Source organism: Mustela erminea, chromosome 11, assembly GCF_009829155.1.
Source record: "Mustela erminea isolate mMusErm1 chromosome 11, mMusErm1.Pri, whole genome shotgun sequence".
Lineage (NCBI taxonomy): Eukaryota > Metazoa > Chordata > Mammalia > Carnivora > Mustelidae > Mustela > Mustela erminea.
In genome coordinates, this window is record NC_045624.1 from 52,094,222 (window position 1) to 52,382,579 (window position 288,358).

At 38.9% G+C, this 288,358-nt stretch overlaps 3 protein-coding genes, 2 long non-coding RNA genes and 1 other non-coding gene across 12 annotated transcripts; 4 read left to right on the plus strand and 2 right to left on the minus strand.

Annotated features, from left to right (window-relative positions):
- Positions 1-3,363: 3,363 nt before the first annotated feature.
- On the plus strand, positions 3,364-134,894 carry FAM126A (family with sequence similarity 126 member A). 7 transcript variants are annotated; one of them, XR_004276721.1, is made up of 13 exons: positions 3,366-3,587; positions 51,595-51,673; positions 59,358-59,459; positions 68,147-68,326; positions 69,143-69,223; positions 69,821-69,936; positions 70,310-70,405; positions 79,608-79,724; positions 82,915-83,002; positions 83,696-83,855; positions 100,252-101,770; positions 105,061-105,143; positions 134,626-134,660. XR_004276721.1 is itself a non-coding variant. In XM_032304235.1 (12 exons), exons 2-11 carry the CDS (start codon positions 51,623-51,625, stop codon positions 99,446-99,448), a joined length of 1,260 nt encoding a protein of 419 aa, XP_032160126.1. In that variant the 5' UTR covers positions 3,364-3,587; positions 51,595-51,622; the 3' UTR covers positions 99,449-99,475; positions 100,252-100,363. The 7 variants fall into 7 exon arrangements, 6 of the variants coding, with proteins under 6 accessions (XP_032160126.1, XP_032160128.1, XP_032160129.1 ...); XM_032304235.1 differs by lacking the exons at positions 105,061-105,143; positions 134,626-134,660 and adding an exon at positions 99,180-99,475 and having other exon boundaries at positions 3,364-3,587; positions 100,252-100,363; XM_032304237.1 differs by lacking the exons at positions 100,252-101,770; positions 105,061-105,143 and having other exon boundaries at positions 3,364-3,587; positions 134,626-134,894.
- A 5,223-nt stretch (positions 134,895-140,117) lies between these two features.
- Positions 140,118-144,248, plus strand: LOC116569132. Its single transcript, XR_004276863.1, has 3 exons — positions 140,118-140,319; positions 142,094-142,151; positions 143,988-144,248. It is a non-coding gene; the product is annotated as an uncharacterized LOC116569132 (long non-coding RNA).
- A 32,746-nt stretch (positions 144,249-176,994) lies between these two features.
- Positions 176,995-177,065, minus strand: LOC116569770. Its single transcript, XR_004277193.1, has one exon. It is a non-coding gene; the product is annotated as a small nucleolar RNA SNORD93 (small nucleolar RNA).
- A 25,095-nt stretch (positions 177,066-202,160) lies between these two features.
- On the plus strand, positions 202,161-211,496 carry TOMM7 (translocase of outer mitochondrial membrane 7). The gene is made up of 3 exons (XM_032305398.1): positions 202,161-202,358; positions 205,606-205,654; positions 211,277-211,496. The coding sequence occupies exons 1-3, from the start codon at positions 202,256-202,258 to the stop codon at positions 211,290-211,292; spliced, it is 168 nt and encodes a 55-aa protein (XP_032161289.1). The 5' UTR covers positions 202,161-202,255; the 3' UTR covers positions 211,293-211,496.
- An 18,447-nt stretch (positions 211,497-229,943) lies between these two features.
- Positions 229,944-270,331, plus strand: LOC116569350. The gene is made up of 3 exons (XR_004276990.1): positions 229,944-230,109; positions 247,313-247,407; positions 270,228-270,331. It is a non-coding gene; the product is annotated as an uncharacterized LOC116569350 (long non-coding RNA).
- Positions 254,462-258,760, minus strand: IL6 (interleukin 6). Its single transcript, XM_032305543.1, has 5 exons — positions 258,677-258,760; positions 258,321-258,511; positions 257,042-257,155; positions 256,214-256,360; positions 254,462-254,986 (listed from the first exon to the last, which is right to left on the minus strand). The coding sequence occupies exons 1-5, from the start codon at positions 258,693-258,695 to the stop codon at positions 254,825-254,827; spliced, it is 633 nt and encodes a 210-aa protein (XP_032161434.1). The 5' UTR covers positions 258,696-258,760; the 3' UTR covers positions 254,462-254,824.
- Positions 270,332-288,358: the final 18,027 nt, after the last annotated feature.

A 288,358-nucleotide genomic window follows, 5' to 3' on the forward strand; every position in this document is an offset into this window, starting at 1 on the left:
GTTAACTGCAGACTGTTATTGTTGGAAATTACTTTTATATGCACAAATTGTGGTGGAAAGGAGAGTGGATTGCAAACATAAATTTGTGTTTTAATTTTATTCTGACTTAGAAGGCAGACTTAACTTAAATTGTCTTCTATATCATCTCACCACAGTAAAACAGGAAGTGAAGTCAGGGGAAAAACTGCTTCCTGTCTTGCAGAAAGGAAACAAATATGTAAATATACGTAGGCAGTTTTCAGTCTCTGTGTCTCTATTCAGCCGAGCCTATGCGCAGTCCTGATTTAGCATGAGTAAAATATGATGTCATTCCCCTATTCTCAACTCTGGCGGTATGTTAGAATTACTTGGAAAGCTTTTAAAATAATCCCTATTTCCATGCCCCACCTTCCAGTTTTCTGATTTATTTGGTGTGGATGTGGTTTGGGCATTGATATTTTTGAAAGGCATCCTAAGCAATTCTAAGGAGCAGATCAGAAGCCACTAGGCAAGAAAAAAGGACTGAACATTTGCATTTGCCTTCAAGGTCAATTTCCTATTATCATCTCCCCTCACCTCCCCAGCTTGCTGAGTGCGAGGCAGCTCATCTAGCTTCCCATGCTCTATGTACATTTCTTGTGCTTTGCTTCTTCTATTCCTTTTTTCAGGCATTCCAAGTGTCTCCTCCTCACACATTTTTTTTCTGATTCAAATTCCTGCCCATTTTTCAAAATAAGCTCAATTTTTGCCTCCTCCATGAAGCCTTTTCTGACTGCTTTTGACTAGAGGTCTTGCTCCCTCTTCCGAACTCACAAAGCAGTTATTTCCTAGAAAATAATCTAAATAATGCATCAGTCGTGTTCTGCTTTGTGTCTTCTCTTCTACTGTGTTAAATAGATTATTCTCACTTTTTTATGTTTGTTATCCAGCTACTTACACTGTAAGCTTCTAGCATTACTTTGTATCTTTGACGAGCTGAAGGTTTTGCACAGTGTAGGAAGTCAATTGATACTTTTCCCTTCCTTCCATTCTCACTTCCACCAGTGTGGTTCAGGCCTTTGTTTCTCCTGGAGTCTTGCTCTGGTCCTACTGTGCTTTTCTAATGTCAGACTCTTTGGCTCCTTAAATCAAGCCAATGCACCAGTCACATGGCCAGTGGCCAGTAAAACTAATTGTATACTTGTACCCTGCTCATTCTTGCTCTCTTCCTATTTTTTATTCTACATGACCCTTTGGCTTCCTTTCCCCCTTTGTCTCCTAACTCTTCTACTCCCTATTCTACCAGGACTTAGCAAAATTCAGTTTCTCAGGTTTTGACCCATTGTGTTCTCTAAGATGTTAGAGTATAATGTACTTTCTGAATCTTCCTGTCCCTATTCCTTTGGGCCAACACTTCCCCTGGCCAGGCTCTGGCCCAGGTGACCTAAATTATTCTGCCAGCAGCCTACGTTTGATTTGTCAAGATTCCCTTCAAAGAGAATAGACACTCTATACATTGTCTTTAGGATTCTCACTCTTTAGAAGAAAGCTGATTGAATTGTCTGCATCATTAAAAGCTTCTGTTTGTCCCTTATTGCCTACAGAATGAGGTCTAAACCTGAGATGTCCAATATGGGAGTGATTCACACCCAGATAAGAAAAAGTGAGTTCCTAATGTCAGAACAATCTGGCTATGACATCTGTCATCTCATTGATTGCTAGGGTTAATTTGGCTGATCTGTCTTCCTGGGTGGGTGTCCTCTTCCCCTCTCAAAGCCGAATGTAGGTCAAAGAGGACAACTTGCACTGAGAGAGGAAGATCATTCTTTCAGTAGCTGTGCTCCCCTGTTAGAACCTACAAACAAGCTCTCAAGGTCCATTTATAGGAGAAGGGAAGGTAGTCAAACTTCTAAGACTCCAGACACATCCAAATGAGGTGTGGCAGGTGGCAGTCTGTCTTTCTTTAAAAAAAAAAAAAAGTTCCTCCTAACTGTGCCATAGGTAAGTGGCTAGTGGCTGTCATATTAGACAAAACAAATACAAATCATTTCCATCACTACAGAAAGCTCTGTTGAATGGTGCTCTTCTAAAAACCTTAGTATATAACTACACTTAGAAGTGTAGTTCATGAGGCCTTTTAAAAACTCATCTCAACTTTTTGCTTTTACCTTTTTGGCTGCTACTTACCTTTAGTCCTACCTACTTTCTCAGTGTTCCCCAACACCTAAGTGCCCTTTTACAATTTGATGCCTTTGAACTTGCTGTTCCTTTTTACTAAAATGCCCTTTGAGTTTCTTTTCTGGCAAACTCCTATTTACCTTTTAAGATCCAACTCAAACATTACCTTCCTTGTGAAATTCTTTGACCTTCCCAAACATAATAATTTCTTCCTTTGTGTTTCCGTTGCTCATTAAACCTAGTTTTATTGCCCCATCACTATATTTTGTTATTTGCTTATAAATTTGGCTATGCTCTTGGAAAGGAGATGCTGACTGCCCTAATGGTTACCTGAAATTGTTTGCTTGATGCCTGTTTGATATCAAGTATTTTCTTATTTATGTGCTTGTTATTCGTGTATTTGGCATGCTTAAAAAGATCATTTGGTGCTTGCTTTAAAGTCCTTCCTCTCTGTGGTATAAACCCAGAATGACTTCCTGTCTTCCAGGTTGAAGTCCATTTCTCTTCTAATTAATTCTGACTGCACTTGAGAGGGATGTGATAGGAGGAGTTGACAAGGTCAAAAAGAGGATCCATATATGTAGGAGCTGGTTCACATGTGCTCGGGTTCTGGTAGCCTCGCAAAATATTTAGTACGTGTTTGGAATAAGGGTGGGGAGGGAATATGGAGAAAAATAGCTCTTGGAGAGAAAGTTGGGGAATTGTGCTTGACTTTTTTGAGGTCAAGGCCAAAAGCAATGTGTAATAAGGTGGGAAGAATTTTAAAGACCATTTTGCAAAAGCATACATTTTTTTCCCTCTTGGTATTTGATAAGATTTTAATAAATTCTTGTGACTCGATTTAATGGGAAGTAAATCCTCCCGACCAAGAAATTAAAATGTGTTAGTTTATCTTCCGTGATTAGGGTTAACATCACTCCGAAAGGCTTATTTTCTTCTGAGAGGGCTATAAATCCGATTGGCTCTGGGTGTGAGAGACCCGAGTTGATCACTCTCACTAGCCTTGCAACAAATCCTACCGTCAATCATTTTCCCTTTGGCACCCCGACCACGCCCAGTGCTCAGAACACGCCCATCTAAGTCGCCCTCCCTCCCACCTCATGGCTCCGCCCCAGGCCTAGCAGAGGAAGATTCTCATTGGTAAAGAAGTTGTCCTGGTCCCGCCTCAGGACACGGCGATAGGCCGAACCGGAGTGGGGCGGTGGTGGTTGGCTGCCTGGAGACGGGTCTCTCGCCGTGCCTATCAGAGTGGCTGGCGGCAGTGGCGGCTCCCGGGGCTGGCTTGTCAGTCAGTGAGCTGAGGGGGAAGATGGCTCGCTGGGACCCGTTGTGTTAGGAAGAAGGGGGGCAGGTGGTGCTGCTACTCAGGAGAAAGCGGAGCAGCCGCTGTCGCTGTCGCTGCGAGCCAGACAAGTCGAGATTCTGGAGGTGGAGCTCGGGGAGCCGTTCTGGTGAGTTCGACCGAGCGACCCACGCCGGGCCCCCAGGGCGGCCGGCAACGGATAACTTTTTTGTCAGGGAGGAGCCGGGGCGAGGCGGCGGCGGGGAGGGGACCGGGACTTTGTCCCCGGGGCGGCGCCTTCGTTGGGGGTAACGGCTCCCTCGCGAGGCGCCGCGAGTGGGCGCGAGAAGGCACTGGGCGCTAGAGACGTCGGAGGAGCCGGAGCAGCGGGGTCGGGTGAGTGGGCTGCGGCCGGCGGCTGCTTGCCCCGAAGTTGGGCTCAGCCCGTTTGCTGACTGGGCGGCGGCAGCTTTGTAAGCGTGGACTCGGGTCTTTCTCTTTCCCGGCAAGAAGCAGTCCAGACTCGGGGCGTGCCCAGGGTGCAGCCGCCTGGGCCGGACCCGCTGCCCCTCAGCCGGGGGGTGGGGCACCCCCATCCCGTCGCGGCTGATGCTCCGGCCTGGCCTCTCCCAGTTCAGGGAGGTTACCGCTATCCGTGTGTCTAGTCTAGTGACCAAAATGGTCACCGTCGACCCCCCCCCCCGCCCCATCTTTAAAAGCAGCGATCGCCTGGGTCCTTGGTGTGTCTCCCGGGGCGGTGAGATTCAGAAAGCAGCTACGATTCCTTCCTTGGTCATTACACTGGAGATCCCCTCTTCAGCACTTGCTCCCGTCTAGGAGTTATTCCTCTCCCGAGGTTGATTTTTTTAACGTGCTCGGGAATCGTCGGGGGTTTGTCTGAAAATGGTTGCTTTAAAAGACCCCAAGTTTGCAGGCTTCAGCAAAACTGCGTATCCGCCCTTCAACGTGCACAACTATGCTCTGTACCCCTAAGTTCAGGCGTTCCTGAAAGATTTGAATTTTGCCCTAGTGGTTTCATACTGCACAGGATCGAGTCTCTGGTAAAAACGCTACCACGCGCCCGGCAGCGTCTCCGCTCTTCAGGTAGGGGGAGTTTGTTCCAACAGGCAGCTACTAATTTCAGACACCTTACGAGAGGCAGTAGGACCAAGCTGTCCTTTTACAAATTATTTGTCCTTTGGGTCACACAGTAATTTTGGGAGCTGATATGCCACATCTCTGGTTCGTGTAACACTTGACAGTTTGAGGTTTTCAGCTTTTAAAATCTTATCTGCATAGAGTCATAGGATCGGTGTAACCTTGAGTCAATGTGATAGACCCAGGAGGGTTGTTTTCCGTAAGAACATTCTCCTAACACCCACGGACTGGCTGGCCCTCCCTCCAGTTTCTAAGCATCTTTTCTTTGGGTTAATACATTTTAAGGTTTACAAGATGAATATTGGTCCCAAACACCATTTTTTTTTTTTTTTGAAGCGCAGGGAAACGCAAGAAAAAAAATTTTAAGATCTGCTTGGCCAATAGTAGCTTTAAAGTCATTTATTCAAAAAATAAATAAAGTGGCTAAGGGGAAAACCATCACATATTTAGATTAAAAAATTCTGGATTTGGCTTAGGCTTATTTTATTCTCTTTTTGATTTACTATAATTTCTATTGTAGAGGGACTATAAAACCTCTTAATTATCAACATTAACAGTACTTGGATATAGATACCCGGATAAGGTGTTGGTTAGGTCAGTATGTTATTCTTGCTATACTTTCTTTGTTGTGTTTCTATTTTATGAAATCTAATCTTGGTTGCATTTCTTAGAGTGGTGTTGTTTTGACGGAGTTTAAACATATCTTTTAGTCAACTGTCTTGTTCAGGATCCTGTTGCATGATATTTATTTTATAATGAATATTTAAAATCTTTGAAAAATGTTAGTTTCAGTACCATTTTGGGGGTATCAAGTTTATGTTTTATAAAGAATTGAAATTATGTCAAACATATATTTATTTTACACTGCCCCAGGCTGAATATGTTCTAGGGCAGAAATGGATGTCATAATGCTTGTCATCAAGAAATTTACTCTCTGATATACAAGACAGATCAAGTAACAGTTATAATACCATGGGATAAATGTGAATTGAGATATGCCTAGTGTAGTAAGGGAGCAGAGTAGGAGATAGCTAAATCAATTTGGATGTAGGGGGAGTCAGGAGCACACAGTGCAGTTTTGAAATATAATTTAGCCAAGTGTAGGAGGTCAGTAACTTTCCAAGAGGAGAATAAGTGAGAAGGCAAAAAGGCATGAGAAACTATGGCAGTTTGGAGAAGTCATTGTCAATGACATTGACATTAACATGACCTGAATGCAGGGGTTAGATAAGGAAACAGTGGAAGATGAGAATAGTGAGGATGGTAGACCAGGGCATGGTTTCCTTGGCTATAGGGATTGGATTGAAGGCAATGAGTAAGAAGCCATTTAATGAATTTTTGTTTGAAACTCTTACCCTGACACAGTGAGGAAGAATCTGATAGGTTTTGTCACCTTTGGAAAGAAAGGAGAAGTCAGGACTCTGAGGATTTTACTTGGTTCTAGTAACTGGAAGTGAGGGAAGATGGTTTAAGTTCTATTTGTGGTTTTTTTTTGAATTTGAGGAAGCTGTGGAGCATTCAGGTCAAGATGTCAATTGGCAGTTGGATCCATGGGCGTGGAATTTACAAAGGAAATCAGGATTACAGGGCAGATTGGGGGTTGGATTGAAGCTGTATTGATTTGGTTATATTGAAATGATTCAGAGAAAGCTTTTCGTATGATCAAAGCAGCAGCTGGAGTACAGACTGATAAAAAGCAGAAATGGGTAGAGGAATAGTGTGAAAGAGAAGAGTAGTAGTTAGAAAGGTAGGGGGAACATCAAAAAAGGTGCTAAGGAAGGAGAGAATTTCAAATAGAGGGGGAATGGGTCAACAATTTTGAATGCTGTAAAGAGGTGTCAAGTAAGGAGAGGACTCCAGGGACCAGGGAATTGGTCAGGATTCCATAGGTGACTTTAACAAGTACAGTTTTTGACTGAGTCGTGGTTCAGAAAGCAGTCTTGGGAAGATTGAGAAGGAATGGGTGATGATAAAATAGACATACTTGAGTGAAGTATTTCAAGAAAGCTGAAGAAGGAAGAGAATGATTGCTATAGAGCAGTGGTTCTCATTCATAGCTGCACATTTACAATTATCTGGGGAGCTTTTAAAAATCTTCATTTCGGGCGCCTGGGTGGCTCAGTGGGTTAAGCTGCTGCCTTCGGCTCAGGTCATGATCTCAGGGTCCTGGGATCGAGGCCCGCATCGGGCTCTCTGCTCAGCAGGGAGCCTGCTTCCCTCTCTCCCTCTCTCTGCCTGCCTATCTGTCTACTTGTGATCTCTCTGTCAAATAAATAAATAAAATCTTAAAAAAAAAAATCTTCATTTCCAGGGGAAAGCCCATCCCAATTTAGGGTTGAGGTGGAACCCAAGCGTTATATTTATTTCAACAGCTTTGTTGTAATATAATTGGCATGTAATAAACTACACATATTTAAAGTGTGCAGTTTAATGTTTGACATAGGTATTCATTTCTAAAACTATCACCACAATCAAAATAATGAACATATCTATCACCTCCAAAAGCTTCCTTGTGTCCATTTGTAATTTCTCCCTCTCATTCTCAGGAAACCACTGCTCTACTTTTTGTTACTATAGACTAGTTGCACAGGTATATTAAAGTTCCCTGGGTAATTGCAACGTGCAGGCAAGGTTGAAAACCACTGAAGAGGGATAAAAGTTGAAGGAGTGTTACGTTTGTTTCTTTACATGCATAAAGAAAGTGAGAAGTAAGAGATTTAGGGAAGATGAGATATTTACAGGAACTGAATCCTTGAGGAGATGGAAATGGATGACACTCAGAGCTTTGGTAAATAACAAAGGAAGACAATTTGGAAGCAATTAGAATATGATGTTAAAGATAGCACATTTCTTTGATATCAGCATCTACATCGTCATCATGTAGTATCAAGACTGATTTTTTGAGTACTCAAAAAAACTAGAGAGCATCTTAATATTGTGGAAATGGATGCTGCTCTGGAAAACTCCTTAAATGGAGCTTGGGACCCCTGGCACCACCATGTAAGGCTTTGTCATTTTTTTGGAGGGGAGCAGATGGAATTAACAGTTTGACTATTGCTTATTATGGTGAGCCAAGTACTGCCAGAGTGTTTTTGGTCCTGTTGGAGTTAGGCTGCATATCTGCACTGAGGAAAGAGAATATTTAACATTTAAAAATCATCTTTATCCTCAGAAGAAATCCTGTATGTTTGCCCTTTGGATATATGCTTTAAATACATTGGAGGGTAAAATCATTGCTCTGTCTCCCAAATGAGACTATGAAGGGTTGTGATTAGAAGTTGTCAAAGGCCCATACTTTCTATCCTGAGAAAGGTAATATTTATATTTCCCCTCCCCTCCCCCCACTCCCTTCCTTCCCCTTCCTCCCTCCCTCCCTCTCTCCCTTCTCTTTTCTCTCTCTCTCTCTCTCTTTATTATTTCTGGCTCAGTATTTGGATATATTTAAAAGTTGAACTCTACCAGTTCTGATGTCTAGGGCTCATTCCTCCCTTTTGATTTTTACCTCTGGCAGGGGGCTGAAAGCAGAATGGTTAATTCTAAATATTGTACATTGTACTTGATCATAAATAAAATGGAGCAAAAACTTTTGTCTGATTTTTAAAGTTCTGAAAATTTCTTTCACTATGATTAGAGTATCAAAGTATGATCTGACCTAGACATCCCTAATTTTTGTGCAGCCTAAAAGAGCGGGGGTATCAATGTTAGCATGATTTTAGATACAATTGTTACTATAGTGATAGCAGTTTTGTAAACATTCTTTGTTTTCATAATTACTAATGTAAGATATAATAACTGTAGGAAATTTGGAAAACTTAGGGATGCATACATGATAATAACATTTATAATGCCTCTACCCAGAGATAATATTAACATATTAGTGAATATCTTTATAAGTTCTTTTTAATGGGTATTTACATTTTTGTGTTAAAAAAAAAGAAACCATAGTGAAAATACTATGTTTTTGCTTTTTTTTTTGTACATGCTGTTTTGTTACTAGCTTTTTTCCACTTAATTGAATGAATGCTTATCTGAGTCAATAAAATATTCTTTTATGGAAAAGCATCATTTTAAATCTATGGTTAATATTCCAGAATATGGATTTACTGTCATTTACTTCAAGTGTTGAAAATTTAAGCTCTTTCCAATAATTTTGAATGAATAGTGTAGCAGTTAGCTTGATAGATTAATCATTGTCTGTATCTTTATTTCCTTAGGATAAATTCTGAGATCAAAAGGTATGCATATTTTAATTATTTTTAATAAATAGTAATAGATTGCTTTCCAGAAAGGGTTAATATCCATTTCCAACCTTTTCCAGAAAGGGTTAATATCCATTTTTTTGGTTATGCATGAGAATACTGACAATTCTCCATTTTCAGCACTATGAATTAAAAAAGTTTTTGATGTTTTTGACATGAAAAACTGTATTTTCTATATTTTTAAATCTCATTAATTATTAGTGGCATATATATATATATATATATATATATATATTTTTTTTTTTTTTTTTTTTTTTTTTTTTTCCTCTAGGCTTTCTATTCTACTTCTTGGGGCTGTTTATTTTTTGTTCCAGTAATTTCAAACAGTCTTACTTTATCGTAACTTTTTAATGTACCTTACTGTATGGTTGTGGGAATTCCTATTATCTTTCTCAAAACATTTTTAGCATTTCTCATATATTTCTTTTTTCAAATTGCCTTTAATTCAATTTATTAAGATCTCAAAAAACCCCAGTGGGATTTCAAATTAACTTTTTTGAGGTAGATGTGATATCTTTACAATATTTTCATCATTTCTTCAAGTCATTTAAAAAAATTATTTTCTTGTTTTTTTATTAACTAAACTCTACCCCCAATGTGGGGCTTGAACTTACGATTCTGAGACCAAAATTCACATGCTCTACTGACTAAGCCAGCCAGATGCTCCCAGTCATTTTTAAAAGACTCTGTGTTTTATAGTTTTCTTCATGTGGTTCTGCCTCTTTTTAAAGTAATTTTTTTATTTTTTAAAACTTGCTTTTGCCAGTGGAATCCTTTTTCATTGTATTTTAAAGAAGATTGCATCTTTCCAATGCAAGATAGAAAAGTTGGTGATTTATGTATATTATTTCCTAACTAGTCATTTTATGAAATTATTAACTCTTACAGTTTTTTAAAAAGATTTAAATTTATTTATTTGAGAGAGAGAGAGAGCTAACACCAGTATGGGGATGAGGAGCAGAGGGAGAGGGAGCAAATCTGAGGCAGACTCCCTGCTGAGTTAATCCCAGGACCCTGAGATCATGACCTGAGTTGAAGTCAAGAGTTGGATGCTCAACTGACTGAGTCACCCAGGTGCCCCTTAATTCTTAGGTTTCTATTGGATTTTGTAATACAGCAGTTACAGCATTTGTAAATGATGATAATTTTATCTTGCCAATATTTAATCCTTATTTCTTGCTTTACATTAAATGTCTAGAGTAGGGTGCCTAGGTGGCTCAGTGGGTTAAAGCCTCTGCTTTCAGCTCAGGTCATGATCCCAGGGTCCTGGGATGGAGCCCCACATTGGTCTCTCTGCTCAGCAGGGAGCCTGCTTCTCCCTCTCTCTCTGACTGTTTCTCTGCCTACTTGTGATCTCTGTCTGTCAAATAAGTAAATAAAATCTTTGAAAAAAATGAAAAAAATGTCTAGAGTAATGTTAAATTTTATTAGTGACTAGTGAGCATCTTTGGCTTATTTCTCCTTTGAGTGAGAATGCCTTCAGTGTCTCACAGTTGTGTATTCTTTCTGAAAACTTTTTCTTCTTTTTTTTTTTTTTTAGCATGTTAAGAAATTAGTCTTCCTTAACTCCTGTTCGGAATTGAGATTTAACTGGAAAAAGATACTAAATAATCACATACCTTCATTGATATACATTGAGATGATCATATAGTTTTTCTTCTTTTACCTATTGGTTGATGAATTATGTTGGAGGACTTCCTAATAGATTTCACCAAACATTTGCTGTCTTTGTAAAGACAGTTGTCTTTGTAAAAACAACTTGATAATAGCGTACTTCTTTAGAGTAGTGCTAGATTTGATTGCTTTGTGAGGTTATCTTTAATATTCCTCTTACATTACCTTTTTCAGGTTTCGGTTTCTGAATGTACTAGCTTTGCAAAATAATAAGAGGGAGGGGCACCTGAGTGGCTCAGTCAGTTTAGCTTCTGAATCTCTTTTTTTTTTTTTTTAAAGATTTTATTTATTTATTTGACAGACAGAGATGACACAATGACACATAGGCATAGAGGCAGGCAGAGAGAGGGGGAAGCAAGCTCCCCGCCAAGCAGAGAGCCCAGTGTGGGGCTCCATCCCAGGACTCTGAGACCATGACCTGAACCGAAGGCAGAGGCTTTAACCCACTGAGCCACCCAGGTGCCCTGAGCTTCTGACCCTTGATTTCAGCTTAGGTCATGATCTCAGGGTGATGAGATTGAGCTCCAAATATGGCTTCCCACTATGCAGGAAGTCTACTGGAGATTCTCTCCCTCACCCTCTATCCCTTCCCTCCATGCATTCTCTCTCTCTCAAATAAATAATAAATCTTTAAAAGAGAGAGAGAACTGTATGGTGACTAACATAATGTAATAAAGTTATAGAAAAATAAAAGAGAGAGAGTGTCTTTCCATCTTTTGTATGCTCTGGCAATTAATCTCTTCCTTAAGGTCTGAAATAATTTAGCTGTAAAAATGACTAGGCATTTTGGGTTGAATACAATTTTTGAGACTTTCATATGTGCTACTTTCTAAGTACTTTGTATAATTAATTTCATTTAATCTTTGCACAGGTTTGTGAGATATATTATTATCCTTAGTCTATAGATAAAGAAACTGAGAAAGAAACTGAGACTCGCAGTGGTGAAAATACTTGTTCAGCAACTAGATAGGGGTAGAGAGTTTAAGCTAAAGTCCTGTCTGATGCTCATGTTTTTAGTACCCTAATTTTTTCCTCATCATATTCTTTCCTTATTCTCAGTTACTGAGAATAAGGAATTTAATTAATTTTTTTATTAATTTAATTTAATTTAATTATTATTTAATTATTTTGAGTGTCTTACTGTTTTCCTTTTTGCCTAATTAATTTCAGTTTTTGGTAAACTTGTCATAATTTTTACTAGTCTGTTTTTTGTGATATCATATCTTTTGCTGTTTTCTAACAAATACATCCAAGTATGGTTATGGTAGGAAGTTCCAGAATGGGAATAGGATGATAATTGTATAATGTACTTTATATAATTTACATTTTAATTTATTGCGGATTCAAGATCAATTTGCATTCCTGAATCTAGTTTGTACCTTGTAAAGAATGTTAAGTGCAACACAGATAAAATTTCCAGAAATTGTGGAAATAGTACTTCTCCATTTTAGTTTAAATATTTGTCATTATTGAGGCTTGCATCAGGATAGACTTTTAGTAGTAAATGTTAAGTGGTATTTGTTTGGTGTTTGTTTTTCTGAACAAAGAGTCTTTTGATGAACTGTTGAACATTAGTTGCTTTCTCATACAAATGCATAAGGATTCATTCAGTTATTTGTACTTGACTTAATGAAAACATTGTATATAAGTTCTTAAACTGTACTATGAAGATTATTTGAGGCTTCATCTATTGGAAGATTTATGTTTACTCTTTTATAGAATGATGTTTAGGCTTGGAAATTTGAGAGAATAATGTAAGCCCTAAAGGTGCTTAAATTGGGCTAGCAGTTATAAACTCTATTTAAAAAAAAATGATTTTTAAAAATTTATTTGAGAGAGAGAGAGAGAAAGAGTGGGAACCATGGGGAAGGGCAGAGGGAGGGGGATAAGCAGACTCCCTGCTGAGAAGGAACATGGGGCTTGATCCCAGGACCTTGGGGTCATGACCTGAGCCAAAGGCAGATGCTTAACTGAGCCACCCAAGTGCTCCTTATAAACTCTATTTGAATCTTTTTGAGCTTGCCTGGGTTTTCTTTCCCTTTCAAACGTAAAGGATTCATTTAGTTTAGGATATTGGTTGTGATCATGTACACATCACACTGTCCATGGGGCTATGAGATGTTGCCAGTCTGACCTCTTTAAACGTGCCAGGTTTATATATTCCCTTTTGAACTAAAATTTCAATGTTCTTGCTGATTTGTTAATCCATAGATATTACTGTGGTGGATGGAGTAGCAACATAGCCCACCAAGCAGTGTATACTTTAGTAGTGTAGAAGAGGGAGAGACTATTTTGGGAAATTATGAACCTTCAAGTGGGTCCTGATAAGGGAATGGAAGGGAAAGTGGAAATATCCTAGAAATGAGTTGGAGAGAGAAGTGTCTAAGTAGGGGAGATAGAAATGTGCATATCAAATGGACTGTTCAAGAAGTAGAGAAACTCAGAATGGTTATGTGGGTGATAGAACCAGAATATTGAGGACAGTGAAGTCTTCTTAGAGTTTTGGAAAGGAAGATGCTTGTGGCAAGGTTAAAGAGAAAGAATATTGAGGGAAAAAAAAAAAAACCAATAGATTTGTCATTTATTATTTTTTTTAAAGATTTTATTTATTTATTTGACAGACAGAGATCACAAGTAGGCAGAGAGGCAGGCAGAGAGAGAGGGGCCCTGCTGAGCAGAGAGTCCATAGTGGGGCTTAATCTCAGGACTCTGAGATCATGACCTGAGCTGAAGGCAGAGGCTTTAACCCACTGAGCCACCCAGGTGCCCCAGATTTGTCATTTCTAAGTGATGGAAAGTATGGATGAGAACCAAATACACACTGTAAAGGGGATAAGGAATAAATTGATGGTGAAATAATTGGAGGCAGTGGCAAGAGATTAGGCTACTAAATCAAAAGTTAATCAGTGAAGAATAAATAAAGATGAAAGTAACTGGAGAGCATTAGAATATAATGAAGGCTTCCTCCTATCCACAGCCCTGCAATCTCCCCTCTTAGGAACTGTAAGCTTCTGAAATGCATTCTCAGTTGTCCAATTGATAAATCCTTTGTTAGTAATAATTAGAGCTATGATTATTGAGCCTCTATGGTGTGCTTTATTTGTATTATTTTTAATCCCTAAAACATTCCTGTGATGCAGACATTATCACTACTTTTCACAGTGGAGAGATTGAGATTGGAAAGTTTAAGTAATTTGCTGAAAATGAGCACAAGTGTTTTGGACTGTTTGTTGTGCCATGTTGCTTTTTTTGTTTGTTGAGGTGTGTTAAAAGCACTAGAGGGGAAGTTGTGCAAAAGGACTGTAAGGTATGATTACTCTCCAAGTAGAAAGAAGTGGAAGAGAAATTTTAACTATGTTGCTATAATTTGTGTTAACTGCATTTTGTATTTAAAATGTTTTATAAAAGGATTCCCTTTTTTATTTTTTATTTTTATTTTTATTTATTTATTTTTTTTAAGATTTTATTTATTTATTTGACAGAGAGAAATCACAAGTAGTCGGAGAGGCAGGCAGAGAGAGAGAGAGGGAAGCAGGCTCCCTGCTGAGCAGAGAGCCCGATGTGGGACTCGATCCCAGGACCCTGAGCCGAAGGGAGCGGCTTAACCCACTGAGCCACCCAGGCACCCCAGATTCCCTTTTCTAAAAAAAGATTTCATATATTTATTTGACAGAGAGAAAGAGTGAGAGAGAGAGAGAGAGCACACAAGCAGTGGGAGCACCAGGTAGAGGCAGAAGCAGAGGGAGTGGGAGGAGCAGACTTCTTGCCAAGCAAGGACCCTCACGCAGAGCTAGATCCCAGAACCCCAAGATCATGACCTGAGCTGAAGGCAGACATTTTACCAGCTGAGCCACCCAGACGCCACTCCTTTTTTTTTTTTTTTTTTTAAGATTTTATTTATCTGTTTCAGAGAGAGAGATTGTGAGAGAAGAAGTAGGGAAGAGGGGCAAAGGCAAAGGGAGAAGCAGGCTCCCTGTTGACCAGGGAGCAGATACGAGGCTCTAACCAAGGACCCTGGAATTGTGATCTGAGCCAAAAGCAGATGCTTAACCAACGGAGTCACTCAGGCACCCCAAAAGAATTCCTTTCAATAAGCTTCTCTACCATATGTGTAACATTTAATTTTTAACAAGTCCCTTTCTTTGGGAAGATAAAGTGCTTTTTTTATCCATAATATGATAGGTTGAGAGGAAAGGAAGAACTGGCCAAGAAAGGTGACATCAGGAAAAGTAAGGCTAAAACTTGTTCTTTTCACTATGAGAAATATGCTACACAGGTGTATGTTTTAGGTTGCACCTCAGGAAGGCCAGCCTCTTCATGGAAATGGTGTTGAGCTGGTCACTGATGTAATCAGGGTAGATACTTTCCATGTCAACAGATTGTAAAGCTCCAGAGTTCATAGTTATATAATGTGATTTATGGCACTTAGATTCCATCGGTCAGGAATTGGTTATTGGTGAAAGGGTCCAAACAGATGTTTAATTTTCTGTTATAAATCCTTTCTTCAGAAATAATGCATAATTGAAAAGAAATGCTTGAACTACTTTAGGGATTCTAAACATTCTTACAGTACTTTGAAGTACTTGGGGAGGAACCAAGATAGAAATTTTTGTTGTACTACTTTTAGTTTCATAATCAGTTGCAAAGCAACATCTAAGTTACATTTTGTTAAACTCATATAAAACTTAATATTATTGAAAACTTAAAAATGTATAATTCAACCTCTGCTGAAACAAATTCACTGCTACCCCAGTTAGTATGAATCAGCATGATCATACTGAACTATTTATTGCAGATTTGCATCCTATAATTTTTAAATCAAGGTAAACAACTATCTTAATAAGATCCACTAGGTTTCTGACTGAGACTAATTAAGCAGAATTTTATAGTACTGTCAAGATCTGTTGCTTTTATTATTATGGCTCGACTACTACACATTACCTTCATTGTGTTTACTTGTATTTTTTCATTGCACGCTCCCTTTGCCCCCATCATTTTCGAATTGAACTTCTGAGCCTCTATTGGCAGACTTTATTAATGGTTGAGAGTTTCATTCCAGTTTACAAAAGGGCAGTGACTCACTCTAAGACATCAACTCAACCCACAAGTCAACTGGAATTTGGTTCTCTTAACATTTCTCTTTTCCTTTTGTTCCCAACATTAGAACAGGGAAAACTGCCACTTAGAATGGAAAAAGCTTTAAAGAAATTAAAGTAGAGCTGTGCTTTGGAAAGTGTATTTCTGTATGCTATAATTTTGGGGAAAGAGAGAAGAAAAAGTGGCAAATGATAGCAAAAGTTTGCAAGGTAAAGTTTACATTGGGCTTTCTTTTGCATTCCTCCCCATTTCCTCATAACATTTGTTTTTATTTTGTGTGCTTATACCCTGATTTGCCTTGCTTTATTTAATAAGGGATTAAAGGACACTTAATCTTGCTATGTTTTAGATTTAACTTGTCTCCCCTAGTGGACTATGAATCCTTCAAGCCAGGGACTATGTCATATTCAGCTTTGTAAACCTAGCATCTATGACATAGTACACATTCAATCTATTCAGTTTATGAATAAATGGATAATATTTAGACACCTCTAGAACAAGAAAAGAGAGTGAGATTACTTGCTACAACCCCAATTTATTCCAGCTGAATAAACTGCATCATGGGCTGAATCATGTTTCCTGACCTCCTTTTTATATGTTGAAGCCCTAATGCCCAGGACCTCAAAATGTAACTGTAATTGGAGATGGGGCCTTTATGGAGGTGATTAAGCTAAAATGAGGTAATCAGGATGGTCCCCAGTCCAATTACTGGTGTCGTTATAAGAGGAAATTGGGACAGGACTTGGACAGACTGAAGATGATGTGAAAACACGGGGAGAAGATGGCTACAAGCCAAGGAGGGAGGGCTGGAGCAGAGCCTTTCCTTATGACTCTCAGTAGGAACCAACCCTGCTGACACCTTGAGCTTGGACTTCTAGCCTCCAGAAATGTGAGAAAATAAATTTCTGTTGTTTAGGCCACAATCTGGTACTCTGTTACAGTAACCCTAGCAAACCAATATGGGTGACTTGTCTGCTTGGATGTAGCAAAATTCCAAATACACTTAATTTACCTATCCCCAAGGAACAGTTTGCAGTGCTCAATGCCAAAACCTTAAAACTAATTGGGATGGTTCAATGGAGAAAGTAATAATTATTCGTCTCTTTTTCATCTCCCCCCAACAGTACAGGCAATGGCAAGCAGCTGGCTGATTATTTAGTTCAACTGAATTTGTTTGGTTTGGCAAGGAGAAAGTGTTTATGGAGTATTTGCGTTCTTAAGTGTTCAAGAGCCTCTGCCAGTAGACTTGGTTGCTTTTTCAAAGTAGAAACTGGAAGAAGACTGAATAAAATGCTTTTTAATACAATGTTAATTTGAACTAATTGCTTGTTGCATAATCTTAGCAACATTACTTTGCCTGTGTTGTAATCAACAGGGGCAGAGCAGTGTATCTTTTGGCTGGTGCCTATTGCTTTAATAGTTGCCATATCCTCTGATCATCAACCAATCCTGCTGAGTTGCCTTAGTTATTTTCAACATTTTTTGCCATTTTTAGCCATAATATAGATAACATGCATTTTTTTTTGCCATTTCTTTCTTTTTTTTAATTGAACAAATATTAAATAGTTCTGTGTTTAGTCAACTCCTTTATACTGTTTTGAGATATTTTGCTGAAAGAGAAAAATTTTGAACATATACACAAGTAGAACACTTACTCTTTCATCATTTAGAAGCAGTTATCAGAGTTTTGAGAATAGGATTAACTAAATTAACTAGTGAACTGTGTGTCACTCTGCTAAAGATGATTTTGCTTAGCATTCTATAATACTGTGTGTGTCCATCAATACTAAATTCTGGCCAACAAGCTATATGTGTATATGTGCTGCCGAAGTGAGCACTACTGTGTATGTAAGTTAAAAGGGACTCAGGAGAGGAGGACTCCTTAAAAGAAAGAAGGAGAACATCCTCTTTCCTCCTTAACTATTTCCTGGAATGTAAGCAGGATAGCTATGGTAGCCATCTTGAAATGTGAAGTAGGCTTGAGGATGGAAGGATTTTTCTAGGATAGTAGAACAAAACAGACAGCTGCTACCATACCAGCCCTGGATTGCCAGCCTCTTCCTATTAATTTTTAATGAGAAGGAAATAAACTTTTTGTTTAAGTCATTGTTATTTGGATTTTACTATACTATGCACTTAATTTCTAGTCAATAGAATCACTTAAATTATACTAATTAAAAGTGTGGTAGAGATCAGGAATAATAAAAAAGATATTGAAATAAAGAGTCCAGAAACAGACCCAAGTATATGACAATTTAATGTATATTAAATGTATTAATTCTTACCTCTGGGAAATGGTTGAATAAATGGTGTTGACATTACTGGTTATTCATTTGGGGAGAATAGGTTAGATTCACACTATGTGTGTGTGTGTATGTGTGTGTGTGTGTATTTAAAAAATCCAGAAGAATTAATGATTTACCACATAAAAAATAAAACAGCAATAACTCTAGAGGAAGACATTGGAAAAGATTTTTATGAAGCAAAATTCAGTATTAATAAAGGAAATAATTATCAGACTTGATTATGTAAAAATATATAACTCTATACAATGAAAATACCAAAAACAAAGGTAAAAGAGAAATGGCAAAACTGGGAAAGTATTTGTAGCATTTAAAAAAGATAGTCTGTGATAAGCTCTATATTTAATTTATACATTTATTTTTTATTTGTTTAAAATCAATTTAATTAACACAGAGTATATTATTAGTTTCAGAGGTAGAGTTTAGTGATTTATCAGTTGCATATAACATCCAGTGTTCATTACATCAAGTGCCCTTCTAAATGACCATCACCTAGTTATCCAGTCCCCTATCCCAACTCCCTTCCACCAACCCTCAGTTTGTTTCCCATACTTAAGAGTCTCTTATGGTTTGTCTCCCTCTCCAATTTCATCTTATTTTACTTTATTTTTCCTTCTCTTCCTCTATGTTCATCTGCTGAACAGGGAGCTCAATGTGGACTCAATCCTGGACTCGAGGATCATGACTTGAGCCAAAGGCAGTTGCTTAACCAACTGAGCCACCCAAGTACCCTCTGTTTTGTTTCCATAATTCCACATAAAATCATATGATAATCATATGATGAGTAAAATCATATGATAATTGTCTTTCTCTGACTTTAGTCTCTAGTCTTTCTCTGACTTTAGTCTCTAGGTCCATCCACATCATTGCAAATGACAAGATTTCATTCTTTTTGATGGCAAAGTAAAATTCCATCATCTATATATACCACATCTTCTTTATCCATTCATGTGTTTATAGACATCTGGGCTCTTTCCATAGTTTGGCTTGTGGACATTGGTGCTATAGACATTGGGGTACGAGTGTCTCTTCAAATTACCATGTTTGTATCCTTTGGAAAAATACCTAGTAGTGCAATTGCTTGGTTATAGGATTGTTCTATTTTTAACTTTTGAGGCACCTCCATACTGTTTTCCAGAGTGGCTGCACCAGCTTGTTCCCAACAGTATAAGAGAGTTCTCCTTTCTCCACAGCCTCACCAACATCTGTTGTTTCCTGAGTTGTTAATTTTAGCCATTCTGATGGGTGTGAGGTGATATCTCATTGTGGTTTTGATTTGCATTTCTCTGATGCCAAGAGATGTGAAACACTTTTTCACGTGTCTGTTGGCCATTTTTATGTCTTCTTTGGAGAAATGTCTATTCATGTCTTTTGCCCATTTCTTGATTGGGTTATTTGTCCTTTGGGTGTTGAGTTTGATAAGTTCTTTATAGATTCTGCATACTAGCCCTTTATCTGCTAGGACATTTGCAAATATCTTCTCCCACTCTGTCAGTTGTCTTTTGGTTTTGTTAACTGTTTCCTTTGTTGGGCAAAAGCTTTTTATCGATGAAGTTCCAATAGTTTATTTTTGCTTTTGTTTCCTTTGCCTTGAAGACATGACTAGCAAGAAGTTGCTGTGGCTGAGGTCACAGAATTTTCTGCTGCCTGCGTTCTCTAGGATTTTGATGGATTCCTCCTCACATTTAAAGTGTTTCATTCATTTTGAGTTTATTTTTGTGTATGGTATAAGAAAATGGTCCAGTTTTATTCTTCTGCTTATGGGTTTCCAATTTTCCCAACACCATTTGTTATAGGGACTTTTTTCCATTGGGTATTCTTTCCCGCTTTGTTGAAGATTAGTTAACCATAGAACTGATGGTCCATTTCTGACTTTTCAATTCTGTTCTATTGGTCTATGTGTCTGGTTTTGTTTGTTTGTTTGTTTTTTGTTCCAGTACCGTACTGTCTTGATGATTATAACTCTGTAATAGAGCTTGAAGTCTGGAATTGTGATGCCACCAGCTTTGATTTTCTTTTTCAACATTTCTCTGGCCATGCTGGGTCTTTTCTGTGACCCAGCATAGCCAGATTTTAAGATTTAAGATTTTCTAGCTCTGTGAAAATGTTGATGATATTTTGGTAGGGATTGCATTGAATTTGTAGATTCAATGGTGGGGGGTGGTGGAGAGAAAAGGAAAAGGGGTCTTACCAGGCTCCTGTGTTTTGCTGGGGCCCTGCTCCGATGATAGTCACCCTACCGTGCCAGGGTTTGTGGTTTACGGCAACACAGAGCATAAAGCTTGTGCCTAGACTTGCAGTTTTCAGTCAACTTTCCCGCTCTGATGCTTGGAAACTCTGCCTCAGTCAGGCACCTCCATTCTTTTTGTCACCCAGGGGATACTGAGACCAAACTGTCCTACCTGGGATTTTGCCCTGCTTAGCCACCTGAGCACCTTTAGGCCAGGGGTGTCCACAAATGTAGCAGACTTCTAACAGTTCTGATTTTACACACCGCTCCTTATCATACTTTCTAGTAGCCTCCTTATGCAAGCTCCCTACCCCCAAGGTTTATCTTCTACTATATTGCCCCGGATTCATGTCTCTGCACCTCCTACCTTGCAAAAAGTGGTTGCTTTTTTATTTGCAGAATTGCAGTGATTCTTTTCTCAGATCTCCAATTGATTTCACAGGTGTTTAGAATGGTTTGATAATTAGCTGAATTCCTGGGACCAGAAGAAATGAGGGTCCCCTACTCCTCCACCATTTTAACTCTTCATGTACATATAAATTTAAAAGAAAACATAAGCAAAGTATGAGTAGGAAATTCACAGAAGAGGAAATAGAAATAATAAACATTTGAGAAGATTTTCGAAGAAATGCAAGTAGAAGTCTGCACTGTGGCTTTTTTGGCCCCAAAATTGGCAATAATTAAGAATATTAATAATGTCTACAATTGTTTAGGTTGTAGGGAAATGAGCACTCTCATCTATTCTTAGGATATGTAACATGATATAACCCTTTTGGAGGGGAATTAAGTATTTATTTATTTATTTGACAGAGAGAGATCACAAGTAGGCAGAGAGGCAGGCAGAGAGAGAAAGAGAGAGAGAGAAAGGAGGAAGCAGGCTCCCTGCCAATCAGAGAGCGCGATGTGGGACTCGATCCCAGGACCCTGAGATCATGACCCAAGCTGAAGGCAGAGGCCCAACACACTGAGCCACCCAGGTGCCCTTGGAGGGCAATTAAATTTTAATCACAAGTAACCTTTGATCCAGCATCCTTAGTCTATCCTATAGAAGTAGTTGCAGAGATATGAGAAAGTTTATCACAACATTGTTTGTATAGCAAAAATTGGAATCAGTCATTTTAAAGGACTGGAAAAAAAATTTGAAGATGGGTAATAACCCCTAACTTATTAGATTTAACTTAAGTGTTAATATTCAGACTTTTTTTTTTCCAAAAGAGACCAATTTCTCTATGTATGTTCTATTAGTTATCTGTTGCTGTGTGACAAATTACCCCCAAACTTTGTAACTTAAAAATGACACAGATTTATAATTCTTGCAATTTTATGGGTTGACTGGGTTCAGTGGGGGCAGTTCTGCCTCTGTATAGCTGAAATCAGTCTAGCTGAAATCACTTGTGTAGCTGCATTTATCTGGGAGCTTACATGAGGCTAAAATCCCCAAGATGGCCTTTCATCTTCCAAGATCTTTCTCCATGTGGTTTCTTAGCCTCATGTCTATCCCTGAGCTTTTATAGCATGGTGGCTACCTTCAAAGAGGAAGTATTTCTAGAGAACATACCTCTGCTGGCTTATGCTTGTTAAAGTCCTTTGGCCAAAACAGATCACATTGCCAAGCCCAGTATCAATGTGGGAGAGAACTGCATGAAAGTGTAGATAGTAGAAGGGTATGTTTGTTGAAAGCCATAAATACAGTGGTGATAGGCTGCCACACATAGAAAAAATAAAGGTAAAAAGATAAATTCTTGGTGGAGAGTGATTCCTTTTTTTGGGGACGGGGTGAAAAAAATCAAAACACAAATTGACTATCCTATTATATACCACTCTTCTCAATAACTTTGTAGGAAAATTATTATATTTATATATTTATGATTTTTTTTTTAGTATAGTTGACACACAATGTAACATTAGTTTCAGGTGTAGAACTTAGTGATTTGACAAATTTATTCACTATGCTATGTTCACTGCAAGTGTAGTTACCATCTGTCCCTTACATTGCTATTACAATATCACTAACTGTATTCCTTATACTATGCTTTTTATGCCCATTATTTATTCATGGAAGATTTTTTAAAAAAGATTTATTTATTTATTTGACAGAGAGAGAGAGAAATCACGAGTAGGCAGAGAGGCAGGCAAAGAGGGAGAAGCATGCTCCCTGCCGAGTAGAGAGCCTGATGTGGGGCTTGATCCCAGGACCCTGAGATCATGACCTGAGCCAGAGGCAGAAGCTTAACCCACTGAGCAACCCAGGTGCCCCTGGTAAAAATGTATTATTATGTAGACATGACTGGGTTTATAGTAACAAGTGTTTAAAATTTTGTCATTAAAAATTTAAAATATAATAGGTATCAGTAAATATAACCACCATAGTCAAAAGCTGTTTGGAATTCTCAGTAATTTTTAAGAGTAAAGAATTTTCATAACTGTCGCCTACATAGTATATGCATGGAAAACGGTTTGAAATAACTCTATAGTCTGACAGTGCTTTCTTATGAAGAATGGGATAGCAGCATTGAGAAGGATGACATTTCTTTTAATTATGTGGAAAAGATGCGTTTAGCAATTTAAAAAATCTCCAGTATACAAAAATATTAGTGGAGATGAGAGATTAATAGTCCACCAAAGTGTTTATAGTTTTTTATTGTTTTCTTTTTTTAATAGAAATTCTGAAGTTTTTTTCCCCTAGTTGCATAATAAGCAGAACCCTTGTTTTAGCCTCTGCATTGCTGATTTTGTATATTTCTGGTGATTTTATCATGATTCTAGCACTTGTAATTATTCCCCTGGAAAAAATAAGGTGCTACCTTGGTTCAATTTCCCCCTCATCTATCTTCCTCACATCCTTTGTCATCTGGATTATAGGCTTCTATAGACACAGACCATATCTTACTGTTCTTTGCTATTATGACAAAGTAATGGACATGGTTTGCATTCTACTCAGTAGGCACTCGTGGCTTATTGAATTATTAATGTTGCAATATGAATATATAGGAATATTAACTTTTTGCATAAATAAAAACATTGAGTGATTTATCCACATTACCTCCCATCCTAAGTCTGTTTTTGCCTAGTTTTGTTCTCTTTCTTTGTTCCCTCTCTGGCACTGACTGGCCTGTAGTCCGGATAAATTGTATGTATGAGCTAGACTATAAACAGGGCTTGAATATTAAATTTGCCAACTTGAGGTCCTAATTTACTAACTATGTAAAAAACATTATCTAGCACCATACTAACTGCTTATACAGTATCTTGAATATTGATATTGAATGTTCAATGAATTGTACTGAGGTAAGTTTTATAATTTGAAATGTTTATACTTACCTCTTAAAATCTGTCAACACAAATTTTGTAATTTGTATCTTAGTTATTAGAGTTTCATGGACTTTGATTTACTGAGGTAATACTTGAATCATTTAGTATATATTTTGTTAAAGATGTTACAAACATTTGGAAAAATCTTATTTCAGCCAATAATTGCGCTTATAGATTTCTATCCAATATTATATGTAAAATCATTCAATTTGTGATACTTTTATTCTTTTTTTTAAGATTTTATTTATTTATTTGACAGAGAGAGATCACAAGTAGGCAGAGAGGCTGGTAGAGGGAGAGGGGGAAACAGGCTCCCTGCCGAGCAGAGAGCCTGATGCAGGGCTCCATCCCAGGACCCTGAGATCATGACCAGAGCCGAAGGCAGAGGCTTTAACCAACTGAGCCACCCAGGCACCCGTCTGATACTTTTATTCTTAATGAAATGCATACTTGGTATTAATGGGTGCTTCAGAATTCTTATAAAAATCTAGTAAAAGATTTTCTAAGCCAAGATCAATCAGTTAATCATTCTTTGAAACAATCAATCATATTTTGCTGTTGTGACTTACACTACAGTGCCATAGTTCTCTCCTGACAATCTGCTTTCCCAACCCATATACTTCATCAACACGAGTCCCGAGTTTTTCCTGGGTAGGTTTTAAAAAGCAGAGAAGTAAAAGGAAAATATGATAGAGGGGAAAAGAATAGGCAAAGACATGAAGGTTGGAAAGGCATGATGTATTTTGAAGAATAGCAATAAGTAAAATTTAGATAGGTAAATTATAGCCATATTGTAAGAGGAACTTAAGGTGGAAGATCTGATAGAAATGATGTGGAAAATTTTCTAGTATGTTTCTGGAGAAAAACAGTGTTTTAGGAAGATTAGTCTGGCAGTAATTGTGTATTGTACACTGGAGAAGACACAGGATCAGGAACACTGTGTGAACTGAGTATACTGAGGCAGTACAGCCTCTGACTGAGGATGTTGCTATAGAGATGAAGAGCAGATGTTAAATTTGACAGGCATTATGAAGGATGAAATGGATTCCTTTATTCAATAAATATTTATTAAATACTTATTGTATATATATTTATGCTTCTGATATCTGGGTTGAACTTTGCTGATAATCACACCGATTTATTTATTTATTTATTTGAGAGAGCATGAGAGAAAGAGAGAGTTCACGAAGGGAGAGGGAGAAGCGGACTTCCTGCTGAGTGGAGAGCCTGTTGCAGGGCTTGATCCCAGGACCCCAGGATCATGACCTGAGCCAAAGACAGACCCTTAACTGACTGAACCACCCAGTTGCCCCATCATCCACATTTTAGATTTTAAAATTATGAATATTGATGGTGAAGTTCTTAACATTCTCTTTTCTGATGATTTGTAATTTAAAACCTTTTTTTTTTTTTTTTTTTTTTTAAATTTTAAGTGGGTTCCATAGCATGGAGCCCAGTGCAGGGCTTGAACTCATGACCCTGAGATTGAGACCTGAGCTGACATCAAGAGTTGAATGTTTAACTGACCGAGGCATCCAGGTGCCTCTAGTGATTTGTAATTTTAAAAATAATTTTACAGACATTTTAAAAATCAATGGCAAATATTTTTTTCCTAATCTTCCAAAAGAATTTGTACTTTGTTTGATTAAATACATTGGCCAAATGTGGAGAAAGCCAAGTTGCCCTTCAATAGATGAATGGATAAAGAAGATGTGGTCCATATACCCAATGGAATATTACTCAGCCATCAGAAAGGGTGAATACCCAACTTTTGCATTAACACGGATGGGACTGGAGGAGATTATGCTAAGTGGAATAAGAAAGTCAGTTATCATATAGTTTCACTTATTTGTAGAACATAAGGAATAGCATGGAGGACATTGGGAGAAGGAAAGGAAAAATGAAGGGAGAGAAATCAGAGTGGAAGATGAACCATGAGAGACTATGGACTCTGGGAAACAAACTGAGGATTTTAGAGGGGTTGGGTATTAAGGAGGGCCAGATTGCATGGAGCACTGGGTATTAAATGCAAATAGTGAATCATGGAACATTACATCAAAAACTAATGATGTATTGTATGGTGACTAACATAACACAATAAAAAAAAAGGGAATTAAAAAAAAATAAACACATCACCACTTCCTCATATCAGGGAGATCATTGGAAGGCAGCTACTTAATATGAGAAATCCCCTGGCAAGGAAATGGGTCTTTCTTAATGAGAGTGATTTATTTTTAAAAAATTATTAAAGAGATTTTTTATTTACTTATTTGAGGGATAGAGAGAGAGAGTAAGAACGAGCAGGGGAATGACAGAGGGAGAGAGAGAAGAGAAGCAGACTCCTGGCTGAACCAGAGCCTGATATAGGGCTTGATCCCAGGACCCCAAGATAATGACCTGGGCCAAGGTTAGTCACTTAACTAACTGAACCACCCAGGCACCCTGAAGAGTGCTTCAATTTTTGAAATATCTTACATTTATATTTGTACATAATTAAGAATGTTCTAGTACCTACGAAAGTCCTTTCTTTATAGTCTTGTAATGCCAACATCACTTTGTGCCATACTTTTAGCATCTTGTGGATCTGATTGCCACATCAAGTAATACTTAAAATAGGTTGTTAGTTTAAAAGAAACTGAAAAGTTCTTTAAGTTCAAGGCCATTTTCTCTGGTAATGCCAAGAGACATGAAGTATAGATGCATTCACTCAAAGAGCCACATTAATTATCCTTATAATATAAAAGAACATTTTCTTTAAGTAATGTAGCTAATACATAATAGTTTGCATGCTGGAATATAAATATAAGGGCATTGTGAGGCATTGGAGATAAATCATCGTGTTATAAATAATTTGCATCTTAGTTTGCTGATGCGGAAGTCAGTGAAAATTTAAACTTAAGGTATTGTCTCCATTTTCAAGATGTAAAAATACTTTTGTCGAATTACCTTTGTAACTTTAAGTATACTGCCTATATCATTGCTTTTATTTTTCTCTCCATTAGATATCATTGAAAGTCTGGGCTTTCAGTGGTTCATTCCATTGGAATTAAATTGTTTTGGTTTCATCTTCCTGAACCTTCATCAGATTCTTTGTTGTAATTCTTATACATTTTTATTGCTTTCCTCTTTGATATTTCTCCTGGTTTTTGTTTTAGAGATTTCTGTTTCGTTGGCCCATTTGGAACCTTTCTCAGCCTAGACCCCTATTTCTTCTCTACACTAAAAATGGCTTCCACCATGAATATTGACTTAGTTTGGGGCCTCCTATACTTAGCCTATGTCCACTTTGGGAAAAGTCATTTATTGTTATTTCACTCATAATTACTTGACACATGGACAGCTTTACAACAGGTCTCTAGCTCTGATTCCTTACTTTTTCTTTAGTACAAAATTCCTTCCATTCAGAATGACTTACTGCATACTGCATACCATGTCAACTACCATCAAGGTAGAATTCAGGGCCCAAACGAGTAGAGAGTCACAGGTTTGTTCTCTTATTCATTTAATGGGCAAATGTTTATGAACCTGTTACGTGTGAGCCAGCTTAAAAAGGCCAAATATGACTTAGGTTTTTAAGAATTGGTTGGGTCAGTTTGAAAAAGGTCTTGGGGTTTGGCTGACTAAGCCTAAAATGAGCTCTTTCTGTTAGACTTGATTGCTAAGGAAAGTTAAAAATATTGAGGTTTTCCTGATTAAAATGTTGTGCCTTATATTCAGTTTGTTAGATTTCTCCTGGGATATTATAGTTATGGTAGATACTAGATATGTTTACTATTTCTGCCCATGCACAGCCTCTTCTAAGTAAACCTGTATCTACTTGAGTCTCTATCATTGATCTCAATCCTCTGGACCTAGGGGAGGTATCTGTTCCATGGATGGTCAGTCTCTGGGCTGGCTAGTGAGTTGTAGTCAGGATCAAAGTCAGGATCTGGTACAATCAAAGGTTTATTTAAAGAATTTAGATTTTGGAAATTGAGAAATACAGGTTTGGGTGCAAAGGAAAGTGTACACCTGGAACAGAAAGATCATGATAGTTGGGACTAGAATAGCCAAAATGGACTGTAGTATGGGTAAGTTAGGAAGCCATTCAACAAATAAAGAATGGCACTGAGAAAATCAGAGAAATGAAAATAGACTGACAGCCTTTAAAGATAAGGATTTAAGTTAATAGTTTCTAGTTTTTAGATTCAATTTCCTTAAGGCCCTTTTGTGCTACAGTTCTTTCCCTTGGATTTCTTCAGGATTTTCTTTTTTTAAGCTAGCATGCAAATAGCCTTGACTAAAGTAACGTATAATTTATTGACAATTTGGATTTCTTTTAGGTAAGAACAGACAAGATGGTAAGATCTTTGAGAACCCCATCACTGAGATGAACCTTTTGACAATAACGTAACACATGCCTCAGTGGTGCAAGATTATTTTTAAGCGTTCTGTTTTATACTGTGGTTTGTGATGGTTTTTATGACCTGTTGGCTTCCTGACAGAGTGAAAATATGTTTCTTGGTGGTTTTATTTTATAGTTACCATTTCTGTAGTCTTTATCTTTCTGCCCACCTTTTGTAGAATGGTAGAGTTTGTAAAACTTCAGTATTCAGGATTATTCAGTTTAAAGGCATTTTACATAGAATTATGCTCTGCATTTTGCCATCCAATTAATGAAAATCATACCTTTGGAAAATAGCAACATTATATTACTTTTATGCTTTGAGATATGGGTATTGGACATAGGGGTTCTGTGGTCTTCTACATATATCCCTATCTAACATTAAAATAGCACATTATCTGAAAATGTCTAACAATGTAACAACATTTTACTAAACTTCCTTTTGAATAATTTATTTTTATATATGAATGTGAGATGAGCAGGGACTTAAGAATCTTTTAGATTATTCCCTAATTTTCTTTTTAAGATATTTTATTTATCAATTTGAGAGAGTGTAAGATTGAGACCATGAGCAGGGGGGTGGGTCAGATGGAGAGGGTGAGGCAGACCCCCCGCTGAATGGGTCGATCCCAGGACCCCAAGATCATGACCTGAGCTGAAGGCACCAGTGAGGCGACTAAGCCACGCAGGTACCCCAGCCCTAATTTTCATCATAAGAGTTTTACTTAAAATTTCTAAAATTTCTAGACATAGGAAAGATCTATCACTGTCTTAAAGAATTTTGGAAATTTTGTTTTCTCTTCAGGAGGCTTTTATATTGAAGTTACCAGTAATAGAATTATTAATTATTCTGCCAACCTGAATACCTTAGTGTATTATTTGGCTTAAAAAATTTGTATTATATTAATTGTCTCAAAATTTGCAAATATCTTACACTATAAAGCAGAAAATCAAATGAAACCTCATTTTTCTTAACTGAAAGTTTCAATGGAATCATTGACATCTCAGGAAAATTTTGGGGTGCTGGCATCAGAATGTTTGCAAAATAAGATTGTTTATACCTAATGGATAAGAGGAACTTATTAATAGAGTGGCAGCTCTGATGGTTACTATGATATATTGATTTCATTGATTCAGCATAGCATTTATGATAGGGTCAATACTAGTCAGTGAATTTTATTTCTCCACACTTAAAATTCTAGCCAACCAGTGCACCATATCTGCTGTTCTTAACAATAGGATCAGGCAAAAAGGTATATATACACAGAATATAATCACATTTGTTGAACATTCATAGGTTATGTTCTATTTACGATAGATTTTACTAATTTCAGAAAAAATCTAATTCCTTGATGGCAGGGACCATGTTCTGATCAAGCTAATATTCTCTGATAGGTGTTATCACAGTGCCTTTCACTAAAAAGTATACCCTAAATGTTTGATTAAGACAGTGTTTTGGTTATCCATTGCTGCCTAACAAACCATCCCCAAACTTAGTGCTTTCAAACAGCAAATATTTTTTATGTCTCACAAATCTGAGATTGACTTAATTTAGCTTGGCAGGTCTTCTGCCCTATGTTGTCAGCTGAAGCTGCAGTCATCTGGAGACTTGACTTGGCTGGAATGTCCAAAATGGCTCAGTCACATGACTATTACTTAGTGCAAACTCTCAGCTAGTGGCTCTATTCTTTTCCATGTAGATGTTCATGGTAGTTTGGGCTTCTTATGTTATGGTAGCCAGATTCCAAATGCATGAAAGTAGAAATGACATTTTTCTTAAGGCCTACCCTCAAAGTTTTACAGTATTTTGTTTATTTTATTCTTTTGGTCACAGCAACTTATAGGGCCAGTTAAGATATCAAAATGGTTGTTGACAAATAGTTTTTTTCTAACTTCTATTTTAGTTCAAATCAAATATTCCTTCCCTAGATAAAATATTCTCCTGAAGTCCAGGAGGATTTGAGAAGAATAATAAGATAGAAATATGAAATGGGGAGAGGGATTGCTATATTTCTTCTAATTGTCCTAGCTTTTCCAACAGAAACACGCAGGCCTGCTTGTCATAGCACATTGGTATCCCAGTACGATTTTATTTGTTCTTGGAGTAAAGATGCTTTAGTCAAAAACATTTCCCATAGGAAAAATCTCTGCTCTGTTTTTGATAACCAGACATTTGTTTTGTGATTTATGGGGAAAATAGGCCTAAATTATAGGTCTTCGGAATGATGTCCCGCATCTGGTCCCATAAATCATATTTCTTTCTCCCGTGCCTTGAGAGGAAGCTTTATTCACTTGAGGTAGTGAGGCAATGGACAACACTTCTTTTTAAGCAACAGCATAGATACCCTATTCTTTCATAGGATATTCTAGTTGACTGGTCAGTTTCTAAGCAGTAAAATCCCTAAGATTAAATTAATTTTATTCTGTAACATAATATAAGCATTTCCTTCTGCTCTGTTTTCCTGAAATTCAGCTAACTATATATTTTAAAGATTTTTACTTATTTATTTGACAGAGATCACAAGTAGGCAGAGAGGCAGACAGGCAGAGAGAGAGAGAAGGGGAAGCAGGCTTCCTACTGAGCAGAGAGCCCGATGCAGGGCTTGATCCCAGGACCCTGAGATCATGACCTGAGCCGAAGGCAGAGGCTTTAACTCACTGAGCCACCCAGGTGCCCCATCACCTAACAATCTTGATAATCTGGTGGTGCTTAATTTACTGCTATGACTCCATTTCCTAAGACAAATGTTTACAATTTCATGATGTGTTTTATAGAAACACATTTATAGAAACTTGATTTATTGATTTATAGAAATATTTGTAGAAACTTGATTTTCATATGATATAAAAAAGAAATGGTTATAAATGATTTGGTAGTAATTTACAGTTAATACTTCGTGATGAAGGGGATGATATAAAATAATAGTAAGGAAATTAGAGTTTTACAGTGAACATTGTAAATACATTTTTTCTTTTTCTTTTTTAATTAAAGTATAGTTAACATATAATAATATATTAGTTTTAGTTATACAACGTAGTGATATAACAGTTATATACATTACAAAATGCTCGCCATGATAAGATAATTATCCTTTGTCATCCTAAAGAGTTGTTACAATATTATTGACTGTATTCCTTATGCTATACTTTTCATCCCCATGACTTATTTATTTAGTAACTGGCAGTTTATATCTCTTAATCCCCTTCATCTATTTCACCTATCCCCTCTACCTGCTCTCCCCTGGCAACCACTAATTTGTTCTCTTATTTAACTGTTTGTTTCTTTTTAAAGTTTGTTTTGTTTTGTTTTTTAAATTCCATATATAAATGAAATCATATCATATTTGTCTTTCTTTGTCTTTCACTTAGCATAATACCCTTTAGAGCCATCTGTGTTGTCACAAATGGCAAGATTTCATTCTTTTTATGCCTGAGTTATATTCCACTGTACATATGTATGCCACATCTTTATCCATTCATCTATTAATGGATGCTTGGGTTGCTTCCATATTTTGGCTATTGTAAATAATGCTGTAGTAAACATAGTGGTGCATATATCTCTTCAAGTTAGTGTTTTAATTTTCTTTGGATAAATGCCCAGAAGTAGAATTATTGGGTTGTTTCATATTTCTATTTTTAGTTTTTTGAAGAATTTCCATACTGTTTTCCATAGTGGCTGCCCCAGTTTATAATCCTACTAACAGTGCACAGGGGTTCCCTTTTCTCCACCTTCTGCCAACATTCATTATTTGTTGTCTTTTTCCATATTTTTTTCTTTTTATGTTCTTCCGTAAGTGGATTATAAGAAATTATAATAAGTTATATGTCTGTGATGATAGCAGTTTTGTGTATGCTTTCTGGAAAGCTTCTTGGGGAATCTGGGAATTGTTTGTTAGAGTTAAAATAAGAATATAACATGGGGACTAAAGAATAACGCACTAGATTTAGAAAGGTCTTAGTAGATCTTAAAAATATATTTAAAAATTCACAAACTGTCTGCTTGTGAAATAGAATCCTAGCAAGCTTTCTAATATAATTTTAAGTATTCTAATCCAAGATATATTTGATAACGATAGGAAGTTAGTTACATAGCAGAGAAATCTATGATGTTTTATTTATTTAAAAAAATTTTTTAAGGGTTTTATTTATTTATTTGACAGAGTCAGAGACATTGAGAGAGAGGGAATACAGCAGTGGGAGTGGAAGCAATTATGGAAAGAAGGGAGGGAGAAGGGAGAAGGCTTCCCGCTAAGCAGGGAGCCCGATGCAGGGCTCCATCCCACAACCATGGGATCATGACCTGAGCCAAAGGCAGATGCTTAACGGCAGAGCCACCCAGGCACCCTTGTGATGTTTTAAATATGAGAGTGTATTTTGAATATTACTTGAGACATCTAATTAGATTTATAAAGCTGCAAAGTTACATAATCAAGACTATCATAAATGTTAATAGGTTACATATTAGATATGAAATGTGGGGTGGGTTAGCAACTATAGAGAGCCTCTTGCTGAGTGTTGGTAGAGAGAAACAGTTTTTTAAATCATAGTTTCTATTTTGTGGTCACTTTGCTTCTCGCCCTACCTAGTCTTTAATGGTACCTTTAGTCATAATTGTTATTCATCTTGGAGACCAGGGCTAATGGAGAGAACATTTTTAAAAATAACATTACGAAGTTGTAAGGACAAAGAAAAGCTTTATCAACTGGGAAACAGTTTTTTACCTATCTTTTTAAATTCTTATCCTATACTTAATAAAATTCCATTGTTCTGTTTCCCATATAATGCATTGATATTTCCAGTCACATTAAAAAAGTTTTTTTAATTTAAAATTTTTTCTTCCAAGATTTTATTTCAATTCAAGTTAGTTAACATATAGTGTAGTACTGGTTTTAGGAACAGAATTTATTCATCACTTATATGTAACATCCAGTGCTCATCACAAGTGCCCTCTTTAATGCCCGTCATCCATTTAGCCCATCCCCCCACCCTAACTCCCTTCCAGCAACCTCAGTTTGTTATATCTCTGTCTTTTAAAAGACTTTTTATTTCTTTGAGAGAGGGGGAGAGAGAGCATGCACGAGTGGGAGGGGCAGAAGGAGAGAGAGAGAAAATCTCAAGCAGACTCTGTGCTGAGTATGGAGCCTGATGTGGGGCTTAATCTTATGACCCTGAGATCAGGGGCTGAGCCAAAACCAAGAGTCAGATGCTTAACTCACTGTGCCACCCAGGTTCCCCCTTCAGTTTGTTCGCTATAGTTGAGTCTCTTATGGTTTGCCTCCCTCTCTGTTTTTATCTTACTTTATTTTTTCTTCCTTTCCCCTATGTTCATCTGTTTTTAAAATTCCACATATGAATGAAATCTTGCAGTATTTGTCTTTCCCTGACTGACTTCACTTAGCATAATGTACTCTAGTTCCATCCATGTTGTTCCAAAAGGCAAGATTTCATTCTTTTTTTATGGTTAAGTAATGTTCCATTTTTTTTTTGGTGTGTGTGTGTGTGTGTGTGTGTGTGTGTGAGTGAGTGTACCGCATTTTCTTTATCCTTTCATCAGCGGATGGAGATTTGGGCTCTTTCCATAATTGGGCTGATTGAGGTACATCTGCCCCTTCAAATCAGTATTTTTGTATCCTTTGAATAAATACCTGATAGTTCAATTGCTGGGTTGTAGGGTAGTTTTATTTTTAATTTTTTGAGGAACCTCCATACTTTTTTCTAGTGTGGCTGCACGAGTTTGCGTTCCCACCAATAGTGTAAGAGGGTTCCCCTTTCTCTGTATCCTCACTAACATCTGTTGTTTCCTGAGTTGTAAATTTCAGCCATTCTGGTGAGGTGTGAGGTAGTATCTCATTGTGGCTTTGATTTGTATTTCCCTGATTATGAGTGACATTGAACATTTCATGTTGTCTGTTACCCATTTGTATGTCTCCTTTGGAGAAACATCTTTTGCCCATTTCTTAATTGGATTATTTATTTATGTATTCCAAGTCACATATTTAGTAATTATTCATTTTATATTTTTCTTAAGATACTTTTCCTTTTATCAAATTTTAAAAACGTCATTTGAAAGGATTTTTGGTAAGTTTTATCATATTTAGATTTGCTTTGAACTACCTTGACTTGGTTATCTAAAATTATATATCTAAAATTGACTTATAATCAAAAATTATACTAAAATTATATTATAAATATAATATAAATTATATTATTTCACTTATTAACATTTTATAGCATAGCTTAATATTTCTATGAAATTGTTAATTTAATTAAAATATTTCAATATTGTACTGAAGATTTTTGACTCACCATAAAGACAACTAAAATGCTTAAGTATGTTGCTGTCCTTAAAAAGCCAACTAGTGACAAGTCAGCATGATTTGACTTCTCATTCACATTTGTAGATCAGTACTATAATGATTTTCCTTTTTTAAATTACAGCAACAACTGGAAAGGAACTAGTGTGTCTCTTTCATAAACTTGTTTGTCACCTTAGTTTAGTGCAGAGAGTAAGGTAGAGTGGAAAGTAATGTGCTCCTTTGGCAATAATGTGCCCTTTTGGCAACAATGTACCTCTCTGAGAAGCCCTTGTGTCATCAAATATCATGGAAGTATTGAAATTGAAGCTTTATGTGTTCTTACATATATTTTAAAATAAGAATGATATAGAATGTTAGCAGGGGACATGAATATCTTTGAAGTGATCTTAATCCCATTTTTGGAAGGTGCTTTCAAATTACATTTGTGGCAGATAATAGGCTACATTAGTCTATATTTGCTACAATAAATTTACCTTTAAAAATTAGAAATGTCTATACTAATTTTCATATCAGATCTGCCCTGTACAGTGGCTAATATCTTTCTACAGATTTGGAAATGAAGGTCTTGAGTATGATCTTGCAGTTAAAACATTATGCAGACAGTGAGCATCAAATCAGCTAGTCATTAGAGAAGTGCATATTAGGACTGCAGTGAGATACAACCACATGCCCATTAGAACAGGTAAAATGAAAATTAGTGGCTACCACATGCTGGCAAAGATATGGAGAAACTGAATAATTTGTACATCATTGGTGAGAATGTAAAATGCTATAGTCTGGAAGAGTGTATATCTGGAAAATAGTTTGGCAGTATCTCCAAAAACTAAATTTGCAATTATCATATGAACCAACAATCACACTTCTGGACATTTATGTTATAGAAATGAAAACTTTTATTTGCACAAAAACCTGTATAAGAATATTCATGGCAGCAGTAATCATAAAAAATGAAACAACCCATATTTCCTTTAGTAGGCCAATGGATAAATAAAATGGTATGTTCATAATATAGAATACTAGTTTGCAATAAAAAGGAACAAAGTATTGATACATCTAAGAACTTGGATGGATCTTGAGGATACTATGCTGAGTGAAAAAAGACCATCTCAAGAAGTCATATAATATGTGATTGTATTTATATGTCAGTCTCAGAAAGACAAAATTGTAGAGATGGAGAACAGATTAGGGCTTTCGAGGAATTAGGGTTGATGGAGATGAAGAAAGTAGGTGTGACTCTAAGGGGGATAGCACAAGGTAGATCTTTGTGATGATGGAGTAGTTGTGTGTCTTGATTGTGCTGGAGGTTACAACAATCTACACATGATACATGATAATATGGCATAGAAGAAAACACTCTCTTTGTAACAGTGTCCATTTCCTAGTTTTGGTATTGTATTATACTTACCTAAAATGTAACCATTGAGGGAAACTGAAAAAAGAGCACAAGGGCCTAACTGTACTATTTTGTTAATGAAGTAAAATTTCACTTAAAATTAACCATTTCATATTGTACAATTCAGAGACATTTAGTATATTTACAGTCTTGTGCAACCATTAGCTCTATCTAATATAAAAACATTTTTATCCTCCCAAATGGAAACCCATACCCATTAAGACTCTCTGCACCCACATCCCCTTTGTCATAGGCTCTGACAACCACTAATCTGCTTTCTGTCTTTATGGATTTATCTATTCTGAATTTTTCATATGAATGGAATCATATAATATGTGATTTTGGGTTTGAATTCTACTATTTAGTATATTTTTTGAGGTATAATCATGTTGCTCATGTGTCAATCTTTCATTTCTTTTTATGACTGAATAATATCCCATTGTACAGATATTCCACATTTTGTTTATCAATTTATCAGTTGATGGATATGTGGGTTAACACCTTTTGTTTATTGTGAATGGTGCTGCTGTGAACATTCGTGTGCAAGTTTTTGTTTGAACACTTTTCTTTTTCTTTCTTTCTTTCTTTCTTTCTTTCTTTCTTTCTTTATCTCTCTCTCTTTCTTTCTTTCTTTCTTTCTTTCTTTCTTTCTTTCTTTCTTTCTTTCTTTCTTTCTTTCTTTCTTTTTCTTTTTAGGATTTATTTATCCAGGGGCATCTGAGTGACTCAGTGGTTAAGTGTTTGACTTTGGCTCAGGTCATGATTCCAGGGTCCAGGAATGGAGCCCCTCACTGGGCTCCCTGCTTGGTGGGAAGCCTGCTTCACCCTCTCTCTCTGTCCCCCGGCTCTCTCTCTTTCACACTCTCTATCTCAAATAAGTAAATACAATCTTCAAAAAAAAAAAAAAAGATTTATTTATCCATTTAGAGACAGCAAGGTGGGGAGAGGGACAGAGGAAGAGGGAGAGAAATCCCCAAGCAGATTCCCTGCTCATTGTTCAGTCTGACAGCTTGGTCCCAGGACCCAAAGATCATGAGCTGAAACCAAGAGTTGGCCACTCAACTGACTGAACCGCCAGGCACTCCTGAACATCTACTTTCTGTTCTTTGGGATATATTCCTGGGATTGGAATTGCTAGGTCATATGGTAATTCTATGTTTAAATTTTTCAGAATTGCTAAACTGTTTTCCATAGTGGCTAAATCTTTTTGCTTTCCCTCTGACAGTGTACAAGGGTTATAATTTCTCTACATGCTTGCCAACCCTTGTTATTTTACTTTTTGAAAGAAAACTTGTTACTGCATATTTGAAAGTTGCTAAGAGAGTAGATCTTAAAAGTTCTCATGATAAAAACAATTTTTTTTGTAACTACTAATGGTGATGGATTTTTTTTTTAAAAGATTTTATTTATTTATTTGACAGAGAGAGATCACAAGTAGATGGAGAGGCAGGCAGAGAGAGAGATAGAGGGAAGCAGGCTCCCTGCTGAGCAGAGAGCCCGATGCGGGACTCAATCCCAGGACCCTGAGATCATGACCTGAGCCAAAGGCAGCGGCTTAACCCACTGAGCCACCCAGGCGCCCAGTCCTTTTAAGTTTCTTACAGTAATGTTTTATAGTTTTCAGTGTACAAGTCTTGAGTTTCTTTTGTTAAATTAATCCCTGTTTCTTTTGTTAAAAATTTTTTTTAAAGATTTTATTTATTTATTAGACAGAGAGAGCACAAGCAGGGGGAGCAGCAGGCAGAGGGAGAGGGAGAGGGAGAAGCTGACTTCTCACTGAGCGGGGAGTCTGATGCAGGGCTCAAATCCTAGGACCCTGGGATCATGACCTAAGCTGAAGGCAGACGCTAAACCTACTGAACCACTCAGGTGCCCCTCTTTTGTTAAATTAATCCCAAATTATTCTTTTTGATGGTATTGAAAATGGAATTCTTTTAATTTCATTTTCAGATTTATTGTTATAGTGTAGAAATAGAATTGATTTTTTTTTTAGTCTTGATCTTTTATTCTGAAGCCTTGCTGAATGCATGTATTAGCTCTAATATTAGCTTTTTTGTGTGGATTCTGTAGTGGATTTCCCTATATAGGATCATATCATCAATGAATAGAAATAATTTTACTTCTTCTTTTCTAATTTGGATGCCTTTAACTTCTTTTTCTTGACTTGATGTTCTGGGAGTAGTGAATGTAAATGACATTTTTGTCTTGTTCCTCCTGATCTTAGTGGAGGATTTTTTAGCCTTTCACCATTGAGTATGCTAGTTGAGGTTTTTTTTTTGTAGATACCCTTACCAGGTTGAGGAAATTCTCTTCCATTCCTACTTTGTCAAATACTCTTTTCTTCATGAAAGGGTGTTGGATTTTGTCAAAAAAAATTTTTTTTTTTGCACTAGCCGAGGTGACCTTGTGTTTTCTTTTCTTCATTATATTAATGTAATGTATTATATTGCTTGATTTTTGTAATGTTGAACCTCTCTTGCATTCCTGTAATAAATCATACTTGGTTATGATGTATCATCTTAAAATGCTGCTGGATTTGGTTTGTTAATATTTTCTTGAAGAATTTTGCATCTATATTCAAAAATGATATTGGTCTAGAGTTTTCTTAGATGTCTTTGTCTGGCTTTGGTATCAAGGTAATGCTGGCTAGGAAGTATTTCTTAGGAAGTATTTCTTCTATTTTTGGAAGAGCTTGAGATGGATTGGTGTTAATACTTTAAATGTTTGGTAGAATTTACCAGTGAAGAAGGAGCATTTAAAAGCCCTATCCAGGGGGCACTTGGGTGGCTCAGTGGGTTAAGCCTCTGCCTTCGGCTCAGGTCATGATCCCAGGGTCCTGGGATCGACCCCACATTGGGCTCTCTGAGAGGCAGGGAGCCTGCTTCCCTTCCTCTCTCTCTACCTCTCTCTCTGCCTACTTGTGATCTCTCTCTCTCTTTCAAATAAATAAATAAAATCTTAAAAATAAAATAAAATAAAATAAAAGCCCCTATCCACCCACAAATCTCCTTTCTCAACAGCTTTCTTCCCAGTCTTTTTTTTTTTTTTTTTTTTTTTAGGTTTTATTTATTTATTTGAGAGAGAGCAAGAGAAAGGGAGAGAGCATGTACTATCGGGTGCTCCTCCTTCCCAGGCTTTTTAGCCTGGCTGTTGCTTTTCCTGACCATTATGCCTAGTTCCAGGCTGCTCTGGTCCAATGCTTTTGCCTTTAAATGCTTCCAGCATATGCCACTTAGGAAGCTTCCTAGCCCAGGGCATATCACTATATATTGGGCAAAACAAAAGGCAACCCTTTGTACCAGTCTTTTAAGGAGCCACCAGACAGAATGAAGCAGTTACAGTTCTTTGAGAATAAGGTCCCTATTGCTTTCTGTGTCACTAGCAAACTGCACCAAGAATTCAGGCTTCTCTGTCTTCATGGCCACTGCTGGTCGGAGAAGTTTGGGGTTGAAGATGAGTGATTTAAAATGTCCCAGTGCTTGCTTACCACAATGCAGAAGCTTCTTTCTTCACCAAACTTAAGAGAATTTACAACAGTTTATTTGCAGTTTTTGGCAGCTTATTAGTTTTTGTGGAGAGATAGAGCTCTGAAATTCTCCACTCCTCCATTTTTGGTGATATTATTTCTGTACTATAGTTTGCAACTTCCTATAAATCTATGGGTGTTTCGAAATAAGAAGTTTAAAAAATTATCCTAATTCTCAGACCTTCAAAGGGAACAAGCTATGATAAATTCAAAGAAAAATAGTCTTTGTGATTGTGTGCAGATATTAGCTATAGAAAGTACTTTATTTTCTTCTGAATAATTTGGTTTAGAATATGACAGCAACAGAGGAATTGATAGAAGGAGGTAGAGATTATTGGGACTATTGGGTGCTCAGTCAGTTAAGTGTCTGCCTTCAGCTTTGGTCATGATCCCAAGGTCCTGGATCTAGTCCCATATCAGGATCTAATCTGCTTACTCAGCAGGGCCACTCCTCCCTCTGCCTGCTGCTTCTCCTGCTTGTGCTCCCTCTCTCTCAGATAAATAAATAGAAATAAAATTTTTTTTTTTAAAAAAAGAGCTAGAGATTATTACCCTAATTTGAAGATCTCTAAATTTTAGTGTGTCCTTTCTTGTGTTCCTAGTTGCTATCGTATTCACATCTCATTTTGATGAGATGAATGTCAGTTTTCTTTGCTTTAGTTTCGGCATCACCTGGATATACCCTTTTGTGGATCTTGAAGAGGTAGGTATGATATGGTAGAGTGGAATTTGAAGGATATTTTATGACTATCTTCTATATTGAAAGGAAGGTAAGTAGATATGACTAGCTAGTAAGGCAGATGCAGTTGGATTTAATTAGAACCCAGCATGGGGTGCCTGGTGGCACAGTTGGTTGAATGGGGGACTCTTGGTTTTGGCTTAGGTTGTGATCTCAAGGTCATGAGATCGAGCCCCATGTGGGGCTCTGCACAGTCTCTTAAGACTCTCTCCCTCTCCCTTTGCCCCTTCTCCATCCCTGATGTTCTGTCTCTTCCCCACCCCCCCAAATAAATAAATAAATCTTTAAAAAAGAACCCAGCTTAAATACTTTTCATTAGTGGTTATCGACATTTTTTTTTTTTTACTTCTCTTCTCCCTTAACACTTGCCACTTTTTTGTAGAGAATAAAGTAAAAGTCCATAGTTATTCATTTTGGAGTTAGCTTTCAAATTCTTGGTTCAAGATGGAGTCAAGAAATCTGAGCAATTTTGAAAACTTGTTGAACTTGCTTAACTGATATATGTCAGCTTTATTATATTGACATTAGCTATAAAATATGTATAAAATATGACAGATTTATTTTTAAAAAGAGCTTGCAGTCTGTGTAAATAGGGACTATTCATTAACTTATGAGATCTTTCTGGAATATCTCTTACCTGACAAGTACTGGACTAAGTGCTGAGAATAGAATGTGGGCAAAACCAGATTTAGTTCCTGCTCTTAAAACACAGTACAGGGGCACTTGGGTGGCTTAGTCAGCTAAGAGTTTGCCTTTGGGTTGGGTCATGATCGCAGGGTCCTGGGATCAAGCCCTGCTTTGGGTTCCCTGTTTGGTGGGGAGCCTGCTTTTCCCCTCTCCCTCTGTGGCAACCCCTGCTTGTGCTTGTTCTCTCTCTCTCAAACAAAATCTTTAAAACAAAAACAAAACAAAAATAGTACATCTCTGCTTAGTATACTATGTTACAAAAACAGACTGCCCATTAAATCTCTCCAGCAACAATTTATTTCTTGCTCGTATTACCTGTAGTTGATTGTTAATTAGTTGTCACTTGGTCTACATGTCTCTCATTCCAGGATAAATAAGTAGCTTTTATCTGGGACATTTGGGTGTTCCCTCATTCTCTGCTCTCTAGCCATATGGATTTCTTTATTTTCCTTGAACAAACCCAATGATTCATTCTCCAGAGCCTTTTCCTGTAACATTCAATTTGCCTGGCACACTTTATTATACACCATACAACACCATCTCATCATGTCCTAGTTAACTCATACTTCATTAAATCTCAGCTGAAGTGTCAGTTACTTAGGGAGACTTTTACTGACCCCCAAGTCTGTCTGCTTGCACTAATTCAAAGTGATCAGTCAGTAATTGAATTGATTATTAGAACAAAAATCAGTACTCTTTAGAGGATTGTAACACTCTTTAGAGGATTACAACAGCTCTATAATTTATCTTCCATAATGTCCAGTTTGTAATCAAAGTTAATAGTTATGTAAAGGAGGAAGAAAATGAAACTCAAGAAAAAAGAACAGCCAATAGATATCAACTCCAAGATGGTTCATAAATTGGACTTAGCAGAGAAAGTTTTTAAAGCAGCTATTATAAATATGCTGAAAAAATAATGCTTAAGGATTTAAAGGAAGATAAGACCTTAATGAATTAATAGATAGGGAATATCAGAAAAAGAGAAAAGTGAAAAAGAAAACAAAATGGAAATCCAATGAGAAATTCCTTGTATGAATGTGAGGGTAATCTGGTTGTGACATCTGTTACTCCATTGATCACTAGGCTTGATTTGGCTGATCTGGCTAGCTAGGCAGTGTCCTTTTCTTCCCTCACTGCTCTAAGTGCATCACTCACAAAGCTGTGTGCTCTGTCGAAGAGGACGACCTTCCTCAGTAGTGGAGGACCATTCTTCTGTCAAGGGTATACAAGTAGCTATGCTCCCCTGCTAGAACTTCCAAATAATCTCTCAAGGTCCATTTGTAGGAGAATGTAGAGTAGTCAAGTTTCCAAGACTCCAGACACATCCAAATGAGGTGCTGCATGTGGCAGTCTGCCTTTCATTTAAAAAAAAAAAAGAAAAAAGAAAAAAGAAAGAAAGAAAGAAAGAAAAGAAAAGAAAAAGGAAAAAAGAAAAATTTCCTGTATGAACTTAATAGATTGGAGATAGCAGAATAAAGAGTACACATCAGTAGAAATCATCCAATCTAGGAAACACAGGAAAAAAAGATTGTAGGAAAATTAACAAAACTTCTGGGATCAGTGGAAAAATATCAGAGTCTTACATATGTGTAATTGGAGTCCCAGAAGAGGAGAGTGACAATGATAGGAAGTATATTTGAAGACATAAGGGATGGGATTTTCTCAAATTTGATCAAAAACATTGCTTTACTGATCTGAGGAACTCAGCTAGCGCCAAGCAGGATGAATTTAAAGAAAAACACACATAAAAGCGCAGCTGGGTGGCTCAGTTGGTTAAGCATCTGCCTTCAACTCAGGTCTTGATCCCAGAGTCCTGGGATCAAGTCCCAGGGAGTCTGCTTCTCCTTCTGCCCCTCCCCTACTTGTGCTCTCTCTTACAAATAAATAAATAAAATCTTTCTAAAAAGGAAAGAAAAACACACAGAGGCTTATCATAGCTAACCTGCTGAAAACCAAAAATAAAGAGAAATATTGGTAGGAGCCTATTTCAGATATTCCATGGCACCCATGTATTAGATGATTCACTGGAACTCACAGGACTCATAGGCAGTTATACCTGCTATATTCTATTACAGTGAAAGTATGTAAAGCTGGATCAGTAAAGGGAAAAAGATGCATCAGCTAAAATCAGAAGGCAACCAGGCATAAGCTTTCATAGTTCTCCCTCCTGGTGGTAGCATAGGACACACTTTTTTCTCCTGCACGGAATTCTAGCAACACATAGGAAGTACTTGTCCCCAGCTCACCAAAACTGCCACAAAAAGAAATAGAAAATTTTAAATAGCTCTACATCTGTTGAAGAAATTGAATTCTTTGAGTAGGTAATGATGTTTTAGATAAGACCCAGAAAACACTAACTGTGAAAGAAAAAAATGACAAATTGGACTTCATCATAATTAAAACCATCTGCTATTTTAAAAAACACCATTAAGAAAATAAAAAGGCAAGTCACAAGCCAGGAGAAAATACTCGCAAAATAGAATTCATTTTATATTAAGAACACTTAAAACTCAATAAGACATATAGCCCAATTAACAAAGTCAGCAACCTGAAAAAACACTTCACAAAAGAAGATAAATTATTGGCCAATAGGTACATGAAAAGATATGCAACATTAGTCATCATAGAACTGTAAACTAAAACAATGAAACACTAGAATAGTTAAAATTTTAAGACCAAATATTGAGGAAGATTAAAGGTATTGAAAATCTTACAGTTTATTGCTGGAAGTATAAAATGGTAGAGCCATTTTATAGTTTGGTACAGTTTTATAGTTTTATAGTTTGGTACAGTTGGCTGTTGTTGGTGTTGTGTATATGTATATAAAGTTAAAACATATTGTTACTATATGACCTAGGAATTCTACTCATAGGTGTTTCACCATAAATAAAAATGTATCCACAAGATTTGTATATAAATTTTTCCAGTTGCTATTGTTGCATAACTGTCACAAATTTGACATAAATAAAGCCATTTTGTCACACTCATGGATTCTATAATTAAGAATTTGAGGAAAGGCAGATGCAGATGGCTTTTCTCTTTTCCTCAATGTCTGTGGCTTTAGCTGAGAGGACTCAAAGGCTAGAGATGGCTGGGGGCTGGAATTACCTGAAGACTTGCTCACTCTTAAGTTTGTCTGCCGGTTGATGCTGACTGTTAGCTGGGATCCAGTAAGATTGTCAGCAGAGAATAGCTACATGTGGACTCTCCATGTAAGTTAGTCCTTGGGCATTTTCATAATACAGTGGATAGATTTCAAGAATTATGGTCCCTAGAGAATCATTTGCAAACTGTATCACCTTGTATGACCTAGCCATAGTACTGAGCTTACTTACACTCAAGGGGAGGTTACCTTGATTCCACTTCTTGATAAAAGTTGTGTCCAAGTTATCTTTTAAGGAGATTGTGTTGTGGTTATCTTCAGAGAATACAATCTGCCACATGAATGTTTATAGTAGCTTGATTCATAATAGCCCCAAACTGAAAGTAATCCGTATGTCCATCAGCAGCTAAATAGGTAAAATTTTGTGGTATAGTCATGCAAGTCAGCAATGAGAAAGAACAAGCTATAGATACACTCAACAGCATGAATAAATCTCAAAAACAAGCTGAGAAGATGAAACCAGAATCACATGTACATAGTGTATGATTCCATTTGTTTGAAGTTCTTGTGCATGCTGAGTAATCTATAATGAGAGAAGTCAAATCAGTAGTTCCTTGGGATAGGGGGTTGGAGGATTGACTGGAAAGGATGGATACATAGAACTGAACAGTTGTAATGTGTATATTTTATTATATATAAATTATACCTCAAAGTTGATTTTTAAAAACTAAAACAAATTTGTAAGGACAGTTAGGAATTAGAAATGAGTATACAACTCTTTTGGGGAGTTTTAATGTAAAAGAGGAACAGAGATGTGAAAATAGCTGAAGTGGAAATGAGGTAGAGAGGGAGAAATTTAGGGAGAAGAGGCTTGTTAAAGTGATTTTGTTAGGTAGGCAAGAGAGGATTTTGTAGTGCATTCTTCAAAGGCTTGGCCTCAGATAGGATTATGGACAATTCATTTAGTTAACAGAAGGGAAGATGAAGTGTAAAGATACAGATGCTTTTAGGTAGGTAGACATTTGAGAATTCATGAAAGTTCTCTTCTGATCAGTGAGGTAGGAATTAAGATTATCATCTGCGAGTAACAATGGGAAGAAGGTTTTAGAGTTTTGAGTATCTGGAAGAATGTATGAAACAATTAAGTAGGAGACTGGGAAAGTGAACAGACTATAGGGAACTGCATGATTGCCAGGCAACATTAAGGGTATACTTAAGGTTCTTAGTCATAACTTTTTAAGTGTTGTTTTAGTTGTTTTTTTCACCTGTTCAGCTGTATGGTTGCTGACGTGGACCATGTGGAGAGTTGCATTTCACCAGAGTTGTATTTTTGCCAAGGGAATAAAACAATTAAGGGCAAAGTAGTTGAAGGAGTACATTCAAAATGGTGATTAGAATTAACTAAAGAATTTGAAATGGGCAAGGAGAGAAAGGAGAATATTGGGAAGTGACATTATATCCTGGTATGGTCAAAAGTTTTTGGGGTCTGAGTGCATAAAAGGATGTATTGAAAAGATAGGAAAGGTCAGAGGTCAGCGGGGGGAAGACAATGGTTTCTCAAAGTATCATTTGGGGACCTTTTGGGGGTCCCTAAAATCCTTTCATGTAGTCTACAAGCTTAAAACTATTTTCATAACAGTAGGACTTTTATTTGTCTTCTCACTCCTATTAATGGGTATACAGTAGTGCTTTCCAAAGGCTACATGGTAAGGGATGACTAATGGGATATATGCTTATAAGTTCTTGTGTTTTAAAAATTTCTGTTTTATTTTTGAATGTTGTAAATACCAATAGATATTAGTATATGTGCTGCTGAAGCGAGCACATACCAATAGATATTAACCTACATAAATAAAAAGCTGTTTCAGAGCCTCAATAATTTTTAAAAAATAACTTTATGAATAACTTTAGATTTATAGAAAAGTTGCAAACATAGTATGGAGTAGTCCCATATATCTCACACCCCAGTTCAGTTTCTCTTAATGTCATTCAAAGAATGTGCATTTGTCATTACTAATTACATTGTTCTTGACTAAATTCCAGACTTTATTAGGATCTCACTAGTTTTTTCATTACTGTCTTTCTACTTCTAGGATCTAATCCAGGTTACCCTATTCTATTCAGTTGTTTTCATGTCACCTTAGTCTCTCTGGTCTATAAGAGTCTCACAGTCTTTTTCTGTTTTTGTTTGTTTGTTGTTTAGGACCTTGTTACTTTTGAGGAATACGTATCAGATATTTTCATAGAACATCCCTCAAATGTTTCTCTAATGTTTTCTCATTATTATACTTGGTTTATAGGTTTTTTGAAAGAATACCACAGGGGTAAAGTGCCCTTCTCATCATATCAGGGGTACATAATACTCACATGACATCTCAGGTGAGGTGAATCTTGATCAAGTCAGTGTTTGCCATATTTCTCCACTATAAAGTTACTATTTCCCCCTTTTGATACTCTACTCTTTGGAAACAAATCACTATGTCCAATCCATTGTCAGTGGGAAGACAGGGACTAAACCCTTCCTGGATATATCTTTTGGAATTCTCCTGAGAGGAGGACTTGTCTCTTGCTCTCTAACTTTTGTTTATTATTTCATTGTGGACTCATGTATGTTTATTTTATACTGTGGGTAATAATTCAGTTCTATGTTATTTGTTATGTTGCTCAAGTTATTCCAGCTTTGGCCATTGGATATTCTTTCAGGTTGGTTTAATATCTTAAAGTGTAAAATGGCCTTGACCAAGTGTTTGAGAATAGCTGGTATAGGTCATGATCATAGGATTGAATAGCTGAGGCAGGGAAGAAGACAATGTGGTTGGAAGAGATTTTTAGGAATTAAGAGTTCAGGGTGTGAGAAAATAACCAACAAGAATTCCAATTTCTATCTATCTATCTGTCAGAGAGAAAGGAAGAGGGCACAAGTAGGAGGGGCAGAGGGAGAAGGAGAGAGAAACTCAAGCAGACTCCTCACTGAGCGTAGAGCCCGACTTGGGGCTGGATCTTATGACCCTGAGATCATAACCCCAGCCAAAACAGGAGTTGGGTGCTTAACCAGCTGTGCCACCCAGTCACCCCAATCACCAAGAATTTAAATAGGAGTAGTTTGAAAGATGGACAGTGAGCCAGAGTTAAAGTCATTTAGAAATGAAGGGGAGGTGATGGGGATTTGACTGATAGATGCAGCTACATGAGTTCAAAGCAACTTTGGGTGGATGGTTTGAAAAGAGAGAGGAAGAATTATTTGAAAATGATAATAAGGAGAAAGAAGGAGGACAGTTACTTTACCTCCAGGCTTAGTGGTTTCTTCCAGGGCTACCTGAGGAAAAGCAGTCACTCTGAGAAGATCACAGGGAAAACTGTCTTCAGAGAAGGACTGGGTTTCATGTTAGAATAAGAAGAAAGAAAGACATTCAGAGAATTGTTGAGGACACAGAGGATTTTACTGCTAACAGATTGTCAGTTTCAGAAGGCACAGTGAAAAAAACCTCCCTCCAGAATTTGAATGGGATAGGAGAGGAGGGTAAAACAGATGTGCAAGAGTTATGTAGATTAGTGTGTGAGGGCTGAGTGTAACCTGGGAGCTGTAGTGGTGTCCAACATAAACAGGGAACGGGGATGAAGGAAATGATGACTGGTCTTGTTAGACCTGAAGCAGATAGTTGTGGTAAGGCTGTGAATGTTTCAAGAGTAGGGAGGTAGTTTTAAGCCTCTCTTTTGAGCTCTGTGGAAGAAGGTAAAGAGATACGGGCAGGGACAATTTTACTTGAGCTTGAATGCATGCTGGACAAGTGAGTATTCAGATTAACTCAGCTATGCAACTGAGGGCTCCCATATGATCTCTGTCAAATGGAAGATAAGAGGCCTGGGGCTGTTACTATTGTATAATATACACACAGAAAAATGCACGAATCAGTGTGGAGTTTGGTGAATTTCCACCAAATGAACATACCTGGGTAACCAGCCCCTACATCAAGAAGCATAACATTACTAGAACCCAAAAAGTAACTCCCTCAAGGGCAACCGTTATCCTAGCTTTTAACACAATTGATTAGTTTTGCTTGTTATTGAAGTGTATTCAAATGTAATATAGGAAAAAGTATTTTTCTGCCTCCTTTTCCCCAACATTATGATATTAATATAATTATATTTTGATATATATACACATAATTATATACAATTATATATCTTATTATTATCATTGTTGTGTAGAACTCCACATACGGTGTACCATAATTTATCTATTCTACTCTTGATGAATATTGGTTTGCTTCTACTTTTAACTATTTACAAAACCTGCTGCTATGGAAATTCTTAAGCACAACTTCCAGAAAACATATGTTCACGTTTCTGTATGATTTTTTTTTTTATTTACTTATTTGACAGACAGAGATCACAAGTAGGCAGAGAGGCAGGCAGAGAGAGAGGAAGGGAAGCAGGCTCCCTGCTGAGCAGAGAGCCTGATGTGGGGCTCGATCCCAGGACCCTGGGATCATGACCTGAGCCGAAGGCAGAGGCTTTAACCCACTAGCCACCCAGGTGCCCCAGTATGATTTTTTTTAATGGGTGGAATTGCTGGGTCAGTGGAACATAAATGTGTTCAAGTTTAGAAGATATTTGCCAAAGCATTTCCAAGATATTGTACCAGTTTATATCCACATCACCTAATATGAATATTCTGTTTGTTCCGTACCTTTGCCTTTCATTCTAGCCACACTTGCAAGAATTTGTGTGTATGTGTGTGAGAGAGAGATATTTTATTGTGGATTTTAATTGACTAACAAAGTCGAACACCTTGTTTTTCCTATTGGGATTGTCTGTCTTTTTCTTAGTAATTTGAGTTCTGTATATATTTTGGATATGAAGCTCTTGTCAGACATAGGAAATGCAGTATCTTTTCGGATGCTGTGGCTTTGCTTTTTCATTCTCTTAGTGGTAACTTTTGATGAATAAAAGTTCTTCCTGTCTTATGATTAGTGCCTTTGTGCCTCTTGTTTAAGAAACCTTTGCCTACTCCAGGGTTATGAAGGTATTCTCTTACATTTTCTTCCAAATGGTTTATGTTTTACCTCTTTCACTTAAATCTGTGGATCCATGGAACTGCTTTTTGCACATGGTATGAACTAGTAGGTCATGGTTCTCTCCCCACTTTTTACCCTATGTTGCTGTCCATTGACTTAGCCTCATTTAATTTAAAAACTGTTCTTTCCCTACTGAATTGGTGTCACTTTTGTCATAAATCAGATGTATATGTTTCTGGCAACTCTGTTTCTTTCTTTCTTTTTTTTTTTTGGCCCTTATGATAATACCAAACTGGCTTAACTACTACAATGTTTAGTAAGTTTTCTAGTAAACCTTGATATTCAGAAGTTCAAGTCCTATAGCTCTGTTGTTTTGATTGATTTTTTTTACAGATTGCCATGACTATTCTTGATCCTTTGCAAATCCCTGTTGATTCCTTTTTTTTTTTTTTAAGATTTTATTTATTTATTTGACAAAGATCACAAGTAGGCAGAGAGGCAGGCAGAGAGAGAGGAAGGGAAGAAGGCTCCCCGCTGAGCAGAGTCCAATGTGGGGCTCTATCCCAGGACCCTGGGATCATGACCTGAGCCGAAGGCAGAGGCTTTAACCCACTGAGCCACCCAGGCGCCCCCCTCTTGATTACTTTTAACCTTCTAAAAATTAGTCTCAATTTTAACTAGGGAGTTATTTTGAATTTTTGTAAAAATTTTATCTCCCCCAATTTTCTGTAATTTGATGTAGCATGGTTTTATTTGTGATAATTTTCTGCCCTACTAGATAAACATTGGATAAATATTTTAAAACCCTTATTTGCATTTATATTTACTTTGCTTCATTTTCTTCACAAATAAATATTAATATAGCAAGAGAAAAGTAAGTAGATCCAGGGGCAGGATCTACCTGGTGGATGGCTTAGTTGGTTAAGTGCCTGACTGGCTCAGGTCATGATCTCAAGATACTGGAATCAAGCCCTGCATAAGACTCCGCTTAACCTGGGAGTCTGTTTGTCCCTCTCCCTCTGTTTCTACTTATCAGCTCTGCCCCCACCAACTCATGCGCTCTCTCAAATAAATAAAAATTTTTTAAAAAAGTAGATCCAGGCGGAAAGAAAATAAGAGTAGGAGTATAATATGAAACAAGAAAAAGGATTAACTCAGGCCTGCTTTTTTTGTGTACAGAATTAGGGCAGAAACTGTGACTCCCACTTTATTAGAATCAAAGTAAAGAGAATCTGTTATGAGAGTCACAGTATCCATATGTAAAAGCAAACAAGTTACTCTAAAGGAGAGTTTTTCCTGGTAGGGAAAACTGAAGATGTGGATTTTCTATTCTTTTGCATTTTAAAGGTGGTAACGTGATCTAGCAGGATTTTTGGTAACATTTGGGACATAATTTCAAAGCCCAGTTTATTCGAGTGGATAGTTCTATAAAATCAGTAGTATGGTACATACATGTATTTTTTGATAGTCTGACTTGACCCGAGGATAAAATTTGGATTAAAAAATAAATGGGCTATTTTTGCTCTAAAAATTAACATGCATATCTCTCAATTCCTAATGAATGAATGAATGTGTATGTATACACATTGTGTATGTATATGTGTACACATATTTTTCTTAACTATGGTTTTATTTTTTTTCTCTATTTTTTTAACCATGTTTTTAATGGGAATTAGACAATAGAAACTTTTTATATTCTTAGGCAAGAACCTATGTTGTTTATTAAGGCATGTCTGTATGCTTTGGTAGACAGCTGAGCAGAGGCTATGTGAGTTGATATTCCTCAATTATAATATTGCATAGTATTGGGTGCCTAGGTGGCTCAGTGGGTTAAAGCCTCTGCCTTTGGCTCAGGTTGTCAAGACTGACAATCTTGAGTCCAGCTCTCTGCTCAGCAGGGCGCCTGCTTCTCTGTCTCTCTCTGCCTGTCTCTGCCTACTTGTGATCTTTGTCTGTCAAATAAATAAATAAAATCTTAAAAAAATATATTGCATAGTATTAAAACTTTATTGCCAGGTACTTAAATAAGTGCTTTTATTTGCACTTTTTAATTTAATCCTAACAATAACCCCTTGAAAGTAGATGCTGTGGCTATCTGTATTTCACAGATGAAAAAAGTAAGGTAAAAAAGTTGCCCAACGTTGTACTACAAATAAGTAATAGAATCAGGATTCTGTTTCTGGCAATTATGCCTCTCTTTCTACTACATTATAAGGCTGATGAAAATTAAGAAGCCTAATGAAGGATTTGTGCTTGAGTTAGGAGGTTAAGAAATTCAGATAGAGCTAAGGTTTTCCTTCAAGAAACAGTTTTTAGGTCTACTCTCATACAGATGGGTGAAGAAAACTACTTTGTACATTCACAGAAGTTTTGCTTGAGTTAAGTTTGTTTTGCATTTTCTTTAGCTTCCTTTTCTCCTCATTTTTACCTAGCTAAATCCCATTGTTCTGAATAGCTATTGTTGAATATGATTATTATCTTGAATATTATCACTTTTATTCTTATTTTATGATTATTAGGCTTTCAGGGAACCAAGTGGCTTGTCTAAAGAGATTATAAAGAATCAAAATATAAGCAAATGGAATTATTTAAATGCTTCCTATAAAGTCAGTTTTGCAGCATGTCTTTTTATATTTTTACAATTTTAAAATATTTTCTGAAGATGCATGATTATTTTGGAATTATTTCATTGAAACAAGGGAAAGTGTTTAGTATGTTTTGCAGCTGGCGTTCCTAAAAGCTTGAACGAAAACTGCAGAACCAATTTCCTTATGTTATTTATACTTTTATTAAAATTCTTGTGTTTGAATGCTTGTTTATGCACACTGTTTTGAAATGAGCCTAGTAATTTATGTTTTAAACTGCTTTAATTTCACAAATAAGAAGTAACTAAATTTTATAGGACTAGTTCTATTCATAGTAATCTGACTTTAACATATGTTCAAAATTTTAACATTTCTTTATGTTAACTTTCAGGTCGAAGGTCTAGAACAGATGTGGAAAGATGTTCACTTCAGAGAAAGGGGCTGTGGAGGAATGGTTGTCAGAGTTTAAGGTAATATTTACTGTTTCAGTATAATAATTATATTCCAAAGAAGTTTTGTTTGGGATTTAAATCCCAGTGGCTGTTTTTAAAATTTTATTTTACTGGGGCGCCTGGGTGGCTCAGTGGGTTAAGCCGCTGCCTTCGGCTCAGGTCATGATCTCAGGGTCCTGGGATCGAGTCCCGTATCGGGCTCTCTGCTCAGCAGGGAGCCTGCTTCCCTCTCTCTCTCTCTCTCTCTCTCTGCCTGCCTCTCTGTCTACTTGTAATCTCTGTCAAATAAATAAATAAAATCTAAAAAAATAATTTTATTGTACTTTTTATAATTTTTATTTTTTATGACTGAAAGTCTAAGTATCTATGGAAGCAGAAATATGTTCCAACAAATCTTAATAAGGAATTTTTACACATAGTAATTCTTTCCAGGAAATAAATTCCTTTTTCTCCCAAGTGGTTAAAAGAGTTTGTTTTCTCCTTTTCATAGCAACCTCACAAAGAATGTTTAAAGTTTCTGAATGTTAATGTTACCCCCTCCAACCATCAAAGATTCAGTGTTAAAATGTTTCTCCCAATTTGGAGGGGAACAAGAATGGGTATGATCAACAATGGGGAGAAGATGGGAAGATATTTACCTACCTTTCTACCAATGGATCCTTCTTTAGGTGGCTAACTTTTGTTTTCTTTTCTTATAAAGTTTTCTGTATAATAGCTAAAATTGTGGGGGTTTTTTTTTTGTTTTGTTTTTGTTTTTTGTTTGGTTGTTTGTTTTTTGCCGGGGTGTGGTGCAGAGGGAAAGGGAAGGAGAGAGAGAAAGAGAACCTTAAGCAGGCTCCACATCCAGTGCAGAGCCTGATAGGGAGCTCTGTTTTACAACCCTGAGATCATGACTGAGCCAATATCAAAAGTTGAACCCTTAACCAACTGAACCACCCAGGAACCCCTCAAATTATATTCTTTAACCAGTAAATTACCTTCTCCTTGTCCTTTAGATCTTGTTACACATAATTATGTGAACTTCATGATCCTAAACCATAGGAATGAAGGGTTCGGGTTGTAACTGTCACTTTTTTGTCCAGCCTAATCAGTCCATGACTTTCAATGACAAATGTATAGCATGACTTTGAAAAAGTCAGACTTACTGGCTTGTTTCAAAGAGGGAGACTACAACAGGCACTATATGAGCATTTCACCAAACAGAAGAAAAGACAAAATCATGGGATTTGTAGGAAAGGTGAAGTTTAGATGAAATTTAAATGAAGCAATATTTTTATGGGCTTGATCAAAACAAAGCAGAGCTGTATGTAATGGAGTCAAAATCTGGTGTGGACTTCAAAGTGGACCCAGGGTCATGTTGTCTTGGAAACTACAAAATTAAATCTATGTGGAATGTTATGCTCAGAAACCCCTTATCTGAAGCTCTGGCTCTGTACCTTGGTTGAAAATCAAACCTGCTTCTCTGTGTCAAGGTGACTTAGATCCTCCAGGCAAAAGTGGGACGTTTCATTCTTACTGATTCATGTTTATACAGCCACGGTTTTGATATCTGTGATTTTAGATAACAAGCCTTCTCAGTGAATAAGAATATAGTTAATCACTCAAAAAGAGAGGTTGTTAAGAAACTTAAGCTGCAGTGTGTCCTTGAGAGAAGCAATGTTTCCTGTTAATTTTGCAGCTTGCCTTATCAGTCATTATTATCTCATCCTGACAAATGCCTGGGCATATTTTCACTTTGTCAGTTATTATAGTCATGAGTTGAGTATCCTTCTACAGATCCCCTAAGTCATCATAAGTGATGTAGAATCTTATAAAAGTGCACTGTATAGTGCCTTCTACATATTTTAATAATTTGATTAAACATTCTGCATATGTTGTTTTTCTAAGTGTTTGAGTTGTTTTGAAGTCTTTTTTTGCTTCTGGAGTGTTTAACATGGTTCATTATATCGTGATTTAAAAAATATGTATTTATTTATTTGAGAGAGAGAGAGCACAAAAGGGGAGAGGAGCAGAGGGAGAAGCAGACTCCCCACTGAGCAAGGAGCCAGACATGGGGCTTGATCCTAGGACCCTGGAATCATGATCTGAGCCAAAGGCTGATGCTTAACTGATTGAGCCACCCAGATACCGCATGATGATTTTTTTGACAGGTTGATGGAAATTGTCAAGTTTAAGAGTTGAGTACTACTTCTAGGGCATTCTTATGTTTAATAGTGAACTGAAATTTGCAAAAACAAATATAGCCAGCCCATTAGCTGTTTTTTAGTATGGGAGTTGTGGAAAGGGGGCATGTAAGGATGGGGGAAGGGTCAACTATTAAGGCAAATAATCGAAAATCATGACTGATCCCCTTACCTTCCTGTTTATTCCCTTGCTCTCCTAGCTTGGATATGTAGCACTCTAGCAAGTGTAGCAGTGAAGGGTAAGGGGGCAGTGCAGTAAGTAGTATGGGCAACAGCATGCCTAGTGTTTGAGGAAGTGGGTAGTTGGGGCAGAGGGTTGCAGAGGTGACATGCAGAAGACTCAGCCAGACTGGTTACATTGGTAGGTTGGTTACTTTGAGTAAATAAGTAAATACATGGAGGATGATAATGGGAGTTAGTTTCTCTATGTCTGAGAAAAGAATTAGAAACATGGAATGAGGAAATTCAAGAAAGAATGCTAAGGTGTTAGCTTAGAATTGAAAGAATCAGTATGAACTCATGGATCTAAATATGTATATGATAAATTTATACATGTAAAACTGTACATAAAGCATCCATGTATTTCCCAGCTTTATTTACTGGGAGGGCCAAGAAACAATGACACCCTGGTAGTAATGAGTACACCATGCACCCAGATCTTGTATTCTAAATACGGGTCTTCCACTAAAAGAAACTAGGATGTGAATGAAGTATTATCTGAATAATATTTTAGCAATATAACATATATTATGTGGGTAACACTATTTTATCAAAATTTTTATGAGTTTAATTCAAGGATAAGGAAACTTTTCCATTGGAAGAAGGGGAGTAAAATCCTGAGCCCCGTGAATTAAAAAAATAATTTTCCTCTGGCTCCCCCAAGATTAAATTTACCCAATTTTCTTTTCCTTCTTTCTTTTTTAGAGATCTTATTTATTTATTTTACAGAGAGAGCATGAGCTGGAGGGAGGGGGAAAAAGGAGAGGGAAGAGCAGGCTTCCTGATGAGCAGGAAACCCATCCCGGGGCTTGATGCCAGGACACTGGGATCATGACCTGAGCCAAAGGCAGATGCTTATCTGACCAAGCCACACAGACTCCCCTAAATTTAGCCAATTTCCAATCAATTTAATATAATGAATGTTTTAAATTTACATTGTAGCTAAAGAGAAGATACTTTCTATTCCTTGTTTAATTTGGTAAGTGTTCCTGAAAATTATTTTGAGTGTATTCTGAATTCTGTTAATATGTATTGAATTCAGCTCTGTTTATGTTTGATAAAGAGATTAAGCTTATCAGGCAAAATCAGCAGTATATTAAAGGTAATAAAAAGTAGAGAAGTGTTGAAAACATATTTTAAGTACTTTTTAAATTAGAGTGTCTTGTCTTTTGAGATGATTTGTGATGTTAGTTACAAGTTTTGGTTAAAATATTTAAGAAAGGAAGTTTGGATATATATATACACACACACATATACACATAATAGAGAGAGAGAGAAAGATTGAGGGAGAGAAGAGTGGAGAAACCTCTGTTTGGTTATTTAATTTGATAACCATGATACTATTAAAGCTATAAGATCATCAGATTGATGAAGTAGTCCAAACACATAGGTACTCAGAAACCTTTTGATGTAATCATTATTATTCTGCTAGATGGTTTTATGATGTTGGAAAAATCACATTAACTTTTTTATGTTTCAATATCCTCATCAGAAAGAGTGAAGTGGGCGGTCTGTGAAGATGATTTTAGTTCTACATTGTTCTATGGTCACAGTCTGAACTTCCAGCCCTATATTCCCCATGCTCACAAATGCACAAGGACAACACAATTTGTTTTGTGCAATTTTTTTTTTCTTTTTTTGCCTTTGGAAAAACTACTCACACCTACTCTAGCTATGGGCCCTCATTAAATATTCTCTTTGTATACCAACAAAGTGATTAGACTTGAGACTTCATTATTTTAGTATTTCATTAATAGTTCAGTTTCTTTTTTTTTTCAAGATTTTTTTCAGGATTTATTTATGTTAGAGACAGAGTGAGCACAAGTTGGGGGAGGGGCAGAGGGGGAAAAGAGAGAAGCAGAATCTGGCTGAACAGGGAGCCCTTGAGAGCTAGACTGTAGGACCCTGAGATCATGACCGGAGTCGAAAACCAAGAGTTGGTTGCTCAACTCACCCAAGTGCCCCTAGATTTTATTTATTTATTCGTTTGAGAGAGAGAGAGAGAGTATACCCACATGCATGAATGGGGGGAGTGGTGGAGAGAGGAAGAGGGAGAGAGAGAACCTCTCAAGCCAACTTCACTAGAGTGCAGGGCTGAAAGAGGGACTTAATCCTAGAACCCTGAGATCATGACATGACCTGAAACTAAGAGCTGGCTGCTCAACCAACTGGGCCACCCAGGCTCCCCTCAGAGTCTATCTTTTTAAAGATGTATTTGTAAAGTATTATCTTTCAGATTGTATTGTGTTTTACTTAATGTTATGTGTAGATTTATCTAGCAGATTTCTAGACTCCTAATTTTTTCAATTTTCTGGTAATCACTGAATCTTAAAATCTAATCTATGTATAATGTTGAATCGAGTTGTTTTATTTATTGGCTCTCCGTCGTCTGTCTTCATTAATTCTCTTCCACCCAACCCATATCACCTCCTTACAGTTTAAAAAAACCATCTGCTAAATGATACTTTAGTATGAAGCATCTGTCTTCTTCAAATTTTGCCAAGACTAATTTCCCATTACTTTATTTTATTTATTTATTTTTTGTCTCCAGTTCTGCCTTCTGAAAACTGAGCAAGCTTAGGTGGTATTTAAGAAGACCAGTACAGGGTGCCTGGGTGGCTCAGTGGGTTAAAGCTTCTGCTTTTGGCTCAGGTCATGATCCCAGGGTCCTGGGATTGACCCCACATCAGGCTCTCTGTTCAGTGGGGAGCCTGCTTCCTCCTCGTCTCTGCCTGCCTCTCTGCCTACTTGTGATCTTTGTCTGTCAAATAAATAAATAAATAATCTTTTAGAAGGCCAGTACCTTTGAACTAGTACAGTGCAAGAAAATATAAAGGTTTGCTGTAATAGTATTTAAATCCATTGGGCCCTGTCAGATCTTAAGTTTTTCAAAGCACTGTTCATAAACGCAGCAATTATATTTTCTTCTTCTTTAGACAATAATGGCTTTTCAACATTTACAGAATGAAATAATGACAGAATTGTGCACTAATTTTTAAAAGCCCCTTCCTCATATTTAGCAGCATAGTGTCCTAGGCCTAGGGTATTTTCTGGGGTTTGTCAGAGAAGAGCTATTCTTTTGCCTTCAGCTGTTTCACAGAAAATATTTTACCTCATGAGGGTTGATTGGTACATAAACTGAAAATTGTAATTCACATTTTTAAAAAGATTTTATTTATTTATGTGTGAGAGAGAGACAGACGGAAATAGTGACAGATAGTGAGAGGAAAGATTGAAGGAGGCTTCCCGCTGATCAGGGAGCCCAGCATGGGGCTCCATCTCAGGACCCTGGGATCATTACCTGAGCTGAAGGCAGATGCTTAACCAACTTAGCCATCCAGGCACCCCTGTAATTCACATTTTTAATGAATGTTACAGTTTTAGCCTAGATAGTATATGTAATATTATAATAATCTTTCTATTTCAGTTCACTAAGTTTTAAATTTTATATTTAGACACACACACATATATACACACACACACATATATTTCATATATATAACTCAGGTTCATTTCCATTTAGGGAGTTAAAAATCTGTTGTTTATTTGGCCGTTATTCCCTTTTATATAAATTCCCCTAGTATTAGGTTACTCTTGATCAAATAACGGAAATGAAATGTTGCCTGGAGATCTTTTGTTACATGCTTTTGAAATATTGAAGAATGCTCTAATCTCCTCTTTATGTAAGCAGTTGCAGCGAAACTTTTTTTTTACTCTGGAGAATGGTGGAAGGTTTCCAGATAGTTCACATTTACTTACCATTCTGGTAAACAAAATATCTTATTGACTTAAAAAAAGAATCTATTCAATTATATATCTTAAAATGAAATGTGACCTATTTTTAAAGAATCTACTGAAGTGTAAACAGTGGCAGTGTTTGTTTCTCATTTTGCTCATCTCTATTGAATCCCTTCAGCAAAGGTTTGAGTATGAGGGCTTATTCTGAGTGCCATAGATGGAGATATTATAAAATAGTTCTTGCCTTTAAGGAGCTCATGGTAAAATAAGAATGAATCATATATCCTTAGTATAAACATTTATGCTGTTGAATTTTCTATGTCTGTTTATACACACGTACACCTATATACATTAACTATAACTGTTTTAAATTACAAAATACTAGGAGATGGGACATGTAAGAAATAGTGTGTATCTTGGAATGACTCTTAGCAATATCTTGAGACATTATATCTACTGCAGGGTTAATATTTGTTGATTGATTGAAGTAATTTGCATGAGAAAAAATGACTTGGAGACAGATATTAAGGAAGGGATATACTCTAGAAAGGTAGGTTTTTGTCATTTGTTATGATGAAGTGTTTTGTTTTGTTTGTTTTGTTTTGTTTTCAGATTTCCCTACTCCTTATACCCAAAACTATCTGACTGGAGTTTTATCTCTTCCCATTCCTTTCTGGTCGTGGTGTCTTTTCTGAATGAATGGTACCGGCAAGCTGTAATTAGTTGTCCATATTTTAAATGGCATTAGGAAAATTAGTTTGCTGGTAGTGTGGCTATTTTTTTTTTTAAGATTTTTATTTATTTATTTGACAGAGAGAGAGAGATTACAAGCAGGCAGAGAGAGAGAGAAGGAAGCAGGCTCCCTGCTGAGCAGAGAGCCCGATGCGGGGCTCGATCCCAGGACCCTGAGATCATGACCTGAGCTGAAAGCAGTGCGACCTAACCCACTGAGCCACCCAGGTGCCCCATAGTGTGGCTATTTTTTTCTCCAATTCTGAGAAGTCTACAAATTTGCCCCCAATTCCCAACTTAATAGTCACTATATGTAACTCAGGAGTTACTTTGATAGATGGTCTGTGGCCTTAAGGTTTGAAACATTATTCAATCCTTATACAACATGTTTATTAAGAAATAGGATCAATACACTAGTGAGATTTGTAACTTCTATAATGCTACCAAAAATGTATCTCTGGCTTTACACATGTTTTGTATCCTACTTCTAACCTGAGACTGTGATCAAAGATGAAATGTTAATGTTAATTTATATCCCTGTTCATGATAAGAAAATTAAATATATTTTTGTTGAGGTATAATTCACATGACATAAAATCCATTGTTTCAGAGGGAAAATATAGTGGTTTTTGGTATAGTTACAATGTTGTGCAAATAACACCAGCATCTAATTCCATCACACCAAAAAAAAAAACTCTATGCCTATTAGTCACCCACAATTCCTCCTCCCCCTCAGGCTCTGGCAACAATTAATCTACTTTCTTTTTATGAGTTTCCTTATTCTGGATATTTCATAAAAATAAAATCTTTTTTTCTTAAAATTTGTTTAGACACTTCCAGAAACATCTTTATCAAATTATGCCACAAATTTGAAAGACAAGAGTTCTTTAGTTTCATCTCTGTATAAAGTTATCCAGGAGCCACAAAGTGAGGTAAGTACTCTTACAGTTTATTGTGCTAGTAGGATTCAGTTGGTTGATTTTTAATTTTTTATTGTGAAATATAACACATATATAAAAGAGTAAGAAAAAGTTTATGTTTAAAGAACTTTGGTATATATTATGGATTGTTTATCTGATTACATTTGAGAAATGGGGTGGTGGGGGGGTTAAGAGTAGAATACTATATGTTCAAAAAATAGTAGAGTAGTATGGTTTCACTTATTTGTGGAGCATAACGAATAGCATGGAGGACATGGGGAGATAGAGAGGAGAAGGGAGTTGGGGGAAACTGGAAGGGGAGGTGAACCATGAGAGACTATGGACTCTGAAAAACAATCTGAGGGTTTTGAAGGGGCGGGGGGTGGGCGGTCGGGGTACCAGGTGGTAGGTGTTATAGAGGGCACGGATTGCATGGAGCACTGGGTGTGGTGCAAAAATAATGAATACTGTTATGCTGAAAATAAAAAATAGATTTAAAAAAATAGTAGAGTAAACAAAAAAGAACTATAATAAAATGAACTTCACTGTACCATCTTCTAGGCCAAGAAATAGAATTATTACCATATTCTAAATCCATCTCTGAACATGTTCCTTCTCTTCCTTTATCTTTTTGTGTGTCTGTTTATCTATCCATCTTGTTAGAAGTAGCCTAGAAAGTCAGGGCCATTATATGTATTGATTGATTCAACAAATATTTGTTTGCTCATTATGAGCCAGCTTCAATGCTAGGCAATAGAAAGTCAAAGATAAGTAACGCATGGTCTTTATCCTGAAAGAAGAAAGGGAGAGAAAATAAGTAAATACATACATTCAAGGCAATGCCTAGATGGATATGCACAATTCCAGGTATGCAAGGTGAGAGGACATTCCAAACTGTTGGGTTAGTGTATGGAGGCCTGAGAAAATGCAAAAATATTTAAGGAATGGCAAGCAGTTTGGCCCAGCTGGTGTTTCTCTGTCCTTCTTTTCTCTTACCCCCATCTTCTTTTCTTTTTTTTAGAAAGAAAATATAGTTTGAAGGTGATAAAATGATCGATACTCCAGATTCTGGTGCTTACAAACCCCATCATTCACAGTAGAAATAGAAAAGGGTTGGAAATACTGTGGAAAATAAATGGCATGGTACTTAGAAAAAAAGCGAATAGGATAATGCAATAGATAACAAGAGAGTAAGACTGGTACTGAAGCTGGAAGGATTAGTTTAGGCTGTAACCATGGTGAGTCTTGAATTCCTTCATAAGCAGTTTAGACTTTTTTTGCACTGAAGGCATGAGTTGGTCAGATTATTGTTTCAGGAAGTTGGCTATGTGGAGGATAGATTGGAGAATAGAAAACTGAAAGCAGCAGATGCTGGGACAATAGCCTGGGAGGGAGCTGTTGAGAATGGAAAGAAGTGGAGTAGAGGGGAGGGATATGAGGTAGGTAGTTTTTGTTTGTTTGGTTGGTTGGTTTTTTTGCTTTTTTGTTTTTTGGGTTTTTTGGTACCTTAGTTTGGTAGATCACATGGCAGCTCTAACACCACTAATGTTATCATTCATTGGTAAAATAACTTATACCCTTAGTCCGGTCCTGTGTAGATCTATGTGCCTTTTGGATGAAGCTCTCAAAGCTTCTCAAAGCTTTGGAAAGGATTCTGGAAAAACCCAGCTTCTGATTATGCTATAAAGTACATCATGACTTTTGCAGGCTGAAGAAAAGATTGGGGATGAAATTGACAAGCCCCAAACTTTACCTGGAATTACTGAATAAAGCTATCATATTTTGCCTCTCCCTTCCTTCTCCCCAAAGCTTTCCAATTTCTATCGTATGTGTAGGAAGCTTGTTTTCTTGAAGGGTGTTAGATTTTAAAGTATTTGGGTAGAAGGTATTTTAAAGTTTTCCATGTTTGAGAATTATTTCACCAAAAAGAATAGGTATAGATATGCGCTTTATTTTTAAAAACAAGTTAAATCTTGTTTCTAATTTACTGTTTAGTATTTTGAAAGTCTTAAAAATTATTCTGTGATGAATGGTGTTTTAACCAGCCTACTTTGGATATAGTTTATAAGGTAAATTTCTGATAGACTAGTTTGGTTCATAGCATTTCTTTTGTTCAGAGTGATTACAGCTCTCATGGTTCAGACCAGTATTTCTCAAAGTGTTTGTGGTGAAGAACTTTTAAGAAGCCTTTTAAAAAATTGCAGTCTGTTACAGACCAATATGTGTACATAATGTACATGATGAGCATGTAACTCACATCATATATGAAGTACCACACAAATTTGATAACCCCTAACTGATCTATACTATATCCTGTTCAGTAAGTCTGCTGATCACCTACTTGAATGTTGTAATATCAAGTTGCTGCAAGTTTCTAAATGCTTCCAATTTCTGTATTTACATTGCTGGGCACTGGTAACATTTGTGGATAGTCTTTGGTCCATGGACCACACTTTTAGAAGTGCTAGTTTAGGAGGTTTTACATGTTAAGTTTGTTGTATGTTTTTATCTTGATTCATGTGGTAAAGATAATGTGTATTCTGTATTCTTAAAACACAACTCAATCTTTAAAAATATACTTAGAAGTGTTTCTAAAGTATAACAGTATATTTTACTTCAATATCATAACCCACCTTTTCCTCTTTATTTTGTATTTTAATTTGGAGATAGTCTTAAAATGTTGATATCATCCATTGTCTTTTGGCATTTTTGAAATTTGGGTAATGGTTTGGGTGTTATTTGAAGTTTGGCAAATTTGTTATTTGGATTTTATTAAGAGTACTTTTTCATTATTCAGTTTATTTCATTTAGTAAGTATTTATTGAACCCATATAATATGCCAGAAATCCCTTAGAAATGTAGCAGTGAACAAAATAGACTAAATTCTTTTTTTTTTTTTTTTTTATTTCCAGCATAACAGTATTCATTATTTTTGCACCACACCCCGTGCTCCATGCAATCCGTGCCCTCTATAATACCCACCACCTGGTACCCCAACCTCCCACCCCCCGTCCCTTCAAAACCCTCAGATTGTTTTTCAGAGTCCATAGTCTCTCATGGTTCACCTCCCCTTCCAATTTCCCCCAACTCCCTTCTCCACTCTAAGTCCCCATGTCCTCCATGCTATTTGTTATGCTCCACAAATAAGTGAAACCATATGATAATTGACTCTCTCTGCTTGACTTATTTCACTCAGCATAATCTCTTCCAGTCCCGTCCATGTTGCTACAAAAGTTGGGTATTCATCCTTTCTGATGGAGGCATAATACTCTATCCCCAGGGGTACAGGTCTGTGAATCACCAGGTTTACACACTTCACAGCACTCACCAAAGCACATACCCTCCCCAATGTCCATAATCCCACCCCCTTCTCCCAAACCCCCTCCCCCCCAGCAACCCTCAGTTTGTTTTGTGAGATTAAAAGTCACTTATGGTTTGTCTCCCTCCCAATCCCATCTTGTTTCATTTATTCTTCTCCTACCCACTTAAGCCCCCATGTTGCATCACCACTTCCTCATATCAGGGAGATCATATGATAGTTGTCTTTCTCTGCTTGACTTATTTCGCTAAGCATGATACGCTCTAGTTCCATCCATGTTGTCGCAAATGGCAAGATTTCATTTCTTTTGATGGCTGCATAGTATTCTATTGTGTATATATACCACATCTTCTTTTTTTTTTTTTTTTTAAAAGATTTTATTTATTTATTTGTCAGAGAGAGAGTGAGCGAGAGCGAGCACAGGCAGACAGAGTGGAAGGCAGAGTCAGAGGGAGAAGCAGGCTCCCTGCGGAGCAAGGAGCCCGATGTGGGACTCGATCCCAGGATGCTGGGATCATGACCCGAGCTGAAGGCAGCTGCTCAACCAACTGAGCCACCCAGGCGTCCCTATACCACATCTTCTTGATCCATTCATCTGTTGATGGACATCTAGGTTCTTTCCATAGTTTGGCTATTGTGGACATTGCTGCTATAAACATTCGGGTGCATGTGCCCCTTTGGATCACTACGTTTGTATCCTTAGGGTAAATACCCAATAGTGCAATTGCTGGGTCATAGGGCAGTTCTATTTTCAACATTTTGAGGAACCTCCATGCTGTTTTCCAGAGTGGCTGCACCAGCTTGCATTCCCACCAACAGTGTAGGAGGGTTCCCCTTTCTCCGCATCCTCGCCAGCATCTGTCATTTCCTGACTTGTTGATTTTAGCCATTCTGACTGGTGTGAGGTGATATCTCATTGTGGTTTTGATTTGTATTTCCCTGATGCCGAGTGATATGGAGCACTTTTTCATGTGTCTGTTGGCCATCTGGATGTCTTCTTTGCAGAAATGTCTGTTCATGTCCTCTGCCCATTTCTTGATTGGATTATTTGTTCTTTGGGTGTTGAGTTTGCTAAGTTCTTTATAGATTCTGGACACTAGTCCTTTATCTGATATGTCATTTGCAAATATCTTCTCCCATTCTGTCAGTTGTCTTTTGATTTTGTTAACTGTTTCCTTTGCTGTGATACAACACATCAATAAAAGAAAGAACAAGAACCATATGATACTCTCAATAGATGCTGAAAAAGCATTTGACAAAGTACAGCATCCCTTCCTGATCAAAACTCTTCAAAGTGTAGGGATAGAGGGCACATACCTCAATATCATCAAAGCCATCTATGAAAAACCCACCGCAAATATCATTCTCAATGGAGAAAAACTGAAAGCTTTTCCGCTAAGGTCAGGAACACGGCAGGGATGTCCATTATCACCACTGCTATTCAACATAGTACTAGAGGTCCTAGCCTCAGCAATCAGACAACAAAAGGAAATTAAAGGCATCCAAATCGGCAAAGAAGAAGTCAAATTATCACTCTTCGCAGATGATATGATACTATATGTGGAAAACCCAAAAGACTCCACTCCAAAACTGCTAGAACTTATACAGGAATTCAGTAAAGTGTCAGGATATAAAATCAATGCACAGAAATCAGTTGCATTTCTCTACACCAACAGCAAGACAGAAGAAAGAGAAATTAAGGAGTCAATCCCATTTACAATTGCACCCAAAACCATAAGATACCTAGGAATAAACCTAACCAAAGAGACACAGAATCTATACTCAGAAAACTATAAAGTACTCATGAAAGAAATTGAGGAAGACACAAAGAAATGGAAAAATGTTCCATGCTCCTGGATTGGAAGAATAAATATTGTGAAAATGTCTATGGTACCTAAAGCAATCTACACATTTAATGCAATTCCTATCAAAGTACCATCCATCTTTTTCAAAGAAATGGAACAAATAATGCTAAAATTTATATGGAACCAGAAAAGACCTCGAATAGCCAAAGGGATATTGAAAAAGAAAGCCAACGTTGGTGGCATCACAATTCCGGATTTCAAGCTCTATTACAAAGCTGTCGTCATCAAGACAGCATGGTACTGGCACAAAAACAGACACATAGATCAATGGAACAGAATAGAGAGCCGAGAAATAGACCCTCAACTCTATGGTCAACTAATCTTCGACAAAGCAGGAAAGAATGTCCAATGGCAAAAAGACAGCCTCTTCAATAAATGGTGCTGGGAAAATTGGACAGCCACGTGCAGAAAAATGAAATTGGACCATTTCCTTACACCACACACAAAAATAGACTCAAAATGGATGAAGGACCTCAATGTGCGAAAGGAATCCATCAAAATCCTTGAGGAGAACACAGGCAGCAACCTCTTTGACCTCAACCGCAGCAACATCTTCCTAGGAACAACGCAAAAGGCAAGGGAAGCAAGGGCAAAAATGAACTATTGGGATTTCATCAAGATCAAAATAGACTAAATTCTTGATCTTTTGGATTAGAACTTGTATTCTGGTAGGTGAGGTAGACATTAAGCAAATACCTAAATAAACAATACAGTGTTAGTTAGTGATAAAACTATGAAGAAAAATAAAGTGGAGTAGGGAGAGTACATGTTGAGATTCTGGAGGTATTGGTTGAATCAGCTCTGAATGAACAAGGGGGGAAACATAAAATTAGGGGCAAGAGTTTTCCAGGAGATGAAATAGTAAACGCAAAGACCCTGTGATAGGAAATGTGTGGTATGTTCAAGAAATTATAGACAGTTTATGGGTACAATGCAGTTTGCTTGACTAGTCCTTTTAACTGACTATAACTTTAAGACAGCCATATGATTAGAGGCTAGCAGAGCTCAACTGTGTTATGAAACCAACTGTTTTGTGAAAGAGCCATATAAAATCTCTTTGGTGCTCTAGGCACAGGGAGCCCAAACTAAGGAGAGATCATTCAGGGGGTACTGACACCTGAACAGTGGTGTCCTTCCAACTTTTCTGTATCTTTTTCCTACCTATGCTCCTGAGTAATAGTTCAAAGTAAAAAAATTAATTTGCAAGATTTTCTTGTAAATTTATGCAAACTAAACTCTTTTTCAACTTCTATCCCTGCTTTAATCATTCAAAGGCATTTTAATGTCACATTTCTATTACCATTAGAAATCTCTCTTAGGATACAGACTTCTTACTTACAAATGGATTTACAAAAGTTTATTTATAACCTACTTGCTTTAGAATCCAGAATGTATTTTAGAATGGGAAAAAGGTACATGATGACTAGGTTCTTCTTAGACCCACAAAAAGCCCATTTAATACCTGAAAATATACTCGAGATACAATTCTCTCTTAATAATACTGTAAAATGTACCCACCAAATATAATACGTCCATGAGAAAATACATACAAAAAGTCAAACCAAACACTAGTTAACACAGCATGTTCTAATGCTCTATTGCTTGTCTCAAATATATTCAAGTTAGATATGTCAAATACTGGCTGTATTTCTCATCTTATGTATTTGTCTATGCTTTTCTGATATTTTTCAGGTATGTTTGTAAAGGAGTCAAAAAATGTTAGCTCCAGTTCTAACATTTGTGAGCTGCATAATTTTGGCCATGGTAGATAGCCTTTGTCTCGATTTCCTTGTGTAGAAAGTATGGATAATGATATTCAACCCTACAGTGGTGTGGGAATTGAACAGGTTCAAGTCCTTTGAAAGTACTTTGCAAGTTGTAAAACACTGCACAGATATTGGTATATCTCTCTCTTGGTTTGACATGCATAATTTCATCTAACCTCATTTTAACAATGTTTTCTCCACCCCTTTGAAGCTGTCTTCATTTGGTCCTGCTTTCATAAAGCAAAAACTCTTTTAATTTTCAATTTTAAATTGGCTGTAAGATATTTTGAGGGTGTTTTGATTAAAGTTGATTATGTTTCATGCAGACTATTGAATCAATTTTCAACATAAGATTTCATAATTTTGCAAATTTTGTTTGGTTACATAAATTGCTTTAACCAAAGATTTCCCAGGTATTTAAGGATGAGGGCTGTTATACAACAATACAAGATTGCTGACATTGGTCCTCAAAGAAATTTTAAAGACTCTACTCTGAAAGCCAAACATTTCCCTGCCAGTTTTTCTTTTTTCCTACTACCCCCAACCTAGTTATTTCAAATTCCTACTTTAAAAACATCTCTTGTTATCTGTGAATGGGGTTACTTTGCCTCTAGCTGTCCAGTTTCCTGTTACCCTTGCCATGCCCTCTGACAACCATTTTGGGAATGAAAAAAATATGCCTTAACTGTCAGTAGTTAGATAATTTTTCTATAGGAAAAATTAATTAGACAATGTTTATTGCAGTGTAATTTCCACTATACCTTGTATATATAATACTGACTTTAATTATACCCAGTATATTTTACATATTTAGCATATTTGAAATCAGAACATCCACCATATCTTAGTTTCTGTTCATTACAATTACTGGAAGTAGAGATTTTGTTTAGTAAATTAACTTAAATCTATTGCCTAAGTTAGTGAAGTGAATGAACTCTAGTTCATTCAACTATATGAAAATAAAACAGCCTGAAAAATTTCTGAAAAATCAGTACCCCGTGAATCTCTTCATATATTTATGACTTGTGTGTGATCATTGTATATGCTTTAAAGTAATCCTTACATATAAGAGTATCTTATGTTAACTTTCTGTTTTTAAAAAAGTGTCTATGATATAGTTACCTCTATTAACTGGGTAATGCTGGCATGTGGTGGGAGAGGAAAAAGTTATAGATAACTCCAGATTGTGTTTCAGATAAAATGATAGCAATGTTTAGATTATCCAGGGACAATGAATCATGATTCCAATAGAGATCTAGATCTAGGGTGCTGTAATTATTCAGCTATTCCACACACATTGCTGTGGCGTGCTGCCTAATTATAAGCTCAGGAGGGTAATATGATGATTCCCATTTCAAATTCTCCAACCCTGTATGTAATCATGTATATACTGGCATGTTTTATCAGAAAAATAAATTAGGATTAATAGGGAAGAAACTTCTTACAACCTAACTATTTTAATAAGTTAAAAAGCTGGTATGAATAACAATACCACTTTAGAGTTATAGATTATTTTAAAGTTTACAGGTGCTTCCAAATGCATTTATTTTGAACTGTTTGGCCTTCCACTAGAAGTAAACCTTCAAAAGTTTGCTAAATAACTTAGCAGTGAATAGTTTTGCTTTCAAAAAAATGAAAACATTTATATATTTCAGTAATTACCAATCAGGGAAAGCCATTTTTATTTCCTGTGTCATTGTCATTCAAATACAGTCTAATCCTTGAATTAACACTTCATCTTTTTTCCAGTTGCTAGAACCTGTCTGTCACCAGCTCTTTGAATTCTATCGCAGTGGAGAAGAGCAGTTGCTTCGATTTACACTGCAGTTTCTTCCAGAATTGATTTGGTGCTACCTTGCTGTCTCAGCCAGCAGAAATGTGCATAGCAGTGGATGTATTGAAGCTCTTCTTCTAGGGGTTTACAATTTGGTTTGTATTTAATGTAATTTGTTTGTATTTAACAAATGTTTGTCAAAAGCAAATATATAACCTTTTCAGCAAAAGTGAATACATAATATTAACTACTTTTCATTGTAGTCAAGCTAATATTTGTTTTTCATACATCAAATGATGCATAGCTCATTCTCCTAAAAATAACCTTATGGAGGTTGAAGGGCATACAGGCATACATATAATTAATTATGTGACTGTACCTTTTTGGATTGATTGAAGGCTGAAAATCAGACCATTTCAGTTCTTTTATAGATAGATCTAAAAATATCAATGTTGAATTTTAAATTTTTTAAATTTTAAAATTTATTGTTTATAAATTGTCTTTTAGTGGCCTTCACAGAAAGCTTAGGAGAAGAGATCTAGTCTAATATGTACCTCTAATAATTTCATAAAATCTGGACTGTTTCTGGATTTACATACCATTGATTTAACAGATAGTTTTCATTCTAGATATTTAGGGTTTCTACTTTTTAAAAAGGAAAAGAAATTTAAGGGCCTTTTCTTGACATATTTCATAACTATGTTAATTGATTTAGAAAATGTAACTTTTTACATAAGGATAACCAGTGATTATTAAGACATTACGCATCTCTATTTCAGCTATCCTATGTTATGAAGGTTAACTCCTGGTGTTTATAAATATTTGATAACTGATTATCATAGTTTATGATTTTAGTTGGCCTTAAAATTGCTTTCATTTCAGGTCTTTTTTTTAAGACTAACAGCTTATAATTAGTTTTTAAACTTTTGTATAAGAAATAAATATTTTAAGATTTTTTTCCACTTTTATAGGAAATAGTTGACAAACAGGGACATAGCAAAGTACTGAGTTTTACGATTCCATCTTTATCCAAACCATCTGTATATCATGAAGTAAGTGACATTTTATCAAGGTAAATTTTTTGGTTCTAAGATTTGAAATTGCTATAAATTAGGGTCTGGTTATTGAGGCCCCCCAAAATTGATTAATTTATTACTACCTTAAAAAGTATAAAACACCAGACAAGGTATTTACTATTCCTAAAGTGAAATGAGAAATCAGAATTATAAAACTTTAAAATCTGATTGTTTAAGAGATCTACAGAAAATACTCATTTTGAAATATTTTTCTCTCCTTTTGATGGATAAAACTAATCTAATATTTTTGTATGTGGCAATTATGTATTTCTGGGGTAGAACTTTTTTAAGTTCTTATTTTAATTCCAGTATACTTTACATACAGCATTATGTCTGTACAAAATAGTGATTCAACAGTTCCATACATGGCCCAGTATTGGTGTAGAATTTTTTAAGTTAAACTAATTTTATTTTTATTTGTGCTTTGGTTTTTAATTAATTGTTAAAACTTTGAGCAGTTGGAATATTTTTAAGATATATGATATTCATAGCAATCGTTCTTAGTGGTTTATAAAATCTTATTATCACATTTTCAATAGAATGGCTTTTTCTTCTTTATTCAAATGTCTCTAGCCTTCCAGCATTGGGTCCATGGCTCTGACTGAGAGTGCATTATCCCAGCATGGTTTGTCAAAAGTTGTGTACAGTGGACCTCACCCCCAAAGGGAGATGCTGACAGCACAGAATAGGTATACTGTGGAGACATAACCTACCACACTGATTTTTTTAAAAACCATTTCAGCATATTTATAAATAATGTTTATGAGCTATATGTACACTTTAAAAAATCCTTGGTCATTTTATACAAGAGAAAAACATATTTGTGTGATTTGTTACTTTATACTTTGGTTCAGATGTCATCTGGAGCATTGAATTTTTAAGATAATTTGCACGTGACTGTGACTTGAGAAGTCTTGTCTTTTCAGTTTTATATTGTTATTGATATGGTTATATTGTATGGGTCTGTTCTCTAACATAATTTCTTTCCATAATGCCTGCCTAATTATGGTTGACTTCTTAGAATTCTAAAGATTTGTAAATATTCTTTTGGTTTGTTTTTAGGTTTGAAGTGTTAACATTCCTTTTGTTGTGTTACAACGCTGCCTTAACCTACATGCCCAGTGTTTCTCTTCAATCATTGTGTCAAATTTGTTCAAGGTAAATAAAAATTCTAATGTTTTTAATATTGAAATATATGAATCTAAGATTGTGAATTTGTTACATATCTAAATTATTTTTATTTTGTTTAATCATTTAAAACATTCAAGAAGTTAATGCGGAACTCAGCCTACCCAGCATTTAGAAAGCTCCCGATAAATGGCAGTTCCAAAAAACATAATGAAGAGGGTAAAACTGAATTACATTTCAGTGGAATATTTAATCAGAAAAGAATCATACTGCATAATTAAAAAGATGGAACTGTTAAAACCTTTTGATTTTTGGCATGTGGTTTGTTTCTGTTTCGTTACTTTGTTTTTATTTATTTTTATTGTGCTCTAATTTGGTACCAAGAAACAAGTAAGAGATACTGTTTTTAAATTCTCCTTGTTAAGAAAAAAAATGAACCAAGAGGTTGATTAAATAAATTACAGTAGTCCTTAGGTATGCTATGCAAACATTTAAAAATTGTGATTTAAATTAAATTTAATTTATATTTAAATTAAATGTCTACTATTTAGTGATAGTATATATGGTATGATTCCAGCATTGACAATATTAATAATACTTAAGTCTACTTGGTGGAATTATGGTTTATTTTAATTTTTTTCCTGTGTGATTTTTTTGTCATTCTTTAAATTTTCTATGATAAATATATTACGTTTGAAAAAAAGAAAACAAAACAGAAGACAGAGAAAATGCCTTTAGTAATACAAGTAAATAAAGGGAAATGGAATTAAGAGGCTTCTCGAGTAATTTAGATTTGGGGAACTCATTTAGAAGATGCAACTTTGGAAAGTTAATAAGAGGGAGGGTATCTAGAGCAATACTTAAAATCAAATCAACTGCAATTGCACTACTTGGTATTTACCCCAAAGATACAGATATAATGAGAAAAAGGGCCATCTGTACCCCAATGTTTATAGCAGCAATGGCCATGGTCGCCAAACTGTGGAAAGAACCAAGATGTCCTTCAACAGACGAATGGATAAGGAAGATGTGGTCCATATACACTATGGAGTATTATGCCTCCACCAGAAAGGATGAATACCCAACTTTTGTATCAACATGACGGGACTGAAAGAGATTATGCTGAGTGAAATAAGTCAAGCAGAGAGAACCAATTTTTATATGGTTTCACTTATTTGTGGAGCATAAGAAATAACATGGAGGACATAGGGAGATGGAGAGAAGGGAGTTGAGGGAAATTGGAGGGGGAAATGAACCATGAGAGACTATGGACGCTGAAAAACAATCTGAGGGTTTTGAAGGGGCGGGGGTTTTAAAACCAAAAGAAATACAGATTAAAAACTAGCTATAAGATTTTGGCCAAGGAATTTTTTAGTAGAGGCATTAGATTAATTCTATGCCAAGGAAAAATTGAAAAAAAGAAATTTTAATGTTCAGCATCTGTAAGAAAATGAGGGAGGAAAAAGATCTAAATAATTCAAAAGACTTAAGCTATTTGAGTAATTCTAAATTTTAAACCACAGGAGATGATAGAAGAAGAACTCTAACAAATTTGTCATTCCTATCTTTTTAGTTTGCTTTTTAAAATTCTCAGTGGCTTAAAATCTACTTATTCATTTCTCTTAATTTCTGATTTCCTTAGTCATTTATCAAGTATTCTAATTAAGATATTTTGTACATTTTCAAGACTAATAGAAAAGAATTAGAAAACACTTATATTTAATCAAGCAAAGCCTAGTCCATATCTATGGAAAGAAAATTGATTATAGAATTGTGATGACAAGTAAGTTATAATTGGATATGTTAGTTAAAGAACAAGAACTTCCTGATGATTTTAGTCCTAGTGCAGGTTTTTCTGCAGAATCAGGTCACCACACTGTTTTATGGCTAATCCAGCATTTTGGCCACGTGGCAGTTGTTTTAGTTTGCTGCTGGATTTAGTTGTTGATGATGACTATGCCAAAATGATTGACTGGGTCGTCTAGGGGAAAGGATACATAAATACAACCAGAAAAATTTCATGGAATATTTGAGCTGGATTCAGTGACAAATGTATCCCATTCTTTCTTTAACTTTGTTAAAGATTGTAATGAATTGTGGAAGTAATTAAAACAGTCTTGGACACTTCCTGCCCTCTGCCTATACATACAAATCCATTCTACTCAACAAAAATCTGGTTGCTCTAAGCTTTGCTTTTCTGAATCAGACTTATGGCCGGCTTGGTAGCTGTTTTCCTCCTGTACGGCATGTATGAACCACTCAAAGAAGAGAGCTAAAGAGAAGCAAGGACTAGACCGAATGAGTTTTAGTCAATAAGTTTTTAATTTGCTAGTACTAAACATTATATACAGCCCTCCTAAAAGGAATATAACCACCAGTACTTCAAATAAACTTTGCTAGTGTATACTGAAGTCCTCTAAACTGTGGGAAATAATTTTCTTTTTTTACTGTTGATTTCTCTGTTTAATGGGTGGCTTATCTTGCCTTTTGGTATGAAATATAAATTTTAAAGATTAAATTGTACTGAGCTAGTAAGTTAAATTATTTCCCATTTTCTAAGGGAGTCTCTTGATTTTGTTTATCTGGTGAGTCTTCTAATTGACGGACTTAGATATGTACTACTATGGATTATTGATCAGTGTATTTGTTCCTGTGTATCTATAGTGAAACCCACCCCTCTCCTCACTACTAAATCTGCCTTCCTGACCACCTAAACAGATTTCTTATAATCTTGTCCATTAAGGATACTCTTTGTGCAATTTGGGGATTAATTCTTCTGACTGATAAAGCTATATATTTATATTACATATAATATATTTATGTGTATATACTTAACATAGCGTATGCTACCTTGTCACCATCCAATAAGTGACAGCTATTATATATTGTACACTAATAATGAACACACATATTCACAATAGATGCATAGTATTTTTTTTTCTTGTCTGTTTGCTACTACTACCAAGAGTTCTGTAGCATTGTCTTTTTTTTTTAAATTTAATTTATTTATTTAACAGAGGGAGAGACAATGACACAGGGGACACAAGCAGGGGAATGGGAGAGAAAGAAGCAGACATCCCACTCAGCAGGGAGCCTGACACAGGGCTCTATCTCAGGACTCTGAGATTGTGACCCAACTGGGAGGCAGACACTTAACTGACTGAGCCACCCAGGCACCCTCTAGAGCATATCTTATATTAGATCATTCCTTGTTGAAAAAACCTATAGTTGACTTTTCATTTCTTCTTATTTTAATTTGTAAACTTTTTTTTTTTTTTTTTTACGAAATCTAAATCTTATCTAAATCTTCTCCATCCTTTACAACCCAATTAAAATAATCTTTTATCTTCCAACTTGAGCACAGTTTTTATGTGTGGTATTCTTTTGAGGAAAGTGACAAGATTCAGAATTTGTTAAGCTCCTAGTTTCAAAAAACAGAAACACGAGAACAAAAAGTGCCCATTACTGTATAGGCAATTATTGTATTTTTCTTTTTTTCTCCTTACTTACCCATTTTCTGTTCACCTGAACTTCTCCTTAACTCTCCTCTCCTTACTACTTAAAAAGCAGAGCAGAAAAAGAAGAGGATTTCATATCTATGTCTGATTATTTCATATCTATGTCTGTTACCCAGGTGGATAGGAAGTAGAACTGGACCAAATTTTAAATATTTCTCAACATTTTTCCCCTTTTTTTCAGTTAGTTTTTACTTCCCAGTCTGATGATCTAGTAATAGTTAATCTATTTTTTTTTTCCCCTGGTTTAGGTTCTGGTATATTCATGAGTTAATATTCTCTCCAGTTAGCCTCACTGGAATTGTGCCTTCTGATTATTTTGTGGCTTGTAATTCAAAGTATTTGGACAACAATCCCAAAAGTTTACTTTTAGGCTGGGAATGAGAACAGTGTCTTTTAACAGAGAATGAGAATCATGGCAAGAGTTTTTCTCACTTAAAAATAGATACTTAGAACTTCTCCAAGAAATGTATTTACAAAATATGCCTTCTAAAGGATTTTTATTTTATTTATTTATTTATTTAATTTTATTATTTTTAAAAAATTTTATTTATTTATTTGTCAGAGAGCACAAGCAGGCAGGGTGGCAGGCAGAGGCAGAGAGAGAAGCAGGCTCCCTGCTGAGCAAGGAACCCGATGTGGAGCTTAATCCCAGGACCCTGGGATCATAACCTGAGCTGAAGGCAGCTGCTTAACTGACTGAGCCACCCCTGTGTTTCTTTTTATTTTATTTATTTTAAAGATTTTATTTATTCGTCAGAGAAAGAGAGAGCACAACAAAGGATTTTTATTTTAATGTGGTTTATGAGTTTGGGAAACATCTATATGTGACCAGAGGGTAAATTTAATACAGAAATAGGAGTTAAACCACTCAGCTACTCTTTGGTAGATTTGGGTCCCTGTGTTTTGAATTTGTAAAGCAAAATAGAGAACTTCAGAACTTCAGGATATTCCTCTGATGAACAGAGGAGTTGGGCATTCATGGGGCATTGATACTCTTACTTTGTTTTACATTTTATTTAAATTCAATGAAGGATCTCTGAGAAAAGAATATCCTTAAATAGATCAGAGAACTGAAGAGTAAATCAGAGAATTCTTGATTTTAAAAGGAATGGAGAAAAGAGGGTCAAGAGGTACTTTCATCAGTTAATGATGCAGCTGGATAGGACTAGATTATTTTGGGTCTCAGCTCAAAGGTCATTTACTTGAAGAGGCCTTCCATGACCATCATCTTTCTAAAGTAGCACCTTCTCACCCCAGTTTATTTTCTTTTAACATTTATAACACTATAATTACCTGGTTGGTTCATTTGGTATCTAGTCTGTCAACTGCTGGAACTTCATGAGGTCAGGAACTTTGATGTTTTATTCAGAGTTCGGAGAAGTGCCTGGCGTATGGTAGAAACCTAGTAACTATTTGTTGAATGAATGAAAAATAGATGATCTCTTCCATTTCAGATTTATGATCCATTAAGTACAATTAAGATTAAAGGAAATAAAAAAAAGATGAAAGGAAATAGTTCTGTTTTTGCTTTTTTAAAAAAGATTTTATTTATTTTTTTGACAGAGCACAAGTAGGCAGAGAGGCAGGCAGAGGGGTAGGGGGAAGCAGCCTCCTTACTGAGCAGAGAGCCCAATGTGGGGCTCAATCCCAGAACCCTGATATGACCTGAGCGGCCGAAGGTAGAGGCTTAACCCATTGAGCCACCAGGTGCCCCTGTTTTTGCTTTTTAAAAGTCTTACATTGATAAATGCAAAATTCCTGCAGTCAGTTGCCACAAATGTGTAAAGTTTTAGTAGTTACGGAAAACTAACTGCTGTGGTTTGTTTGTGTTCCCCCAAAATTCATATGTTGAAATGTTAATGCCTAATGTGATGGTATTAGGATGGTATTAGGAGGTGCTTTCATAGCCAAGAGATGCCACAAAGTTCCTTCTTTCTTCTGCCATTGAGAATACTATGACATTGTGTACTTCTGACGAACTCAGAAGAAAGAACCCTTTCCCAGTTTTTCTGTGAAAAACCAGGCAGCAAAAACACTTTGCTGTTGCCAGCCGGAGGCCTCTACAAACCCATCTGTGGTCATGTTTGTTAGTGTTATTGAAAGAGTGCTTAAATATTGGTTTGGCTGTTAAAGATAAATAATGATAACTTAAATGATATTTCTTTCTCTTTCACATAAAAGTCCAAGCTGGTAGATGGTCTGGGGGTAGATCCGCTCTGTGTCTAAGGTATTCAGGCTCCTTCTTGATTGAGATTCTGCCATTCCCTAGGATGTTCCTCTTCTCTGTATGGTGATGGATCACTATTTTTTAATCTACCTTCCATATCCTGCAAACAGGAGGAAAGAGAGAGTGGGAGGCATGAAACTGTTTTTTAAGGGAGCAACCTGGAAGTTGCACCATTTCAGCTAGCAAACTGTTGTCCAGAACTAGTTATATTGTCACCCTTAGATGGAAGGAAGGCCAGAAAATGTGATCTCTAATAGGTGGCCATTGTTCTCGTTAAAACTGGTTGGGGAGAGTGAAGGAGAGGGTACCTTACATATGTTATTAAATGGAAGAAGGGAAAAAAATAGATGTTAGGGTATTGACCTCTTGTCACAGGTAATTTTTACCACAATCACATGATTATACTTGATGACATAGAGGAAGACCAGTTCCTAAAGGTAAGAGGGATAGAGGTGCTATTAATAGAAGACGCTGGTGACAGGAAAAAGTAACATCTATACCATGTATCTACAAATCAGCATATCAGAAACTTAGCATCTTCTAAAACAGTATGTCTTATTTGTCCAAGTTCATTTAATACCACTGTCATCCAACCAGCTATCCAAACTAAATGTGGTAATAATCTTACACTCCTCTTGTTTCTTCAGTATCACCCCAAGATTATACTTCCTAGGTGGGAGTTTCTCCTTCTCCCCACAATTACTTGTTTAGTTCAGGTCACCTTCATCTCACTCATGGGATATTTTGACAGTCTGCTCTCCAGTTGCAGTGCCCTGTTCTGATGTAGCCTGAGTGATATTATTAAAAGACCAATCTGATCATGTCATTCCCTTGTTAAAACAACAAAACAAAAACTTTCAGTTGCTTTCCATTGCCTGCACGATGAAACCTCGCAAATTATAAGATATGCCATAATCTGACCCCTAGTTAGCTTCTCTGTTATTTTCTAGTGTCTGAGCATTCTATCCTACCATTATTGTCTCAGTCTATTTGGTGTCATGCTGTTTTATTAGAAAACTTCACTGTTTTTGCCCACTCCTGTATTTTCACCAGGAAGCCTTCTCTGACCCTCTACTTCTTCCACTAGAGTTTGCCACTGTTTCCTTTTGCTACCTCTGTAACTTATTCATTGTAGGTATTTGTTTACTCTGCCGTCTCCATGACTAGATTGTGCATCCCTGAGGTAACTACATCTTTCATCTGTATTCCTAGTGTCTGACACATTATAAATCTCTAAAAATATTTACTGAATGAATAAATGAATTAATTGAAAAAATCCTATCTTTTATATATCGGTTCTCTGTTATTGACCATCATCCCTATCATAAAGGTATACAGGGTGTAAGAAAATGAAATTTTTCTGAGTTTCCTTTTTTAGATAATAGAGGAGTTTCTAGGCTAGTTTGGGAACAAACAAAATTCAAGTTGGTTTTATTTCATATATAGTTAATTTTTTTTCCAGTTTTTATTTTAGGCATCTCAGGCTGCTATAACACATTACCGTAGGCTAGGTAGCTTAAACAGTAGATGTTTATATCTCACACTTCTTGCTAAACAGTCTAAGATTAGGTGACCAGCATATCTGATTCCTGGTGAAGGCCCTCTTCCTGGCTTACAGGAAACTGCCCTCCTCACTGTGTCATTCACATGGCAGAGAGTGAGTTCTGGTCTCTCTTCCTCTTTGACTAAGGGCACTAAACCCACCATGGAGACTCCCATCCTTGTGACCTCATTTAAACATAGTGGGCCACCACCAAATACCATCACACTGAAGTATTAGGGCTTTAGTATATGAACTTGGGGGAAAACACAAATATTTAATCCATAAATATCCCTGCTCCTTTTTGCTCTCTCTCTCTCTCTTTTTTCTTTTTTTAAGATTTTATTTATGGGGCGCCTGGGTGGCTCAGTGGTTTAAGCCGCTGCCTTCGGCTCAGGTCATGATCTCAGGGTCCTGGGATCGGGTCCCGCATCGGGCTCTCTGCTCGGCAGAGAGCCTGCTTCCCTCTCTCTCTCTCTGCCTGCCTCTCTGTCTACTTGTGATTTCTCTCTGTCAAATAAATAAATAAAATCTTAAAAAAAAAAAAGATTTTATTTATTTGACAGAAAGAGAGAGGTCACAAGTAGGCAGAAAGGCAGGCAGAGAGGGAGGGGGAAGCAGGCTCCATGCTGAGCAGAGAGCCCTATGAGGGGTTTGATCCCAGGACCCTGAGATCATGACCTGAACTGAAGGCAGAGGCTTAACCAACTGAACCATCCAGGCACCCCTCCTTTTAACTCTTGATTGAAAAGAGTTCTAAGATCTCCTCAATATCAAATTTTTATTTTTACTTCAAAGTTACTTTGAATTAATGATATTCTCGAGGGCCTGTTTTTGAAATGGTCTGTGGTATGCTTGAGAATGTTTAAATGAAGGCTTAGATTCAGTCTATTGACTAATAATATGTTAGTGAAGGTTTATTGTATCAACCACAAGACATTATGAGAAAACAGCTCTTTCCCAGTTTTATTAAAATTAAAAACTTATTATTTAAAAGCAGTGCATTTTGGTCATAGAAAATTTAGAAAATATATATAAAGAAGAAAATAAGTCTATAATCTCACTCTATGACTTTGTATATGATGTTTTTGTAGTGACAAACAGCATTCACCTATTTGTTTATTACAAAATGGGAGCGGGTTTCATGCCTTACTTTGTACAGTTTTTCTCCCGGTGCCATTTAAACAGTCTTTCAAAACATCATGTTTAATTGTTTCATAGTATTCCCTGAATTATTTATATAATTGGTCCTCTGTGTTGGACTTTAGGTGGGTTCCTATTTAATATAGTAAATGCACCTTAACATTTGTACTCCTTAAATATCCTTCACTGTAATAAGTACTTTAAATTTCAATTGTGTTCATGGTAGTTTCTTTTTTAAAAATTAGTAAGATCTATTGGTCTTTCTTTAGGACTCTACCTTTGATGTCATGCAAAGATATGTAATGATTTTCTTATGTTTTATTTCTTTTAACATTAAAAATTTCAATCTATCTGAAATTTATTAATGATGTATTTTGAGAGACTTGAGTCTAATTTTAGAGTATTTTCTTGGAGGCTGCACTTTGTGTCAAGAACTTTGTCAGCAATAGAAGATCAGACCATAGATCTATTTATGATAATACCACAGTTCAGGTAATGGATTTTATGGTAACTAAAAATTTTTACTTATTCGATAGACTAAAATTAGTGAGCCAATTCTGAGAATCTGGTTCACTTACTATGTAATAATATACCTCTAGCTTTATACATTCAACCCCTCCCCCTCCCCTGTTTCACTTGCTCAGGAAAATGTTACAGATGGATGTTCTGTTTGGAAAGATTCTATGTTTCATAGCTATTAGGTTTTTTATGAGAGCATACCTAGTACATTGTTGGCTTATAAATGTTAAAAAATAAATTACCAGAATTTTTACCAATTTTGCAAACATATTTTGTTTTTTCTAGAATCTGTGTTTGTGGCTATCCCCGACAACATGTAAGAAAATACAAAGGTATAAGTAGCAGGATACCAGTTTCTTCAGGATTCATGGTGCAGATGTTAACAGGGATTTATTTTGCCTTGTAAGTTTATTTAATATGCAAAGTCAATCTTTGATCTCTTTGAAAAAATCATAGACTGTTGTTTTATTGTTATTATAAACTTACTGGATAGATAATCAGCATCTTTTTATGAAAGAATATGAATCAAGATCTTTTTTTTTTAAGATTTTATTTATTCATCTGAAAAAGTGACAGAGATTGCAGGTAGGGCAAGGGGCAATGGGAGAGGGACAAGCAGACTCCCTGCTGAGCAGGAAGCCTGACACAGTGCTCAATCCCAGGACCCTGAAATCATGACCTGAGCCAAAGTCAGATACTTAACTGAGCCACCTGGGTGCCCTGAATATGAATCTAGATCTTGATAATAGTTTTATTACTTAAAATATATCTCAATGTTCTAGAGAATTTGTAACCATCTATAAAACATTTTATCTTTCTTTATCGCAAGGACAGAATGAAAATTAGCAACACCCACATATACTCACAGTTTCTTTCTTCATTACTCTTTCTTTTTTGCTGTAATTTCCAAATAGTTTTTTCCCCAATGAAGACCTTTTTCTATTTCCAGAAATCTTAACTCTTGAGAAACATCTTAGGGCCTCTTTGATCACAATAGCTTATTATTACTATTAATTTCTAATATTAATGCTCAGTCTTACTTAATGCCTTGGATACTAGTATTTTTCTTTAAACCCTATTTTCTTCTACACATATCTTATTATATTTTGCCTCATATTCATTTGATACCTTAACTTTTCTTAGTAGATTATAAACTTCCTGACTGAAGGTAGAATTAATGATCTTTAGACTAAATATGGCCTGCTGCCAGGTTTCTTACAAGTTTTATTAACATACACTTATACCTGTTTACATAATGCCTATGGCTGATTTTGTGCTACCATGACAGAGATGAGTGGTTGCAAAAGAAATTGCATGGCCCAGAAGCCTGAAGTATTTATTGTCTAGCCCTTTAAGAAAAAGTTTATTGACCCTCATGTTAGGCCATTAGTATTGTCCCACAGCTCTTGGATGCTCTAATCTATTTTATTTTCTGTCTTTATTGCTTTGTGTTTCAGATTTAGTAATTTCTGTTGACCTATCTTCAGATTCATTAATTCTTTTCTTGATGATGTTGAGTCTATTAATGAGTCCACTAGCAGGGTTCTTCATTTCTGTTACTGTGTGTTTTATTTCTAGTCTTTTCATTTGACTCTTTCTTATGGTTCCCATCTCTCTGCTGAAATCACCATCTATTCATACAAGTTTTCCATCTTTTCCACCTTTAATATATTAATCATAGTTATTTTAACTTCCCTGGTAACTATACAATCTGAACCATTTCTGAATTTGGTTCTATTGTTGTCTCTTGACAATGGATTGTTTTCTTCTTGATTTTGTGTGCCTTGTAATATTTGATTGATTATCATTTTGTTCATGGATAGAGTAGTAGTGACTGAGGTAAATATTATTTATGCCTGGAAATGGCACATCTCTTTTCTTCCAGGCTTCTAGTGGAGTTATTATAGGCAAGAGTGAGCTGAGGTTGGATTTTGTTGTTGCTGAGGTTACCATCATGGCACCACCTATTTCAGATTCCTCTCCTGGTACCTGGAAGTTAGGGTGTAAGCTGGATTGTTGGAGCGGTTTTCTCAATGTTCTTGGTTTCTCCTCAGCTTTTAGCTTTCCCTGTGTGTCTGCACCAAAGAAATGGTCTTTCTCCATGTTCTTTTCCCTCCTTCAGCAATAGAGTGCAGTTGCTTGTTTCTGAATGTGTACTGGCCTGGGTGGGGTGTTTGGGGGAAGTGGTAGTTCTCTGCTGTCCTCGTCCAGCCTCAGTTATAAGCAGGACGTATGTCCCAGCATCTGAGGTTGGGGGAATGAGGTAGCTTTTCAGGGATCCTGTCTCTCCTCCAGTGGTAAGAGACCTCTAGTGGTCTCAACATAGGACAGTCTCCTGATCCTTTCCCACAGGTAGAGGTGTTTTGTTTTGTTCTGTTTTTTTTTTTCTTTTTCCTTCCCTCACAGCCGCAGTAAATCTTCACCTCTGCCCTTGGGGTGAAAAGGTTTGCTGCTCTTTCCCCAAAGGCTTTAAAACTTTTGTTTCACATGAGAAAAAGGTCTGGCTGGATCTTCAGGCCTTTCTTACTCAGGTGGCCATTCTCCTTTAGGCCTGAACTACCAAGAGCAACTTTCTTTGGTCCCTCGCCTTGCCCCCAGTTTCTCTTATGAGTGCCTAGAGGAGGTTTGTGGAAAAGAGCTTGTAAGTAAGTGTGAGCTCCCCTATGTATCTGCTCCTAGACTTTCTTTACACTCATGCTGGCCCACACTGGGCTTTTAGCAGTTTGTTTAAAAGTTTTGCTGAAGTCTTCTTTCCTGCTTGCATTGTGGTCTATCTCTCCTTAGAGGCATCTCTCTGCCCTTAGGTTTCAGGCTATGTGACTACCTTGTGATTTTAGTTCCTTGCTGAATTAATGGAAAGATATGATTTTATAGATTATCTGACTTTTTCTTATTTTTAGGGTGGGAACAATGCTCTTTCCATTTTTTAGGCCTCACTTGCACTCTTGATATAATTCATTTCTTTTCTTTTGTTGTTGTTGTTCTTGTCAGATGACCGAGCCACTATTTGTCCATTTTTATCATTAACCTAATTTCTAGAGTTTGGCCATATCTTTGAAAATTAATATACATACACACTTCCCCCCCAATATCTCTCTGGTATTTGCAGCATATATCATCTGTACTTCTAATGACTGTCAGAATGCAAAGAAGTTACTACTTAAGATACTGTAAGCCACAGTAGTTGTAGATTCTCATGAAAACTGTGGGAGTTACAGAGTAATTTGACCATTAAATGTTCTGAACATTATTCTAAGGTATATAATTTATTATGCTCTGACTTGCTTTGAAAGTGTAAAATCCTTTGAGATTGCCTCACTTTTTTGCTATCTGATCTATAAATAGACATGTTCTTTAGAGAAGAAATATATACCTATAAAATTTTCCTTGCTATTAATATTAATAGGCTTTCAGATGCAATTGAAAGGAATTTAAAAAATTTTTAAAACATAAAAATATGTTTTTAAAGAGTGGAATGCTAAGCAATGTGCTAATGTTATCTGTTACTTTACTTCTTAAAGAGTTTCTCATTGTATTTTCTTCAAATATATAGAATTAATTGAAAATAATTATACTTTATTTAATTTTACAGTTATAATGGAGAATGGGATCTAGCTCAAAAAGCACTGGATGATATTATATACAGAGCTCAGCTAGAATTATATCCAGAACCATTGTTGGTAGGTGCCTCACTTTTTAATGTAAATTTTATAATTTAAAATTTCCCAATTTAGAACTATAAATTGAGAAGTAGCCATTCATAGTGCATTAATGTCATTAAACTCAGTGATTCATGCTTCTGTTATATTAGGAAAATTTTATCCTTGAAAAGGTATATATAATTTGAGAATTTCATTAAATTAACTTCTTGGATACTTTTAAATTTATAAGAATGTTTTCCTTAACATGCTAGAGCTACATTTATTAATTAGCATTTGGTGTTTGGAAACATAATTTCAATATTTTGAAATTTTAAATTTCATCATTTACATATTTTTTTAAAGATTTTATTTATTTATTAGAGAGACGGAGAGAGAGCACAAGCAGGCAGAGCAGCAAGCAGAGGGAGAAGCAGGCTCCCTGCTGAACAGGGAACCTGATGCAGGGCTTGATCCCAGGATTCTGGGATCATGACCTGATCCGAAGGCAGCCACTTAACCGACTGAGCCAACCAGGTGCCCCTACATATTATTTTTAACAATAGTTTCCTTCTGAGCTCTTACTCCTTATTCTAGAAGATTTATATTTCATCTTATGAAATACCTTGGAGAAAATACTCTTCTTAAAAACAGTTAAAATTTGGCATTTTGTTTTACATAAGCGTGTAACATATCTGTTAATACCAGTCTTAAACCATATATTTTTTTTCTTAGGTTGCTAATGCCATAAAAGCTTCACTGCCTCATGGTGCCATGAAATCTAATAAGGAGGGTGCAAGATGTATTCAAGTTGAAATCACACCAACTTCCTCTAGAATATCAAGAAATGCAGTAACCAGCATGTCAATAAGAGGTCATAGGTGGAAAAGACATGGTAAGAAATAAAAAAGTCTTCAAATTAGAGGATTGTTGATTCTGTCACATTTTTGTCTTTACTTACAGTGCTATACTTTTTAATTTAGTAAATAATATTGTGGTGGCATGGAAGAAAAAGCTGTTGGATCACCTTTAAGCCCTAAATTATTATCCACAAGTGATAAGCAGTAAAGCAAATATAGCCCCTTATGTTACATATATGAATGTAAATCTATTTAAACATTGTATTGGTTTTTAAATTTTATCTCAATAGAATAGGAGACCAGGAAAATGAATGTTAAAATTATTCACACATGGGTTTCTATTCAAAACTATCTGCAAATATTCTTTAGTGTTTCTTCTCAGCAAACTCTTTGGCAAGTAAACTTGCATGTTGAAGTAGAACAACTGATAGGGACTTTGACATTTTCTTTTGTACTTCCTGGTTAAGAATGCCATCATATTGATGGCAACTCTGGCTAGGCCTTTCTATTTCCTCAATGTTAATTTTCTTCCAGGACTTTTGTTTTAATATTCCTCCTTGACTGCTTCATTTTATTACTGAAAAATTCTATGGTAAATTAATTTTATGTATCATGGCTTTCTCAATGCTTTCCCACTTCTCTCCCTTTTCTTATAATTTATTATTTTTATTTAATTCCTTATTCTTTTTATAACTCCCCTCCTACCTACAAGTTATTGTAGTGGCAAGAATCAGTGTAAGATTACTGTCATCTACCTCAGAAGGTAATCAATAGTAGGATAAGAAGCAAAAAGCCACTTGTTTGCCCCAGGCAAACACATATATTACTCTATTTTCTTGTAAACTGGTGAAAATGTAGCTCCTTTTGGTATATTTGGTTTCCATTATCTCTATGGTCTCTGGAGAGAAGATACCGAAGTGAGAAGAATATTATTCATGGTGAAAGAGAGAGTTGATGATGAGAACATTGTTCCTACTTAGGAGTTCTAAGAGATAGTATGTATAAAGAATGATAATGGAAAATTCCAGTTTAACCAATAATTGTTTTTAGTCTTATTTTTTAAAGTAGTATGACAATTCTTGAAATTTCTTTAGGAAGTAATAAAAGAGGTGGTAATGTTTGCCATTAGCAAGGCAAATGATGCTATGTTTTAAAACGTTCAGAGTCTAACCATACTTCAGTTTCTTTAGTGAAAATATGCTACTGAATGGGACTAGATTATAGGCCAAAAGTCATTTAATTAGTATGGTGGCATCCTAGAGATCAGTCTTCTGTTTTGGCATTAAGAGTTGAAAATAGGCACAAAGGCAATGAACCAGATCATATAGGTCACTGTGGCCATAATTGCTCCCAAACTACTACAGGAAATGCAAGAATGAATTTTAATTTCTTTCCCACATTTCCTTCTTGCTCCTTAGGTGACTATAGGGGGAATTAGAAAAAAATATATAGGTTATGCAGTTAAAAATGTGAAATATTGAAGTTCGATTAAATTCGTGTATGTGTGTGAGAGAAAGAGGTGTGTGTATGTATCAATGCATGCATTTAACAGAATAAGATGTTTACCTTGCAGTAAAATGGAAGCAATTTTCTAGAAGTAGTTTATAGGAATAAAGTTCAGAAATAAGAGAAAAGAATACTCGAATATGTTGTATATATTAGATTCTTACATATCTTCCAAATTCCATTTTGTCTGCCACTTGAGGGGTTGGTTCTATGTCTCAAGGCTATAGCCTTGATATCTTCCTTATCACCTATCCCCTGACACTGTCTCCAACCTTAAAACTGTAACACTTGGGCAATTCTGCAGTGACAAAAAAATCACAGAAGAGGATTTAGAATAGAGTGAACTATAAAAAAAGGAAGTCAGGTTCATGTCTTGGAACAGAGGCAGAATATGGCGTATCTCCCTTTTATCCAATGACCAAAATGCTACTCTAAGATACTCACTTATCTCCACAGGTATGTTGCATTCTCCTTTTTTATGGTAGCCTTGGTTTTCCTTCCCAGAGCAGTATTTTTCACTGTTACCCTGTCCTGTTGATTAAAAGCTACTGTTTTCCACCTTTCTAATCCTGTTTACTACTTTGAACACCTTATTATATTCTGAGCTAACCAGCATTGGCTTCTTGTGGGGAAGATAGGTAACTTTGTGATAGCTGTTAAATATATAGACAAAAATCCCCAAGTTATAAATGGATTTTTAACTTTGTTTATATATAAATTATATTTATTCCATTTATATGTTCCTTATATAAATTTTAGCAAAATTTTATTAATACATTAAATTTTGCAGAAATAATGTTAAAGGGTTTGCAGATCCAGGGGGACCCACAAAAGCCTTTCATCCCATAATGTTTCTGAAGCATAGGATGTAGGTTTAGTTTGAGTATGTGAAAACACATTTAGAGTTTCTTTATTTGATGATCCTCTACATTGTTTCCTGTTGCACCTATATCCTTACCACTCCCTTACTATACCAACCCTCCCAGGAGGAAGGATTTCTTCTCAGATGCTGAACTGTATCACACAGTAGGAACATGGAATATGCACCTTTAAGACTGTGGTAATGAGAGCTGGGGAAAGAGAAGGAACAAGAAACATGAACTTTAAGGAATATTCTTTTTATCCCCTTGTCTCTTTTTTTGTTATTGCCAGTTGCCAGGAAAGAAAAAAGCTATTTGTCTTTTTTTCTTTCCTTGGGTCTCTCTCCTTTTTCTTTTTTCTTATATTTATGTCTTTTTTAAAAATTGAGATATAATTGACATACATTATATTAGTTGTGGGTATACAACATAATTATTATATATATATTTATATTTATATATATAGCAAAATGATTACTACTCTAGAGTCTATCAAGTCTAGTTAATATCCATTGCCGCACAGTTACACATTTTTTTGTGTGTGATGAGAACTTTTAAGATCTACTCTGTTAGCAACTTTCTTTCTTTCTTTTTTTAGGGTTTTATTTGTTTAATTGACAGAAAGAGAGATCACAAGTAGGCAGAGAGGCAGGCAGGGGTTGGGGGAAGCAGGCTCCCTGCTGAGCAGAGAGCCCAATATGGGGCTCGATCTCAGGACCCCGAGATCATGAAGGCAGAGTCTTAACCCACTGAGCCACCCAGGTGCCCCAGTTAGCAACTTTCAAATATACAGTATAGTATTATTAACTATAGTCACCTTATATCCTAACATTCCCAGGACGTACTTATTTTATAACTGGAGGTTTATACCTGTCGACTATCTTTACTATCTTTACCATTTTGCTCCCCACACCCTGCCCCCTACCCCTGCCTCTGGCAACCACTAACCTGTAGCCTGTATCTATGAGCTTGGTTTGTTTGTTTGTGTTCTACATATAAGTGAGATCTATGGAATTTGTCTTTTCACTTTCCTTAGCATAATGCACTCAAGGTCCATTTATTGCAAATGACAGGATTTCCTTCTTTTTTATGGCAGCATAATATGTCATTATATATATGGTGCATTTTCTTCATCCAACCATTGACAGACATTTAGGTTGCTTCCATATTTATGTCTATTTATTGCCTGTCTTCTTTTTTCTCCTTTTTCTAGCCTATCTGGGGAGAAGAGGGGAGGAGTAAAAGAGGCTCTCACGAGCAGAACTTTCTTTTTTTGTTTACTTTCTTTCCATCTCTTTTTATTACTAAAGAATATAGATAATTAAGCCATATGAACATATTAGTATGTTTGCATATCTGATCACCCCAAATTACAAACACAATAAATGGAACAATTAACAATTATTGTGCTAACAAACACAGTAAATGGAACAATTAATCACATATATTCTTTTATTTGTAACAGAAAAAACTTGTTATCCTTATAGCAAAAACTAATTAATACTTTAGTGGTTTTAAAACTAATTTGGGGGGTGCTCAGTGGGTTAAAGCCTCTGCCTTCGGCTCAGGTCATGATCCTAGGGTTCTGGGATCGAGCCCTGCATAGGGCTCTCTGCTTGGCGGGGAGCCTGCTTCTACCCCTCTCTCTCTGCCTGCCTCTCTGCCTACTTGTGATCTCTGTCTGTCAAATATATAAATAAAATCTTTAAAAAAAAACATAAAACTAATTTAGAACAGTTTTTCTTTTTTTTTTTTTTAAGATTTTATTTATTTATTAGAGCTCACAAGCAGGCAGAGAGAAGGGCAGAAGCAGGCTTTCTGCTGAGCAGAGAGCCTGATTCAGGGCTCAATCCCAGGACCCTGAGATCATGACCTGAGTTGAAGGCAGAGGCTTAACCCACTGAGCCACCCAGGTACACCAGTTTTTATTTCTTACATTAAATTTTTTTTCTGAGCTCTTTTAGAATGTTGCATATCCACCATTCTTTTCTTTAAGTTAAGAATTGTCCAAAATTTACATTTTAATAGAAAGTATTCTTTTGGAAAGTAAAAAAATTAATAGCTTTAACACTTCCACACATTTCAGAACATTTATTCCTTGCCATGGTCTTATTACTATTGAATAACAGCCCAGATTTCTAGGATTATATTTTGACCAGTTTAATTGCTTGGCCCTGTATTTATTATATAATAATTGATAGTAGATTTATTTTTTAGAGCAGTTTTAGGCTCACAGCAAATTCGAATGTAAAGTACAATACTCATATACCTTCTGACCTCACCCCCCCAATACACACATATATCCTTCTCCACTATTAATACTCTGCACCAGAGTTATATTTGCAAAGCCCTGTAATTTTAATTTGAACCAGACAGTGTATCCTCATATCACTAAAGAGAATGGCTTTTAAAGAAAATTTGGTTTCTACTGAGATACTAATTTAGAGAGACATTTTGACAATTAGTATGTTTGCCTAATTTTCCCCACTTCTCACTTGATTATCGTAAGATTGTACTGACTTGGCTTAACTTAATGGTATGTCTTCAAACTTTTTAAACTTGAGTATAAATTTCTGAGAAAAGTGTAATGACTTTATGATTCCATGCCAATACAAATGGAAAATGAAATTACAGTGTAGGACTGTTGCTTTTGACTTTTAAGGATCATAATTTCAGAAATAGTAGTTTTATTTATAATTACTAATTATTTTAAGCATATCATGTTTCACTTAGCCTATATTTTTTAAAACCTAGATATTCAGACCACCTAGAGATTGAAGGCTATTTAGAAGTCATAATTTGAAGGTAAAATGCAACTACGAAAGGATAATAGTAGAATAAATATTTTAAAAGGATTAAGTTAAGGCATGAGTAGGAGTGAGTAGGTTATGACCGTAACAAGAAACAAAATGAAATTTCCAATAAGAAAAAGAAGATAAAATAATGAGATAATTTATTAATTTTTTAAAATTAATAACAAAAATGCAATTCTATTAAACATTTCCTTTTAAAAATAAACAGAAATAGGGGCGCCTGGGTGGCTCAGTGGGTTAAGCCGCTGCCTTCGGCTCAGGTCATGATCTAGGGGTCCTGAGATCGAGTCCCGCATCGGGCTCTCTGCTCAGCAGGGAGCCTGCTTCCCTCTCTCTCTCTCTGCCTGCCTCTCCATCTACTTGTGATTTCTCTATGTCAAATAAATAAATAAAATCTTAAAAATAAATAAATAAATAAATAAACAGAAATAGCTTAAAGGAAAACTTAAAGTATTTCTCTACAATTATGCTTCAGTTCTATAGTCATTCTTAAATGTTACTTCTAAAAGCTATCTTCATCATCCACCATTTCACCTATAGCCCTTTTTTAAAAAATTTAATTTTTTCAATGTTCCAAGATTCATTGTTTATGCACCACACACAGTACTCCATGCAATACATGCCCTCCTTAATACTCACCACAAGGCTCACCTGTCCCCCTACCTCCCAGCTCCAAAACCCTCAATTTGTTTCTCAGAGTCCACAATCTCTCATGGTTCATTTCCCCATCTGATTTCCCCCAATTCACATTTCCCTTCCTTCTCCTAATATCCTCCATATTATTCCTTATACTTCACAAGTAAGTGAAACCGTATGATAATTCCCTTTCTCTGCTTGACTTATTTCACTCAGCATAATCTCCTCCATTCCAGTCCATGTTGATATAAAAATTGGGTATTCATCCTTTCTGATGGAGGTGTGATGTTCCATTATATATATGGACCATATCTTCCTTTTTTTTTTTTTAAGATTTTTTATTTATTTGACAGAGAGAGAGAGAGATCACAAATAGGCAGAGAGGCAGGCAGACAGAGAGGGGGGAAGCAGGCTCTCCGCTGAGCAGAGAGCCTGAGGTGGGGCTCGATCCCTGAAACCATGACCTGAGCCGAAGGCAGAGGCTTAGCCCACAGAGCCACCCAGGCCACCCAGGCACCCCTGGGCCATATCTTCTTTATCCATTCATCTGTTGAAGGGTATCTTGGCTCTTTCCACAGTTTGGTGATTGTGGCCATTGCTGCTATAAACACTGGGGTACAGATGACCCTCTTTTCACTACATCTGTATCTTTGGGGTAAATACCCAGTAGTCCAATTGCAGAGTCATAGCAAAGCTCTATTTTTAATTTTTTAAGGAAACTCCACACTGTTTTCCGAAGTGGCTGCACCAACTTGCACTCCCACCAACAGTGTAAGAGTGTTCCCCTTTCTCCACATCCTCTCCAACACTTGTTTACTGTCTTGTTAATTTTGGCCATGCCGACTGGTGTAAGGTGATACCTCAATGTGGTTTTGATTTGAATCTCCCTGATAGCCAATGACAATGAACATTTTTTTCATGTGTCTGTTAGCCATTTGTATGTCTTCTGTGGAGAAGTGTCTGTTCATGTCCTCTGCCCATTTTTGACATGATTATCTGTTTCGTGTGTGTTGAGTTTGAGGTGTTCTTTATATATCTTGGATATCAGCCCTTTGTCTGTAGTGTCATTTGCGAATATCTTCTCCCATTCTGTGGGTTGCCTCTTTGTTTTGTTGACTCTTTTCTTTGCTGTGCAGAAGCTTTTGATCTTGATAAAGTCCCAGAAGTTCATTTTTGCTTTTGTTTCCTTTGCCTTTGGAGACACGTCTTGAAAGAAGTTGCTGTGGCCGATGTCCAAGAGGTTACTGCCTATGTTCTCCTCTAGGATACTGATAGATTCCTGCCTCACATTGAGGTCTTTTATCCATTTCGAGTTTATCTTTGTGTACGGTGTAAGAGAATGGTCGAGTTTCATTCTTCTATACATAGCCATCCACAATTTTCCAACACCATTTGTTGAAGAGACTGTCTTTTTTCCACTGGGTACTTTTTCCAGCTTTGTTGAAGATTATTTGACCGTAGAGTTGCGGTTCCATACCTGGACTCTCTACTCTGTTCCACTGGTCTGTGTGCCTGTTTTTGTGCCAGTTACCATGCTGTCTTGGTGATCACAGCTTTGTAGTGAAGCTTGAAATCAGGCAACGTTATGTTTTCTTTTTCAACATTTCCTTAATGATTCAGGGTCTCTTCTGGTTCCATGCAAATTTTAGGATTGTTTGTTCTAGCACTTTGAAAAATGCCGGTGGAATTTTGATCGGGATGGCATTGAAAGTATAGATTGCTCTGGGCAGTATAAACATTTTAACAATGTTTATTCTGATCCAAGAGCATGAAATGCTTTTCCATCTTTTTGTGTCTTTTTCAATTTCTTTCATGAATGCTCTGTAGTTCCTCTAGTACAGATTCTTTACCTCTTTGGGTAGGTTGAATGTCATAAGTCTTGAGATGGAACATTTATTTTTGCAAATCTGATTTTATGACTTACGAGAAAACTATTAAGTTGAGAAACAAAATTGCTGATAGTTATAAAAGCATTTTGAAAAACACAGAAATCATAATTTTAAACTCAAATGTGGTGAACTTTAAAGAGTTGGCTATTGGAATTTCACATCTGCAAATAGAAATGTATAATACTTAGGTTTTTATTTTGAAAGTTGTCTTACTTGTTAAGGAAATTTAGAAAAAATATTTGGCAGTTTTATAAAAAGGTTTAAATGTTTTTAGTATCATTTTGAGAAGCTCCATTATTTTCAGATTCTAAAATGGTATTTGAGGAACAAATTTTCCTTTCCCAATATAAATAGTAAAACATTTGGACCAAAAATAAGCATTTCCTTCTGACCAAAGTTAGTATTGCATGAATTTTAACTGGCACTCTTGATATGGGATTTATAATCATGGAGGACAAAATAAAATAGGAAATACTAGATGACTCAAAGAAAAAGAACATATTAACCAGAGCTAAAATATCACATTATCCATTTGATACATTTAAGCATTAAACTAAAGAGGAAAGTCTCAGAATCCTGGTTTAGCCAACTTTAGAAGAAAATAAAACAAAACAAAAAACTAAGTTTATTTCTAGGTAAAATACTTTTCTACATAGAGAAGCAAAATATTTCAGAATTATTGATCCTACGAGACAAAAATACTTATTTATAAATTTTTGTGTTCTACATTTTTTATTAAGGAGACCTTATATTAAAGAGATTTTGCTATGATTAAAGAATTTATTATTTATTATTACTTATTATTGAGCACTACCCTTTCTCCTGCTCCCCAACTACCACCTTTGTAGGAGCATTTGTTACATGTTGCACACAGAAGAAGAAATAAGCTTTTGTAGATAGTTTTGTAATAGCTATTGCTTACCTGTTTTTGGTCTTTCTGGCTTTGAAGATCTTGAATCATCGTGAAGGATGCCAGTGGGTCTGGCATATGTTGCAAATATCAAAGGCTTTTTGTTTTTATTTTTTTAAAAGATTTTATTTATTTGTTTGACAGATCACAAGTAGGCAGAGAGGCAGGCAGAGAGAGAGGGGGAAGAAGGCTTCCCATTGAGCAGAGGGCCCGATGGCGGGGCTTAATCCCAGGACCCTGAGATCATGACCTGAGCCTAAGGCAGAGGTTAACCCAGGCATGCCCCCCTCTTTTTTTTTTAACTTGAGACTTAATAAAGATGACGAAAGAAGTTGTTGAAAGTGACTGAATCCACCTCAGTAAGAACTGTTTTGTTTTTTATATACACAACAAATGCGAAAGACTTGACTGATCTTTACTTAAGGAAACTGGGAATAGCTTCTAACCAATATGTATTATAAATAAAACATTCTAGTCCATACTGTGTTTTACTTTGTGCCCAGGTTGCTATTTTCTTACTTGTAAAGTCTACTCCTGGCTTTAGGACTTGTGTTTCTAAGTCCTAGTGTTTGTTAATGTCCTTGCTCAGAGTGCAGCCCTTTAACTTTGGGGGGTCCTTATTTTGTGTTCCTGTGGCAGCTCTGATTTCCTCTAATCTGCCTTGCAAATTACTGGCCCAGGCTATAGATTGTTTAGAGTGCTGTTGTTTTTTTCCAACCCAGGACACACTTCATGTTCATTATTTTGTGTTACACAGATATGACTTCTGTTGCTAAGAAATGCTAATAACATACACACAGTTTGTGTACCTGTCATTGGCTGCCCATTGCAATCAGAGCAAAAGCCAAGCGCCATACTTTGGCATAGGTGGCCCTAATGATATGATATCTTGCCTATCACTTTTACCCCCCTTGAAGACCTCTCTCACCTTTCCTTCTAACTTTCAACATACTGAGCTGTTTCCATTTTAGAAGCTTTGTCCTAGCAACTTGAGATAATTAAGCTGAGGTTTGAATGATGAGAAAGTGGCAGTGTGGACTGTCTTCTTCCACATCATTGTGTAGCCAGTACTTTATCACCATTTAGATCGCAGCTGAAATGTCCCTTCCTCAAAGAGGTCTCCCCAGACTACCCATCTAAAGTAGACTTTTCCCTTACCATGCTTCTTACTCTTTCCCATTATACTTATTTACTTCATTGCATTTTGCACTGTCTGAAATTTTGTTGTTTCTTTAATTTCCATACTGCTGTGTAAGCTCCATGAGGGCAGGTTCTATGTCTGTCTGGTTGGCAGTTGTATCCCCAAGCACCTAAAACACTACCTGGCATATAATAGGTGCTCAATAAATAGGAGTTAAATGCATGAGTGAGGGAATGAATGATAAAGAAATTTATAATATAGACTGAGCAATTCATTCCTTCTTTTTTTTGAAAAACAATGTGACAAACATGATAGTAAACTGGGTAGAGGGGTATTCACTTATAATCCCAGTACTTAAAGAATTATCATTTTATAGATTTTTCCTATTTGTGTATCTATTTTTCATACATGTACTGTACTTGAAATTTTTGATGGTTTTTTTTTTTTTTCGGTTAATGTTGTCAAACATTTTCCTAAATTCTCCCAGTAAGTCCAGTTGTTTTAAAGGCTATCTAGTACCACATTGAGTTGATATTCCATTGTTTAACCATTTCCTTAATATGCCAAATAATTTGTTTCTAACTTTTTGCTATTATAGATAATACTGCAATGAATAGCTTAATGAATATAGATAGCATTTTTCTTCCACTGAATAGGATAAACTATAAACATAAACTGGCTGGATTAAAAGGTATGAAGTTGTTCAGATATATTATGACATTTTAAATATTTATATCTTATAAATTGTAAAGGAATGTGTATCACTTTCTTTTAGAGTTTATTCAAATACTTTTCATAATGTCAGAATTGTATGATGCACACATTTAAGGATTAGATTAATTTTTTAAAGCTTTGGCTTATTTTACTAATTTCATAAAGGAATTTTTAAGTACCTTGTATCATAATTTATTCCTTTAGATTTACCAAGGAGTCTGAGCTCAGAGCTATGTAAATTCTATGAATAAATAAATTATTCCTATATTAAGTTTCACTTTTAGTAAATAAGGTAGCTATAAAAAGAAAAAAAAACTATAGCTAGAATAAGGAATTTCATGAGTGATGTAATAGAACAGATAATTGGGATTATAAAATTACATATGAGGGAAATCATAACTTTTCATGGTGAGTTTTAATGATATTTGCAATTTGTTTTACCTTTTTTGTTTTCTCAAAGCCAGAAGAAATTTTATAGGGAGAAATGATTTGAGTGCCTTTGAGAACCAATTTGGAAATGTCTATTAAAAAAGTATTCTTTAACTCCCCTAATTTCTCTGTGTGGAGAGAAGGTTACCTGTTTATAGAGGTCACACAAATAAAATACTCTCTGAGACGTTTCTCTTTGGACCTTTTTTGAACTTTTCGAATTGTTTGAAGTCAAATGTAAGTATTGTTTTTTATAGGTATAGAACAACCATGACATCTTTTGCATATATTTAAGTTCAAGGGTTTTGAACAGGTTCTATTTTCTATTTATATCCCCTTATAGTATCTCCTCTATAATTTTCTTTTTTTTAAAAAAAGATTTTATTTGTTTATTTGACAGAGAGAGAGAGATCACAAGGAGGCAGAGAGACAGGCAGAAAGAGACGGGGGAAGCGGGCTCCCTGCTGAGCAGAGAGCCCGATAAGGGGGCTCAATCCCAGGACCCTGAGATCATGAGCTGAACACGGGGGCTTAACCCACTGAGCCACCCAGGTGCCCCTCCTCTATAGTTTTCTTAAAGAAAGATTAACTTTTTCTCTTTAGCTATGTTATCCAGAGGATAGCAAAATAAAAGAACTGTAGATTTAAACATACATATGGCATTATTAAGCATTATATATATATATGGCATTATTAAGCATTTTATGAAATCTGCATGTAGAGATGGGTATTTCACTTTTCCAAAACAAAGAGACTTTATTTTCTCTGCCATCTAAAAATTATTATTAGCATAAGCTCGATATTATTTTTTCCTTTTTACCTTGTCAGGTAACACATTCCCAGATTACCTTTCTCATGTCTTCTCCATGTTTTCTCACTTTCATTTATTTTAATAATTTTATCATGTAACAGGAAATTCATTTACTTTATCAGACAAATATTTGTTGGGCACCTACTCTATGCAAACAACTTTTTCAGATATTAGGTATGCAAAAATTGCCAAGAAATCCATGCTCTTGTGGAACTTACACATCCAGTGGATAAGATAGAGAAATAATTATAGTTTAGAGAGTGATAAGTGCTAAAAAGAAACAAGATAGAGAAGGGAATTTATGAAATATATTTTTTAAAGATTTTATTTATTTATTTGACAGAGATCACAAGTAGGCAGAGAGGCAGGCATAGAGAGAGAGAAGGAAGCAGGCTCCCCAGAGAGCAGAGAGCCTGATGTGGGGCTCCATCCCAGGATCCTGAGACCATGACCTGAGCTGAAGGCAGAGGCTTAACCCACTGAGCCACCCAGGTGCCCCAGGAATTTATGAAATACTGAGGATATGGACACTTGATGGGGGATGATCAGAGAAGGTTTCACTGAGAGGGAAATTTTTAAGAAAAAAACTGAAAGAAGTAAGAAGGTGAGCTATGTAGGTAGCTATGTGGGGAAGAGCATTCTAGTCCTAGGGAATAGCAAGACCAGTAAGAAGGTGTGTGCAGGAAGATTGGGTCATATATACGGGAAGAAGTTGAAGAAATAATAGAAACCAAGATCATGTAACAAATGTTTGAGTTACATAGTTATCTTTATTCTGTAATTTTCATATTCATTCTTTCTAGCTCTATACAGAATCATGTTTTCTTTTTATAAATTTACCTTAATAGCTTAAAAACTTGCCATTTTTACCATTTTCGAGTGGTAACATATACAAATTACTCAAAAATTTGTGCTTGTGAAAAGAAACACAATCTCATTTTTCTACTTGCCATTTATTTTAATAATTTTTTAAAAATTTAATATCATTGTTTTGGGGGCTGCAGATGTTGACTAGTATCCCAGTACATGTGACTGGCAAATCCCATTGCCTAGTGCTACTTTATATAATATTCCTCTTGTCATTTTCTTAAAAAATGTTCATCATTGCAACACTATTTTAAATTAATAATTTTCAATGGTGTCTTTTAAAAGCTAAACCTAATTTTAAAAAATATAAAAAATACTAACCTTGAGAGTTATTGACCTGTTTAAGTTTTCTTGGAGACCTTTATCTGCTCTTGCTCTCTATTCAGCCAAAATAAATTATTTGCTTTCTATGAAAAGACCAGGCATCTAAGCAAATAAGTTAAACCTAATGGAAGGATGTCAGATTTAACTCAAAGGACTTTAATGAATTGAAGAGTTTGACTTTGTAATGTTAAGTTAGAATGGACATTTGAAGTCTAAAGATTTTGCTGTTTAGTTCACCCACTGAATAGTTGTAACTCTTTCTGAACTTCAGTTTCCTTGTCTGTAAATGGGAGTCAAATTGCTTACTTCAGAGAATGTAATTTAAGAATATATATGAATGCTTAAAAAAAACTGTTTAGTACCATTCAGTGTAAGTAGTGTTGCTTTTTATTTTATTAGGCCATCTATGCTTACCTTTTATGTTCTTTGGCTTTGCTATGTGTGGATAATTTCCACAGCTTATAATTTTTTTTGGACTGGATGGTCCCTTTTAATAGATCTTTTTTGAAACTGCTTCTATAGGTAAATGGACAAGGCTTGCTTGTCACCCAGCAATGTGGTGGTGATTTTACTCTCAGTTCCAGCAGCCTCTGGCATTTATCTCAGTTAGATATTTACTTGCCCTCACTCTGAAGACATCTGTTAGCAAGGGGAAGTCTGCTTTGTTAGAACTTTTTAATCGCATTAAACCTCTATTAGAGGTGATACCACCGAATCAACATCCTTTGGCCTATTTAGGAAGTAAACATTTCACTTAAAGAAACTTCGGTCAAAAGTTTATGAAGCATGAGAGACTATGGACTCTGAAAAACAATCCGAGGGGTTTTAAGTGGTGGGGGGGTGGGAGGTTGGGGGAGCCAGGTGGTGGGTATTAGAGAGGGCACGGATTGCATGGAGCACTGGGTGTGGTACAAAAACAATGAATACTGTTATGCTGAAAATAAATAAAAAATAAATTTAAAAAATTACAGTTAAGTAACAACAACAACAAAAATTTTATGAAGCACTAAGTAAATGGGAAATTACTGTACCAGCACATTGACCCACCAACCTAGGGCAATGTGAAGCTTTCAGGGCCCCCTGAAGTGCATATTGCTGCTAGGTATGGAGTACCCAGGGCATTCATAATAACTTTTGCTTTAAGTTTTCAAAAGTTGAAAGAATTTGAATAGAGCAGTGGTTCCCAAACTTTGCTGCACATTAGTCACTGGGAGCTTTTAAAAATCCTGATGTCTAGGTCATACCTCATACTAATTAAATCATAATGTCTAGGGTGAGAGCCAGGTATCAATAGTTCTTCAAGGTTCCCAGGTGATACCAATGTGTAGCAAAGCTTTAGGAATATGTGGCTCTGGCCTTTATTCTTTTGCTACCTATGACTGTTTCACATGCTTAGCATAATGAGTGAGAGCTTGAAAATCCTATCATGAGAAACACTTGAAAGTAGTAGGTAATGTCTGTCAAGCAGATTTGTGTTCTACATTTTTTGAGACGTATACTGTTTTACATAGTCTTATGTTGTTTTGAACTTTAATTTTCATTGCTGACCCATAGTAGATGTATTTATGTTATTTTTCCCATTTATTACAGCTATTTCCTTGACAACTTTAAATAAAACCATGCTTTGTGGCTTAAGATACAGAATAAAATATCTATAAGTATTAACTAGTTAGGAGTTTCATTCCTTTGTTTTGATTATAATAGCTGCTTTCAGAATAAAAGACCAACAGCCAAATTGTTTTCCAAGTCAATTTTTATTTTTCTCCAGTTTAGTAATAAACTGTTAAAAGCTGGCCTAAATTTATGGTATGATTATGAATCTGAAGGAATAGATTATTTAGTTGTGTCACAGCTGCATTAATATTTCCTAATATACACAATGATTGGTGTGTGAGATAGAAACTGTACTTGCAGCATTACTAACTGTGATATTATGAGTGAATAATCATTTTCCCAAGATGGTACTTCATTAAGCCAGCCTCAGTATAATCTAATAAAAAAATCAAATTATAAGTGTGCAAGGAGAGTTCCTAAGTGTCTTGATTCCTACTGTTGACAGGAGTTAGAGTTTTGGCTGTACATCCTGGAACATTTGCCCAAGGTTTGACCTAAGTTCAAATGGCCACAGTGTTATCTTAAAAACAATAGAAATTCTATTATGATTTGCAAAAAAATTTCTGTTTCATGGTCCATGTCAAATATGTGTGTGAAAAAATGCAGAACATGAATTGATGCTGTGAGTTTTTTCATTGTCATTTAAAATTAAAGAATATCACCCTACTGTCTCCAATGTTGTCAGAGCAATGTAAATTATGGAAATTTCTACAGTGCAGATATTTGGCTTAATTCATAACATTCACTCATCCAGTTTTTGTTTTGGATCTTTTGTTTTTCTTGTTTTGCATTTTTATTTTGTTTTGTTTTCAGCCATCATTTTGTCTTATCATCTTCAATTCTAGAGCAACCTGACAACAGTAATGATACTACTGAATTGGGCATCCTTGTCATTCCTGAGATTAGTGTCACAAATGTGGCCGGAGAGAGAACCGGGAATGGGGAAAAAGGCAGAACACTAGGAGAGATTGATGCTCAGCATATACAGGGTGTGCAGGAAACAGCCACAGATCCTAGAACTGAGAGCAAAGGCTTGCCAGAGATCAGGAGGCAAAAATCTGTAAGAAAAATGATGGAGGATGGAATAAACTCACCTGGCAGAGTGCAGTTTTAGCAGAGCACTTTCTAGCTACCCTCTAAGGTATCTCATGGCAAAGGGCCACTGCTGCATGTCTTAAGCCACAGTTGCACAGTCACAAAAAATTTGCATGTCATCTAATAATCAGAATGCATGAATTATGCACCACAATTTCTCAATGATCTAATGCTCTTTGGAATGGTCATACCTGTATTTTCTCTGAGTAAATTGTTATGAAAACTAAGGCAGAAAATTACTTCCAAAATAATTTTCTGCTTATGTTTTGAGATCTAAAATTATTTTTTTATCTTTGCATTTTTGCCATCCTTGATTTGAAGGATAATGTATATAGAATTTTAGCAAGTTTGAGCTCGTGATATATATGTTCAGTTTTTTTAATCTAAGTAAAATAATCTAGAATGTAGTATGCAACCTTTAAAAAAATATTTAAAATATCTTTATACCATTTTTTTTTAAGTTACTCAGTAAGAGCTTTGCTACTGGGGGAGAGTTTACCCCTGGTTTTTCTGTGTGGTATATTTCCTAATTATTTCTGATCTTTTGCATGAATAGTAAGAGAACTCTTTCTAAAAACACGGGTTGGGGGGGTGGTTTATGGCATGCTTTTTGTTTAATATACTCTAAATTACTCTTAGTTACAATGAACTATTTTTTCTATTTTATAGAATGTTTTGATTTATCCATTAATTTTGGTCTATAATCTGTTGCTTTATGTAATTATGCTAAAGTTTAAAATATCATTGATTTGGTATTAATCATGAAACAAGAATTATTTAAAATACTTAATATTAATTAATCTTTGTTATTTCTTTGTTTAGGAAATGCAGAATTAACAGGTCAAGAAGAACTGATGGAGATATCTGAAGTTGACGAGGGATTTTATTCCAGGGCTGCGTCTAGTACCAGCCAGTCGGGTTTATCAAACAGTAGTAACAATTCTAGTAACAAGACAAGTGTAGGAAAGACTCAGAGACGGTCAGCAGGAAGCAAAACTGGAGGAAAAGAAAAAGAAACTCCAGGAGAGTCTTGCAAAGATCACTTTGCCCGAAAACAAACTCAAAGAGCCCAGAGTGAGAATCTTGAGCTTCTCTCTCTGAAGAGACTGACATTAACTACCAGCCAATCTCTGCCTAAACCTTGTAGCCATGGTTTGGCTAAGACTGCCGCAACTGTGTTCAGTAAATCCTTTGAACAAGTCAGTGGTGTCACAGTCCCACATAACCCATCATCTGCTGTTGGCTGTGGGCCTGGGACAGATGCCAATAGGTTTTCTGCGTGTAGTCTCCAAGAAGAAAAGCTTATTTATGTTTCTGAAAGGACTGAACTTCCAATGAAGCATCAATCAGGTCAGCAGAGACCTCCTAGTATTAGCATTACTCTGTCCACAGATTAATTAGTAATCGTTTTCTCACGTAACCAACAAATCTAGAGGGACAACTTTGCTTCTTTATGAAAGTGCCCAGGGTCTGTCATCCCTTTTCCAGACAGGAGCCCTGATGGCTTAAATTCTGAAGGCTACCTTGACTTTATGAAGGGAATGATATGTAGGTTGCAACAAGTTGAAATATGGTTTTGTTATTTCTTGGGTGTATTTTTGCCCTTGATTTGAGTCTTTTTTTCTTTCTTATTTGTTTCTGTTGCTCTAAGATTGTCAGTTTAATACATTTTGGCAGATTGTCTGATCAGAGTGATTACATCTCATGAGAGGTTGTGAATTCTTTTTTTAAAATAATTCTTACTTTGGTAGTTGTATGTTTGACCTTCAGAGTCAAAGGGAATCTCCATGTATGGGAACTGTTTCTGAAAGGAGGCAGAGGTGCAGCTCCTGGAAGTCTCCAGCTGACATGCAGCGTGGCAGTCTGAAAAAAAGGCATGTGAGAAAACAAAAATGATGTGTATGAAAAGTGCCTGATAAAAATATTTGTAATCAGATTATCCTTGAGATTACAAGAATCCTTGATATAAAGCACTGGAAAAATGCCTACTAACTCGGTACCTAGACTATAATTCCAGGGCCTGGGTAGAGGGATTTCTGTTGTTATCTTTGGAACATTTTTATATCAAAAATCAGATTGCTAGTAGATGTGTTGTCTTGAAGTATTTGATCTGGATTTAGCAGGTGAAAACCCCCTTCAATTCCTAAAATGTAATAGGCTATGAAGCTCACTTATCCTGCTGCTTGACTTTGGAAACCTAGATAGTTTGGTTTCCTATAATTCAAAGAACACATCATTGAAGACTTCCTGGAAATCAATGTAAATCGTGCAACGCAGCTCTCAAGATACCAGTGTCAACCATATAATACTGAATTATTTGTCGGCAAATGAAGGATATTAGGTAATATTTTTGTCTATAAAATATTGTGAAAGAAAACATATGGTTATTTATGTTTGTGTTCTTAAATTTAAAACTATAAAATGTGAAAAATTTAAACTTTTTTTCTGAACAGGCCTATTTTAAATATTCTTTTTATGATAGAATAATCAATTTAGTGGCCTCCAGCTGAAAAATAAAAATGAAAAGGCAGTATGGCAGAAGCTAAACAAACTTGTATGTAGCTATGGAGAACTATGTGACCTCCAGGTAGTTGTAAAATTTGATGTTTGCTAATGGTAGTTGTTTTGGCTATGGTTGAGGTTCCCTGTAAATCAAGTATCCTTAACTAATAATTCAGAGGGAGAGAGAAAAAGCAAGGCTGAGGATGAGAGTAAGTTGACTGAGAAGGAAGGCCTGGGGAGCAGTCCCCTCTTTGCGTCTTTCACTGTTAGTACATACATAGTGGTTTCCTTATTTGCAGTCCCTCGCTCTGGTCACACAGAACATACTGGTTTTCCTTTTGTACCTACTTATGCAGAGCTCAAATGTGAGAAATTAATAGTCCTGAGGAGTGTTAAAGCATACACTATGAATGCAGTTTTGACTGTTAACTGCTTTGGCTACCATTTTAAATTTAATTCTTCAAAAAGCATGAACTAGTTTTCATTCATTAACTCTGAATAGAATATGGTTTTTAATATAAGTGAATTTGAGTTTTTTAGTTCCAGTAACAGAAATGGAATTAGATCTATTGTAGTAGGAAAAAAAAGATAACCAACCAGACAGTAAAAGTTGATATTGTATTAATTTAACAGGAATCCTGTGTACAATTTAAAATAGTTTAAAATGTCACTGTGAATTTCCTATCTCTTTTTATAGTTCTTTAACAAAGAATTTCCCCCTAAGCATGTAGCTACTAATAGTATTAATAGTCTTAAGAACTAGTTTAGAAGATTAGCATTTTAAGCAAGTTAAGGTGCTTAGGAAACTTGTAGAAAAAGTTTGAGGAAACAGCTGGCACAAATGAGAGATCAGATTTTAATCATCAGCTGCTATAATGGATCTTCATTTTGGTATTATTCTAGATTATTGCTACTCCTGTAGTCTGAGGACCAGTACATAGCATTGGCATCACTAGGCATCTTGTTAAAAATGTAGAATTTCGGAGCCAGCTTTGATCTGCTGAATCAAACCTGCATTTGAACAAGATCCTCAAGTGATTTTTGTGCACATTAAAGTCTTACTTTTATTTACCAATACTAATTTACCAAGTTACTTACCTAGTATTTAGAGTTCTCAGTGATCTCACAACTCTAGATCAAATATGTTAGATACTACATATTATAATCTTCATTGTTTTTAACAGCTGATGAATTTTTTATAGTGTCCATAACACTTATTAATCCTCTAATTCTAAATTTCTAATGATTTTCATTTATTTTTACAATAAAAATATAACATTTTATATTTTTCTTTTTAACTGTAATTGGAATCAGCGTTATAGATGCCACAATTTTACGTATGAAAGGGGTACCATCCTTTTATACAATGCAGAACAAATCTGCATGCATATATTATTTTAAAAACTCTGAAGGCTTACTCAGTGGAGTGGATCTGAATTTATGCTTCAAATTATTTGCACCAGTTGATTTTCCAGGGTATGAAGTTATGTTAATAGTAAAATTATTTATAGTACTTTTGATACTATTTCAAATAAGGATTATACATTTGAAAATTTTTATAAAAATTATAAATATTAGATAATGTTAACTTTGGTAACAATTACAGTGATCCCTATTGCTCTCTTCCTACTCATCTTTTCAGATTGAGTTGGAGTCACATTTGTAGGTTTTCTCATTAAGATCCTGATATAACCATTTGGTCACAGGTCTCCTGCATATCCAGAATAATACCCTTTACCACAAGAAGGATTCTGCCCAAATGGGTCCTTGTACCCAATACTTCAAAGGATCTGAACAGAAATTGTAGTTCCATTCCAAATTTTAAGCCCTTAGAGGTTCTTGAACCTCTTCCAACCTCTCCCTCTTCAAAACCCAACTTACCTGAGATATTCTGATGAAGCTGGGTCCCAGCATTTGCCTTTGGAATGAAGTGCGGGAGAGAACAAAAGTAGACTTTCCAAGAGGACCCAGGGTAAGTGAGCACCATGGAATCCCTTGTACACCACCATGGAAATTTTTAAGGCAGCTCTGTAGTCTTGAAGGTTAGAAATCCCGAGTCCTTAAATGATGACACAGTTTGTTTTGAATAAGCAATGTTTCATTGCCCTTTTCAATTATGAAGCAATTGCTTAGCAAACGTTACTCACATAAAAACAAAAAGTTGAATTAAAGGGAAATATATTTTTTTAAACCAAAATAGATAAAAATGATTTCAGTTCTAAGGGATTTTTTTCCTGTTTTGGAAGAATATAATAAAAATATTAAAACCTTTACATTCAAATTATAGAGAAAAAGTGTACTCTGAGACATAATTTTAAATAAATATTTAAAATAAGGCTGTTTAACATTTGAATCTATAGGCACAATAAATTTATACTTTATTAAAGGGAAGCACACATCAAGGAATCTTTATGATAAATAATGTGAATGAAAAAATGTTTTTTAAAAAGCCATTAAAGAGAAGAATAATTTCATGGGTACATAAATTAAGCATTTTAGATAGAAATTAATGTATAATAGTGTATTCCCAATCTTTGGATGAAAAATAAAAACTATTTCTTTAATTAGCATGTATTTATACTTTTAGATTAGTTGCTTAGTAAAATTATACTCAATACTTTGTTCACATTTGTTTAATTTTGTTAAATTCTTTATCAGAACGTAAATACATTGTCTTCTGTACTTTGTAACTTGTGTGTACCTAAAGAGACTAGCAGTGAACATTTTGGAAGATGTTTTTGTGTTTTTTAATAGTAAAGTTCTAGAGTACCAGTGTCTTGATATAAAGTTTCTGTTAGTAAACTCAAGATCTTATTTTGCATACCTTTGCTTCCTCTTATGTGGAGTTTTTGTGTACCTCTTATCTTTTAATCATGTAGTGATACTAATCTTTTCATAGTAAATATACTTGTTCCTAATTGTATTCCTAGAGTTTACATTCCTAAGAATAAACTATGACTTTGCATATTTTTATGTGCTCTCTACCTTTTTAAGGCTATGGAAATAAACTGGAGTTTAGTTTTTTGAAGTTTTGTATATTTGTGTAAATGTTGTCCATATGCAATACTTTATACAACAGTGTTGCCTCTTGTTCTATTGAAATAAAAACTGAAAAAATATTTTTTCCAGATCATTTTACTCATTAAAAACATCATCATAAATTTTTGCAAAAGTCATGATGTGGAGGAAGAAAGTAAAAGAGGAAAACTTAGGTGAGTTGAGCCATTGAGAACTTTTGGGAGTAAGCCATAGGACAATAACATCTCGTTTTTGGCTTTGTTTTACCTGGCCCAGGGATAGGAAGTGATAAGTCCACTGATGTCCATTCAAAAGAAAATGAGCTCCATGGTTCATAAGCTATTGATGCATTATTTATCATACCAGAAGCACAGGCAAATTTAGGTAACAATGCTTTGCCCTTTTATCTTTAATATGAGTCATGAGTCTTGATCTTTTGAGTGCAGAGATTCTATGCCCCTAGTTCTTAGCATAGTACTTTTTGCACAGTAGGTATTGAGACATTTAAGGAATGAGTGAATTAGGCTGATGTTAGTTTTGGGAAAAATCAAGAATAGAGGGTCTCCAAAATATTATATTACAGTAAAATTTTAGAATTTCATTTATTGGCTCTAGGAAATCTCTGTGGTACTACTTGAATTGCTTTACTGTGTCTGCTTAGAAACAAGACCCTCTTAGAAACTTGAAAAGAAATTCCTGTTATGTAGTTGATTGTATATTTGGATAATTCCATTTTATCTTAGGAGCTAAGTAATTTGGGAAATGTTTCCTGAACTACTATTAGAAGAGTATTCATAAAGAACCACAGCAGTGGTTTTGTGAGCAGTATATTAGCCTTATGAAATACACACTCTTGTAGCGACTTTAGTAATCCCAATAAATAGTTAACTCACCTCCTAGAATCTGACTATGCTAATACCAACATAATTATTTTTGTAATTATTAAGAAAGGCTTTAAAAACAATTCTAGTCATTTGCTAATTTTCCGTGCATTATTATGGTGGTGGTGGTGGTTATACATAGCTATATATGTAACGAAAATTATAGTCTCTATTAATTTTTAAAACAATTCTATAAAATGAGTAGAATCTCCATTTTACAAAAGAGGAAACTGAAGTTCTGAGGGCAGACAACTTGCCCAAGATCATGTAGCTGCTGGGTGCAAAGCCAAGGCTTGAACACAGGTATTATGGCTCTCACTTTCCTTTTTTATTACTTGGTGAAAGGAGGTACTAAGTAGATACTACATAGTGGACATATATATGAAATTCAACCATCCCATCTGTCTCATAGGTGACAGAGTTAAGTTTTAATGCAAAAATAAAAGTTTTCCAAAAATAAATTATAATATGTTTTGTAGAACTTTAGATAATTATGTTTCAGTAGTAAATTGAATGCTGGCTATTCTATTAAAGACATGGTAAGAAAGCAAATTAAGGGACGCCTGGGTGGCTCAGTGGGTTAAAGCCTCTGCCTTCAGCTCAGTTCATGATCCCAGGGTCCTGGGATCAAGCCCCTCTGGGCTCTCTGCTCAGCAGGGAGCCTGCTTCCCCTTCTCTCTCTTTCTGCCTGCCTCTCTGCCTACTTGTGATCTGTCTGTCAAATAAATAAATAAAATATATTTTTTTAAAAAGGCAAATTAAGATTTTTATTAATTTTTTTTACTTGCCAGATAGCTAGAGATGAAAGAGGCTGATACTAGTATAGATGTGGGAAAGCATTAGTCTCTGAGATAATTGGCAGAACAATTAAGGCAGCTAAGTTGGTGAGCCGTTCAGCAAGGTATATCAAATTTTAAAGTGCACATATCTCTGACCAAGCAATGCTATTCTTCTATATCTATTCCATTCTTTATAATCCGTAGAAATTTGAGCATAAATGTGTGAAGGTATTCATTGCAGCATTGCTTATAATAGCAAAAAAAAAAAAAAAAAAAAGGCAATCTAAATGACCATTATTAGAAGACTGGATAAATTACAGTACATGCATACAGTGGAATATGATGTAGCTATTAAATATAATGCAGATCTGTATGTGATGATTATTTAAGATTATATAATATTATATATTATAAGAAAGATTATATAATGTTCCTTGAAAAAATTGTGTCATTCATTATATGTATGTGTTTGTGTGCATGTGTGTGTATATCTATATATATATGATCCCATTTCCATAAGAAGTGGATGGAACATTTAATCAGTATTATTTTTGTAATATGCTTCTATAACATATATTATATATAAAACATATGTATATATAATATGTATATAATATATGTGTGTATGTATAATATATACATGTGCACAAACATGTTTGCTGGTATGCATGGAGGAAAGCATTATTTTTCTAAGCATGATTTAAATATAGCCTGCATTAGGAAAAAAACTGGTGCTTTTTAAAATAGAGATTCCTGAACCTTGTGCTAATCCCCCTAAATCAGGAACACTGGGAAGCATGAAATATGGAAACCTATATTTCCAACAAGTTCCTCAGTTAATTCTATATGAACTTAGTATTTGGCCTAGTAGCTGATAGCAATGAGTTGATTATTTTTGTATATCTGGCAGTAGTTTGTAGTTAGAAAAGACAAACTTCTTTTTAAAAAATAATGAAGTGAGGTGAAATTGACATACACTGTTATATTAGTTTCATCTGTAATGTAATGATTAAATACTTGTATATATTGAGAGATGGTCATCACAAGTCTAGTTAACATCCATCACCATACATAGTTACAATATTTTTCTTCTCTTGTGATAAGAATTCTTAAGATTTACTCTGTTAACAACTTCCAAATATGTGGTAGAGTATTACCGAGTATAGTCATCATGTTGTGCATTACATCCCCAGAGCTTATTTATTTTATAACTGGAAGTTTGTACCTTTTGATCCCCTTCCCCCACTTTGGCCACCCTCTTTCATTCCTACTTTCTGACTTAATTTCACCTAGCATAATGTCCTCATGGTCCATCCGTATTATGGCAAATGGCAAGATTCTCTTCTTTCTTTATGGCTGAATAATAATCCATTGTTGACCACAGTTGGCCCTTGAGCAACACAGGTTTGAACTACATGGGTCTACTATATGCAGATTTTTGTCTGTAAATACAGGGCTGTAAATGTATTTTTTCTTCCTTACTATTTCCTTAATATTTTTTTTCTCTAGTATTATAAAAATACTGTACATAATACATATAACATACAAACTATGTGTTGACTGTTTATGCTATTGATAAGACTTGTGGTCACAGTAGGCTAAATTTGGGGGAATTCAAAAGTGATATATGGATTTTCAGCTGCATGGGGGGGTCACCACCCCTAACCTCTGCGTTGTTCAAGTCAGCTGTATATGTTTTGTTTATTCATTCATCCATCAGTGGACTCTTAATATTTTATTTATTTATTTGACAGAAAGATCACAAGTAGGCAGAGACAGGCAGAGAGAGAGAGAGAGAGGAGGGGAAGCAGGCTCCCTGCCGAGCAGGGAGCTCAGTGCTCCCAGGACCCTGAGATCATGACCCGAGCCAAAGGCAAAGGCTTAACCAACTGAGCGACCCAGGTGCCCCATCAATGGACTATTAAGGTTGTTTCAGAAAGGACAAACTTCTTGAAGAGATCTTGTTAATAAAGCAAAACTATGAAAACTTACTGCAGTAGCTGAGTACACTGCCTTGATGTGCTTAGCCATACCTCAAGACCAGAAAGTTAGATGTTAGAGGTTTGGGAATCTGTGCTCAAATGGTTTAAGGCATATCTGTCAAGAGAGGAAATGGGTCAGATTTGACTAAATTAATGAAATGGGTTAGGATTCGTGGACACAGTAAGCAAGGACCTTGAGGAGTCTTGATAAACTGTTTGATGAACGAGCTGTATGCCCAGGTAAGCAAATTATTGTCTCCATCCTATCAGAATTTAAAGCAAACAAAAAATTAGGGACTGTTTTATTTTTTTGTTTGCTTTGTTTACAATCCTCTTTCCTAGACAAAGATTTCCCGGAATAAACAACTAAATCATATTGACACAGGTGAGCTAAAGTCTTAACCTAAATCGTATTGACACTGATGGTTTCAGGTCTGTTTCTCCCCATTCAAAGATTATAAGTCAGTATTATAAATACAACATATTGATAATGTCTCTTAGTGACTTCTTACGGTTCTACTGAAAATTTATAAAAGATTTCTTCTGAAGCTTCTTGACCCCTTTATCATGCTTGGTTCCTACTTGGTAAGTGCTCTAATATAATCCACATCACAATGTATTGTGATTATCTTTCCACACTCTCTTCCACACAAGACCATTGCCCTGTGTGTTAGTTTGGTATACTACCTATTACATAGTAATAAATAAGGATTTGTTTTACTAAATAGAATGTGAATCCAATCCAGAAAATGGCTGGCAAATAGGAGATCTGTGTTGTTCCTCTTTCATTCAAAAGAAGTCAGGGAAGCTCCTTTGATTCTCCATCATACATCCACACAGAGATAAACATGAAAGTTGTAAAACCTGACTACTTTGGTTCTTTAAAGTGTATCTGCATAAAAGTTTCTTAAGAAGCAAATTATGATACATCATGTTTTGTTTTGTTTTGTTTTACTTAAAGTAATGGATACCATGAAGATTTTCTGGGCTAGCGTTCAAAATTTATTTTTTTCTTCTATCATATTCTTTTCTGTGTATCTATGGTGCACATGAGTGATATCTATACTCACCAGAAAACAAAGTAGGAAAGACCTAATTTCAACACAATAAATCCTCATTTCTTGTTTCATTGCTTCCTTTTATAGAGGCTACAAATATATTTAATTTTTATGTCCCAGGTCCACTACTATCTAATGAAGGTTGGTAGTAGATTTATCTTAAAATTTTTACTCTATTTAACTGAGATGCTTCTACTTCTATCTTACTCTGCATACTAAAATTTTTACTAACATTTTCTTCTCTAAATCTCTTAATATATAATCTTAAGAAACAACACATCACCAATTCCTCTTCTGTTTCAATTCTACTCTAGTGTAGAATCTTGTTTAAATATCCATTTATATCCATCAAGTTGAATTTAATGAGGTGGATGTCTCAAACAAAGAGAAAATAAATGAGCAAGAAGGCAAGCCCATGAACTATATTTATAATAGGAGAGAATACTGTATTTCCCAGTTCATAGAGGAAGAAAAAATGGAGCCTTATTGTACAAGCAGTAAAGACAGTGGTAATACAACCCTACTCAATGATGGTATGGAAAACAGTAAGGAAAGGAACTCCTTAGAGTGAGAATAAATCTAAGCAGTATTTCTTGTCTGTTTTGCACAGAAGGTGAGATTTCTAGGTCTACACCATCTTATGACTCATAGTTGGTGAAGGACATGAAAGTAGTAAGCTAGGAAGATGAATGATAAAATTTGGGAGCTAAATGTATAGTTGAATTTCTCAAAATTGTCTTAGATGGTAAGCATAATTGTTTTCCACATAAATACTGAACAAAGACCCTACTGCAAAGGAGATGCTAAATAACTAGATGGTCAAGTTGATTCTGAAAGTGTTGACAGATCTTTTTTTGATATCCCAGTCCTTGCCCAACCACATTATGAACAAAGTAGCTATCCTGGGAAGATTGGGACTATACATGGACTTCAAAAATATGGCCCTCTTTTCATCAAGGCTACCCTGGTTACTTCCACTGCTAAGAGTCCCAGTAAGCAGGGGGACCAATCCTTAGATGTCATGCCCTAAGGTGAGCAAATAGTTGGTTAGCTCCAGGTTTATGATATTAAATCTCTTTTCTTATGAAGAGGCAGCTATTTTTCCTCACAGAATGGGCTATGTGAATCTGGATTTAGATTTGCCTTCCCTATATGGTGTGCTTATATGCGCAGTTTTAAACACTCTATTCATCATGATTTTCCTCAAAATGTTGCACTTAAGGAGCTTATTTTATAGTATAAGAAATAAGGTAGAAGAGGAATTCCACTTCCAGTAATGGCAAAGTATGTAGTGTAAACATCAAGATTTCCATGGACAACTAGATAATCTGAAAACAATCTTTAAAATAGAAAATTCTAGAAAGGCAAGACCAGCATTAGGGCCAATTCTTACCTGGAGTTGTTGGCTGATTCTAGAAGAAGCACTTAAGGGGACAAGCAGGGTTTTTACTACATCTGGGAAGAGAGGAGGATAAAACTTGAATAATAGTGCCTGCTAAGTCATGGGAGAGAATGAACTGAAGATACACTCACCCTCCTACACACATACACAGGGACTTCAGTGAAGCCTCAAATCGTCCTGGTTCCTGAAATTAGATTAAAGTAATCCTTTAGGTGCTGAATGATAAACAAATGAATAATCCATGGTGGAAAAAAACTTCATCATTTTAAGCCTCAAATTCTATAATTTTTCAAATTAAATTTCCAGCAGAGAAGAAAAAATAGCCAGACACTTGTGGAGCACAGCACAACTCAATGAAAACAGCTGTGACATGGACTAAATTATTTAAAACCAGTGTTTGAAACCGTGAAAGAACTTTTAGACAAACAGGACTCTAAGAGCCAAAATCCCAGAGAGAGGGTGTGCAGAAAAGAATTAACACAGCAGGCCTGAGACACTATTCTTATAAAGCTCTGCTTGTCAGGGTGGGCTGTCGCTGGCATCTGAAAACTTGGATTATGAGACTGTTCCTACCATTCTTTAACTGATAAGGTAGCTTACTATGTATAAACTGTTTATACAAACAGCAAGCTTATTCTGAACACCTACTTTCCTTCTGGCAGTCTGTAATTATGATACGTGCTAAGTAGAAGGTGCCTATCACCAGCTTCTAATACAAACCTTGGGCAATAAATCTAATGAGTGTCTGTGGCAGACAACATTTTACATATGTTGTCACAATTCAGTACTGGAGAAATTAACCACATCCTGTGTGATTCCATAGGGAAAGGATTCTTAGAAGCTTATGCCTTGTTTCCTTCGGATTTCATCCCATGCACTTTATCCCTTTGCTGATTTTGCTTTGTACTGCTTTGTACTTATGGGTATGCTACACTAAACCATACCCATAAGTATGACTATATGCTGAGCCCTGTGAGTCCTTCTGAATCATTGAACTTGTGAATTTTCTTGGGGATTTGCAACACAGTAATCAGAGAGGTGAGCAAACATCCTGCAGCTACTTCTTCCTTTATGGGATTGCCAGTTTTTTTTTAAATTTATTTTTTATTTTCAGCATAACAGTATTCATTATTTTTGCACCACACCCAGTGCTCCATGCAATCCATGCCCTCTATAATACCCACCACCTGGTACCCCGACCTCGCACTCCCCGCCCCTTCAAAACCTTCAGATTGTTGGGAGAAATTGGAAGGGGAGGTGAACCATGAGAGACTATGGACTCTGAAAAGCAATCTGAGGGATTGCCAGTTTTTGACACAAATCTGAGTAGAAGGCCCCAGAAAAAAGTTACTGCTAAGAATCAGAGATGCAAACAAATTCTGGGAACCACATTAGACTGGAGAGACAAAAAGTTTAGGGTCACTTACCCAACCAGCATTTGGGAGACTTAAGATCCCAATAAAACAGGAAGGTTTAGAGAAGTGAGTCTGACATTCTGCTGATTTTCCCCTTGGGTATTTCTGAATTCTTGGATTGTTCAGAGCAGAAGGACTTTAAAAATAAATAAATAAAATAAAGGCAGAAACCTGAAAGCCAAAGCAAAGATTTTTTTTTTTTAAGATTTTATTTATTCATTTGAGAGAAAGAGACAGCACAAATGGGGAGAGGCAGAGGGTGAGGGAGAAGCAGACTCAGCTGAGCTGGAAGCTTGACATAGAACTCGATCTCAGGACCTGGAGATGACCTGAGCCAAAGGCTGACGTTTAACCATCTGAGCCACCCAGGCACCCTAAGATTTTTTAATGTATATTGCATCATGGTATTGAAGAGGCAAAAACCAGATTTCAGGACCTATCAAGAAAGGCCCTAGAACATACCCTAGAATCTCATTTAAGAATTCTGAGAGTTACACCATAAGAACAGGAGAGAATCTGAGTAAATTAAACCTTATAAAATTGCAACCTAGTTTCACATCCACTGAATTATAGATTGGATTAATGTGATCTGCCTACACAGTCTTCCTAGCAGGGAATAGGGCGATCCCTTTCTGTAGGAAAATAACATCCAGAGACTGTACAGTGTGTCATATATGACACCTAGTATTAAGTAAAAATTACTTATGGATGCCAAAGAGCAGAACCATGAGGAAAAATAGGCAATAAAATTGGACCCACAGATGACCTGGTTATTAGGGTTATCAGAGATGGACTTGAAAACAGCTTTGATTAATGAGTCAAGATGGAAAATTTCACGAGAACCAGAATCTGTTTTTTAAAAAATCAATTTGAAATTCTACAACTGAAAAATGCAAACTCTAAAATTAAAACTGAATATATATGCTTAAGCAGATTGGGGAATGTATTAAACAACCCTTTTTAAACAAAAGAGGGAGATTGTTAGAGTTGACTTTTAAAAAAAATTCTAACTATATTATGACTACAGGAGATAAGCTTTTAGATTCAAAGACACAAAAAGATTCAAAATAAGATGATCCAAAAAGATATACCATGCAAATAGAAACAATAAAAAAACAATGGTTATACTAATACCAAACCATTAGATGTTAAAACAACAACAACAAAATGTTATGAGATAAAGAAGTCATTTTATAATGATGAAAGTGTCAATCTATCATGAAGCTATAAAAATTATAAACCGACACTAACAACAAAACCCCAAAATACATGAAGTAAAAACTGGCAGAATTGAAGGGAGAAATAGACAATTCAATAATAGTGTGTGTCTTCGATACCCACCACTTTCTTTTTATTTATTTATTTTAATTAAAGTATAATTAACGTACTGTGTTATATTAGTTTTAGATGTATTCAATAGCCCACTCTCAATAAGGGATATAATGATGAGGCAGAAAGAAGATCAACAAGAATGTGCCCTAGTAATTCACTGTTGGTGTGTTAATTTCTTAGAACTGCTGTAACAAACTACCAAAAATTCTGTAGTTTAAAACAACAAAAATTTGACTTCCAGAGGACCCTGTGCTACCTTGTCTCACAGATACAACTAGATAACAATTGCATCAGAGCCTAAATAACCTAACGAATAAATAACCTAGAGAATGCCCTGAAGACTGACAGAACAAATTCCAGAACGAAATGTAGAGTCGAGGCCACATTGAAAGGGTAGGAGGGTTCTTTCCACAGTTTGGCAACTATGGCCATTGCTGCTATGAACATTGTGGTACAGGTGGCCCTTCTTTTCACTACATCTGTATCTTTGGGGTAAATACCCAGTAGTGCAATTGCAGGGTCATAGCGAAGCTTTATTTTTAATTTTTTAAGGAATCTCCACACTGTTTTCCGAAGTGGCTGCACCAACTTGCACTCCCACCAACAGTGTAAGAGGGTTCCCCTTTCTCCACATCCTCTCCAACACTTGTTGTTTACTGTCTTGTTAATTTTGGCCATGCCGACTGGTGTAAGGTGATACCTCAATGTGGTTTTGATTTGAATCTCCCTGATAGCCAATGACAATGAACATTTTTTCATGTGTCTGTTAGCCATTTGTATGTCTTCTGTGGAGAAGTGTCTGTTCATGTCCTCTGCCCATTTTTGACATGATTATCTGTTTTGTGTGTGTTGAGTTTGAGGTGTTCTTTATATATCTTGGATATCAGCCCTTTGTCTGTAGTGTCATTTGCGAATATCTTCTCCCATTCCGTGGGTTGACTCTTTGTTTTGTTGACTCTTTCCTTTGCTGTGCAGAAGCTTTTGATCTTGATGAAGTCCCAGAAGTTCATTTTTGCTTTTGTTTCCTTTGCCTTTGGAGACACGTCTTGAAAGAAGTTGCTGTGGCCGATGTCCAAGAGGTTACTGCCTATGTTCTCCTCTAGGATACTGATAGATTCCTGCCTCACATTGAGGTCTTTTATCCATTTCGAGTTTATCTTTGTGTACGGTGTAAGAGAATGGTCGAGTTTCATTCTTCTATACATAGCCATCCACAATTTTCCAACACCATTTGTTGAAGAGACTGTCTTTTTTCCACTGGGTACTTTTTCCAGCTTTGTTGAAGATTATTTGACCGTAGAGTTGCGGTTCCATACCTGGACTCTCTACTCTGTTCCACTGGTCTGTGTGCCTGTTTTTGTGCCAGTTACCATGCTGTCTTGGTGATCACAGCTTTGTAGTGAAGCTTGAAATCAGGCAACGTTATGTTTTCTTTTTCAACATTTCCTTAGTGATTCAGGCTCTCTTCTGGTTCCATGCAAATTTTAGGATTGTTTGTTCTAGCACTTTGAAAAATGCCAATGGAATTTTGATCAGGATGGCATTGAAAATATAGATTGCTTTGGGCAGTATAAACATTTTAACAATGTTTATTCTTCTGATCCAAGGGCTTGAAATGCTTTTCTTTTTTGTGTGTGTGTCTTTTTCAATTTCTTTCATGAGTGCTCTGTAGTTCCTCAAGTACAGATCCTTTACCTCTTTGGGTAGGTTTATTCCCAGGTATCTTATGGTTCTTGGTGCTATAGTAAATGGAATCAGTTCTCTAATTTCCCTTTCTATATTTTTATTGTTAGTGTATAAGAAAGCAATTGATTTCTGTACATTGATTTTGTATCCTGCCACATTACTGAATTGCTGTATGAGTTCTAGCAGTTTGGGGTGGAGTGTTTTGGGTTTTCCATATAAAGTGTCATGTCATCTGTGAAGAGAGAGAGTTTGACTTCTTCACTGCCAATTTGAATTCCTTTTATTTCTTTTTGTTATCTGATTGCTGTTGCTAGGACTTCTAGTACTATGTTGAACAAAAGTGGTGAGAGTGGGCATCCTTGTCATGTTCCTGATCTCAAAGGAAAGGCTGTCAGCTTTTCCCCATTGAGAATGATTTTCATAGATAGATTTTATGAAGTCGAGGAATGTTCCCTCTAACCCTATACTTTGAATCGTTTTAATCAGGAATGGTTGCTGTTTCTTGTCAGATGCTTTTTCTGCATTGATTGAGAGGACCATGTGGTTCTTCTTTCTTCTTTTATTGATTTGTTCTATCACATTGATTGATTTGTGAATGCTGAACCCTCTTGCATCCTAGGGATAAATCCCACGTGGTCATGGTGGATAATCTTTTTAATGTACTGTTAGATCCTATTATCTAGGATTCTTGTTGAGAATCTTGGCATCCATATTCATCTGGGATAGTGGCCTGAAATGCTCCTTTTTGGTAGGGTCTTTGCCTGGTTTGGGGATCAGGGTAATGCTGGCTTCATAAAAATGTCCGGAAGTTTTCCTTCTGTTTCTATTTTTTGAATCAGCTTCAGAAGAATAAGTATTATTTCTTCTTTGGATGTTTGGTAGAATTCTCCAGAGAATCCATCAGGTCCTGGGCTCTTGTTTTTTGGGAGGTTTTTGATCATTGCCTCAATCTTGTTACTAGATATTGTTCTATTCAGGTTGTCAATTTCTTCCTGATTCAGTTTTGGAAGTTTATAGGTTTCCAGGAATGCATCCATTTTATCTAGGTTGCTTAACTTATTGGCATATAACTGTTGATAATAATTTCCAAGATGCCCTTCAACGGATGAATGGATAAAGAAGATATGGTCCATATGTGCAATGGAGTATTATGCCTCCATCAGAAAGGTTGAATACCCAACTTTTATATCAACATGGATGGGACTGGAAGAGATTATGCTGAGTGAAATAAGTCAAGCAGAGAGAGTCAAGAATCATATGGTTTCACTTACTTGTGGAGCATAAGGAATAACATGGAGAATATTGGGAGATGGAGAGGAGTAGTGAGATGGGGAAATTGGAGCGAGGGATAAACCATGAGAAACTGTGGACTCAGAAACAAACTGAGGGTTTTGGAGAGAATGTAGGAGGTTTGAGTCAGCCTGGTGGTGGGTATTAAGGAGGGCACGTATTGCATGTACTGCATGGAGCACTGGGTGTGGTACATAAACAATGAATTTTGGAAACATGAAGAAAATTAAATTACATTTTTTAAAAAGGGTAGGAGGGATAGAGATCTGGTAGCTAGATGGAATAAATAGTAGACTTGAGGAAGCAGAAGAATGAATCAGTGATCCAAAGGACAGAGTAATGGAAAGTAATCAAGTTGAGCAGGGGAGAGAAAAAAATTATGCAAAATGAGAATAGAGTTAGGGAACTCAGTGACTCCATCAACTGTAATCCCAGAGGAAGAAGAGAGACAAAAGGGGGCAGACAATTTATATGAAGAAATAATAACTGAAAACTTCCCTAGTCTGGGGAAGGAAACAGAAATTCAGATCCAGGGGGCACAGAGATCCCCCAACAAGGATCCCAAGGAGATCCACACTAAGACATATAGTAATTTAAATGGCCTAAAGTAAGGATGAAGAGAGAATTTTTTTTAAAAAGATTTTATTTATTTATCAGAGAGAGCATGCACAAACAAGCAGAGGGGTAGGCAGAGGCAGAGAAAGAAGCAGGCTCCCTGCTGAGCAAGGATCCTGATGCAGGACTCAATCCCAGGACCCTGGGATCATGACCTGAGCTGAAGGCAGCGGCTTAACTGACTGAGCCACCCAGGTGTTCCTGAAAAGAGAATTTTATTTTATTTTATTTTTTAAAGATTTTATTTATTTATTTGCCAGAGAGAGAGAGAGAGGGAGAGAGAAAGAGAGCGAGCAAGGGAGCACAGGCGGACAGAGTGGCAGCAGAGGCAGAGGGAGAAGCAGGCTCCCTGCCGAGCAAGGAGCCTGATGTGGGACTTGATCCCAGGATGCTGGGATCATGACCAGAGCTGAAGGCAGCTGCTTAACCAACTGAGCCACCCAGGCATCCCCTGAAAAGAGAATTTTAAAAGCAGCAAGAGAAAAGTCAGTTATGTACAAGGGAAACCCCATAAGCCTATCAGTGGATTTTTCAGCAGAAACTTTGCAGGCCCAAAGTGAGTGAAATGATATATTCCAAGTGCTGAAAGAAAAGTCTCTATTCAGCAAAGCTATCATTCAGAATAGAGAGAGCGTTTCCCAGATATACAAAATCTAAAGGAGTTCATGACCACTAAACCAGCCCTACAAAAAAAGTGTTAAAGGGGACTCTTTGACTGGAAAGGAAAGACCATAAATAAAAGTAAGAAAAGTAGAAAGCACAAAATCAGTAAGAATAAGTATATCTATAAAAATCAGTCATGGGACTCACAAAATAAAAAAATGTAAAGCATGACATACTATACCTAAAACATGGGGAGGAAAGGAGTAAACAATGGGTTTCAAGTTTAGCGACCATCAACTTAAAGTAGACTGCTATGTGCAGAAGATGTTATATACAAAATGTAATGGGAGCCACAAATCAAAAACTAATAAGAGATATGCAAAACATAAAGAGAAGGGAATACAACTATATCACTAAAGGAAGTCAACTTCTGGCAAGAGAACAGAGCAAGGGAAGAAAGAAACAAAAGACCCACAAAAACAGACACAACAGAAATATCAATAAATACACACCTATCAATAATTGCTTTGAAAATAAATGGACTAAATGCTCCAATCAAAAGACATAAGGTGATGGAATGGATTTAAAAAAAAAGACTCGGGGCGCCTGGGTGGCTCAGTGGGTTAAGCCGCTGCCTTCGGCTCAGGTCATGATCTCAGGGTCCTGGGATCGAGTCCCACATCGGGCTCTCTGCTCAGCAGGAGCCTGCTTCCTCCTCTCTCTCTCTGCCTGCCTCTCTGCCTACTTGTGATTTCTCTCTGTCAAATAAATAAATAAAATCTTAAAAATAAATAAATAAATAAATAAATAAAAAATAAAAAAAAAGACTCATCTATATGCTGCCTACAAGAGACTCATTTCAGACCTAAGGACACACACAGATTGAAAGTAGAGAGATAGAGGGACATTTATCATGCAAATGGATGTGAAAAGAACACCAGGGTAGTAATACTTATATCAGACAAACTAGACTTTAAAACAAAGACTGTAACAAGAGACAAGAAGGATGCTCTATAAAAACAAAGGGATAAAGCAACAAGAAGATATGACAATTGTAAATATTTATGCACCTAACATGAAAGTACCCAAATATGCACAGCTGTTTATAACAAACATAAAGGAAATCATCTATAGTAATACAATAACAGTAGGGGCCTTTAACACCCCACTTACACCAAATGGACAGATCATCTAAACAGAAAATCAATAAGGAAATAGTGACTTTGAATGACACACTGGACCAGATGAATTCAACAAATATATTCAGAATATTCCAACCCAAAACAGAAGAGTAAAACATTATTTTCAAGTGCACATGAAACATTCTCCAGAATAGATCAATATTAGGCCACAAAACAAGTCTCAACAAATTCAAAATGATTCAAATCATACCATGCATCTTTTCTGACCACAACACTATGAATTCAAAATCTACCACAAGAAAAAAACCTGAAAAGAGTATAAACACATGGAGGTTAAATAACACACTACTAAACAATCAATGGGTCAACCAAGAAATCAAAGAAGAAGTTAAAAAATAAATGGAGACAAATGAAAATGAAAACACAAGCGTCCAAAATCTTTGGAATGCAGCAAAAGCAGTTCTAACAGGGACGTTTACAACAATACAGGCCTACTGCAAGAAGCAAGAAAAATCTCAAACAACCTAACTTGACACTTAAAGGAGCTAGAAAAAGAACAACAAACAAAAGCCAAAACCAGCAAAAGGAAGGAAATAAAGATTAGAGTAGAAATAAATGATACAGAACCTAAAACAAATAATAGAACAGATCAACGAAACCAGGAGCTGGTTCCTTGAAAAGTTCAACAAAATTGATAAGCTTCTAGCCAGACTCATAAAAGAGAGAGAAGAGAGAGGACTCAAATAAACAAAATCACAAATGAAAGAGGAGAAAGAACAACCAACACCACAGAAATACAAAGGATTATAAGAATATTATGAAAAACCATATACCAACAAATTGGGAAATAACTGACTTCAGCTTTTCTCCTAAGGTCAGGAACAAGAAAAGGAAGTCCACTCTCACGACTTTTATTCAACATAATCTTGGAGGTCCTGCCATGGGAATCAGACAACAAAAAGGCATAAAAGTCATTCAAAGCTGTAAGGAAGAAGGAAAACTTGTAACTATTTGAAGATGACATGATTCTATATATAGAAAACCCCAAAGACTCCACCAAAAAACTACTAGAACTAAGAAATGAATTCCATAAGGTTGCAGGATAGAAAATCAATGTACAGAAATCTGTTGCATTTCTACACACTAATGATGAAATAGCAGAAAAGAAATTAAGGAAATAATCCCATTCACAATTGCACCAAAAATAATAAAAGTACCTAGGAATAAACTTAACCGAAGAGGTGAAAGACCTACCCTTACCCTGAAACTATAAAACACTGATGAAAGAAGTTGAACACAAAGAAATGGAAAGATATTCCATGCTCATAGATCAGAAGAACAAATGTTGTTAAAATGTCCACACTACCCCAATCATTCTACAGATTTAATGCAATTCCTATCATAATACCAACAGCATTTTTCACAGATCTAGAACAGATATTCCAAAAACATATAAGGAACAACAAAATAGCCTGAATAGCCAAAATGACCTTAAAAAAGAAAAGCAAAGCTGGAGACATCACAATTCCAGGCTTCAAGTTTTATTACAAAGCTGTAGTAATCAAAACAGTAGGGTAGTGGCACAAAAATAGGCATATAGATCAATGGAACAGAATAGAAAGCCTAGAAATAAACTCTTGTCTATATGGTCAATCAACTTTGGACAAAGGAGACAAGAATTGTTTATGTCAGAGTGTATCATCTCTGCACTTATCCTACTTTGAGTTTATTGAGTTTCTTGGATATGTAGGTTAATGTTTTTTCAACATATTCGGTACATATTTAACCATTATTTCTTTAAATTTTTTTTCTGCTTTCACTTTTTTTTCTCTTTCTGGTGCTCTCATTACTTGGAAGTGTACTTAAAGTTGTCTCATCTTTTTTGAGACCCTTAGTGTTTTCCATTCTATTTTTCTGTTCTGGTTATACAGTCTCTATCAATCTATCTTCAAGTGTACTGATACTTTTTTTTGCCAATTCAAATCTATCATTGAGTTTCTCTAATGACTTCACTTTAGTTATTCTACTTTTCAATTCCAGAATTTCCATTTGGTTCTTTTTTATCGTTTTCCCTCATTGATATTCCATATTTGATGGATATTGTCATCATAAATTCCTTTACTTCTTTATGCATCATTACCTTGAATTCTCTGAATATATTTATAAGGGATACTCTGGAAATTTTTGTCTGTTAGTCTGACATCTGGTCTCTCTCACAGGCAGTTTCTTCTGTTTCCGTGTGTGGCCCATACTTTTCTATATCTTTGCATGTCTCAATATTTTATTTGAAAACTAGATATTTTAGGTAATATTTTGTGGCCATGGATTCTGATTTCCCTCCTCTCCCTCCAGGGCTTATTGGTGGTGGTAGAGTTGGTGGTAGTGTGTGTGTATGTGTATATGAGACTCCTCTAGATTATTTTAGTAAAGTCTGTTCTCTCTCACTGTGTGGTATCAGTCTTTGGAGGGCACTGACTTTGGCATGGACACAGTCCCTCTGGAAGTGAGGATCCTGAAGCCTCTGGTATTAATCACATTGTTGGACCATCCAGGGTGCTCCAAGGCCCACGGGTAAACAAAGACACTCTTATTAGGCAAGGCATTTCAAGGGCTTAGAGATCACCTCCCAGGAGCTCAGGGCAAAGACCAGACCTCTCTTTGGGTAACTCAATTCTTTACTGCTGTAGGCATGAAGATTCCATGCTGGTGGGAATGCAAGGTGTATTAGAGGGTGGAAAGATGGCTAGTGGCAGGTTAGAGAATTACTGATGCAGTGACAAATGGAGAGGGGGTAAATGCCATTAACACAAGACGTAGATCAAAGACATGCATGGAATTAACAAGCATATTTAAGAAATGTGCTTTTTGTCATTACTTCCCTTAGCATAGTGCCAGGAAGACCACAATAGAGATATAACAACACCAAAATCATAAGCAAAAGAAAAGCTAAATTATGTCTGTGTGCTGGAGTATTGGGTTATATTTTACCACAGTGCCATACCAGAATATCTAACCAAGGAAAGCTACTTAAAATGAGCATAAAGGGAATTTACAGCAAAAAGTTACAGCAATGGGCATTAAAGTTTTGTTATCTAATAAACTCTAACCAAATCCTCCAAAAGAAATCTGTCAAATGGACCTTTGTGCTACTACACTAGACAGTAATAATATGCCTTACTCATTTCCCCATTTTTCATCTTAAGCTATTTCCACGTTTTAAATTATTAAAAGCAAAGTTTTAGACTCAAAATTGGGGGCAAGAAATATCTTAAAGATCAATGAAGTGTAATGTTTATTTTAAAGGTAGCACTCAAACTGCCTGCATAAAAATCTGGGCAGATTTCCCAGCCCAGAAGTTTCAGCAGATGAGAGGGGTTGGGGGTGGAGCTGAAGAATCTGCATTTTCATAAGCATGTCCCTCTGGATCTGACAGTGTGTCCTTCAAAAATGTTTTGCACACACAATTACTTCCTCATGATGATTTGTTTAGATAAGTCCCAGGAAAGCATTTGTTTCAATGAAGTATCTGACACCTAGAAAGCCCTCAATAAACATCTTTCAAATAGTTAACTCTCCTAACAGATCCCTAGATTCAAGAATTCAGATGGAAGGGCTAAGGGTTTTTGTATTGAGGTCACCTGGACAGACTAATGAGCCAGCCTCAGCCGGTTTCTGCCTAGATGTCACCAAGTGGGGATACTTTGTTGTTGTTGTTGTTATTTTTTACTTTTGTTTCATAATAAAAGTTTGCTTTAATAAGCCCAGGCATGTCTTACCTAAGCTTAAGGAGATGAGGAAGTTTCCTTACCTCTCCTAGACACCTTTGTTCTTTGTTGGGAGCTTGGACCAGATTTGGCCAGGTGACTGACTTGCTAACTAAATGTGAGAACCATTCCCTTTTGGAGCAACACATCACATATAGTTAAACAAAGCCAAGAGTTAAATGACTTGTCCAGGGTTATATCAATACTTTGAACACACTGGTTCAAATTATTACCTGTATAATTCCTTAAATGGAATTACCAACTTAAAGACATTAGTTCTTTTATGGTTTATTGCTAGATAGATTTTTTGAATGATAAAAAAAAAATTGCATTGCTCCAAATTATGCATTACATCTAGACGTTAGCAACTATGCGTTCCTCCCCCTGCCCTCCAACCCCACTTCTATCAACCAGTGCTTCCAATCTTAAGCTTTAATTCGTTTCTAATTTTTTAAAAAAGATTTATTTATTTATTTCAGAGAGAGAGAGCATGCACGCACACATGTGTGCAGTGGGGAGAGGCAGAGGAAGAGGAGAGGGAAACTCAAGCAGACTCTGAGTGTGGAGCCCAACCTGGGGCTTTATCGCACCACCCTGAGATCTCAGACCTGAGCCAAAACCAAGAGTCGGACACTTAACCGACTGTGCCACCCAGCTGCCCCTAACTTACTTTTAATTTTTAACAGATGTGTAATTGTGCCCTAGAATATCCATTTCTTTATTAAAGAAACACAGCAAGATGGTGCATTTTTCATTTTGGTAAGTTAATATCTGCCAGTTTCTATGTGTAAATGATTTGTTCCTGTTGACCGTAAATCAGATGGAAAAAGACACTAATTTTAGACATTTGAAATTATTGCTTAATAATTTGGATAGTAATTTTTTTTTTAGATTTTATTTATTTATTTGACAGAGAGAGAGTGAGAGAGCACAGCAGGGGTAACGGTAGAGGGAGAGGGAGAAGCAGACGCCCTGCTGAGCGAGAAGCCCAATGCTGGGCTCTATCCCATGACTCTGGGATCATGACCTGAGCGGAAGGCAGTCACTTAACCAGCTGAGCCACCCAGGCACCCCTGGATAGTAAACTTTTATCAATAACTTATTAAGCATTTTATCTCTTTGACTTTCCTTTAACATTGTATACTTTTATAGAAGTTTTATATTTTATGTATATCTGAAAATGGCCTCCATTTTGTCATGCATTGGTCTTCAATAGCTGAGATAAATACATGAATTTTTTCCCTTTAATATAAAAATAATGAGCACTGAGTAGTACATAAAAGTGAAGAATCAATTTCACAGACCTGTACCCCTGGGGATAAAAATATATGTTTATAAAAAAAAAAAAAGTGAAGAATCACTGAACTCTACCTCTGAAACTAATAACACATTATATGTTAATTAACTGAATTTAAATTCAAAAAATTAAAAAAATAAAAATAATATTCAATATTTAATACTAGCCTTTTTGGAATTCTTTTCAAATTTTGATGTATTAAAAAAAAATATCTTCTCTGTCTTCTTGAATTGTTTCTGCCTACACTGCCTCTTTGTTTAGAGTGGTATGTGAATTTTCTCTTCTTTACTAAGGAGTCAGTGGAGATGGAAACATTAATTGATCTGAGTCAGTGAGTATCAATGTCATTCTGGAAAAAAAGGATGCTAACAATAAGATAATGAAGATAATATTGCTATTACTACTACTATGATTATTAATCATCATCATCAAATTATAATGGTGCCAAATGATAGTCTTGTTCACTATTCTTCCCAGATAAATTTCACTATTAATTTATTAAGAAAGTGGGCTGGAGAGTACAACTGGTATTTAATTTAATCTAATTTAGTAAGTCTGTTAATATTTTACTTAGCTTTCTTAGACAGGAACAAGTCATATGTCTTCATAAATTTATCTTTCCTTCCCTCTATTAGAGTTTTGTATTTTTCTGTAAATAAATCCCTTCTATGAGATGGTGAAATTATTAATCAGATTAAAGAAGATTTCCATAACTAATATATTTCATTTTTATTAAATAATGTGTAGAAATGAAACAGATTTGATATCCTATGTGAAAACCCAGAATACATAATGCCATGTAAAAATATATCTGCATTTGGGGAAAGATTAGAAATAATGATATGAAATAAAGATTTATTTAGGAGATTATGGTAATTTTTTCCTTTTTGGGAAATTTCCTTTAATGATATTATTAAATTCCTATGAGAAGAAATTAAACAAGATGATTTTAATAAAGTCTTTTCTTTTAAAATATGACTTACACCATTTTCCTCTTGAAAGCATGATAAAGCCTGCTCTATTTCACTTTGCCTTCCAGAAATAAGCACTATGAGGTCCCAAAGATAAATTATTTTTCACTTTCAGTTACTGAGTTTTCTTTAGGATTGGAATTTTTACATCCTCTATGTTATTGGTCTTACTATATTTATTTTCTTGTTATTGTTTTATCAGCGTTAATATTGTATTTACAATATTCTGGCATTATAGGTAGCACTAAAAAACTTTAGTTAGAGTATAAGAAAATAATGTTCTCCTAATTTTTCTTCTAAGATTTTACAATAAAAATTTCAAATATTAGAAATGTTGATTCCTAGAATTGATGATTATTAATACTTATGTTCACATTATATATATTGCACATATAAGTCCATATTTCTCCTGTTTTAACTCTCTTGTATTTGTTGTCTCTTCTTCATTAATTTGTTCTTCAACAAACATTTACTAAGCCAGCAGTTAATTTTACTGACTGGTATTTTCTTTTTCTCTTATTATTTGAGTTAATGGTTTTATATCAATTTTGGGGGGCAGAATCAACTATTGGTGCTATTAATTTTCGTTTTCCTTCTCCTCAGAATATGTTTATTCTCAGTTTTACTATTTCCCTTTTCTCTTGGCTTGTTATTTAGTTTGTTTTCTTTCTCAAACTAATGTAGAAAACCAGGTGATGTTTCCCTTTTTTTATTTCTTAGTACTAGAACAATACAGTCTTCTATAATGTTCTATTTCTACAATATCCCATGAATTTTGACATAATGCATTTGTGTATTGTGTTATTTTGTAATTTAACTATGCATTAGGAAAATATATAGAAATATATTTCTATTTGGACACTTAAAATAAAAAGCTTTTATTTTTAAGTAATCTCTACACTCGACGTGGGCCTCGAACTCACAACCCTGAGATTAAGAGTCACATGCTCTACTGACTGAGCAACCCAGGTACCCTTTCGCTTTGGACACTTCTAAATTCTCCTGTTGTTGTATATCATTTTGTTGTGCTCTGAGTATATGGTTTGCTGAATTTCTGCCGTTGTGCATTTCCTAGTTATGTCATTGTTCCCCAAAATATGGCTACTTTTTGTGAAAAACCCACAATAATTTGAATATATATTCTTGCCTTATCATTAACTTTTTTATGAACTAAGTTATTACTATCTAATGTATTATTTTATTCAACTTTTAATTTTTAAGGAAACATGTGTATGTTTTGTCATAGTCTTTCTGATAATGGAGTATTGAGGTTTTTTAAAGTATATTTTTATTTCCATTTCTTTTTGTACTTCAGGCATTTCCTAGTTTATGTCTTTTGTTGCTGTATCCTTTGGGTTATATAATATCAATATTGTTAGGTTTTCTCTTTTTATTTTATTTTTTATTTTTTTCACGTTTTTGTTTAAATTCCAATTAGTTAACATACAGTGTATTAATGTTTCAGGTGTAGAATTTGGTGATTCTCACTTACATATGACACCCAGTGCCCATCACAAGTGCCCTCCTTAATGCCTATCACCCATTTAACCCATCCCCTGCCATCTCCCCTCCAGCAACCCTCGGTTTGTTCTTTGTAGTTAAGACTCTGTTTCTTGGTTGGCTTCTCTTTTCCACCCCCTCTCTTTTTTAACCTTATACAGTTATATAGGGAGCTTTTTTACTTCCTAATGCTTTTGGTAAGAAATCTATTCACTATCATGAGTGTAATCCTGTATCAAAAAAATTCAATTTTCTTCATCCTCAATTTAGATCATCCCAATTTTTAGTTTGTCTATGTATTTTTGTTTTAAGATGCCCTTTAAAAGCATCAGATTTATTGGATTTCTTTTTAATCCAGATATTTATCTTTTTTTAATTGGAGTATAGTTGACACAAAATGTTACATTAGTTACAGGAGTACAAGATAGTAAATTCAACAATTTTATACATTATGCTCTGCTCACCACCACAAATGTAGCTACCATCTGTCACCATACAATGTTATTACAATACCATTGACTATGTTGTGCTTTTATCCATGTGACTTACTCATTCTATTACTGGAAGCCTGTATCTCCCAGTCCCCTTGACCTATGTTGCCCATCCTCCCACCCCTCTTCCCTCTGGCAACCATCAGTTTGTTTTCTGTATTTAAAGTTCTGTTTCTGCCATTTGTTTTGTTTTGTTTTGTTTTTTTAGGTTCTGCATATAAGTGAAATCATATGGTATTTATCCTTCTCTGTCTGACTTACTTCACTTAATGTAATACCCTCTAGGTCCATCCATGTTATTCCAAATAGCAAGATCTTAGTCTTTCTATAGCTAAGTAATATCCCATTGTATATAGACATATATAACATTTATCCATTCATCTTTTTCTCTTTTTTCCAGGGAGGGAGAGCAAAGGGGAAGGGGATAGAGGGAGAGGGAGACAGAATCATAAGAAGACTCCATGCTGAGCACAGAGCCCGATAGGGGTGCTCTGTCTTACAACCCTGAGATCATGACCTGAGCTGGAACCAGGAATAGGGTGATAAACCTACTGTGCCACCCAGCTGCCCTGATCCATTCATCTAGTGATGGAGGCTTAGGTTGCTTCATGTTGGCTATTATAAATAATGCTGCCATAAACATAAGGGTGTGAAATATTTTATCTTTTTTAAAAAGGAAGTTTAGCCAAATCACATTGCTTATTTTAATCAATTCCTTTGCATTCACATTATTCCATTATTACAGAAGCTTAAATATTGTTACTACACCTCTTTTTTTTCCCTTAAAGGAAATATAAGCAATTTTCTTATACCTCTTTAATTTTTTTGAAGATTTTATTTATTTATTTGACACACAGAGAGAACAGAAACAGAGGAAGCAGTAAGGGAGAGGGGAGAAATCTCCCTAGGATCAGGACCTGAGCTGAAGGCAGCAGCTGAACCAACTGAGCCACCCAGGCATCCCTCTTGTACCTCTTCAAAAGTATTCCTCCTGGAATTCTTAGCTGGCTCAGTGGGTAGAGTATGGGACTCATGATCTTGGGGTTGTGAGTTTGACCCCAATGTTGGGTGTAGAACTTACTTAAAAATAAAAAAGAGAGTTGGGCGCCTGGGTGGCTCAGTGGGTTAAGCCGCTGCCTTTGGCTCAGGTCATGATCTCAGGATCCTGGGATCGAGTCCTGCATCGGGCTCTCTGCTCAGCGGGGAGCCTGCTTCCTCCTCTCTCTCTGCCTGCCTCTCTGCCTACTTGTGATCTCTCTGTGTCAAATAAATAAATAAAATCTTTAAAAAAAATAATAAAAAATAAAAAAAATAAAAAAGAGAATCTGAAAAAAAATTATATATATATATTTCCCTCCAATTCCATCAGGAGTCAATCTAGTCTGCTTTCTGTCACTAAATATTAATTTCCATTTTCTAGAATTATATAAATGGAATCATAATGTACATACTTTTTCTGGCATCTTTCATTCAGCATAATTGTTTTGAATTCATCCATGTTATGGTGGAGAGTCAATAGCTTATCCTTTTTATAGTTAAGATAGCTAAATAGTGGGGTACCTGGATGGCTCAGTCGTTAAGCCTCTGCCATGGGCTCAGGTCATGATGCCAGGATCCTGGGATGGGACCCTGCATTGGGCTCTCTGCTTAGCAGGAAGCCTGCTCCTCCCACTCCTACTCTCCCTGCTTGTATTACCTCTCTCACTCTCTCTTTCTCTGTCAAATAAATAAATAAAATCTTATAAAAAAAAAGATAGCTAAATAGTAGCTGAGTGTATGGGTATATGACAATTTGTTTATCTCTTTACCTGTTGATAGACATTTTGGTTGTTTCCAGTTTTTGTGTATTACAAATAAAGCTGGTATGAATATTTGTATCCAAGTGTTTATGTGAATATATGCTTTCATTTCTCTTGCGGATATACATAGGAGTATGTCTTGGATTGGGCTGCTATAACAGAATACCACTGGCTGGGTAGTTGATAAACAATAGAAAATTATTTCTCACAGTCCTGGTGGCTGGAAGTCTGAGATCGGGATGCCAGCATGGTTAGGTGAGGGACTTCTTCAGGGTTGTAGACTTCTCATTGTGTCATCACACAATCAAGGATCTTGGGAGCTCAGTGGCATCCCTTTTACAAGAACACTACTATTATTCACAAGGGCTTCACCTTTATGACCTAGCCACCTTTCAAAGGTCCCACCTCCTAATACTATCCTATCAGGCATTAAGATTTTGGCATATGAATGGGGGGGCAGGGGAGGTATATAAACATTTAGATCTTAGCTGAGTGGTATTGCTGGGTTGTATGGTAACTCTATGATTAACCTTTTGAGAAATCACCAAACTGTTTTCTATGGTGGGGGCACCATTTTATGGAAGTTGCAATTGTTTCACCTCCCTACCAACACTCGTTATTGCTTGTTTTTATTTTTTTTTATTTTTTTTTATTCTAACCATCTCAGTTTATGTGGAGTGGTATCTTTCTATGGTTTTGATTTGCAGTTCCCTAATGACTAACAATAATGAGCATCTTTTTATGTGCTAATGGCCATTGATGTATCTTCTTTGGTTGTTGAAGTACAATTTTTTTTCCCCTTATGATCCGTATTTTAGTATTTCTATATGAGAAACACTGTTTATCCTGAGGTAAAAAAATTTTCTCATTTGTTTTCATCTAGGAGTGTTACAGATTTAAGTTTTACATTTATTTTCTGTGATATAGTTTGACTTAAATTTGTGTGTAATTTGAAGAGAGTTCATGTTTATTTTTCTCCATATAGATATATAATTGTTCCAATACCATTTGTTGAAAAGATTTTCCTTATCTCATTGAATTACTTTAACACTTTAAAAAAACCAGCTAACCATATATGTATGGTTCTATTTCTAGACTGTATTCTGTTCCATTGGTCTATATGCTATGTCTTTGTTAGTAGCAAACAGTCTTGATTACTGTAGCTCAGAGCTTTTCAACCTCAGCATTATTAAAATTTTGGCCTCAGTAATTCTTTGTGGAAGAGGTAAGAATTATCCTGTGCATTGTAGGATTTTTAATGGCATTTCTGGCCTTTATCCAGTGCTCTGCAGCTACTGTAGATAGTATATAGATAGATCATATTCTTTTATTCACTCTGCCAATCTTAGTTTTCTAACTGGCATGTTCACACCATTTATATTCAATGTAATCATTGATATGTTGGGACTTAAGTCCGCCATTCTGTTTGCTTTCTATCAGTTTCTTGTTTTTGTGTGTTTCCTTTTTTTCTGACTTAGTCTGAGTTGCTTAAACATTATTTAAGAATTCACCACATTTTTAAAAAAAATTCTGTTTTCTTTCAAACATATTTGTGTCTTTTTGTTTAAAGTATGCCTTTTGCAGGGGGCATATAGTTGAGTCTTGCTTTCTTATTCACTCTGATAATCTTTGTCTTTTACATGATATGTTTAGATCATAAACCTAATATAATTATTGATATGGTTAGATTTATTTCTACAATTTCAATATCTCATATTTTATAGCCTCTGTTTCTTGTTCTTCTATTCTCACACTTTTGGTTTTTAAAAAGTTTTCTTAGTATTTCATATAAATTTATCTGCTGGTATTTAGGCTGTACCCTTTATGTTATTGCTATTTTTAGTCATTGCTCTCGGCATTACAATATACATCCCTAATCAGAATTTTTTTTTTAACACAGTGGATCAAAAGCTATCCTGGAAGCCCACACAACAGATGTTCATTTATATCTGATTGACTAAAACTGGTTCTTATCTAAAACTGGTTCCTATATTTACCTTTATAGCAAGATAGTGACTGGGTTAGACAAAATAAGATTCATATTCTGGAAATGGTGCAGAAATCCATCTAAACTGAAATAGAGGGGTCTCTGCCTGCTACCTGAATGAATTGGCATTTGTTAACAGAGAAAAGGGGAGTGAATATAGGATAAACAACAGTCAGTGTCTGAAACAGTGATTAATCTTATATAATATACCTAGTTTGCCAAATTTTAAATCTCAGTACTTTTTAACACAATTCTTTTTTTGTTATTTTTTGTTATTAGTAATTTATTTTACTAAGGAAAGCTACACCCTTCAAAGTATTACACAAACTCTAGCCGTTAGAATTCGTTGCTACTATACCTCCCATTCCCATTTTGTTGTTTATTTGTGTTAGGAGTGCCCTTTAGGACAAAGTTTGTACAAAATTGGCCTTTGGTAGATAATAATTATAATCTATTAATGAGTGAGTAAATAATGAATGAAGGCATAGAAGTAGTAAAAATAAAATTTGATAAAAGATCAGTTCAAATTTATCCTAGAGGATCAGAATTTCTTCCAATGAGATTATTTTGCCATAAAGGAGATAATCATAATTAAAACAAAACAGGAAAAAAACTTAATTTGTACCAGTGGGTTGTTTCCTTTCCCATTTTTAAAGGAAGGTAAGTGTCATAAATAATGTTACCTGTGAGTTTGTTTCAAAAAGGCCACATAGCCTTTTTAGTATCTTTTATTTCACATGTTTTGGTACATTATAGATATACCTGAGAAAATCAGCTTAACTGGGGAAAAAGGAATTGGCATTTGCAAAGTTTAATTAAATATAAAATGCTTGACTTGTGAAAACCAGGCCTGTGGTTTTGAAAACACATTTCCTACTTTCTTCTCTAATGGGATCTTGCAGCTCTTTATTAATAATGATTGAATTATAAATTCTCTAGGGCAGAGACTGTATTTTCTATCTCATTAGCAATTTGTGCATGCAGAGAGACAGGTTGTTCAGCCTCAGGATGGTTTACGATTTAATAAATGAATACACAGGCCTTATCTTACTGAATTTCCTTCACCTTCCAAGGAAGTAGTAAAGGAAAATTCTTCCACTTTTATGGATATGGAAGCGGAGTCTTAACAATAAATGGAAAATTTAAATCCACATTGTTCTAGCTGAGACTGAGATCTTCTCCTCAGCCCAATGCTCTATCCTCTACATCAGCTTCCTCAGGCCACCCTCCCAGTGGCAAACTTCCCTGGAGTTGGGCTGCTACGATTTGCATGGAGACTCACCTGCCACCTAAGTGTTTCCCAAAGCAACAGCATGGGCAGTTTGGGTAGGAAATCATTTATTGTGTAGGGCTTTCTTATTTAGCTTTGCTGGACCTCACCCACTAAGTGCCAAGACTGTCCCCCTGTCATTGTGACATCCAGAAATGACCCCCACATTACCAGATGTCCCATGGGAAGCAATACTGTTCCATAACACTCCACCAGGCTGCTTCTCGGCTGTTATAAATGGCAGGACTGGCAACCACAAGGAATAAAAATAGCCTTGACAAAGCATTTTGAACATCTTTGACCAAACACATATACCCTCCTGTATGCAAGGCTGCTCTAGGACACAGGAGGACACGATTAGAGGGGATAAAAAGTATTTGAAATCCCTCAAGCAAAGGGAGTGCCAAAGATTAGAAAAGGAGCTAGCAGTTGGAGTTGAGGAATTGCCCCCAAATAATCCTGATGATGACAACAATAATGCTGGCATTGAGTTATTGCCATGTACTGGTGCTGTGGTGAGCCACTTAGATGTATTTTCTGATTTCATTCTCCCAGAGGTGCCACGCAGTTGTTGCTGCCATTATCCTCGTGTTATAGATTGGTGGACTACCATCATCTCTTACCGTAGCCATTACTATGACCTCCTTTCTCCTCTTTTCTGCTTCCATGATCACTCCCATGTAGTTTGTTCTCCACAAAATCAATCTGAGCCATTTTTATAACATGAAATCAGATCATGTCACTCCTCTGATAAAACTATCTAACTACTTCCTGAGACAATAAAATCTAAGGTCCCACAGTGATCCATGGGCACATATGCCTGCCCCGCACCCCTCCCCGTCCTCACCTCTTGTTCTGCCTCACACGGACGGTACTCCAGCCACACAAGCTTCTTTTCCAAAGCTTTGTTCCTGTCCGCAGTTGCTGTTCTTTCCCCAAGACTTGATGACCTCCCTTACTGCATTTAGACTCTAACCCAACCTCATACCCAACAGAGCCCTTTCCTGATGGCGTCCCTTCTTCACGCTCCTCCCATTGTCTTGCTTTAATCTTCAAGGCTCTCTCGATGCCACTTGACATTATATTAACTGCTTCTTTATCCAGCTGCCCACTGTTTCTCCTTTCATAAGAATGGGAGCTTAGTAAGTGGGGGCTTTGTCTTGCTCACCCTTTAGAAAATTAGTTGGCGGGGCGCCTGGGTGGCTCAGTGGGTTAAAGCCTCTGCCTTAGGCTCAGGTCATGATCTCAGGGTCCTGGGATGGAGCCCCACATCGGGCTCTCTGCTCAGCAGGAAGCCTGCTTCCCTTCCTCTCTCTCTACCTGCCTCTCTGCCTACTTGTGATCTCTGTCAAATAAATAAAATCTTTAAAAAAAAATTAGTTGGCATATTAGTACTTATTAGTAGTGTGTGTGTGTGTGTGTGTGTGTATATATATATATATATATATATATATATATATATATGTAACTCAGTATTTGTTGAGTACATGTGGCTTAGAGAAGTCAAGTCACTTGCCAGATAGAGCTGTCAGGGGCGGATTTATACTGTGAGCTGCTAGAATGTCAGAGAAGACTCTTCTTTGGGAAGGGAAAAACTACAGATGGCAGAGAAGCTTAGGATGGGAGATGGGAACAGAACAAGAACAAGGTCTTTCTCCTCTCTGCCAGGGAATGTTCAGAGGAATTTTTTTTTTAAGTCCATGCAATAACCAAAGAGAATTTTACAAAAGGCAAAACTAAGGCGCAGATACTTTCAGAGACTTCAAGTCAGGAGTCTGCAGGTAAACTGAAACTAAAGCGCATTTCTCTCTCTGGCTGCGCGTTATGTTAGATGGTTGTATGCTTTAGCCTTGCTTCTTAATTGTTATATGAAAGGAATGCATGCAACTGGGAGCCGTGTGCCCTTAAAACAGCTCTGTAGGGGTCATTTTGAACAAATTAATTCAGGCTTAGTTTAAGAATAACCAAACCAGAATTGCAGTCTGCCCATTAATTTTTGCTTTGTTCTATTGCTTTAGAGTTATATTCAGTTTATGAATTTTTCTCTTCCAGTTCTTTTTTTTTTTTTTTTAAAGATTTTATTTATTTATTTGACAGAGAGAGGTCACAAGCAGGCAGAGAGGCAGGCAGAGAGAGAGAGAGAGAAGGAAGCAGGCTCCCTGCTGAGCAGAGAGCCCGATGCGGGGCTCGATCCCAGGACCCTGAGATCATGACCTGAGCGGAAGGCAGCGGCTTAACCCACTGAGCCACCCAGGCGCCCCTCTCTTCCAGTTCTTGACATTGTATCTTTTTGTCCCTTTCTCCTTTTATACCATAAATCCCAGGGAGTCTAAGTAGCTCTATGTTGAATACTTTAAAAAATTTTTAATTTTTAGTTTTACGAATTTTTAAATGGTTTATCTTTTTGGCTAGGGGGAAGCAAGGGAAGTCGACAGAATAAATCCTCAAGTGATGTGGACTCAGTTTCTTGCTGGAATTTGCAGAGCCGATTTAAATATGATCTTAGTTGTCAGAAGATTGCTTTTAAAATGTAGAAATTCAAGAAGACAGCCTCTGAGAATGCAAATTTTGAAGAACTTGGAAACTTTTTCATTTCAAATATAATATTAACCACAGAGCTCATCTGGCTGGATATCACAGAGCGTACAACATAAGGAAATCAAAATAATAAAAACAGCCTCTCTACCTTGCTGGTGTTTGGTACTATCTTTGCCCTACACCGTCTCCTGCATGTTACTGTTTACAGAAAGAGCAGTGATCATAAGAGAACTAAAGGGTAGGATATTAAGTCACAATGACTGGCTCAGAAGCAATGAATGGATTTCAGCATTCACAGTATGAGGACTTGCAATATGGAAATGCTGCTTCCAGGGTTTGCCTCACTGTGGAGCGGGGTGGGGAGGATGGGAAGCAAAGTTTATGTGAGGGAAAAAAAAGTGATAAGAATGCCTGAAAGTCACGGAGTGTTTAAGACAAAAATGCAGAGCAGTTCATAGGGAGGGTTAAAGAAGTAAGGAAAGCCTTTGGTCTGAGGTGGCCCACACATCTGTGGGATTCAGGGGTCTGGGTTTCCAGAGGGATGACCTGGTGGGCTTCAGCACTTGTGGGACTGTTTGCAGAGTTCTCACATTTCTGTCATTTCCCCAATATCTCTGGAGATGTCTTGGCAAGATAGCATTTACCTAAATGCCTCAATTTACCTAATTTTTTTTTACCTAAATTATCTAAATAAATGCCTCAAATAGAACTACATTTTAACAGACTGGTACTGTGGAAAGGGTTGCAAATGAATAAAAATGAGGAAGAAGAAACATTAGACCTGTTGGTTAATTTCACATGTTCATCTTTCCATCATACCTAGAATGAATTGTAATTCTAAAGAAATTATTAAATACACAACACACAATATGAACATGCATTTTTAACAATCTAAAATGAAATTTGTTTTCAGTAATTCAAATGGTTTCACTTAGAAGGGAAATATCAAAAAAGCCAGTCAGAGCTTTTTCTAACATGAAGTTAATATGAATAGAATGGTTTCTCAGAAAAGGAGTGCATAGTGTACATACGGAGTATTTTTGAGACTATCAGTCTAACATAGACATAGTAGTTTTAATGATTGCTTTTTAAAGTCCTGAGTATTTTTGCCAAGGTGTCCATATAATACATTTACAAAATATATTTTATTGAGAGATAGAGAGAGCAGGAGTGCAAGTGGGGGGAGGGGCAGCAGGAGAGGGTTAGAAAGAATCTCAAGCCGACCGCCCCAGTGAGCTTGGAGCCTGACAGGGGCCTTGATCTCAAGACCCTGAGATCATGACCTGAGCTGAAATAAGGAGTCTGACACTTAGTGGACTGAGCCACCCAGACGCTCCCATAATAATCCCATTTTAATTTGCTAATGATTTGCTTTCAGTTTACATAAAGATCATTTAGAGCTTGCAGTCCATTCTATCTTGGGGAACTACCGGCAGATAGCAATTTCATTTCCTGATTTTAGCCCTCAAGTTTTGAGGATGAAAAGATTTATCAGGGAAACTTACAGAATAATGAATTTCCATTATTAGCAGGGCAATATGGGAGATTTGCAGTGTTTCACCACCTAAAAAACTCCCAAGTCTTTTGTACCTGTTAGTGTTTGAAATATACAATTAAGGACAAAATTTTAGAAAACACTGTTGCCTCTGGGGACCCTCTTCTGTAATGGCACTCCTATGGGGGTGTAGAGAAGGCCTCCATTCCCAGGGCTGGGAGAATTGGGTGTCTGTGTGTGTGCCTTCCTTTTCTTTGTGGTCCAGACATGATCAAGGGCCCTGGGAAGAAGCACTGTGATGACTTGTGAGGCTGAGAGGGGTCTTCTACCTCCAGGGGCAGTGGGACAGCACAGAGGGAAGTCAGTGCAAGGGAAAAGGAGCTACAGAAAACTATCCAGTTATGGGGCTACCTTACTGCTTTGCCTAAGACTGGCCTTGATCTCTGCAGGCTCTAAACTTGTGAATAGTGTGGGGAGGCTGGGGGATGCCAGTGGGGGGATTTGAGGGGAAAGAAAGGTTTGTTTAGTTTTTGTGGATTTTGTGTTTATTTAGCCTTCTGTGAAAAAAAATGAGGGTTTATTCCAATGCTCATTTAACTATAACTCTGTTTGATGCAGGGAGTCTACGGGCTGAAGGCTAAGAAATGAATTCTTTAATCAACTAGAGAAGATGGGTTTGACAGGTTCTGTGCTTTGTTTCTCTATCTCCACTGACGAGGCTGATCCTGGCAATAAAGTAAGAAACAAGTTCTGGAGACCTTAGTCTTGGAATTCTGGGACTACATTTAGGGAGTGGGGATGTGAGCTGGTCCAACAGAATACTGAAGGAGTAGGGGACCAAGGGGTGGAACTTAGCTTCCCTAAGGGCTCAGCACCAGGGGCTGTCCGGCAGGTTATACTAAGGACACCCTAAGTCTTTACAACCAGCTGCAGTTCAGAAGATAAAAGGAAAAAGATACGTGATGGTTTGCTGAGTCTTTCTCTCCCAGTCATCTAACATTGCAGCCCTCATATTCAACCTCCTCACATACTCCAAATATTATCACTGCTCATCCAGGCCATTGTAGGTCCCAGTTTTCTGTTTTCCAGTGAAATATAAATATTTTTTGGTGTTAATAATGATATTTGCTTTATGCATTCCAGAAACCCTGATAGTAATAAAATGGTTATTGTCAACCATCCCTCTCTTCTCTACTGATTTAAACACTGATGGTTGAATTGAAGGGAACCCCAACAAAAATACATGCTTTGGGCACCTGGATGGCCCAGTGGGTTAAGCCTCTGCCTTCGGCTCAGGTCATGATCTCAGGGTCCTGGGATCGAGCCCCGCATCGGGCTCTGTGCTCAGCAGGAAGCCTGCTTCCCGCCAACCCCCTCCCCGCCCCCACCTGCCTCTCTGCCTACTTGTAATCTCTGTCTGTAATAAATAAAAATCTTAAAAAAAAAAAAAAAGACATGCTTGAGGTTTCATCTGAATCATCTAGCAGGAGAGTATCTTGGTGATGAACTGGAGAGCAAGAGAATTACTCCATAATACACACACCTTTCAGGTGAGGAACAGGCACTGGCTAAGATTTTGGAAGCACAAAGGCTAACAATCTTGGTTCTTTGCTTTAATCTCCTCACCACTGGACATGGTGTTCATTACCTCTTGACTAAATGAACAAACCTTTTTAGGGTACTTGAATCTCACCCTTTTAGTTCTCACTTCCCCATACCTGCTCTCACATCCTAATTCCATCCCCAACAAGCAACCCAGATAAAAATACTTTCAACCAAATTCTACCAGAATAATTTGTGTATGCATGACTACTCAAAAATATCTTGACTCCCATGGGGCGCCTGGGTGGCTCAGTGGGTTAAAGCCTCTGCCTTCGGCTCAGGTCATGATCCCAGAGTCCTGGGATCGAGCCCCGCATCGGGCTGTCTGCTCCGCGGAGAGCCTGCTTCCTCCTCTCTCTCTCTCTGCCTGCCTCTCTGCCTACTTGTGATCTCTGTCTGTCAAATAAATAAATAAAATCTTTAAAAAAAAATATCTTGACTCCCGTGATGTCAAACAAAGCCCACATACCATTGAGTAACATGTGTGCATTAAAAGAATGAGGGAAACTAGACTCTAGTTTAGGAAGCGACCTAACTTTGTGGAAAGCATATACCTGTTGGCAGGAAGAACTTTTTCAGAAATCATCAGCTTTTGCTCACTCCCACAACTTTTCTCATTCTGATACCGGAAGAAATAGTTTTTCTGTCCCCGTGCCCAAAACCCTGACGATTGTAGCTATACTGGAAATTAGAACCCATGTAATTAAATTCTTTCATTTGATAGATAAGGCACCTGAAATTCAGGTTGCCTTAATAATTATGTTAAGGTCTCACTTCTAGTTAGAAGTACTAGAACCAAAGAACAAATCTCCAGACTCTCAAGCTAGGGTCATGTCTCCCACAAAGAACAGAGAAGGGGGCAAGAGATGGGCTGTCATCAGACCTATTAAAGCAATCCATTCAGTTATTAGGAACAGACACACACTGAGAAGAGTGAAAAAGGTAGAGCTATTTATATGTGCTAACATGGAAATATCTCTAGACATTATTGAATGAAAAAAGCAGTTGCCAAATGGTACACAGATTATGAGTTCATTTATGGGAACCAGAATGAATAGTGTATTCTCTATGGACAAAAGTCTGAAGGGTACATTTCACCCTGATAACAGTACTTACCTCTGGGTAGTTACCTCTGCGTAGTGGTTAAAGGAAAGTTTTTCTTTCCGTAAACGTATTGTTTGAATTTTTCTGAGGAGAGACTATTTAGGGAAGAATTACTTAAAAATTAATCCCGAAGAGTAAAACTATATTTTTTTGTTGTACTCCACATCACCTTGATAGTTTTGTTTCTACCACTAGGGATCATGCTCAGAGGGACCCAGTTTCCCTAATCCCAGTGGAACACCTAGATTAATCCAAACGTTTTAGAAAGGATGGTCTGACGTGGGGAAGGAGAGCGTGTGGATTTAATTTAACTTTCCTCAAAACTACTCATTACCTTCTCTCTCCTGATGATTGCCATTACACACCTTTACCTCAGGTCAGACCAAACTCCTTGAATATAATGATGATGATGATGATGATAACTGAATAACGCAAATCCTGCTCATAATAAACGACAATAGTTATGCTCTTTTGAACACGAACTCTACCGCAGGTACTCTTCTGTGCTCTTTCATGCGTTATCATCTTTCCTTTTTTTTTTTTTTTTTAATCTTTATCATCACTGAGGTACTGAGGTAAGTACTATTATTATCCCCATTTTAGAGGTGAGAAACTGAGGCTTGACGAAGAAATGAGGGAGCCCAGGCAGTAGCCTGGCTGGTGAGTGGAGGAGGCTAAAGGGAAACGCAGGTTGTTTGCCTTGAGTCTGTGCTGAGGCTCCCGCACTGGGAGGAACGCCGAGGGCCAGTGTCTGCCGGAGGAGGACGTCCAGTTGGAAACTTAACTGGACTGAATTAGAATGCGCTTGACGTTGGACAGACCTTCAGTGTGGTCTGATTCTCCATGGCTTCCACCTCGTGCTCCTTTGAGCCTTTCCGTTTGAGGTGTCAGCTGGCGCTGGGTTACCACACGAAGGGCGTGATGCTGTCGGGCAGTGTGTGGTGAGCGGGGAAATAATCTCCTGTGGAGGGTAAAAGCTCATCCGCTACCACGTACAAGCCTCGCCACGATTTCGCAATAGCCAGCGCCTCTCACTTAAAATGGCGGCAACCGGAAACTTCTCTGGAAAGAGAGAAGGGCTCGCTTTCTGGGGGTCAGTGAATAACCCCTTGTCTCTCTTTTAAAATATTGACTATGTTTATGTCAGTTTGGTTCCTTAAAGGTGTGAAAAGCCAGCGAGTGGTAAATTTGGGGATGATTTTTGTAATTTATGGGGAGAAAGGTACTTCTCAGGAAGCGAGTTGTCTGCCTCTGAATCGGGAACCCTTTTTCTCCCCTCCCCTGACTTCTGTCCAAACTTCGGGAATGATGCCATTCTTTCTCTGCTGGTGACTGAAGCGTTTCTAATTGATCACAGACAGTTTGAGGTAAGTCACAGGCATCTTTGTTTAAATATATACGGGTACACTGATGCTTATACGACGTATGTATATGCTGCCGTATTACACTGGTAAATACAGCAAATGGGCTCGTTTCTCGGTGGCCTCTCTGTGCCCCGCACCTGGGATGGGGGGTGTCGAGCGCAGTGGGCACGAGCCCTGCCCTCATGGGGTCTAGGTGCCCCCGCCCCCCGGCCGGCAGGACTCTCAGCTCTGCTGAGCTCTCCAGTTACCAGGACGACAAGCACTTTTCGGAGGGATGGAGAGTTTTGACAAATATGTGGTCCCATACACGTTCTACAAGCAAAGCCATTTATTTTAGGCTGAAGCATTTGCAGCAAAATTTAAATAATGTATCTGGAATGTGTCAGATTGAATGTTTTATGATATGTTTTTTGGCTTTCTTCGGTAGAACGTTGATCAAGTAAAGCTTTGTTATCTCGGATTTCTCAACTGAGTGCCATTAACTGGAACAAGATGTATGGGCTAAACATGGAGGCAGGCTCGAGAAGTTGAGCTTATCTGAGAGAAATATTTTAGATCATCACAGAAGTGAATCAGAGCTTCAAGGCTAACCGATACTCTAAGTTCTTGGAACTGAAGAAACAGAAGAAAAGATTTTGTCAGCGTGGAGGGGGGGTGGGGAGTCCCCTGTCTGGCTCAGTGGGTTAAGCGGCTGCTCAGGTCATGATCCCGGGGTCCTGTAGTAGAGCCCCACCTTGGGCTCCCCGCTCAGTGGGAAGCCTGCTTCTCCCTCTCCCACTCCCCCTGCTTGTGTTCCCTCTCTCGCTGGTGCTCCCTGTCTCTCAAATCCTGCTTGCTCTCTCTGTCAAATAAGTAAATAAATAATCTTAAAAAAAAAAAAAAAGGATTTTGTTGGGCCACAGCTGCTGCTAAATGTTACCCATTATGTTATGAACCAAAGAACTGGAAACCTGCCTGATCCTACCCTTCTCTACCCCAAATGGAAGACTGTTTCCTGAAATTCTTACTAAAAAATTGAACCCTGGGGCCACCTGGGTTGCTCAATTAGTTAAACCTGTGCCTTGGGCTCAGGTCATGATCCCAGGGTCCTGGAATTGAGCCCCACATTGGGCTCCTTGTTCAGCAGGGAGCCTGCTTCTTCCTCTCCCTCTCTCTGCTACTTGGTTTGCTTGTGCTCTCTCTTTGTCAAATAAATAAGATTAAAAAAAAAAAAAAAGAACCCTTCTGGTTAGGTTGGCATTGCTGTTGAAAAGAAGGTCAGTGTAGGCACCTGGGTGGCTTAGTTGGTTAAGCCACTGCCTTTGGCTCAGGTCGTGATCCTGGAGTCCCAGGATAGAGTCCCAAATCAGGATCCCAGCTTCCCGGGGAGTCTGCAATCTCCCTCTGACCTTCTCCCGTCTCACGCTCTCTCTCACTCCCTTCCTCTCTCTGAAATAAATAAAAATAAAAAACCTTAAAATAAAAAAAAGAAAAAGAAAAGAGGGTTCAATCAATCTAGGAGGACCAGCCCCAAACTTGCACTTGGCCTTAACCATCAGCAGGATTCATCTGTGCCAGCCTGGCCAGCAGTTTGCTGAGGGAATGAGGCACCACAGATGGGCATCAATGCCTCAAAGCCTGGAGGGAGAAAGGTCTGGAGAGCCACAGCCCTGAGGGGCGCTAGCGGGGAGGTGGGCCAGCTCTTGTTTGCTTCTAAGTGATTTATGACCTATTTCAAAGGGAAAATAAAATGTCCTTCTTTAAGAATCTTAATGAATGTTAATGCATCTTGTTCCAGGTTCCTGCATGTGTCCTCAGGGATGCTTTGAACGTCTCTGGTCCTTATCCAAGCTGAGGTAGGGGAGGTGGTGTATTTGCTTCTCTTGGTACCGTGACATATAGGTCCGGAAGGGCCCCGGGCAGAGCATATTGTATTGGGAGGTCACAGGTAGCCGAAACTGCTGGTCTCTCTTTCAACAGCCCACAGGGAACATTTGCACCTCCAGCACTTTCTGCACAAAGCAGTCCACAGTAGCAATGCCTGTGTGGAGTACAGAAGCTGTTCCCTGCCCTGCTTTGTAATTCACCTTTCTATAAGGCCTCTGCGAGTCCAGTGAAAGATCCAAACCTTCCTGCTGTCTCTGTTCAGTAAGCAAGATGCTGAAGTTTTAGAAATTCCTTTTTTTTTTTAAGTCTATTTAGAAATATAATAGTCATTAGCAGAAGCCAGCATTTGCTCTTGTGGATGTTATGCCACAATAATGGGTCCGTGATTAAAGGAGCGAGACTGATACAAAACGAAGGTCAAGCGAAGCTTTATTTCACGCCAAGCATCAAGAATCTAACCAAACGTTCGGGGCCGCACCTCTTACAAGAGAGGGCGACCCTTCTCTGTTTCACAGACTAGCTTTTAAGGGAAAAGGCCATGCGGTCAGGTCTGGCCATGCACAGGTGGCCAATGAGATTATAACACACACAGGAAACTCCACAGTGATGCTAGGTGACCAATTGAGTTACAATTTACCCTAGTAGATATTTGAACCAGCCTATTACACCTTGATTGGGATTGGCGCCCAAAAGGCTCCCAAAGGGCAGGGCCCATTCACCTTGGTAACTAGGGAGACAGTATGCATTCCCCCACTGATCGGATGTCTCCACCTGACCTGACCCACCTTTGTATCTGGGCTTTGTTACCTGAAGCTGGTTTCCGGGACTTGACTCCGAGTAGATCCCCTGGGGGAAGGGGAGCAGGGACAGTTTCTAAATAGGTCCTTACAGTGGATATGTGTTCCTGAAAATGTATCAAAGCATTTCTTTATGATTTGCATCAGTTATACCAAGCTTCGTAAATTTGCCCTTTTGAAAAATTTAAGTTGGAAATGATGAGGGAGCAGGAGGCTGGCTGAGGACAAAGCAAAAGTAAATAAAGTTAAATTTCTTCTAAACTTAAATCTCATTAACAAGGATGCTTGATAGCAGGAATGTAACATTCCACCAGACTTCCAATTGTCTTTACTTGATAGCAACTAAGCCTTCAATATCCTGATAGTATTCTTTGCCCCAATAGCCCTTCTGAACACCCCTTTGTTCTCACCTACCCAACTCCTGTGTATATAACCAACCACTCCTCACAACCCGGGGCAGCAGCTCTTCCTGCCCACGGGTCCTGTCCCCGTGCTTTAATAAACCACCATTTTGCACCAACGACGTCTTAAGAATTCTTTCTTTAGTCGTCGGCTCCGAACCTCCTCACCCCACCGAACCTGACTTAGGTGCTGGGACTTCATCAGAAAAATCATGTGTTCAAGGAGGACGAATTATTTACGCCATTGTTTCTGAGTTGAACGGTTGTTTCTGAGTTGAACAGCAGCACAATATAGTCAAACATATTGTGTGTGATAAATTTGTGAGTCTCTGATTATAGCTGGCTGAATGTTTCCCCCCAAATAATTGGTTTGGCATTAATAATAAGCCTCTGTCAACAGCAATTGCTATGACTTTATTCATATGCAATAAAGCCTTGATAATAATAGATTACACAATTAACTTTCTGCCATTGAAATAAATGAAGTATTAGTGGTTTAATAGAATCTAATTGGAATTAAGTTAAAGCACATTAACTTCTTTCAGTTTATGACCATACTATACTTGTTTAAGTGTATTTTTCATTATTTGAAATCTTTTTCTTGCAGCACATGGTAAAGGTGGAAGAATTAAATGACACTGAAAATTCTAGAGAAGAGGGGGAACAGATTAAAACTGCAAGCACCAGATGAATGAAGACAGAGAAGAGTCATTTAGGTAAGTCTCTGGTTAGATGTTCTCGTAGTAAGCTCAGCTGCAGAAAGGGTGCACATTGCCTCTGGGGGTTGTAGTGGGGGATGGGGAATACTAGAGCAGTCATCAATCTGAAATTGCTTAGTTCCTCTGAGCCATAGTGGTTTCAGTTAAAACGGGAGGTTAAGAAAATAAGCAAAGATAATCAAGCAATATTTGTCCTAAGAGTGTTCTACAAAAATCTCAATTGATTTCCCTAATTTAAATGTCACAAAACAATTATCTTTGCTTTCCCATCTCTCTCTTCCAGAGTGTGGGTGCATCTTAATTTTTCCTAATCATGTTTATAAAGAATGTTGATATTTCAAGTACACAATTAGTGTTATAATTACCAGCACCGTGGATTAAAAAAAAAATGTCATCTCCTGTCCAGTTTTTACAGTTAAATGTAAATTGTGGAGGGGATGTGTAGGATTATTTAGGAGAGGGGGCCTAAAGTTAAGTCCCCAAACTAGAGAAGCTTGCCTCACAGAGAGGATGCTTTACTCCATACTAAATATTCTAGTCCTTTGCCTCGCTAATTGAGAAGAGGATTAGTTCACCAGGACCTCAATCCCAAATAAGTTACCTAATGGGAATTCTTACAACACTTTGGGCTGAGGCTTTTAGGTGATTGGTTGTAGTCTCCAGAGCTTTCTTTGCATCTTCCTAGACTTTATTCATATCTCCTGGGCTCAGAAGCCATAATGGGCGAAACAGTGAAACTTTGTTTTTACAAGAGAAGGAAGTGGTAAATCTTTTTTATTTAAAGAAGAAAAAGTAAAACAAAATCCCAGTTTCCATTTGTACCATTTTTTTTTAAAGGTTTATTTATTTTATAGAGAGAGAGCACATAAGCGAGTTGGGGGAGAAGCAGAGGGAGAGGGAGAGACTCAAGCAGACTGTGTGCTGACCACAGAGCCTGACTCGGGGCTCTATCTCAGGACCCTAGGATCATGACCTGAGCTGAAACCAAAATGCTTAACCACTTTACTGACTGAGCCACCCAGGTGCCCCCTCGTGTACCATTTAGATGGAAGTTTTCTCCAACTACAAGAAGAAAATAGTGGAAACTAAATATGGATGAACTCTCAGAAGATACCATAGAATTGGTAATATTTTTAGGAGGGATAATGGTATTGTGCTCATGAAGGAAAATGTGCTTATTTTTAGGAGATATGTGGTGAAGGGATAAAGTGTTATGATGTTATAACAAATTATTTTCAATACATATTGGAAATACCCAAGAGATAAAGCAAACACAAATATTAGCAGTAGTGAAATGTAGATACCCAGTATACGGGCAGTCATGAACCTGTTAAAGATCTGTGTATCAACTCAAAATGTTTCTGGCTGCTCATTAAAAAAAAAAACTCAACTGACAAAGGTTTAAATTTGAGAACATTTATTCCTTACTGAATAAGAACTCCAGAAGTCCAGCCACTCAGCAATGGCTGCACAATCCAAGCTGCCCATCTGCCTTGTGACTCTCTGCCAGCTGGTTTCCAACACTGTCACTTCATGATTGCAAGGCAGCTGCTGGGGCTCTAGGTGTCACAGCGACATTCAAAGGCAAGGGGGTGTGTGGGAACAGCAAACACAAACTCTCTTCTTGCACTTGCCTCTTTTATCAGCATATTGAATCTTTCCCAGAAGCCCCCCCCCCCCAAGAAACCTCAGCTTACAGCTCAGCAGCTGGAATGGTCAGAGACTAGTCCTAGCCGCAGGGGGTCTGGGGAATGGCATCACGGTGAGTGACTTCCATCCGTTGTAATTCCTCCCCTTGGCTATGGACGCACTATCTCCCTAAACAAAACCGATATACTGTAAACAAGAAAAAAGGGGAGATGGCAGCAACTCTCTATTTGTTAAACAGATGCCCTCTTTCTCTAGAGGGAAAAGTGCTCTGTTTGAGTAGGTAACGGAAATGATTTGAGATGAAAGTAAAATTACAACTCACTCTTCTCTCTATCGTGTTGCTATTTAAGATAAAGATGACTGGTGTCTAAAAAGAGACTTCAGGTTTCTTATCTTTCTGCACATGCTGTCTTCAGCCCAGTGTGATAGAAACGTTTTAACCATACATGAAAACTACCTTTTGTTTCATTTTCAAGTTTGATAATGAATTTTAATGCACAGTTGATTTTTATAGGTTGTTCTCATTGGATAGACACTGCGGCAGAATAGAGTATTGACTACTTGTTGTGTTATTACCCAGGGTTGATCCAGTATCCTCCACGTGGCAGGCCCTATAATGGATGGGCCCCATGTTCTCTCATTCATGAGGGAAGGATATGCCTGGCTGTTATGAAAGGTCCCAATTGAGTCCAAGTTATCAGGCTTAAGAAAGAAAGAAAACTGAAAGCTTTCTGCAACTCTTCTAATTTCTACTTTCTTCCCAGTCTTTGTGAGGCCAGTATAATAGGATGCTCTTTACATCTGGGTTCTTCAAATGGAAGCCCATTTATTGGCCATAGCAAATAATAGTCATAACTAGAGTTCCCTCCTATCCCCTTCCCTATCCTGTCGTACAAGAGAAAGCTTTCTTTTTAGGAAGGATGGGCGTAATCCTCATTGTAAACATATTGGAATGAGTTCCCAGACCAGTGATATCCACTTAACCATCACTGGCATCAATCGTCATGTGTCCTTGGAAGGTGCAGAATTGTATGGCCCGGGCTCAGAAGGTGTTTTAGTGTCCAGAAGTCCCTCTCCACTGCAACAGCCCGTTTGTCTGGTGATTAACATTTGATATTGATGGCTGGCACTGTGCTCAAGCATACCATGCCTGGCTGTCCCCTGTTTCTGGGTGTTCTCTGCCATGTGACTGTGACATTGACAGCTACACAAGGATTCTGCTGTGGGGCTGGCTTGGAGCAACCCCAAGAGCATCCATCTCTGCTACACCAACCAGGCCTGTGAGGTGCCCTGACTCAAGGATCTTATTGGGGCTGCAACTGTAGCCTGTGGCTTGCCCATCTCCCTGCAGTGACCCCTTAGAGCTGTCCTGTTTCTGATAGAAGCCATGTGACTGTTCTACCTCCAAACTTAGATTTAACCCATAGGATAGATACTTTAAGTGATTGGCCCCCCAATCTTTTATATCAAACATTTCCTTTTAATTTAACTGTAATATAATACAAATATATCACTTTTTAACTAAAGGTTGATGTCCCAGAGAGGAGAGTAGAGGGGTGTGGTGAGGAGTTGACTTTGCTGGGAGCTGACAGGCATTCATAGGAATAGGAAGGAAGGCAGAGCACAGGTGTGGGCAGGTGTGGTGCTGGGAACTCGAGGAAGTCCTCTTCCACAGCTTTTCTATCTTTAATGACATAGGAAGCAAGGTCACCAGCTCAGAGTGAGGGTGGGAATGAAAAAGGAGAAGTTAGGAGAGTGGGAAATTAAATGTACAAGAGAAATGCCATATGAGGTTGAGGCAGCCAGTGGACCTGCTTATGGTTAGTGATTTGAATTTGAAGTGAGATCAGCCAGGCACAGGTAATATACCACTGCACAGACTCTGTCTCCTGGCTGGGCCAGATGGAAGATCTGCAAACATTCCAGAGAATTCCTGATGTGAGAGCAGGTCAGCTCCTAGGAAGAAGTTCTTGTTACCAGCTCAGGGCCATGGGCCTGGCTTGGAAAAGGCTATGGGACCAGCCAGAGACCTTGCTCTTCAGTGCATTTCCTGTCACTAGAAGATTTGTCCAGGGCTGGGGTGGGATATGAGCACCCAAATCCTGGTGCCTCAGGCATTGCTGAGGTGTTGAAGGACTGGGATGAACCTGGGGAGAGGCAGCAGGGCTGGTGGTCTGAGGTGTGAAGGCTAAGGTACTAGTCTTCCAGCTTTGGGGTGTATGGCTGGGTAGTGTTCCTGTGTCAGGAGATGGTGTGTTGAACTTTGATGTCTTCTCAGTGCCGTATGCTGCCTTTGGGTTCCAGAGGGCCTCTGAAGTGACCTATCATAGTTCCTCCATGATTAGCTTGTGGGGTGACTCTATGGTACCTGGTCCCATCTAACACAAAACTCATCATAGTGGGTTATAATTCATTGTCTATTGTCTGTTATCCCTAAATAACAGAAGAGTAAGAACTCTCCTTTTTTTTTTTTTTTTTTTTTTTACCACTTTGTCCCCAGTGCCTGGCAAAATACCTGAAAGATAGTAGATGCTCATTACATTTTGAATGCATGAATGCATAAAAGAGGGCAGGTATGCAGGCAGGCAGGAATAGATGTGGAATCCTTCCACTGTATCTGTATACTCTGGGTGATGTTTGCAAAGACAGATGAGTTGGTGGTAGCATCTATAGAAAATACAGCAGTCCAGGTAGGTAGAGGGCTGGTGGGAGTTCAAAAGAGCTCTCTAAAACAAAGAAGACACACTGGAGGTTGCAGGAGGAGACCATGAAGGCTGGGCTGGGGGATCAGGTGCCATTTTGGTGAGAGTGTCAGAAAGGCCAGAATGAAGAGTGACGGTCAAGATGGGTAGAAGGGAAATGGAGAGAGTTACTGGGTAAACAGCTGAGAGAAACCCCAACCTCCAGCTCTGTGGATGTAGGGGGTATGTTTAAAAGGCCCAACATGAGGCGCCCTGCAGGTGAGAGTCCACAGTGGGGCACAGTGGATGATTCACTCCGCCTTCCTGTTCCTTTTGGGAAGGGAAGGGGCCTCCCTTTGGGCTGCTCCATCCTCCTTACTTGCTACTCTAACTTTTGTGCTTTGCACCCCAACCTCTGCATTTTCTCGTTGGCAAGACTGTCATGCCCAGCTCAGAAAGCTCTCTCTACCCCAAACCTCCTTATGAGCTCAACTCTCGCTTGGCACTCAGATTTCGCTCAGGAGTGACATCCACTCAAAGTCGCTGTTCTGCCTTCCTATCTGGAGGTGCTGCCATTGCCCATGTTCTTCCATTACACTCTGGGCTACTCACTTTAAAGCCTGGATTGCAGTGTGAAGTCTTGCTTCCTTCTCTGCTTCCATTTCTAGACTTAAGAAATGGGATGTGGCTAACTATTCCCGTGGTGGTCACTCAGGAGAATGAAGACTGCTTTGAAAAACAAAATGGAAACCCTGAGAATCCCCTAATGTGTTTAGTAAAACCATGAGCCTGTATTTTTAGTTAGCATGGGGCTATGCTCTCAAAGAAAATTCACACCAAAAGGAATTTACTTTCTCTGAGTTAATGGCTGATATTATTTAAAGAAATATATATACATATTACTACTTAATAACATTTATCATTTGGATATATGTGTTTTAGGAGCAACTTTGATGTACCTCATGAGTCAAAGATTTTTGATTTATGTAAGCTGTGCTTTGTCAATAATGGGTAAGATCACTCAAATTGAAATTAATGTATTTTGAATTGTTATGAGAACTGGAATAGGCCATTAGAATGTCTCAACATATCTGATACAAGATGCCTGTATATTTTGTTAAAAAGTGTTTTGAATTACCAACTCTAGCACAGAGAGAGAAAGGTGCACAAAACATACATGTGTCAGGAATGCTTATAAGAAATAAAGTGAATACATGAAATCACCACCCAAGTAAAAAACAAGGATGTAGCCCACACCTAAGATTAATCCCTCATGGAGCCCTTCCCAATCATGCTCCTTCCTCACCAATGAGAAATAGCCATGAGCCTCACTTTTCTTTGCTTTTCACTTTTTTGCTCTTCAGTGTGATTTTGCCACTGCTGTAGGCATCCCTAAATGAGTTGGGTTTAGTTCAAGTTTGGTTTGAGCGTTCTGTAAATGCAGTACTACCATATATACTGTACTGTTTCTTCTTTTGTTTAACATTATTTTTGTGATATCTATGTTGTTACTGGGTTGGTACCTTTCATTGCCATATAGTATTTCACTATATAATAAACCACAAGTTATTTTATTCATTTTTCCAAGGAGTCAAATTTTGGCTTTATTAAGCATTTTTATTGTACCTCCATTTTTCTCATTTATTAATTTCTGCTCTTTATCATTTTTCTTCTATTTTCTTTGGGATAAATTTGCTGTTCCTTTTCTGAAGTCTTAATATAGATACTTAGCTCATCAAATTTGCCTTTCTTTTCTGTATCTGTATTTAAGACTATAAATTTCTCTTTAAGCAGTATTTCAGCTTCATCTGACATATTTTGATATGCTTTGTTAAAAATATTTTATGTCCTTTGTGATTGCTGGCTTGACCAATGGATTTTTTAAAATATATTTTAAAATTTACAAACAGATGAGGAATTTCAAATTTTTTTCTTACTGATGTTTAGCTTAATTGCCTTGAGGTCAGAGAATGTCCTCTGTGTGGTTCAATACTTTGAAATTAAGATTTGTTAATATGATCTATTAGGTGGCCAGTTCCTACAAATGTTTCACATACTTTAAAAATCTTACGTATTCTGATATTGCTGGGTACAATTTTTTTAATAATCTTTAAGTAGAATACACACACATACACACCCACACACCCACACACTATATTTTTCTTCTTCAGTTACCAAGAGGCAGGTTGTGAGTTAAAATCTCCCACAATGGTTGTCTTTTTCTTCTTTTAATTCTACACATTTTTGAGACATGTATCTTGAGTCCTTGTTATTAAGTACATACAAAACTGGTATTTTTATATCTTCCTAATGGATTGAGCTTTAGCCATTATGAAATGATCCTTTTATTTTAAGCAATGCTTTTTTTTCCCCCCACTTTAAACTTTATTTTTGTCTGATACTAATTCAGTGAATTCTTTTTGGTTAGTTTTGGCATAGTATATCATTACCATCTTTTCAATCTGATTTTTTATTAATTATTTTTATTGATATATAATGTATTATTTGCCCCTGGGTCAATCTGATTTTTTTTGTTTTAATATGTCTCTTGTAAATAGCACCTAGTTGTGTATTTTGTTTAATTTTTTTTATTTATAAGATTTATTTTTATTTATTTTAAAGAGGGACAGGGAGGGATGGAGGGAAGGGGAAAGAAGGTCCTAAGCACACTCTGTGTAGAGCACTGAGTCCAATGCAGGGCTTATCCCACCACCCTGAGATCATGACCTGAGCTGAAACCAAGAGCCAGATGCTCACCCGACTGAGCCATGCAGGCATCCCTCTAGTTGTATTTTAAAATCCAGTTTGTTAATCTTTATCCTTTAACTGGAACATTTAAATTCATTTATATTTAATGATGACTAGGTATATACTTAAGCTAAACATACCGTGTTATTTTGTGTTTTTTATTTGTCTGGCTTATTATGGTTTTTTCTTTTTTTTCATCCTATGTTCTTACCATTTCCCCCCTCGATTTATCTTTCTGTGTTCTATTGTGGATTTTTCTTTCCACATATCTACAGTTAACTGATTTTTCTTAAGTTATAATCTGCTATAGAACCTATCAATTGCATTTTTAAATTTTTAATTTTTAAAATTAGCATATAGTATATTATTTGCTTCAGAGATACAGGTCTGTGAATCATCAGTCTAACACAATTCACAGCACTTGCCATAGCACACACCCTCCCCAATATCCCCAACCCAGCCACCCTATCCTTACCCCCCGACCCCCCAGCAACCCTCAGTTTGTTCTGAGATTAAGAGTCTCTTATGGTGGGCGCCTGGATGGCTCAGTTGGTTGAGTGACTGCCTTTGGCTCAGGTTATGATCCTGGAGTCCTGGGATTGAGTCCCACATCAGGCTTTCTGCTCAGCAGAGAATCTGCTTCTCCCTCTGACCCTTCCCTTCTCATGCTCTCTCTCTCTCAAATAAATAAATATCTTTAAAAAAAAAAAAAAAAAGAGTCTCATGGTTTTTCTCCCTCCTGATCCCATCTTGTTTCATTTTTTCCCCTCCCTTCCCCCCACGACCCCCTGCCATCCCTCTCAAATTCCTCACATCAGAGAGATCATATAATAATTGTCTTTCTCTGATTGACTTATTTCACTCAGCATAATGCCCTTTAGTTCCATCCATGTTGTTGCAGATGGCAGGATTTGGGGGTGGTTTTTGATGGCTGCATAGTATTCTATTATATACCACATCTTTATCCATTCATCTGTTGATGGACATCTAGGTTCTTTTCTTTTTGATAAGTCTGGCCAGGGTTTTATCAATCTTATTAGTTCTTTCAAAGAACCAGCTCCTAGTTTAGTTGATCTGTTTTACTGTTCTTTTGGTTTCTATTTCATTGATTTCTGCTCTGATCTTCATTATTTCTCTTCTCCTGCTGGGTTTAGGCTTTCTTTGCTGTTCTTTTCCCAGCTCCTTTAGGTGTAGGGTTAGATTGTATACTTGAAACCTTTTTTGTTTTTTGAGAAAGGCTTGTATTGCTATATACTTTCCTCTCAGGACTGCCTTTGCTGTGTCCCAAAGATTTTGAACAGTTGTGTTTTCATTTTCATTTCCATGAATTTTTAAAATTCTTCTTTAATTTCCTGGTTGACCCATTCATTCTTTAGCAGGATTCTCTTTAGACTCCATGTATTTGAGTTCTTCCCAACTTTCCTCTTGTGGTTGAGTTCTAGTTTAAAAGCATTGTGGTCTGAAATATGCAGGGAATGATCCTAATCTTTTGGTACCAGTTGATAGCTGATTTGTGACCCAAGATGTGATCTGTTCTGGAGAATATTCCATGTGCACTAGAGAAGAATGTGTATTCTGTTGCTTTTGGATGGAATGTTCTGAATATATCTGAGATGTCCATCTGGTCCAGTTTGTCATTTAAGTCCTTTATTTCCTTGTTGATCTTTTGCATAGATGATCTGCTCATTTCAGTGAGGAGGGCTGTTAAAGTTCCCTACTATTATTGTATTATTGTCGATGTGTTTCTTTGATTTTGTTATTAATTGGTGTATATAATTGGCTGCTCCCATATTAGGGCCATAGATATTTAACATTATTAGATCTTCTTGTTGGACAGACCCTTTAAGTATGAGATAGTGTCCTTCCTCATCTCTTATTATAGTCTTTGGCTTAAAATATAATTTATCTGATATAAGGATTACTACCCCAGCTTTCTTTTGATGTCCATTAGCATGGTAGATGGTTTTCTACCCCCTCACTTTAAATCTGGAGGTGTCTTGGGTCTAAAATGAGACAGTCTGCAATGTCTTACAGACAGCATATTGATGGGTCTTGTTTTTTTATCCATTCTGATACCCTGTGTCTTTGGATTGGGGCATTTGTCCCATTTACATTCAGGTTAACTATGGAAAGATAATAAGTTTAGTGCCATTGTATTGCCTGTAAGATGATTGTTACTGTGTATTGTCTCTGCTCCTTTCTGGTCTTTACTTTTAGGCTCTCTCTTTGCTTTTCAGATCCTTTTCAGTATTTCCTGTAGGGCTGGTTTGGTGTCTGCAAATTCTTTTAGTTCTTGTTTGCCCTGGAAGTTTTTATCTCTCCTTCTAGTTTCCTTCTAGTTTCTAGCTGGATATAATATTCTTGGCTGCCTATTTTTCTCATTTAGTGCCCTGAATATATCATACCAGTTCTTTCTGGCCTGCCAGGTCTCTGTGGATAGGTCTGCTGCCAATCTAATATTTCTACTTTTGTATGTTACAGACCTCTTGTCCTGAGCTACTTTCAGGATTTTCTCTTTGTCACTGAGACTTGTAAGTTTTACTATTAGATGACATGGTGTGGACCTATTCTTATTGATTTTGAGGGGTGTTTTCTGTGCCTCCTGTATTTTGATGCTTATTTCCTTCCCTAGATTAGGGAAATTCTCTACTATAATTTGCTCCAATATACCTTCTGCCCCTCTCTCTCTTTCTTATTCTGGGATCCCAATTACTCCAATATTGTTTAATCTTACATTATCACTTATCTCTCGAATTCTCCCCTTGTGGTCCAGTAGTTGTTTATCTCTCTTTTTCTCAGCTTCTTTATTCTCCATCATTTGGTCTTCTATATCACTATCTCTCTTCTGCCTCATTTATCCTTGCAGTAAAAACCTCCATTTTTTATTGTACCTGATTAATAGTTTTTAAATTTCAACTTGGTTAGATTTTATTTCTTTTATTTCTCTAGAAAGGGATTTTATTTCTCCAGAAAGGGATTCTCTAGTCTCTTCCATGCTTTTTTCAAACCCAGCTAGCACCTTGATAATCGTCATTCTGAACTCTAGTTCTGACATAATACTAGTGTCCATATTGATTAGGTCCCTGGCCATTGGTACTGCCTCTTGTTCTTCTTTTGTGGTGAGTTTTTCTGCCTTGTCATTTTTTTCCAGATAAGAATAGATAAATGAGAGAACAAAATACTAAAAGGGTAGAAATGACACCAGAAAAATATGCACTAACTAAATCAGAAGAGACTCGAAACCAGGGGAGAAGAAAGGAGGAAAAAATACATTTATATTTACATATATATAATAAGTTATATTATATATATACACACACAAATATATACATAAACACATGATTTTGGGTGTATATTGGTCTGTTAGAAGAAACTGCCTCCCAAAATTTTAAAGAAAGAAAAACTTATATATATTGAAAAATAAGGGTAAAAATGTTTTTCAACATTTCCTTAGCGATTCGGAGTCTCTTCTGGTTCCATACAAATTTTTGGATTATTTGCTCCAGCTCTTTGAAGAATACCAGTGGAATTTTGATCAGAATGGCATTAATTAAGTTGAAGGGATGGAATATGACTGTAAAGATGAACATTTTAAAAGATTCTAAAAAAGGAATTGATAAGAAATTGGTTGAAAAAAGAAAAGAGGGAAGAATGTGATCAGGCTGGAGACTAGAACAAAGTCATGCACTAGATTTAGGGTATATTTTGATTAGAAGAAACTGTATCCCAAAATTTTTAAGAAAGAAAAACCCATATGTATACAAAAAATAGGGTTAAATACAGTGAAGGATTAGAATATGACAATAACAATGAAAATTTTAAAAGATTTTTAAAAAGATAGTGATAAAATAGTTTAAAATGTTAAAATAGGAAAGAGGAAAAGTTTTAAAAATAGAGTATGAAAAAATAAAATTAAAAAAATTTAATTTTGAAAGACTAAAGAATCATGGGGGGGAAAGCCATGAATTTTATGTGCTGTTTTCCTATAGCTCTGAAGTCTTGAAGTTCTCATTGATCAGTGAACTTGGTCTTGGCTGGATGTTCTTGCTGATCTTCTGGGGGAGGGACCTGTTGTCACGGTTCTCAGATGTCTTTGCTGGAGGTGGAATTGCACTCACCTTTCCAGGAGCCAGGCTAAGTAATTGGTGTGGGTTCCTCTCATGAGCTTTTGTTCCCTGAACACTTTCCGTAGAGCTCTGAAGTACGGGAATGAAAATGGCAGCCTCCCAATCTCTGGCCCCATGTGAGCCGAGAGCTCGGGCCCCACTCCTCAGTGTGCCTTCAGAGAAAAGCAGTCAATCTCTCCCATCTCCCTGGTCTCCAGCCACACTCCTTGCTCACCTAGCATGTAACCGAGCATTTCTGTCTCTGGCTCAGGGCCCCATTTGGAGTCTCCAAACCCAGCAGATTCCTGCAGCACAATCCCGCACCACTCCTCACAGAGGAGGAAGGTGAGTCTCCCCGGATCTACCACTTGTGGGGGCCCTGCTCGAAGAGCAGTGACCCAACTGTGCCTCAGATCATGGTTTAAGGTAACCCTGAGCTGATAGCCCACTCTTTGGCTCTGTCTCTGCAGCCAGCTTCCCTACTCTGATACCTGGGAGCTCTGCCACACTCAGACACTCCCGGTCTTTCTGTGACCCTGAGGGACCTGAGACCACACTGACCCCGCAAGGGCTCCACCCCCCCCCCCCCCCCCCCGCCCACCGGCTTAGCCTCTGGAGCAGTGTCCCTTAGTGGAGCAGACTTCTGAAAGTTCCGATTTTGTGCTCCACTGGTCTACCGCTTGCCGGGAGCCGGCCCCTTCTCCCAAGGTCTCTCTTCCTGTATATCGCCTCGACTCACTTCTCTGAACATCCAACCTTCCAGAAAGTGGTCAATTTCTGTTCCTAGAATTGCTGCTCCTTCTCTTCAATCTCCTGTTGAGTTTGTAGGTGTTCAGAATGGTTTGATAATTAACTGAACTCCTGGGACCCGATGATATTTAGGTCTCCTCTTTCTCTGCCATTTTGCTCCTCCCCCTCAACTGCATTTTAAATTTTAATTTCTAGGTTATATTTGCCTGTCTTAGAATTTCTATTTAGTTCTTTTTCAAATTGGCTCTGCCACTTTTTATAGTTTCCAGTCCCCTGCTCAGATGATGAGACCTGGCATTAATTTATTTAAATATAATAATGATTATTATTTTATAGCCTATGTCTGATAATTTAAATGTCTGAAGTTTCCATAGGTCTGTTTCTGTTATCTGTTATTTATGTAGATCTTGCTCATGGTATTTCATTTCCTTGTATGACTGTGTTATATTCGCTCATGTGCTGGGCATTGTATTTAAGAGAATGGTCGAGTTTCATTCTTCTACATATAGCTGCCCAGTTTTCCCAGCACCATTTATTGAAGAGACTGTATATATATTTTTTCCACTGTATATTTTTTCCTGCTTTGTCGAGATTATTTGCCCGTAGAGTTGAGGGTCCATATCTGGGCTCTCTACTCTGTTCCACTGGTCAATGTGTCTGTTTTTATGGCAGTACCATGCTGTCTTGGTGATCACAGCTTTGTAGTAAAGCTGAAATCAGGTAGCGTGATGCCCCCAGTTTTATTTTTGTTTTTCAACATTTCCTTAGCGATTCGGAGTCTCTTCTGTTTCCATACAAATTTTTGGATTATTTGCTCCAGCTCTTTGAAGAATACCGGTGGAATTTTGATTGGAATGGCATGAAAAGTATAGATTGCTCTCAGCAGTATAGACATTTTAACAATGTTTATTCTTCCAATCCAAGAGCATGGAATGAATGGTCTTCCATCTTTTTGTGTCTTCTTCAATTTCTTTCTGAGTGTTCTGTAGTTCCTCGAATACAGATCCTTTACCTCTTTGGTTAGGTTTATTCCCAGGTATCTTATGGTTCTTGGTGCTATAGTAAATGGAATCAATTCTCTAATTTCCCTTTCTGTATTTTCATTGTTAGTGTATAAGAAAGCCACTGATTTCTGTACATTGACTTTGTATCCTGCCATGTTGCTGAATTGCTGTATGAGTTCTAATAGTTTGGGAGTGGAGTCTTTTGGGTTTTCCATATAAAGAATCATGTCATCTGCAAAGAGAGAGTTTGACTTCTTCATTGCCAATTTGGATACCTTTTATTTCTCTTTGTTTTCTGATTGCTGTTGCTAGGACTTCTAATACTATGTTGAACAAGAGTGGTGAGAGTGGGCATCCTTGTCGTGTTCCTGATCTCAATGGGAAGGCTGCAAGCTTTTTCCCATTGAGGATGATATTTGCTGTGGGTCTTTAATAGATAGATTTGATGAAGTTGAGGAATGTTCCCTCTATCCCTATACTTTGAAGCGTTTTAATCAGGAACGGATGCTGGATTTTGTCAAATGCTTTTTCTGCATCGATTGAGAGGACCATGTGGTTCTTCTCTCTTCTCATATTAATTTGTTCTGTCACATTGATTGATTTGCGAATGTTGAACCATCCTTGTAGCCCAGGGATGAATCCCACCTGGTCATGGTGGATAATCTTTTGAATGTGCTGTTGGATCCTGTTTGCTAGGATCTTGTTGAGAATCTTAGCATCCATATTCATCAGTGATATTGGTCTGAAATTGGTAGGGTCTTTGCGTAGTTTGGGGATCAGGGTAATGCTGGCTTCATAGAAAGAGTCTGGAAGTTTTCCATGAGAATGAAGACACTTCGGTCCAAAACCTATGGGATACAGCAAAGGCGGTCCTAAGGGAGAAATACATAGCCATCCAAGCCCCCCTCAAAAAAATTGAAAAATCCAGAACACAGCAGCTGTCTCTACAGCTGGAGAATCAACAACAAATCAAACCAACTCCACACATAAGAAGGGAAATAATCAAGATTAGAGCTGAGATCAATGAGGTAGAAACCAGAGATACAGTAGAACGTATCAATGAAACCAAAAGCTGGTTTTTTGAAAGAATCAATAAGATCGACAAACCATTGGTCACACTAATCCAAAAGAAAAGAGAGAAAGCCCAAATTCATAAAATTATGAATGAAAAGGGAGAGATCACAACTAACACCAAGGAAGTAGAAACAATCATCAGAAGTTATTATCAACAGTTATATGCCAATAAGCTAAGCAACCTAGATGAAATGGATGCATTCCTGGAAAACTATAAACTCCCAAAATTGAAGCAGGAAGAAATTGACAACTTGAATAGACCGATATCTAGTAACGAGATTGAAGCGGTGATCAAAAACCTCCCAAAAAACAAGAGCCTGACAGATTCCCTGGGGAATTCTACCAAACTTTCAAAGAAGAAATAACACCTCTTCTCCTGAAGCTGTTTCAAAAAATGGGCATTGTATTTAAAAATTTTGAAGCCTAAGATGATAGTGTCTTTCTTTAGAGAAGATTTTAACTTTTACCAGGTACATGGTGGGCACCAGCCATTTGGGACCAGTTTAATCCAAGTTCAAGGATTGTGATTTCCTGGGCTATCCTGATGAGGTAATACTGGACTACAAGTCCAGACACAGGTTGGCTTACTTGTGGTTTACCCTGTCTTACCCTTAGGGTAGAGTTGTACAGGATCTCAGCTTAAAGCAGGAACTATTTTGTCTGTTTCATCTTTGATGGACATGGATTTCTAGCATCTGACTTTCTGATATGACCTAAACTGCAGATCTTACAGATTTTACAGTTCATTCTTTGGAGTCAGCAGATGTCTCAGCGTGACCTGGGCTTGCTTCTTGGGGCTATCCTGTTCTCAGAAGTATTTATCTGATATTTTGTCATGGGATTCTTGGCTCTTTAAAGCTTTTAAGATTTTAAAATATATTCTGTCCGGCTTTTTAAAATATAATTACATTGCATTGTAAAAATGTTGCAACTGCACTGCATAAGTGTAGAATTTTGACATTCAGATTCTACATCCTGCACGCTACATGTCCTTTGGGAGAAAGGCATCTTCCTGGATTTTAGGTTTGTTCCATCTTTTAGGTTAATAATTAAAACATGCTCTGCTTCTTCACCTTGCAGGGGGATGGAATGCGGCACTTTGCCATTTCTGTGTTCCTGATAGAATTATATGGACACAGTCTTCTTCTAACAACAATATTTGGCTTAGTGGTACTGGCTCTGTGTTAATATTTGAGGTCTTAATTGGTGATTGGATTGGCAGGGAACCAAGAAACAAAGGTAATGTTCTTAACTATGACACATACTTATAAGGAAATTTATGATCTTACTAGCTTTTTTGATTTATTTAGTGAAATAAAATGCAGATAGAATCTTAATAGAGAGCGTAACTTTTAAAAAACTAGAAAAAGCACATACAGCTTTGTACCCTTCCTCAGTATTATATTTAAGACATTGTAGTTTTTAGATTCTTGCCCATCACAGATTTTTAATATTAAACTTCTGAAAATACACTTTCTTTTTAATACTCTGATATTACCTATGTATAATATACTTGTGTTTTTTTTTTTAATTAAAGGCAGTTTCTATGTGTAAAAGATATCTTTTGTACCAAGTAATCTAAATTAGGAACTAGTATCTGGAGACTTAGTCATTCAAATGTAGACTATTTTTAGCATTTGGCTTTAATATCTTATTAACCCTCTTATAGCAAGTAAGGATGTAGGATTTTTTTTTAAGAATGTAAGATTGTTCAAGTTTTTCCTATTTTGATTGCTCATCAACATTTCATTCCAGCTAGGAGGCTTGGGAAGACATTGTCTGAAGCCATGCCTTTGGAAAAGCTAACTTACGTAAAGTTGGTCCTTTGACCATATATATATTTTTTTTTTTAAGATTTTATTTATTTATATATTTATTTGAGAGCATACGCATGGGGGGCTGGGGGGAGGGCAAAGGGAGAAGCAGACTCCCTGCTGAGCAGGGAGCCCAATGTGGGACTCGATCCCAAGACTCTGGCATCATGACTTGAGCCAGAGGCAGATGCTTAATGGACTGAGTCACCCATGCCTGCTCAGTTTGAAGAATTCTGTGAGATATGGGATTTGTAAAGCACTCAGCCCTACATCTGTACACAGGAAAAAACGGATGACGTTGCTGTTATCAAAAAGATAAATAACCTGCACTTTCAGAACATGGTACAGAAGTTCCATGGCAATGTTAGACTTGCAACATAAGTGAATTAAAAGATTTCTTAATTCTGGCCAATGATAAGCTTCTACTTTCCCTGTAAAAAATGCATCTGCAAACGTGACTATGAAATATCACTTATCACAGATAGTGGGAGGTAGAATTTTTTTCAACAATGGAGCTAAATGGAGGAATCTGGCATCTACTTTGTTTTTTCTTCATTTATAAAACTTGGATCATTCACGTTGTGATATATTCAAATTGCCAACTTTAAAAACTGGAGATCTTGTCCAACCCTATATTTGTGGAATTGGTAGTCTCTGCTAGAAAACGTTCGTGAGTTGGTAGCCAAGATAAAGGAAGCTATCATGGGGAAGTCTATTAAAATATACTCCTTAACAAATAGTAGAAACCCCTTATAATCATGTCTTCTCTTAAACTACACTTATTTGGATGTCCTATGGTTTAAATAACACTACCCAAAATAAAACAGCTCTGTGGATAAAAGCTAGTTAACATGTGTTGAAAGTGTCCTCTATCTCTAGGTAAAAGAAAATCTTCCTAGCCTTTGTTAATTGCTTTTAAAGAAATCTAAAATAAAATATAGATTCTGTTTTGAAACTCACTATGATTTTTTTAAGTGATCCTACAAATGTTCTTCAGCAATGTTGGAACAGTTGAGAGAGTGAGCTTTGGGGTCAGCCTACCTGGATTTGAATCTCAGCTCCCCACTTACCTTCTCTGTGACCCTGAGCAAATAAACACACCTCTTTGTGCCTCTACTTCTTAATTCATAAAAGGAATCTACTGTCAGTCTCTTAGAGTCGTTGTGGGGGGTCAGTGAGTCGGATATATGGAGATGGCTTAGAACTAGGCACCTGGCACTAGGTAGTTTTCAACTAGTTCTGTCTTTCATCCTCCTCCCCCTCATCAAACATGTTAGCCATGATAACATTATGACTAGTTAATATCATTGTTATTGTTGTTAGGATAGCGGGATGTGACAGAAAAGAGAAGACAAGAGACAGGAGTTAGAATAATTAGCTCCAAGTAACCTTGTCCTCAGTTTATTTATCTCTTAATTGTTCAAGTTCAACAGAACTGATCTTGAAGGCTTCTTTCAGGTTAAAAATCCTGTGATGAATTCATAGTTAGCCTGAAAAGAATGCTTTCTGTTTCCACCACAGTTCACCCCTTGCAAGGCTAGCCAGTCTAGCAAATGGATCATGTTAAATTCACCAGGAGGAACGAAGGACCCAATCACTGAGTTGTAATATTCCCTTCCCCTCACTTACGGGGATGAATGCAGTGGTCTGACAGCTGAACCAGATCATCAGTATATCTGCTCCCCTGTCCGTTGGCCAGGTGATGGCATGGGCATCTCATGTGATCAGTTGTGGTTTCATTCTTGGATAGAACTTGGTTTCACTTCTTGTGGAGTTTCTATTTCTGTCCAGGGTTTATCAGCTAGCTCCCCAATTGGCTGTAAAACCCCAGCAACAAAGAGGGGGGCACTTCCAAGAAAGGCAACAGGAGGCTGTGAAGATTCAAAGTCAGATGAACTCAGAGACAGCAATTGTCCTTTTTTCTCCTTTATGTCAGTATTTCATTTCTTCTTTCCAGAGCTTGTGTCTGATTTTAATTTCTACATTTTGCCTGCAAATGTGCCTTAGAAACCATGAAAAAATGAGAAGGTTCCAACTGTGCCATTGGTCATATAGTTCATATGGCTGATCTCATTGGTGTGGGCAGAAGGGGCCATCATGTGCAGTCACACAGGTTGTACACTGCCCCATTCCAGGGGCTTTAGAGAGACTCTGATGTGAGTAGCACTCCGATGGGACTGTGCAGTATTTGACCTCTACAATCTATTTCATGGTCCTGGGGGCAAATTTTTTCTTCCTCTCTCACTCATAGTTCTCCTCCTTAAAGATGCCAAGTTAGAAAGACAGTCATGTCAGAGAGTATGGGCTGCTCTTTAGCCAAGACAGTGTCATAAACTAACCATTTCTGCTATCTGCAGTGGGGTTTTCCTGTTTTGTTTTTGTTTCTTTGTTTGTTTAAGTAGGCTCCACACCCAGCTTGGAGCCTAATGTGGGGGCTGAACTCACAACACTGAGATCAAAACCTGAGCTCAGATCAAGAGTCAGATGTTCAACAGACTAAGCCACCAGATGCCCCTCAGTAGTGTTTTTTAAAACAGAGATTCCTTAACATTAGGGTGAGATGGGAGGAAGGGGGACATGCCAATAAATATGACCTCAAGATGAAGAGCTCTCCCTGTCCGCTAACAGTGCTGCCCGTTTGCCTGGCACGGCAGAGTTCAGGCCTTGCTTCTGAGATCAGTTTCTTTTTCTGGACTTCTTATAGTTAATTATCCTTTCTTGCAAGCTGTTCTGCAATTGAAGCCTACCAGATCTCATTGTATGAATAAAATATGTGTATTTATAGAGACAGATACATGCATTTAGATGACGGATGGGTAGGTAAGTAGTTAGAAAGATAGATAAGTGGATAAATTGTGCTGTAGCTTTCCATCTGTCCCTTTTAGCTGTATAACCAGGCAGAGTCAGACTCAGACCATGTCTCACTGTCTGTACAGTGGGGGTAACAATGGCTGGAATGCTGTGGTGAAAAGATCACCTCTGCAAAGCCCCATTTTACTCCCTGACATGTAGTGAAACAAGTCAGTGTTGGCTGATTTTTCATCAGTGTAATTGTTATTATTTTTATTTATTTATTTATTTTTTTAAAGAGGATCTGGCAATAAATTCTTTTCTACAACTGAGAGCTAGTTCTTGGCCTACAGTGGGTTTGGTCTGACCCCCTCTCTTTCCTTCACAGCCCTCTTTGTTTCCCATGTTTTTTGTTTTGTGTGTGTGTGTGTGTGTGTGTGTCCCCCCCTCCCCCCCAGAGCTTGTCTTCATCTGTGCTAAACGCCTCTCACAAAGGCTTCTTTCTTTTTAAATCTGCTTACAGCCATTGCCGATTCCATGCTGGAAGACCAAATGCTATTATCATTTTCTTTTCATGATTATCTTCTTTTTCCAAAACCTAACCAAAGGAAGTATCCATCACTGTTTTTAAAAGCTCATTACCGTGTTTCAAGCCTATGAATTTGTCTTTCACTCTCTGCTGTATTTTCTCTCCTGTCAGTGACCACCTTCCTGACCTCACTGTGTGTCTTAGTTTGGGTTCTCTCAAAAGCAATCCTTGAGAGGAAGATTTGGGGTGAAGAGTAATCTATTTGTCAGGTGATCCTGGGAAGCATGGCAGTGGGTGGGGGGTGGTGGATGGGAAATGAGGCAGGGAAGGGAGAAGAGCCAATAAAGAATGTATTGGCCTACAGGTTACAGCGATTGGCACTCAGTCTTGCTAGGGCCCTGTGAGACACTGTGTAGGGTTTACCTCAGATTTGTCCCACCAAGGACCTAGGGCATTTCTCCACCAAGTGCTGTTCCCAGAGGTCTGATGCCTGGGCACATTCAGTATAGCCTGCCCTTCTGTTTCTGGGGCTGGAGAGAGACTCTGTTAAAAAGACATGGCTGCTCGGGACAGGAAGCCATTGTCACCCACAGGAACTTCTCAACAGAGAAGTAGATGAGGGTGGGGATGGGCTGAAGGTATTGGGGCAGGGCACTGACGTCAAGCTTATTGGATTTTATTTTAGGTGAAATGGACTCTCAGGAAACCACAGATGGATTCATCAGCAAACCCAAAACTTTGGGAAGGTTCAAGGATCACAAGTCTAACCTTGAAGGACCACAGGCTAGAGCTACAGGGCTTCCTCTCTGCCTCCCAAACCCCTGAAGGTGGCTGCGCACATGCTGGGATGGGTGGGAGGCATACTCCAGGCAGACTGTCTTCCTGGCGGGCTTGGACTTGGCCTTCCTCTACAGTATGGTACTGGGCTTTGACTGCATTACCACTGGCTACACCTACAACCAAGGGGTTGGAGTCTCCCTGCTTAGCCTCCTCATGGCCCTGTCAGCTTTATCTGGCCTTATGGGTACCATGCTCTTCCCCAGGCTCAGGGAGCACTCTGGCTTGGTCACCACAGGATTGTATACAGCTCGCTCCATGGAGGCTGCCTGATACTCTGCATCTTTTCTGTCTTTGCTTCTGAAAGTCCATTTGATGTGGCTGTTTTCTCACTTTCATGAAGCAAAAACTCTTCTTCAAACCATGTGTTGCTAAAAGAGAACCAGGTGCATGTTTATGTCTTTGAAAGAAACATGAACCAGTCTTTCCTCCCAGATGGCTCTTCTATCCACTGGACTAATAGCACATTTTTTTCTTTGAAGGCAAGCAGGACCCCAAGCCTCCTGAGCCTTACACCTCCACTGTCTTGCTCTTCTCGGGTGTGATCCTGGCAAGAATCGGGGAGTAGTGAGTCCAGTGTGACATGGCATTCTGCAGACTGAGATTATGCTAAGAAATCTTGATGGTCTCATCATGGTGTCATTGTGAGTCTTTATCATTCATTCACCTAGAACATATTATATGAAAAGAGCTGTCCTGGACACTGGGGATAAGAGAGTCATTTCATCACACAAAGGCTTAGCCCCATGGAGCATAGAGTCTGGATGGCAGGCCATTGAGTAAATAGTCAGCAACTGTCAGTAATACAAAGTGAGAGGAGCAAGGTGGGGGAGGGTTGGCAGAAGATTGAGAATGTATAAGAGGGACACCAAACCTGGTCTGGGGAGTTAGAGAAGCCTTCCTAGAGGGAGGCACAACTAAGAGATTCCTGAAGAACAAACAGAGCAGGTGACATGAAGAAAGAGCACTCTAGGCTAGACAGATAATTGTACAAAGGCAAAAATGCGAAGACATGGAAATTTGGAGGAGTAAAAGTAGTTACTTCCTACGAGTCAAGCATGTCAATGCTACAGAAGGCATCTAAGTTAAAGGAGCATTTTAACCTGGATCCTTTCTCTATGGAACTGGGATGGAGAGATAGGAAAGAGGACAGAGCTCCATGGGGCCCTTACCTTCCTCAGCTGCTTAGGGGAGGGGACGGAAATAATTTCCCAGGATGAGGTGCCTAACTCTGAAGGTCTACAAGCTTGTCTGCCCTAGGAGCTTGGTTTTGGACCTTTGCCACTAACTATGTGTCATTCATCCATAGCAATGAGAACTTACCTGATTTAGTAAAAGTTTTTAATTGTTTCTGGAGTTTTTGTTTGTTTGTTTGCTTTAAGTTTGGTCAGTTGATGCATGGTGAATCCAACAGTGACATGCTGGAATCAATGGTGATGCCAATAGAAATCCTTTAACAGCTTATTGACCCCAGTGATTAGACCTTAAGATTCCCAACCTGGGCAGAATCTGGGCCTTGCTCTGAGACATGGAAACCCTGAGATCAGATTTCAACCCAAGCCTTGTTCCCTCCCCCAAATCCAAAGTCACCACCTTCAAAACCCCTCCTTGAGGCCTCAGAACCAGTGGATTCCCCAAGCCCAGGTCAGAAATGGAGGAAGTGGAAAGTGTGGGGGTGAGTGGTGGGAGGTGTGGATCAACAACCAAATCTATCTTCTTCGTTCATCCAATAAGCCTTCCTGTATATCTCCTCTGTGCTCTATGTCCTGGGCTTTGGCAAGGTCCCTGACCTCTAGGGGCTCAGAGCTCTACCTTCTCACTGTTGGAGCACGGTGGGGTGAGAGCATGGGGGTAGAAGAGTATTTTCCTTATTTCTGTCATGGAGACCCAGAACCCCTTGGTTCACAGAAGCTTTGGAACATTGGGAGAGGATAAATGAGAGTTTTGTAGATCTAGATTCAAGAGGTTATAGAACCATGGGTTGGCCTGGGACCCTTATTTCTCTGATGAAGTGTGTGCGTAGGAGAGAGAAATTGTGCTCTGAATTCTAAATGACTAAAAGAAACACGTTCTTTCATCTGGAGTTCATCTCACTTCTAAAATATTTTAAGTGAAGTACCTGACAGGTAGATTATTTTCTGTTAGGGTATTTGACTAATACTCCAGCCTTTAACTGCATGAGCAACTGGGAGCAGATTAGCCATTTATGATTGATGCAGTTCACAGTCTGATCATAAACTGTTTAGTTCAAAAGGAAGGAAAAGTCCACCTCCACGCTTCCTGACACAAAGGAAATGATCACATATGGAGAACACAGAATGTCATCGGCAATGCCTGTAATCCAGAGAAGCATTCAGCATGACAAGCTTCTTGCTTTTCTCTACTGCAATAGCAGTTCTTTTTGCTGATCCTTGATGAGTATTCCAAAGACACAGAACACTAATGAAGGAGACAGCTCAGGACCTGGAGCCAGACTGCCTAATGATGTTGACAAGTCACCTAAGTTCCCTGTTCACCATTTCCTTCTCTGTAAGACAGGGTCATAATGAGAATGCCTGCCAGTCAGGGAAGTCATGAGCACTGGGGCTCCTTGCTAGGGTGAATTTTTTTTTTTTTTTGAGTTTTTTCTTTTTTTTTTTTTTTTTTTTTTTTTTTTATTTGACAGAGAGAGATCACAAGGCAGGCAAAGAGAGAGGAGGCAGCAGGCTTCCTGCTGAGCAGAGAGCCTGATGCGGGGCTTGATCTCAAGACCCTGAGATCATGACCTGAGCCAAAAGCAGAGGCTTAATCCACTGAGCCACCCAGGCGCCCCGCTAGGGTGAATATTAACTCTCATCCCCAGTTGTCGTCATTATTCTCTCTTGGCTGTACTTCCGATGCTTTCACGACCCTGGTGTAAGGGTGGGTGTGGCAGTGACACAGAACCACAATGCCAAGGGGCATGGATACTGCATATTTCCCACACACCCACTGCCAGCAGGTGCCCTTTATCTTTATCCCCAGCAGAATTATACATGATCTTGGGGTTGTGTGCTGTTGACACTGCACACGTCCAAAGCACCAGTGCCCATAAGGATATCTTGCGTTGACATGGTCAGCATGGTCAAGTCTGGTGGTGGTGGTGACTGGTCCTCTGCTCAGGATGGGTGGCCTGTGGCCTGCCTTGGCTTTCCACCAGGCATCCCCAGGTGAGGCTCATCTTGGGCATTGGCTCAGTAAATAACTGTTTCCATTTTGAGGGAACCTAAGTGATAGAACTCTGGTGACAACAAGACTTGACACATTGCCCGAAAGTCACTTTGCCTTTTAAAATCTAAGAACTTTAGGGGTGTGTGGGTGGTGCAGTCAGTTGAGCATCTGACTCTTGGTTTCTAGTGAGGTCATGATCTCAGCATCCTGGGATCGAGCCCCACACTGGGCTCCACACTCAGTGCAGCATCTGCTTGAGATTCTATCTCCCTGTCCCTCAGCCCCTACTTCTCATTCTCTTTCTCCAAGATACATAGGTGTTTTTTTTTTTAAATCTAAGAGCAATACCTCTTTATGCCTTCAATATAGAAATAATTCTGTCTTCTGAAATAAACAGAGCCTCTTTATGTGGCTGAAAGTGTGGGGAGGGGGATACAGGGAGAGAGGAGGCTAATTCCTGCTGTGCTAAACCGGGAGCAAAAACAGAGAGTCTGGAATTGGAACCAGATCAGAAGCTCAAGATACTGCTCTCTGTCCTAAACATTTTTGGAGAGGAGGCAAAAATATACCCTGAATGAAGTTATATTGCTAGGTAGTAATGCTGTGGTGATGGTAACTCAAAAAAAAAATACTTATAAACTTATAATACCACAAATTATGACAGTAACTACCATGCACAGAGGGCCAGGCATGATGCTACACACTTCACAACACTGTCTCATCTAATTCTCCAGTGAGGTAGTGCTCTAAAGATTTTATTTATTTATTTGGCAGACAGAGATCACAAGTAGGCAGAGAAGCAGGCAAAGAGAGAGGAGGAAGCAGAGAGCCCTTTGCAGGACTTGATCCCAGGACTCTGGGATCATGACCTGAGCCAAAGGCAGAGGCTTTAACCCACTGAGCCACCCAGGTGCCCCAAGGTAGTTCTTTAAATATTCCCATTTCACAGACATGGAAACTGAGCCCCAGAAAGCTTCATTTACCCAACTTGACAATGCCATTAGGTGCAAGAGCTGAAATTCTCACCAAGGTCTCTGATACCTATTTATACTTATTCTAGCCCAACACTGCTGCCCTGTAGGTGTCTGGTCCTTTGACCTGACCATGACCCAGCTTCTTTAGGAGAACTTTCCAGAGGCAGAGCGAGGGGCTGTGAACCGTGTGCAGTGCTCCCTGAACTACCTCATGGACCTCATCCATCTTGTCCTTGTCATACCGGCCCTGCAGACTCAGCGGTTTGGCATGTTGGTCTTCATCTCCGTACTGTCTGTAGCCACAGGGCACATGCTGTGTTTCTTTTATGTGAGAAAGTATCAGATTACAAATGGCTGTTCTCCAAAGTCAGCAAAGGAGGGCACTTGAATCTGATAGGTAGTCAGCACCTCTGACTGCTCAGAGCTCCAGTAACCCCGGCCCCATCTTGCATGGAGTGTTCGCAGCCTTTGCCCCACATTGCTACTGGGAGCCTTGTTCTGCTTTTCCATCTCACAGTAACTGTGTTGAATGCGTCTTTGCAGTGACAGGTAATTTGAAAGGGCTCTGGCTTATAGCAGGCTCATCAACTGAACACAGATTCCACCCCAGACAACTTAAAGGGTCTTGCTTCACTTTTGCCAGGAGAGTAATTCAGTGGTTTCAGGTTTTTTTGTTCTCTGGGTTCTAACATTAGACAGAATATTTTGGTCAAGGTTAAAATTAGAGAGGGTGGAGCATGGTCAGTGATGTTTGATATCAATTCCTTGGATATGGGTTTTTTTGACGTGTTAAGGGCTCCTCAAGAAGTTCTTTTGACGTGTTAAGGGCTCCTCAAGAAGTCTTGAGTTATTTCTCACAGAAGTAGATAATTGTGACCATTTTGGGGTGATTTATGGATTCTAAGGCTTGGTTAGGGATCTGATAGACCCCCAACAGACTTGGGCAAGTTCTGCCTCAGTGATCGAGTGAAGACTTGCAGTTCGACCAACTCTGGTTAAGAAAACCACAGATTTAGGGCACCTGGGTAGTGAAGTTTGTTGGACATCTTACTCTTGGTTTCGGTTCAGGCCATGGTCTCATGGGTTGTATGTTTGAACCCTGTGTCAGGCTCTGGGCTCAGCAGAGAGTCTGCTTAAGACTATCTGCCCCTGCCACACCGCTCCCTGCACACATACTCTTTCTCTCTCTAAAATAAATGAATCTTTAAAAAAGAAGAAATAAAGAAAAAAGAAAAAGCAAGCCACAAGTTTGTGATGAGAAGATTTTGAGTTTCTGGCCACTTATAATCAATGTTAAAACTAGAATTTTGAGAGGCCTAGAAGAAAATCCATATACATATAGCCCCGTGCTTAAGATAATAATGAACTACTGTTTTGTAAGTGCAGTGATAAATAAGTTCACATGGCAGAGAAAACAACAAAGCTAGTGAATAAGCCTCTGCAGGCCTCAAAGCCTGTGTGTGGGTAAGTCATGGTTTGGGACTGGCCTGGTCATACTCTGTACCACCTTCACAGGTGGGCATTGTTGGGAACAGCATTTTCTAAGACCGAGTTCCTAACCCTCTGCACTACTAGCATTTGGGGTTAGATAAGCCTTTGGAGTGGGAGTGCCCTCTGCCTTTGGATTGGGGGTATTTTGCAGCATCCCTGACCTCTGCTCTCAAAAGGCCAGTAACACCCCTCACCCACCCAACTGTGAGAATCCAGTGTGTTCAGAGAATACAAAGGTCCCTCAAGGATAGCAAAATGGCCTCCAATACCGCATACCCTCTAAAGAATCACTGCTTAAGAGAAATGTAAAAACTAAGGGAAAAATCCACCACTTACTGTTCAAAGACAAAATGATAAACCTCAACTCTATGGTCAACTAATCTTCGACAAAGCAGGAAAGAATGTCCAATGGAAAAAGTCTCTTCAACAAATGGTGTTGGGGAAATTGGACAGCCACATGCAGAACAATGATACTGAACCACTTTCTTACACCAGACACAAAAATAAACTCAAAATGGATGAAAGCCCTAAATGTGAGACAGGAATCCTTCAAAATCCTAGAGGAGAACATAGGCAGCAACCTCTGTGACCTCAGCCTCAGCAGTTTCTTGCTAGACAGTCTCAAAGGCAAGAGAAACAAAAGCAAAAATGATCTACTGTGGCTTCACGAAGATAAAGAGCCTTTGCATGACAAAGGAAACAGTCAACAAAGCTAAAAGGCAACCAAGAGAATGGGAGAAGATATTTGCAAATATCTTATCAGATAAAGGGCTAGTATCCAAGATCTTTAAAGAAATTATCAAACTTGGGGCACCTGGGTGGCTCAGTGGGTTAAGCCACTGCCTTCGGCTCAGGTCATGATCTCAAGGTCCTGGGATCAAGTCCCGCATCGGGCTCTCTGCTCGGCAGGGGGCCTGCTTCCCTTCCTCTCTCTCTGCCTGCCTCTCTGCCTGCTTGTGATCTCTCTCTGTCAAATAAATAAATAAAATCTTTAAAAAAAAAAAAAGAAATTATCAAACTCAACACCCAAAAAACAAAACAAAAAATCCAGTCAAGAAATGGGGAGAAGATTGACCAGACATTTCTCCAAAGAAGATCCAGATGGCCAAAAGACAAATGAAAAAATGCTCAACATCACTTGGCATCAGGAAAACACAAATGAAAACCACAATGAGATACCACCTCACACCTGTAAGAATAGCTAAAATTAACAATTCAGGGAGTATGGGAGTATTAGCCATCAAAAAGAATGAAATCTTGCCATTTGCAACCATGTGGCTGGAACTAGATGGCATTATGTTAAGGAAAATCAGTCAGTCAGAGAATGACATATACCATACGATTTCACTCATATGTGGAATTTAAGAAACAGATGAACATAGGGGACGGGAAAGAAAAATAAGATAAAAGCAAGGAGGGAGGCAAATAATAGACTCTTAACTATAAGGAACAAATAGGGTTGCTGGAGAGGATATGGGGTAACTGGGATGATGGACACTAAGGAGGGCACTTGATGTAATGGGTACGGGGAGTTATATGCAACTGGTGAATCACTAAACTCTACCTCTGGAACTAATAATACACTATATGTTAACCAAATTGAATTAAAATAAATAATTTTTTAAAAAGACAAAATGATAAAAAGTCATTATTAGTAGTAAGGAAACTACAAAAGGGGATTTTACACGGACCTGCTTTTTAGACCTAAGTGAAATAAGGGAAAGGAAGAATGTTGTGGAACATTTTGCTTAACATAAGGTAGTTTTTAAAAATTGTTTTTTATTTAAGTTCTGGTAATACTTATGGTGCCACCTCCCCAGTCTTTACCTTCCATTGAATGTGAAAGACAGATTACTACAGACACACACACATACACCCCAAACTAACTAGATCAGGAAACCAGAACTGTTTTTCATATGGATTCTTCACTAAGGAGGCTATATTTTGATGAGATGTAGCAATACCAAGTCCTTTGGTCCCTGATTCTTCTAATGAACACACAAGTACTTGCACATAGTCTTAAAACAAAAGAGTGTTTAATAAATACATCCTGAAGCCTTTTATTTTATTTGTATTTATTTATTTTTAAAGAAAGATTTTATTTATTTACTTGACACAGAGATACAACAGCAAGAGAAGGAACACAAGCAGGGAGAGTGGGAGAGGCAGAAGCAAGCTTCCTGCTGAGCAGGGAGCCTGATGCGGGGCTGGATCCAAGGACCCTGGGATCATGACCCGAGCTGGAGGCAGATGCCCAATGACTGAGCCACCCAGGTACCCCCTGAAGCCTTTTATTTACAATCCCCAGAAGTGCTAGTTGCTTGAGGGTAGAATTTGTGTCAGGTCTCCTAAGAATCCTGAAAAGAAGAGCTGTTTACCTGGGAATGCTGTATTGTGAGTGCTAATCTAATTTAACTCTTGCTTCTCCTTCAGGTCCTATAGTAGGATGGCAACACTCTGTGGATTGGAACCACTATCTGCCTGTTTCCATGAATATTTTGATTCTTGTTTTAGATTAGTACTGCCCAACAGAAATATGATGCAAATTGCATTTATATAACTTTCATATTTCTTTTAACCCAGTATCCAAAATATTATCTAATATATGGTCAGTATAAAATTGAGATATTTCCATTCTTTGTTTATATTAATTCTTTGAAAGCGGGTATTTTTTACACTGCAGTGCATGTTGGTTTGGAGTAGCCAGGTTTCAAGTGCTCCAGTGACTTGTGGTCAGTGCCTACTGTGTTTAGGAGTGCAGTTTGACCCTATGATGATTCTCAAAGTTGCACATATTTCTCTACTGGAGAAGGTCTGTAAATGATAGTGTGCTCTATGTTGGGTCTGTTATCAAAGGAACGAGACTGAGACAAAGTTCCGCAAAGTCTTATTCTATGCCAAGCATTAGAAGTCAAACTGACAGGCCAGGGCCACCTCCGAAGAGAGCAACGTTCCTTGGTCTTAGAGACTAGTTTTTATAGGACACAATCGCAGACATCTACATATGTGGCTTTGGCTGATTGGATGTCTTCTACCTGTGTATTTTAGCAATGGTTACCTGGAACCGGTATCAGTAACTGCTGAGGCATTTATTAAACAACAAAATGGCTATCTAGGCAACATGGCAACAAAATGGCTATCTTGGCAACATGGAGTCACTCTGGCTAAGCAGGCCCAGGCAGGGCTTAAGGGTTTAATAGGTTTTAACATGGAATCGGCCCCAACACTCTGTTCTGCATGGAGGTAACTTGCTAGGGTATTTGTCCAAGGGAAAATGAATGGTATCAGGCTCTCTCCTAGAAACAAATCATTATGACATAGATCAAACTGATTTGACTGGACTTTATCTCTTTATCTCTGCAACAGATTTATGTGGAGCTGTCCCGCTGAAAATGTGGATGGCAGTGGTGGAGAGTACAAGAAATTGGCCCCTTGCAGTGTAGATAAGCTCCACTTGGGGGCCCTCTAGTCATGGTTGCATAGTCCCAGATTGTGATAATATAACATAATATTGGAATCAGAGTTCTTCAGTTCATGAATATGTGGTAAATTTTGGAAAGACAAACTTTGAGTGCAAAATGAAAATAAACCTTTCAAACATATATCTGGTGTTTGTTTACACAATCTCAACATGGCTTTTTTCTCAAGAGGTGATATCCCTTTGCCTTGATAATGAGCTGGGGTCACTGGAAGACCAACCATACTATTCTGCGTCAAGTCCATCAGTTTCCATGATCCTTGGATCCTTGTTTAGTCATATGGACACCTTTTCTGTACTACTTCTTCCTTCAAGGTGCTTGAGATCATGAAGGGGGAAAAAAACTTCTTTCCACTTAGGTTCCAGGGTGCTGAGAATGCAAATTATCCCACTTCCTCCTCCTTTTCCATTTTAAATTCATATTCAAGGGCCTAATGACAAATTTGCCAACAGGCTCTTTTTGTCAGCTCCCAGGAGGCTCAGAGCCAAATTGGCAAGAGCCTAATGCACGAGGTCTAATGGCTTGGTTTTATAATCCTGCTCTCCTCTTGCTGAGATTTTATCCCCTCTTGTAATTATTGTATTGTTTACTGTTTGTTAGAAGCCCTAAATCATCCTGGGAATGCAGTAGTGATGGTGTGTGTGTGTGTGTGTGTGTGTGTGTGTGTGTGTGTGTGTAAAAATAATCTCTTCAGAGTTTGTCCTAACAACTGGATCTTTCATGTACGGACTCAGATACTAAGTGAAGTTACTCCTTCTAACAGAAGTTGATGGAGGCATTTTCTGTCCCTGGCTTCATCTTACATTAGTGATATGTGTAAGTCACACCACACAAGTGCTGTACAGGCAGGAGTTGTCTATCACAGGACTTAACACACAAGAGAAACAAATAGAGTGAATATTTACCAAATTATGAAATTTTAAGGTTTTACAAACCTCAAAAATACTTATTTTAAGGACTGGCTCAGCCATTAATTGTGGGTGGCTCAGTTAAGTGTCTGCCTTCAGCTTGGGCTTTTCCCTCTTCCACTCCCCCTGCTTATGTTCCCTCTCTTGCTGTCTCTAATTAAAAAATAAATAAAATCTTTTAAAAAAATACTTATTTTACTTTGGAATAGTCACTTGAACTACAGAGTTTCGCTTGCTTTTTAAGAACCATAAACTATTTGTAGTCAGGTCTTAATACTGTTGAGTACCTCTGTCAAAAATGGGATATGCCCATTCTTGACCTCTAATTATGTGACTCAATCTACCTGAACCAACATGAGCAAGAGCATAACCATGGTACTGGGCAAGTCACATCTGGGGAAGATAGTGACTGGAGTTCTTAAGACTTTACATTTTCAATGAAATCATAACCATTAGCATAAAGTCACATTGCAATCACATTTTCTTTTATAGTCTTAAAGGTTCTCTGTAAGCCCAGCCTCCTCACTCAGAATTAATAAACCCTCTTTGGAAACATTTCATTCAACTCCAGATCTGCTTCACTTCTCAGGGTACCTGGGCACAAAATGACAAGTAGTTGAATAGTCCTATTGGCATCATCCCAGTCTCATCTTAGCTCTGCTCAGCATGCGGGAATGTGCTATGTCCAGGAGGGCAAGCTTACACTGCGGGACTGTGGGGCAGGCTCCAACTCCTAATCCCATTTTTGGCATTTGCTGGACTTAATTTAACCAAGGTATCAGGCAACAGTATAAGGGGATTGGGGGAGATGGACCAGGGTACATATCCAACCCGGAAGCACAGAGGCATCTTAAGGGGGTTGCTTGCGCCTGCGGCAAGATGGCATCATGCAGCCATCAGAACACATGGTCACAGGGCAGGGTTCAACAGGCTTTGTGGTTAGACTTACTTATTTAAAAAAAAAAAAAAAAGACCTACTTATTACCTACAGTAGAGAACAATGACTCACAACCAAACTTGGTCCACGCTTCCTTGCGAAAGCATCCTTGAATATCCTGAGTTCAGGCTGATTTTTTTCAGGAGGAAACCATGTGGCTGATGCATCAAGCTTTGAAATCAACCCAAGCCCAGTTACTCAGCAGCTAAAACCTCACCGAATTGCTCGAACTCCCAGGCTGGCGTTGGTTGAAGCCATTTTAAATTTTCTTAGGACGCGGAGTGGAAAAACAAAGCTACGAGGAACCCAAAAGCAGTGTGAACCCAGTTACAGGGCATAGAAAGGTAACAGAAATTACACACTCCTGTGTTCTGCCACCATGTGGCCACTAGAATGGACTGTCGAAACTGAGGGCAAAGTGCCTGGCAGCTGACTTAAAATTCAGCTGTCAAGACCAGAGTATGTGTTGTTGCTTGAAATATCCATAGAGAAATTTTATATCCTCGATGAGTAAGCCAACATAAACCTTTTGATTCCATTTTACTTTGGTATTTATTGTGTGCACTAGTTACTTACGTGACTATCCCCAAAATGATTTTGATGTTTTGCCATTTTTAACCCCTCAGGAAATCATTCAACACTGATCCAAAACTGCTTTGCCATAGATTTCATTGGGAAGGTTATTTAGATGCCAGAGAAGTTTTTAAAAAATCACATTTATTGATGTGTAATTTACATTTAGCAAAACTCACCCTGAAATTTGACAAATGTAATCACCACCATGAACAAGATATAAAACATTTCCTCAGAACTCCCTCATGCTCCTTTGCAGCCAGACCCTCACTGATCCTTAAGAATCCATGTCTCCTGTCAAAGGAATCAAGTGTAATCATTAAAATGATCTATTATGGAAAAATTTATAAGCATATAAAACCAAGTTTTTTTTAAAGACTTTATTTATATATTTGATAGAGATCACAAGTAGGCAGAGAGGCAGGCAAAGAGAGAAAGAGAGAGGAAGAAAGAGGCTCCCTGCTGAGCAGAGAGCCCGATGAGGGGCTCAATCCCAGGACCTTGAGATTGTGACCTGAGCCGAAGGCAGAGGCTTTAACCCACTGAAACACTTGGTTTTAGGGACGCCTGAACCACCCAGGCACCCCTAAAACCAAGTTTTTAAGAGGCTACTTTGAAATGTATCTTCAGGACTGTCAAAAGAATTAGATTTAAAAATAAGCTTTGCAAATTATAAAGCACAACTGACAAACTTGTCAGGATAGTGGTGTCAAGCTTTAGGCTGGGGATAGTTGGCTGGTAGACATGGAACTATGGTCTATGAAATTCTCTATGGGGCAGGTAGATGTTCTTAAAGCTATTTGGCACCTGCTCAAAATTCACCTCTGCTGCTACCATGAAAGGGACAAAGGAAGGAAAAACATATATATAAAATTACCACATGTGCAAATACACATTATCTACATGAAAAGCTTCCTTCAGGCAGCAGCCCTGTAAAAGAAGTATCACAGCAGGTAGTTAGAGCAGCAAGTACTAAATGTGCTAGTAAGAAATAACCAGTGGTTTCTAGATCATGTTTAGAAAAATTTTCAAGTAAGTAAATAGAACTCCCCAACATACTATATGTTGTCCAGTCAGCAATGTTCTGATATAAAAGTGCATGCTTAACTCAAACCCTATTTTACTAAAGCTAACAATCTACCTCAACCTTCTGGAAGACTCAAATGCAAAATGGCCACCACTGGAAAAGATACTTTCAAAGATTAAATGTCAAATACTTAAAAATCCACTTAAAAAATAACCTTTCTTGGCATAATAAAGTATTACCTATATACTAGAGGCTTTCCCCCTTTCTAATTAAAACATACTTTCAGCAGGGAGAAGGGATGTGATCCTGTAACCGTAACCAAGTCCTATTTTGTTGGCCTCAGGTAAATCCTTTAACCCATCAGAGAAGCATATCTAATCAGATTAGGGTTCTCATCCTTGGCCAAGAATTCCATTCAGCACTTAATAACTCAAGCCAAATTCTCTCCATTTGGTCCATACCTGAAGTTTGTCAACATCTTGAACTGGACTGAGCCTGGGAGAAAAGTGAGAACAACAACATTAGGAATATCATGTCCCTTTTTATGGGTTGGGGCTTTTTGTTTTGTAGAGTGTCTTTAATTGTAGTTATCTACTAGCTACATTTGATGAAGAAAAAGCTTCCTTTTGAATAGAATTTCTGTAAAAAGGTGACATCCTCCAAAATTTCCTCACACTTGAGAACCTCCTTGGTAACATTCAGCCAGGAGTAAAATGAACAGTGAATTAAGTTCCTATCATCTGGGATTCCACAGAATTCATGTCAGTGACAGCTTGATCTCTTTGTTAAATTAGCCTGGAAATAGTAGCAATTATAGAAAAAAAGTAAATACTACTGGCAACAGTTTGTACCTAGGAGACATTGAAACAAACTCCAAACAGATTTAAAAACCAAAGGAAGCCTGGAACTTGTTTACCCAGAGGCAGAGAGCTAGCAAGTTGAGAAGTTTCCAGCTCCTGTTCAGTTTCCACGATCCTTAAATAGACACTGGCTCAAGCTGCTGCTTCCTTGTCATGCTGCCTGGCTCTCTGGGCCCATGTTTCTGTCTCAGATGGAAATGTTGAAATGTTGGCTCAAGAGGAAGCCCCAACATATAAAGCAATTATAAAACAAAGCCTGACCACTGTATTTGCTGGTGTGGCAGTGCTAGTCATCAGATGGGGGGATGCAGGGCAGGGAACCCTGGCCATGTGCTTTGGACTCGTATATATGGCAGCAAAAGGGTCCCTACAGCACAGCTTGCAAAACTACCCACCCCCCTCTAAAATGGATAAAATGGGATGTCCCACTGGGTTTCCTAATCAGTAAAATTGAATTATTTTCTAATAAGTGCTAAAGCCTTTCATAACTCTAGGACAAACATGTGAACCTCACAAGCCTCATATTTCAAGGGGAGATTCCTAAGTGATACCTAGGATATCTACAAGGAGTTCTTCATTCATTCAACTCTAAATTTAGATCTCTACAAAATTCGGAGACTAACCCTTTACAGCAAGGTGTGCCAATGTCTTAGTGGACACAGATCAGAACCCCAATGGTTCAGATTTTTTTTCCCCCAGGACAGAAAACCATGACTTTGGGGGAGAACATTGCAGGCTCCTTGAAGAGGGCTCACAGCAGTTACCAGCTTTGGCAAGACTCATCCCAGACCTTTGGAAAAGCCCAACTGCCCTGCAAAGTGGCAACGCAAAGGCGTCTGTAGTAAGTGGCTGCGTCCCCTCGGTTTGTGGCTGGCACTGTAACCACGCTGCTCTGCACGGAAACCTCAAGCGCTCAGATCCACCATCTCCCTCACTCTCCAAACTGGCAATGTCAGGGGTCATTGCCAAGAGCCGGCAGACTGGAGTCCCGAGTGCGGATACCCAGCAGGCTCGGCGGCCCCCCCGGCCCCCAGGGGCGTTCTCCGATAGTTCTCTTTTCGTTGAAATAGGAGGTTGAAGCTTCTGTGGCCTGGAGCCCTGGGCCACAAGCACGAGATGTGCAGGGACTGGGGGGGGGGGGGTATTTAGGCGCCACGAGGGCGCTTCCCGGGGACTAGGGTCCCCGGATCCCGGAGGACGGGCCCACCTAAGAGGGCTCCTTCCCCGGGATCGGGGGGCTTTTCCCAAGGGGCGCCTAGTTGAGGCCGGACCGGGGTCACGGACACCCGGACGGGGCGAGCACGGGGACAAGGAGGGAAGCGTCTAGTAAGTGCCACCAGTGACCCCCCACGTGGCCTATTTTGGCGTCGAGCCGGTCTTAAGGTACTTACCGAGTCGCGCGCCGCGGCGGAAAAGAGAGGGCGTTGGAGAGACCAAGTTTAAAAGGAGTCTGGGCGATGGGGCACCCTGCGGCAACCAACCAAAAAGTTACCCGAGCGCCCCTCCCGGCCCTGTACCCGCCCCGCTGGGGGCGCCCGGTGGCTCTCGCACCCCCCCTGCCGGCGCCCGGGGCTCGGAGCCTGCAGACTCGGGCACACCTGCCGGAACACCTCTCTGGGTGTGGTGTGCATCTACCTCAGGGCATTTTAGATGAAATTCCTGGCATCAGATAATGTTAGGTACATACACCACCCCTCCCACCACCAAAGTATTCCATGCCTTCCCTCAGGGTGGTCTGCAAGCCACAGAAGCACGGCTGCCCAGGAGCCGCTCTCTCCAGCCTTGGCCTTAACCTGCTTTTGGAATTTTGAGATTTGGAGCTTCCTAGAAACTGGGACACTTGAGATTATTTTGGTTGGAGGGAGTGTTTAGCGTGACAAGTATTTTCTGAATGCCGACTGTCCCAGGCAATGTGATTGGTGCTGGGGGAATAAAGTGGTATGAGAAACTGCACCTGCCTTCAAGGAATGGAAAGTGCCGTTCTCCTGGGCGATGGAAGACCACACAGTGTGCCAAGGGCACAGCAGGAACCACTGAGCCCAGCCAGCTAAAGGGTCAGGGAAGGCTCCTTGGAGGAGGGGTACCTGCAGTGAATCTAGAATCACCACCAGGAAGCTCACCGCACATCAAGTAGCGGTGAGGTAAAAATCAGAGGTGGAGAGAATTAAAGTGGAATTCTAGAGTAGAAGGTACTTTATAGATCAGCTAGAATTTTCTCTGGTGGAGTAGAACTGGCCTTAGGGTGTTCCCCAAAAGCAGAGTTGTCATGGTGGTGGAATATAAGCTCCATGAGGACTCTGTTTCCTTCTCTGCTGGCTCTCAGAACTCAATATAGTGCCTGAAATATGTTTGGGTAAGGATAAAATGACTGCAGAAAAAGATACTCACCATTTACCGCCCAACGTAGTTGAGTATTCACGCTATCAAAGTCTCAGAGGCTCAAAATGGTGGCAGTGATGGGGACTTATCCCAGGCTGTAACTCTCCTGGGTCACCTTGAGTGTGAATTTATCCCTGCAGTACCTGGCCGAGGCCTTGGGGAACGGTAAGGACTTGAAAAAACCTGCTGGATTTCCTTTCTTGGTCTGCCTCTCACACACTTGCAGAGAAGGCATTCTGGGGCCTCAGCAGGTGTTGGTCATTTCTCTGGCTAGTTTTGCTGCTGCTAGTGGGGAACTTTACCCTGCCTCCCCCCCCCCCCCACGTTTCTCTGTGAAGGAACTTCTGCTAGATAGTGCCTCTGCCCACCATTTCCCCATGGCCTTCTAGAAGAGGAAAGAATTTCAATAAAATCCAATGCTAACATGAATTTTGAGAGCATGCAATCCAAGGTAGGCTTGTGACTGTCCATTCTCCACCTGCCCCCTCTTCTCAATAGAAGAGGCTAAGATTATCTTCTCTGATGAGAGGGGAATGGGAGGGAAGAAGGGACCATGTGGAAGCCATTGAGGGTTTTCTTGGTTCAGTACACAGTTGGGTACATTGTAAGTGTCATTACCTTTATCTCTGTGGTTTCCCCATAGTACTAGCTAAATGAAATAGTATTTCTCATTAACTGCAAAAACATGATTCTGCATTTTACTCATTTAAAATATTTGGCCCCCAAGTACATCATGGTGGGTGATGTAGATGATCAGCCAATGGCTCATCTTCCTCAAAGAAGAGCAAATCCACTGGAAGGCTATAAACTGAGGACTCCTCTTCTCTTGCTTCCCTCACTGCACAGGCTCAGTGTAAGGCTATGATGACTCATGGTCTAAACTGGGATGGGACTAGAACAGACTGAACACCGAGGATACAGTGTTGCTAGTAGTAAAGCGAACACTTCAATTTCCATTTTGTGTTTTACCTCTGTGTTGGTTTTGGATGTGGAAGGGAAAGAAAGAACATTGTTTATCACCTTCCTCCAAACCCTGCTGTTGCCCAGTCCCTATACCCAGGAGATGCTAAGACTCATTTGTTCTCAATGAACTGACATCAGACACAGATCTAGGGCATTTGCTTTCATGAATTAATTGGCCCATTCATTTACTTTGTCTCTGTGTTGAGTGCATATTTGATTGTGTTGTTGTAGTGGAGAGTCAGAAGCTAAAGGAACTGCAGACATTTGTCATGATTTAAATGATCACTCCAGTTCCGTAACAATTTAATTGGTCATTGGGCCATTTGGCACATGCAGGTCTCTGCCCAGCAGCCTGCCTTTTCCAAGCAGCTGTAGACTTGTTTTCAAGCCAAGAGAGAATGTCTGCCCACGCTGAAGTCTGTTGGTTTCATCTGCCTAAATAAACTTGTGTGGCTGATTTTGGCAATTAGAAGGTGAACCTGTATGTGTCCTGGGAGCACTAGGGTGTGGATGTGCTTCTTTCTGATCCCCATGTGGGTACAAAACAGATGATTTTAAAAATCCTCTTTCGGGACACCTCTCATTTGCTCTGACAAATAAATAAAATCTTTATTTATCAGAGCCAGAGAGAAAGAGAGAGAGAGAGAGAGAGAGAGAGAGAGAGCAAGAGCAAGCAGAAGCAGGGGGAGTGGCAGGCAGCGGGAGAAACAGACTCCCTGCTGAGCAAAGAGCCCAATGCAGGACTCAATCCCAGGACCCTAAGATCATGACCCAAGCCAAAGGTAGATGCTTAACCGATTGAGCCACCCAGGCATCCCATACAGAAAATCTTTAAAAAAAAAAAAATTCCCAGGTGCCTGGGTGTCGCAGTTGGTCGTGATCCTGGAGTCCGAGGATAGAGTCCCTGCATCTGGCTCCCTGCTCAGCAGGGAGTCTGCTTTTCCCTCTGACCCTCCCCCTTCTGATGCTCTCTCTCTTTCTCTCTCTCATACTCTGTGTCTCTCAAATAAATAAATAAAATCTTGAAAAGAAAAAAATTCCCTTTCAGGGTTCTTATTTACAAACTTTAGCAATTTTCACCATACTTCTAGGAAGTACATGAATAAAGATATAAAATAGAATTTCATTTGGTTATATAGCAATATATCCAAAGTCTCACCTTTATTGGTAATAATGATCTGGTTTGTTGCAAAACAAAGAAAAGGAAAACATTGACTACACATACTTCTACAAATAACCTCTCAGTTCTTTTCTTCTCTTTAATAATAAAACTCCTCCGAAGTGTCTATATTTGTCTTTAATTCCTCTCCTCCCCTCATTTCTTAGTTTAATTATGGTGGTCAGCCCCTGAGATGGTCCCCAGTGGCCCCATCTCCTGCTATCCATGACCTTCCTCTTCAGTATGGGCTGGACCTAGTGAATTTCTTCCATTGAATAGGATACAGCAAAAATTAGGGGTTGGCATGTGACATATGTCATTAGGGAATTGCAAATTAATACAATGAGAAGCCATTATATATCTACTGGAATGGCTAAATTTCAGATGGTGATAATACCCAATGTTGGTGAGGATGTAGAACATCAGGAATTCTCCTTCGCTACTGGTAAGAATGCAAAAGCATAGCCATTTTGAAAGACAGTTTAGCAGCTCCTTATAAAACTAAACATACTCTTGGGACACCTGGGTGGCTCAGTTGGTTGAGCAGCTGCCTTCGGCTTGGGTCATGATCCCAGCGTCCTGGGATCGAGTCCCACATCGGGCTCCTTGCTCAGCAAGGAGCCTGCTTCTCCCTCAGCCTCTGCCTGCCATTCTGTCTGCCTGTGCTCGCTCTCTCTCCCTCTCTCTCTGAAGAATAAATAAAATCTTTAAAAAAAAAAAAAACTAAACATACTCTTACCACATGTTACAATCATGATCCTTGAAAGGAGTTGAAAACTTATGTCCACAAAAACTTTAATATGAATAAATTTATTCCTAATTGCCAAGGCCTGGAAGCAACTGAGATGTCTTTCAACAGATGAATGGATAAATAAATTGTAGGGCATCCAGACAGGATCAGGAACCTGACATGACGCTCAGTCTTGCAGTCCTGAGACCATGACCTGAGCCAAGATCAGGAGTCAGGTGCTCAGCCAACTGAGCCATCCAGATGCCCCGCACTTGGGTTTCTAAAAGGTGTCTTGAAATTAACTTACCTGAAACTCAACTCTTGATATCTTACCCCTCAAAATTGAGTTTCTCACCATTAATCCACTTGAGTACATAGCAATTTTATTCTTCCAGTGCATATGGCAAAAATCTTAGAGGTGTTCCAAACTCCTCTCTTATCTTGCACCTTCGTTGATCGATAGCAGATCCCATCATCTCTCCCTTTATAAATCCCAGATCTGCCCACTTCTCAACTACACAAGTCCAAGCACCATCATCTCTCTCCTGATTATTTTAACAGCCTTCTAACTGACATTTTGCTTCCATCTCAGCACTTAGAGTCCATTTCCACACAATGACCAGAGAGAACTCTTTAAAACATTGGTAAGATCATGTTGCTCCTCTGCTCAGACCTCTTGAGTGGCTCCTCCTTTCTCTCAGTGTGAAGGCCGGGTTTTTTAATGATCTACAAGACTATCCAAGATGTGGCCTCCATTTCTCCCCCGTCCTTCTCCCTGGCAATCTCCCCCTTGTTCACTTGCACAGTTGGGCTGATCTCCCTGCCGCCCCTCGGCCATGCCAGCATTCTCTGCCACACAGCTTAGTTCTTGCTGTTCCCCCGCCTCCAATGCTCTTCCTCCAGGCTTCAGTTTGCCTTCACTGTCTCTTCCTTCTGATTCTGTTCATAAGCCGCTTGTCATAGCTGAATTGTGTTCCGCTAAGATCCATGTTGAAGCTCAGATCCCCAGTGTGACTGTATTTGCAGGTAACGCCTTTAGGGAGATAAATGAGTTAAATGAAGCCATGAGGATGAGGCCCTAATCCAAAAGGACTAGTGTCCTCATAAGAAGAGGGAAAGTCACCAGATCTCCCTGTCTCCCTTTCTCTCTTTAAGTCTCCTTGAACAGAGGCAAGGCTTTGGGCGGACACACCAAGAAGACATTGTCTATAGCCTTACTGGAAATCAACCCTGATGGCACTTTGATCTTGGACTTTCAAGGACCTTCCAGAACTGTGAGAAAATACATTTCTGTTGTTGAAGTTCCCCAGTCTGTGGTAGGTGGTTATGGTGGTCCTCACAGTGACTGCACCCCTTAGAAGGGAGGCCTTTCCCGACCCGGCAGAGTGCTGCTGCCCTGCCTTCCTCCACCCTTCGAGCCTCTCCTTACTCTGTCTGTTCTTTACACTACTCTAGCCACCTTTTCTTTCTTGTTTGTTGTTCTTCTGAGATGTGTATCTTAGACCCTCACAAAATTGTTGTTTGATGCTCAAGATTGAACTCGGGCAAAACTCCGCCCATGCTAACATTGCTCAGAGAACTGCCAGTGCTCAAAAAAGGAAGAAAATACTATCAGAAAGGGAGCTTTAGTCACAGTGATGCCCTAATTTACACAACCTCACCTGCACAACGCTTAGAACCAGTTAGGGTTCTAGGGGTCAACTTTATGGCAGTCTTATTTTCCTCACATATCAATTCAAACTGGTGGAAAGGGACCCCATTTCTTTCTATGTTTCTGTTTAGCATCCTTAGGCTGTGACTTTGGCCCTTCTGAACGACACCTTGTTGTCACAAGATGGCTCCTGCACATCCAGCATTTCATCCCCTTTCCAGGCAAGACGACTGGAAGGGGAGAAGGCAAAGGCAAAGGCCAACAAAGTAGCTCTTTAAAAAAGCACTTTCCCACAAGCCCTCTGTGGTGATTTCCACTTACATCTCATTGGCCAGAAATGTGTTACATGCCCTCCTCTAGCTGCAAATGATAGTAGGAAATGCGTTTAAAAAAAAAAAAAAAGCTGGGTATGGCAGAATAATGGAAATTGTGTAGGTATTCAACAGTGTGAGCCTCTTTTGCACAAGAAAAACAATCTTCCCAGTATTCAGTCCCAAAAGAATATAGCCCCAACCTGATGTTCCATGTTCCTACTTTAACCCAGATGGAGTTTTAGGTAGCAAGAACAGCAGGTACAGAATCCCCAAGTGGACAGTGAGAAAGAGCCACAGAACAGGAGCATGTGGGACAGAGAATAATTGCAGATGAGTCTTGTTTCGTTGTATTTTTAGGTGATTGCTCAAATTAGCATTGGCAAGCGTAGATTTCGAGAGGGTAGGGACTATGACTGCTTAATTTTTGTATATAAAACCCCGGCTGCCTGAAACTCATGCAGGCAGTTGCTAATAAATGCCTTTCAGAGAAACAATGATGAATATGGGAAGCCACTCAGTCGCATTGTCCATTTTGATGAACGTGTGTTCATGACCCACATTAGGAAGTCTGGAAATAGCTGCCGGCTTCGTCCAAATTTGTGCTGGGTAATTGCATGCAGCAATACCGCAAATGGCTTCTCCTAAATCACGTTTATAGCTTTCCAAAAAATGATAATGAAACAATGAATAATCCTTTTGTTCTCTCCAGAGATGCATCTAATACATGCGTTTTATTCCTAACCCTCGATGTAACTAACCATCTGTGCAGCCAGAACTGTTCCGCCTTGAAGGGAAGTGACAGGATCTGTTTAGCTTCTCTTGTGATCACCCTTCGTCCTTTCTTCTCTCCGCACCAGATGTAGCCTTTACGGCAAGCAGTGACATCACCAACGTCTGTGCGTGCTGCTAGATAGGGCCTAAGGTGCCCAGAGGGCTTTATGCTTAGTAAGTCAGGTAAATTTATTCAGGTTCCATCATTTAAATAGACATTGGAGGTAAACGTTTAGCCTGTTTTTGTAAAGGGCCCAGTCTTTGGGGTTCCTGCTCCCCTTCCCTTCTCTATGGCATCTGGTGAGGGTACATGGGAGGTACTTAGGGCACCAGAGGGAAGACAGGCTGATCCTGCACTGAGGATGACTCAGTGCAGCTGGTCTTTGCCTTGGTGGGAGCTGTGTTGGGACAGTGACCGCTGAAATGTGACTGCTCCAGTCCTGGCTCTTCTCTGGGGTTTGTGGCTGAAACCTGGGGCCTAGTCATTCATGCACACACTTGCTTTTGGCTTGGGCAGGCCTTGGGAACCTGCCCTGGGTGATGCCAACGCCACCTGCCCTGGGCAGCCTGCCAACCCATGCCTGCCCCATTGCTTTCTCCACAGCATGTACTCTTGTGCCCCTCTACCTGGTTCTTGACTGACCGGCTTTCTCTACTAAAACATTAAGTCCCTTTCCAGATTACTTACTTAGGAGTCTCCCATCCCCTAGGAATGTGAATGGTTACAGCCTTTTCTAGTTCTGTCTGTGTCTCTATCCCCCCAGCCCAGATATGTGCCATTCTGTATCGATTAAGATCATGGACTCTAAAATCTTCCTTCCTGTGTTCAAATCCTTGTTTTGTTACTCTTAGCTGTGCACACCTGGCTGGTTACTCAGCCCACTGATGCCTCCCTCTCCTAATTTGTAAAATGGGGAGGATAATAGTAGCATACTATATCTATACTATGTATACTACAATGGGAACATTGTGAGAAACACATGAGTTCCTAAATGGAGGGCTGACACACGGAAGGCACCAAGGAAGTATTCGCGGCTGTTTTACCAACTGCCTTTCCTATTAGGAAGTAAAGTCTGGGCAGGCCAGAGCCTTGCCTGTCTTTTTTATCTCTCTATCTCTAGATCCCCATGGAACAGAGAGACACTTAATTACCTTTTTTTGGATGAATGAATAAACGAACATATCAAGAAACAAAAAAGAGGAGGCGCCTGCGTGTCTCAGTGTGTTGAAGTCTCTGTCTTCGGCTCAGGTCATGATCTCAGGGTTCCGGGATCGAGCCCCATGTCGGGCTCTCTGCTCAGCAGGGAGTCTGCTTCCTCCTCTCTCTCTGCCTGCCTCTCTGCCTACTTGTGATCTCCGTCTGTCAAATACATAAATAAAATCTTAAAAAAAAAAAAAGAAACAAAAAAGAGAAAAACACAATGTATTCCCCCAAATATTACCACCCTATCACACTCTCTCCATTAAGATATATGTCACCCTCAAGATTATTTACCCTGCTTATGGTTATCCTAGGAAGGCAAGAACTAGGTTTTAGAGGTTAATGAATTTTTCTTTCTCCAAATTACCATTCCCTGGGGCTTGCTAGCTGGCTGGGCAGCCTGGGGTTGGGGAAGTCCCACCCCCTCCTGCTGAGCCCTACTCTTTCTGTTACAGCATTTCTCAGCTTTTAGGGCCCACAGTTCTTGGTCATGCCACTTGGAATAATGAAGAGGTAGACCAGGCGAAGAGTGGTGGGCAGCAGAGCAAAGTTTATTGAGTGATAGTACAAAGCTCTCAGAGAGGCAGGGGCTCCAGAGAGGCAGGGGACCACTTAAGAGGGCTACCACTGGAGTTTCTAAGTTTAGGGGTTTCTATGAGCTCCTTTGCGGAACTATCTTAAGCAGTCAGGGTGTGCTGAGTTGTGCCAATCAGGGCTTTGGTCACGTATCTGTCTACCTTTTGGGCTAATGTCTATGTGCTGATGATTCTTTTTTGCTGACATCTGGGGGCTGATGTCTTAACTGCCTTTTGCCCCGGATAGGGACAAATGCTTTGTGGTTGTCTTATTTTAGGACGTTTTGCAGAAGTCATTTCTGCAAAGGCTGCAAAACAGAATGCTAGTGCGGGCTTGTTTAAGCTGCAAAACAGGATGTCAGTGTTCTTTGATCTTAGCTGTCCTGACTCCCTGTTCTCTTGTTGGGCACCCTGGCCCTGACTATCTCATGGTCCAAATAACTCCTAACATTTTCTCACACAGTGTGAGCACTGTTCTGTCCTACTGCGAGGGAGGTGGGTGCGTAGTGCTCAGAGTGTCACATTTTGCTCGTGCACATCTGTGCCTGTGTATTAGGGAGGGAAGGCAGAGGACAACGAGCAGCTCTCACTGCTTATCAGCAGCCATTTTCCCAACCATGCCATCTTTCCTCCCTGCCATGGTCTCTAGCTGCTTTCTGGGTCTTCTGGATCGAACTAGAGAGAGATTTGGTTCTGGGCACGCTAGCTCTCCCCTCTGGGCTCGGTGGCACCGACCCCTGTGCCCTCAGAATATCCTAGCTATCGCATTATGGGCTGGAGGCTTTGTTCCAAATATGCCCCAGGTCACCCCATTAGTGGCAAGAGTCGCTGCTTATGGAAATGAGCTTCCTTTTTGCTAAGAGGCTCAGAATCCAAAGCAATCACTGAATTTGAACCAAATTTGAACTGTGACGAATCCTTTAATCATTCCTCAGTCTCCTTTGTGCAGGCTTTCTTCAGGCTGCTTCCTCAGGGCCTGGTGCTCCCCTCAGTATGACTTTGTTCTCGATGACTTGGATGTAATTTTTGGGCTCCTGGGTGGCACAGGCAGTTGGGTGCAGGGTTGGTTTTGGCTCAGGACATGACTTTGGAGCAGGAGAGCTGGGTTCTTGTCTCATGGAGTTGAAGAATGAATCTTCCTGACAAAGGAGAGTTGAGTAAAGCCATTGGATTTTTACTAAGCAAGAGTACAGAAAACAAAGCTATCAGGAGTGAGAGGGGTCCCAGTAGGGTTGCCACTGAGGGCTTTTAGGGTTGGTCTTTTATTGAAAGCTAACCAGAGAACTTAAATCTTTTTAATTTGTTGACTGACAGCTCCTTTGTGTAAGCAGGACTGGTGATAACATCTTTAATGGCTTACTTCTTTTTAGGGTATGTTTATGTACTGTTGACCACAGGAGATTGTCATAAATAAGACCCTCCCCCACCCCACCCAGACACCTAGGGGCAGGGTGGTCTGGTGTGTTCTCTTATCTCTGGTTTCCTTACACCTCTGCATTTTTGGGATTTCTGTGAGCCTGAACTCATAGCCCTCGATCTGTCTCTCCCTACCTAGCCCTGCCTGTCCCGTACTCAATTTTAGGGTCGTGAAATCCAGCCCTACATGGGGCTCCACGTGCAGGCACTGAGCTCAATGCGGCATCTGCTTAAGACTCTCTTTCTTCTGCACCCCCCCCCCAAAAATAAATAAATAAATAAATATTTTAAAAAATAAAGTAGGAGTTTGTAATCAGCCCACAGGGCAGAGAAGTCAGGGAGGGTTTTTGGCTATTGATCCCACCTGAGTGAAGTGTTAGGCTCCACCCCTTTGGGTATTAAGGGTCCTGATTCTGGTCAGGAGTGAACCTGGGGCACCAATGATGTGTTCCCATGTGAAAATTTGGAATGGCTCAGCAAATTATTGAGGTATAAATGGATTTTCTTCTGCTGGGAAAACCACGGGCATCCATCAAGCCCCTGTTGACAGAAGGCTCTCACCCCCACAGCACAGAAAAGAATGATTACATTGATTTTTCCATCCCTGTACTCCCAAGGGCCTAGGCTGATCTGTAGATGCTGGCTTGGTGTTTAGGTTCATCTGGCCAGAGATAGGGAGCATCTCTTCTCCTTGCCAGATTTTTAAAAAAATCATTCATTAATTGGTTCTTTTTAAAAGGCAGTAAAGAGAGGGATTATCTCGGGAGAGAATAAATTTCATCTTTTAAAAAAAAATTTCCACTAATGGCCTCATGAATTAAAATTTTCTGCAATTAAAAAAGTGGTTATTTTTTTCCCCTGAGGGATTATACATACTTCCTATTGTGAACTACTTCCATTAGAAATCAGAGTAATGGTTATTTAATAAGATGTTAACCACACTGATTCTTTGCCCTTTGCTGAGGTCACTTTGGTTTCAAAAGTCTGGGCAGTGGAGAATCGCTGCTCTCTATCAGACCCCTTTCACAGGAGCGGCAAACAGAGGGTCTTCCGTGGGGTAGGTCTGTGGATGTGATTTGGCCACTGTTTCCAAAAGGACGAGGTAACCCAACCTTCTCTTTTAAAACCCCAGTTACTGTCTGCAGTGACATCTAATTTCAGCTTTTCTTTCTTCATCTGAGGTCCTGAAAGGGGAACTTCTACCTTCCAGTGGAAACATAACCCTGTAGCAAGCTTACAAAATTCCTTAGAAGAGAGCAAAGGGTGTAAGAGATATGGCAGAACTTTTAACCTTTTTGTTTCTTTCTCTTACCATCTTCATCAGGAAAAGAAAATCATAGGAATTCTGGTGGTCAGTATCCCCTGATGTGTACTATATGCTTTAGGAAAGTAAGTAAAATCAGAGAGATTGGCGAACGGAGTTAGTATTTTAGGTAGAATGGTCATCTATGAGAGGCTGATATTCCTGAGGAGATGAGAAGGTAGTGAGAGGCTGAGCCGTGGGAAACCAGCCAGAGGCAATGTAAATGCAAAGACCCTGAGGTGAGAAGGTGGGAGCTTGGAGATATCCTGATATGACTCCCCCAACCTGGAGCCTTGGAGCAGGCCCTCTTCTCTCCAAATCAGGTTTCTATGCCCCCATCTCTGACCTCCTTTCCTACTCCACGTACTCCCCCAGAAGGAAGCAGGGGCCTCTTCCTCCTTTTCTATCTCCCAGATGCCACTGCTTTGGTGTGAGCTCTGTACCTTACTTCCCCCCTCCTCTCCACCCTCGAAATTTTAATTCATAAGGTCACTGGTGGACATTTTATTAAAAGATGAAATTGTTTCCATGTCTTTTCATTTCAGCTGTAACAATCCTGCTTCTCTTTGAGGCAGTGTGGATGCCTCTGCCTCGCTGTCTGTAGCCACATACAAGGGAGAAGGTGGGAGAGGGGGTCACAGAGAATAACAGCACATTGTCTTGGCTATTCCTGGCCCCCAGCAAGTTGCTGGAGATGTGCTCAGTGTACCTTTAATTGGACAAGTCTGCCTTCAGATTTGTCCCATGACTTGCCAATTTTCTAGTGACTTGCCTTTGTTCCTAGTCCTCATCTTCCATTGATTTATCTGCAGAATCTGTCACAACGGGCCACATAATGACACCGGAAACAGACTAGCCCATGAATAACTCACTCATTATTTCCAAGTGCTTGCACTGAATGCCAGCCACGGAGAGGTGCCGCGATGGGGTGGCCTTTGGGGGTGCCGAGGGTGCTACGGAAGTTTGCAGGAGGGGCTCCTCGCCTGACGTCGGGCTGGGGCTGGAAGAACTTCCCTGGACATCTGAGTACGAGCGTGCTGACTCTACTTTCACACTGCGCTGGTCTTTGTCCTGCCTGACTTTCGGCACCACCTGCCTGCCTCTACCATCTTGTCCTACTCTATTGATCAGGCACTTTTCCCAGCTGCTTTTCTGGGCACATTAGCTTTCCATCTTGTCTCCCTCACAGGTTTTCTCTTTTCTTAGACTTCTACCATAGATAAATCCCACATCCCTGTCTTCAGTCTTTCTTTGGCCCTTGACTTACCAGCTCTTTCCAGCTCCTTACTTTTGGACTTCTTGGAATTGCTTTCCCTCTGATATAGTTCAGCCTCATTTGTGAATCAACCTTGTCTAAAGTTTCCCTCCTACTTTCAAAGTGCTGTTGAGAGAGACAGACTACATAGCATTGAGCATCTCTGCATGCTCTGAGTACGCCAAGAATACATGGCCCCAGTGGTCTTCACCCCAGCCATTCAGGGCTATGTTTATAGCAAGGAGCCTTGAGGAAGGATGTAATGCCCCCTCCCAGATGAAGACCAAGCTTGCTTCTGCTCATGTAATAACAGTGATTTCCCCAGATCAGCCTCCCTCTCCCATAACATGTACTGGCATCCTAGATGGGTCTATTGTGTCATCAGTATGAAGTTTGGGGGGCATAGGGAACCCCTGCAAACCAACACAAGGCTCTGGCTACTTCTTTTGCCACATATAATAAATAACAGTTTGGTTTCTGACCCAAGGGTCTCCTGACTTTTTGCCAGCATTCATGAAAGACTAACTTCAGAACAAATTTCAGAACCTGCACAGTTCTTAGCAAGTATCCTCTCCAAGACACTAACTCCAGAGGACCATTTGGTATTGCTAGGCAACCAAGTTGCTTCTTAGGCCCTGAATGGCTCTTGAGCACTGTTTTTTTTTCTCCATTATGCCCTTTCCCACCATCGTGGACCTGCTGCAGCTCTCCTCTGGGCTTACAATGAGTGTTCCCCACTCAGTTCTTGTCTTAGAATTCTGTCCCTTCTTGTTATTCCTGTGTGGTACACCTTCTGCCTGTGATTAATGACTGGATTAGAAAACAGAAGGGCCCAGAAAGTCATTCTGTCTTAAATGAAAAATAAGGTGACTTAGGATGCAGCTCTGTTTGATACTCAGAGATTGAATCAGCCATGAGAGAATTCCTTCTAACTGTAGACAAAGGCTTATGATATAGGCTGTAAGTAATAGTTGCACTTGCCAAACCTTTTATCTGCACAGTGGGTTTGACTTAAGTAACTAGGGGCCCATCTATTATCTCATCTCGCCCTCAAGATAATTGGAAGGTAGCGGGGGCAGGTAATCCCAATGTTGCAGATAAGAGAGCCAAGACCTGAGGATTAAGGGACCTGCTCAAGGTCAAACCACTAGGACTAGGATGAGAGCTGGGTGCTCCTCATTGGCTGGCTGGGCCTTTCCCACTGAATCTTTATCATGGTTACATAGGGTATATAGATCACTCTTAACCATGGAGCCAAGGACTGCACACACTCAGATGGACACTATTAATTTTTAGTAATTTTATCTGAAATATTTAGCCTTCCTAGAGACAAGTAAAATAAATTATTAAAATGCTACTATGCCTCTATAAAAAGGAAAGTTATTTGTGTACTGATATGCAATGATCACTATGAAATATATTTTTTAAGACATTTATTCAGCCTCATGATCAGACTATTATATTTAGCAATCAACAGCATGGGTGCAAAAAAAAAAAACTTACCTTAAAACCCTTTGTTGGAGAGGCGCCTGGGTGGCTCAGTGGGTTAAAGCCTTTGCCTTCGGCTCAGGTCATGATCCCGGTATCCTGGGATCGAGCCCCGGCATCGGGCTCTCTGCTTGGCAGGGAGCCTGCTTCCTCTTCTCTCTGCCTGCCTCTCTGCCTACTTGTGATCTCTGTCAAATAAATAAATAAAATCTTTAATAAAAAAAAAAAACAACAAAAAACCCTTTGTTGGAATGCTTTACACTTTGCACAGAACAGAAACTAGGATAACCTGTTATACAATTAGTCATAAATCCAGTCCTCAAAGTTTTTGCCTGTACCCATGAGTATTGTCTGAAACATGTCTTCTTTGCAGCATTGAGGCCCAGCTGGCACTGTGCTTGGCTGAGGTCACAAATCTGCTGTAACCTGGAGCTTCCCTGTCACTCTCTGGCTCTCTTCTCCTGCTCAGCTTTGCTTCCTGACAGCAATGAAAACCTGTCACTGCTGTCACTACTGCTTTGCTGGAACTACCTGAGCCATCCTGGTTCCATGGTGTGACAAGGTATTGGACTCCACCACCACAGGGGCCCAAGCTCCTGCCTCCAAACTTTCCTCTTCTCATGGGTCCAAAATTTGAAGTTTGATAGTTGTATCTGCCAAAGTCATGACAGCTTCTGCCACCTCCAGAGTTGCTTCCATCATTACCAAATCCGTGGTAGCCATCCCCACGGCTGCCATAGCCACCACCACCTTACCCAGGGCCACCCCGTCCACTGAAGTATCCTCCATGACCAAAGTTGTCATTCCCACCAAAAACTGTCTGCAGAGATGTCTCAAAATTTCCACAAGCACTTTGACCTCTTTGGCTGTATGAAGCACTAGCCATCTCTTGTGTAAATAGGGCTTTCCTTACTTCACAGTTGTGACCACTCACAGTATGGTGTTTTGTTTTGTTTTGTTTTTTGAGAGAGAGAAAGAGAGGGAGAGAGAGTACTCAGGAGTGGGGAGGGAGAAGGGCAGAGGGAAACACAGATTCTTAAGCAGGCTCTACACTCAGGGCAGAGGCCTATGAGATCCTGAGATCATGAACTGAGCCAAAAACCAAGAGTCTGCAGCTCTACTGACTGAGCCACCCAAGTATTTTTGAATAACAGTCTTGTCTACAGAGTCATGGTCATCAAGTGTTACAAAAGTAAAGCCTCTCTTCTTGCCATTGCCTCTGTCAGTCATAATCTCAATCCCTTCCATTTTCCCATACTGTTCAAAATCATCTCTTAGGTAGTGGTCTTCTATGTTTTTCATGCCACCAACAAAAATCTTTTTTCACAGTTAAGTGGGCACCAGGTCTTTGAGAATCTTCTCTTGAAACAGCCCTCTTTGGTTCCACAACTCTTCCATCCACCTTGTGTGGCTGGAGCGCATGGTGTTTGGATCTCTCATTACCACACAGTCCATAAATGTTTCCCATTGCTCAGAATGACTCCTCAGACTCTCTTCGGTTGTTTCAAAGCTCAGACCTCTGAGAAAGAGCTTCTGCATCTGTTCAGGCTCTTTGGGAGACTCTGACTTAGACATGATAGCAGTGGGAGTGGAGAGTTTAACCATGCTTACTTGGCAGCGTCCACAGACAGAAGGGAGTTATCTAGTGAACGTGTCTCAGGAATATTCTTAATACTTCTCATTTTGACATAATTTAAGACTACAAAAAGTTTCAAAAATTGTACAGAAAGTTACTGTGTGCCAGGAACTCTCTCTTCACCCAGTTTCCCCAATGATAGCATTATACATAACTGTAAATGATAGCTTTATATAAATTGACATTGGAACAATGCTATCAATTCATATAGATACTTCATTTGGATCTCTAAGAAATAGTTTTAAATATCTGAGATAGTAAGTGTATAGTATGTATTCTGTTTATTTTAAAAGAGAGGGGAAGGATGTGTATGTATTTATTTGCTTCCAAATACCTAGAATATCTCTTAAGGGTTATATGTAAAATCAGACACATTGTGTTGCCTCCAGGAGGAACTGGGTAGGTAGTAAGATGCCCAAAAGGTAGAGGATTGGAATGTGTGTTCTTTGATACCAATCCATCTATTTTTAAAAAGGGATTGAGGAATCTTTTTGTATATTCATACAAAATAATCTTTAAGTTACATTTTTAAATGATAAACACAAGGTAAGGATGCCTGGGTGGCTCAGTCAGTTAAACATCTGCCTTCAGCTCAGGCCATGGTCCCAGGGTCCTGAGATCGAGTCCCACATTGGGCTCCTAGCTCAGCGGGGAGCCTGCTTCTCCCTCTGCCTGCTGCTGTCCCTGCTTATGCTCTCTCTCTATCTCTGACAAATAAATAAATAAAATACTTTAAAAATAAAAGAAAAACACAAGGTAGATAAGTGTGTATGCATCCCTTCTACAAAAAAGGGGAGGGGAGGAGCTGTGTGCCTTTGCCTCCAAGTGCACAGATTTCTCTGGAAGGATATATATGAAACTGGTATAACATTGGTTTGCCTCCAGGGATTAAAATGGGCAGACAGAAGTGGGAGGGAGACCTTTTGTACCTTCAAATTTGTACCTTTTAAATTTAGACTGTGTGAATTTATTTCCTTTGCGACAAAATAAAGGAAATTGAAAAAAAAAAACCCTAAAAATAAAATGATTTAACCTTGTAATTTTTTCCCCCTCTATAATGCTTAGCAGCTTTTCAGCTACTCTTTGGCTAAAATCCAAATTTCTTAACTTGACATTTAGGTTCTTTTTATAACTTGGTCTCATTATTTCCTGCCTAGAGCTTTCTGTTTCACCTACTGTGTTTCATTTTCTCTCCTCATAATCATGCACTTTCTGGCATTTCTTTATTCTTCTCTTCCTGCTCCCCAGCCATCAGAAATCAGCTCTGGCTCACTTCTGGTGCATTGTCCCCCAGTAGTCCAGCCTTCTGGGATTTCTCTCTCTTCCAAATTCCTATAACAATGTTTTGTCTTCCCTACATTTTCCTTTTTTTTTTTTTTAAGATTTTATTTTTTTATTTGACAGAGAGAGACACAGCAAGAGAGGGAGCACAAGCAGGGGGAGTGGGAGAGGGAGAAGCAGGCTTCCCACTGAGCAGGGAGCCCTATGTGGGGCTCAATCCCAGGACCTTGGGATCATGACCTGAGCCCAAGGCAGATGCTTAACAATTGAGCCACCCAGGCACCCCCACATTTTGCTCTTAACCCATACTCTCTTGTCTTATCAAGAGGATGCATACTCTATTTGCAAATAAGATTACAAAGTCTTTGAGGACAGTGGCTAAGTATGTAAGTTTTCTGAAATCCCCTTTTCCAGGCAGAGTCTTACACTAAGGGGATGGCCCAGTGATGCTTCTTTTTTTTTTTTTTTTTTAAATTCTGTTTTTTTTTTTTTAAGATTTATGTATTTATTTTAGGGAGAGAGAGAGAGAACTCAGGAAGTGAGAGAGTATCTCAAGCAGACTCCATGCTGAACATGGAGCCCATTGCAGGGGCTGGATATCACAACCCTGAGTTTATGACCTGAGCTGAAATCAAGAGTCAGTAACTTAATTGACTGAGCCACCCAGGTGCCCCAAATATGGATATATTTTTAAATATAACGTTTCTGGAAGACAAGATACATGATAAAAAATGGTTTTTCTTTTTCATGTTGGCTCATATATTTGGCTGCATTTTGGAAAACAGGCCCTATTTTCCTGGTAACCATGGTGAATTAATTAGCTTTTCTGATATGTTGTCAACTGGTTCTTGAGGTTCTCATTTTGAGTTAGTGACAGAGTTGGATTCAAATCCTGGCAGGTCGCAGCTCGGAGCTGTGTGACTTCTCGCCTACATTCTTCTCTTCATAGAAAGAGATGTTTGTTAGCTTCCCTTCATTACAAAGCACTGTATTTAGATTTAATGGAGATGCAGTGTACAACATATTCCTCCAGGAGCTTGCGCTCTACGGCGTGTTGCATCCATGTGTCCCTTGCCCACTTTAGGGCTGCCCATGTTGTAGGTGCAGCCAGTTCTCATGAGGCTCCTCATAGGAGGCCTTAGAGTTGGAGAAAAAAAGCTTCTAGAGAAGATGGATCTTTGAATCTGAAGCTAGTATGAATGAGGAAGCAAACAAACAAAAAATGTAATAGCTTATATTTTATTTTTAAAGTTTTTATTCTTATTCATTTGACAGAGAGAGAGAGAGAGAGTGCGAGTACAAATAGGCAGAGCAGCAGGCAGAGGCAGAGGGAGAAGCAGACTCCCTGCTGAGCAGGGAGCCCAATGCTGGGCTTGATCCCAGGGTCCTGGGATCATGATTTGAGCCAAAGGCAGATGTTTAACCAACTGAGCCACCCAGCCTCCTCAGTAGCTTATTTTTTAATGACATCTTCACTAGACACTATATTTCAGCTATCTTGTCTCTCATACTATCTTTGCAATAACTGACTAAGGTGGGCACTCTTGCGACCCTCTTTTGCAAATGAGATAAGAGACAAGAGGTGATCACACAGCCAGGGGATAGAGCCAGGATTCAAGTGCAGAGCTGTGGTCCCTGGGTCCTTATATTTAATCTTGACTCAATGTTATTCTTTTTCCAAAAATTAGCCACATGGACAAGTAACTTGTTAATATTTTCGTCTTAGTCTAACGAGATCATAAAGTCTTAAGTGGAGGGCTATACCTTATTTTCCTCTTTCTCCACACATAATTATCCATAGCAGAGGTTACTGTACACTGTCTGTACTCAATATGCCAGAAAAATATATGGAAAAAAATATGGAAAATATATAAAAAACAATTATGGCTTATAAATGTGATGTGAATAAGACTTTGATATTAAGATTTGAAATTCCACAAACCAACTATGTACCAGGCAGTATGGGAGGGGGAGTTTTGCAAGACTTTCAAAGGAGGTCTGTGAAATGCCTGGCACGGGGAGGAACCCAATACATGGTACTTAATTAATACATTTATACTATCTGATTTAATTTTTCTCATACACAACCCAATTAGGTAGTGTATTAATCCGTTCAGGCTGCCATACCATTTGCACAGACTGGGCAGCTAAAACAACAGAGATTTATTTTCTCATAGTTCTGGAGGCTCCACATCCCAGATCAAGGGTCAAATAGGCGAGGCCTTTCTTCCCGGTTTACCAGTAGCTCCTTTCTCTCTATGTCCTCATGTGGCCTTTCCACTACACTTGCACGTGGAGAGAGCGCTCTGGCATCTTTTCCTCTTAGAAGGACACCAGCCCTATCAGACGAGGAGCCCAGACTTTAAGTACATCGTTAAAAGCCTTACCTCCAAACCCCTTCGCTAGGGCTGAGGCTTCGACATAGGAATTCGCTGGGGTGAGGTGGGTATACAGTTCGGTCCATAATGATAATTACTCTTCCCATTTTTACTAATGTGCAGATAGATATTCAAAGGAATGGTCCTGTTCTTCTAGAATGCCTGGTTGTGCTGTCTGATGTTTTTTGATGACCCATATTTCCATAGGTTTCTCCATCCTTGCAACCAAAAAAACCTTAACCAACTAGTCCTTTTTAGAGGTTTTTTGTTTGTTTCCCCCTAAGAAAAGTCAGCAGAATCTTTTCTTTGGATGGCGCTGGTGAAACCCTGACAGTTTTCTCCCCTTCTTTTCTTTTTTTCTTTTTTAAAGATTTTATTTATTCATTTGACACAGAGTAGGCAGAGAGGCAGGCAGAGAGAGAGAGGAGGAATCAGGCTCCCCTCGGAGCAGAGAACCCGATGCGGGACTCGATCCCAGGACCCTGAGATCATGACCTGAGCCGAAGGCAGCGGCTTAACCCACTGAGCCACCCAGGCGCCCCTCCCCTTATTTTCTTACCTTTATAGCTTCACCTCTCTTCTGTTATTTTATAATTAGCTGAGGCCACAGGATTACAATGTAATTGATTAGTTCCATTTTCCTCTACATCATAGAACAGGAACCATGACATAGCCAGGTTTACCAACTTTGAAGCAAAGCTGGGAATGGAAGGTTGTTTGGCATACAACAAACTCTAGGTGGCATTATCTTGTTTCCCTCTCACCAGAAATCATGTTCTTCTTAAACCGAGGGCTGTGATATTGTTATAATTCAACATTCTCTACTTCATGGCTTGTCATGCCTTCTGCTTCATGTAATCCATTCTCTATGTCTTACCAGCTTCAGTGAGAATGTTATTTCTTTCCATCTGAGTCAAATCTCACTTAAAGAGGATCTGACCTGGTTCAGCCAGTCAGCATTCCTTTAGGATACTGGTCATCCCTTTAGGTTTTGGTCTAATCATATGTGTTGCTCCAGTACAATGGAAAGAATTCTTTCATCTATCACAGCTTGATGAAAATATTCTTTGTGAATATACAATGGCTCTTCCTTCTAGTATTGTATTTATGTCTCTTTTATAAGGCAGTCCAGTGTGTGGTTGACGTTCAAGTTCTGGATTTAGAGTGTCTGGGTTTAGATCCTACTTCTACCACTTACCAGGTATCTGGACTTGGTGAAATTTACTTCACTTCTCTCTGCCTCAATTGCCTCATCTATAAAATGAGAATGAAAATACAGCCTCATAGAGCTGTGAGGATTCAATGAATAAGACATGTGAGCACTTAGCACAGTGCATGCGTATAGTAAGTGCCTGGTAAGTATTAGTTATCATTCTTTTTTAAGTAAGCACCACATCCAGCGTAGACCTCACCATTTGACTTGAAACTCATGACCCTGAGATTGAAACTTGAGCTGAGATCAAGAGTCAGATGCTTAACCAACTGAGCTACCCAAGTGCCCAAGTTATCACTTCTAATTGATTGTCTGAGTATTCTTGCTCACTAGCAAGGAGAATGTGAGTTCTTTTGTTAAGGATATCTCTAATTGTAAATTTACAAATAAGCCTTTTAGATATGTGCTCTGTGGCAATTAAGCAGCGTGATTAACTAAGACTTTTAGTTCCTGATGAAATTAATTCACCAATTCTACAAGTATTTATAAATACAGTCATTGGGAATATAAGATTAATGAGACAGAGTTTCTGCCTGTAATCTTCTTGGGGAGGTAGGAATTTAAATAATAATAAATCAGTTCAAAAGTGGCAGCACAGAGAAACAGAGTGTTGAACTTGCCCTAGACAGGAGCAGGAGCAAGTCAAAGATTACATCTTGGAGGAGATACTTGACTGGCTTTTAAATAAGAAAAGGGTGTGAGAAAGTATGTCTGGCAGAGGTAACAGCAGAGATGAGAGATAATATGATACTTTTAAGGACCATATACCCTGTGCAATGGATCTTTAATCTTTTAGCCTAAAGGCAGTGGGGAGTCCTTGGGGGGCTTTATTTTGTTTTAAAATATACCTTTTTTTTTTTATAAAAGTTGTATGTACACATTATGAAGAGCAATTAACACATACAAAGATATATACATGGAAACTGCAGATTTCCAATTTCTTCCCTGTCTCCTGACCCCTACGAAGAGTTTGGAATATATTTTTCTATTTTTCTTTCCCTCTATGCACATCATAAAAAATAGATGGTGACTATTATTATAATAGGAGAGAAATATCTTATGTGTTCTTTTTATATATCTTTTAATGATTTAGTACTGAAGTTCTGCAGCAGGATATTAAGTTTGGAAGGCAAACTGGAGGGGCCAAGGCTAAAGAAAAGGAGTCAATCTCTCCCTCAATAGATTACAAAGTAGAGTTTCTGGACCTGTAAACACTCATCAAAGCCAGCTAAGTTCCATGCTCTCTATGAAGTTTTTTCTGATCATCTCAGCTCACAGTGCTCTCTCTCCCCTCCCCAGATTCATCTGCTTTCCCATATCATATGTTGTGCATGACTTTATTATGGAACTTAGAACATTCACATTGCATTGGAATCATATTTACTCTTGACTTTTCCACTCAAACATGAAATTCTTAAGTGCAATGCCTTTAAACAAAATCTTTATCTCTAGTTTCTAGCATATAGTAAGACTCCATGTATGTTTGATGAAGGCAAATGACTAGTTTTGTTCAGCTCAACTGACTAAATGTGTCCTTACTATGTATCAGGCATTCGGATAAAAAGATTAGAAACAGTTTCCTTAACTGTAAAATGTATGTAACAGGAGTCGTAGGTTATTATCATGAAGAAGAAATCAAGTACAGGAATAGCCATAAAGCCAGGGAAATTTTCAGGTGCCACTGGGCACCTTACGAATTTGACAGAAAATGTTATAACATATCTTGGGGGATAATCCAAAAAAAGCTTCAGGGACAAGGCCTTAGAAATCTCTTAAAGCCTTAGAAATCGAGAAGTCCTATCTAGGATCAACAGCTCAAATAACAACAGTGGTCAGTCAGTTACTGAATCTCAATTTGGGAACGCTGGCTTCACATTAGAATACCTGGGAAACTTCAATGGCAAGCCAATGGCCAGGTCCTATCCCTAAATAATCAGAATTTCTAGGAGTTTGTCCCAGCCCTAGTATGTCTTTTAATCTCCTCGGGTGAGTCTAATGTGAAGCCAGGGGTGAGAACCCCTGCAATTCTAAACCAATGAGGACAAGATGGTTGAGCAGGTTTGTCATTTCCCACTTACTCCTGTTGATTGTTGCAATGGGATCCCCCAGTTTCTTTGTAAAAGTGCAGATTTCCATGTGTAATTTCTCAAACTTTAAAATGTTGTCTAGTAATTTATAATGTTTAAACAAAAAAATGAGAAAAAACACCAAACAGCGCGGGAGTCAAAGAAAACATGGATAGGGGCCCTACTGGACACCAGTTCGTAACCTTCCTTGAAGTTCAGCATTAGCCTGAAAAAACTGATACTGAGAGAGGTTAAGTAACTTGTCCAAGACTACACAGCAAGACAGCGTAGAGTCAGGACTAAAATATACTCCTTTTGAATTTAATATTCCTCCTGTATCAGGCGAGGAACACTTGGAGGTGCACTTTAACAAATGGGTAAGACTGTGGGTGGAGAAAGAGCGTTTCAGGCTGAGGGAAGCTCAAGAACACTGCCTTCGGTATCCCACAGTCATTAAAAACGGGATTCCTGGGCGCCTGGGTGGCTCAGTGGGTTAAGCCGCTGCCTTCGGCTCAGGTCATGATCTCAGGGTCCTGGGATCGAGTCCCACATCGGGCTCTCTGCTCAGCAGGGAGCCTGCTTTCTCCTCTCTCTCTGCCTGCCTCTCTGCCTACTTGTGATCTCTGTCTGTCAAATAAATAAATAAAATCTTTAAAAAAAAATTAAAAAAAACAAAAACAAAAAAAAAACAAAAAAAAAACGGGATTCCTAAAACGAAGGAAAGTAAGGACGAGACTCGGAGCCGGGAGAACCAGACACGCATGCGCCATCCGTAGGTGGCGCCGTAGAGGGGAGAGGTAGGTCAGGACCTGCGGTGAATTACGACCTCTGCTGGCGACGCTCACGACTCCTGCCGTAAATGCCGTGTTCGGCGCGTGCGCATCTCCTTTCTTTTTCGGATTCCCTACGCTGCGGTTGGTGCTGAGGGTTCTCGCTACGTCGCCCCGGCTGTCGCCATGGTGAAGTTGAGCAAAGAGGCCAAGCAGAGGCTGCAGCAGCTTTTTAAGGGCGGCCAGTTTGCTATCCGCTGGGGCTTTATTCCTCTCGTGATTTACCTGGGTCAGTAGGAGAAGAAGCTGGGAGGAGCCGGGAGGGAAGGGTGTGCGGAGGCCTCGTCTCCCATATTTGGCTTTCTAGGGCGGGAGAGCTAGACCCGACCACGCCGTGCACGTCGTTTGATGATGTTTAGTCAGTGGGGTCGGTCTAACCCGAGTTAGAGCTCTTGGTCTTTTATTTACTGTGTTTTATGGTCTTTAGCAAATCACGTAATCCTGTTCTGTTTTTCCATCTTTAAAAATGGAGGTGACCTTTGACGATTGTTGGGAGAGTTAGACGACATGATGTATCTGAAAGCGATTCATTCACTCTGTCACTAGGTGGGTTTTCGGGTATATTTTTTACCACCTTTTCAGGTGGTCCTAAGTGGAAAGAGGTCTGTAAATCTCTTCAGTATGCCACTCCCTTGAAGTATGATTTTGACATTAGTTTTTGCATTTTTCTGCTGCTCCAGCTTTACGATGAAGGAGGGTTTGAATGATTTTTTTTATAGATCCTATTTTATAGGTGAGGAAATCGAGTCATAGAGAAATATTGTTTATTGCTGAAGGCCACACAGCTGTTAAGTGGGGAGCTTTGAACTCAAGTAATGGTCCTTACTCCTAAGCACTGTGCCATGCCCTACCGCAAATATTTGTAAGTGTTCCGGCAGATATTTTCAACTAAGCCTGCACACTGGAACTTTATCGCATTCCTTGCCAGAATAGTTTTTTCGTTGTAATTTTTTTAAGTTGAAGTATAGTTGACACACTGTTTTAGGTGTACAGAGGAAAGGGAAAACGCCAGCTCTGTCATTTGGGCATCAAGTTTGAAATTTCCTAAAACTCAGTTTCATGCTTTAAAACCCTTTGATTTTAACAAGGTGCTGCTTCCTATTTATTTTAGGTGTCATGTATCGGTTCAAGATAAAGTATAGTCCCTCTTAGTCTTGACAGAGCCTTTGATTTTGCTGGATGCTTTCCAGGTAGCTATGGCTCCGATTTCTCCATGAAATGCAAGCCAGCTGGTAACCTGGGGATACTTGAGTATAAGGACTTAAAAAGATCTTTTTTCCTATCTCTTTCATATGCTTTTTTTTAAAAGCATATTCTCTGAGATTTTAGCAATCTTGTTTAGGTGTCCAAGATTAGAGCACATAATTATACCCTGCTTACAGGCTCTGTTTCCCCTTCTCCCCTCCCCAAGCTTTCACATAATGGTAGAAGGGCCTGTTTTAGCTAGTCAAACACCAGGTCTAGTTCTCCTTTGAGCCAAGAAAGTTAAGGGACTTTGATACTGCCTCATCTTTGTGCTGCTTTTTTTCCACTGTTGTGTGTTGCGAGAGGGGAAGAGGTCCTTTTTTAGTCTAATCTTGCCTTTTTGGTCCCTTTGGTTTCTTTGCTGCTCTGTAATTTTTTTACATCTACCTTTCCTTCCTTCTCCTTTTTTTGTGATTCCTTTTCTACAGCCAGAAAGCAGAAAGGTGTAGCTGTTTGCTGCATTCTGTGTATCAAGGGCTTTGGTTTAAAGAGAATGGTTTTTTTTTCCTTCCACCCTAGAGTTTTTCTTTTTGTGCACTCTGGCTATATTCTCTTTCTTAGGACTGCCATTATGGTGATTTTTATTCTAGCTTCCAATTCAGGTTGAGAGTAATGTTAGAGCTATCTTTTTAGTACTTCTTCCTTGTTAATCATTGTCTTTTTCTTTTCATGTCATAGAAATTTAATTTCATGTCTAGTTCCCAGGTAGTTTCTTTTTCTTCCCACCTCAACGCTCACAAAAACCTACAACTGGATTGAATTTCTGGGGTAATTTAGGTTTATACATAACTTCTAGGGCTTCAGGGAGTCTGTGGAAATATAGTGGTGTAAAGCTGAACAGATGGTAACATAATTAAAAAAATGTTTGGACATTGACTAACACAAGATTTTAATGACCTCTTGGAAGACCATTCTCTGTGGTGTCTTGAATGTCTGTGAATCTTGTGAGCAGAGGTTCTGACCACCCTTTGTTCCATATTCCTTTTTTTTTTTTAACTTTTTTATTTGACAGAGAGAGAGAAATCACAAGTAGGCAGAGAGGCAGGAAGAGAGAGGGGGAAGCAGTCTCCCCGCTGAGCAGAGAGCCCGATGTAGGGCTTGATCCCAGGACCCTGAGATCATGACCTGAGCCGAAGGCAGAGGCTTAACCCACTGAGCCACCCAGGCACCCTGCTCTTTTTTAAACATTTGTTTGACAGAGAGAGACAGCAAGAGAGGGAACACAAGCATGGAGAGTGGAAAAGGGAGAAGTAGGCTTCCTGCTGAACAGGGAGTGTGATTCGGGGCTCGATCCCAGGACCCTGGGATCATGACCTGAGCCAAAGGCAGACACTTAACGACGGAGGCACCCAAACACTCCTTCTGTATTATCTTTTTAAGGATGTTTGTGGAGTGAACAACTTTGAAAAATAGTATTTCCTTTTAGAGCAAAGGGGAGAAGGGGAGACAGTGCTCACTGCCCATTACAAAAGACTGGTTCTCTGAACTCAGGGTTCTTCTAAAAATGATGATATTCTGACTATAGTTTCTGCTGGGAGTGATAAACTTTCCTTTGTTTCTGACACAGGATGTTGTGTCTCCTACCAGCATCTGTGAAACTGGCAGCCTACTTTGGTGTCTTGAGAATGGAGTAAAATATCATATCCCCACAGTTCTTGATGCTAATTTTAATCAGCAAATTAGCATATATGTTATCCAGTTAGTGATAAAAGTCTTATTTAATCATACTTGTAATAGAAGTATTGATGTAATTAGGTTGTTAAACAATAACTTGTTTTTTTCCCCCACTCTTTTTCTTCCAGTCTTTGATTGCTTTATAAAAAGAGGTTTGTAGGCAATAAAATATTCTCAGTTGTTTTTTTTAAAAATGTACTTCTTAAAAAAAATCTTTTTGCTCTTTGTAGTCTTTTATCCAGCGTGATGTAGCAGTTGAGTTATGTTTTTTCTGGGTGATAAATAAGAGTGACAGTGCATGCTAAGGGCTATAGTGCTAATTGTGTATATAATCAGAGTAAGGTTGTTTGTTCTCCCTACTGATTAATCCTGGACATAATCTCATATTCTAGTTAAAATTCAGTACTGTTCTCTAGCACACAAGTATATTTAGACGGTGCTAGTAGATCATTCTAGCTACCCTAGGTTGATTTGAAAAGTTTTGGTGATAAATGTTTTGTCTGCTAGGGTTTTAATTGCTATTTATTCTCTTTTTCCTCCTTCCCTTTCTCCCCCAGGATTCAAGAGGGGTGCAGATCCTGGAATGCCTGAACCAACTGTTTTGAGGTACTGCTCTTACAAATAAACATTTCAGGGCAAATGTTCATCTTTTGGTGCTGAATCACTGGGAAGCAAAAGAGTCGTAGTGGTATTTATTGTAATGGAGCTATACTAGTCAGTATGGTTTTGGGCTTTTGGGGAACTGCAGTCATTGCACACTAGTCTAGCTTGTGTTAGCAGGTAATTGCTTTCTCTCCCCTTCCTGGTTTGCATTTGCTGTACCATATTATAACCATAAAGAAACATATTTACAAGAAGAACAACACATTTATTATCCTACCACATTGAAAGGTGAATGAATTCTTTTTAATTACCCCTATTTCTGTTTTATCTTCATTCAGATAAGTACAGCCTTTTAGATGATTTTAACAAGATTATGTAGGATTTTATTTTCTTCACCTAAAATTACAGTTGATATCCCATATATTTTTAACTTGTTGATCACTTAGGTTTTTCAGTAGTTTACATTATAATATAGTGAACATTTTTAGATAGTTTTTATAGGTTTTGATTTATTTCCTTATGAGAAATTCTCATGGGAATAATAAGTCAAAGTATGTGAACATTTATGACCCTAAAAATGCACTGTCGAATTTCTTTCTCAGAAGCAGTCTTGCCAGTGTTAGATAAACACTTGTGAAAACTTCACACACGCACACAGGTACACACACTATACATAGTCCTGTACTCACAAGTATATGTATATATGTGTACTTGTGAAAGCTGTATGTGTACCTGTGTGCACATACATATATATAAAGGCAGAATCTGAGCAGGCAGGGTTGCTCTTTAGAAGGACTGATTATTTGAGGCATAGTGATGACCAGGACCTGCATGGGTGCTTTGCGATTTCATCCTGATCCTCTGTCTTACAGTCCTTGTGGATTGCCCTAATAGACTTTGTACTGGCTCTTCTAGGTTTTGTTTCTTCCAACTCCTACTCGAAGCCGCTTTCTTCTAGAATGGGCAGAAAGTAATAGTAATACCTGTAACAGTTAACCTATGATAGGTTAGCAACTGTTTTGGGTGCTTTATATCCAGTATCTCTAATTGTCACTTCGATACCACGGAGCAGGGTGGTGAAGTATGTCTGTCTCCGAAGCCTACACTTTTTCCACTGGGTCAAGTGGCCTCCCCCAGCTAATCCTATCTTTTTTTCTTAGCACAGTGCCATCCGATATGAAATTTCCTTCACCCCCTCTGCCTTATCGGCCTCTCCTTTCTCACAGGAAGGGGTTTTTTCCTCTTGTAAGTTTCCACTGTGTGTGCTCTTGATTTGTCCATTTCTAAACTTCATTTTTTAATTTTTATTTTCATTTTTAAAAATTTCTTTTCAGGGTAATGGAATTCATTGTTTTTGCACCACACCCAGAGCTCCATGCAATATGTGCCCTCCTTAATACCCACCACCTGGCTCCCCCAACCTCCCACCCCTTGCCCCTTCAAAACCCTCAGGTGGTTTTTCAGAGTCCATAGTCTCTCATGGTTCACCTCCCCTTCCAATTTCCCTCAGCTCCCTTCTCCTCTCCATCTCCCTATGTCCTCCGTGTTATTCCTTATGCTCCACAAATAAGTGAAACCATATGATAATTGACTCTCTCTGTTTGACTTCTTTCACTCAGCCTAATCTCTTCCAGTCCTGTCCATGTTGATACAAAAGTTGGGTATTCATCCTTTCTGATGGAGGCATAATACTCCATAGTGTATATGGACCACATCTTCCTTATCCATTCGTCCATTGAAGGGCATCTTGGTTCTTTCCACAGTTTGGGGACTGTGGCCATTGCTGCTATAAACATTGGGGTACAAATGGCCCTTCTTTTCACTCCATCTGTATCTTTGGGGTAAATACCCAGTAATGCAATTGCAGGGTCATAGGGAAGCTCTATTTTAATTTCTTAAGGAATCGCCACACTGTTCTCCAAAGTGGCTGCACCAACTTGCATTCCCACCAACAGTGTAAGAGGGTTCCCCTTTCTCCACATCCCCTCCAACACATGTTGTTTCCTGACTTGCTAATTTTGGCCATTCTAACTGGTGTAAGGTGGTATCTCAATGTGGTTCTAATTTGAATCTCCCTGATGGCTAGTGATGATAAGCATTTTTTCATGTGTCTGATAGCCATTTGTATGTCTTCATTGGAGAAGTGTCTGTTCATATCTTCTGTCCATTTTTTGATATGATTATCTGTTTTGTGTGTGTTGAGTTTGAGGAGTTCATTATAGATCCTGGATATCAACCTTTTGTCTGTACTGTCATTTGCAAATATCTTCTCCCATTCCGTGTGTTGCCTCTTTGTTTTGTTGACTGTTTCCTTTGCTGTGGAGAAGCTTTTGATCTTGATGAAGTCCCATAAGTTCATTTTCGCTTTTGTTTCCTTTGCGTTTGGAGAAATACCTTGAAAGAAGTTGGTGTGGCTGATACCGAAGAGGTTACTGCCTGTGTTCTCCTCTAGGATTCTGATGGATTCCTGTCTCACGTTGAGGTCTTTTATCCATTTCGAGTTTATCTTTGTGTATCGTTCTAAACTTTATTTTTAAGTAGTATCCACACCCAGCCTGGGCTCGAGTGTACAACCCCAAGATGAAGAGTTGCACACTCTACCGACTGAGCCAACCAGGTGCCTTTCAGTTTGTCCATTTCAAATCACTCTTTTTCCCTGATAAAGTTCTTTAGTAAGTGATCTTTGCTCACTGCTTTCTTCACTTTCCTTTCCCTTTAAACATTTATGGTGTGGCTTCTCAAAACTGCTTTCAGAGATCTCCAGTTAAAGTTCCTTTTTTCTTAGCCTCTCCCTTTTGAACTGTAAAATGGGGACTTGAGGTAATATATCTGTTGTTTACTAGCTGATTGACCTCAGAGCAGTTATTTTCATAGGGAAGTCTTTAGAAAACATCGGAGAAGGGACTGTCTGGTCAAGCAATGTGAACATTTTCCAAGTACTGGAAATTATCATCAAATAACCTCTTTCTAGAGTGAAGTTTCCTCTTTTATAAGTAGGGTATAATATCTGCTTCATAAAGTTTTCATGAGGATTGAGGAAGAACATTGTATATGAAGTAAAATGAGTAGGTGACAAGTAATATGTGAGCAATAAACTGTTAATAGTAATTTTTAATCTTTTTCTGTGTCATCTTCTTTAGCTCACTTCTTTCTCCTGTGAGAACTTGTTCCAGCTACAAGATACTGCATGCTAATCCCAGAATAAATTGTGTATTTTCGTGCCTTTGTCCCAATATTTGTGCTCCCTTAGCCTGGAATGCTCTTTACCTTGTTTCCATTTGATGAAAACTCAAGCTCAAATGTCATCCCTTCCTTAAGTCTTTTCCCCCTTCCCCTAGCTGAAACCTCTCCAGTTTTTGTGTGCTCATAATACCCATTTGTGTGCCTTGTTCTCTGCCTTGTATTGTGCTTGTTGCTTATTTACATAACATTATATCTTGTAAGCACCTAAAGTAGCTGCCAAGAATTGAATTAACTTAATTAAATGACTCTGACCTCTTGGTGGATTTTTTGGACAGGAATTAATACAGCATTGCATCTTATGGTAGGACTTCTAGGCTGGATCTGCAAGCTGGGAAATAGCATTTTTTGTGCCCCAGGTGATTCAGGATCCAGAGGCGGGGGTAGAATGTGCCTTTCTGTTGTACTTCTTTTGGGCTTCACTTTTTCCAAGAGTTGACCCTTCAAAGTTGCTGTTTGGATGGAACGGCCCCCTCCTGCTTTTTCATGTCTTTATCGTATGTCTTAATGGTGCTCTCCTCTCTGGTGCTTCTTCATTCTTTCCTGTCATTAGGGGCATCTTCTGGTTTCCTTCCAGAGGTATTTGCAATTTAGGGAATTACTGATTGAGTGCCTGGAGAGTGTTATTCAGCTCTAGTGTTTCATATACCATACTGCTTGTGCTGTGGAGGCTGACTGGAGAGGCCTTCCTTGGTTGCTTGTACTGGACCCTAAAAGAGAATGATATCTGATAGGATTTTTATTAATGTGAGTGTTTTGTTAATGTAAAATTTATTTTTCATTAATGCCAAGTTTATTGTTTATACATACATTTATTTAACCCACTGAGCCACCCAGGCGCCCCTATTGTTTATATATAAATTTATTTATATGATACTTACCTAAGTATAGTTCATGATTTACTGGTATCTAAATATCATTCATGATTTACTGGTCTGCTTCCCTTGCTAAATTGTTGGGTTCCTGGGGATTAGGACCATATTGGTCTTAGTGTCCTCTTTCACCCAGGTAATACATTATCCGTGGTCAACAAATGTTGGTTGATAGGAGTCCATATACAAAATGCAGTACTTTAATGAACACAGAACAGTAATTAGTAAAACATTATTTAGGCAAAATATATGAACACGGAGGTTAACTTAGAGAATCTTTGTTCACATCGTTTAAGGCCAAGGAAGATCTTCTTTTTATTTTGGATGCTCATTACCACTGAGGAGGAGACCTTAATAGATGAATAGTTCATTTTTATTTCTTAACTGTATGCAAAAATTACTTGGCACTTAATGGGAGATTTTTTTTTTTTTTTTTTTTAATGGGAGATTTTAATACACTTTTGAAAATTGGAAATAGGTGGATTCTGGGCTTTTTCCCAGGCAAAGGCAAATACTTAAAAAAAAAAAAAAACCTGCATAGAATGTTCAGGTTATCATTTTGTAATGCAGTTTTATTTTGTGTGATATATTACTAGAAACCACATTTGTTTTTTGGTTTTTGTTTGTTTGTTTGTTTGGAAACCACATTTGTAATCAGCAAGACAGAAATGAAACACCTCTTGTCTTCTTCCAGAATCCTGTTACTTAGTCAGGAAGTGGTTTAGGAATTTGGGCCTAGTTAGTGGCTGGAATGTTTGAGGTAAGAGTTGAGGCTGAAATGAAGATTAATAATTGTTCCTGGGATGTGTGTGTTGTAATGGTTAAGAGCACCTGGGTCAGGGGCGCCTGGGTGTCTCAGTTCAGCATCAACTCTGGATCTCATCTCAGGTCTTCATCTCAGGGTCATGAGTTCATGTCCGACATTGGGCATAGACCCTACTTTAAAAAAAAAAAAAAAGAGCACCCGGGTCACATCACACTGCCACTTAAGATGGGTAACCATCACAATGCCTTGGTTTCTGTGTATTTAAAATAAAGGTCATAATTGGGAGTTGGGAACATTCTGCATGATACTGACCCATTGAAAGCATTCAGTAAATGTTGTTTTCAGCTTTACTGATGTGGTATCTAATAATGATAGAGTTTTATATTGTGGTTTCATCAGTCCTTCATGTTAATGAAAATCATTAATCATTTACCTTTTTGGCAGACCTCAACTTATATTTTCCTTTTTGTTTGTAATAGGTAACCACACTCAAAAGTAACAAACCTGTATTTCCTTAAATATGTATCTCTTGGGTTTTTTGTTTTTTGGTTGTTGGTTTTTTGTTTTTTTTGTTTTTGTTTTTGTTTTTGTTTTTTTGCTCTATGAGAATGATCCTTGTCTTATAGTGTCTCTGAATTTGATGAGTATAAACACAAACATAAATGTATAAAATCTTATAGTTCTTAAACTGTATTTAAGTTTTTACTTTGGGGTTTAATTTATTTCTTTTCTTCACAAACATTTTAGCTTACTTTGGGGATAAAGTTCTTCTGGATTTGGAAGCAATCAATGGACAGGAACAACATGGAAGGTGTGCGCTCTGGCTGGGATAAGAGATGGGACAGCGTTCAGACGTTCACCAGTTGAATGACACAGGGTTCTTCTCAGATGAATCTGTGGCAGAGTGGAACCTCTACTGACTTATTTATCATAGACTGTATCAAAATAAATGTTTTTAACAATGTTATGTCTTGAGTCCTTTTTGAATCAAACATAGTGGTCTATTAGTTTAAAATTTAGCCTTCTATAGGTTTTCAAAAAAACAGTGAATTTATATATATATATATGCCTAGATGCTACCTTAAAAAGTAGAAGTTAATTCCTGGCCATTTACTTAACAAGTGGATTCCACTTACTTTTGCATTGAATTAATAACTCCCCCTGGGATTTTCGAAGGTAGTAAAAGTAGAGACAGTTCTTAATTTGTGGTGAACTGGCCCTTTCCGCAAGTCATTGGAGTAAAGTTGCCACTGAAAGAAATGCATTCTGTGGCTCTCTTGGTAGGGGCTAGGGATGGCTTTGGGGAGTTGTGTGCCTGACTTATCTGTCAGTTAACTGAGTCCCAAGATTTTCCTCACTGGTGTTTGGAATCTAGAGTGGTCTGGGCAAGAGCTCATGGATAGTTACACAGAATATTAGTACTTTCTACTAAATTCAGTAATGGGAGTTAGTTTTCAGTACCAGATCTTGGTTTGTTGGGACCTGTATCTGTATTTGAATGCTGCAGGGACTCAGCCCGCTAGGTGCTCCTCTCTACCAGTATATATCTGAATCCTATTTTAATTTAGCTTTTTCCATAAATCTAACAAAATAGCTCTATTTGCTTAGTTTTGAGAATTTTTTTTTTTTTAAGATTTTATTTATTTGACAGCGAGAGAGAGGGGACACAAGCAACAGGAGTGTGAGAGGGAGAAGCAGGCTTCCCGCTGAGCAGGGAGCCTGGTGTGAGGCTCAATTCCAGGACCCTGGGATCACAACCTGAGCTGAGGGCAGACACTTAATGACTGAGCCACTCAGAAATCCCTTGTTTTGAGAATTATAATTAATGGAGGAAAGTAGGCCTAAAGTAAGATATGATAGGTTTGGGAAGGAGCCAGTTGGCTTGAATGTTTTAAACATCCAGTGTTTAAGGAGAGAATGATCATCAGTGTAATCTCAGGTGACTAGAGCGGTCATTCCTAGAAAATTCGTCCTTATTTCTGATGTAAACCCTCAACAATTTAAGCCTATTTCCTCAAGTTTTGTTAACTTTACCATGGAGACATAGGAGACAATTATGGAGGCTTATTGCATAAGGGGATTTTAAAGTGAAATTCCTGAGAGCTAACAGCAGGAAAGTCATTTTTGGCAAGCACTTGATGTAATTGTTTCAACATCTCTGAATTTAGGCACTTAATGATTTTGCTAAAAACTCTTAGCATTTTTAAATCCCATAGAATTACTTAAGACGTTACCCCCCGCCGCAACCCTGGCTAAATTTTAGTGTTGTTTGTGAACTTCTGTTTAGTTAGAATTGTGGTGCACATTAACTTCTCTTTGTTGCTCAAGAGTTTCAGAAATTGAGATTGAGAAATTAAAACTATGTTAGGTGTGCATTTTGATAAAATAGTTACATGGATAGCAAACAACTGATTCTGTGTTCATTGAGGGTTAACTTGTAGCTGTCTTTAAAATCCCAGTAGAGGGGTGCCTGGGTGGCTCAGTGTTAAGGTTAAAACCTCTGCCTTAAGCTCAGGTCATGATCCCAGTGCTCCCCCACCTCTGCCTGCCTCTGATTACTTGTGATCTCTGCCTGTCAAATAAATAAAATCTTAAAAAATAAAAATAAAAAAAAAGTCCCAGTGGATTTTAAAGCGAGGAGCCCAGAGTTAAGTAGGAAGGGACTATTAGTTCCTTGATCTTCTATCTGGGGAAGCTAAGGAACAGAGTTTAACCACTTGATCAAAGTACAGATAAGAGCTAAGACTAGTACACACCTGCATGTGTGTATATATCTTAAAGTTTGTGAGATGTTTACAACTAAGCTACATTTTATACAGTCTTTGTTTTTAGGGCAGTGCAATCCAATAATTAAGATTATTTCTGACCTTGATTTGCTTAGGCAAAAACACTGAGCTGATAGGATCTGGTTTGAGTCCTGGTCCTGCCACTTAATTCCTAGGTCTTGGTGAAGTCACTTATTATTGAGGCCTCAGTTTCTTCCACAAAATAAGAATAACAGTACTTGCCCTAAGGTGTTATTTTCTAAATTGGTGGTTCTCAAAGTGGTTTCCAGTCTAAGATCACCTAGAAACTTGTTCTAAGTATACATTTTCAGGCCTGGAAACGGTGAGGCCTGGCAATGTCTCTGATTTAAGTACTTAAGCCATTGTTTTGAATTGTTAACCTGTTATTTCCAGATAGTCGTGGAGTTGCATGCTGTGTTAGAAATGTTACAGAAAGATCCCTGTACCGTTTATGTAGTTTCCCTCAATGAGGACATGTAAAACTATAGTGCGGTATCAGGGTATTGATTATTGATGAGTCAATTTTTCCACCCCAAGGATGCTTCATGTTGCCCTTTTATAGCCAACCTTCATCCACAGCTCGCCCCCTCAACCCTTGGCAACTGGTTGTCCATAGCTATAACTTGGTCATTTCAAGAAAGTTATAGGAATGGAATTACACAATAAATAACTTTCTGGGATTGGCTTTTTTCACTCAGCATATTTATTTGTTGAGTCATTTAGGTTGTGTGTATCAGGTTATTCTTTTTTATTGCTAAGTAGTATTCCATGGTATGGATGTACATGGAGGGCATCTGGGTTCTCAGTTTTTAGCAGTTAGGATTAAAGTGACTACAAATATTTGTGTACAGCTCTTTGTGTGATCAGTATGTGTTTATTTTTATTTTTATTTTTATTTTTTTAAAGATTTTATTTATTTAGTTGACAGAGATCACAAGTAGGCAGAGAGGCAGGTAGAGAGGAAGAGAAGCAGGCTCCTCACCAAGCAGAGAACCCGATGTGGGGCTCCATCCCAGGACTCTGGGATCATGACCTGAGCCGAAGGCAGAGGCTTTAACCCACTGAGCCACCCCGGCACATCTCAGTATGTGTTTTAGCAAGCTCACCAGAAGACTGATGAAAGTTAGGTTTGAGAGCTCCTGCCCTAGACTTGAAGAAGTCTTCCATCTTTCCCTACATCTTTAAAGTCTGTTTACCACTTCATATTCAGAATGACCCTTATATTTTTCAAATTTTAAAAAATGTTTTATATTATGTAGACTTCACACTCAGCATGGAGCCCAAGACAGGGCTTAAACTCAACCCTGAGATCAAGACCCAAGCTGATACCAACAGTGGGATGCTTAACCAACTGAACCACCCAGGAGTGATCATTTTTTTTCAATTAAAAAAAATTTTTTTTGGAAGATTTTATTTATTTGTGAGATTGAGACAGAGATAGAGAAAGCATGAGCGGGGAGGAGAGAGAGAAGTAGACTCCTGCAGAGCAGGGAGCCCAAGTTGGGACTCGATCCCAGGACCCTGAATCATGACCTGAGCCAGACAGCCACTTAACTGACTGAGCCACCCTTGCATCCTAGGAATGATTGTTTTAAAAGGCCACATCACACCCACATCAGAACTTTCCAGTGGCTTCCTATCACTGGGAATAAGATTCTGAATTTTTACTTCTCGTGACCTATGAGACTAATCTGGTTTTATGATCTTTATGGTTGCCTAGGATTCTTCCCTCCATGTTCACTTGCACTCTTGCTGTTTTGATCTCTTGTTCCTCAGTGAGGCCAAACACCTACCTACCTTGGTATCTGAGTTGCTCTCGGTTGGAACTCTTCTCCCAAATGTCCACATGCTTGGCTTTCCCCTCTTTAATCTCTGCCCAGATGTCACCTTGATAGGGCTGCTTTCGCCCTTATGTAAAACAGCAAACTCTGCACATGTTTCATTTCCCCATCATTTTCTTCCTTATCTTCATTTAACTTTTTTTTTTTTTAAGATTTTTAAATTTATTTGTCAGAGAGAGAGGGAGAGAGAGCGAACACAGGCAGACAGAATGGCAGGCAGAGGCAGAGGGAGAAGCAGACTCCCTGCCGAGCAAGGAGCCCGATGTGGGACTCGATCCCAGGACCCTGGGATCATGACCCGAGCCGAAGGAAGCCGCTCAACCATCTGAGCCACCCAGGCGTCCCTTCATTTAACTGTTTTTAGAGAACTTTTATCCCACCTGTTTTTATATGTGTGTGCATGTAAATAATCTTAACTTTTAGAATGTAAACTTTGTAAATGCAGGGCTGTGTTTTTATCTTTAAAAGCTAGCACAGGTCCTAATAATAGTAGCTATTCAATAAGAATGATGAATGAATTGTAGGGTTGTATGTATGAAGTTTAAAATGCCTTGAGAAGTGGAAGCCTGCATTACACGGATCATTGTAAAGAACCATTGTTTTTCTCTGTGTTAGCCATAATTGGTAATACAGTCCTGGCCAAGGACTTGACATCAAAAGATGTTGGGAGGAGGTAACTTGGGAAAGGGAATGTTTGCTATGCCTTGGCACTTACTCAGCTGCCACAACAATCCTGTGAAGTAGGGCATTCTTTGCATTTTGCAGATGAAATGGGCTTGGGTTGTTTCCCCTAAATCACAGAGAAAGTTTGGATTTGAACCCAGATATGCTAACTAAAAGCTTATGATTTTAGTACTGATATATGCCACATTCAAAAATAATTTTTGCAACTGATGAAATGCTACAGTAGATAACTGCAACAACTATAAAATGTTAACATTTCAATTTCCTAATATCCCGGGCCCTGTACACAACAGCACATGGAGTAGTCACATTCACATCCTAAATTTAACTTATTCAAAATTACCATTTCAGCTATAACAAACCTTAAACATTTCTTTGTATTATCTTTCCTTGAATGGCCATTTTTATTGAGGTAGATTTTACATACAATATAATAAACAGGTCTTAAATGTATATTTTGATAAGTGTTGTCAATTATATATATATATACCCTGTAACTACCATACCAAAGTGGGGACCAGGACTTCTTTGAACCTGGGATCCTTAGTGTATCAGATGTGGTAGGTGCTCAACAAATGTTTTTAAGTAAAATGTATAAAGATTTTTCGAGACTGACAGATGAATTGTAATAGGATAGTCTGAATTGATGTTCCCTTTCTTTCCTGTAAGAAGCAAAGATATTAAAAGATAAATAATAATCAGAGGTTTATTCAAAACTGGAATGATGGAAAAGAAAGGTCTGCAGCATTTTCTTTCCTGTTGTGTCAAGGACAGTCCAAAAGAGGAAGTAAGGAAGAGGGTATGGAACCAGGGAAAAAACATTTTTTTCCTAAGGAAAACAGACTTGTACTGTTAACAGAAAATAAGCTATGAAATGTCAGCAGCTCCCTGGTGTTCCCTAGTACATTTTGAGGGTGAGACCAGAGACCAGAAAGAAGCTCACCCCGGGGAGTTAAACTAGAGGCTCCAGAAGGAGTTTCCTAGAAAGCAGAACTGAGGCCCCCCGAAACTACCAGGAAAGGAAGTTTCTATTTCTGTCTGGTGGAATTTCATATTGCTGCAGACCAGTGACCACAACAGATTTTCCTTTCTCCCTTTTTCTGAATCACAATTTTAATGTGGTTATCTTGGTCCTATGCCATCTTTTTGTATGTTGGGTAAGTTGGACAAGTTAACTTGCCTTTAAGTTCTTAGATTGCTGTACCGTGGAGAGCCATCTGGAGCAGATGGGAGGTGCACATTTCCCACACTTTCTGAACTTTGACTTGGACACAAGGTCTAGATGAGATGAGTGGATTTACTGGATTTTATATGTGAGAATTAGTATGTATAAATATTTGGTCAGCAAAGAAATGTATCAGAGAATGTTAGTTGTCTATCAAAGATCCACTTTATGTTTCAAATTGTCACATGTAGCTGCTCATGCAATCAAGCTGAAAGGGTCTCAGACTTCTTTGCAGTTAGTTGTGACTCCATAACTAATATTTGATCTTTGAGATGTAAGCAGAAGTGTTGTGTGGTACTTTTGAGAAGTCTCCTTAGTGAGGTATGTTTCTTGGAATGGATGTGAAAAGACAGGCTTACAGCTACTCTGGGCTATGAAGATAAAGGCCAGGCCCTAGAAATGGCAGAGTGTGTGCTGTTAGGGGTCTAGGTCTCTGAAGATGTATTTTCACATTTTCTCTGACTCACATTTCACCAGATATCCTGGTCTTTCCAAACAAATGAAACACGGTGTTTTGTAGGTATAATTAGCATTTTTCTTATGAGTTGGGTAGAACATATTTTCATATATTTAAGGACCATTTGTGTTTCCTTTAGCCCATTTTCCTGTTGGAATATTGATTAATCTTTTACATACTGGCTTATAGGTACTTTATATTTCAGGGAATATGTATCTGTAGTATGAGTTGTAGATATTTTCTCCAGTTTGTCATTTGAATTTACATATGACCATTCTCATCAAACATAGAAGTTTTTGAATTCTGTTAATCAGATTTTTGACTTTTTTAATTGCCTCAAGAACTTTATATCATAAAGTCTTTTTCTATCTTGAAATTAGAAAAGATATTTTCCCAAATTTTGCTATATTTTGGTTTCCATTTCTATTTTTCTTTTTTTGCATTAAAAAAATATTTTATTATTTATTTGTCAGAGAGAGAGAGCACAAGAGAGGGAGCAGCGGGCAGAGGGAGAAGCAGGCTCCCTGCTGAGCAAGGACCAGGAAACTGGGATCATGACCTGAGCTGAAGGCAGATGCTTAACCAACTGAGCCACCCATGTACCTCATTTTTGCATTTTTAATTTATAACTAAGACAGTTTCTCATTTATTTCACCATAACTCCCCTTAATGATCTTTATTTACTACCTTGACTCCTGGTTCCAGGGAGGACATAAGATCAAATAGATCATCTAGCATAGATAGGATCAATTAGAGAAGGTGGTGGGCATAGTGAAGTGAGAACAGGTTTTAGTAATAAATTTCAGAAGAATCAGTTTCTTGTGGACATCATACTGTCTCTTACCTTTGGGCCTCAACAAATGCCCATTAATTAATTCTTTCTCACTATTCCTTATCCTTCTCCCAAACCTACCCATTTGCTTAGATTTCTAACCATAATGGCCAGACCTAGTCAATTTTGTTTACTGCTGTATCCCTAACACCTAGAATAGTGCATGGCACATAGTAGGGTCTTAATCTTTGGTAGGCAAAGAAGTAGACATGGCATGGAATATAGTTGCCTACTGAAAATCCATTTTTGTGTAGTCTCTGAAATCTTTGATCAGTTCAGTTCTCTGGTATCCCGGCAACTGTTCTGTGATGGGCATCTGGGAGTCTCATACAGCTCGAGACCAAGGATTGAAGTCTCTATAAAGATTCATCATTGAATACATTTTTTTAAATGAGTAGTATATGCAAGAAACAGGTGCAGTGCTAACGTGAGGAGAACTGTTTATAGGGGTCTGTAGTTAGAGACACCTGGGTGAGTTAGATGGAAGTGGAAAATGGGGAATCTAGGAGTGTGGAAGAGTCTGGATGTCTTCTGAAAGGCATTGGAGAGCTATTATCTGTTACAAATTTTAAAAAGCTGCAAGGGTGTTTTGTTAGAACTAGAGTAACTATCCATGAAATGCTTTGTTCAACAGATTAAAAGTACTTATTGTCTTTGTAGAACTCCCTCACTGTGATAGGACATTAATATTCGACATCTTTAATAGGACCAGTTTCCAGAGTTTATTTAGTTATTTTTTTATTACTTGGGTCTTCTGAATATTAGATTGAAGGAAGGAAAATGAAACACCTAAGATTATGCCATTTACATTTTTTCTGATATTAGTTCAAATGCCACATGGATCAAGATTTTATATGGATTTAGCACAGTGAAAAAGAAAGTATTGTTACTACTTTTATTATCATTCTCATCCTCATTATCATTATTATTTAAAATAAGATTTCTATATTAAAGTTTTACCATCCTTTACTGGCATGTCTCAGAGTATCAAATTCCAACCTCAGTAATTTACTCCTCTAGGTTATGTACTGTGTTTTCAGGTTAGTCATGTTAAATGATAATCTATAGGGGCTAACAGGCTAACTGTGTTACGTTAATTAGAATAGCCATTTGCTAAATATCCAAAACTTGAAGGAATGTGATACTGGATGGGCACCTTTTTATTTTTTTTTTTAACTTTTTTTTAAAAAATTTTTAAAAGATTTTATTTATTTCACAGACAGAGATCACAAATAGGCAGAGAGACAGGCAGAGAGGGCAGAGGGGCGGTGGGGAAGCAGGCTTCCAACTGAGCAGAGAGCCCAATGCGGGGCTCGATCCCAGGACTCTGGGATCATGACCTGAGCTGAAGGCAGAGGCTTTAACCACTGAGCCATCCAGGTGCCCCTGGATGAGCACCTTTTTGATGGACGGTCTGAGACCCAATTGTGGGAGAGCAGGCAGCCCAGTAAAGGACCTGAGCCTGCTGAAGAAGAGGGAATGGTTTGGCTTCTGGATGTGAAAGGGTGGAAAGAGGGCGATTTGAATTGTCCAGGCACTCTTCCAGTTTAATTCTGTGCCCAAGCCTAATTCTTTTCTTTTTCCTCCCCCGCCATTTTCCCCCCATCATGATTAGTGTATTCTTTATTACCCATTACCTATTTCACCCATCTTTCCACCCACCACCCCTCTGGTAACCACTGGTTTGTTCTCAACAGTTAAGAATCTATTTCTTGCTTTGTCCCTTTTTCTTCTTTGCTTGTTTTATTTTTTAAATTTGACATATGAGTGAGATCACATGGTATTTGTCTTTGACTGACTTGCTCTGCTTAGCATAATACTCTCTAGCTCTATGAATGTTACTGCAAATGGCAAGATTTCATTCTTTTTTATAGCCGAATAATATTCCATTTATATATACCACATCTTCTTTAACCATTTACCTATCCATGGACATTTGCGCTGCTTCCATAGTTTGGTTATTGTAAAGAGTGCTGCAATAAACAGGGGGGCGCCTGGGTGGCTCAGTGGTTAAAGCCTCTGCCTTCGGCTCGGGTCATGATCTCAGGGTCCTGGGATCGAGTCCTGCGTCGGGCTCTCTGCTCAGCAGGGAGCCTGCCTCCTCCTCCTGTCTCTCTGCCTGCCTCTCTGCCTACTTGTGATCTGTCTGTCAAATAAATTAAAAAAAAAATTCTTTAAACAGGGTGCAAATATCCCTTTGAATTAGTGTTTTGTTTTGTTTTGTTTTTAATAAATACCCAGTTATGCAATTACTGGATTGTAGGGAAGTTCTGTTTTTAATTTTTTGAGGAACCTCCATACTGTTTTCCAGAGGGACTGCACCACTTTGCATTCCCATCAATGCTGCAAGAAGGTTCCTTTTTCTCCACACCCTCGCTAATGCTTATTTTTTGTATTTTTTATTTTAGCCATTCTAACTTGTGTGAGGTGTTACTCATTGTAGTTTTCATTTGCATTTCCCTAATGGTGATGGTGAGTATCTTTTTTATGTGTCTGTTTGCCCTGTATGTCTTTTTTTTTTTTTAAGATTTTATTTATTTATTTGACAGACAGAGATCACAAGTAGGCAGAGAAGCAGGCAGAGAGAGGGAGAAGCAGTCTCCCTGCTGAGAGAGAGCCCGATTTGGGGCTTGATCCCGGGACCCTGAGATCATGACCTGAGCTGACGGCAGAGGCTTAACCCACTGAGCCACCCAAGCACCCTGCCCCATATGTCTTCTTTGGAGAAATGTCTATTCATGTCTTTGCCCATTTTTAATTGGATTATTTGTTTTTTGGGTGTTGAATTGTATCAGTTCTTTATATATTTTGGCTACTAAACCTTTATCAGGTATGTCATTTGCAAATGTTCTTCTCCCATTCCGCAGGCTACCTTGTAATTTGTTGTTTCCTTCACTGTGCAGAATCAAGGCTAATTCTTAATTATTATGTTAGGTATTTCTCTTACTAGGTAAGTATTATTTTAAATCCACTCCTAACCGTACTTTTTCTTTTATTAGAAGAGTAACTGGTTTGGGAGCAAGCGTAAGAAAAAGAAAGGTAAATAAGAGAGTATTTCCCCAATAATGGATTTAAGATGACTTGTTTTTTTCTATTACTTTTTTTCTCTCTTTCGTTCAGTGTGGATATATTTTATTGCCTGTTTTCAAATCTGTTAATTATGTTTTCTGTTGTACTGCTAACCCATCTGATAAGTTCTTAACTTCTGATATTTATTTTGCAATTATTGGATGTGTACTTGGTTTCTTTAAAAAATATTCTAGGGATGCCTGGGTGAGCCAGTTGGTTCAGCATCTGACTCTTAGTTTTGGCTCAGGTCATGAACTCAGGGTTATGAGATTGAGCTCTGGGTCTCTTCTTAAGATTCTCTCTCTCCCTCATTCTCTGTTCTTTGCCCCCCTCCCTCCACACATATACACATCCTCTCTCTCAAAAAAAATTCTAATTCTCTTTGAGGGATTCCATCTTGTCATCCTCATTGTCAGTCTTTACTTCAATTTTCTTTAACATTCATTATAGTTATTTTGAAATCTTTTCTGCTAACAACGTCTGGATCATCTCTGTACCTTTTTCTAGCTCTTGGCTATTAGTAACTTTACCCTGACAATTCTCACCTGGTAAATATTTTTTTTCATGGTAGATATTGTGGGCGATACTTTGTAGAAGTTCTGGATAATGTTCTCTTCTTCTAAAAAGGTGTTGAATTTTGTTCAAGTGGCCCGTTAAATTACTGGCAGTTCACTTAAATTCTGATGGAGAGTGAATTTAGACTGTTCTGGATGGTTTATTTCAGTTTTGACTTTATTTGTAGGGTATAGCCCTTCCTCCTAGAGCATGATCTCTGTTTCTAGGGTATGACATTTTTTGTGACTCATCTGAAAGTCTAGGAATCACTATCCCTCTACTCTGGCTGGATTTGAACTCCATCATCTTCCCAGCACTGTGCAGCCTCTGAAATTTCTGCTTAGCTCTCCAGGCTCTGAGCAGCTATTCTCTGCTAGGCCTCTGGAGTCTCCCACTTTGGTCACACAGCTTGGAAACAAGGACAGGAGATTTCTGTAAAATTTCAGGAGTTCCTCTTCTGAAGTCCTCTCCTGTGTACCTCAGTACTCTCTATTATCTGAACTCCTGATCCCAGCCACTGTGGCAATCTCAAACTGCAGTCTGTTTCCTCTGCCTGATGAGGATGTAACTTGATTCTTGGAACTCCACTTCTCAAGCAGGGTGAATGTAAAACTCACTGTGTTTGTTTCTTTCATGTATCATGGCTCTGTTTTGGTTGCTATCCAATCCTGAGAATGGTTATTATAGTTGTAGTTGTGTATTTAGTCTATTTTATGTCAGGAAGGCTGTCTAATACCAGCCGTTCTGTTATAGCTGTAACCAAAAGTCCAAGACAACTTAAATTTCGGTTGATACAGTTGTCAATGAGAGGTGGAGTTGGTACGTATGCTTGGCTGAATCTTATTTTTCTTATGATTTTTTAAAAGTTATACTTCCTTTCAAGTATAAAGAGGCTCTAATTAACAGTGTTGATGTGGGTGGGTAGCTGGATTATTACAATTTTCAAATGCTTTGAAGAGTACTCCCACAAGTTATTTTACATTGAAAAGGTTTCCATAGAACGGTTAATTTCTTTTTCTTACAGAGCAAGACTCCTCTCTGAAAGATTGTAGCTGTAGGATATTCAGCATATGTCAGTCCTTTTTAAAAACTCAGCTGGAAGCAAGCATATTACTGTGGTTTTGCTTCCTGATTAGATCAGAGAATGCCTAAGTACGCGTATGCGTATCTAAGAATGATGGCAAATGAAATAGGTCTAATCTCAAAACGACTTTTTGAAATATAACAAATCAGGACACACGGGGGTGAAGCTAAAAGTTTTTCACGTTCTGTTCTCTGAGATGACGGAGGTTCTGAATGTTTAAGAATGTTAATTCTAGCAATTGACATCTCTGCAAATGACTGTGTAAATTACAGAGCTTACAATTTCCTGAGTACAGGTTAAGATTGCTTTAATGGCTGTCAGACTCCTATTACATATTGGAGAATGTCAAATGTGTACTTTTCTGCAAAAGCAGATGATCCTCCTGAAAGATTATTGCATAAAATGGCCTTGACTATAAACTAGTTCAATATCCTCTGCGGCAGGTTCTGAAATGGCTTCCAATGATCCTGGTCTCATGGTATTCATGCCTATATTAGTTTGCTTGGGGGTGCCATAACAAAATACCACTGACTGGATAACTTGAACATAAGAATGTATTTGCTTACAGTTATGGAGGCTAGAAGTCCAAGATCAAGGTCTTGACAGGTTTGTTTCTCCTATGGCCTTCTCCTTGCCTTGTCGATGCTATCTGTCTTCTCCGGGTTTTCATAGGGTATGTTCTCAGCCCATTTTTCCTTGGTGTCTTTTCCTCTTTTTATGAGGATACAAGTCATATTGGATTAGGGCCCCACCCATAACATTTAACCTTATTACCTCTCTAAAGGCTCTGTCTCCTTAATACAGTCACATTCTAATGAGGGTTAGGATCCAATTTTCAGGTGACTCAATTCAGTCTGTAACAGTGCCCTTGTATAATTCCTTCCTCTTGAGTGTTAGAAGGACCTAGTGACTTGGTTCTAACAAATCAAATGTGGCAAAATTGATATGTCATTTTTGCATTTGGGTACAAAAGACTACTGCTTCTATCTTGCTCAGTCTCTCTCTCTGGCTCTGTTTGCTTGCTTGTTCTGGTGGAAGCAAGCTGCCAAGTTGAGAGCTGCCCTGTGGAGAGGCCCACTTGGCAAGGAGTGGAGGGTATCTTATGGCTAGCAGCCAGCAAGGAATTGAGGCCCTCTGTCCTGTAACCCAGTAGAAACTGTATCCTGCCAATAGTCACATGAGTTAGCTGGGAAGCAGATTCTTTCCCAGTTGAGCTTGAGATGACTGTAGGCTCGGTAACAACTTGACTGCACTTTGGTGAAAGACTGAGCCAGGGGACCCAGCTCAACTGCACTGAATTTCTGACTCAGAAACTGTGAGACAGGGGCACCTGGGTGGCTCAGTTGTTGGGTATCTGCCTTTGGCTCAGGTCATGATCCCAGGGTCCTGGGATTGACCCTGCATCAGGCTCCCTGCTTGTGGGAAGCCAGCTTCTCCCTTTTCCACTCCCTCTACTTGTGTTCCCTCTCTGTGTCTCTCTCTGTCAAATGAATAAATTAAAAAAAAAAATCTAAAAGAAAAAAAAAGAAAGAAACTGTGAGAGAATAAATGTTGTTTTAAGCCACTGAATTTTGTTATATTCAAAATTATACATATATTTTGTTATACTCTCTATAAACTCTATACAATGAGAGAAGCTAATACACTCTCAAGTTGAGAATAAATAAACTACCACTTCTGGACTAGCCATGTGTGGTACAATGCTGTTTCTTTCCATGTATCATCTTCTTTAATTATCAGAATAACCTTTTTAAAAAAAATAACCTTTTTAAATAATCAGAATAACCTCATTCTATAGGAAAGAAACAAGGTTTAAAACCTTGTCATACTCCTAAAAGGTGGTAGGTAAGTGGGGATCCGAACCAATAGGCCCACTCCAGACCTGGCACCAATACAGGCTCTATAGTTTGTGTGGCTCTGTGAAAAACAAAAATGTGGCGTTCCTGTTTAAAAATTGTTAGGAACTTTAAGATGGTAACTGCAGAGCATGAAAGCAAGTTCAGGGATTTTTTTGAATGTAGGGTTCTGTGTGACTACACAGGTGTCTTGCCCATGAAGCCTGTCCTAGCTAACACTCTTACCTAGTATGCAATATTGATTCCACCTCTCAGTAGGAAAATATTCTAGATAAGCACATTGAAGCCAGTTAGACAAAATGACATAGGATCAGGTATCCACATTCTGAGCCTCCAGTTCCCTTTTTCACATCACATTGCCTTCTTAGGGCAGTATTCTCATGTTCTACCCAACACCTCACCTGGGCTTTGAAGCTTCTGTGAAGTTCTCTTAACACGGAAGGATTCTTTAACAAGGATGACAGAAACACTAATGCCATTCCTGCTTGACTGGCCATATTCTCATATATGTTCTACTGGGGACATATTGCCTCAATGGGAAGAGGGCACACACAACCAGGGAGTTCTGTGCCTAATTCAAGTAGTATCTGATGAGTTTCTTCCTAACTAGGCAACTGTTTCCTTGATGTCTTCTTGTGTGGTAAAGGGTTAACTCCTCAGGTCTGAGTTGTCCAAACCCCATAGAGGCCAAAGGTTTTTAGGACTGACCCTTCACCTGAGAGATAATCTCTAAGCCCTTGGATTATCCTACCTGATAAGATTGTATTTGTATACTTGGAGTTTGGGGCCAGGTCAGATAATTTATACTAGCAATGTGATTTAGTATCTGTTTTTTTTCACCTGGGACCCTGGGCCTCACTGTATCAGTTTGACCTCTGGAGGGGACTGGAAACTGAGTAGCTAAGGTCAGTCATGTGGGTGCTCCATCAAAATTCTGTATATCAACTCTTGGGTGAGCTTCCCTGGTAGGCAACACTTCATACATGTCACACATTATTTCTGAGAGAATCAAGCACTGTCCCACTCCACTGGGAGAGAACATCTGGAAGTTTGTACTGGTTTCAATTGGACTCTGCCAATAGAGTCTGTTGACTTTAATCACTATACTTTTACTGTAATAAACCATAACCATTAGTATAATTGCTTTTCTGCATTCTGAGTCATTCTATTGAGTTTGGGGTCCCCAGCACTCCCCCATTTTATTACTTGCTTGTATGTGTTCTTTTCCTCTGACTTCTTCCAAGATTTTCTCTTTGTCTGATTTCCTGCAGTCTGAATATGATATGCCTGTGTGCAGGGTTTTTAACTTTACCCTGTGGTTCTCTGAGCTTCCTGGATTTGGGTTTGGTGTCTTTCAGTTTGAAAAATATCTCAGCCATTATTGGTTCAGATATTTCTTCCACACTCTTTCTTCTCCTGGTATTCCTGTTACATATATGTTATACCTTTTGTAATTGTCCCACAGTCCTTAGGTAATCTGTTCCCTTTGTTTCATTTCTTTTTTCTCATGGATTTTCGGTGTGAGGGGTTTCTATTGACATCTTCAGGCTCAGTGATTCTTTCTTCATCCGTGTCCAGTTCATCGATGAGCCCATCAAAAGCATTCTTCATTTCTGTTACAGTGTTTTTGAAGTTGGTTTTTTTTTTTTTTAAGATTTTACTTATTTATTTGTCAGAGAGAGAGAGTGCGCGAGCACAGGCAGGCAGAGTGGCAGCAGAGGCAGAGGGAGAAGCAGGCTCCCTGCTGAGCAAGGAGCCAGATTCGGGGCTCGATCCCAGGACGCTGGGATCATGACCAGAGCCGAAGGCAGCCTCTTAACCAACTGAGCCACCCAGGCATCCCTGTAACAGTGTATTTGATTTATAACTTCTGTCCTAGAGTTTCCATCTCTCTGCTTACATCATCCATTTGTTCTTGCATGTTGTCTACTTTTTCCATTAGTGCCCTTAGCATATTAATCATAGTTATTTAAAATTTCCTATCTGACAATTCTAAAATTATCCACAAAATCTGCCATATCTGAGTCAGTCCTGATGTTTGCTTTATCTCTTAAGACTGCGTGTTTTGCCTTTTAGCATGTCTTCTAATTAGTTGATAGTTGGACATGATGTATCTGATAAAGGGAACTGGGGTTAACAGGATTTTAGTGTTAGGTTTGTTTATCTTGCTGGGAGTTAGACTGTGTTTGACTTTTTTTTTTTTTTTTTTTGAGTGGGAAAGTGGGAGTTGGGGAGAGACAGAGGGAGAAGGAGAAAGAGAGAATCTTAAACAGGGTCCAAACCCAGCGAGGCTCCATCTCACAATCCTGAGATCACGACCTGAGCCAAAATCAAGTTGGACACTTAACCGACTAAGCCATGCAGGCACCCCTGTGTTTATTATCTTTAACCTGAGCTTCTTATTGGTATGCCACATATACATATATGTGTGTATATACATGTATAAAATCTGATCTTAACATGCTGCTTTAAAAAGGACAGGAAAAAGACTAAAAGGAAGTGTACCAAATATTAGTGATGAATGCATATTGATCATGGTATATGGAATGATGCTTGTTGTTTTTTTTCCCCTTATTTTCTACATTGAGCACATATGACTTTAAAGAAGAAATTACAAAAAATTGAAGAGTGTGATTTCCTGTGGAGTTGCTATGGAATAAGCAACCAGCCATCTTAATTTGAGCCATATGCTTAATGAGATGGCTTATTTTAATACCTGTTAATTATTGCTACCATGTTAGACACTGTGCTGAAGAAGTAAGAGCCTCTTGCTGTTATAAGGTGGCCATTTCATATAGTGTTTGTCTTTGTTTTTGGAATTTAGTCAGTGGGGTGAAGAATATTTGATGCAGTGAGAAGGTTCAGCTTGCATTGGTTGTTTTCCAGTCACTTGGAAAAAGCAAGGTAAACTCATTGTGTAGGATGATCATGAGAGCTACAAGGCAGATATGCAGCTCCTCTCATGTAAACCTGTTTTAAGATGACATAATTTTAGGACCCTATGGAAATTTTAGTCAAAAGCAGGTATCAAAGTCATGCATATTGCTGAGATTTATTTGTGAAACTCACCTACACAGATGTTAAATAATTCTACCACACTCCCTACTTGTGTCCTATTAATTCTAGAAACCTGTAAAGAAGCACTTTATAACTTCATCTCACTCCTGTCTTTTGTAGACAGGATAATAATTTGAGCTCATGAGATCTTTCTGATTTTTTCCTTTGGTATTTTCTTTTCTTCTGATCACTGTTTTGGTAAAACTGAGTGATAATATGTGGCTCTGTCTTCAATACTGTGATTGTTATGTCTTCCGTTTATATTTGTCCATTCCTTTTAATCCCTTCTTTCCCTTTGCCCTTGCTGAATTATTTCAGTTCCTCATCTTTCCTTGTCCATCATGATTCTTTTCTTTCATTCTTTCCATCTCATCCATCCTTTGTCTTCAGTAAACTTCCTGAGACATGCTGCTCACAAACCCTAAATGGCTCCTCATTGCCTGGGCTACAAAGTTTAATCCAACAGAACCCTGTATTGTCCCAATCTGTCTCTGTAATCCTACAGAACCCTGTATTGTTCCAATCTGTCTCTGTAACCTTGTTTTCTGCTGTGGTGCCTCATCCCATGCTGCAGCTGAATTGGAGTTCTTAGTGTGCCTAGAATTCTCCATTCCTCTGCACCTTTGCACTCAGTCCATCATGAGTCTGGGAGACCCTCTCCTCATTTCTGCTGCCCCCAAACTTGTCTCTAGAACTTGGTCCAGTGTGAACACAGTCATGAAGCCATCTGTGATTCTTGTCCCACCCTCTACCTTACACAAAAATCAAACCGCCCATCATATTGTTCTTTTCTGTGAAACAAATATGTCACTCAGTCTCTGCTTTGAAGCATAGTTATCCTTGTAAAGGCTCCTTTCCATCCACAAATGTATAAAACTCCACAAGATCGAAACTAGATCCTCAACTTCATCTCTTCAAAATGCCAGAAGGTGGTGGTGTCACTGATGAAATAATTAGTATATCACCACATGGTTTACAAAGTTCTTTGACATACATCTGTTCTTTCATTTGGCCCAGCCAACCCTCATCAGTAGACTGAGCAAGTATTATCATCATTTCATAGATAAAGTCTCTGGGGTGCCAAGAAGTTAGGTGCGATTCAAAGGTCATGGGAGAGAAAGACAACTGGATGCCTGCGATAGGCCAGGGACTATTGCAAATACTATCTCATATAATCCTTAAAGCAACCGTATAGGATGTGTATTATCAGACATTTTAGAGATGAGGAAACCGAAGCCCAGGGAAACTCAGAATAATTTAGTATCAGATAAAACTAGAAAGACCTTTTGTCTAACAAATGGTTCATGCCTTTTTCCATTGTGAAGTACTCCCTTTCTCTTATATGGCATTGAGGTTAATGAAACATGATTAGCAAGTATGGCTTTAAAATAAATTCTTTTACAATTCGAGGCGTAAACGGTGTCAGATCAGCCTACGGCTGTGGACTTCCGGTAAGTTGCTGCAGGACCTGGTTGTCCAGCAGAGGGAGTGGGAGAGCAACATCTGCTTGGTGAAAAGGTCTGAGCTATAGATACAAGATCACACAGTGTTGCTGCCTTTTCCTGTTCTAGTATTTTACTTGGCTGCTAGTGTGTAGTTCATGATCATTGCTTTGCCTTTTGGTGAGAGAATTGCCTCTGTCGCTGTTGTTGGCTTGTCTAAGAAGGGGTAAGAATTGATGTCATAGAGAACACAAAGTGTCTTTGGACCCCATTATATGCTTCATGGGGCAGATAGAAGCCCAAGGAAAAGCCACATGGGTTAAGAATCCATCTGACAAAACCTGGTAGGATCAGAGTATATGTTATCTTAAGTCATTTTTAGAGCAAGACAAATAATAAATAAATAAAAACAGAAAATAGGAGATAGTATAAAAGAATGATTTCCCTCTGAGGCAGAGTGTAGAAAGCAGATGGTGGAGATAGGCCAGGGCTACAGCATGGAGGGTTAGGAGGCAGGCTGATGAAGCCAAGAGGGTCCAAGAGGGTGACAATGGGCTGAATGACCAAGCAGTTGTACTGCATGCTCTGGCTGCTGGTAGATCAAGTTTGGTCTGCAGAGATGAGGTTGGAACAGAGATCATAGGGATATGGTTGCCGTTGAAAGCTAAGAGTACCTGGGTAAGGATGCAGAGGTGAGCCAAGCTCAGAATTGTGGTTACAGTTGGCTGTGAGGTAGGAAATGTGAAGTCTGAAGAGATGAACTGAGTCTTAAACTTGCCAGAGTAAGGATGGAGGAATATTTATGGAATAGATTTAGGGATTGTAATGGGTTATTTATGGAATGTGCTGTGCCTGGATGGAAGGAGCAGTCATATATATTATCTCACTAGGAGGTATTTGGGGATAGGGAGCCATTCTTTATACTCCCTCAACAGTACACTGCTAAGTATCCTGATTACTTATAGAAGGCTGTCACATGAAGCAAAGGCAGCCCAGATATCTGGTGGCCTCCTTGAATTGTCTCCCAGCAAGATCTTTTTTTTTCTTTTTCTTTTCTTTTTTTTTTCCCTCCAGTGTTTGGCACAAATACATTCTTAACTTGAAGCAGGCTGAGGAGAGATGATTAGGTTAGGGTTAGGGTTAGGGTTAGGGATAGGACATAGTGCCTAGTGCATAGTGCCAAGAATTCATCTTCTGTTCCATTCAGGCACATATGTTAGAGCTCTCTGATGACCTGGGAAATGGTTCCAGTTATTTAGTGAAAATGGAACAACTATTTCAACTTATGAGTTCTACAGGATTTAAGGCAGGGTGGTGGGAGCAGGGTTTGTGCATAGTGCCAAGAATTTATCTCCAAATAGCTGGTGAAACCATTAAGCCCTTTTGGCTACTGATATTAAATTCAGAACTCACATAAGCCAAGATTCATCATTATTGGCTCATCAAAATTATAGTTTAGAAATTCAAAGTAGTAAAAAAAATTTTTTGTTAAAACAAAGCTGAAGAGATATGTCTTAATGAATTTTTGTGGTACAAAATTCATGGTGTTTTTAAAAATAATGTTTTTCTCATTTTGAAAGTGGTAGATGCTTGTTGAAGAAAAAAATTGGGAAACATAAAAGTACAAAAAGAATAAAGAAAATATTACGTATAATCCTCTCCTTGGAGATGACCACTTTTTAAAATCAATCAAACAATTATAAATTAACATATAATGTATTAGTTTCAGAGGTAGAGGTCAGTGATTCATCAGTCTTATATAACACCCAGTGGTCATTACATCATGTGCCCTCCTTAATGTCCATCACCCAGTTATCCCATTCCCCTTCCCACTCCCCTCCAGCAACCCTCAGTTTGTTTCCTGTGATTAAGAGTCTCTCATGGTTTGTCTTCCTCTCTAATTTCATCTTATTTTTCCCTCACTTCCCCTATGAGCCTGTTTTGTTTCTTAAATTCCACATATGAGTGAGATCATATGATAATTGTCTTTCTCTGATTGACTTATTTTGCTTAGCATAATATCGTCTAGTTCCATCCACGTCATTGCAGATGGCAAGATTTCTGTTTTTGATGTCTGAGCAATATTCTAGTGTGTGTGTGTATGTGTGTGTGTGTCTATCTACATATTCATTAACCCTTCATCTGTTGATGGACATCGGGGCTCTTTCCATAGGTTGGCTACGGTGGATATTGCTTCTATAAACACAGGGGTGCACGTGCCCCTTCAGATTACTCCATTTTTATCTTTGGGGTACATCCCTAGTACAATTGCTGGGTCATAAGGTAGATTTGTTTTCAACTTTTTGAGGACCCTCCATACTGTTTTCCAGAATGGCTGCATCAGCTTGCATTCCCACCAACAGTGTAGGAGGGTTCCCCTTTTTCTGCATCCTTGCCAACATCTATCATTTCCTGACTTGTTAATTTCAGCCATTCTGATGGGTGTGAGGTGGTATCTCATTGTGGTTTTGATTTGTATTTCCCTTATGCCAAGTGATATTGAGCATTTTTTTTTCATGTGTCTATTGGCCATTTTTACATCTTCTTTGGAGAAATGTCTGTTCATGTCCTCTGCTCATTTCTTGAATGGATTATTTGTTCTTTGGGTGTTGAGTTTGATAAGTTCTTTATGGATTTTGGATACTAGTCCTTTATATGATAAGACATTTGCAAATATCTTCTCCCATTCTGTTGGTTGTCTTTTGGTTTTGTCAATTGTTTCCTTTGCTGTGAAAAAGCTTTTTATCTTGATGAAGTCCTAATAGTTCATTATTGCCTATGTTTCCCTTGCCTTTGGGAAGGGAGAAGTTGCTGCTGCTGAGGTCTTGGAGGTTGCTGACTGTGATCTCCTCTAGGATTTTGATGGATTCCTGTGTCACATTTAGGTCTTTCATCCATTTTGAGTCTGTTTTTGTGTATGGTGTAAGGAAATGGTCTAGTTTCATTGTTCTGCATGTGGCTGTCCAATTTTCCAAAACCATTTGTTGAAGAGACCGTTTTTTTTCCCAGTGGATATTCTTTCCTGCTTTGTCGAAGATTAGTTGACCATAGAGTTGAGTGTGCATTTCTGGGTTTTCTATTCTGTTCCATTGATCTATGTGTCTGTTTTTGTGGCAGTATCATCTTGATGATTACAGCTTTGAAGTCTTTGAAGTCTGGAATTGTGATACCACCAGCTTTGATTTTCTTTTTCAACATTCCTTTGGCTATTCAGGATCTTTCCTCATTCTGTACAAGTGGATTTTAGATTATTTGTTCCAACTCTGTGAAAAAAGTTGGTGGTATTTTGACAGGGATTGCATTGAGTGTATAGATTGTTCTAGGTAGGACAGACATTTTAACAATATTTGTTCTTCCAATCCATGAACATGGAACATTTTTCCATTTCTTTGTGTCTTCCTCAATGTCTTTCATGAGTGTTCTATAGTTTTCTGAATACAGATCCTTTGCCCCTCTGGTTAGGTTTATTCCAAGGTATCCTATGGTTTTTGGAGCAATTGTAAATGGGATTGGCTCCTCAATTTCTCTTTCTTCTGTCTCATTGTTAGTGTATAGACATACAGTTGATTTCTGTGCATTGATTTTATGTCCTGCCACTTTGCTGAACTCCTGTGTGAGTTCTAGCAATTTTGGGTTGGAGTAGGTTTTCCACATAGAGTATCATGAGAGATGATCTGCTATTAGTGGATTCTTTTGGGCTTTAGTATAATGCATGTACTGCGTAATTTACATAGCTGGATTTGTACTTTATAAACCAATTCATATTCTGATCTTTGTTTTCCCCCCTACAATGCTATATGGTGAAGAGTTTTGAATGTCATTAAGATTTATAAACATTTTGATGGTTGCATAGTACTGTATGAATATACCATTATTTAATTTTTTATTTTAGAATTGTTCATCTTGAAATAACTTGTCTTACCAAAGTTGCAAAAATTGTATGAAGGTTTTTGTTATACTTTTCCCCCTGGCTTTGCAAATGTTAAGATCTTATATAATCATATACAGTGGTCCAAATCAGAAAACTAACTATGATACAGTACTATTAATTGATTTCCAGACCTTATCCGGTTTTACCAAGTGTTCTGCTAATGTTGAGGGTCATGCATTGCATTTAATTTAATCTCCTTTAATTTTGGATAGTTCTTCTATCTTTCTCTGGCTTTCATTGCTTTGACTTACTTTGTAGAATGTCCTTCAATTTGGGTTGGTCTGACATTTTCTCATAATTAAATTCAGGTTTGCAATTGGGCAAAAATACCACAGAAGTGATGTTGTGACCTTCCTAGCGTATCAGTTCAGAAAGGTGAGATATCATAATCTATGAAGCCTGTTTCTGAAAATATCATTCTATGGTACCACTCAAAAAAGTGGTACCAGAGATGCATTTTTGGCTGTACATTCATCAAACAGTTTGAACCAATTGTCTTTGATTCAATTTTTCACTTAAGTCCTTGGCCAATGTCAATTGTATATAGTTTCTTGGTTTTAGCGACCTGAAGTGCTGTTTTATAAGAAGTTGTCAAAGCACAAACGTTTGTGCATGAAATATTAATCATTTGTCTGTGTCGTCTTTTTAATCCAGTACTTTTTCCATAGATTATTTTTTTGGCTTTGAACTTATTTTTTTATTGCAAATACCACTTAAATACGTGGTTCTATTGGTTTATTAGCTATGTTTCTACAAATAATGTACTGTGGTTTTAGTCCTTGACCATCATTTATGGCTACAAACCCATTATATGAGGGAACATATTCCAAATAAAAGTGATACAAACTTTCAACCTTTCTCTTTTTGGAATCACTTCTGCAGTCATCATTTGGTTAATGACTATTACCACATTCAGAAAAAGTATGTTATTTGAGGGGTGTAAATGTTTAGTGGAGCTTATTTAGCCATAGATTTATAAAAAGGCTTGACTAACATTTAAATTAATTATAAAAATAAATTACTAGTGATGCTTACATTTTTCAGGTTTTTATATACTTTGCAGTTTCAGTTGACAAATTAATTTTAAAATAATTGGTCCTACCTTTTTTTGCTGTACATTCATCAGATAATTTGAGTGATCTGTATAGCTCATGAGACAGGTACCTCATCTCATGAATTCACTGACTGGCCCATATCTTTCTTGGAGGAGCCATTGATTACATGCTTGGATGATGCAGCAATATCAATTTACTGTTTCCAAAGGTTTACTCAACTAAACTTTGGTATTTTTCTTATTGTATACCTGTAACAAAGAGTTCATGACCTGGCATCATTTCATAGGCCACACTTTGAGTAGCACTGGACTGAAGGAAACGATAGAACTATAGCTCCCATTCGAATAATACATTGCAGCCTGCAGAGATTGTCGCATGCACTGTCTTCTCATTCACATCTGCTGTCAAACTCCCATACCTAGACAGTGGCAGTAGGCAGTAGGGTCTTAAAAACCCCCAGATATTCAGACCCTGCTGTCCATTGTGCTCTCTCATCTACAATTCCTAAATATCTACATAATACCTAAGTACCTAAGTAATATGTACTATTACTACTTTTTCCCAGCTAGCTATTTGCTGTGACAACTTGGTCCTGGGTGGATGAAGAGTCTCTTTTAGTGATTCATTTTCTAAGTAGATTTGAACTGATTCTATTTGTGATCCTATAAAAAGTTCTAGAGTTAATTTTGTTCTCTAAATTTATTATTCTGAGATTCTATTAGGAAAATAAATTCTGTGTCACTTTTATAAAATGTCATTTTAGAGAAAATGAAATCCTTACTCATCTTTCTCAATGTATCTTAAATGTAGCAACCCCTATTTATTTGCATGAATGAAAAATGGGATGTTAAAAACAGGTATCTTAGCATTATTACATTGCCAGCAGCTTTATAGATTAATTTAGTCATTTCTAATTTTTGACCCCCTCTTGTTAAAGAGTTTGAAACTAAAATGCCCACAGGGCCAGGCAGGTTATATAAGGAGGATAGTTCCCTTTGTGACATGTGCTTCTCATCAATTCTTGGCTTATATTTCTTTTTTCCTATATTGATGTTTTTGCAGTTTTTAATGTATATAGTTCTATGTTGATTGATATCTGATTATTATACATCTTTGCATGGGTTGGCCCCCAGATGAAGGGAGTGGGTGCAGCAGTGAACTGTGGTGGTCTGTACTCCAGTTTAGGTTTGTTGTCTCAAACATCCTCTCATCAAATTGGTTACTGTCCTCCTTAGAGGAACATTTTCCCTCAGTTGCCTTCTCTCCCCCCGATCTTTTTATTGAGAGATGCTCTTCAGTGGGAAGATATTATTTCCTCTTTTTAAAAATTATGGACTGTATACAGAAGAATAAATAAGAAATATGGTTATTAGTCTCTAAAGGCTAAAAATAAAATGTACATTCACATATAAATAGAAGGTTCCAGTGTCTTAGAAATCTGAGTGCCCTGCCCTGATCACACTATTCTTCCCCTGGTGGTAACCATTAGCTGACTTTTATATTCATTATTTCCTCTCTTGAAAACAGTTTTTAAAATCACCTTTGTATGTATGTGTGCCTAAGCATACATGAAAAGACGATTAGTCAGTAGCAACCTAGCTGAATAGGGAAAGTGCTATATTGCTGTTGTTAGAAAAAGTCTCCTGGGAGAAAATAAGCTGAACAGAGTTTCTTAGACTAGGTTCCAAGAGACCCTTCTTGAGAAGTCTTTGGGAAAAGGCTTGAAGGAGTCCTAGAAAGTCAAAACACCTGGCAGGCCAGGAGTGTGGGCCAGGGGTGTCCAGAGGAAAAATGGGTAGAGAGAGTGAGATTCTTGTGTTTGTTGCTTCCCAGTTCACCATGATCAACCCCAGCACTCAAGGGTAGGTTAAAAAGCGGTGGTTCTCAGTATTATCTGAGAACTTGTTAGAAATTCCTAGGTCCCAGGGCAGACCTACGGAAGAGATGTCTCTGGAGTTGGAGCCAGTAATCTGTGTTCCATCAGTGACTCAATACATGCCAAAGGCTGAGATGCAATAGATAGGAGTAGGTACTCTGCTTATATCTTCAGTAGATCCTGGTTTTAGGGCATGGGAAGGAAAGAAGAAACTCAGTTAATTAGCATATGGTCAAAATAGGCTGAGTACAGATAACAATAGGATCCAGGCTCACAGGTATTCTATCATGGATCAAAAAGATAATACAGGGGTGCCTGGGTGGCTCAGTGGGTTAAGCCTCTGCCTTCGGCTCAGGTCATGGTCTCAGGGTCCTGGGATCAAGCCTTGCATGAGGCTCTCTGCTCAGTAGGGAGTCTGCTTCTCCCCCACCCTCTCTGCCTGCCTGTGATCTCTCTCTCCATCAAATAAATAAGTAAAATCTTAAAAAACAACAACAAAAAAAGGATAATACAAGGCAGCTGCTATTTATGAGACGACAGTCCTCAGTTCAGCTTCTTTTGGTGACACTGCTTCAATCCTGACTGCTATCCTGTAAATCTGGTGCACATTTTTTAACCCAGGCTCTTCCTTCATCAATCTACCTTGAGATTCCCTTCAATTCTGTCCTCTTTCCTGTGTTCCGTATCTTCTTCTTGGTTTACTCTTGCTTTAATGAAGCTCATCATTCAGTAGTTTCTTCCAAAAGAGTGTTTGGGATGTAAATTTTTGAAGTCCTGGAGTATCTAAAAATGTCTTCATTCTTTATCATACTTGAGTATTTGGCTGAATTTAGAGGAATGATGAAGACATTGCTTCATTGCTTCTTAATCTTCAGTCTTCTTGCTTCTGGTGTTGCTGTTAAGGAGACTAACACTCATGAAAGAAATTGAAGACACAAAAAGATGGAAGACTATTCCATGCTCTTGGATCGGAAGAATAAACATTGTTAAAATGTCTATACTGCCTAGAGCAATCTGTTGGAGGTCACGGTTGGAGTCGTGGATCAAACGAGGCCCTGACTTGTGTCTCCTTTAAAGTCTGGACACCTTGATAAGGGGTTAAGGACAGGAAAGTTGAGTAACACTGGGAAAGGGTCTGTGCTATGTGTCGTACGCTCGCCTACGTGACTTCCCACATGCTCTCCCTACAGAAGGGAATAATGTGGTCAGGGTCATGATTCTTAGTTGGTCCTTCTTGTTCCTATACTTCCCATAACCCACTCCCTGGTTGATTGTCTTGCATCAATAGTAGCTAATGGCATTAGCTGTGACTACCTGGCATCACAAGGTTTGCTTGTAGTTAGTGTAAACTTGTTATAGGAACTTGCGGTCATCTGACTAGATACTGATGTGTTACTCCTTCTATTGTGGTCTGCCTTATAAATGCTTGTAAATGTGGAATAAAATAGGTACTGTTGGACATCATCCTCAGTGCTCCTCCTGCCCCCATCTCTTTGTCTCTTAATTTCTTTTCACCATCCTCTTACCCTCACGTTTTCTGGTTGATTTGTCGCGCCAGCCGTGACAGCAATCTATACTTTTAATGCCATTCTGATCAAAATTCCACCGGTATTCTTCAAAGAGCTGGAGCAAATAATCCAAAAATTTCTATGGAATCAGAAGAGACCCCAAATCGCTAAGGAAATGTTGAAAAACAAAAATAAAACTGGGGGCATCATGTTACCTGATTTCAAGCTTTACTACAAAGCTGTGATCACCAAGACAACATGGTACTGGCATAAAAACAGACACATAGACCAGTGGAACAGAGTAGAGAGCCCAGATAAGGTCCCTCAAATCTATGGTCAATTAATCTTTGACAAAATAGGAAAAAATATACAGTGGAAAAAAGACAGTCTCTTCAATAAATGGTGTTGGGAAAACTGGACAGCTGTATGTAGAAGAATGAAACTCGACCATTGTCTTACACCGTACACAAAGATAAACTCAAAATGGATAAAAGACTTCAACGTGAGACAGGAATCCATCAGAATCCTAGAGGAGAACATAGGCAGTAACCTCTTTGATATCAGCCACAGCAACTTCTTTCAAGGTATGTCTCCAAAAGCAAAGGAAACAAAAGCGAAAATGAACTTTTGGGACTTCATCAAGATCAAAAGCTTCTCCACAGCAAAGGAAACAGTCAACAAAACAAAGAGGCAAAACACGGAATGGGAGAAGATATTTGTAAATGACAGTACAGACAAAAGGTTGATATTCAGGATCTATAATGAACTCCTCAAACTCAACACACACAAAACAGGCAATCGTATAAAAAAATGGACAGAAGATATGAACAGACACTTCTCCAATGAAGACATACAAATGGCTATCAGACACATGAAAAAATGCTTATCATCACTAGCCATCAGGGAGATTCAAATTAAAACCACATTGAGATACCACCTTACACCAGTTAGAATGGCCAAAATTAGCAAGTCAGGAAACAACATGTGTTGGAGGGGATGTGGAGAAAGGGGAACCCTCTTACACTGTTGGTGGGAATGCAAGTTGGTGCAGCCACTTTGGAGAACAGTGTGGCGATTCCTTAAGAAATTAAAAATAGAGCTTCCCTATGACCCTGCAATTGCATTACTGGGTATTTACCCCAAAGATACAGATGGAGTGAAAAGAAGGGCCATCTGTACCCCAATGTTTATAGCAGCAATGGCCACGGTCGCCAAACTGTGGAAAGAACCAAGATGCCCTTCAACGGACAAATGGATAAGGAAGATGTGGTCCATATACACTATGAAGTATTATGCCTCCATCAGAAAGGATGAATACCCAACTTTTGTATCAACATGGACGGGACTGGAAGAGATTATGCTGAGTGAAAGAAGTCAAGCAGAGAGGTCAATTATCATATGGTTTCACTTATTTGTGGAGCATAACAAATAACATGGAGGACAAGGGGAGTTAGAGAGGAGAAGGGAGTTGAAGGAAATTGGAAGGGGAGGTGAACTATGAGAGACTATGGACTCTGAAAAACAATCTGAGTGCTTTAAAGAGGTGGGGGGTGGGAGGCTGGGGGAACCAGATGGTGGGTATTAGAGAGGGCACGGATTGCATGGAGCACTGGGTGTGGTGCAAAAACAATGAATACTGTTACGCTGAAAATAAATAAATAGATAAATAAATAAAAGAAGACTAAGGCAGTCTGGTAGCTGTTTTTTGTTTGTTTGTTTGTTTTGTTTTTAAAATTTTATTTATTTGAGAGAGAGAGAAGGCACGAGCCTGGGGAGGGGCAGAGAAGCAGACTGCCCGCTAAGCAGGGATCCCAGTGTGGGACTCAGTCCCAGAACTTGGGGATCATGACCTGAGCCAAAGGCAGACATTTAACCTCCTGAGCCACCCAGGAACCCAAACAATTACTATTACTACTACTACTACTACTACTACTACTACTACTAATTCTTCTTCTTCTTTAAATTTTATTTATTTACTTATTTGAGAGAGAGAGAGAAAGAGCTGAATGCAGAGCCCGTGGCAGGATCCCAAAACCTAAAATCAGGACCTGAGCTGAAATCAAAAGTCAGATACTTAACTAAGCCACTCTGGCACCCCTGATACCTGTTTTGTTTGTTTGTTTATTTGTTTATTTACTGGGCTCTGTTCTTTCTCCTCTGAAGCATGCAGAATCTTCTATTTGTCCCCACAGTTCTGAAATTTCACAAGAATATGCCTTGATATCAGTTTTTTTAATACAGTGTATTTTTTTAAAATTTTTTATTTTTTATAAACATATATTTTTATCCCCAGAGGTACAGGTCTGTGAATCGCCAGGTTTACACACTTCACAGCACTCACCAAAGCACATACCCTCCCCAATGTCCATAACCCCACCCCCCTTCTCCCAACCCCCCTCCCCTCAGCAACCCTCAGTTTCTTTTGTGAGATTAAGAGTCACTTATGGTTTGTCTCCCTCCCAATCCCATCTTGTTTCATTGATTCTTCTCCTACCCACTTAAGCCCCCATGTTGCATCACCATTTCCTCATATCAGGGAGATCATATGATAGTTGTCTTTCTCTGCTTGACTTATTTCGCTAAGCATGATACACTCTAGTTCCATCCATGTTGTCGCAAATGGCAAGATTTCATTTCTTTCTTTTTTTTTTTTTTTTAAGATTTTATCCATCCATTTGACAGAGAGAGATCAAGTAGGCAGAGAGGCAGGCAAAGAGAGAGGAGGAAGCAGGCTCCCCGCGGAGCAGAGAGCCCGACGCGGGACTCGATCCCAGGACCCCGAGACCATGACCTGAGCCGAAGGCAGCGGCCCAACCCACTGAGCCACCCAGGCGCCCCAAGATTTCATTTCTTTTGATGGCTGCATAGTATTCCATTGTGTCTGTACCTTTTCATCCAGAGAAATTACCTCGAATTATTTTTGTCAATTCTTCTTTCCATTTTTTCTGTCCCTCTTTCTGTAATTTCTGTTTATTTATTTGTTTTAGAAGTTGTATCTCATAGGCTGGTTGCCCTTTAAGGTTTTTGTATGTGTTTTGGCTCCTTTTTGTTTTGGGAATGTTTCCTTTTTTATAGCTTCCAAGTCTTTTTTTTTTTTTTTTTAAGATTTTATTTATTTATTTGACAGAGAGAGAGACAGTGAGGGAGGGAACAGAAGCAGGGGGAGTGGGAGAGGGAGAACTAGGCTTCCCACGGAGCAGGGAGCCTGATGTGGGGCTTGATCCCAGAACCCTGAGATCACGACCTGAGCTAAAGGCAGATCCTTAACCGACTGAGCCACCCAGGGCTCCTGATTTGTTTGTTTGTTTGTTTGTTTGAACACAAGGCACATGCCTTTGCAGTTTTGACATCAGCACTCTGAATCCCTTAAAAACTTAATGGAGTAGAAAATGGAGTAGAGGTTTTTAAGTCCCTACACCAGTCACTAAACTTGTAAAGGATTTGGGCTCCCCCTTTTATATTTTATATAAAATTTTAGGATTTTATATACTGCTTAGGATTTTTTATGCTGTTAAGTCTTTCTCTATAATTGTGAGAAATCCTGCTCATGGTAACTTCAAAACAACTGGGAAAGGTCATATATGAACCCATATAATTTCTGCACCTCCCTAATTACCAGTTGTGTTTGAATTCATTCTCAGGAAAGAAACTCATACTTATGTCTGAACAGACTGTATACCTCACTTCTGTGGGCCGTGTCTATCCCCAGGACTTGCTCTGACCTAGAGCCCTTGGATAGGCCCTTCAGAATGCTGGCAATTCCTTTAGGAGAATATGTACTGTGCAGGAGATCGATTCCTCTGGCATCTCCACCCAAACTCCCCAGATTTGGGGCAATGTACTTGTAGCCTGGGCCTGTGTTTGTTTCTCTGCTTCACTGATGATATTGTTTTTTTTTTTTTCCCCATCAATTTTTCATCTTTTTTTTTTTTGAAGGTTTTATTTATTTATTTGACAGACAGAGATCACAAGCAGGTAGAGAGGCAGGCAGAGAGAGAGAGAGGAGGAAGCAGGCTCCCTGCTGAGCAGAGAGCCCGATGCGGGACTCCATCCCAGGACCCTGAGATCATGATCTGAGCCGAAGGCAGAGGCTTAACCCTCTGAGCCACCCAGGCACCCCTCGTTTTTTCATCTTTGTTGTTTTCAGGAAAATTTGAGAGAGGGCCATGGAATAGAATATATTACTGTACCTTCTTTACCCAGAAGTTCCACAGAAATAGTAGTTTTCAAGGAAGGTGAAGTCAAAATTGGCTGGAATGTTACAGGTTAAGAGTTTGCTTTGGCCCCAGAGACTTGTGAGGAAATAGAAGCTAGTAGGGCAGGGTGACTTAGAAGGAGGAGGAAGGAAGGAAGCATTCCCAGAAACAGCAGGGGCTGTGGCTCTTTATCTAGTTTAACTGAGCCTGATTTAGGGTCTGTTTAGAGTACTCTTCTGTTTTCCAAACTTTGAATCATCAGAATCCCCTAGAAACTTGTGAAAAAGCATATTCCTGGGCATCATTCAGGAGGACCCACTCTGGCAAATGCTGGCTGGGAAAAGAAGGGAAAAGCAAGCTAGTGCATGATTGTAATGTGACATTTCACACATAGATACGGGTATGCCTCAGAGATCCTGCAGGTTTGGTTCTAGACTACTGCAACAAAGTGAGTATGTCAATAAAGGAAATTAAATGAATTTTTTGGCTTCCCAGTATATAAAACAATGTATGTACTTCAATTAAAAATACTTATTGCTAAAAAATGCTAACTACATCTGACCTTTCAGTGATTTTTTTTGTAATCTTTTTGCTGGTGGAGGGTGCTGCCTGGACATCGGTGGCTGCTGACAGGGTGGTGGTTGCTGAAGGTTGCGGTGGCTGGGGCAGTTTCTTAAAACAAGACAAGTATGAGGTTTGCTTCATCAGTGGATTTGTCTTTTCATGGACCATTTCTCTGTGGCATGCAAAGCTCTTTGAGAGCGTTTTACCCACAGTAGAACTTCTTTCAGAATTAGAGTTAGTCCTTTCAAACTCTGCTCCTGCTTTATCAGCTAAATTTGTGGAATATTCTAAATCCTTTGCTGTCCTTTCAACAGTCTTCACAGCTTCTTCACTAGTAGATTCCACGTCAAGAAACCACTTTCTTGGGACACCTGGGTGGCTTAGTCAGTTAAGTGTCTGTAGTCAGCTTGGGTCGTGATCCCAGAGTCCTGGGATCAAGTCTCGTGTCAGGCTTCTTGCTCAGCAGGGAGCCTGCTTGTATGTGCCCACTCTTTCACTCACTGCTCTCTCGCTTGCTCTTTCTGACAAATAAGTAAATAAATATAAAATATTCTTAAAAAAAAAAAAAAGAAACCACTTTCTTTGTGCATCCTTTTTTTTTTTTTAAAAGATTTTATTTATTCATTTGACAGAGAGATTGAGATCACAAGTAGGCAGAGAGGCAGGCAGAGAGAGATGGGGCAGCAGGCTCCTTTGCTGAGCAGAGAGCCTGATGTGGGGCTCGATCCCAGGACCCTGAGGTCATGGCCTAAGCTGAAAGGAGAGGCTTAACCCACTGAACCACCCAAGTGCCCCTCTTTGTGCATCCTTAAGAAGCAACTCCACATCCATTTAAGTTTGATTATGAGGTTGCAGCAAGTCAGTCTCACCTTCAGGATCCACATCTGGTTCTATTTCTTTTGCTGTTTCCACCACATCTATAGTAACTTCCTCCACTGAAGTCTTGAACCCCTCACGGTCCTCCATGAAGACTGGAATCAACTTCTTCCAAACTCCTGTGAGTGGTGATATTTTGACCTTTTACCATGAATCACAATGTTCTCAATGGCATCTAGAGTGGCACAACCTTTCCAGGAGGTTTTCAATTTACACTGTGGAGATCCATCAGAGAAATCACTGTCTATGGTAGCCTCAGCCTTACAAAATTTATTTCTTTTTTTAAATTATTATTATTTATTTAACAGAGAGAGAGAGAGATCACAAGTAGGCAGAGAGGCAGGCAGAGAGGGAGGGGACCCTGAGATCATTGACCCAAGCTGAAGGCAGAGGCCTAACCCACTGAGGCACCCAAGTGCACCAAAAAATTTATTTCTTTAGTAATAAGACTTGAAAGTAAAAAATATTTTTTGATCCATGGACCACAGAATGAATCCATTAACAGTCATGAAAACAATTCATCTCATTATCCATCTCCATCAGAGCTCTTAGGTGACCAGGTGCGCTGTCAATGAGCAGTCATATTTTTCTAAAGATTTATTTATTTTATAAAAAGAGAGAAATCAGGATGTTGAACAGAGGGAGAAAGAGAGAGAATCTCAGGCAGATCCCCTCGCTGAGTGCTGAGCCAGACTAGGGACTAGATCTCAACGACCCTGAGATCATGACCTAGCCCAAATCAAGAGTTGGTTGCTCAACCAACTGACCCACCTGGGTGCCCCATAAGTAGTCATATTTTGAAAGGAATATGGTTTTTTTGAGCAGGAGGTCTCAACAGTGGCTTAAAATATTCAGTAAACTATGTTATAGACAGATGTGCTGTCAGCCAGGGTTTGTTATACCATTTTGAGAACTCAGGCAGAGGATTTAGCATAATTCTTAAGGGCCATCGGATTTTTGGAATGAACATTGGCTTCAGCTTGAAGTCACTGGTGTGTTGACCCCTAAAAAGAGGCTCAGCCTCTCCTCTGAAGCTTTGAGACCAGGCATTGACTTCTCTCCAGCTATGAAAGTCCTAAAAGGCATCTTCTCCCAATATAAGGCTGTTTCATCTGTGTTGAAAATCTTTTGGGGCACTTGGATGGCTCAGTCGGTTAAGTGTCTCCCGTTAGCTCAGGTCATGATCCCAGGGTCCTGGGATGGAGCCCTGCATTTGGCTCCCTGTTCAGTGGGGAGCCTGCTTCTCCCTCTCCTTCTGCCTCTCCCCCTGCTTGTATGCTTTCTCTCTGTGTGTCAAATAAAATCTTTTAAAAAAGGGAAAAAAAACCCAGAGAAAAATCTGTTGTTTAGGGCAGCCACCTTCACTGATGAACTCCGCCAGATCTTCTGGATCACTTGCTGCAGCTTCCACATCAGCACCTGCTGCTCCGCCTCGCACCGTCATGTCATGGAGACCGGCTTTCTCCTTAAACCTCATGAACAAACCCTCTGCTTGCTTCACACTCCTCTTCTGCAGCATCCACCTCTCTGTCAGCCTTCACAGAACTGAAGAGTGTTAGAGCCTTGCTCTCGATTAGGCGTTGGTTTGAGGGAATGTTATGGCTTCCATGTAGACCATTAAAACTTCCTCCATGCTGGGAGCAGGCTGTTTTACTTTTTTATCACTTGTATGTTCACTGGAGTACCACTTTTAATTTCCTTCAGAAACTTTTCCTTTGCATTCACAACTTGGCCAACAGTTTGACACAAGAGGCTTAGATTAAACTTCTCTTGCTTTTGACATGCCTTCCTCACTAAACGTAATCAAGTCCCAGCTTTTGATTTAACATGAGAGACATGCAACACTTCCTTTCCCTTGAACACTTAAGAGACCATTATAGGGTTATTAATTGACCTAATTTCAATATTGTTGTATCTCAGGGAGTAGGGAGGCTCGAGGAGAGGGAGAGAACCAAGGGAATGGCTCATCTGTGGAGCAATCAGAACACACACAACATTTATCGAGAGGACACAGAGACGTGAAGTGAGCAAATGCTGTTGGAAAAATAGTGCAAATAGACTTGCTCTGTGCAGGGTTGCCATGAATCTTCAATTTGAAAAAAATTCAGTGTCTATGTAGTGCAATAAGACAAGATATGTCTGTAGTTCCTTTCTTTGGTCTGTAGCATTTCAGAGAAATGTAAAAATTCCTGTAACCTCTTTATCTGCCGTGGTTCAGCTACTACCTAATTAAAATTAATCAGTGCCTTTAAGCATGAAGCAAATCATGTGTTGGGCCCTTGCCAGTTATTACGGCTCTTTTCTAAACAGAGTATTTGACTGTTGCTATAAAACTCTTAATTTTCATTTTTCTTTGTGGCTCTTTTTCAAAGGATGGAGATTTCTAAAACCTGATTTATTGCAATGTCAGAACTACGTCTTAGTCTTTATGGCATTTTGTAGTTAATTGTTATTACACTGGCATAGAGCTTCATCAACAATTGAAACATTTGTGGATATACTAAACAAAAGTTTCATTAACTTATTTATTAAAATGTACTTCATCTACCAACTCTACTAGAAAACCACACTCTCTTACTTGAATATTTCTGATAATTTGCCAACATTTCTTTGTCATTTCATTATTCTGTAGTGGGCATGAATCTTATGCTCTTAACACAGGTATGTAAGCCCTATCTTTTATTTTTTTAAAATTGAACATAAGTTTTATGCCAAGCCCTCATTTTATAGAAGTTTAGTAAGGCCAAATCAACATTTCTTCAGTCAGTTCAGGCCCTTTCTTCCCCTACTTCCCCGTGTACCTTTAGGATTGAAAGTCAGTCCCAGGAGTGCCAAGACTTCCCAATGGGTAAGATGGGGGTGGGGATAAGCCATCTACCCCCAGGTGGTTGTCCTCTGTTTCCAAGGTATTTAATATAAATTGGTCTTCATTCATCAGACACATTATCCTTATTTCTGCTCTGTCCTGTCTCAAGGGCTCTCCAGGCTATTCTTATTTGTGACCTTCAGACGCACAACAACACTTGGATGCCCTTCTCAGAGATATTTATTAACAAGTAACTTTCGGGGGCGCCTGGGTGGCTCAGTGGGTTAAGCCGCTGCCTTCGGCTCAGGTCATGATCTCAGGGTCCTGGGATCGAGTCCCACATCAGGCTCTCTGCTCAGCGGGGAGCCTGCTTCCTCCTCTCTCTCTCCTGCCTCTCTGCCTACTTGTGATCTCTCTCTGTCAAATAAATAAGTAAAATCTTTAAAAAAAAAAAACAACAAGTAACTTTCGTGTTTTTCTCCATCGTATCACTCCCTATCTCCCACAGCAAGGGAGTCTGTTTCTCCTTTAGGATAGGAAAAACTGGATTTTATATAATCATGCATTTTCTCCAGTCCATTTGGTAATGCATCCTTTTTTGCCATATCCTCAAAAGATCAGGCTATTACAACTAAAAAAGAAAAGATCTGCTTTTCTACACATCTCTTCTTCTCTTTGGAAGTAGTAGATGCCTTAATCTTCAGTTTGAGGTGGGGAAAGATCATGGGACAGAAAGGAATTATTAGGAATGAAAAGAACACCGGCTTAATATATGAAATATTATTCACAATCATTATATTGGAACTTGTAATGTATGATGAATACCTATTGTACAGTATAGATTTTTAATTTTAGTTTGATATTGTTTTTCTACTTTATTAATATTATTTCTATGTATCCCAGTGAAGAAATAGAAGGCATTCTTCATCAGTGAGAGATGGCTCACTGGCATGGATTCTGCATGATGAAGATTGGCCTTGGAAATTTGATTTTGGGTTAAGAACTGGGAGTACCTGATATTACTACACATATTCTGCCTCCGGGAAGATGGAATAAACCTACTCTCCCCTGTTCCTCCACTAGGTATAACTAAAACATGGATGTTATGTATAAAACAAATATAAGAAGACTCTGTAGAGACAAGAGGCAGGGACTAGGACCTGAGGAATGACATGATGGTGAGTTCCTTGGGTTTTCTTTCTGTCTCATAGATTTCAGACTCAACACTAAAGAAAATAACAACTCAGAAAATGCCAGTGGGTGCATATTTTAAAAAAAAATGTTTTGAGAAAAGTTTGATCTTTCTAGCCAAAGGACTAGGAAATGGACAGTCTCACAAGACAGAAAACTTCTAGATAATGGCACTAGACTTCAGTCAAATTCCACAGAAATATCTATGGTCCCACTACACCTTCTCTAGCTGAGAGCAAGTGAGGAGCCTAGGCTTCCGCCCTCATGAGACTGTAATGAGGCCCACAACACGCCCACAGGGAAGGTGTCAGAGAAGGCTGAGTAGGGATCTGGGACCTCCATCCCTGCTAGGCAGTAATGAACACCCCTCCCAGCCCTTGCAGTGTGAGTGGATTACACCCAAAGCTTGGGCTGCTTCTCCCACCAGCTGGTAAGGAGATAACCCTTCTCTGCCCCATTAGCATGATGTAAGAGGGGCTTAATGGTGAGTCAGAACTTTCCCCAGCCCTCAGTGGTAATGAGGCCATCTTCTCCCCTCACCATGTTAGTGGAAGTAGTAGTGAGGCACCCCTCTTCAGCCAGCGTGGCATCAGGGAAGACCTAGTGGGAAGGCTGAACTTCCATCCCTGCCTAGTAGTAACAGAGGGTAACTTCCACCCTTATTGTCAATCAAGGACAAATGATGGGCTTGGACTTCTTTTCCCACATGAAAACTAAAGACAAGGAAAAGTTCTTGAAAGCAGCCAGAAAGAAGTGACACATTACATTTGCCTATAAGAAAAACAAAACAAAAAAAACCAAACAATTTAAATGACAAGCAGATTTTTCATTAGAAACCATAAAACACTGGAAGGGAGTGACAGACATTTTTCAAGTGCTAAAAGAAAAGAACTTATATTCAGTGAAAATATCCTTAGGAATGAAGGGGAAGTGAAGACTTCTCACATAACAGAAAGCTAAGAAAATTTGTTGCCAGTATGTGTACCCTAAAAGAATGGCTAAGCAAAAATGAGACAGAAATGGCAAAAGAAAGAATCTTAGAATATAAAAAAGGAAGAAAGAATCTGGGAAAAGCCAAAGGAAGAAAAATGAAATGATTGAGTACAATAGATTTCGCCTCTGGAGGTTTTTTTTTTTAAGACTTTATACCTCTAGAGTTTTTTAAAATTATCTTGGATTATTGAAGCAAAAATGTTAACTGTCTATGTGGTTCTCAGTATATGGAGAGAAAATAATTAAGGCAATTATAAATGAGGGTGAATAAAAGGGTATAAAGAGAAATAAAGTTTTTGTATTTTACTTGAACTGGTAAAATGTTGACACAGTGACTCTGATCAATTAGATGTAAATAATATAATGAATGATGAATGCCTAGAGCAAACACTAGAAGAGCTCTACAAAGAGATACACTCGAAAACATTACAGGTAAATCAAAATGGAATTCTAAAAATGTTCAAGTAACTTACTGGAAGGCAGGAAAAACAAAATAGAGATCAAACACAAAGTAAGAAAAATGGCGTATTTGAGGCTTAACAAATCAACGATTATATTCAATATAAACAATTTAAACATACCAATTAAAGACAGAGATTCACACTGTATATTTAAAAACGTGACCCAACTATGTGTTGTACAAGAAACTCACTTCAAATAATTCAAATGATATATGTGAGTTAAAAGGATGGAAAAATACATACCATGCAGATCTTAAGCAAAAGAGAGCAGAAGTAGGGGTATTGATATCAGATAAAGTAGACTTAGAGCAGAGAAAATGACCAAGGACAGAGAGAGTTGTTACATAATGATAAAAGAGTCAAACTACCAGTAAAACCTAGTAAGCCCAACTCTTTGTTCACCCTATGACAGAACTGTGAAATACATGAAGCAAAAACTTAGAGAACTAAAAGGAAAAATAGACAAATTCACAATTCTAGTTGGCAACGTCAATATTCCTTTCAACAATCAATAGAACAACTACAGAGAAAATCATCAAAGATACAGACGATTTCAACTAATAGGCGCTAATTGACATATAAAGCACTTCACCTAATAGCAACAGAATATATATTCTTTTCAAGAACCCATGGAACATATACCAAGATAGACCATATCCTAAGCCATAAAACAAACTTCAACAAATTTTAAAGAATTGAAATCATATAAAGTACGTTCTCTGACCACAGTGTAATCAAGAAATGGGTATCACAAAGATGATCTAAAAATTTCAAGCCCTAGGAACTAAACACACTTTTGAATAATCCATGGGTCAAAGAAGTCTCAAGAGAAATTAAAAAAAAATACACTGAACTGAATGAAAATGGAAATACAGCATATGAAACTTTGTGGGACCAAGTTCATGCAGTACTAACAAGGAAATTTATAACACTAAATGCTTGAATTAGAAGGAAGTTCATAGATTGATTGTCTAAGTTCTTCCTGAATGACAATACAAAAGTGCAATGATAGAGCAAGAACTGAGCTTTTGGGATTATGACTCTATCTTATATGGACAATGTTACCACCTGGCATGTTCCCTGATTAACGACCTGGGTACCAAGGGAAGGTGTGCTACTTAGATATTCTGAATCTGCTCTTGTCCTATACAGTTACCTTGCTTCATGAATGTTTTTCATCCTTGGTTAAGAATAAATCAGGAACTACGTTAGATAACTGTAACAAAATATCCTAAAATATAGTTGCTTAAAACAGATGTATATTTCCTTATCATCTTACAGTTCAGTAATTGTTGGTCCAGGTAGGTGAGTCTGCTTAGCTCCATGAGATCATTTAGTGATCAAGTTTCCATTAATCTCTTTGGCAGGACTGTCCAGTAGATATGTCTGCAATGATGGAAATGTATTTTCACTGTCCAATATCATAGCCACTAGCATGTTTGAAGTCAGAGGCCATAATTTTTAATTTTATATAATTTTAGTGAATTTAAAATTAAAATTAAATGCACACTGGTGGTTACTGTCTACCACATTAGACATTACAGCTATGGATATTACTTACTCTGTTCAGCAAGATTGAAGCTGATTCACTACAACATTTGTTTCTAATCCACAGAAAGGTGAAACACTAGAAATGGGGGGCAAGTAATATCTTTTTTGGCAAGTGAAAGTAAAATTACAACATCAATTCTACTCACGTTTCCTTGATGAAAACTTAGCCACTCTGTCGGGGTTTCCCAGCACCACCCTCGGGTTCAGTGATTTACTAGGGAGGACTCACAGAACTCAGTGTGAATGAGTCACAGGATTCATACTCATGGCTGTGATTTATTCCAGCAAAAGCATGCAATGCAAACTCAGCAAAGGAAAGAGACACACGGGGTGAATTTTGGAGGAAATCAGGCCACAAAGTTCCAAGAGTCTTATCCCAGGGGAGCCACACAGGATGTGCTTAATTCCTCTAGCAATGACTTGTGACGACACATGTCTGCCAGGGATATTCATTAACAACTTGGTGCCCGTAGTTTTTATTGGGGTATCCTCTGCTTTGCACATATTAAAATCTCGTATTCTCAGGAGGAAAGCAGGTAATTAGTATAAACCATATGGTTTGTACAGTTTTGGCACTCTTATCATAGGGAAAGTTTTGGATTGATGTAAGGGAGTGTTTACCAGTCAAGTTTCCAGATGCCAGCCAGGGACCAAGCTTACAAGCAGTCTTTTCTAATGAGCCATGTGCTTTCCCAGCATAGCAACACCTATCTGCAAAGGAGAATAGGAAATGTAGTCTCTTGATGGGGAGCCACAGGTCCATTTCAAACTATTACTCTGAAGAAGTGGAGAATTGATTTGAAAGGATAATGGTTAATGGAATTTACACCCTTTGCGACTTAACACAAGTTGCTTAGACTCCCTGCTCCTTTGGTTAAGACATGTGTCTCTGAAGTAATACATATAATGAACCATATAGGGCACGCAGTAAGTGCTCAGTGACACTTCCACTTCTATTATCATTATTAATAGTCTATTCTTAGAGCATGTGGGCTGGTTCATCCCTTCCTTTCCATTCTTAACCCACCAGAAACTTGGAAGTTTTATTAGAAGTTGAATCTGGACCACTGCCTTCCTTTTGGCGCTCTCTATTACAGATTGTTGCTATCCCTTCTTGCTTTGAAATCTTACCTTGGGTTTCTCCTTCATCACTTCTCTGAATCTTCTTATATTTTCAACCTCCCATTGTCCATTTTCCCCAGTGGTGAACAGGAACCTCCCTGCATTCTTCAGCGCTGGGCTAGCCCAAGGTTGCTGTATTTGCTTTATGTTCGTGAATAAAGCTTAAATGTCATTTTCTTCTGGGAAGCCTTTCCTGAACCCTCTACTTTTGGCCCTCCTATTGACTGTGTGCTGTTCTTGGTAGCTGTGTTAGTTTCCTATGGAATTTATTCTTTCACCAGTCCGGAGGCCAGGTGTCCAAAATCAAAGTCTGAGCAGGCCATGCTCTTTCTAAAGGCTTTAGGAGAGATCCTTGTCTTGTCCCACCTTCTGCTGATTCTGACCGTCCTTGGTTTGTGGATCATCTCTCCAGTATCTGCTTCCCTTTGCATGGACTTGTGCCCTGTGTGTCTCTTCTCTTCTTATAAGGTCCACCCTACTGACCTCATCGTATCTTGATAACATCTGCAGAGATCTTATTTCCAAGTAAGCTCACATCAGCAGGTACTGGGGGTTAAGACTTCAACAAATCCTTTTAGGGGACATAATTCATCTCATAACAATAGCACACACACTTAGCATACAGCAGTTATTTCTTTGAATTGTTTTCTGAGAACAGAGACCTAGTCTGTTTTACTCATCAATATAACCCCAGGGCCCGGCAAAGAATCTGGCATATTACAGATGCTCAGAGAGCATTTGAACAAATGAATAAATGAAAACTCTGAAATATAAAATTCTTTGTATTTTATTCCTCCATCTAATCCCAACTTCTTACCTCTCTCAAAGCCTTGGTGGCCTCTGTGATTCCTGAATCTTGGTCAGTAATCACCAGATCCTACTGAACTAACTGCTACATATCTTTTGCAGATGGCTGCTATCACCTTCTCTTTTCTAGCAATTACCACCAACCTAATTCAGGATATTGTCATCTGCGTTGGTGGTATAGTGGTGAGCATAGCTGCCTTCCAGGATATTGTCATCTCTCTCCCCTGGGCTAATGATGTTCCTCCAATATCCTCTTTCAGATCCTTTCCTATCCATTCTCCATATTGCAACTTGAGGGATCATATTAAAATGTAAATCTAATATGTCCTTCTACTACTTAAAATCTGTCAGTACCTTCTTCTCACATATGACTGTCCATATGCTCCCAGCCTCCCTCCCCAGCCTCTCAGCCACCCTCCTTGTTCATTATGTATTGGACATAACGTAATTCTCATTGTCTTAGCCAGTTCTCTGTTGATTCAGACTTTTGCACATGCTGTTTCCTTTGTCGGGAGTGCTCTTCCCACCTATTTTAGCCTAACTCCTACATATCTTTTACATCTCAGTCCAAATATCTCCCTCAGTTAAGACTCCATGAGTGTCCTCCCCAGGCTTATGTTTCCCTGCTATTGGTGCCCCCCAAATACGTTCTCAGCAGAGCTCACATTTCTCTTTTGTAAACCTCCTCACACTTTACATTCTTTGTTCATTGTCTGTCTTCCATGCCACGTGAGGGCTGGGGATGTGTCTAGCTTGTTCATCTGCATCCCCAGCATTGCCCGACTTATATATGGGCTCAAAAAATTTTTGTTTGAGGAATTGATGCATTGGTCAACCGCTATTTCTCTTTGTTCTTTGATTTGGCTCCCACTTTGGGAAACCCACTTGTGATGCCTGGTTCGTAGAAATCAGAGTATGTGGCTTTTATCTTGCTTGGCTCCTTTCAGTCCTTGCTTCTGTGGACCTTCTTTTGCTCAGTAGAATTCTTCCCATGGTGGAAGAAGTCTGTGATGACCAAAGTGGGGAAAGCTTTAATAGAAGATAGAACTTTCATATTTATTGGGCTGAAAGGGGGAAATCTTTACCAAATTCCCAGCACAGTGTTGAGGTGGGATAGTGGGCTATGTGTGGTTACTCAAATTGCCTCTCTTACCATGAAGAATATTTCTGGTAGGAGAGGAAATATATACATGTATATGTGTATACACACACACACAAACACACACACTGACTATTCATTGCCTCCTCTACATCTTAGACTGTTTCTCCCTAACTCTTGCTATTTTTTTTAAAGATGAAGATACATAAGGACACATTATTTGTAATTTCTCCACTCATTGACCAACAGTATATGTCCCCCCAAATTGAAGTGTCTTCTGTTTCTATGTATATGGTTTCTTCATTTAACAAATGTTTACTGGGGCCTCTTATGTCCAAGTTCTGGGCCATGGGCTCAGGATACAAAGATGAGTACAATAGAGTCTGCCTTCTTGAAGAAAGAAGCCTGACTGGAAAGATACGCCATCTGGGGCAGTGTGGTAGGTGCTACGATAGAGAGGTATGTGTAATGTTGAAGGGACTCAGAGTGGGGAGGCAGAACTTCTAGTTATTGTTTGGAAGTGCACATTGCTTGGTCTGTACAAGTGGTTATGTCATTTCAAAGGCTTTTGATCAAATCTGTATTAATACGTTGGGATTTTTCTACATCTTTGAAAAGGTTTCCTGGGAAGCAGTGGGACCTAAAGGTTAGGAGTAGGGGGCCTGAAGGCAATTAGACCTGGATTTAAAATCTGGGCCTGTGCCTGACCTTCCAGCGAGGTGACTTGGGGAAATCCCTTACTCTCCCGTCTCCATAAAAAAACACACAAGGGCGGGGATTAAATATCATAGATACAACACGTATGGCACGTGCCTGCTGTAGAGTAGGTGTCCATTCCATCTTTCCCTGGGTGACTGGAGCTCTTTTTGGCTCTTAGTGGTGCTGGTAACAGAAACTTGTTTATGTTGATATCTTCACGGGACACACAGAGGCTTAGTTGGCTGATTTTTTTTAGAAAGATGTTTATTGGTATAAAAACAACTTAAACATTATATAAATACAATATAAATATCTCTTTTAAAAATATGCATAAGTTAGCCATATATTTGAGGTAAACTTACATATTCCAAGAAATGACCTGACTCCAAAACATTGAGGATATTCAAGCTGCATAGCATTTTATGTTAACTTTTTCAAGATGAATACATAAGATATTTCAAGTGGCACTTCATAAAAAATATAAATATCTATTACTTATATAAATTAACTCAACATATTTAAATATCAATAAATTAAAAATAATTAAAATAGTGTCCTAACGCTCATACTTTTAGTTCTTCACAGAGAACGACATAAGTTATGTGCCCAATGGACAGGTTTCTAACCAGAGAAAGGAATGCCCATGAACTACAGCAATCTTAGATGCCCAGGCTACATGATCCGAATAGCCCTCAGGCTGAACTGCAGGAAATCCTCAAGGCTCCGTAGGATGAGGTGAATTGTTACATGTTTCAGCCACTTGTCCTGCGACTTGAAGAGAGCCTGCAGGCTGGAATCTGTGGTAGGGTTGGGGGTGGTCACTTCAACCCGATTCTTCACATGAGGGGAAAAGAAAGTGAAAAGAACTATTTAAATATTGAACAAATCCTTTTGAGTGGAGGGATGCTCTGGACTGTGAAAAGACATTCAAATTTGGGGTGAAGGAGACTACTTGGTGCTGCCTGCCCCAGGTAGGGTGAGGTGCCCCTCCTCCAAGCCCACCTGAGCCCACCCAGCATGAAGGCCTTTCACAGCAACTGAATTCTAGTCATCCCTTCACTGCTCTTTCTCTGTTAAACCATGAGCATCTCTAGGGCAACCATTGTATCTTGTCTTCTCTTAAGCTAGACAGTGCCTGGTACATAGCCTCATCCAGCTGGCATCTTCTGAGGGTCCACTCATCTAATGGGGTGTAAGGATGACCAAGAGACACCTTTTCACAGACCCACTGACAAGAGTCTAGGTAATTGTGCGAGGCCTTGCATCTCCAAAGTGTGCTTCTAGGGCACTGCAGTGTTGGCATCACCTGGGCCTTATTAGGGATGAGAGTCCCAGGTCTCACCCGAGACCTGCTGGATCCAACTCTGCACTGTGACAAGATCCCCACAGGTTTGGTGTGCAATTGAAAGTGGGAAAAGCCCTGGTTTAAGGCAAACAGCCAGGAAAGGTAGTAGCAGTATCAACACCAATGGCCTGCTTCTCTGGAGACCTTCACACTGTGCTTTGTTCAGAAGCTCATCCCTACACTGTGCCCTCAAGCCTCCATTCGGTGACATTTGAACGGCTTTGTAATGACCAAAGCCTTTGGTACTTGCTTTTCTAGCCTTTCACCATTTCTCTACATTAACTCTTCTGGAAAAAAGTAGAGGGAAAGAGTTGAAAATACCACAATGACAAGGATATCATTTGTCAATAATTAACATATTAAAATAATTTTTGTGCTCTCTGTTCTTTTTTATCATGGATCACTGAGCAGGATTGGATGTATGCTTCCTTCTGCCTCTACAGATTTTTTTTTCATATTTCTTAAGCTGTCCTAGTAGAATTTGATGTTAAAATCCACCTAATTTAATATAGTTTTAAATATGGTTAGTGATGTCTTTTACAGAAGAGAGCCAAAAGAAAAAAAAAAAGGTTTCAACTATCAGGAAATATTTCTTAGATCCTTTCCTTTACATATAGCTATCTCTTTTGAATTGGCTTTGCACTCCCAAGTTGCCTAGGTCCCTTTCTTTGAGCCTGTCTTCCTCACACCAAGGAAAGGGATGACGGAATGCTCACCATGGGCCTCAGCTTCTGGAGCAGGTGTTTGGTGCTGATGTACACAGAGTGGGCATTGTTCTTATTACCCTCATAGTTGGCCTCTAGGTATTTCAGGTGTATCTGAAACTCCTGAAGACCGGTAGTGATTCTTGTCAGACAGGTCTCCTAAGAGGAAAGATGGGAAAATTGGTTATTACTAGGAAGATATAATCAATTTTAAAAAGTTAAATTGCTACAAGTCATCAACTTCTTCCTCTGCCCTTCCAGGGGACTTCAAATACTTCTGAGCATTGTATTTTGAGACATCAGACAGCCTCAGATGGCCCCTTTTTAAATATCTGGACAGAGACATTACTTTATCAGTTTTACCCAATGCCTGATAGGTACAAGGGGGTCCTTCTCTGATTCTCCCCTTAATATCCTCCCTTGTGGCTTTACTCCTGCTGTTGTCAATATGGGCTGAAGCCTTTAGCGGATCCCACTGTCTGGAAGGAGAAGCAGGTAGAGAATGACCTCTACAGGAAGGGCAGACCTGGGTCCTGCTAAAGGCAGCCAAGGAGGAGATGGACCACCTTATCCAGAATGTATTAGCTAAACCTGCTGGGGTTTCTAACATTTGACAGCTGTGAAAATCCCAGCACAGAAGGGCTGTCTCTAACCATGCCATTCAAAAATAACTTGCCTTTAGGAAGATGTAAGTTGGCCTCCTCCTGAAATTTACATGACATTCTTTACATTGATCCCCTTCTTTGTTTTCTGCCTGGACTATATGTATGCAGATGCTGCATGTAAGAGGTAGAGCTTTTGCCTAAGGAGTAGCTAAAAGTGAACATGATGTGTTCATACCTGATTGAATTGAGACTGGAAGCATTTGTCCTCTTCTGCCAGTTTTGGAAGATTTAGGTTGTTCTCTGCCAGTGCCTCCTTGCTGTCTTCACATTTGTTATACTTTTCACACATCTGGGAAGGAATACCAGAACTGTTATCATTTAAGTGCCTCTAAAACAAACACCACTAGAGGGCCGATTCATGTTTTACCACTGCAGGAAGTTCTCTAAGAAAATGAAATTATAGAGCATTAGCCTCCAGGCAAGTGAGGTCTAGTGAAGATGGGCATGCTTGGGTTCAATGCTGAGCTCACCTATGACTTCACACCTGTTACCTATCCTGAGTCTCTGCATCCCTATCTCTTCAAACTGGGGATAATGAAACTCCTCCCCTGTAAGGTGTGTGTGTGTGTGTGTGTGTGTGTGTGTGTGTGTGTGTGTGTGTGAGACGATGAGCCATATTTATGAAAAGTGAGTGGCACATAGTAGGAACTTGATAAGTGACAGCAATTTTGATGATAACTGGGTGAAAATGATTTGAGCTGTATCACGTTCCAGCTAGAAGGACCTATGAAATCATCTAGTCCAATTCCATAATTTTACAGAGGGGGCCCAGAGGTGGTAGGGAATTCGCCAAAGATCACAAAGCTGGTTCAGCAGAACCAGAACTAGATTTATTTCAGGGCTCCCATTACTCTCCTCAGTTCTTTCCTTTCCACCAAACAGAGCCAAATTACCCCTTACCTTTGAAGCTTTGGAGCTGCTTTAACCTACCTATGATCTTGCCACTTGGATCTTATATGCTTTAACCTACCTATGATTTTGCCACTTGCATCTTCTATGCTGGAATTACTGTAGGGAGTCCCTAACCACTGAACTCCCATAACCTAAAAGTCCTATGATTGTCCTGAGAAGCTCAACATTGCTTTCAGGTGGCACTTTGCTAATCCTTCCAAAGTCCAAGAGACACAAGAAAATTGAAAGACCTTATTTTTTTGGTTAGGGATAAGGAAGTCCTGGGAGACAGTGATGCCCAGCTCCTGCCAAGTATGGGACTGGGAATAGGGCCAGAGGGCATGGATTTCAGCCCCACTGTATGTTTTCTAGGAGGGAAAGGAGCTCCCTCAGACCAGCGGCAGAAAAGAAGTACAGCAGACAGTCTGCCCCTCTGGCCTGAAATCTGTACTGCCCCAGAACCCAGCTCAGACCTCCCAGTGCAGAAGCCCTTGTCCACATCCAGGGGCCAGGAGACGAATGCCCACACAGGCCCTTTATCACCCTCAGTTGAGCCTACCCACCTCCTTTTTCAATGCAGAGATTTTGCCAAGGATGAACCTAATGAAGTCTTCCATTTTGTCTGCAGAGGTGAGTGGTGGTCTGTTTGAGGTGGCATCATCTTTGGAATCTCCTCCCAGGGGTCCCGGGGTAGGGAAAGCAGTAGCCATCACCAGGAGCAGCCCCAGAGAGAAGGCCACTGGACTGAAGGCGCCTGTGCCGGAGGCAAGGGAGAGCAGCCAGTGAGCAGAGCGCACCGCTGGGGGAGCTGTGCTTCTGGCTGCTGGCGCCCTGCCAGCCCTCCCAGCGGACACACACCCCTCCCTCCGCTTGGCCAGGCAGCCGGGCGGTCCCAGGGCTAGGGATTGCCTTCACTTACTTGTGGAGAGGGAGTTCATAGCTGAGGTCCTGGAGGGCAGATGGATCTCTCTCTTTCGTTCCTGGTGGGCTCCAGGGCAGAATGAACCTCAGACATCCCCAGTCTCATATTTATTGGGGCTTGAGACTCTAATATTGAGACTCATGGGAAAATCCCACATTTGATAAATCTTTGTTGGAGGTGGGGGTGGGGCCAGAGCGGGTGGGGCTGATTGGAAACCTTATTAAGATTGTGCAATGTGACGTCCTTTAGCATCACAGGAATCACAACTCGGGGAAAAAGTGCTGCTTAGGTCATTAGGAAGGCTAGAACTAAGAAGCAGGATCACACTTCCTTTACTTTCTTTTCTGCTTTTTTATTTTTTTTTAAATTTATTTATTTATTTATTTATTTTTAGTGACTCAGCATTTTGGCATGGCTTAAGAGGGAAAGTAAAGCTGAAGTCTTGCATGAAGTTTGGGGCGGGGTGGGGGGTGGTGCGGGCAGGGTGAGAAGCTAAGCCTGGCTATGATTAAAAAAATACTTCAATTACCAGATTAACAGGCTAGGATTTTGTATTCCAGCTAACTCATATTTGTAAAAACCTAAGATGTTTTGACCTGAGCTTCCTCAGACCACGACACAGCCCACTAGCCTGGGGTTTCAAGTAAGGTGCCACCAGGAGCCATCTGCAGGACTTCCCTTTCCTGGCTGTCTCCGTGACCAGCTGTTGCAGACTGCCTGCCTGCCCCCAGATCTCACGCTCTCTACAGGTACCTCCAGGCATAGTGTGCCGTCAGTGCTCATGTACCTGACTCCTTTGTGCCACCATGTGGCATCTACCAGTTTCTTTCTCACCTCTTCCAGGCCACTTGAGCCGGGTCAGCCTCAGCCCTCTCTCCCTGGGGCCCCTGGTGAAGACTTGGATCTCTGTGCCAAGGGGTTTGCCTTGGGCTGCTGGCACTGTCCCCACTGCTGGCAACAGGGTTGCCCTACTCCTGAGATGGAGGTCTGAGGAACCCAGGTGGTTTTTGTCTCTGCTGGGGCCCTCAAGTTAGCGACACCCACTTGGTTCAGGGCAGAAGTAGAGAGAATACCACTTACCTCTTTGATGGGATGTCAAAGAAGGACCTTGTGACATTTTCTAGAGCTTGTATTCATAACTTTCTTCTGCTGTATGACTTGTCTTGAGTTCAGAGGCAGCTGGGCAGAAATTTCCTAATGCAGACAAGGATCTAAGGTTCTGAATCACGCTTGCCCTAGGTTTTCTTATTGGGTTGAACCTGTACAGCTTGTACAGGTTCCTTCTGCCCTTATAATGACGTCTCTTGCAGGAGGGTCCTTGGTCTCATGCAAATGGGCTCTAGACCAAGCTGCCCTACCAGTCTCTCAGACACCCAGGCAGCTCACAAGATTGGTTCCAAGCTGCAACTAGGACCCTTGTACAGCATCAAAAAAAAAAAAAAAAAAAGAAAAAAAAGAAAGAAAGAAAGATTTACAAAACATTGTATTATCACTGATCAGCTTCTTTGCTTTGCAAAGATCTCATCAGGATTGCGAAAACAAGGACCTCTGCTAGGGTATTTAAAATATGAACCGATTTACTCAAGTTTTGTTTTGTGAACAACACTTTAGGACTCGCCTGTTGGGGAAAGTGAGGTCATCCATTCTTTCACTGACTTTCTAAACAGAGACAGGTCCTGTGGCGGTAGTGGGGTTTTTTGTTTGAAAATGAAAATGGGAGAGGATGGTTGAATGTTTTCGCTTTTACTGCTCTTGGGTCTTGAGCAACTCAGACACCCCCAGCCGAGTCCTCTCTCCTGCACTGAATGAAGCCATCTCTCCTGGCCCCCGCTGTGATGCATGCAGTAGGCCTCTGTAATGTGGGATTGCTTTTTCTCAGATATCTATGTTTTAGAAAGTATGACTCGGTAAATTTCAAATACTTAGTGACTCAACCACATACAGATTTTTCTTTTCAGTTAAATGTTCTTAAAGGGGCATGTGGGTGGCTCAGTTGGTTAAGCATCTGCCTTCTGCTCAGGTCATGATCTAGGGTCCCGGGATTGAGTCCCATGCTGGGCTCACTGCTCAGTGGGGAGCTGCTTCTCCATCTCTAGCTCTCCCTGTTTGTGCTCTTTCTCTTTCAAATAAATATATAAATACAATCTTAAAAAAATACAAGGTTTTAAAGTAGGAAGTACATGTATCATGACAAAATGTTCAAACATGACATCAAGACATACAGGGAAAAGTAAATCTCCTTCCTTTCCAGGTCCTCTCCTCAGAGGTAGCCCCTGACCCACATGTTTTCTTTTCTTTTCTTTTTTTTTTAGATTTTTAAGAGAGCAAGAGCGTGTGCGCATGCTCATGTGAGTGAGAGAGAGCAAGGGGAGAGGCAGAGGGAGAGAGAGAATCTTAAGCAGACTCCCCACTGAGTGGGAAGCCCCACATAGAGCTTCATCTCAGAACCCTGAGATCATGACCTGAGCCGAAATCAAGAGTCAGACACAACCAACTAACCAACTGTGCCACCCAAGCATCCATGACCCATAGCATTTTCAACTAAATCCTCTGTTACCCTAAGCTGGGTGAGGTTTTCTTAGCAACCTAGGTACATACTTCTGGAAAACCTCTGGAACACTCTGGATTTACATGATTGTTATATATTGTACACACATGCATACACATTTGTACGTAAATATACACACACTACGATTTCCTGGTGTGTGGATGCCACCTAGGCAGTTCTCTACTGTGTGGAGCACAGGATTTTGAGTTGTACAGCATGGATTTAAGGCCCAGCTCTATGACACTTACTGTATGACCTTGGCTAAGTTCCCCCAAGGATCTGTGCTCTTGTTTGCTCATCTAATAAAACTGAGATAATAGCAGTGCTTCCCATATCGCTGTTGTGAAGACTGAAAGATGAAGTGTGAAAAATCCCTGGTATGTAGTAATGTTACAGGATTTTCTCCTTCAGTGCCCGTTGTTTCTTGGTCATGCTGCTTAAAGAATGAAGAGGTAGACCAGGTAGCATGATGGGCAGCAAAACAAGGTTTATGGAGTGGTAGTACAAAGTCCCAAAGAGGGAGGGGAACTGAGAGGGTTGTCCTGGAAGTTTTTAAGTCTAGAGGTTTTTATGGACTTGTTAGTGGGCTATTTTAATCTGATTAACCCTCCCTGTGCCCATCATCCAATCAGGTTTTCATCTACCTATCACATGGGAGAGGGTGGAGGGCTCCTTCCAGGGTGGTGTTCGATCCTTTTAAGGGTGGTTTCCTCTTAGGGATGGGCCCCTTGTCCCTGCTTGCCTGTTTTCTAACTCTCCTTCATCAGCAATGCCGGAGGAAACATTTGATCTCCATAACATTCTGTGCACAGGGTCCCTGCCTTGGAGAGGTCCTTCAGCTCGGCTCTGTCGTCCCCTGTGCGGTCCTGCCTGCTGTGAATGAGCCAGGCCTCAGTGCCAGTGATCAGCTGGGGTCTCCCAGTTATTCTTCCTCTGAAGAAATGAGATTCTATGTTTTGTTGAAAATGCCTTTTGGCAAAAGTGGAGAATGAAGGAAAAAAGTGGTTTCTCCCCTTTTTGAGAACATTAAGATCCCCAAGGCTGGTCTCTCAATTTGGATATTGAGCCTGCTTGTGTTTTTCTCCCACACCATTTCCAAGGCTTTCTGCCAAGTGTTTTTATGACAGAAATCCCCAGCCTTCCCTGTCCATGGTCATCATCATTGTTCATAGTCTTGAAAGTGGCCCTTTAGGGTGAGGCAGTATGACTTCATCAGACCTTATACTTCTGGCAACCTTATGCTTCTGCATCAGAGCAAGTGGTGTGGAGATGGGAATGCATGTGTATGGGGAGGCTGGAGGATACTGTCTGCCACCTTGCACACTGCAAGCCTCTAGGATTTATATTAGTATCAGTGCTTTGGGCTGGCATTTGCTTGTGGGAAAAATGGGCTCTTTTTTGCTCCAAAGCACTAACATAACATCTGTAACTCCACCACGGTAGCTTATTTTCTTTGGATCTCAGCGGATCTTCTACTTGGAGAACTCATGCATCATATTTTAATATGTAAAAAATGACCAGGAAAGGCCATGCTGTCAGCAATTTATTTATTAATAACCTCAGTTTTTGGATTGCACCATAGCTGATTTGAAGTGATGGGCAGCTGAGACTAAGAAAGGCAGGACGATGGGAACCTATGGGCAGGAAGATGAGAACCCAAGTAGCTTTGCATCCTTTACCACCTTATCTAGGCTGGCTGGTCCTGTCTGTGCCCCTCAGAATACTGCCCATGACTGCTTTCCTACATGTTTGTGGGGTCCACTTCAGAGAGTTCATCACTGCATTCAAGGTGAAGGAGAAAAAGTAACTTCCATTTGGCCTTAGGCTCTCAGGAGAAGAGGTGTTCTCCACATCTCAGGTTAAAATGTGGTGTTGTGCTCTCTGTCTTTATTATTATTATTTTTCTAAAGATTTTTAAATTTACTTGACAGAGAGAACACAAGCAGGGGGAGTGGCAGGCAGAGGGAGAGGAAGAAGCAAGCTTTCCACTGAGCAGGGAGCCTGACATGGGGCTAGATCCCAGGACCCTGTGATCATGACCAGAGCCAAAGGCAGATACTTAACTGACTGAGCCACCTGGGGTACCCCTGGAATGGAACCCATCCATTCATCCAATAAAGATAGAGAGTGTCTCTGTCTTTATTCCAGGGACTGGGGATGGGTAGGTCTGTGATCTAGTGAGAGGGAGTATCCCAAGAACAAAAGAGAAGTCATTGGGTACTAGGGAACTTGCAATTGCTGTCAGAATGTGGTTTCACTTGTCACTAAGTCATAAAAAGTTTACAGACTGAAACAGTGGGTTATTTAACAGCTCCTTCTGGGGTTGGCTCCTGCTAAGCGGACACCAGGTCAGTAAGGCTCTAGAAAATGTCTGCTTTGGGAAAAGCGGTGGTATTTACTGAGAGAGAGAATATGAAGGATATTTGGTATGTCTACTTGGAAAGGGCTGGCTGATCTTGGAGGACAGCCCTACCTAGAGACCAGAGCTCTGGACAGTTCCCAGCCTGGCCCAGTCCCAGTCCTGGCCAGCCCAGTTTGAACTCTGATGCCCAGTTGTCACTCCTGGTAACTTCTTGATTTGGCTTCAGCTTTTCTGAGGGCAAAGGTGTGCTGGGGTTGTGCCTCGCTCTCCCTAACCCAGGAAAGGGCATATCGGCCTGCTGGGTGTCTGATCCTACACTATACGTGGAGGTCAGTGAGGAGGCCCTCATTGTTTTGCTATCAGTGTTTTGCCTTGATACCTTCCCCTACTGAAGTGGAAAATCCCAGGCATTTTAGGAGGGAAGTGGCCTCTCTTGGGGCCACAGTGTAGACTCCCCTTGCCTTGGGGACCGCCCCCCCTCCTCACGTCCCCTTTCCTCTGGTCTCTAGGCCTGGAAGAGAATGCTTGAATTTCCTGATGTTAATAAGCCAGCTGCTCTGAAGCTGGTTTGGTGATGAGAATTTGGTTTTCTGATACTGAAGGAGTCCCAGTGGCCCTGCGCCCTGGGACAGGGGAGGTCATTCAGGCTCAGTTTCAGTGCTTCATCTCTTCTCTATCTGTGGGGCAGGCCTTCTGTGTCAGTGGCTGCTGGTTCTGCTTTACAGTAAGGAAACGTCAACTTGTCAGCAAGGAGCACTGAGTTAATTTATTCTCACGAGTCATTTGAACCATCTTTGGTTTCTCCAAAGGTCTCAGTTCTCTTGAGTTCAGTGTCGTAGGCAGAAACTAAACATGCAAAAGCAATGGCTGGTTCCTTCCACTCTTTCCCTCAAAATTAAGGTACTAAGAACCCATTTGAAAGCATCACATGTAATGGTAAGACCAGGGGATTCTGCTGGGCTGGCTATGACGTATTTCACCCCCTTTCCCTGCCCTTTTGGCTACTTATTTGCTGAAAAGAGAGTGTCTTTGTCTTTCTGAACCAAACCTCATATATGTTCTACTTCACAAGCTGCATCTATGAGGGTAGGGAAGGTCTCTGTAGTTCTCATGGTGGAATAATTTCCATGATACACGTTGGACATTTTGAACACTCTGTAATTCTGAGATGTTGGGGCTTATTCCTGAAGAAGGGTCCACCTGGATTACTTAAAACTATTATAGAAGAATTCAGATCCAGGTAAGCAGGTCAAAGAATCATAAGTAATTTCTGCTGAGCTAGTGAGTTCTATATACCTATGTATGGGTGTGGTTGTAGGCAATGCAGAGCAGAATCCTTGACCATAGCCATGGCTCCAGGGGGTGCTGCCCTCACTGTATAGGGGTGGCCTTAGTGGCCTGGGTTCCCAGGAAGCTGGGCTGATGGTCTTCTGTCCCTTTGGTCTGTTGGACCTGAAGCTCCTACTGTGTTGTGGGGTCTCCACAGTGGTCTGGGTTTGAGCAACAGTATTGTGTCTCCCAAAGGGCTCTGTGGGATTACGCCCCTTTGTCTCCCATCTTGGAAGACATGTTGCTTTCGTGCTACTTTGCTACAGGTGACAGGTAGTGGCAGGAGGGAAGAAGGCACGGCCTGATGCACTAGTCAGCTTGGCAAGTGAACAGGATGCACAAAGTAGTTTCCTCCACTCTGGCATTTGAAATTGTCTTCTGGTCATACTTTTCTTGGGAGCCAATGAGCTTTTGAAAGGAGAGACTGCATTTCCATAGGTTTGTTTGGGGCCTTCATACCTAAGCAGTTGCTGCTAACTGCCTCAGATTCTCTTGTCCTTCAGGACAATCAGCAAAGAGGCTGTAATATATACTCCTTTCTCTGTGGCAGGTTTGTTGACTGAGGCCCCAGTAAAGCCATTGAAGACAGCAGGTATGTAATATAGTCTTCGGCAGGTCAGGTGTGAGAAGAAATTTGGATTCTGGGCTTTTTCCATCTGATGTCGTGTGGCCACTCTGTTGGCCAGGTTTGTGAAGGCCCCTTTCGGCCTTCCTGACTTGTCTTGGATTGCAGGATACAGAAGGAGGTTTGGGCTTTTTGCTACCAGCAAGAACTTTTGGCTGAATGTAAGATTTCCATGAATTAGGCTTGTCTTTTCATTGCATTGCTGAACCTTTGGTTTCTTGTGTTTCTTCAGTGTCGGCTTCTGGTAGAGATGAGCACCGTCATGATGAATAATGAGAGGATTTGGGGGGAAATGCTCTCTGATCTCAGGGATCCATTAGAGAGATACTCTCCAAATTTCCTCCCTCCTCCAGTATTCAGTATTCTGTGGCTCTTCACTAACCATGCCTAATAATCCAGAGCCTACTCTTCATGGACTCTATACTGGGAAATAGTTCTTGGAAATCTGAAAGTCTAATGTTGTCTTCTAGTTCACACCTGAGTGTGGGTGCTTGGGGACCCTCCCATTTTGACATGCCTGGGATCATGGTCGCCACAGGCAGAATAAACCGATATAGAAGATGTTGAAGCTCAGACATTTCAATGCAAGGAAATAGCAGGTTTATTAGTCATCATACAAGCAGGAACAGATCAGTATTCAAAATTTTAATTATTTTTAACTTCAAAAAGAATTACACAAGTAATGCATATTCAGTGTAGAAAACAGAAAATAGAGAAAGGCAAAAAGGAAAAAAATTGCAAAATAATCTGATCACTGAGTGATAATCATTGTTATCACGAGGTTGTAATCATCCTTGTTACCTTTCTATGTACCTATACATACCTAAATGTACGGGAAATAGAAAAATATCATACATAGTGTGTTTTCTGCTTTTCCTTTCGATACTACTTTCTGCATATAAATGTGCTCACCTCCCTGAGTAGAGGTGAGATAAATAATGGCTGCTGAGCAACCGTCTCAGCATAAGACCAGGATGGAGCCCAGGCAGAGGTATGGTGGGGCTGGTTCTGCTCAAGAGAGCCAATGTGCTCATTTCTTTCCAACTCTGCATTTAGTGATTTCCACTGGTAGCTTCACAGTAGACAAGGTGGGAGTGTTTACACTATGGAAATTGGCAAATGCTACCAACCAGCTTTCCTATGAAGGGGAAGGGATACCAGTGGGCTCAAGGGAATAAAGGGATATTTTGGAGGCAAAAATAATGCAATCAGAGATTGGTGGTCATAGAGGTACTATTTAAGGAATGCAGGAAAAGCATGTATCAAAGGCATTATTTGCTCTTACACTTCAAAGGCAGTTGGGCATAAGGTTTTTTTTTTAATTTTTTAAATTTTTTATAAACATATAATATATTTTTATCCCCAGGGGTACAGGTCTGTGGATCTCCAGGTTCACACACTTCACAGCACTCACCATAGCACATACCCTCCCCAATGTCCATAACCCCACCCCCCTTCTTCCAACACCCCTCCCCCCAGCAACCCTCAGTTTGTTTTGTGAGATTAAGAGTCACTTATGGTTTGTCTCCCTCCCAATCCCATCTTGTTTCATTTATTTTTCTCCTACCCCCTTAACCCCCCATGGTACATCTCCACTTCCTCATATCAGGGAGATCATATGATACTTGTCTTTTTCCGATTGACTTACTTCACTAAGCATGATACCCTCTAGTTCCATCCACGTCGTCGCAAATGGCAAGATTTCATTTCTTTTGATGGCTGCATAATATTCCATTGTGTATATATACACCACATCTTCTTGATCCGTTCATCTGTTGATGGACATCTAGGTTCTTTCCATAGTTTGGCTATTGTAGACATTGCTGCTATAAACATTTGGGTCCACGTGCCCCTTCAGATCACTATGTTTGTATCTTTAGGGTAAATACCCAGTAGTGCAATTGCTGGGTCATAGGGTAGTTCTATTTTCAACATTTTGAGGAACCTCCATGCTGTTTTCCAGAGTGGTTGCACCAGCTTGCATTCCCACCAACAGTGTAGGAGAGTTCCCCTTTCTCCGCATCCTCGCCAGCATCTGTCATTTCCTGACTTGTTAATTTTAGCCATTCTGACTGGTGTGAGGTGATATCTCATTGTGGTTTTGATTTGTATTTCCCTGATGCCGAGTGATATGGAGCACTTTTTCATGTGTCTGTTGGCCATCTGGATGTCTTCTTTGCAGAAATGTCTGTTCATGTCTTCTGCCCATTTCTTGATTGGATTATTTGTTCTTTGGGTGCTGAGTTTGCTAAATTTATAAATTTATAAATTTTGGATGCTAGCCCTTTATCTGATATTTCGTTTGCAGATATCTTCTCCCATTCTTTCAGTTGTCTTTTGGTTTTGTTAACTGTTTCCTTTGCTGTGCAAAAGCTTTTGATCTTGATAAAATCCCAATAGTTCATTTTTGCCCTTGCTTCCCTTGCCCTTGGCGATGTTCCTAGGAAGGTTTTTTTTTTTTTTAAGATTTTTTTTTTTATTTATTTGACAGACAGATCACAAGTAGGCAGAGAGGCAGGCAGAGAGAGACAGGAGGAGGAAGCAGGCTCACTGCTGAGCAGAAAGCCCGATGCGGGACTCGATCCCAGGACCCTGAGATCATGACCTGAGCTGAAGGCAGAAGCTTTAACCACTGAGCCACCCAGGCGCCCCGGGCATAAGGTATTTTTAAGGAAAGAAATTATTCTGGTCAAAGCATGCCGCCGCTCTATTGTAGAATGAAGTCTGCAGTTTGTATAAACAGGCCACCAGCTGACTTTGGGGGAATCAGGATGTGCACAGGGCAAAATTTCTGTTCTACAGAATTGGATGTCCTTCCAGTTTCCCCAGATACTGGTTCATACCATAGTAGATCAGGGCAGAGGGGAGGCCCAGCTCTTGAGCCATGGGCGAGTTAGGGGCAGGAGACTTGTCTCTGTGAGAGAATTAGACATGGCAAGGTGGCAGCCCACAGGCTTAGTAGATTTCTGTGTTGTCACTGTGCCATTCCAACCAGACTGATGAATCAGGAGTCCAGCTTTGGGGTCCTTAGTGGACAGAATGAGAGGAGCCCTGAAGCATTCTTAGGGTCCCCAAAGGATTGCCTCTTGGATCATAAGTTTAGCAATTAACTGTACCCAAATCACGAGGAATGACTTATCCTGCTGTTATTCTTGGCATTGTGTCTTAGTGTACTGCATCCTCCTTTTGATTCATCTCCGTTACAGTTCTGTTGCATATTTCTAGGACATTTCATTAGGAAAACAAACAGTGCCATTAAATCCACCCCCTGCCTCCTTCTAAGGGCACCCGCATGATGACAGGAACCTGGTTCATACTTGACTGCGTCATAGCCAAACTTCAGAATATTGAGTAAAATGTAAAACTCCCTATTAGGAACTTGATTCCATTTACATGGCACAGCTCCCAGGCAGACCACATGAAGTTCTCTGCTTTTGTTCCCCCCCTTGCCAAAGGATGTAAGTTTTCTCCTAACAGTTTCATCACAGGATAGAATGACATCTTGCGGATGCCACGACATCTCTTGGTTCTGAACTTCCATCAAGACGCAGACTGCGTGCCTTGATTCTCCCGGAAGCCTTCGCTGACCCATTTCCAGGAATAGTGAAGGTTCCCCTCTGGGCTCTCCTGTAACATCATGTACTGTACTAATTAGTTTCCAGGCAGTATCGTGATGTCGCAGGCTCTCAAGCTGGACTGCCTGGGTTCAAATCCCTGTTCTGTCATTTCAGGCTATAGTCAGCTTTGAAGTTACTGAACATCCCAGCTTCATTTCTCTCCTTAGTAAAACGAAGGGGAAGCAATTATACCTTATATCATACAGTTGTTGAAACCTATGTAAAATGCTTAGCACCCTGCCTGGCACGTAGGAGAAGCCCAATAAACATTAATATTGCTCTCTCTGCAGTGGACTGAAAGCTTCTTGAGGGCTCCATCTTCCAATGCCAATGAATAGGAAGCACAGTTTTGAACTCTTACCAGATGCTTGGGGCTGATGAATGAATGAAAGGTGGGGTAACCTTTCAATTGACCTATCACAAATAATCAAGAATTTAGAAATAGAAAATAGTTTAATATAAAAAATTTTCTCTGTGTACATGTTTTTATAGGTCATATAAAATATTAAGCTCTCTTGATTTTCAAGTTTTCAAATTACAAAGACTGTAATGCTTTATTTAATTTTTTTTCAAGATTTTATTTATTTATTTGACAGAGAGAGAGATCACAAGTAGGCAGAGGGGCAAGTAGAGAGGGAGGGGGAAGCAGGCTCCCTGCTGAGCAGAGCCCAATATGGGGCTGGATCCCAGGACCCTGAGACCATGACCTGAGCTTAAAGCAGAGGCTTAACCCACTGAGCCACCCAGGTATCCCACTTTATTTAATAAATTTAAAAATATGTATGTATGTGTATTTATTCTGTGCTGCAGGCAGTACAGTTTACTAAAAGAAGCATGGATTTCAGAGACAGACTTAGTTTAAATGCCAGCCGCATCATTTACTGCTTATATGGCTTTGGGCAAGTCTTCAATCCCCTGTGCCTGAGTTTCCTCATTTGCAAACTATGGCAAAGAAAACTTTCCTTCTGGGGTGGTTGTGAAAATTGAATGAAATCATCACCATAAAACAGTTATTGGTATAGACAAAAATGTCAGCAGATGCTAATTTTTAAGTTGTTTTATTACAGGTGGGGCAAGGGACAAGAGGAGGGAAAGAAGGGAAATAGAAGAGCATGAAGGTGTGACAGAGAAAGACCGCTAAAAAAGAGCAAGAGCCACCAAAAAAATAATGACAAATAAAATGGTCTATAGATTCATTTTGTTTAAAATACTGTATTTTTATTTTTTACTTTTTGCATAGGTGACACATAACCATGGCACAAAATTCACAAGGTACCAAAGGATACTCCATGGAAAATTAATTACTTCCACCCTGCCTGAGCCAACCAGTTGATATCTTTAGGGACAAGTACTTCTACAGGTTTTTTCCCCTTGTGATTCCTTCCAGAAATACTCTATACATTGATAAGCAAAATATTCCTACTTCCCACGATTTAGTTTTACTCTTTTACAGAAGTGGTGGTGGATTAACACTGCAGCTTGCTTCCTATGTTGAATGTGTTGTAGTGATCGTGTCTTTTCAGGAGATACAGCACTGTCTCCTTCCTTTCAGCCCTTGTATTCCATTTATTAACCCATCCCCCACTGATGGAATTTTAGGTTGTTTCCAATCTTTTGTTATTACAGATAAAACTACAATGAATATGTTCATCTGTGATTTCACACATGTGAGTGTATCAGTGGGATAGTTTTCTAGAAATGAGTTGCTTACTCAAAGCATCCCAGCAACGAGGACAGGCAAACTGAGGTTATACTAAGTGAGCCCTCCTGACAAGGAGCGAGAACTCTTGTTCCTCCTACTCTTGTCAGCACGTCACCGTTATCGGTTTTGATCTTTGCCTGACTGATGAGGGAGAAAACATATCTCTGTGTCGTTTTAATTCGCATCTCTCATTACAATTAAGGTAGAGTATCTGGTCAGCTATCTGAGAACAATTTTTATTTCACTTTCCATGAACTCTGTGTCGTAGAGTTTGAGTTTTTATTGGTTATTGATCCTTTTTTTCTTTTAAGATTTTATTTATTTATTTGAGAGAGAGAAGGAGAGTATGAGTGGGTGGGGGAGGAGACGAGGGAGAGGAGAAGCAGACTCCCTGCTGAGCAGGGAGCCTAGTGGGGGCTCGATCTCATGACCCTGAGATCATGACCTGAGCCCAAGGCAGAGGCTTAACTGACTGAGCCACCCAGGCGCCCTGTATTTATCCTTTTCACATTGAGTTGAAGGAGCTCTTGATATACTTCAAAGGGTAAACTTTTGTTCTTCATCTGTGTTTTTGGTTTATCGTTCATGTTTCTATTAGTTTATAGTGGCTTTTTTTTTTTTTTCCCATGCAGAAAGTTTAGATTTCGATGAAGTAGACTTTTATCCTTTCTTTTGTGACTTCTGGATTTTGTGATACACATGAAAAATCTTTTTTTTTTTTAAAAAAAGATTTTATTTATGTATTTGAGAGAGAATGAGTGAGAAAGAGCATGAGAGAGGAGAAGGTCAGAGGGAGAAGCAGACTCCCCAAGGAGCTGGGAGCCCTATGCAGAACTCGATCCTGGAAGTCTGGGATCATGACCTGAGCCGAAGGCAGTTGCTCAACCAACTGAGCCATCCAGGCGCCCACACATGAAAAGTCTTAATATACTCTGACAACAGGAGAATATTCTTTCAAGTTTTCCTTGAGTATTCTTAAATAATAGGTTTTCAAAGTATTGAGCAAATACAGACTATGATTGTCACACGACAAGATGAACTAGTCTTGTCTATCATCCTGCTATAAATGCGCACACCCGGGAGAAAATGCAGGTCTTGCTGGACGAGGGAATAAACGTTCCCCTCTCTTTGTACTTGATTTTGCAGGTTTTCTTCGTTGATCATGTATTACTTTGATCCTTAGAAAGACAGTAATAAAAGTGTACCTCTACCTCCTTTAAACTTTTTTAAAGATAGCCCTTCATTCCTGGATCTTTAGGAATGCTAGTAATGCTGCCTATTTTGCTTTGGAAACAGTCTGTCCGGCTTCCACCCTGAACAGCTTTGGCCTGGTCCTAGTGACTTCTTTGTTGTTAAATCCATAGGGAGCATTTTAGAGCTAATCTTACTTTTCCAGTGTCAGATCTGAAGCTCCCACCACACCTTCCTGCTGGGCCTCCCTGTTGGTCCTCACTCCTTTTTGTGGCTGCTTCTCAGTCTGCTGTCCTAACTGACCCCCCTCAACTTGGTAACATTTGGAAGGGCTCCCTGGGCACCAGGTGCTCTAGCTACTTTGCATAGATTATGTCATTTAGTTCTCACCACAGTTTTCTAACGGAGCTGATTGCCAACTGTGTTTTTCAGATGAGAAAATGGAGAATTAGAAAAGTCGAGTAACAAGTCCAAGAGTGCCCAGCTAGGGTAGAGTGGAGATTAGAACCCAGGGACTCCTTGCTCTTAATCATCCCTCTAAACTGCATAACTTATGATCATGCTAAACCATTGCAGGCACTCCTATGCTTTCCATGGGCCAGCTCATCCCTGTGTGGCTTTACTTAACCTTTCTCTCCTACACATATGACTGCCAAGTGTACGTCTGTGACTCAGATCTCTCTTACATTTTAGACTGACAGTCTAGATATTTTCAGTGTTTGGTGGACATTTCCACTTGGAACTCCCACAGACACCTTTGATTCAGCATGTCAGTGTCTCTAAGATGGTGTATCTGGAAAAATGGGGGATATTATTTTCATAGTGCCCAGTGGTAAAGCCTGGCAAATTAGAACCTGGGAGACTTGAACTTAATTATCCTGTATCTCAGGTTAGCATTTGGTGTTAGGCTCAAATTAATTCATCAACACCTGCTAAGACTGTGGTCCCAGCCCTCAAAGAGCTTTCAATGATCCATGATTCATGTCCTTGGTCTTTTAATGCCAATAAATCCATTTGGAAGCTTGGTTGCTTTTTCCCCACAGCCCAAAGTATTTTGCTTATCCTGATGGGAAGGCCCATTCATTTCCTAAAAATGAACAGGCTTCCTCTCATGGAATAATTAGATTGAAGGCCTGGATCCGTTCAAATCCTCTGAGAGTCTAGGTCCAATCCACTGGAATTAGTAATCACGGCGAACTTGGAGGTAGGGTATTTGACTCAAAAACTTTCCAGTGGGAGGAGGAAACTTCAACCAGAAAAGGGATCTTCTGGCAGAAAGATTGGTATTTATGCTTTTGCAATTGATGATAATCACCATAGGAAGGGCATTACTAATTCCAGTTCTCCAGGATGTTTTCTTTTCATTTCTCTATTAATTTTTAAAAAATTATAAAAGTAACACATACTAATTTAACTGTGGCAAGACTGCCAGCCCCTTAAGATGACCACTGTTAACAGCCGGATCACCACGCAAACCCTGCCACAGGCTCACACAAATGGATACAAACAGGCACCATAATTACACCTACAGGGTTGGGTTATTATTTATTTTTCAAGTCATGAAATCATATAATGCATATTACTCTGCAACGTGTTTTTCTCACTTAACTCTATATCATGAATAACCATCCAGGTCAGCTAATGTAGCTTTTACTGTTTTTAATGGTGCATAGTATAGCATGGTCCATGATTTCTTTGGCCAGTTTCCTTTCGATGAACACCCAGGTTGTTTCCAGTTTTCCATCTCTACAGGCAAGGCTACAGGAGACATCCTTATATATAAATTCTTATATAATGAAGCATTTATTACTAAACAGCTCTCAAAGTAAGATTGCCAAACTACAGAGTTGGCTGGTTTCTAGAACAACATTCATACATGAGCAGGGGAGGGGAAAAGGGAAGTGATGTACTTCTGTCTGTCAGGTAGTACTGTAGGTACTTTCCATAAGTTGTTTAATTTCATCTTGGTCTCCTGCCTGTGGTCGCGCCCCAGCCCCTCCTCTACATAACCCAGATAAGCATGTCACCCCTGTGCTTGGAAGGACTGTGGTTCCCACCCCCTCCAGGGTAAGGGCCAAGCTACTACGACAGCCCTCAAGGCTCTCCACAGTTTGATCTCCTCTGCCTCCTCAGTCTCTCTCGTGACCCTTTCCCGCTCACTTCACATTCCAGCACGCCCATTATTTGCTGTTACCCACCTTACCAGGTTGCTGCAGCCCTCTCCGCCTTTGCTCTGCCTTCCTCTCCGTTCTGATGGTCCCTCCTTACCTCATCCCCTGGCTCTGTTCTCACTCACCAGTTAGCACTCGGTCTCTGGCTCCTTCAGAATGGCTTTTGCAGGCTGGTTTAGGAGTTAGTAAAGCTGGATCATGCTGTAGTGATTCTGACCCACAGATCTCAGTGGCCTCACACACACTTATTGTTTGGGCGGTCAAAGTCTGCTTTCAGGTGTGGGTCATCATTCTCTCTGGCAGCTCTCCTTGCTGACCTGCATGGAGGGGCTGATGAAAGCTTCACCATCCTGTAATCGTATTATCCAGAACCCTTGGCTCTCCTGGTCCATGTGGCAGATGAAGAGAATACTGAGTGTCATGCTGGCAGTTAAATGTACTGTTAACTCCCATTCTTGGGCTGCTGGCCAGCCCTATTACACTGCCCTGCTTAAGTGCAAGGGGGCAGAAATGTAGTCCCCTCATGAGGCTGGAAGGAAAGGAGAATTGGACATAGATGAGCACTAGAAGCTTCTACTACAGATGAGATGCTGTCACTCTCTATATGTCTATTGAAATTATTATGTAGCATGAGAATAATTTATCTATGTCTTCTCTACCAGAGCAGGCAATTTTGGAGAGTAGAGAAGATTTTACCTTGTTCACTTTCATATCATTGTCTGGCACAGAGGAAAGGGCTGAGAAACTTGTGTTGACCAAATACATTCATACAAATCAACAATCGCGTGTTACAGATGAGACACTGAAGTTCAGAGAGGTCAGTTAACTCCCCTATGATCACACAGCTAGCAAAGCTGAATTTAAACCCAAGTCTGTCAGATTCCAAAACTTGTGCTTTTAGGAAAGGTTCCTAGAAGTTAAGATTCCAGGCGTGATATGGGACATTGAGCAGTTCACTTACTGGGGATGAATTCAGTTTTAGAGACCTAAGAACCTAATAGCTTCTTTAGTGTACCAAGTCTGGGATGCATCTAACCAAGAGACTTCCTCTTTGTGTTCTGGGAGCTGGTGTTGAAAAATTAAGCAGCCCTTTATGACCCCAGATCTCCCAGGTATGTACTTAAAACAAGGTATGAAAAACCAGTCCCCAGCCAAACTGAAGGACATTTAAGCCACTATCAGCCCTGATATTCCTCTGTCCTCACTTAATATATTTGAATTTAAATAAAACCCCCACTTTCATGTAATGTGTGTGGCAACAGAGTGCTGTAGAATTGGGGCTTGAAATTGACTTTGAGCCCCAGTTCTGCCACATCCTCACCCCATGTGGGACTTCTGAGCCTCCCTTTCCTTATTTTACTAAGTAACACTGACTATAAGAATTCTAACCTCAGGGGCGCCTGGGTGGCTCAGTGTCTGCCTTTGGCTCAGATCATGACCCCGGGGTCCTGGGATAGAGCCCATGGTGGGCTGCCTGCTTAGTGCGGAGTCTGCTTCTCCCTCTCCTTCTGCCTCCCACCCACTTGTGCTCACTCTCTCACATGCAATCTCTCTCTCTCTCAAATAAAGTCTTAAAAAGAAAAAAAAAAACTCACCTCAACTTTGTGCTCCATTCACTCAAAGTTCCAGTAGAACCTCAGGTAAGTATCCTACTATATCATGGTTCTCTGGAGAAGCAGAACCAACAAGAGATTATATATATATATATATACACATACACACACACACACATACATATATATATGTATGTGTGTGTGTGTGTATGCTTGTCTGTGTGTGTGTGTGTGTATGTGTGTATGGAATTGGCTCACACTGGAGAGGCTGAGAGATCCCAAGATCTGCAGTTAGCAAAGTAGAGACCCAAGAGAGCCAATGATGGAGTTCCAGAATCTGAAGACCCGTGACCCAGGCTGACAGTAAGTTCCATCTGAAAGTAGGAGAAGACCAGTGTTCCAGCTCAAGCATTCAGGCAGAGAGAGGGCGAATTCTGCCTTACCCAACCTTTTTGTTGTATTCAGGCCCTCAATGGATTGGATGAGGCTTACGCACACTGGAGAGGACAATTTGCTTTATTCAGTCGACATATTCAAACATTGATTTAGTCCAAGACACCCTCGCTGACACACTGAGAATAACATTTAATCAAATATCTTGGCATCCCACGGCCCACTCAAGTTAACACAAAATTAACTGTCACACCTAACCTTCCTTATGTCCCATAATTTGCATTATTTGTTAATGTAAAGATTCATGCTTGCATTCTTTCTATGTTGCTATTTTGTGTTTAAAAAGCATTGAAAGGCAAAGCATTAGAAGTAGAGTAATTTTACCTTCTAAAAATGATTTTAAGTGAAAATTATTTACTAAGGGTCCAGTGAGTATTCACTTCAAAATAATCCCCACCAATTTTCACTGTTTTCCCTTACCTTGATTAATTTACTTTTTTTTTTTTTAACTTAAAAACAAAAAGTAGACCTCCATGTTTAGAGCGGTTTTTGATTCACAATAAAATTGAGTGGAAGGTACAGAGGTTTCCCATAGAGGCCTTACCCTCACACATGCACAGCCTCCAGTCTTAGCGGTATCTGCCAGAGTAGGTACATTTGTTACAACCAGTAAACCCACACTGATACATTATTTATCCCAAATCAGTAGTTTCCATTAGGGTTCACTCTTGTACATTCTGTGGTTTTTGACAAAGGTATAATGACATGCACCCACCATTAGAATACACAGAGAAGTTTCACTGCCCCCAGAATTCTCTTGTTCCACCTATTCACCCCTTCCCCCATCCCCTGGCAACTACTGATCCTTTTACTGTTTCTCCAGCTTTGTCTTTCCCAGAATGTCATTATTATTAGAATGAGACGACCTTTTCAGATTGGCTTCTTTCACAGTAATATGCTGTTGCTTTTCCTATATGTCTTTTCAGGGGTTGATAGCTCAGCCCTGGTTTATTTTTATCCTAACATACAGCATTAGTTGAGATATAATACTTATTTATTGACATCCATGTTCATTGTTCATCTCCCCCACCAAAATGGAAGCTTCTGGAAGGCAGGGGCTTTGTTTTATCACTGTATCCCAGTTCCTATGAAAGTATTCAGGACATAATAAGCTCTCAAAAATATTTATTGAATGAATAAATGAACACACAAAACCTTTTTAACTATAAGCCTCCCATTTGGGGAATTATTTCTGATATATAAGAGTTAATCTGATAATTGCTATTTCAATGGCATTTTTAAAAAGATTATTTATTTATTTATTGAGAGGGAGAGAGAGCCAGCATGGGCTGGGGGAGGGGCAGAAGGAGAAGCAGGCTCCTCATTGAGCAGGGAGCCTGATGTGGGCTCCATGTGGGGCTTGCTGAGGGACTCCATGTGGGGCTCCATCCCGGACCCTGGGATCATGACCTGAGCCCAAGGCAGATGCTTAACCAACTGAGCCAACTAACTGTGCCCCTTCAATGAAATTTAAATGTGATATAGTCTTATAGTCGCTTTTGGTTAGGATACGGGGCTAGAGAGCTCATCAGTGACCAATGAAATAGAAGAAACCAGCAAAGCACTATTTTAATCTAGAAATAGAGTATAAATGAAAGTGGACTATTTAATTTTCTATCACCAGAAGTGCTTCTGGTGATAACTATCTAAAAAGTTTTAAAGTTTTCTATTATAAAAGCAATAAAGTTTCCCTCTCTGTATACCCATTGACCCCTTACCCACTCCCTAGATGTAACTTCTTCCAAGAGTTCTGAAAGTTTTGTGTAAAATATAAAATTTTTGTGTGGTTGGTCACAGATTAACTTAGTCCCCACACTTGGATTTACAAAAGACAACACCTTTGTGTTGCTCTGGTAGGTTATCTTTTTTCCCTCATAAGTCCTTTCCCATTGGGCAGAACAGAAGCCTAATTCTGTCAATAATGGGAGCTCAGTCTCTTCTGCTTTAAATAGTCTCCTGTTGCTTTGATATGGCTCCTTTCAAAGAAATGCTTGGTCTTTTGGCACTCCATTCCCCTGCCTTCTCCTGTCCAAGATGACACCTTGGGGAATTTATCCAGGAACTTACTGGTTCTGTGGTGGGAGCGTAGGTCATACTTTGTCCGCGTGGTTCGCCTGCTAGAATCTGCTCTTGAAGCCTATAGCTAGCAGCTGTGAGGCCTGTGCTCCCTCACATTGGCCTCGGACTCCACTGATCTGGGGGCTGTTAGCATGGCGGCCCCTCACTGTCACCCTCCCCAATTTACCTCTTCCCCGAAGCCCTCCTTTGTAAGTTGGTCAGCCAACACTACCAGGTACCTTCTGTGCCCCTTCCAGGGGACAGAGGAACTTGCATACACTCTCACTATACATGGAGCTAGGAGCATCCTGGGCGGCTAGATCCAGGTGCTTTTTCTGCCTTATCACATCAGAAGGATTTTTGTCTCTGATGGAATACATGGAAAACTGTAATGAAGCAGTATCTTTCTGGCCTATCAAGTGGAAAAGGAACAAGAGGCCCTCTGCTTTTGACTTTCCCTTCAACCTAACACTTACCCTCTGGGGGTTTGGCTTGGGAGGCAGGATTTCCATAACACACAAGTCTGACCCTCTGCCTCTCCTCTCTCTCTTTCTCTCTCCTTCCCAGAGCCCACTGAGCCTGAAGGTTGGGCTTTTACTTCCTGTCTTCTTTGTGTCTACTAGGGACTTCTCCTATGGCATATTCCTCTGCATGCCAACTCTAGTGCTATACCTTAGATTAAACACTAACTGAGAATTCAGGGAGAGGAATAAGCTTGTTGATAAGGGAACATACATACATTTGGAGATTCTTAAAAAAACGGTCCTGTTACATATGCATATCTTAGTTTAAACTACTCAAAGATGAGGTCATACTACATATAATGTTCTATTCTTTTTCAATTTAATATTTCTTGAAGATCTTTTCATTCATATTCACACACAAACACCAACCTATCATATTCTTTTTAAAGAGCTACATAACAGGGGGGCGCCAGGTGGCTCAGCCTGGGTGGCTCAGTGGGTTAAGCCTCTGCCTTCAGCCCAGGTCATGATCCCAGGGTCCTGGGATTGAGTTCCGCATCGGGCTCTCTGCTCAGCGGAGAGCCTGCTTCTCCCTCTCTCTGCTTGCTGCTCTGCTTACTTGTGATCTCTCTCCCTCTGTCAAATAAGAAAATTAAAAAAAAAAAAAGAGCTACATAACAGGTCATAAAAACTAACATAGTTTATTTAGCCAGTCTCCTCCTAAAGGATGGTTAGGTCATTTCCAGTCATTTTTAATACAAATATTACAATAGCAATTATTATTATACATAGTTTTGGTTTTCTTCCATGTTTGTATGAGTATATCTTTTGGCTCTATCTCTAGCAATGGAATTGCAGAACCAACTGGTCTGTGAATTTAAGATTATCTAAGAAAGCTGTGGCATTCTTCAATTTCATCTACTGATAAGAAAGTCATAGTTTTTCCTTAAGATAATGGATTTTTATAAGTATGTTAGTGATTAAGAGAGCATGAGAATGCATTTGGAAGAAAGAGAAGAAGAAACAAGAAGGAAAGAGATGAATCATTTGGCAAGCACCACTATAATGTGGAACCAAGTGTAAGGTTCATGGATGGAATCATACAGACTTGGGTGAGAATTCCAGCTCTGCCATTTATTAACTCTGTGACCTCAGTTTCCCCATTTATATGGGTTGTCGTGAAAATCAAATCAGATAATACATGTGCAGTATTTAGTATTTGATAAATGTTTATTCTCAGAGCTACTATTATGTGCCTGGTATACTATCTTAGATGTTTAACGTGTATAGACAATGAAGGGAATGCAAAAGGAAGCACTGGACTTTATTCCAAATTAGTTGGAAAAACACACCAAACCTGTCAGAAGCCATTAGGAAACAATGAAGACCTTCAAAAGCTCTAAGTTCCCTAGAAATTAAGATCTACGTTGGAGATTATTTATGTGGATAACTAAAAAAAAAATCTATGCCAGTGAGATAATTTCTTCTTGGGAGTCTGATGCTTTTAAAGAGTCTGCTTTAATTTCCCATGATTTTCTTGAAAGCATCTCATAAATCATATGACAGGCTGATATGTCAGCCTCATTTTTCAAAAGTTTGATTACGTGTTTGTCATGGTTTCTATAGAGTCAGCATCCTGAAATTCTTTTAAAAATGTTATTGGTATCTGCGTTGAAAAGTAGCTTCAGAGTAGAGTTGAGGTAGATTTGGTTCTTCCAGTTGGTTTCAAAGGGAAATTTTAGGCTTCTTTTTAGGAATATTTTGTGAAATGTCAGAGTCTTATGTGTTTCTCTGGTTAAGGGTGCGGTGGTGCCTGCCTGGGTCAATAGAGGAAATGATGAAATGATGAAACTTAACTGTGGCTCTGCTCAACCAGGGGCTGGAAGAGCAGCCACAGCCCCAAACCTGGCCATATTACATCATGACCTTCACTGGCAATGCTGTGGATACATTGTTTGGGATCTTCTTCATTCTCTCCTCTATTACTCATCTCTTACAGTTTTAGGGTGAGTCAGACCTGGAGTCAAGCCCTTATTCTGGCTCTTACTACCTGTATGACCTAAGGGAACTCTTTTCAGTTTATGCTTTCTCATAGTCCAATGGAGACAGATATCCACAAGTGTGCATTTTAGTAAGTGCCTCAGGAGATTCTGATATGGGAGGAAGCAGTGAGGACCTTTCGGGAAACTAAACTCTGGAGACGTGGGGTGACTTGCTTAAGACCATGCAACCAATCAGTGGCAAAGTCCGAAATTGATCTGAAATTTCCTGCTTCCAGGTTCAAGCATTTTGCCAATTAAAGCAGTGGCCTAGGGTGCCTTGGTGGCTAAGCTGGTTAAGCGACTGCCTTTGGCTCAGGTCATGTTCCTGGAGTCCCTGGATGAGTCCCTCACCAGGTTCCCTGCTCATCCGGGAGTCTGCTTCTTCCTCATACCCTCACCCTTCTCATGTTCTCTCTCTCTCTCTCTCATTCTCTCCGTCTCGAATAAATAAATAAAATCTTTAAAAAAATGAATGAAGTTAAAAAAAAAAAAAGTAGCGTCCTACCAGGGTTTGAGGTGGTAGGAGAAGAATCCTCTAGTATGTTCTCCAAACATAAAGCCCCTCAAGGTAGAAAGACAGACCCTAGACAGACCCACCCATTCAGTTCCAAGGTGTACCAGCTTCCTTGCCTCTCCTTCCTCCTGGTTTTCCCAGTGCTACTTCCCTCTTCTTCAAGCTTCAGGGAAAAACAGAGGAGTCACTGCAGGTACCTTCCATTCCCTCATCCCATATGTAATCGTCTGGAGGTCCTATCAATTTTCCCTTGTAAATTATGTTCAAATTTATCTACTTCTGTTTGTCTTCACAGCTACCACTCTAGTCCAATTTTCCAACACCTCTCACCTGGACTGTAACTTTCTTGTCTGGTCTCAGACTGAACTTGTCACAAGGTGATTCTGCTGTCTCTGTCTCTCCCATCTGGTTTAAAAACCTTTAAGGACAACCTGTGGTGATTAGGTTGGAGACACAACATGACGTGACCTCCAGTACCCTGCAAGGTCTGGCTCTTTAGTCTTATCTTGTGGCATTCTTCTCTTCTTTGTACTCCTTCTTCCAGTTACTTGAATGTGACAGCTTCTCCTTGCCATGGGGCCTTTGTCCACATTGCTCTGTGACGTGGAACACTCTCCCTTCTTCCTTTGCCGAGTCATCTCCTACTCATCCTTCAAGATCTTAGCTCAAGGCTTCACTTCCTACAAAAACCTTTCCTAACTGCTTCCAGATTGTCACATTCCTATTACAGGCATTCCCCCATCCCCCGTATGTATGTTTATCACAGTCTGTAATTCGTACACTCATTTGTATAAATACTCGATTAATTTCTGTCTTTCCCACCCCGTCGTATGTTCCATGAGAATAGATAAAATGATTTTGCTCACTGTTCCCCTAGTGTCTAGCACAGTGCCTGGAATATAGTAGGTCCTTAGTAAATACTTGTTTAATGAATGAATGAAACTTACAGTCAATTCTTTCTTAAGCCTTCCCCTGATCTACCTCATCTAACTCTAATCACCCAAAGCCTATCTTTCATATATTTACATTTAGCTGGGCATGTGTATATATGTGTTTGTCTTTTATATTCTCTTTATCATAAGATAACTTCTACATTCCATCTCAGCCATCTTCATCAATACTTTCTAAGTTGAGTGTCTCAGATAGGAAATAGCGTGGGCCTTGTGACTGTAAGGAAGGGAAGTACTTAGTAAATTACCCTTCCTCTCTCTTTTTTACTGAACTACTGGGGAAATCCCTTTGACCATGAAAACAAGAGACAAGAGTTAGGCTGGAGGCCACAGAGTATCAATGGTTTGCATCAAGGCTTGAACACTAGATAACTCGGGGGAAAAAAGATGGAAATCTATAGCTATTTCTCGTCCATTGAATTCCTTTACCTGTGGGAATAAAAATGTTAGGCTACTCTCTGAGACTTTTTAGTTGATCGTGTCAGGGATTTTATAATATTATAAATCATTATTCCTAATTGCTTTCAACCATAACTTATACCTAGCCAATCTAAGATTGGTAGATGGTGGGGTTCCATGGTGTAGGGCACTTCATCAAGTGAGTGTTCAACGGGCCAAACAAACTACTGGCTTGAGGCGGTGATAGGGTGGGGAGGCTCTGAGATCTTCCCTGGGGCATCTGGGAGTGTCCCCAAGAACCAGAAAGTGAAACTAGGGACTATCCAAGACCAGACATGCAGTGCCTTTATACTTAGCGCTTAGTTAATGCCAGCAATTCTATTACTGCTGCAGAGAACAAATAGGCACGTTTTTGCTTTAGCGGAGGGAGGAAGTAACATGCTAACTCTCCTTTTCTCCAAGGCACACATACATTGGAATCTGTCTTCTTTTTTATTGAGACACTCCAATGTTTAAAAAATAGGACCTTTCTTTTAAAAGGTAATCTTAAATAGAAGAAACTATATAATAAGCTTCAAGTGTTGGCTAAGAGGAAGGTTTTTCTGAATATCTTTTGTTGTGCAACCACCGAATTCCTGCCTAACTATGAGAATTAATTGAGAAACTGGTACCCTGTTGCAACTTCTACCACATTTTTACTCTTCCATTATAAATCCTAGCACCAGGTGTTATGATTGGTTATTTGCGTCTTTTTTCCTTTTCTGTAACCAAATTGTGCCATTCTTACTAGAACTTAAGCTCCATGGGAGCAGGAATCTCTATTTTGATGACTTCTATGTGTCTCCACCTCTGGTATAGGATGGGTACTCAATAACCATTTACCAGTATCAACTCACTTAGTCCCTGCCCCCCAGGAGCCACAGAAGCAGCTACTTACCATCTTCATTTTGTCAGCAAGGAAGCTATGGCACAGAGAGGTTAAGTAATGTGCTCGTTGACAGTGGAAACTGTAGTAGAACTAAATCAGCTTGGATGAGTTAATCGTTATGATCTGCTGCCACAGATAAATGTTTTGTTTTATTTTGTTTTGTTTTGTTTTGTTTTTAAAGAATGAAAGCTCCCTGGGAATAGACTTAGAGCAGCTTTGCATATGTGATATATGAATCACTCAGACAGACATGTTGAGGATGCAGTTAATTGGGAACTACAGTGTGTGCTCAAGGGGACAGATGAGGGTACAGTAGATGGGGTAGGCAAGTCTGGCAGAATACTCCAGGACCTACGGTGGTCTGGCCTAGTCTGTTTCATAACACTGCTCTTTTTCTGGATTGGAAGTCAAGATCTGGGTTGTTTCTCTACTTGGAATCAGAATGGCCTATTGTATATTCTAGGGTTCCTGAGGCCAAACATTGTACTTGTGTGCTTTCTAGACACACAACCTGTTTTAACCCTCTCTGAGACCATTGACAAGCTAGAGCAGGTAATGGGTTCAGGGAGGTTCATGCTGGCCTATGACATGCTCTCTTTGGTTAAGATAATTTATTTCATAGAGCTAGGTCTTTAAAATGTAATCTTAAATAAGTTCTTCACAAATTATACTCACGGTTTAAAAAAAAAAAAAAAAAAAAGAAACTAACCAGTCTAGAGGGGCACAAAGTGAAAAGTGAGTGTACCCTTATCCGGAAGTCTTTCATGCATTTATCAGCCTACCTAGAGTCTCATCTTTTTTTTAATCTCTCATCTTTTTTTTTTATCTCATCAACAGTACAAAGTTTTTTTTTATATAAATGGGAATATACGTATTATGTGTTCCAAATTTTTTTCTTTTTAAAAATAGATTTATTTTGGCAACTTCTGGGTTAATATGGTAGCTTGAACATATATTTTCTCTGCCTTCCAAAACCACTACAACAATAGAAAGAGGTTTTTCTTATAAGATGAAAACTTATAAAGATGGGATAAATAAAAGAAGAGCCAGAAGTTGTTAACATTTTGGAAGCAGAAAGGTAGGTGGAAGAGTAGCAAATGATATAGACCCAGGAAAACTGAACCCTAATCTGGCCCCAGAGAAAGCTGAGAGCCTTCTGCTCTAACTCAGCAGCTGACAGCTGGAACAGGAGTATTAAAGTGGTGAGGAGGGGGGAGTTAGGGATGTGGGGATCAGGGTGTCTGGGCTTGGAATGCAAGACACAGGTGAAGGCATGGCATGGATTCTATGCTGAAAATGGAGGGATTGTGTGCATGATACTGCACATACTGAAGATTATTTCCCATTTGGCTCCCTAAGCTCAGCAGTCAGGCCTTCTTCATCTTCCAGATAGGGACCAGAAGAGTACACTATAGGAAATTTGACCTGTGCAAGCAAAAAGACATAAAGATATGGACACCATATCAGCTAGATCACTCTATAGTGAAGCTCCAAGTCACTAAGCCCTATCCTCAAGCTTAAAGGTTCCAATTAGCCCTTTCTTCACCTTCTTTTGAATGTGAGTAGACAACCAGCTGTGTGAGGATAGCATCTTACACGAGAAAGTCCAAAATAAACAGAAAAGCAACAGAAGAAACAGATTGTACAGTTAGAAAAAAAACCTGACATTAATATCCTCAGCGAAAATATTTCTTCCATGAAAGAAGAATGAGGTGCTGTAAAAAGTAATGCTTGGAAACAGAAATAATCCTTGGATAATGGAAACATATCACCAGAGGAAAAACCCAAAAGAAGGGTTACATGAAAAGGCGAGGAAATCCCTTAAAAGTAGAGCAAAAAGGAAAGAGTTGAAAATGGAATAAAGAGAAGAAAATTAGAGGATAAGTCCAGGAAACCTAACGATCCAACAGTACAAGGTTCAGAAATAGAGTGCAGAGAACATGGAGGGGAGAACATTTTTCAGAACTGCGAGGACATGAATTTTGAGGTTCAAGAGGCCCAATGATTGCCGAAAACAGTGAAGGAAAAGATGGCTCCACCATAATTGTGAAATTTCATTACCTTCAGGATAAGGAAGATTTCACAAGATCCCAGATATAAAAACAGGTCACATATAAGTGATCATCAATTAAAAGGTCTCTGAACTTCTCAACAGCAGCACTGGAAGCTAGAAGGCCTTGGGCAATACTTCCAAAACCATGAAGGATGTTTATTTCCAACGTGGATGTCTATAATGAGCAGAACCTTGAGTCAAATCAGGTGAAAAGAAGATACTTTCAGACAGGCAAATCTAAAAATCTTGCAGAAAGTCCCCCTTTTCAGGAAGCTCCGGGAGGATACACTCCATATAGATGAGTGAAGAAGCCAAGAAAGAGGAGAGTATGGAATACAGTTCAGGGAAGGGAATCTCCCAGAGAGAGGTGGAAGGAGATCCCAGGACAACAGTTGCCCATCAAATGTAGAGGGCAAGCAGTACTGATTGGAACAGCATGATTCAGGAATTTGGTTGAAAGCTGGCACCACTGTCTTTTGCCACTGTATCAGTCTTTCAAAAACAATATATTGTAATAAAAACACATAACATAAAATTGACCATCTTATTTATTTTTTTCTAAAGATTCTATTTATTTATTTGACAGACAGAGATCACAAGTAGGTGGAGAGGCAGGCAGAGAGAGAGGAGGAAGCAGGCTCCTTGCTGAGCAAAGAGCCAGATGCGGGACTTGATCCCAGGACCCTGGGATCATGACCTGAGCCGAAGGCAGAGGCTTTAACCCACTGAGCGACCCAGGTGCCCCTTGACCATTTTAAGTATACAGTTTAGTAGTGTTAGTATTTCACATTGTTGTGAAATAGATCTCTAGAACCTTTCCATCTTACAAAACTGAGAGTGAGATTCTACAGCCATTAAATACCAACTCCCCCTTCCCATTTCCCTACTATTCTACTTTCTGTTCCAGTGAAGTCAACTACTTTAGATACCTCATATAAGTGGAATCACACAGTATTTGTGTTTTGTCTCTGACTTAGGTCACTTAGCACAATGTCCACAAGTTTCATCCATGTTGTAGTATGCAACAGGATTTCCTTCCTTTTTAAGGCCGAATAATATTCCATTGTATGTATATACCACATCTGGTTTATTCATTGATCCGTTGATGGACATTTGGGTTGGTAACACCTCTTGGCTATTATGAATAGTGTTGCTATAAGGATGGGTGTACAAATAATCTCTTCAAGACCCTGCTTTCAATTCTTTTGGATATATACTCAGAAGTGGGGTTGCTGGATCATATGGTAGCTGTATTTTTAATTTTTTGAAAAACTGCTATACTATTTTCACAGCAGTTGCAGTTTACAATCTCATCAACAGTGCACAAGTGTCCTAATTTCTCCACATCTTTGCTAATGCTTATTATTTTCTGTTTTTTTTTTTTTTGTTGATTTTGTTTTTGTTTTTTATAGTACCCATCCTAATAGGTGGGAGGTGATATTTCGTTGTAGTTTTGATTTGCATTTCTCTGACAACTAGTGACATTGAACTTTTTTTTATATGCTTCTTGGCCGTTTGTAGATCATCTTTGGAAAACCTTTATTCATGTCCTTTGCCCATGTACACAGTATGTATATATATATAAAGGTCCAGCCACTGTTTTGCAGGTGGATATTTGGTTTACCCAGCACCATTTGTGGAAGAGACTGTCCCTTTTTCATTGAGTGGTCTTGGTGCCTTGTTGAAGATTGTTTGACAATAATGTGAGTTTACTTCTGGGCTGTCCATTCTATTTCATTGATCTACATGTCTGTCTTTATGCCAGCATCATATTTCTTGGATTATTGTAGCTTCACAATATGTTTTGAAATCAGGAAGTGTGAGTTATCCAAATTTTTTATTTAAAATTGTTTTGGCTATTACGGGTCCCTTGAGATTCCATGAGTTTTAGGATGAATTTTTCTATTTCTCCAAAAAATGCTGCTGGGATATGATAGGGATTGCATGGAATCTGTAGATTTCCTTTGGTAGTTGGAACATAGAACTATTCTTCTTAACTGTGTAGAACTACTAGAATATGAGTTTGATAAAAGTATGTATATAAAGGAAGAAAGAATATGAGAGACTACTGAGAACTGATACATTCCCTGATGGGATTGACCAGTGGAAAGACCACTGGACAATGTGGAAGACTTACTATAATAGTATACCTATTATATTCAAGTTAATAAAAAACAAGGTGATTATTAAATTAAGGAAAAACAAAAGAGGAAGGGAAACACTATTATAGCACATTATAGTGCTTGGTTGTCATTAACATTTGCATGGGTATATAATGTAAATATTGAATAGTTAACCAAAAAGTATAATGTATATAAAGTTGTGAGAAAGAAAGCAAAAAAGTGTAAGTAGAGCTAGACCTTTGTTTGCTCATAATAGGAATTCATTAATGAATGAAAAGCAGTATTCTGTTTTTTAAGATAGTATTTATTTATTTATTACTTACTTACTTATTTAAGAGAGAACAAGGGTGAGAGAGAGAGGGAGAACACGAGCAGGGGGAGGAGAAGAGGGAGAGGGAGAAGCAGGCCCCCCACTGAACAGGGAGCCTGATGTGGGATTTCATCCCAGGATCCTGGGATCATGACCTGAGCAAAAGGCAGATGCTTAACCCACTGAGCCATCCAGGTGCCCAGTATTCTATTTTTTTAATCAAAAAAAATTTTTGAAGCATAGTTAGCATACAGTGCTATTTTAGTTTCAGGCATACAGCATAGTGA

Bases quoted from the DNA above. Each gene is read 5' to 3' on its own strand.
- FAM126A (XM_032304232.1), top strand. From the start codon at position 51,623: ATGTTCACTTCAGAGAAAGGGGCTGTGGAGGAATGGTTGTCAGAGTTT. The intron at 69,224-69,820 runs GTAAGTGACATT...AAATGTCTCTAG, and splicing joins AACCATCTGTATATCATGAA to CCTTCCAGCATTGGGTCCAT. The intron at 83,003-83,695 runs GTAGGTGCCTCA...TTTTTTTCTTAG, and splicing joins TATATCCAGAACCATTGTTG to GTTGCTAATGCCATAAAAGC.
- TOMM7 (XM_032305398.1), top strand. From the start codon at position 202,256: ATGGTGAAGTTGAGCAAAGAGGCCAAGCAGAGGCTGCAGCAGCTTTTT. The intron at 202,359-205,605 runs GTCAGTAGGAGA...TTTCTCCCCCAG, and splicing joins TCCTCTCGTGATTTACCTGG to GATTCAAGAGGGGTGCAGAT.
- IL6 (XM_032305543.1), bottom strand. The intron at 256,361-257,041 runs GTATGAACACAT...CTTTCCTCTTAG, and splicing joins TCCAGTCTCAATTCAATCAG to GAGACCTGTCTGACAAGAAT. The intron at 254,987-256,213 runs GTGAGCATTCCG...CCTCATGTGAAG, and splicing joins TCCAGAAGCTGAGGCCCATG to AATCGGGTTGAAGTGACCAC.